The sequence below is a fragment of the Podarcis liolepis genome (genome assembly GCF_965112155.1).
Source record: "Podarcis liolepis genome assembly, chromosome: 13".
NCBI classification, from domain to species: Eukaryota; Metazoa; Chordata; class Lepidosauria; order Squamata; family Lacertidae; genus Podarcis; species Podarcis liolepis.
In genome coordinates this window covers 7667420-7919071 of record NC_139573.1, presented here as the reverse complement: position 1 = coordinate 7919071, position 251652 = coordinate 7667420, and the positions used below count along the sequence as shown (strand labels likewise).

The 251652-nt window shown below is 43.7% G+C and overlaps 1 protein-coding gene, 4 long non-coding RNA genes and 3 gene segments (V, D, J or C); 6 read left to right on the top strand and 2 right to left on the bottom strand.

Moving 5' to 3' along the window:
* Nucleotides 1–9832: 9832 nt before the first annotated feature.
* Nucleotides 9833–119670, bottom strand: LOC310691487. The gene is made up of 3 exons (XR_014518516.1): nt 119246–119670; nt 109496–109610; nt 9833–10988 (listed from the first exon to the last, which is right to left on the bottom strand). It is a non-coding gene; the product is annotated as an uncharacterized lncRNA (long non-coding RNA).
* On the top strand, nt 106882–184818 carry LOC310691339 (uncharacterized protein). 4 transcript variants are annotated; one of them, XM_083471080.1, is made up of 16 exons: nt 106882–107033; nt 107124–107426; nt 139807–139875; nt 166267–166578; nt 168962–169297; nt 170294–170602; nt 171811–172131; nt 174654–174950; nt 175679–176005; nt 176691–177020; nt 178232–178567; nt 179091–179399; nt 180103–180426; nt 180888–181199; nt 181675–181844; nt 182942–184818. In XM_083471080.1, exons 1-16 carry the CDS (start codon nt 106988–106990, stop codon nt 182948–182950), a joined length of 4110 nt encoding a protein of 1369 aa, XP_083327206.1. In that variant the 5' UTR covers nt 106882–106987; the 3' UTR covers nt 182951–184818. The 4 variants fall into 4 exon arrangements, with proteins under 4 accessions (XP_083327206.1, XP_083327207.1, XP_083327209.1 ...); XM_083471081.1 differs by lacking the exons at nt 106882–107033; nt 107124–107426; nt 139807–139875 and adding an exon at nt 111910–112102; XM_083471083.1 differs by lacking the exons at nt 106882–107033; nt 107124–107426; nt 139807–139875 and adding an exon at nt 145563–146859.
* LOC310691379 (Ig mu chain C region-like) lies at nt 140128–157309 on the top strand. The segment is given in 5 exons: nt 140128–140305; nt 153732–154049; nt 154576–154905; nt 155586–155927; nt 156699–157309.
* On the top strand, nt 141686–223085 carry LOC310691390 (Ig mu chain C region-like). The segment is given in 7 exons: nt 141686–141729; nt 196694–196999; nt 197743–198066; nt 198873–199208; nt 218790–219122; nt 220751–221086; nt 222166–223085.
* On the bottom strand, nt 146886–154668 carry LOC310691474. The gene is made up of 3 exons (XR_014518499.1): nt 154529–154668; nt 148774–153849; nt 146886–148599 (listed from the first exon to the last, which is right to left on the bottom strand). It is a non-coding gene; the product is annotated as an uncharacterized lncRNA (long non-coding RNA).
* Nucleotides 223086–225308: 2223 nt separating the features above from the next.
* LOC310691481 lies at nt 225309–228390 on the top strand. The gene is made up of 2 exons (XR_014518509.1): nt 225309–225996; nt 226731–228390. It is a non-coding gene; the product is annotated as an uncharacterized lncRNA (long non-coding RNA).
* A 12110-nt stretch (nt 228391–240500) lies between these two features.
* On the top strand, nt 240501–243991 carry LOC310692572 (immunoglobulin heavy constant epsilon-like). The segment is given in 4 exons: nt 240501–240546; nt 241037–241369; nt 242257–242520; nt 243651–243991.
* Nucleotides 243992–245414: 1423 nt separating this feature from the next.
* On the top strand, nt 245415–250175 carry LOC310691475. Its single transcript, XR_014518500.1, has 2 exons — nt 245415–247170; nt 248674–250175. It is a non-coding gene; the product is annotated as an uncharacterized lncRNA (long non-coding RNA).
* Nucleotides 250176–251652: the final 1477 nt, after the last annotated feature.

Genomic DNA, 251652 nt, shown 5'->3' with positions numbered 1-251652 from the left:
CTTCCCTCTCCCTGTAAATCTTAAATTAACTGTTGGCTTCAAGTCTGTGTTGCTTTTGCTTCCTCCCACCTAATCGGGGAACCTGGTCAATGTCACCAAGGTTGTATGGTCGAACAGGAGGAGCTGGAGGAAATAATGCACAAAGTGATCATTGGAGTGAATAGTGCAAAAGATACAGAGACCCTTTCCTCTCTATATATGACAGTGCACACTCATTTGCATTCTCCTGGTGTTCTGTCTGTCTGTCTGTCTGTCTGTCTGTCCATCTCTCTGAGACATCTAGACATTGTTAAAGTACGTTGTAAAAGATGCAGTATTTTTCAGCCACCAGGAGTTGAGGTCCAACATCTGAATACTGACAGATGACACTGATGGCATGCATTTGACATATCTAGTTCAATAAAATCACCTGTCATTAGCTTCAGAACACTTCCTGGTTCAGGTACCATGGTTCCATAACATCCCCTCAATTTGAAATGTCGAGTGCCCCGTTTATTCTTAGCTTTTTACTATGCTGAGTGTTAGGAGACCCCTCCCATTCCCCTCACGAAGCTACAATTGCCAGTATTCCATGGGGAAAGGGAGGGATGTCAAACCACTCTAGGAATTGTATCTCTGTGAGGGAAGAGGTGTCTCCAGACTACTCTCAGCATCTTTAATGAACTACAATTCCCAGGATTCTTTGGGGCAAACCGTGACAGTTTAAAATTGCGTGACCCAGCTTTGAATGTACAGTGCGGACAATGCCTTAGGTACCTTCTAGGGGGACGGTGGACATGATTTTCACTCTTCGACAGCTTCAAGAAAAATTCAGAGAGCAAAATGAACCCCTGTATATGAGAGCTCGAACACAGAGGGCACTTCGCGGCACCCATAGAGGAGGTGATGATGATGACTACTAGGGAAGTGGGAGAGACGGGTGGGTTTGGTTTTTTGGGAGATTCACTCATTATCCAAGAAGCTGGGTTCTATAGCCTCTCTTCCTAAGGTTTGAAATAAAAAAGGACTGTAAGAAATTTTTCCTTGTCTTTATACTTTCCTGGGCAACCAGCCGGGAGCCGCTGACAGCATCTTGACACCACTGTGGAAGGACGTGTGGATCCAGAATTGGCCTCCACAGTTACTTGAAGACTCACAGTTAAGATTGTGTTCATGGAAGAAGATCTTACTCGGCTATGAGTGATCGCCAAAGAACTATAGTGCGGACAATGCCTTAGAGATAAGGGGCCTCTGGGTTACAGTTAGAAGGGAATTGTCATATGGGATGGAGGAGAACAAACCAGGATGATGTGGCAAACAAAATGAATTGTTGATCATTTGATTTTGAGCTTTTCTGCTCTTCTCCCAGAATGCCTGGCTCTGAAAAAGAACACCTTTGGCCCTTTCCCAGGTGCCAAGGTGCAAACAATATTTAGAGAAAGAGAGAGGATGGGGGAGGGGTTTCTGCTAATGCAAACAGAAAGATGGGGGTGCGTTTGTCTCTAGTGGTTGGGTATCGACTGGACTATCCATATCACCAGGAACAGAGTGTCGGTTCCACACTCCCACAAGCTCATAGGATGGGATGTTTTTGTCAAGGGTTCAGTCATAGTGGATGGAGTAACAACCACAGTGCTAATCACCCATACAGAAACCCATTTAGAAGCCAAGATAGGAAAACCACAGATCTGCACTTTTGACTAGGGCAAAAGTCTCAGTTCAAACAAACTGGGTGATGAATTTCCATCTGTCTTTCTGTTGCGTTTCTGATTCTCCCTTTGGGTATTGTCAGCCACAGTTGGCCACCTGTGTTACTCCCTTTCTTTCTCTTCCATTGAATCCAAATCTAACTCTCAGCAGGAAGCCTGTGCTTCATTCTGTTTCCTCTCCCTAGAAACTCACCCACACTTTCACTTGACTTGAATTTTGATTGTGTTGTGTACCAACTAATCCCCCCGGGGTTCAAGAGCATTTCTTGTTGCTCTGTGGCTGTGCCTTACGGAAATCTGATCATATCCACTGAATCGAGGCTTGGTTAAGAAAAATATCTCTCTGAATTTTCCACGCATCTAATAAGATCTGATTCAGCAGCCTATTGCGATCACTGTACAGTGGTGCCTCGCAAGACGAAAAGAATCCGTTCTGTGATTCTCTTCATCTAGCGGTTTTTTCATCTTGTGAAGCAAGCCCATTGAAGGATTAGCGGATTAGCGCTATTAGCAGCTTTTAGCAGCTTTTAGCGGCTTATCTGCTGATCGGATCAGCTGATAAGCGTCTTAACGGCTTAGAAAAAGGTGGGGAAAAGGGGGGAAAAACAGCAGGAACTCGCAAGGCATTGTCGTCTTGCGAAGCAAGCCCATAGGAAATTCGTTTTGCGAAGCACCTCCAAAACGGAAAACCCTTTCGTCTAGCGGGTTTTCCGTCTTGCGAGGCATTTGTCTTGCGGGGCAACACTGTACTGCATAATATAACAAAAACAGTTATTCCCAAAATAACTTTTCTTCTTCTTTTTTCCTTTTGGGAATTATAGGGACAGAACTACCTAAATTGCATAGAAATTTATTTATGTATGCAAGAATGCTACTCGCCCCCAAATGGAAAGAAGCAGAAGTCCCAGCAAAAGAAGAATGGATACAAAAACTTATGGAATATGCAGAAATGCCGAAACTCACCGGAAGAATAAGAAATCAAGATAACAAACTTTTTATAAAAGAATGGAAATGGTTTATTGAATATTTACAGATAAATTGCAAACAGATAGAAACATCAGCATGATTATTATAATAACCTGCAGTTTCATTTTTATATTTAAAGTTTATATTTAAAGCAGATAATTAAATGAGCAAATTAAATGAATTTGGATATGCAGAAGATATTAAAAAATAAATTTAAGGAACTGCAGAAGCAGGGGGAAGGACGTCAAACTTTGAAATGTTAAAATGTTAATGAAATGTATACATTTGAAAAGTATTAACAATATAAACAGGAAAGAAAGCATATCAAAAAGTATACAACCAGACTGAACAATTCCCACATTAAATCATAAGATTTAAAAATAAAGATACAATAAATTAATATCAATAATAGCAACAATGTCCTCCCACACAATAACAGAAAAACCCTAAACCTAACCCAAGAGTCTGTTCAGCAGCCTCAGCTTTTGTAGCTGGAGTCAGTCCGGGCCCTGCCCACCCAGGCCAGGTGGAAAAATGCATGCAAGACAGAGAGCAGGTCAAAACTCACAGTCAAAATTCACATGTGTATACACAACATATACACAATGGGACTGATTTTTGCTTTCATCTGTGAATAGTTGGAGGGTATGGATAACCATCACAAAGAAGACAGTGCTTGTCATAGTGTACTGAATCATGTGCATGCCAGTCACTGAACAGATTTGCAAAAGGTTCTGTGAGAAGACTCAGATGCAAGGAAATCACTCGAGTCTTGGGTGGAATCTAGATACATATAAAAACCGCTCAAAAATGCTTTTTTAAAAGCTTTTTTTAAAAAATACAGTGAGTTTTCCATAAGGCTCACCATCACCATCATCACATTGTATATTGCACTTAAAACACACTTAAAACATTTTATTTGCAGCTGTATGGCTGAGTCCTTGCTCTCTGTAGACCCCACCCCTGAGTTCTTTCCTGCACAACAAAATGAGGGGTGGAGAACTGTTGCGTTCACAAAGTAAAGGAAGGACTGGACCCTGATTAAAAACAAGACACGAGGCTTTGACTAGCAAGGCTCTCGGAGAAAGTGCGTAAACCACACCCCTCACCAGGCCATTTTATTAGCAAAAGAATCTTTTACACAGTGCTCGTAAGAACCAATCATATTTCCTCTGAGCATTTCATCAAACCCCACGTGGGGGAAAAGTAACACTACAACACTAATTAGCATGCATATATTTTGGGGTAAATATGTTGAGAACTACAAAGGGGTAGTAAATAACTTGAGAACTACAAAGGGGTGGTAAATAAGTTGAGAACTACAAAGGGGTGCATCTGGCAACCCCAGAGCTGAGAAATAAACATGATAAGAAGGATGGCCAGAAAGACCAGATCACTACCACCTTCATGTGAGATCTGTTTCCTGGCTCCAAGATTAACATCTTAAGATATAAGAAAACTACATCAAAGTAACTTGCCCACTATCTTTATGGCACAGGATGCCTGCCTGGCGAAGCAACTGCTGTGTACTGCTGTGTACGTGACGTGAGGAGAGAGAAATGGGCAGTAGAGTCAAAAGGGCACGAAAAGGGCATGAATGTAGAATCTTATGGGATTTAATCAGAAATTATCGTCAATATATCAAACCCAGTCAACACAATGCTTTCATCGTGGACACGGTGGCTTGATATATATTTTATAATTCCTCATGGTAATCCCATCTGATCCCTAAAGAGAATCACTTTGTTTCCTCCATCCCTGACCCCAAATCTTGTTGGCTTATTTTTATCCAATTTAGGACAGTGCTCAAAAAAAATGCATATTCAATTCCTTTTTCTTTGGGATAGTTTTTTTTCTAAAAAAAGAAAATTTAAGTACTCACAAATGCACAATTGTTGAAAAAGCTAAACTCATGCATTTTCTTTACACTTTGAAGCATTATGCATGTTGCTGGCAATATACAAACATGGTGGTGATGAATGAGCAGTAATTTTGGAAGGAGCCTTTGTAAAGTGAGCCTATAATGACCATTTGTTTCCCTCTTGTCTTGCCTCTGCCTCCAACACACAAGCTTGTTACAATTTGTCATTTCTACTGAGCGGAAAAGGAAATGGAGTGTTGACCCTGGCGTCTGTCTTAAGCCTGCTTGAGGCATAAATCTTGTTTAGTCGTTTAGTCGTGTCCGACTCTTCATGACCCCATGGACCAGAGCACGCCAGGCACTTCTGTCCTCCACTGCCTCCCGCAGTTTGATCAAACTCATGTTCGTAGCTTTGAGAACACTGTCCAACCATCTCATCCTCTGTCGCCCCCTTCTCCTTGTGCCAACATCAGGGTCTTTTCCAGGGAGTCTTCTCTTCTCATGAGGTGGCCAAAGTATTGGAGCCTCAGCTTCACGATCTGTCCTTCCAGTGAGCGCTCAGGGCTGATTTCCTTCAGAATGGAGAGCGGAAAATGGAGAGCGGAAAAGGAAATGGAGTGTTGACCCTGGCGTCTGTCTTAAGCCTGCTTGAGGCATAAATCTACTTTATGCAAATAAATACTCCACACAATTCTAATGTTTTGACATTTCTTCCATACCACCCAAGACAACGAATTCCTTTATTTTGATTCTTACTTATGGTGAGTGTGTAAGGTCTGTGTTACACATCATCTGGGTCTTACTGAGACCCTTCTTACTTCCTATCCTCCCTTTTCCTACCTAGGTGCCTTGTCTGTTATCCAACTTGTCCAGTTCGGATCTGGGACAGTGTCTCCAGGAGAGGCCCTCAGCCTCACCTGTACGGTCAGTGAATTCTCTGTCTTGTGTCCTTATTTGCACTGGGTCCAGAAACATTTTTGAAAAGGGCTGGAATGGAAGGGAGCAGTAAACTGGACTAGGTCCAGATGGCACACAAACTATGCCTCACCATCTCTGCAGATACACCCACCAGTTCATTCTCCTTGCAGCCGAAGTCCTTGACAGCTGCAGACACTGAGACATATTTTAGGTAAAGGACCCCTGGACCCCTCAACAACTTTTGTGTCCAAATTTCCACCTTTTGAAATATGGCAACCCTATTTTAGCATGTCCTCCTTCTTAAATAGAGGACAGGACTGAAGTGTCTTCCCTTTATGGAAATTGGTCAGACATACCCTTCCTGTTTAAATAGCAGTGTCCTGTGGTACTCTGTGACCTGAATGGGCCTCCTACAATCTGTACAAAAGACAGAGGAGTGATTGATTAAAAAGAAATATGGGATCCTTTTGGCTCATTCTTCTGAGCATCTTACCTGGTGGGTATTTTCATCCCTACTTTAAAAAACAGAAAGCTTATTTCAACCATAAGAGCATTTATTTCAGAACTCTATAATTCCTGTCCCTTTTCTGCAGGTATCTTATCCAGTACACAACTGACCCAATCTGGTACAGGAGAAGTGAAGCCTGGAGAGACTGTCAAACTGATTTGCTCTGTCTCAGGTGTCCAAGTCGGTGGTTATTACTGGGGCTGGATCCGACAGCCTCCAGGAAAAAGGATGGAATGGTTGGGTCACATTCGGAGCACTGCATCTGGAGGAACTTCGTACTACAGTCCAGCTTTCAGCAGTCGAACCAGAATCTCCAGGGACACATCCAGAAATTAAGTGTATCTCCAGGTGAGCTCCCTGACATCTGCAGACACAGCAATGTATTATTGTGGAAGGGCGCCACAGTTAAGCAAAGCAATGGAGCATCCATTCAAAAACACATTCCACCATGAATGCCTCTACAGACACCATTAGACCCCTGTTTTGACCAGAGCTGAGCTCTGACTAGTCTGTTCATACAGCATTCTTGCAGCATTCTTGGAGGGAAGATTTATTGCTCAGGGAATCCCACGGAAGCTGTTGAAAACTTGCTTATGTGCATTGCACAGCCCCAGATCTCATTGCCCCATTAATGGTGGATGAGGCCAAAATCTCATCTCACTGAGCATTCTCACTGGGCATTCATCTCACTGAGCGTTATATTGAATCAGGCCAATAGTCCATCTAGTTCAGTATACAGTGGTGCCCCGCAAGACGAATGCCTCGCAAGACGGAAAACTCGCTAGACGAAATAATTTTCCGTTTTGGAGGTGCTTCGCAAAATGAATCTCCTATGGGCTTGCTTTGCAAGACGAAAATGTCTTGCGAGTTCCTGAGGGGGTTTCCCCCCCCCCTTTTCTAAGCCGCTAAGCCGCTTATCAGCTGATCCGATAAGCCGATAAGCCGCTAAAAGCCGCTAATAGCGCTAATAGCGCTAATCCTCCAATGGGCTTGCTTCGCAAGACGAAAAAACCGCTAGACGAAGAGAACACAGAACAGATTCTTTTCGTCTTGCGAGGCACCACTGTAGTCTACACTGGCTGGCAGCTGCTCTCCTATCTGTCAGACAAAAGAATTTGAGACAAAAATCTTCCCTTCCTGACACCCAGTATAGAGAGTAGACATCTAGATAGATCAATGGTCTGACTTGGGATGGGGCAGCTTCAGGGTGAATTCTCGGCACTTGACCTTCCAGTTTGGCAACCCCAGCAGAAGTGCTTCCTTTTATCATATTCACTTCCTAAATGCAGCACCCACTGGCCTTCATGCAAATCTCCAAAGGAAGCTTTTCTGGTTTAAATAGCATTGTCTGATTTTTCACCCTCATTCTATTTTGTTTTGTACATAAGAGAAGAAGAGGAGCAAGTGAGAAGCAAAAATGAAATCTATTATGTTGGTTATTGTTGGTCTCTCGGCTGTTTCACCAGGTGAGGATTTATGCATCAGATTTTTTTTTTTTTTTAAAGATATTGAACTAATTAAAAAGTGCACGCCAGATTTAACTCTATATTTCTGCCCCCTTTCTGCAGGTGTCTTATCCAGTACACAGCTGACTCAGACTGGCTCAGTTGAGCTTAAGCCCGGAGAGTCCCTCCAACTGACCTGCACTGTCTCTGGTGTCCAAGTCAGTGGTTATTACTGGAGTTGGAACCGGCAGCCTCCAGGGAAAAGGATGGAATGGTTGGGTTTCATTCAGCACTCAATAAATGGAGGAAATGCCTATTACAACCCAACTTTCAGCAGCCGAGCCAGCATCTCCAGGGACACCTCCAGAAATAAAGTCTACCTCCAGCTGAGCTCCCTGACAGTTGCAGACACTGCAACGTACTTTTGTGCAAAAGCATCACAGTTTGGCAAAGCGGTGGAGCACCCCAGCAAAAACCACACTCTGACTTGAATGTCTACAAGGACACAGCCAGCTCTCCGTTTCGACCAGAACTCCAAATAAATAATCTGTATGGTCTGGATGGAAGATTATTGTTGACAAACACAAGCAAAATACCCACCACCATGGCAGGGAGGGAGAATGAGTTAACAGTACTTTTTTCAGGCCTGGGCAGGACTTGTCTGAGGCCCCTGGAGGGAGTCTTGTTAGAGGAAAGTTATATACTCAAACCAAAAAGCAGCTGGTCCCTGGAGGCTGACCTCTCCGATGAAGGGATGTGGGTGGCGCTGTGGTCTAAACCACTGAGCCTCTTGGGCTTACCGATCAGAAGGTCGACGGTTCGAATCCCCATGACAGGGTGAGCTCTCATTTCTCTGTCCCAGTTCCTGACAACCTGGCAGTTTGAAAGCACGCCAGTGCAAGTAGATAAACAGGTACTGCTGCGGTGGGAAGATAAACAGTGTTTCCGTGCTCTCTGGCTTCCCTCACGATGTTCCATTGCATCAGAAGCAGTTTAGTCATGCTGGCCACATGACCTGGAAACGCCGGCTCCCTCGGCCTAAAAGGGAGATGAACTCTCAACCCCATACTCGCCTTTGACTGGACTTAACGTTCCAGGGCTCCTTTACTTTTTACCTTTACTTTAACCCTCTGAGATCCGGGGCAAGTATACTCGGCTGTACCTCTTTTCTGCAGGGGCCAACTTATTTTGTCTCATAATATTCTGTGTAAGCTATTGAACATTTTCCTTAGCATGGCACCACCCTTTCATCTCCAGAGCCCCACCCCAGGATCCATTCATTACTCATGCTCAATGTGCATTCATGCAGACATAGAGACACAAAAATCGGCATACACACAAACTGTTCCACTTCGAGTGCGACATCCCAAATCTACTGAAGTCAGCCCAGCTTCTGTTTTAATTCCCAGATGTCCCTCATCCAATGCCACAGTAAGGCCTCCTCCTCCTCAGCTAAGCCCAACACCCTTACCCACTACTCTCTTTCATACACATGTACACCCCTGACTTTTATGCTGTTGCTGACTCCCGGAGAGCACACACACAGACATATTCTGGGGCAGACACAAGAACTTTTGACAGAAAACAAGAGGCAAATCCAGGCTTCTAGCACAACTGCCACTGGGCATCAGTGTGCCCCCTCTCACATATGGAGCAAAAGGCAGCAACAAGGACAGAATATCCTGTCTTTGGGCATTCAATGTGAATTTGGAAATTTGCTATTCTGTCAATGAGATGCATTACTCTGTAATTTTCCTTTCTCTGTGTCTTCAATATTTTATATTTCTCAAAACTCACTGGTACCTGCTTTGATTCCTTTTCAAAAGGAGACAGGCATATTTTCAAGTAAATCACTGTACACTTCCTATGTATGGAGTATTCTAAAATATGTAATGACAGCTACCTTATTTTTGGGAAGGCCGTTTGTGTCAATAGAATACTAAATTTGCAGCCTTAGCAACTGTGACCTTCTTTAAACCTCTCTGCTTCTTAAATACAGGACTGGACTAGACTGAGTTCTCTTTATGCAAATCTGCCAAACAGGATGCCTCTGTTTAAATAGTCTTCTCCAATGGTGAGACATGGGCCGGTTGAGTCACTTACATTCTGTATAAAAAACAGAGGAGTAAATAAACAAAAACAAAAACATGCAATCTCTGCTAATTTTCCTCATTGTCCTAAGTGCCTCACCTGGTGAGTATTTATGCTAGCTGTAAAAACAAGAATCTGGAACCCAACCCAGAAAGAATCCATGTTAGAGTTCCAATATTTGCCCTCTTTTTTCAGGTATCTCCTCCAGTCCTCAGCTGACCCAATCTGGCCCTGGAATTGTGAAGCCAGGCAAGTCCTTCAAACTGACCTGTTCGGTCTCTGGTGCCCAAGTGAGTGGTTATTACTGGGGCTGGATCCGAGAAACTCTAGGGAAAGATCTGGAATGGATGGGTAACATTCGGCCCACATCAGGTGGAGGAAGCAGCTACTACAATTCAGCTTTCAGCAGCCGAAGCACCATCTCTAGGGACACCAACAAAAATGAAGTCTATCTTCAGATGAATTCCCTAACAGCTGCAGACACAGCAGTATATTATTGTGCAGGAGACACAGCAAAGCAAGACAACGAATCATCCATGCAAAAAACCAGTAATACACCAGCATCAGAGCAAGGAATGAGGGTGGGTGGAGGGAAGATCTATTGCTCAGAGAATCCCATGAAAGCTACTGAAAACTTGCTCATGTGCATTGCACAGCTCCAGATCTCATTGCCCCATTAATGGTGGTTGAGCCCAAAATCTCATCTCACTGAGCATTATATTTAATCAGGCCAATGGTCCATCTAGTTCAGTATAGTCTACACTGGCTGGCAGCTGCTCTCCTATCTGTCAGACAAAAGAATTTGGTACAAAAGTATCTGCTATCCCTCTTGGACTTTGAACAGGATGCCTTCTCCCCCTGTATTTGAACTGGGCCATTCCTAAATGGTGGCTGTGTTGGTGTTGGTGACATGGCGCCTGGACTGGCATGAGCAACAATAGAGAGAACGCTGAAGGGTCAATAAGAGCTACAGCGCAGTGGCAGAGCATGTGATTTGCACGCAAAAGGTCCCAGGCTCAATCACTGGCATTTTCAATCAGGCTGGGAAAGTTTCCTGCCTGACACCCAGTATAGAGAGTAGACATCTAGATGGACCAATGGTCTGACTTGAGATGGGGCGGCTTCATGTTGAATTCTCCATGCTTCAGCAGGAGGGCTTCCTTTTATCTTATTCACTTCCTAAATGCAGCATGCAATGGCCTTCATGCAAATCTCCAAAGGAAGCTTTTCTGGTTTAAATAGCATTGTCTGATTTTTTTACCCTCAGTCTCTTTTGTTTTGTACAGAAAAGAGGAGGCAGAGGAGCAAGTAAGGAGGAGAGATGAAATCTATTGTGCTGCTTATTCTTGGTCTCTTGGCTGTTTCACCAGGTGAGGATTTTCAGCTTGGATTATTCCTCTGGCAGCCTTGACAAGCGTGTCTCCTTTAGTCCTTCTGCTTTTTAAATTCAGGGCTGTTCCTCTTTAAATAGCATTCTCCAATGGTGCTATATGGGCTGTGTTGTATTCATTCTGTATGAAAAGCAGAGGAGCAAGGGATTAATAACAAAGATGAATTTTTTGCTCATAACCCATAGCATCTCACCTGGTGGGAATTTACTCCTGCTGTAAAAGCAAAAATGCTTAACCCGCATCAAAAAGAACGCAGATTATAAATTTAATTTTCTGACATCCCCCCCCCCCCGGCAGGTATCTGCTCCAGGCCACAGCTGACCCTGTCTGGCCCAGGAGCGGTGAAGACAAGAGAGTCCTTTAAACTGACCTGCAGGGTCTCAGGTCTCGAAGTCAGTCTCTCGTACTGGGGCTGGATGCGGCAACCTCTAGGGAAAGGTCTGGAATGGTTGGGAAACATTCAGAGAGAAAGAGATGGAGGAAGAACTTACTGCAATTCAGCTTTCAGCAGCCGAATCAGCATCTCTAGGGACACCTCCAGAAATGAAGTGTATCTTCAGATGAATTCCCCAGCAGCGGCAGACACAGCGGTGTATTTTTGTGCAAGAGACCACAGTGAACCAAACCAATGAACATCCATGCAGAAACTTAGTAATATATCCAGTACCAGGGCAGGCATTGAGGGTGGGTGGAGGGAAGATTGATTGCCAGATAGAATCCCATGAAAGCCATCAAAAACTTTCCTATTTGCATTTTACTGCCCTAGGTTTCATTACCCAGTTTAAACAAAGGAGCTTTCCTGGATCAGGCCAAAGGTCCACCTAGCTGAGAATTCTCACAGTGCATAATCAAATGTCTGTGAGAAGCCTGCAACAGTCCAACAGTGCTACTTCCCCAGCTGAGATTGCCGGCCACTGGCATTCAGAACATTGTTGCTGTTGCATTTATTATCTAGGCTTAACGAGTAGGGCCCATGTCAGGTTACAACAGTTTAAAATTCAGAATTAAAAGCAGTTGAACAGACTCTGTAATCACAAGCACAAGTTTCAGGTGTCAAGGGCCAGGTAATAATGTCAGTGTACTAGAAGAAGCAAAGACCACCAGTATGAAGCAATGATTCTTCAACATCAACTTCGTTGGACTGGTCATGTTGTTTGGACAATTGGTGATATAATGCAAGGGAGATCGGGGGTAGAGGGTGTGGAGAGAATTTGCCCAATATCAGGGCAGGGTCCAAATAATTTGGGATGATTGCAGAAGGGAGAAGGGGTTGGAGGACTTCCCGTCCCTAAACTTTCTTAACTGATGTCTTAGGATGCAATCCTATGAAGCCAACTCAGAGAGACTCCACGGAGTGGTATTAATTTCTCTCGCTTTGTTCAGGTGTCTTCTGCAGTGTGCATCTGACCCAGTCTGGCCTGGGAGCAGTGAAGGCCATACAGCCCCTCCAGCTGACCTGCGCTGTCTCTGGTGCTGAAGTGAGTGGCTGGTACTGGGGCTGGAACCGACAGACTCCAGGGAAAAGTCTGGAGTGGTTGGGCGGCATTCAGAGTGTGGCTGCGGGAGGAAACGGATACTACAGTTCCAAGTTTAGCTCCCGAATCAGTATCACCAGGGACGCCTCCAAAAACGAATTCTATCTTCTGTTGAGATCCCTCACAGCTGCAGACAACGCTGTGTATTACTGTGCAAGGGACAGAGCAGCACTCTGAGGCAATGCAGTGGAGTACCCAGACACAAACTTTGCAGAGTCATTTGGCCTCCTAGACAGGTTCAATATTTTATCCTCGATTGCTCACCGTAAAACTTTTCTGCTCCACTCTTCTTCAAATGCAGAACAAAACAATTTTGGGAAGGGCAGTAGCTCAGGGGCAGAGCATGTGCTTTGTAGGCAGAAACATCCCAGATTCACTCCCAGGCATCTCCAGGTAGGGCTGGGAAGGAATTCCTGCCTAAAACCTTGGAGAGCTAGTGCCAGCCAGGGCTTAGCCACACATACCCCACACTTTCCAAACACAGGTCCTCACTTTAAAGCTATATTTTTTGAACCAAACGAAAACCCATTCTTTAAAGCAGGTAGACAACAAAAAGCAATGTGGGTTTTCCAGGGTTTGTCATTTGCTCTGACTTGGGGTAAAGAGCAGGTTTTCACAGGGAAAGCTCTGGAGCAGAGAGAGAGAGATACAGTATATGGCAATGGTGCTAGGCTTCCCCCAAGGTTTAGGAGACCACACGTATTGCATGCGTCTGACATCATGCATATCTCACGTGATATCACACACATCTCCCAGCACTGGGCTGGCCGGTGCAGCCTTCCACTAGGCACTGCTGGTCCCCACAGTGTTGGCAGATGCAGTGTAGGCTGGTGCAACCTTCCGCTAGGTGCTCCAATCCCTGCAGCATCTCCTGGCACCAAACAAACTGCTGCAGCCTTCTGCTAGGCCCCGCTGGTCCCCAGGAGATGAGGTGCAGGCCGGCACAATCTTGCGCCAGGTGTGTCCGTCCCTGTGCCGTCTTCCAACACTGTGCAGGCCAAAGTACAGGCCCTGCCTGGAAAGCACAGAGGAAAGGTAAGTGTGGATAAGCCATCAGTACAAACAGCACAAAACTAGATGGATCTTTAGCCTGAGGATGCTATTTGACCGTGAAATACAAACACTGCCACTTGAAGTCCTCTCAGCAAGAGCATCCCATTTTTATCCCCTCTGCTTCTTAACTCAATGCCACATAAGCAAATTTCTCAGCCAGGCCCCTTCTATTTAAACAGCATCACCTGAAGTTACTCCATGGCCTGGCTGTGTCTCTTTCATTCTGTACAAAGAGGAGAGACACAGACAGACAGACAGACAGACAGACAGACAGACATGAGATCCATATTGGTTTTTCTCATTCTCCTAGGAATCTTCCCTGGTGAGGATTTTTGTTTACTGCGTAGCTGATAATGTTGATCCCAACACAAAGGGATAATGACACAATTTGTTTTCTTTTTTTGCAGGTATCTTCTCAAGTCCACAGATAACTGAGTCTGGTCCAGGACTGCTGAAGCCCGGAGGGTCCTTCAAATTGACTTGCTCTGTCTCTGGTGTTCGAGTCAGTGATCATTACTGGAACTGGTGCCGGCAGGCTCCAGGAAAAAGGCTGGAGTGGATAGGGTTCATCCGGAACACAGAAAATAAAGGAACAACTCAGCTCAATCCGGCACTCAGCAGTCGAACCAGCATCTCCAGGGACACCTCCAGAAACGAAGTGTATCTCCAGCTGAGCTCCCTGACAGCTGCAGACACTGCAATGTATTACTGTGCAAGTAACACAGTGAACCAAAGCAATGAAGCATCTGTGCAAAAATCACCCGACAACTCTGCCATGTGCACTGGCACTGCCAGCTCTCTGTCTTCAACAGACATCCATTGCCCTAATCTGGCTGGAAGATGTACTGGAAATCTCTCCCTACACAGTTTAATGTTTAGCACCCAAATCAGTATCACCAGGGATGCTTGCAAAAATATAATCTAACTTCAGCAGATCCGTCACAGCTACACAAATCTGAACTAGACGGACAACAGTCTTACTAGATTTCTATGCCAAGATGGCAAAGCTGACTGGAAAACTCAGAAACCAAGAGGATAAATTTGTTATAAAAGAATGGGGGGAATTATTTAGGAGACCATTGTAAGCAGATGGAAACAAGAGCAGGATTTTGACTCACTTGAAGTGTAAAAAGTTTTATGGACAATATGGTTTGATATAAAATTTGGACTATGGATGAAAATGCAGTTGAATATGTTTAAAATAAGACCCCATGGAGGGGATGGGGGGAAGTCTCGAGATTCAGAGAATCCCTTTATATGGGTTTGTTTTTTACAGTCTCTGTCCATTTATATTTTGTATCTCTAAAACCAATACAAATAATTTCATTTTTAAAAAGAAAAGAGGAAGGTAATTTCCTTTGTTCTTAAAATAACATCATCCATAGAATCATAAAACTGTAGAGTTGGAAGGGACCTCAAGGGTCATCTAGTCCAACCCACTGCAATGCAAAAATCTTATCCATGAAAGATGGCCCTCCATCTTCTGCTTAAATACCTCCAAGGAAGGAGAGTCCACAATCTCTCATGGGAGGCCATTCCACTGCTGAACAACTCTCCCTGCTGTGTAGTCATAATCTCCTTTCTTGTAGCTTGAATCCATTAGTTCAGGTACAACCCTCTGGAGCAGGAGAAAACAAGCTTGCTCCTTCCTTCATGTGACAGCCCTTTAGATATATGAAGGTGGCTATTATATCTCCTCTCAGTCTCCTCTTTACCAGGCTAAACAGACCCAATTCCCTCAAACTCATCAGGCTTGGTTTCCAGACCCTTTATCATCTTGGTTGCCCTCCTCAGGGAGGAAAATACAATGTACCATGGATCGGAAGTGGAAGGCAATATTTGGGGAGAGTCCCTTCCCCACAATTTGCTCCAAGTCATCCCTGCATATGGGTGTCCTCTAATTCTCTTTGCTTCTTAAATTCAGGGCCAGAAGAGACTGAACACCCTGTATGGAAATCACCCCACTAGGCTCTTTCTGAATGATGTTCCTGGCTTTATTAGCTTTTACGGAACCCACTTTTAAAAATGTGTTTGTGTGTGTGGTCTTCTTTTCATTATGCAAATTGTCTCAAGTTCAAATAGCAGCACCCTCCTTCTTTCCGTGTCCCTGTAGCTCAAGAGAAAAGCTGCCTCTGTTCCACTACTTTTCTTATTCTGATTAATATTTTCCTCTTCCCAGGATAAAAAATGGCAACCCCCTTTCTCCCCTTCTTCCTCATGGCCCTGCTCTCAGGTAGGCTATCCCCTTTCACATTCTTTGAAGGGAAATACCCTAGATTTTAGGCAGCAATCTTAAGAGTACAAAACAACCCTTTCCATGTTTTTAGGATTAACTGAGCAAACCAAGCCCTAACTCTGCTTCTCCTTTTCTTCTCCCTGCTCCTTCAAACCCTGCAGGTGTTTTCTCCCAGGTCACACTAAAGCAATCTGGGCCAGAGACCTTGAGGCCAGGAGAAACACTTGATCTGACCTGTTCAGTCACTGGCGTCTCCGTCACAAGCAGCTACCGGTGGGACTGGGTACGGATGAGACCTGGGAAAGGGATCGAATGCATGAGGTACGGGGTTGGGAACACAATGTATGCTCCATCTTTACGCAACCGAATCACCATCTCTGTGGATCCTTCCCGAACCAAGTACTTTCTCAGATTGAGCTCTGTGACCACTGCAGACAACGCTGTGTATTACTGTGCGAGATACACAGTAGGAGGAACTGAAGCAGAGGCTGGCACAAAAAGGGGGAAGTGGTTAGAAAACAGAAAGCCACTTCAAGAACATTGAGGTGATATGTAACTCAATGGGGTTTGCTTCTCTGTAGGTACAGTTCCCACTCTGGAAAAAATATGGAGTGAATGGGGAGGATAAACCCACTTTAAGGCCTTGGACTGATGTTGATATATCTCTGTCTCAATCTATCAATGGAGTTCGCTCCTGAGAAGACCTGTCTAGAATTGCAGTAACAAGCTGCTCTTCAGAATTCAGGGTGGGATGTTTCTCTCATTCTAGCATCCGGCCTGTTAGTCCATAACAACAACAGCAGGTCAATCAGATTCTGGGACAACCAAAGGAGTTCGGTTCTTATTACTGATCATCTGAGACTGGCCCTCAGCCAGATCCCCCTTGTCCAAAAGGTGGCAGCAGATTCACCCACCACCCCATGTTCCTTCCTACAGAAAACCACAGCCTCTTAAATCACCAGACTTGCAACCACCTGCAAAGTCCCACAAGAGTGTTTGATACAAAGAGCCCCAAAGCTAAAAGAGCAGCTGGATTTCAGATCTTGCATGTAACCTCCCTCACAGAAGAACTGAAGTTCTTTATTGGGGGTGAGGTTGGGAGAGATAAATTGGTTCATTTGACCTTTATTTTTTTTCATGGCTGAGCCATCCTTTATGCATAACTACTCTCCACAGATAATTCTGAGGATGAGTAATCCCTCTTAGCTGAGCAAGATAGCCTCATCATTCTTTTTGTGTGTGATATAGCCCAATACACACATTTCCCTAGTTTAATACATTTCACAAATAAATGTATTCTTATGCACACTTTACCCTCTCTCCCCCCCCCCCAATTCTAGGGATCTGCATTTTTGCCTCCTTCCAGAGGCCATAGCAAATCACAAGCAAAGAGCATCAGCAAAAAGACCAGTTGTTTGGACTTTATGTGGCAGGACCACCTGGTCTGTGCCTTCTCCTTCAACCCCTGGAGGGTGATTCTATCATTTCTGTATGGTTCCATCCCACTCCTTGGGGTACGATATTCTATTGAAATGGGTTATATATTTGAATTTCTTCCCCCCAACACTCTTATAGCAACATGGGAAAGAACAGATGCTAAAACCGTCTGACTCCAAATGATGCTCCTGGTTTATGGCCTTTCAGAGAGCCTATTTACCAAAGTGTGCATTTCTCTGAGTGTTTTACATTATGCAAATTTGCTCACTACTCCTAAATTCAAATAGTTGCCTCCTGAGTCTTTCATCTTCACTGCAGCTCAGAAGAAGAGCTGACTTAGTTCCAGTGATTTAAAAACAAAAACAAAAAACCGACCTATTATTATTTTTTCCCTTCTTAGGATAAAAATGGCATTGCTCTATGTCCCCCTTTTCCTCCTCATGCTGCTCCCAGGTAGGTATCTCCCCAAATGCTCACTGCCCCTTACACCCAGGATTATAGTCCTGAATCTTAATTGTAGAATGTTAACATGATCTGTGTACTTTGGATTAATGGAGCCATGGTGTGGCTGCTTACGAAGTAGCTTTTCAAGCCTGGAGGGGGGACCCTGCTTAACTCTGGTTTTCCTTGCTTCTCCCAATCCCTTCAGGTGTTTTCTCCCAGGTCACATTGAAGGAATCTGGACAAGGAACAGTGAGACCAGGAGAGACCCTTGAGCTGACATGTACGGTCACTGGGCACTCGGTGACAAGCAGCTACTATTGGCACTGGGTACGACAGAGCCCTGGGAAAGGGCTCGAATGGATGGGGCGTTGGTCTGGGGGCACACGGTATGCACCATCTCTCCGCGACCGAATCATCATCTCTGTGGATTCTTCTCAAACCAAGTACTTTCTGAGACTGAGCTCTGTGACAGCTGCAGACACAGCCATGTATTACTGTGCAGCAGACACAGTGGGACAGACTGAAGCAGAGGCCTGTACAAAAAGGAGGAAGTGGTTAGAAAACAGAAAATGATGTACTATAGATGCTCGGTTCTGCTTAAAAGAAAGCACAAAATTTTGGAATCACCAAAACTGTGCTCCTTCCTCTCCACTCTCAACTTCTCAGGTTGACACAAACTGCTGCAAGCAAGGAGAAATGCATTAAGAAAATAGAAAGGGGATAAGGGGGGAGATTCTCATGCTGTAGATTTCCATGCGTTCAACCACAAAATCAGCTGCTATGATCATGATGACACTAAGCTCCGCGAGAGCCATTGATGGGAGCAGTCCTTTTTTTCTGAGGGGATGCAGGGGTACGCATACCCCTAAATATTTTGTAAATCTAACTTTGGCCTCATAGAGGGGCACTCGTTCGATATGTGTAGGAAACTAACAGGATGCCTAAACATATTTTTTTTAAAAATAAAAGCACTGGATGGGTTCATGAGACATGTGGTAATATTGGAGGATATTGGATATGATATTTATGTTGTATGTTTACATAGACATCCACTCAATGTCCTCATCTCAACACAAGAAGTAATACTGACACCTATAGGCTTTTAAATGGTCTCCGGCCTTTACTTTGCAGGGCGTTCTTTACATTATGCAAATTCTCTCACTGCCTCCCAAATTCAAATAACAGGCTTCTTGGTAATTTAGCTTCACTGCAGCTGAGGAGAAAAGCTGCCTCCATTCCAGCATTATTGTTTTTCATTCCTATTATTACTTTTCTCCTCTCAGGATAAAATAAAATAAAATGATGCTGCTCTTGGTCCCCCTCTTCCTCTTGGCCCTGCTCCCAGGTAAGTATCTCCTAAAACTTTCTCCAACCCTTCCACATCTTATCAAATGAACTATTCTGAATATTAGATAGGATACATAATGGTATAACAATTCACATGACCCATGTGTTTTGGATTAAATGAGCAATGATAGAACTGTGCAAGAAATAGCCTTAAAGTTCTTGCTGGGCCTACTGTCTAACTCTGGTTTTCCTTTTCTTTCCCTCCTCCCAATTCCTTCAGGTGTTTTCTCCCAGGTCACATTGAAGGAATCTGAACCAGGAGCAGTGAGACCAGGAGAGACCCTCGAGCTGACCTGTACGGTCACTGGGCGCTCTGTGACAAGCCGCTATTGGTGGATCTGGGTACGACAGAGCCCTGGGAAAGGGCTCGAATGGATGGGAGGGTGGACTGCAAGATCGTACTACGCTGCATCATTCCAAAACCGAATCACCATCTCTGTGGATTCTTCCCAAACCAAGTACTTTCTGAGACTGAGCTCTGTGACAGCTGCAGACACAGCCATGTATTACTGTGCAGCAGGCACAGTGGGACAGACTGAAGCAGAGGCCTGTACAAAAAGGAGGAAGTGTTTCCTTCTGATACTTCTTGAGTAACACTTTGCTGAGAAAAACAGATCCTGCTTCATCCCAGACAAAATATGTACATTCTCCCTTAACATGGCCTTGAACATTGCTGTCTGACATCTGGCCAGATGATGGCCCAGCCATGCAAACTGTTAGCCATCACTGCCTCTTGAGGGAGTGAATTCAGTGTTGCTATCAAACGACGGAATGGTGACTGCCCACACTTGTGACTCAATATGGGGGTCTCCAAGAGGAGCAGGAGGAAAACAGGAGAAGATCCGCAATGAAGTCATGCCCCAACATTTCTCAGATGGAGACATCTTATTCTACACCAGGAAACTTCTCCCTGACACTTGGTGACTTTTTCATTCAAAATGGGCTTTGCATGGCCGCTTCACCATTTCCTTCATTTGGTCCAGGGATTTTATTTTCCATCTAAGCAGGACTCTGTTTTTGCACCTACACACACACCCCACATTTAATTGTTCTCCGAAACATTTAGGGGAGGAGAAAAGGAAAAGCGGGACACTCTGGGATCAAATCAGAAAGCAGGATGGCACCTGTAATTTCGGGACTGTCCCTGGAAAACTGGGATACTTGGAGGATATGATGAGGTGCTACCGTCAGTCATTCTCCTTTCAGGACTTGGGAGCCCTCTCCTGGGGAGAAATAAATTTCTAACTCACACACTAGCATACATACTAGATGCAAGCCTCACAGCTCCATGTTTTGGTTCTTTTTTATTATTATTATTTTACAAACGTCCACACTTCTGCTTATCTAAAGAATCTCCCAAGTACATACAGGCCAATACCTTATTTTTGGATTTCCCTATTTCTCCTTCAGGATGACAGGGCTCACCGCCACCAGAGTTTGCTACTATAAAGGTAAAGGTACCCCTGCCCGTACGGGCCAGTCTTCACAGACTCTAGGGTTGTGCGCTCATCTCACTCTAGAGGCTGGGAGCCAGCGCTGTCCGCAGACACTTCCGGGTCACGTGGCCAGTGTGATGAAGCTGCTCTAGCGAACCGGCACCAGAGCAGCACAGAATGATAAATAAAGACACTTCTCCCTTTCATCAGAGCAAACTCAGTTTCAGGTATCACCACTCCAAAGAATCCTACATCATACAGGAGATGTAGAACCATATATTTTTTTCCTTTACCCTTAGAGTCTACTCCTTTCAGATAGGTTAATAAGTTACTTCGAATCTAATGGCATATTAATTTGCTGACCATTTTGTTGACCATTTTACATCAATAAGTGTCAATCCGTAGTAGTTCAAGGGACTGTTTTACAGGAAGCAACTATGAGATCTGAGAGTTTCAGACTTTTGCTTAACTTCAATGTGTGGTTTTCTAAATGCCTACGTTGTTTTTATGCTGCTTTAGTTCTATCAGAGTTTGATGACTTTTTATGTATTATCTTTTATATAAGTTTTTAGCTTTTTGCATTTTATTTGCTTTGCTTTGCTTTGTTCTGTGGAAGCTGCTTTGAGTTTTTAGCTTTTCGTATTTTATTTGTTTAGTGGAAGCTGCTTTGAGTCCCAGTCTGGGGGAATGGAAGGATATAAATATCACTGCTAATACTACTACTTTATGGTTTATTCATCTGGCAACCTTGTCAAGTGTTCCTCCTTTTAGCTTCTGATCCTTAAATGCAGAACAGAATTGGATGGACTTCCCATTATGCAAATATGCCAAGCAAACTCCTCCTTTTTAAAGAGCGCCATTCAAAGGTGCTTGATGACCTGACTGAGACGCACACACCCTGTTTCTAATAAACAAAGTACTGAGTGATTAAGGGGGGAAATATGAAATCTTTGTCAATTTTGCTCATTCTCCTAAGCGTCTCACCTGGTGAGCATTTATGCTTAGTGTAAAAACAAAAAAATATTGAATTCAACCCAAAGTGAGGTCATATGAGAAGTCTATCATCTGCCCTTTCTATTTTGCAGGCATCCTTTCAAGTCCACAGCTAATCGAGTCTGGCCCAGGAGTGGTGAAGCCAGGCGAGTCCTTCAAACTGACCTGCACTATCTCTGGTTTCCAAGTCAGTAATTATAACTGGGTCTGGAACCGACAGCCTCCAGGGAAAGGCCTGGAGTTTATTGGTGCTATTCGGAGCTCTGCAGCTGGAGGAACCACCTATTATAACCCAGCATTCAGTAGTCGGATTTCTGTTACCAGGGACGCCTCCAGAAATGAAGTGTATCTTCAGCTGAATTCCCCGACAGCTGCAGACACTGCTGTGTATTTTTGTGCACGAGACACAGTGAAGTAAAGCAATGAAGCGTCCATCCATAAACCTACACAATATATTCCATCACTATGGCAGGCAAAGAGGGTTGATGGAGGACACATTCATTGTCCCATAGAGTTCCACAAAAGCCATTGAAAACTTGCTTATTCCCATAGCATAGTCTCAGCTTTCATTACTTAGGTATGGTTCAAATTCGCATACAGGGAGAGAAGAGGAAATGGATATTATGAGAGAAGTGTTGCACTCAGCATCATTCTCCAATCAGAAATTGTGAGTCCTTCTACTGTCTGGGGTGGGAAGGCAGTTCTTTGCCCAACCCACAGGCTGACAAACTGCTTTGCATCACTGGTACCAGTGAACGGCTGTGCAGAGTAAAGGGCTTCCATAACTGGGTGCAGAGTGACCATAAGGGATGGAACCTCTAGTGTGTTCAACTCAGAGAGAGGGAATCATTAAGGCAGAGTTGGGAGGGAACTGGTGCTCTCCCAGCTGGGTACCAGCTCAATCCAGTACCTCTGAACTTCCCAGATCTGATGGGCTATCAATTCCCTTAGTTATTGGGACTGCTATGTTTGGGTTCCAACAAAGGATGCCATACCTATGTTGTCTCTCTCTCTCTTCCCAAATACAGAAACACGTTTACCTTGGAATGCTTTGAAGTCTTGCCTTCTTGGTTTTTGGAGGCAATTATACCAGACTCCCATTACGGCAGGGGTGGGGAACCTCAAACCCAGGAGCTAAATGTGGCCCTCCATGCCTCTCTAGGTGGCCCTCAGGACTCACCCCAGCTACTCCGCTCACCAGTCTCTCTTCCAACCCTTCTTGAGTAGAAAAAGGGAAATACAAAATTGAGCCTCCCAAAGCTCATTTAGAAACCTGATAGGCTTGTGCTTACTGTGAAAGTGGAAGAAAAAATGTGATTACTCTGAACAATTGGATCCTTTTATTCAGCTCAAAGCATTGTGCATCCAGTTATAGACCAGTAAGTGGCAGCATTTCATATGAACATAGGGCTGTGTCCTGCAGATAGAGATGAGGCAGAAATGTGGTTCAGTTTGTATTTTGATACAAATCAACATTATTTGCACTTCTTGAAACAGGATGCAATCTGAGACACAGCAACCCTTTGAAATTTGCATTTCTCCCAATTTTGCATTGCAGTTCTCCAATTTTTAAAATAGGGCATGGAACTCCATATATCTAGAAAAAGTGTGTACGAAATGCAAATGTTGGTAAAGATGACATACAGCAATGCATTATGTTAGGGAGATTTCACGCAAAATATGCACATGAATTTTTGTAAACACACACAAACACAGGTATATCAGACTGATGCAGAAATGAGGAAAATGGAACTTGAGTTTGGAACAAATGAGTAGTGGAGGTGACTGAATCAAGTAGATTTACCCTCCTGTTACTGATGGCAAGGTCTGCTTTGAAATTGTGAGCACTTTCTGCTTATCCTCTTCAAACTATCATCACCATTACAACCATTTTAAAATTAAATTATATTAAAAACAGTTAAAACCAATTACAATCACAATCGGAGGTATATTGTGGGCCCTGAAAACCCTCATCTCTGGTGTCAAAGGCCGAGAAACTAGGTCCGTCTTCAACATCTGCAAAAGCTAAATGGTGAAGAAGGCAGAAGCACCTCTATTGAGAGGGAATTCCATAACTTAGGGGCTGCCATAGAGACTGCATTCTCCAGGGAAGTGAGGGACCCCTTTGCTGATAGTCCTATATCCTGTTTTCACAATGGTCATCAATATGCCTATGGAAAGCCCACAAGCAGGATTTGAGCACAAGAACACACACACACACACACACACAACACTTCTGATTTCCAGGAACTAGTGTTGAGAGGCATACCACCTCTTTGACAGAGAGCACCTTGATTTGGGCTCAGAAGCAAACAGGCAGTCAGCTTCCCAAGCATATCTCTATATTATATGCCTTGCCTGCAAATCAACCAAGCAGTCTCCTCCAGAGGGGCATTTCCAAAGAGGCAGCCCAATATTGTTGTATTTTGGGCACCAGGCTGAAACATTCTTATTTGTACAGCTGTTTCAGAAACTGCCTTTCTATTTCCATCTGCTTTCAAAAAAATGATGTTTTGCACATTGTATTGTTAATAGGAATTTGTATTTTAATGATGGTCAAACAGCCCTGCAATCAATAAAATATTTTAACCCACCAGCAGGTATACATTTTCCCACACCTTCAGAACATCACACCCACAGCCCGATAACTTTAAACCCCAGCTTTAAAATTGTGTTGTTGCCATCTAAGGAGCAAAGCCTCCTTTTATCCTCCTTGATTCATACACTCTGCTCACTCTAAACAAATCTGCCGGGCGGGTTCCTCCTCTTTAAATACAGCCCTTCAGTCTTGCTCCACAGCCTTCCATTCATTCAGAAAGAGAGAGGAGGGAGTGAGTGAGTGAGTGAGTGAGTGAGTGAGAAGAGAAAGAAATGAGATCTCTGATGTTTCTTCTCCTTTTACTGAGTATCAGCCCAGGTGAGGATTTTATACTGGATCAATTACACATTGGACAAAATTGGGTCCAAACAATTGGAGCCTAAGATGAACTAACTTCAGGACAGTAGTAGATAGGTAGCCGTGTTGGTCTGCCATAGTCAAAATGAAAAAAAATTCCTTCCAGTAGCACCTTAAAGACCAACTAAGTTAGTTCTTGGTATGAGCTTTCGTGTGCATGCACACTTCTTCAGATACATCAGTGTATCTGAAGAAGTGTGCATGGACACGAAAGCTCATACCAAGAACTAACTTGGTTGGTCTTTAAGGTGCTACTGGAAGGAATTTTTTTTCATTTTAACTTCAGGACAGTTCATGGTGACATTAAATTTCTTTCACCAACAAAAAATAAGCCATCCCTAGAGTATTGGGGATGGGAGGATGGACAATGGGTGATATAATGCAAGGGAGTTCGGGGGGGGAGAGAGAAATTGCCCAATATCAGACAAGGGTCCAAATAATTTGGGATAATTCCCCCATCTTTCAGCAGACCACAGTGCCCAGTCCAACGTTGAGCAAAAGGCTTCCCTTCCAATGATGCATTTCAGAGATCAAGAAGGGAGAAGAGGTTGGAGGACTTCCCGTCCCTAAACTTTCTTAACTGATGTCTTAGGATGCAATCCTATGAAGCCAACTCAGAGAGACTCCACGGAGTGGTACTAATTTCTCTCGCTTTGTTCAGGTGTCTTCTGCAGTGTGCATCTGACCCAGTCTGGCCTGGGAGCAGTGAAGCCTGGACAGCCTCTCCAGCTGACCTGTGCTGTCTCTGGTGCTGAAGTGAGTGGCTGGTACTGGGGCTGGAACCGAAAGACTCCAGGGAAAAGTCTGGAGTGGTTGGGCGGCATTCAGAGTGTGGCTGCAGGAGGAAACGGATACTACAGTTCCAGGTTTAGCTCCCGAATCAGTATCACCAGGGACGCCTCCAAAAACGAATTCTATCTTCTGCTGAGATCCCTCACAGCTGCAGACAACGCTGTGTATTACTGTGCAAGGGACAGAGCAGCACTCTGAGGCAAGGAAATGGGTCATCTAGACACAAACTGTGCAGAGTCATTCAGCCTCCTACACAGATTCATTTTTTAATGCTCAATCGCTCACCGTAAAACATTTCTGCTCCACTCTTCTTCAAATGCAGAACAAAACAATTTTGGGAAGGGCAGTAGCTCAGGGGCAGAGCATCCACCTTGTAGGCAGAAACATCCCAGATTCACTCCCAGGCATCTCCAGGTAGGGCTGGGAAGGAATTCCTGCCTAAAACCTTGGAGAGCTAGTGCCAGCCAGGGCTTAGCCACACTTACCCCACACTTTCCAAGCACAGGTCCTCACTTTAAAGCTACATTTTTTGAACCAAATGAAAACCCATTCTTTAAAGCAGGTACACAACAAAAAGCAATATGGGTTTTCCAGGGTTTGCCATTTGCTCTGACTCGGGGTAAAGAACAGGTTTTCACAGGGAAAGCTCTGGAGCAGAGAGAGAGAGATACAGTATATGGCAATGGTGCTAGGCTTCCCCCAAGGTTTAGGAGACCACACGTATTGCATGTGTCTGACATCATGCATATCTCACGTGATATCACACACATCTCCCAGCACTGGGCTGGCTGGTGCAGCCTTCCACTAGGCACTGCTGGTCCCTGCAGTGTTGGCAGATGCAGTGTAGGCTGGTGCAACCTTCCGCCAGGTGCGCCAATCCCTGCAGCATCTCCTGACACCAAACAGACTGGTGCAGCCTTCTGCTAGGCCCCGCTGGTCCCCAGGAGATGAGGTGCAGGCCGGCACAATCTTGCGCTAGGTGTGTCCGTCCCTGTGCCGTCTTCCAACACTGTGCAGGCCAAAGTCTAAATAAAAAAATTCCTTCCAGTAGCACCTTAAAGACCAACTAAGTTAGTTCTTGGTATGAGCTTTCGTGTGCATGCACACTTCTTCAGATACACTGAAACAGAAGTTGCCAGATCCTTCTATATAGTGAGAAGGTGGGGAGGGGTATTACTCAGAAGGGTGGTGGGAATGGGAGATTGGCAGATAGCTGAGATGAGCCTGTTGACGACTCTTAATGACTGCAATAGGTCTTACAGGAAAAGGCAAGGGGTGAGAAGGTGAAAAATGGCTTAGTCATGTATAATGAGATAAGAATCCAATGTCTTTGTTCAGACCAGGTCTCTCCATGGTTTTAAGTTTGGTAATGAGTTGCAATTCAGCAGCTTCTCTTTCCAGTCTATTTCTGAAATTCCTTTGTAGTAAAACAGCTACTTTGAGATCTTGTATAGAATGTCCTGGGAGACTGAAGTGTTCTCCTACTGGTTTCTCTGTTTTGTGATTCTTGATGTCAGTTTTGTGTCCATTTATTCTTTGGCGTAAGGTTTGGCCTGTTTGTCCAATATAGAGAGCTGAAGGACACTGTTGGCATTTGATGGCATACACAATGTTAGACGATGAGCAATTAAATAGTCCCAAGATGGTATGTGTGATGTTGTTGGGGCCAGTAATGGTGTTGTCCGGGTGTATGTGGCAGCAAAGTTGGCATCTGGGTTTATTGCAGGCTCTGGTGCCAGTGTCCGTGTTAAGTCTGGTTGTAGTATTATTGTGGGTTAGGAGTTGTTTAAGATTGGGTGGCTGTCTGTAGGCAATGAAAGGTCTTCCTCCCAGAGCTTGAGAAAGAGAACTGTCATTGTCCAGGAGAGGTTGTAGATCTCTGATGATGCGTTGTACTGTTTTAACTTGGGAGCTGTATGTGATGACTAGAGGTGTTCTGTTATTTTCTTTTTTGGGTCTGTCTTGCAGCAAGTTCTCTCTGGGTATCAGTCTGGCTCTGTTGATCTGAAGAAGTGTGCATGCACACGAAAGCTCATACCAAGAACTAACTTAGTTGGTCTTTAAGGTGCTACTGGAAGGAATTTTTTTATTTTGACTATGGCAGACCAACATGGCTACCTATCTGTGCAGGCCAAAGTACAGGCCCTGCCTGGAAAGCACAGAGGAAAGGTAAGTGTGGATAAGCCATCAGTACAAACAGCACAAAACTAGATGGACCATTAGTCTGAGGATGCTATTTGACCGTGAAATACAAACACTGCCACTTGGAGTCCTCTCTGCAAGAGCATCCCATTTTTATCCCCTCTGCTTCTTAACTCAATGCCACATATGCAAATTTCTCAGCCAGGCCCCTTCTATTTAAACAGCATCACCTGAAGTTACTCCATGGCCTGGCTGTGTCTCTTTCATTCTGTACAAAGAGAAGGGACACAGACAGACAGACAGACAGACAGACAGACAGATGGACAGACAGACAGACATGAGATCCATATTGGTTTTTCTCATTCTCCTAGGCATCTTCCCTGGTGAGGATTTTTGTTTAATGCGTAGCTGATAATGTTGATCCCAACACAAAGGGATAATGACACAATTTGTTTTCTTTTTTTGCAGGTATCTTCTCAAGTCCACAGATAACTGAGTCTGGTCCAGGACTGCTGAAGCCCGGAGGGTCCTTCAAATTGACTTGCTCTGTCTCTGGTGTTCGAGTCAGTGATCATTACTGGGACTGGTGCCGGCAGGCTCCAGGAAAAGGACTGGAGTGGATAGGGTTCATCCGGAACACAGAAAATAAAGGAACAACTCAGCTCAATCCGGCACTCAGCAGTCGAACCAGCATCTCCAGGGACACCTCCAGAAACGAAGTGTATCTCCAGCTGAGCTCCCTGACAGCTGCAGACACTGCAATGTATTACTGTGCAAGAGACACAGTGAACCAAAGCAATGAAGCATCCGTGCAAAAATCACACTACAACTCTGCCATGTGCACTGGCACTGCCAGCTCTCTGTCTTCAGCAGACATCCATTGCCCTAATTCTGCCTGGAAGATGTGCTGGAAATCTCTCCCTACACAGTTTAATGTTTAGCACCCAAATCAGTATCACCAGGGATGCTTGCAAAAATATAATCTAACTTCAGCAGATCCGTCACAGCTACACAAATCTGAACTAGACGGACAACAGTCTTACTAGATTTCTATGCCAAGATGGCAAAGCTGACTGGAAAACTCAGAAACCAAGAGGATAAATTTGTTATAAAAGAATGGGGGGAATTATTTAGGAGACCATTGTAAGCAGATGGAAACAAGAGCAGGATTTTGACTCACTTGAAGTGTAAAAAGTTTTATGGACAATATGGTTTGATATAAAATTTGGACTATGGATGAAAATGCAGTTGAATATGTTTAAAATAAGACCCCATGAAGGGGATGGGGGGAAGTCTCAAGATTCAGAGAATCCCTTTATATGGGTTTGTTTTTTACAGTCTGTCCATTTATATTTCGTATCTCTAAAACCAATACAAATAATTTCATTTTAAAAAAGAAAAGAGGAAGGTAATTTCCTTTGTTCTTAAAATAACATCATTCACAGAATCATAAAACTGTAGAGTTGGAAGGGACCTCAAGGGTCATCTAGTCCAACCCATTGCAATGCAAAAATCTTATCCATGAAAGATGGCCCTCCATCTTCTGCTTAAATACCTCCAAGGAAGGAGAGTCCACAATCTCTCATGGGAGTCCATTCCACTGCTGAACAACTCTCCCTGGTGTTTAGTCATAATCTCCTTTCTTGTAACTTGAATCCATTAGTTCAGGTACAACCATCTGGAGCAGGAGAAAACAAGCTTGCTCCTTCCTTCATGTGACAGCCCTTTAGATATAGGAAGGTGGCTATTATATCTCCTCTCAGTCTCCTCTTTACCAGGCTAAACAGACCCAATTCCCTCAAACTCATCAGGCTTGGTTTCCAGACCCTTTATCATCTTGGTTGCCCTCCTCAGGGAGGAAAATACAATGTACCATGGATCTGAAGTGGAAGGCAATATTTGGGGAGAGTCCCTTCCCCACGATTTGCTCCAAGTCATCCCTGCATATGGGTGTCCTCTAATTCTCTTTGCTTCTTAAATTCAGGGCCAGAAGAGACTGAAAACCCTGTATGGAAATCACCCCACTAGGCTCTTTCTGAATGGTGTTCCTGGCTTTATTAGCTTTTACGGTACTCACTTAAAAAAATGTGTTTGTGTGTGTGGACTTTTTTTCATTATGCAAATTCTCTCAAGTTCAAATAACAGCATCCTCCTTCTTTCCATGTCCCTGTAGCTCAAGAGAAAAGCTGCCTCTGTTCCACTACTTCTCTTATTCTGATTAATATTTTCCTCTTCCCAGGATAAAAAATGGCAACCCCCTTTCTCCCCTTCTTCCTCCTGGCCCTGCTCCCAGGTAGGCTATCCCCTTTCACATACCTTGAAGGGAAATACCCTAGATTTTAGGCAGAAATCTTAAGAGTACAAAACAACCCTTTCCAGGTGTTTAGGATTAACTGAGCAAACCAAGCCCTAACTCTGCTTCTCCTTTTCTTCTCCCTGCTCCTTCAAACCCTGCAGGTGTTTTCTCCCAGGTAACACTAAAGCAATCTGGGCCAGAGACCTTGAGGCCAGGAGAAACACTTGAGCTGACCTGTTCAGTCACTGGCGTCTCCGTCACAAGCAGCTACCGGTGGGACTGGGTACGGATGAGACCTGGGAAAGGGATCGAATGCATGGGGTACTGGGTTGGGACCACAATGTATGCTCCATCTTTACGCAACCGAATCACCATCTCTGTGGATCCTTCCCAAACCAAGTACTTTCTCAGATTGAGCTCTGTGACCACTGCAGACAACGCTGTGTATTACTGTGCGAGATACACAGTAGGAGGAACTGAAGCAGAGGCTGGCACAGAAAGGGGGAAGTGGTTAGAAAATAGAAAGCCACTTCAAGAACCTTGAGGTGATATGCAACTCAATGGGGTTTGCTTCTCTGTAGGTACAGTTCCCACTCTGGAAAAAAATATGGAGTGAATGGGGAGGATAAACCCACTTTAAGGCCTTGGACTGATGTTGATATATCTCTTTCTCAATCTATCAATGCAGTTTGCTCCTCAGAAGACCTGTCTAGAATTGCACTAACAAGCTGCTCTTCGGAATTCAGGGTGGGATGTTTCTCTCATTCTAGCATCCGGCCTGCTAGTCCATAACAACAGCAGCAGGTCAATCAGATGCTGGGACAACCAAAGGAGTTTGGTTGTTATTACTGATCATCTGAGACTGGCCCTCAGCCAGATCCCCCTTGTCCAAAAGGTGGCAGCAGATTCACCCACCACCCCATGTTCCTTCCTACAGAAAACCACAGCCTCTTAAATCACCAGACTTGCAACCACCTGCAAAGTCCCACAAGAGTGTTTGATACAAAGAGCCCCAAAGCTAAAAGAGCAGCTGGATTTCAGATCTTGCATGTAACCTCTCTCACAGAAGAACTGAAGTTCTTTATTGGGGGTGAGGGGGGAAGAGATAAATTGGTTCATTTGACCTTTATTTTTTTCATGACTGAGCCATCCTTTATGCATAACTACTCTCCACAGATAATTCTGAGGATGAGTAATCCCTCTTAGCTGAGCAAGATAGCCTCATCATTCTTTTTGTGTGTGATATAGCCCAATACACACATTTCCCTAGTTTAATACATTTCACAAATAAATGTATTCTTATGCACACTTTACCCTCTCCCCCCCCCCCATTCTAGGGATCTGCATATTTGCCTCCTTCCAGAGGCCATAGCAAATCACAAGCAAAGAGCACCAGCAAAAAGACCAGTTGTTTGGACTTTATGTGGCAGGACCACCTGGTCTGTGCCTTCTATTTCACCCTCTGGAGGGTGATTCTATCATTTCTATATGGTTCCATCCCACTCCTTGGGGTACGATATTCTATTGAAATGGGTTATATATTTGAATTTCTTCCTCCCAACACTCTTATAGCAACATGGGAAAGAACAGATGCTAAAACCGTCTGACTCCAAATGATGCTCCTGGTTTATGGCCTTTCAGAGAGCCTATTTACCAATGTGTGCATTTCTCTGAGTGTTTTACATTATGCAAATTTGCTCACTACTCCCAAATTCAAATAGTTGCCTCCTGAGTCTTTCATCTTCACTGCAGCTCAGAAGAAGAGCTGACTTAGTTCCAGTGATTTTTTTTAAAACGACCTATTATTATTTTTTCACTTCTTAGGATAAAAATGGCATTGCTCTATGTCCCCCTTTTCCTCCTCATGCTGCTCCCAGGTAGGTATCTCCCCAAATTCTCACTGCCCCTTACACCCAGGATTATAGTCCTGAATCTTAATTGTATAATGTTAACATGATCTGTGTACTTTGGATTAATGGAGCCATATTGCGGCTGCTTACGAAGTAGCTTTTCAAGCCTGGAGGGGGGACCCTGCCTGACTCTGGTTTTCCTTGCTTCTCCCAATCCCTTCAGGTGTTTTCTCCCAGGTCACTTTGAAGGAATCTGGACAAGGAGCACTGAGACCAGGAGAGACCCTTGAGCTAACCTGTACGGTCACTGGGCACTCTGTGACAAGCAGCTACTATTGGAACTGGGTACGACAGAGCCCTGGGAAAGGGCTCGAATGGATGGGAATGTGGACTGGGGGCACATACTATGCACCATCTCTCCGTGACCGAATCACCATCTCTGTGGATTCTTCTCAAACCAAGTATTTTCTGAGACTGAGCGCTGTGACAGCTGCAGACACAGCCATGTATTACTGTGCAACAGGCACAGTGGGACAAATCGAAGCAGAGGGCTGTACAAAAAGGAGGAAGTGGTTAGAAAACAGAAAGCGATGTGCTATAGATGCTCGGTTCTGCTTAAAAGAAAGCACAAAATTTTGGAATCACCAAAACTGTGCTCTTTCCTGTACACTCTCAACTTCTCAGGTTGACACAAACTGCTGCAAGGAAGGAGGAATGCATTAAGAGAAGAGAAAGAGGATAAGGGGGGAGATTCTCATGCTGTAGATTTCCATGCGTCCAACCACAAAATCAGCTGCTATGATCATGATGACACTAAGCTCCACGAGAGCCATTGATGGGAGCAGTGCTTTTTTTCTGAGGCGATGCAGGGGTACGCATACCCCTAAATATTTTGTAAATCTATGTTTGGCCTCATTGATGGGCACTCTTTCGATATGAGTAGGAAAATAACAGGACGCCTAAACATTTTTTTAAAAAATAAAAGCACTGGATAGGTACATGAGACACAACTCAAGGCTTAGGGGGAAAGTTGGTTTTACAGGCAGTGACAACAGCTTTTGGCACAAACGACAAACCCTGTGAGAGTGGGAGAAAGAGTGATAAAGCGAGACCATTTTCATTCATTTCATTTAGTCCAGAAAACCCAGCAAGTGTTGATGATTTGATTCAGAAATATCTATTTGATGCAGCAAATTCATTGGTAGGGCTGTGGCTGACTGGTAGAGCTTAGTGCACAGAAAGTCCCACATTGAATCCCTGGGAGAGACTGCAGTTTGAAACCCTGTGGAGCTCCTGCCAAACACACTGAACTAGATGCAGAGCAGTCTTACTAGGTTTACAGTGGTTTCCTAAAAGATCTAGGAGACTTCCTATATTCAGAAAAGAACCTGCTTAAGTGAGAAAAGTATGGCGTGAATGAAAGGTGGAAGAGCAATTCAATAAAAGGCAATATTTGGGGAGATGCCATTCCGGCAACTGAATGTCTTTTTGTCCTCTTTGCTTCTTAAATGCAGGACCTGAAACAACAGAACGCCCTCTATGCAAATCACCCTACCCACCTCCTTCTGTTTAAATAGCATTGTCCAGTGTGGCTCCATGGCCTAGCTGAGTCCCATTCACTCCTTACTAAAGCTAAAGAGGAGAGAGTGAAGGCAAAAGGGAGGGGGAGAGAGAGAGAGAGAGAGAGAGAGAGAGAGAGAGAGAGAGAGAGAGAGAGAGAGAGATGACTTTCATGTTGCTTTTCCTCATTGTCCTAAGCATCTCCCCTGGTGAGGATTTATTCTTTAGAATAAAAACAAAAATGTTGAGCCCAATGCTGAGAGATTCCCAATTATGACACAATTTCTGCATTCTTTTGTAGGCATCCGCTCCACTCCACAGATAACTGAGTCTGGTCCAGGACTGGTGAAACCTGGAGAGTCCTTCAAACTGACCTGCAGAGTTTCTGGGATTCAGCTTGATAATTATTACTGGCACTGGATCCGGCAGCCTCCAGGGAAAGGGCTAGAATGGATAGCACTTATTCGCAACACTATAAATGGAGGAACCACTGAGATCAATTCAGCACTGAGAAGTCGAGCCAGCATCTCCAGGGACATCTCCAGAAATGAAGTGTATCTCCAGCTGAGCTCCCCAACAGCTGCAGACACTGGAATGTATTACTGTGCAAACCACACAGTGAACCAAAGCAAGAAAGCATCCCTGCAAGATCTACCCTCAGATTCAACCCCTTGCACAGGAACTGATAGATCCCTGTCACCAACAGACATCCATTGAATGAATGCAGCAAAATTTGTGCTGAAAATCTGCACCCTCTTTGAGGGCAAAATGGTGAGGGTAATATTCAGCCACATTCTTTGAGCAGCAGAAATTCTGAGAAGTGTTGAGGGTACGCTGTGCTTAGATTGGCTTAGGTTGCTTTTTGTCTTTTAAGGCATCAGCTCCCACTTTAAATTTTATTAAGTGATTGCCTCTCACTTCTTAGGCACAATTACAGTGTCACCTATGCTTATTAAACCACATAAAATAAATTGCTTTTATGAGCTCTCAGACCAGCCCTCAGCTATATTCTCTCGGTCAAGCAGTTGGCAGCAGAGACAATCCTTTCCAAAGCAAATGACAATCTCTCAAATCGCCAGACTGACAACCACCTGCAAAGTCTCATAAAAGAGGTTCTTGGAGGCAAGGAGCCTCAAAGCTACAAGTTCTCTGGCCTTACATGTAATGACTTCCACATAAGGACTGCAGCTCTTTATTGGAAGGGGTGTGAAATGGATCTGCACACTTGTCCCCTTCTAGAGGCCAACATAGCCTATAGCCCATCACAAGCAAAGGGTATCAAGAAACGGTTACATTGCTAAGGCTTGGTGGATGTTTCAGCACAATCTGGTCTGTGCTTTCCTCCATTCCTCGATGGGTGTCTTGTGTCATTTTGCACTGTTCCATCCTTTTCCACATAGTGCTATATTACACAACCTTCAAGTGTCCCAGGGCATTCCAGAATAATAGAAGCCATCTCGGCTCCAGATTGTCCCAGAATGTCCCGCTTCCCCCCTCCAGCTCCGCTGAGCTTAGGGAGAAGGATGAGCCAGCACTTCTGCTTATAGTGGTATCACACTCTCGTGCAAGCCAAGTAACTCACACTGTAGCACCATACCAAAATACACGCACCCCAATTTTCATCAGAATAATGTTGGAGGATATATGATATGGTATTTATGTTGTATGCTTAAATAGACATCCACTCAATGTGCTCATCTCAACACAAGAATTATGCTGACACCTATTGGCTTCAAATGGTGCTCCGGCCTTTATTATGTGTGGCCTTTTTTACATTACGCAAATTCTCTCACTGCCTCCCAAATTCAAATAACAGGCTCCTTGGTAATTTAGCTTCACTGCAGCTGAGGAGAAAGGCAGCCTCCATTCCAGCATTATTGTTTTTCATTCCTATTATTACTTTTCTCCTCTCAGGATAAAATAAAATAAGAATGGTCCCCCTCTTCTTCTTGGCCCTGCTCCCAGGTAAGTATCTCCTAAAACATTCTCCAACCCTTCCACATCTTATGAAATGAACTATCCTTAATATTAGATAGGATACTTAATGGTATAACCAGCCCCATGACCCATGTTTTTTGGATTAAACGAGCAATGATAAAACTGTGCAAGAAATAGCCTTAAAGTTCTGGCTGGGCCTACTGTCTAACTCTGGTTTTCCTTTTCTTTCCCTCCCCCCCAAATCCCTTCAGGTGTTTTCTCCCAGGTCACATTGAAGGAATCTGAACCAGGAACAGTGAGACCAGGAGAGACCCTCGAGCTGACCTGTACGGTCACTGGGCGCTCCGTGACAAGCAGCTATTGGTGGCACTGGGTACGACAGAGCCCTGGGAAAGGGCTCGAATGGATGGGAGGGTGGACTGCAAGATCGTACTACGCTGCATCATTCCAAAACCGAATCACCATCTCTGTGGATTCTTCCCAAACCAAGTACTTTCTGAGACTGAGCTCTGTGACAGCTGCAGACACAGCCATGTATTACTGTGCAACAGGCACAGTGGGACAGACTGAAGCAGAGGCCTGTACAAAAAGGAGGAAGTGTTTCCTTCTGATACTTCAGGAGTAACACTTTGCTGAGAAAAACAGATCCAGCTTCATCCCAGACAAAATATGTACATTCTCCCTTAACATGGCCTTGAACATTGCTGTCTGACATCTGGCCAGATGATGGCCCAGCCATGCAAACTGTTAGCCATCACTGCCTCTTAAGGGAGTGCATTCAGTGTTGCTGTCAAACGATGGAATGGTGACTGCCCACACTTGTGACTCAATACGGGGGTCTCCAAGAGGAGCAGGAGGAAAACAGGAGAAGATCCGCAATGAAGTCATGCCCTCCAACATTTCTCAGATGGAGACATCTTATTCTACACCAGGAAACTTCTCCCTGACACTTGGTGACTTTTTCATTCGAAATGGGCTTTGCATGGCCGCTTCACCATTTCCTTCATTTGGTCCAGGGATTTTATTTTCCATCTAAACAGGACTCTGTTTTTGCACCTACACACACACCCCACATTTAATTGTTCTCCGAAACATTAAGGGGAGGAGAAAAGGAAAAGCGGGACACTCCGGGATCAAATCAGAAACCAGGATGGCACCTGTAATTTCAGGACTGTCCCTGGAAAACCGGGACACTTGGAGGATATGATGAGGTGCTACAGTCAGTCATTCTCCTTTGAGGACTTGGGAGCCCTCTCCTGGGGAGAAATAAATTTCTAACTCGCACACTAACATACATACTAGATGCAAGCCTCACAGCTCCATGTTTTGGTTCTTTTTTATTATTATTATTTTACAAACGTCCACACTTCTGCTTATCTAAAGAATCTCCCAAGTACATACAGGCCAATACCTTATTTTTGGATTTCCCTATTTCTCCTTCAGGATGACAGGGCTCACCGCCGCCTGAGTTTGCTACTATAGAGAATGATAAATAAAGACACTTCTCCCTTTCATCAGAGCAAACTCAGTTTCAGGTATCACCACTCCAAAGAATCCTACATCATACAGGAGATGTAGAACCAAATATTTTTTTCCTTTACCCTCAGAGTCTACTCCTTTCAGATAGCTTAATAAGTTACTTTGAATCTAATGGCATATTAATTTGCTGACAATTCTGTCGACCATTTTACATCAATAAGTGTCAATCCGTAGTAGTTCAAGGGACTGTTTTACAGGAAGCAACTATGAGATCTGAGAGTTTCAGACTTTTGCTTAACTTCAATGTGTGGTATTCTAAATGCCTACGTTGTTTTTATGCTGCTTTAGTTCTATCAGAGTTTAATGACTTTTTATGTATTATCTTTGATATAAGTTTTTAGCTTTTTCCATTTTATTTGCTTTGTTTTGTTCTGTGGAAGCTGCTTTGAGTTTTTAGCTCTTTGTATTTTATTTTATTTTATTTGTTTTGTTTTGTTTTTCTTTTGTTTTGTGGAAGCTGCTTTGAGTCCCAGTCTGGGGGAATGGAAGGATATAAATATCACTGCTAAAACTACTACCGGTACTTTATGGTTTATTCATCTGGCAACCTTGTCAACTGCTCCTCCTTTCAGCTTCTGATCCTTAAATGCAGAACAGAATTGGATGGACTTCCCATTATGCAAATATGCCAAGCACACTCCTCCTTTTTAAAGAGCGCCATTCAAAGGTGCTTGATGACCTGACTGAGACTCATACACCCTGTTTCTAATAAACAAAGGACTGAGTGATTAAGGGGGGAAATATGAGATCTTTGTCAATCTTGCTCATCCTCCTAAGCATCTCACCTGGTGAGCATTTATGCTTAGTGTAAAAACAAAAAAATATTGAATTCAACCCAAAGTGAGGTCATATGAGATGTCTAACATCTGCCCTTTCTGTTTTGCAGGCATCCTTTCCAGTCGACAGCTAATTGAGTCTGGCCCAGGAGTGGTGAAGCCAGGCGAGTCCTTCAAACTGACCTGCACTATCTCTGGTTTCCAAGTCAGTGATTATTACTGGGTCTGGAACCGGCAGCCTCCAGGGAAAGGCCTGGAGTTTATTGGTGGTATTCGGAGCTCTGCAGCTGGAGGAACCACCTATTATAACCCAGCATTCAGTAGTCGGATTTCTGTCACCATGGACACCTCCAGAAATGAAGTGTATCTTCAGCTGAATTCCCCGACAGCTGCAGACACTGCTGTGTATTTTTGTGCACGAGACACAGTGAAGTAAAGCAATGAAGCGTCCATCCATAAACCTACACAGTATATTCCATCACTGTGGCAGGCAAAGAGGGTTGATGGAGGACACATTCATTGTCCCATAGAGTTCCACAAAAGCCATTGAAAACTTGCTTATTCCCATAGCATAGTCTCAGCTTTCATTACTCAGGTATGGTTCAAATTCGCATACAGGGAGAGAAGAGGAAATGGATATTATGAGAGAAGTGTTGCACTCAGCATCATTCTCCAATCAGAAATTGTGAGTCCTTCTACTGTCTAGTGTTGAAGGCAGTTCTTTGACCAATACACAGGCTGACAAACTGCTTTGCATCACTGGTACCAGTGAACGGCTGTGCAGAGTAAAGGGCTTCCATAACTGGTTGCAGAGTGACCATAAGGGATGGAACCTCTAGTGTGTGCTTCTCAGAGAGAGGGAATCATTAAGGCAGACTTGGGAGGGAACTGGTGCTCTCCCAGCTGGGTACCAGCTCAATCCAGTACCTCTGAACTTCCCAGATCTGATGGGCTATCAATTCCCTTAGTTATTGGGACTGCTATGTTTGGGTTCCAACAAAGGATGCCATACCTATGTTGTCTCTCTCTCTTCCCAAATATTGAAACACATTTACCTTGGAATGCTTTGAAGTCTTGCCTTCTTGGTTTTTGGAGGCAATTATACCAGAGTCCCACTATGGCAGGGGTGGGAAACCTCAGACCCAGGAACTAAATGTGGCCCTCCAAGCCTCTCTAGGTGGCCCTCAGGGCTAACCCCAGCTACTCCAACCCTTCTTAAGTAGAAAAAGGGAAATACAAAATTGAGCTTCCCAAGGCTCATTTAGAAACCTGATAGGCTTGTGCTTACTGTGATAGTGGAAGAAAAAATGTGATTACTCTAAACAATTGGATCCTTTTATTCAGCTAAAAGTATTGTGCATCCAGTTATAGACCAGTAAGTGGCACCATTTCATATGAACATAGGGCTGTGTCCTGCAGATAGGGATGAGGCAGAAATGTGGTTCAGTTTGTATTTTGATACAAATCAACATTATTTGCACTTCTTGAAACAGGATGCAATCTGAGGCACAACAACCCTTTGAAATTTGCATTTCTCCCAATTTTGCATTGCAATTCTCCAATATTTAAAAAAGGGCATGGAACTCCATATATCTGGAAAAAGTGTGTACGAAATGCAAATGTTGGTAAAGATGACATACAGCAATGCATTGTGTTAGGGAGATTTCACGCAAAACATGCACATGAATTTTTGCAAACACACAGAAACATATGTATATCAGCCTGATGCAGAAATGAGGAAAATGGAATTTGAGTTTGGAACAAATGAGTAATGGAGGTGACTGAATCAAGCAGATTTACCCTCCTGTTACTGATGGCAAGGTCTGCTTTGAAATTGTGAGCACTTTCTGCTTATCCTCTTCAAACTATCATCACCATTACAACCATTTTAAAATTAAATTATATTAAAAACAATTAAAACCAATTACAATCACAATCACAAGTATATTGTGGGCCCTGAAAACCCTCATCTCTGGTGTCAAAGGCCGAGAAACTAGGTCCATCTTCAACATCTGCAAAAGCTAAATGGTGAAGAAAGCAGAAGCACCTCTATTGAGAGGGAATTCCATAACTTAGGGGCTGCCATAGAGACTGCATTCTCCAGGGAAGTGAGGGACCCCTTTGCTGATAGTCGTATATCCTGTTTTCACAATGGCCATCAATATGCCTATGGAAAGCCCACAAGCAGGATTTGAGCACAAGAACACACACACACACACAACACTTCTGATTTCCAGGAACTAGTGTTGAGAGGCATACCACCTCTTTGACAGAGAGCACCTTGATTTGGGCTCAGAAGCAAACAGGCAGTCAGCTTCCCAAGCATATCTCTATATTATACGCCTTCCCTGCAAATCAACCAAGCAGTCTCCTCCAGAGGGGCATTTCCAAAGAGGCAGCCCAATATTGTTGTATTTAGGGCACCAGGCTGAAACATTGTTATTTGTACAGCTGTTTCAGAAACTGAGGCTTTCTATTTCCATCTGCTTTCAAAAAAATGATGTTTTGCACATTGTATTGTTAATTGTATTTTGTATTTTAATGATGGTCAAACAGCCCTGCAATCAATAAAATATTTTAATCCACCAACAGGTATACATTTTCCCACACCTTCAGAACATCACACCCACAGCCCGATAACTTTAAACCCCAGCTTTAAAATCGTGTTGTTGCCATCTAAGGAGCAAAGCCTCCTTTTATCCTCCGTGTTTCATACACTCTGCTCACTTTAAACAAATCTGCCGGGCGGGTTCCTCCTCTTTAAATACAGCCCTTCAGTCTTGCTCCACAGCCTTCGATTCATTCAGAAAGAGAGAGGAGTGAGTGAGTGAGTGAGTGAGTGAGTGAGTGAGAAGAGAAAGAAATGAGATCTCTGATGTTTCTTCTCCTTTTACTGAGTATCTGCCCAGGTGAGGATTTTCTACTGGATCAATTACACATTGGACAAAATTGGGTCCAAACATTTGGAGCCTAAAATGAACTAACTTCAGGACAATTCATGGTGACATTAAATTTCTTTCACCAACAAAAAATAAGCCATCCCTAGAGTATTGGGGATGGGAGGATGGACAATGGGTGATATAATGCAAGGGAGTTCAGGGGGAGGGGGGAATTGCCCAATATATGGCAAGGATCCAAATAATTTCCCCATCTTTCAGCAGACCGCAATGCCCAGTCCAACGTTGGGCAAAAAGCTTCCCTTCCAATGATGCATTTCAGAGATCAAGAAGGTAGAAGAGATTGGAGGACTTCCCTTTCCTAAACTTTCTTAACTGATGTCTTAGGATGCAATCCTATGAAGCCAACTCAGAGAGACTCCACGGAGTGGTACTAATTTCTCTCGCTTTGTTCAGGTGTCTTCTGCAGTGTGCATCTGACCCAGTCTGTCCTGGGAGCAGTGAAGCCCGGACAGCCCCTCCAGCTGACCTGCACTGTCTCTGGTGCTGAAGTGAGTGGCTGGTACTGGGGCTGGAACCGAAAGACTCCAGGGAAAAGTCTGGAGTGGTTGGGCGGCATTCAGAGTGTGGCTGCGGGAGGAAACGGATACTACAGTTCCAGGTTTAGCTCCCGAATCAGTATCACCAGGGACGCCTCCAAAAACGAATTCTATCTTCTGTTGAGATCCCTCACAGCTGCAGACAACGCTGTGTATTACTGTGCAAGGGACAGAGCAGCACTCTGAGGCAAGGCAATGGAGCATCTAGACATAAACTGTGCAGAGTCATTCGGCCTCCTACACAGATTCATTATTTTATCCTCGATTGCTCACCGTAAAACATTTCTGCTCCACTATTCTTCAAACGCAGAACAAAACAATTTTGGGAAGGGAAGTAGCTCAGGGGCAGAGCATGTGCTTTGTAGGCAGAAACATTCCAGATTCACTCCCAGGCATCTCCAGGTAGGGCTGGGAAGGAATTCCTGCCTAAAACCTTGGAGAGCTTAGCCAGGGCTTAGCCACACATACCCCACACTTTCAAGCACAGGTCCTCACTTTAAAGCTATATTTTTTGAACCAAACATAAGCCCATTCTTTAAAGCAGGTACACAACAAAAAGCAATATGGGTTTTCCAGGGTTTGTCATTTGCCCTGACTCGGGGTAAAGAGCAGGTTTTCACAGGGAAAGCTCTGGAGCAGAGAGAGAGAGATACAGTATATGGCAATGGTGCTAGGCTTCCCCCAAGGTTTAGGAGACCACACGTATTGCATGCATCTGACATCATGCATATGTCACATGATATCACACACATCTCCCAGCACTGGGCTGGCCGGTGCAGCCTTCCACTAGGCACTGCTGATCCCCGCAGTGTTGGCAGATACAGTGTAGACTGGTGCTCCAATCCCTGCAGCATCTCCTGGCACCAAACAGACTGGTACAGCCTTCTGCTAGGCCCCGCTGGTCCCAAGGAGATGCTGTGCAGGCCGGCACAATCTTGCACCAGGTGTGTCCATCCCTGTGGTGTCTTCCAACACTGTGCAGGCCAAAGTACAGGCCCTACCTGGAAAGCATAGAGGAAAGGTAAGTTTGGATAAGCCATCAGTACAAACAGCACAAAACTAGATGGATCTTTAGCCTGAGGATGCTATTTGACCATGAAGTACAAACACTGCCACTTGAAGTCCTCTCAGCAAGAGCATCCCATTTTTATCCCCTCTGCTTCTTAACTCAATGCCACATAAGCAAATTTCTCAGCCAGGCCCCTTCTATTTAAACAGCATCACCTGAAGTTACTCCATGGCCTGGCTGTGTCTCTTTCATTCTGTAAAAAGAGGAGAGACACAGACAGACAGACAGACAGACAGACAGACAGACAGACAGACAGACATGAGATCCATATTGGTTTTTCTCATTCTCCTAGGCATCTTCCCTGGTGAGGATTTTTGTTTAGTGGGTAACTGATAATGTTGATCCCAACACAAAGGGATAATGACACAATTTGTTTTCTTTTTTTGCAGGTATCTTATCAAGTCCACAGATAACTGAGTCTGGTCCAGGACTGCTGAAGCCCGGAGGGTCCTTCAAATTGACTTGCTCTGTCTCTGGTGTTCGAGTCAGTGATCATTTCTGGGACTGGTGCCGGAAGGCTCCAGGAAAAAGGCTGGAGTGGATAGGGTTCATCCGGGATGAAGCAAATGGAGGAACAACTCAGCTCAATCCGGCACTCAGCAGTCGAACCAGCATCTCCAGGGAGACCTCCAGAAACGAAGTGTATCTCCAGCTGAACTCCCTGACAGCTGCAGACACTGCAATGTATTACTGTGCAAGTAACACAGTGAACCAAAGCAATGAAGCATCTGTGCAAAAATCACCCTACAACTCTGCCATGTGCACTGGCACTGCAAGCTCTCTGTCTTCAGCAGACATCCATTGCCCTAATTCTGCCTGGAAGATGTACTGGAAATCTCTCCCTACACAGTTTAATGTTTAGCACCCAAATCAGTATCACCAGGGATGCTTGCAAAAATATAATCTAACTTCAGCAGATCCGTCACAGCTACACAAATCTGAACTAGACGGACAACAGTCTTACTAGATTTCTGTGCCAAGATGGCAAAGCTGACTGGAAAACTCAGAAATCAAGAGGATAAATTTGTTATAAAAGAATGGGGGGGATTATTCAGGAGACCATGGTAAGCAGATGGAAACATGAGCAGGAGTTTGACTCACTTGTAGTGTAAACATTTTATAGACAATATGGTTGGATACAAAATTTGGACTATGGATGAAAATGCAGTTGAAGATGCTTAAAATAAGACCCCATGGAGGGGATGGGGGGGGGGAAGTCTCGAGATTCAGAGAATCCCTTTATATGCATTTGTTTTTTACAGTTTGTGTCCATTTATATTTTGTATCTCTAAAACCAATAATAAAAATTTCATTTTAAAAAAGAAAAGAAGAAGGTAATTTTATTTGTTCTTAAAATAACATCATTCACAGAATCATAGAATTGTAGAGTTGGAAGGGACCTCAAGGGTCATCTAGTCCAACCCACTGCAATGCAAAAATCTTATCCATGAAAGATGGCCCTCCATCTTCTGCTTAAATACCTCCAAGGAAGGAGAGTCCACAATCTCTCATGGGAGTCCATTCCACTGCTGAACAACTCTCCCTGGTGTTTAGTCATAATCTCCTTTCTTGTAACTTGAATCCATTAGTTCAGGTACAACCATCTGGAGTAGGAGAAAACAAGCTTGCTCCTTCCTTCATGTGACAGCCCTTTAGATATATGAAGGTGGCTATTATATCTCCTCTCAGTCTCCTCTTTACCAGGCTAAACAGACCCAATTCCCTCAAACTCATCAGGCTTGGTTTCCAGACCCTTTATCATCTTGGTTGCCCTCCTTGGGGAGGAAAATACAATGTACCATGGATCTGAAGTGGAAAGCAATATTTGGGGAGAGTCCCTTCCCCATGATTTGCTCCAAGTCATCCCTGCATATGGGTGTCCTCTAATTCCCTTTGCTTCCTAAATTCAGGGCCAGAAGAGACTGAACACCCTGTATGGAAATCACCCCACTAGGCTCTTTCTGAATGATGTTCCTGGCTTTATTAGCTTTTACGGAACTCACTTAAAAAAATGTGTTTATGTGTGTGGTCTTTTTTTCATTATGCAAATTCTCTCAAGTTCAAATAGCAGCATCCTCCTTCTTTCCATGTCCCTGTAGCTCAAGAGAAAAGCTGCCTCTGTTCCAGTACTTTTCTTATTCTGATTAATATTTTCCTCTTCCCAGGATAAAAAATGGCACCCCCCTTTCTCCCCTTCTTCCTCATGGCCCTGCTCCCAGGTAGGCTATCCCCTTTCACATACTTTGAAGTGAAATACCCTAGATTTTAGGCAGCAATCTTAAGAGTACAAAACAACCCTTTCCATGTTTTTAGGATTAACTGAGCAAACCAAGCCCTAACTCTGCTTCTCCTTTTCTTCTCCCTTCTCCTTCAAACCCTGCAGGTGTTTTCTCCCAGGTCACGCTAAAGCAATCTGGGCCAGAGACCTTGAGGCCAGGAGAAACACTTGAGCTGACCTGTTCAGTCACTGGCGTCTCCGTCACAAGCAGCTACCGGTGGGACTGGGTACGGATGAGACCTGGGAAAGGGATTGATTGCATGGGGTACTGGGTTGGGACCACAATGTATGCTCCATCTTTACGCAACCGAATCACCATCTCTGTGGATCCTTCCCAAACCAAGTACTTTCTCAGATTGAGCTCTGTGACCGCTGCAGACAATGCTGTGTATTACTGTGCGAGATACACAGTAGGAGGATTTATTTATTTATTTATTTATTTATTTATTTATTTACGGCTATTAGCCCATAAAATATGTACAAACATAAAAACACAGAGGCATAAGGACCGATATATTCGACACCAAAGGGTGAACATCACGGTACTAGGGTGGGTCAATGAGCAGAGCCAAATAACAGCTTGGGGCCCAGAGAGCTCCAAGGGACGGATCACAGAAAAAGAAACTGAAGACGAGGTCCGACATGCACTCTCATCGTAACTGTCCGATTAGTTTTGGTGTTGTTGTTGTTTTTTAGTTGTTTTTGTGTGTGAGATAACCGCGTTCAGGAATCTCGCCACCTGCAGAGTTACCGAGGGATCTGTATCCTGCAAAAGTAGTGCGGCGTGTGACTCAACAGGCCGGCCCACCAAGCACAGTAGAGCAGGACCTAGGAATTTAGTCCTGGCTATGCTATGTAGGGGGCAGTTGAACATTATATGTGGAAGAGATTCAACAGTTTTCCCGTCACACACGCATAACGGAGACACCAAACCCTTAGAAAATCTGTGGCTCAGCAGGTTCGATGGAAGGACATTGAACCTTGCACGAATAAATGCAAGTCGGTGTGGAACAGATGAAAGAGATGACATGTATGATGGAAGGCCAAGTGGTGGGGTTATTCCGTGATACCTGGGGGAGCAAACACCCCCACCCCAAGCCAGGTTGTGTTGATATTCAATGTCTGCTAATCTTTGCTCTATAAGGCTTTTGGCTGAGCATAAGTTCATCTTTAGGGAGTCCGCTGGAGAAATTCCGATGCTCAGGAGCTTGGCATGGATTTTTCCTACCCACGGATTGACAAAGTCGTCTCGCCAGAGGCACTGAAAAAGGTAATGGTCGGGAAGCCTATGCCAGCTGGACAGCCAGTAGCCAAAGACTCGCTTCCAGATGACGGTCTCCAATGATGCAATCCTTAACTCCAAACGTATGGCTGCGTTGCTCACACACATGGGGAGTTTCAGGAGGCGACGGAGAAACTGATTCTGCAATGTCCCAAGCGATGTTAAATTGGACCCTGGGGCCCAGAGCGGGGCAGCATAACAGAGGGTGGAAACCACTTTTGCGTGGTATACCTTCAAAGCAGAAGGGATGTGGGAGGCTCCGTCGGCCGCAAAAAAATGGAGCAGAGAATAGAGTATTGTTTTCCCTTTGTTTAGTAGATACTGAATCTGTGGCTTCCAGCTTAGGTTGTAATGAAAAAAGACTCCTAGGTATTTAAATTTGAAAACCTGTTCTAGTTGGACTCCATCTAACTTCCAGCTGTAAGTTTTCCGAGACCTGGTAAAGACCAGGACTTTAGATTTCCCATGATTAATAGTCAGATGGTTAAGTTTGCAGTAAGCCGCAAAAATCTTTAGAGCTCTGCATAGACCGACTCTAGAGTAGGAGAGGAGCGCAGCATCATCGGCATATAGAAGCAGAGGGCAACGAAAATCAGCTAGGCGGGGGGCATGGATGTTGGCTTGAGACTCATTCAGAAAGAGCCTCATATCGCTAATAAACAAGTTAAAGAGGAGTGGGGCCAAAATGCAGCCTTGGCGCACACCTCTATTTATTGGGACCTCGTTGGATAGGTTTCCCGCCGGTGTGAGTCTCACTCTAGCTGACGACCCGTGGTGTAATTGAATTATAAGCCATAACAGCCTTCTATCTATGCCCCATCTCTCTAATTTCTTCCATAGACAGTTTCTTGGGATACTGTCAAAGGCGGCCTTTAGGTCTATGAAAGCGACACATAGGCGCCCCCGACTCGGGGCAGAATATTTTATGGCAAGATGATACATAATTACCATATGGTCAGTGGTCGAATAGTTGTTCCTAAAGCCCGCTTGCTCATGGCCAATCAAATTTGAGTCGTTTGCCCAATGGGACAGCTTAGACAGCAAAAATTTTGCATAGATTTTCCCGATGATAGACAAAAGGCTGATGTTCCGATAGTTCTCCGGGTCAGCAGGGGGACCTTTTTTATGGACTGGCACGATCACGGCCATCTTCCATGACCTAGGGATAAGCCCCGTAGAATTAATCGCATCAAAGACTTTGGCCAGGAGTTCAGCCCACCACCTCGGTTGCGCAACAATAGCCTCAGCAGGGACTAGATCCGGCCCGGGGGCTTTGCCCGTTTTCAGATCTAATATCAAGTTCATTATCAGGTCTGGGTCGGTAGAGGGCCACAAAGGTAGATGGTCAGCTCGGAATTCCGTGGATGAGTTGGATTCCTCTGCCAAGGAGAAATATTTACTCAAGAATTGTTCCCATGTGGGCGCAGGGATAATCGTCAGTGGGTACTTCCTTCCTCTTTTGTTTATCAAGGCCCAAAATTCCTGTGGTCTGCGGGATCTAGAGGCCGCAATCAAGGCTCGCCAACGCTTTAGATACCACTCACGTTTGGCCAGCTTTAAAGTCTGTTTGTATGCTCTTTTGGCTTGTAAATAGGAGGATGGTAAAGCCTGGGCATTTGAGTTTTTATATTCATTATAGATGGAGCGAAGAAGGGATCTTGCTAGCTTGCAAGAGGTGTTAAACCAAGGGGCCCCAGCACTGCAATGCGCCACTTTCGCCTTCTGAGGAGGTGATGTAAAAAAAATGGTGAGGTTTGTTATAAGAAGGTTAAAAAGATTCAAAACCGAACTGGAATCTTGTAAATCAGTAGTTATTTGAGGTAGATAGGCAGTGATTTCCCTATGGAAAAAATCCTGGTATTTTTGGGCCACGGCCTCGGACCATTTGATCCCTCTTATTTTGATCGCTGATGAAGTTTCCAGAAGGACTGAGTGTTTATAGTCCTTCTGGCGCCGGAACAATGACAAAGTGGTCACTATTGGGAGGTGATCACTGAAGTGTTGGTTTTCGACTTGGAAGGAAAGTACGCTGACGGCCAAATTTGCGGAGATCAAGAAGTAATCGATAACACTGTTAGATGCTGGTCCCAGGTGAGTGAACTCCCCCGGTATATCGGGGGGGAAGGTGCCGTTCAAGAATACTAAATTCAGGCGAATGGCCATTTGATAAAGGGTCACTCCAGCTTTGTTTACTCTGTTGTCCTTTGAAGTTCTAATTCTAGTATGTTCTAAGTCAAAGTTGTCCAAACATGGGGGAGTCCACCATTTGGACTTGGTTAGTAGGTCCCAATTTGTGGCAATTCGAGCATTAAAGTCACCCCCAATTAAGGAGTACGAGTTTGGGCATTTGGTATGACATGACAATAGGTGATTTTCAAATGATTCCCATCTCCATTCAAGATCGGGTGTTGAGCCTTCGGGGGGGAGGTAAACATTAGTAATTAGTAATGAGGACTTCCCTTCTACGATCAGTCCAGATAGAGCAAAAGGCGGGGAAGCCCGTACCAGAGTGAATTTGGCTCGAAGTTGGAGTGAGATCCCAATCAGAAGACCCCCTTTGGGGCGACCACCTTTCAAGGAAGGGGAGGCCGGAAGTGTTAGAAGATCGAAGCCGTCTATGGTAATCTCTTCCTCGTCCCATGTTTCTTGGAATAGGATGATGTTAAATGAATTTATGTACTTCCTGAATTCGGGGTCTGATTTCTTGGATCTCCAACCAGCAATGTTCCAGCTAAGTATTGATAATGTCGGGTCCTTATGCTGTCCCGGTAATTGTCACTTTGGGTTGATTAATGGGTTCTTGGGGGTAGAGCGAGGACCCATAAGGAAATCAGTAATTTTAGTTTGTGCGGATAAAGTCTTCTTCTGTGTTGATTGGATCGATGATTTGGTAACATTAACAGGCAGGAAGGGCTTTGCCGAGGAGGAAGAATTAGACAAGGTTGGTGAGGTCGGGTGTTGTTCATTAAGGTGAGTAGTAGCAAGTCTTTGATGGGCTATACTAGTAGATCCGTCAGAGTTGTCAGTCTTAACCAGGGTAGCGCTGAGAGGTGTTCCAGCCATCACTTGTAGTTGCTGCGCAGATGGAGAAGAATTGTCACGCAAATGTATAGAAGAACGTGAATGTGGGGATGGTACATGCATAGTCATTTCCTGGTGATCTTCAGACAGGGTAGATTCTAGCTCAGGCATTGAGGCAAAGGAATCCTCAGCTTCCCTATTTTGATTAGACTTAAGGTCAAAGACGGGAGTATTAAGTTTATCGACATCCTCCACGGAGGAATGGTGCTGTTGGACAACAGGTGACTGCTGATTCAGGTCAGTAGGGGGTAACAAGGTAGCAGGTTGAGAGATTATCAAGGCGTTTGGTGGAGACACCTTGTGGGACGTGGAGCGCCTGCTCTCCCCACTCATCGGAATAGAGGGGTCCCCTTGCGATAGGAGTCTTTGTTTGAGTAGATCCAATCTATCAAGAATAGCCTGCTGTTCTTCTGAAGGGAGTTTTTGATAAGAGAAGATAAGATTTCTCTCTTCAGGGATATTCCAATCTCCGCTTGCAATTGAATCATTCCTCAACGTAGCTAGATGGGCACTTGAGAACGCAGATGGACCAGGGGGTACCCGGCTAGATGTTTTTCCCTTTGATATAGGAACAGAAGGAGGAAACGAGTGTCCATTGCCGGTTGAGATGTTGGCAAAAAGAGGTTTAACACACGTGTCCTTAAAGACTCTTGTTGTTACAATCTCCCAGGGTGCCAGCCGATCTTTCTGTCTTGCAAGAAGATGTGGGATCCTTGCAGACTGGAAGGAGAGCATAAATTTCCTTGGCCAGGGCGTGGCATTTAGGGGTACTACAGATATAAGATCTATCTGGAAGAAAGGAATATTTAGCAAATCACGTAGGTACCCTCTAGCCATCCTCAGGTTATTCCACCTAAGTCTGGGGGCGTCACGGGAAAAAATGGATAGACATATTTTATTAGGTTGAAAAATCAAGGATTGCTTATTCCTTTGGGGCAGTGGCGACCAGCGTCTTGAGCTCTTAAGATGAGTTTTCTGATCAGGCTGTCTCTTTAAGGTACTCACAAGCTGCACAGGAGATTGATGCAAATTAGATAGCTCAGTTGAGGAAGGTAAGTGGGCCAGAAGGGCCCGTGAAAGTTTGTTCAATGACAAAGAAATCCCCTCCAATTCCTTGAAAATGAAGCTTAAAGTCCTGATAACCAGTTGTATTTGATCAGGTACTAATTCATGGGCAGTTTGCCCTAATGCGTCCCGTTTTAATGGCGGAGATGTGATTGAGGGGTCAGGGAGGAGGGCTTCCCTATGGCTTCCATCCCCCGCTGAATCAGCTAGCTTTTCCAACTCTCCTTGATCATACAGAGGCCAAAAGCGGTTGTATGTTTCGACCGCAGAAACAATTACTTGCTCTGTTTTGCAATTATTAGTAGAAGGTGGGGGAGATTCAAGCTTCGACTGCTTTACTCTTGGAGGTGAGCAACCTTTCTCAGCAGATCTTGGTCGCTTGCCATAACCCATTTGTCGCTGTCTCACTAACCACGGAGGTTCAAAGTAGAGATAAACAGAGATAGAAGAAAACTTATCTGTTATGGGCACAACGTCTCTACTACTCCTCCTCCACTACTCAGCATAATCCAGTCTTCAAGGCGGCGTTACTAATCAGCTGCGGGCAGAAGGTTTGAATATCCTTGTTGATACGTATGTTGGCCCCGACAGGCCAGCCGTGGGAGTAAAACAATTAAAAACTTCTAACAGAGGTAAAATAATTTAAAAGTCTAATAAAAACAGCTATAAAGACGGCTGTAAAAGGCTATAAAAGGCTATAAAAGGTTTGTAGTCCGGAGGGTTCACGAAGGAGAAGTTGTTACAGCCGCCATCTTCCCAGCATGCGAGAGCCCACAGTAGGAGGAACTGAAGCAGAGGCTGGCACAGAAAGGGGGAAGTAGTTAGAAAATAGAAAGCCACTTCAAGAACCTTGAGGTGATATGCAACTCAATGGGGTTTGCTTCTCTGTAGGTACAGTTCCCACTCTGGAGAAAATATGGAGTGAATGGGGAGGATAAACCCACTTTAAGGCCTTATACTGATGTTGGTATATAGCTGTCTCAATCTATCAATGGAGTTTGCTCCTCAGAAGACCTGTCTAGAATTGCACTAACAAGCTGCTCTTCAGAATTCAGGGTGGGATGTTTCTCTCATTGTAGCATCCGGCCTGTTAGTCCATAACAACAGCAGCAGGTCAATCAGATGCTGGGACAACCAAAGGAGTTTGGTTGTTATTACTGATCATCTGAGACTGGCCCTCAGCCAGATCCCCCTTGTCCAAAAGGTGGCAGCAGATTCACCCACCACCCCATGTTCCTTCCTACAGAAAACCACAGCCTCTTATATCACCAGACTTGCAACCACCTGCAAAGTCCCACAAGAGTGTTTGATACAAAGAGCCCCAAAGCTAAAAGAGCAGCTGGATTTCAGATCTTGCATGTAACCTCTCTCACAGAAGAACTGAAGTTCTTTATTGGGGGTGAGGTTGGGAGAGATAAATTGGTTCATTTGACCTTTATTTTTTTCATGGCTGAGCCATCCTTTATGCATAACTGCTCTCCACAGATAATTCTGAGGATGAGTAATCCCTCTTAGCTGAGCATGATAGCCTCATCATTCTTTTTGTGTGTGATATAGCCCAATACACACATTTCCCTAGTTTAATACATTTCACAAATAAATGTATTCTTATGCACACTTTACCCTCTCCCCCTCCCCATTCTAGGGATCTGCATTTTTGCCTCCTTCCGGAGACCACAGCAAATCACAAGCAAAGCGCATCAGCAAAAAGACCAGTTGTTTGGACTTTATGTGGCAGGACCACCTGGTCTGTGCCTTCTCCTTCAACCCCTGGAGGGTGATTCTATCATTTCTGTATGGTTCCATCCCACTCCTTGGTGTATGATATTCTATTGAAATGGGTTATATATTTGAGTTTCTTCCTCCCAACACTCTTATAGCAACGTAGGAAAGAACAGATGCTAAAATCGTCTGCCTCCAAATGATGCTCCTGGTTTATGGCCTTTCAGAAAGCCTATTTACCAAAGTGTTCATTTCTCTGAGTGTTTTACATTATGCAAATTTGCTCACTACTCCCAAATTCAAATAGTTGCCTCCTGAGTCTTTCATCTTCACTGCAGCTCAGAAGAAGAGCTGACTTAGTTCCAGTGATTTAAAAACAAAAACAAAAAACCGACCTATTATTATTTTTTCCCTTCTTAGGATAAAAATGGCATTGCTCTATGTCCCCCTTTTCCTCCTCATGCTGCTCCCAGGTAGGTATCTCCCCAAATGCTCACTGCCCCTTACACCAAGGATTATAGTCCTGAATCTTAATTGTATAATGTTAACATGATCTGTGTACTTTGGATTAATGGAGCCATATTGCGGCTGCTTACGAAGTAGCTTTTCAAGCCTGGAGGGGGGACCCTGCTTAACTCTGGTTTTCCTTGCTTCTCCCAATCCCTTCAGGTGTTTTCTCCCAGCTCACTTTGAAGGAATCTGGACAAGGAGCACTGAGACCAGGAGAAACCCTCGAGCTAACCTGTACGGTTACTGGGCGCTCTGTGACAAGCAGCTACTATTGGTACTGGGTACGACAGAGCCCTGGGAAAGGGCTTGAATGGATGGGATATTGGACTGGGAGCACAAACTATGCACCATCTCTCCGTGGCCGAATCACCATCTCTGTGGATTCTTCTCAAACCAAGTATTTTCTGAGACTGAGCTCTGTGACAGCTGCAGACACAGCCATGTATTACTGTGCAACAGGCACAGTGGGACAGACTGAAGCAGAGGCCTGTACAAAAAGGAGGAAGTGGTTAGAAAACAGAAAGCGATGTACTATAGATGATCGGTTCTGCTCAAAAGAAAGCACAAAATTTTGGAATCACCAAAACTGTGCTCCTTCCTCTCCACTCTCAACTTCTCAGGTTGACACAAACTGCTGCAAGCAAGGAGGAATGCATTAATAAAATAGAAAGGGGATAAGTGATTTACAGATGGTACATGACACCAGTCAAGCTTGCAAAAATCTATCACTTGCCTGATAATAAATGTTGGAAATGTAAAGAAACCGAAGGTACATTCTTTCACCTTTGGTGGACGTGCCCAAGGATAAGGGCTTTCTGGGAGATGATATATAACGAAATGAAAAAGGTATTTAAATATACCTTCTTGAAGAAACCAGAGGCCTTTCTCCTGGGCATGGTCGGCCAATTGGTGCCAAAGAAGGATAGAACTTTCTTTATCTACGCCATAACAGCAGCAAGAATACTCATCGCAAAGTATTGGAAGACACAAGATCTACCCACTCTGGAAGAATGGCAGATGAAGGTGATGGACTACATGGAATTGGCAGAAATGACTGGCAGAATCCGAGATCAGGGAGAAGAGGTGGTGGAAGAAGATTGGAAAAAATTTAAAGACTATTTGCAGAAATACTGTAAAATTAATGAATGTTAAAGAGATGTTGGATTGAAAACAAGCGGTATTGGTAAAAAGATTAACAAGAGTATGTAAATATGGATCGATAATAGTGGAAAATATATATTTATAATAGGTTAAGATGTTGAGCAAGGATAAATGATAGAGGGTAAGGACTTGCTGAATTAAATATCTGAACTGGGATACAAAAAGGGAGGTGTGAGGAGGTCAGGAAACTAGTAAATGAAGTATAAGATATGAAAATAGTGATTTCTTTCTTTTTCTTCTTTTTATCTGTTTTCTACTTTGGATTTTTCTTGTGTTTTGTTTTTGTATACTTGTAGCTCTTTTTTCTTTTATTAGGGTTATTCTTTGTTCTTATTTTTTATGTTTAAACTTTGAAACTCTTTATTGTTTGTAAAATTTTAATAAATATTACTTTTAAAAAAATAATGTATGGTGTGGATATGAACTATGTGCCCCCCCAAAAAAAAATTGAAAGGGGATAAGGGGGGAGTTTCATGCTGTAGATTTCCATGCATTCAACCACAAAATCAGCTGCTATGTTCATGATGACACTAAGCTCCACGAGAGCCATTGATGGGAGCAGTGCTTTTTTTCTGAGGGGATACAGGGGTACGCATACCCCTAAATATTTTGTAAATCTAAGTTTGGCCTCATTGATGGGCACACTTTCAATATGAGTAGGAAACTACCAAGATGCCTAAACATATTTTTTTTAAAAAAATAAAAGCACTGGATGGGTTCATGAGACGTGGTAATGTAGGAGAATATATGATATGATATTTATGTTGTATGTTTACATAGACATCCACTCAATGTGCTCATCTCAACACAAGAAGTAATACTGTCACCTATAGGCTTTTTATTTGGCCTCCGGCCTTTACTTTGCGGGGCGTTTATTACATTATGCAAATTCTCTCACTGCCTCCCAAATTCAAATAACAGGCTCCTTGGTAATTTAGCTTCACTGCAGCTGAGGAGAAAAGCTGCCTCCATTCCAGCATTATTGTTTTTCATTCCTATTATTACTTTTCTCCTCTCAGGATAAAATAAAATAACAATGGTCCCCCTCTTCCTCTTGGCCCTGCTCCCAGGTAAGTATCTCCTAAAACATTCTCCAACCCTTCCACATCTTATCAAATGAACTATCCTGAATATTAGATAGGATACTTAATGGTATAACAATTCTCATGACCCATGTGTTTTGGATTAAACGAGCAATGATAAAACTATGCAAGAAATAGCCTTAAAGTTCTTGCTGGGCCTACTGTCTAACTCTGGTTTTCCTTTTCTTTCCCTCCCCCCAAATCCCTTCAAGTGTTTTCTCCCAGGTCACATTGAAGGAATCTGAACCAGGAACAGTGAGACCAGGAGAGACCCTCGAGCTGACCTGTACGGTCACTGGGCGCTCTGTGACAAGCAGCTATTGGTGGATCTGGGTACGACAGAGCCCTGGGAAAGGGCTCGAATGGATGGGAGGCTGGACTGCAAGATCGTACTACGCTGCATCATTCCAAAACCGAATCACCATCTCTGTGGATTCTTCCCAAACCAAGTACTTTCTGAGACTGAGCTCTGTGACAGCTGCAGACACAGCCATGTATTACTGTGCAACAGGCACAGTGGGACAGACTGAAGCAGAGGCCTGTACAAAAAGGAGGAAGTGTTTCCTTCTGATACTTCTTGAGTAACACTTTGCTGAGAAAAACAGATCCTGCTTCATCCCAGACAAAATATGTACATTCTCCCTTAACATGGCCTCGAACATTGCTGTCTGACATCTGGCCAGATGATGGCCCAGCCATGAAAACTGTTAGCCATCACTGCCTCTTGAGGGAGTGAATTCAGTGTTGCTAACAAACGACGGAATGGTGACTGCCCACACTTGTGACTCAATATGGGGGTCTCCAAGAGGAGCAGGTGGAAAAACAGAAGATCTGCAATGAAGTCACAGCCTCCGTCATTTCTCAGATGGAGACATCTTATTCTACGTCAGGAAACTTCTCCCTAACACTTGGTGACGTTTTCATTCAAAATGAACTTTGCATGGCAGCTCCACCATTTCCTTCATTTGGTCCAAGGATTTTATTTTCCATCTAAGCAGGACTCTTTTTTGCACCTACATAAACATACCACATTTAATTGTTCTCCGAAACATTTAGGGGAGGAAAAAAGGAAAAGCGGGACACTCTGGGATCAAATCAGAAACCAGAATGGCACCTGTAATTTCAGGACTGTCCCTGGAAAACCGGGACACTTGGAGGATATTATGAGGTGCTACAGTCAGTCCTTCTCCTTTCAGGACTTGGGAGCCCTCTCCTGGGGAGAAATAAATTTCTAACTCGCACACTAACATACATACTAGATGCAAGCCTCACAGCTCCATGTTTTGGTTCTTTTTTATTATTATTATTTTACAAACGTCCACACTTCTGCTTATCTAAAGAATCTCCCAAGTACATACAGGCCAATACCTTATTTTTGGATTTCCCTATTTCTCCTTCAGGATGACAGGGCTCACCGCCGCCTGAGTTTGCTACTATAGAGAATGATAAATAAAGACACTTCTCCCTTTCATCAGAGCAAACTCAGTTTCAGGTATCACCACTCCAAAGAATCCTACATCATACAGGAGATGTAGAACCATATATTTTTTTTTCCTTTACCCTCAGAGTCTACTCCTTTCAGATAGCTTAATAAGTTACTTTGAATCTAATGGCATATTAATTTGCTGACAATTCTGTTGACCATTTTACATCAATAAGTGTCAATCCGTAGTAGTTAAAGGGACTGTTTTACAGGAAGCAACTATGAGATTTGAGAGTTTCAGACTTTTGCTTAACTTTAATGTGTGGTTTTCTAAATGCCTACGTTGTTTTTATGCTGCTTTAGTTCTATCAGAGTTTAATGACTTTTTATGTATTATCTTTGATATAAGTTTTTAGCTTTTTCCATTTTATTTGCTTTGTTTTGTTCTGTGGAAGCTGCTTTGAGTTTTTAGCTCTTTGTATTTTATTTTATTTTATTTGTTTTGTTTTGTTTTGTTTTGTTTAGTGGAAGCTGCTTTGAGTCCCAGTCTGGGGGAATGGAAGGATATAAATATCACTGCTAATACTACTACTTTATAGTTTATTCATCTGGCAACCTTGTCAAGCGCTCCTCCTTTCAGCTTCTGATCCTTAAATGCAGAACAGAATTGGATGGACTTCCCATTATGCAAATATGCCAAGCACACTCCTCCTTTTTAAAGAGCGCCATTCAAAGGTGCTTGATGACCCGACTGAGACTCACACACCCTGTTTCTAATAAACAAAGGACTGAGTGATTAAGGGGGGAAATATGAGATCTTTGTCCATTTTGCTCATTCTCCTAAGCGCCTCACCTGGTGAGCATTTATGCTTAGTGTAAAAACAAAAAGATATTGAATTCAACCCAAAGTGAGGTCATATGAGAAGTCTAACATCTGCCCTTTCTTTTTTGCAGGCATCCTTTCCAGTCCACAGCTAATCGAGTCTGGCCCAGGAGTGGTGAAGCCAAGCGAGGCCTTCAAACTGACCTGCACTATCTCTGGTTTCCAAGTCAGTGATTATTACTGGGTCTGGAACCGGCAGCCTCCAGGGAAAGGCCTGGAGTTTATTGGTGGTATTCGGAGCTCTGCAGCTGGAGGAACCACCTATTATAACCCAGCATTCAGTAGTCGGATTTCTGTCACCAGGGACACCTCCAGAAATGAAGTGTATCTTCAGCTGAATTCCCCGACAGCTGCAGACACTGCTGTGTATTTTTGTGCACGAGACACAGTGAAGTAAAGCAATGAAGCGTCCATCCATAAACCTACACAGTATATTCCATCACTGTGGCAGGCAAAGAGGGTTGATGGAGGACACATTCCTTGTCCCATAGAGTTCCACAAAAGCCATTGAAAACTTGCTTATTCCCATAGCATAGTCTCAGGTTTCATTACTCAGGTATGGTTCAAATTCGCATACAGGGAGAGAAGAGGAAATGGATATTATGAGAGAAGTGTTGCACTCAGCATCATTCTCCAATCAGAAATTGTGAGTCCTTATACTGTCTGGGGTGAAAGGCAATTCTTTGACCAACACACAGGCTGACAAACTGCTTTGCATCACTGGTTTGGGTTCCAACAAAGGATGCCATGCCTATGTTGTCTCTCTCTTCCCAAATACAGAAAAACATTTACCTTTGAATGCTTTGAAGTCTTGCCTTCTTGGTTTTTGGAGGCAATTATACCAGACTCCCATTAAGGCAGGGGTGGGGAACCTGAGACCAAGGAGCTATATGTGGCCCTCCATGCCTCTCTAGGTGGCCCTCAGGACTCACCCCAGCTACTCCCCTCACCATTCTCTCTTCCGACCCTTCTTGAGTAGAAAAAGGGAAATACAAAATTGAGCCTCCCATTTAGAAACCTGATAGGCTTGTGCTTACTGTGAAAGTGGAAGAAAAAATGTGATTACTCTGAACAATTGGATCCTTTTATTCAGCTCAAAGCACTGTGCATCCAGTTATAGACCAGTAAGTGGCAGCATTTCATATGAACATAGGGCTCTGTCCTGCAGATAGGGATGAGGCAGAAATGTGGTTCAGTTTGTATTTTGATACAAATCAACATTATTTGCACTTCTTGAAACAGGATGCAATCTGAGACACAGCAACCCTTTGAAATTTGCATTTCTCCCAATTTTGCATTGCAGTTCTCCAATTTTTAAAATAGGGCATGGAACTCCATATATCTGGAAAAAGTGTGTACAAAATGCAAATGTTGGTAAAGATGACATACAGCAATGCATTATGTTAGGGAGATTTCACACAAAATATGCACATGAATTTTTGTAAACACACAGAAACATATGTATATCAGACTGATGCAGAAATGAGGAAAATGGAACTTGAGTTTGGAACAAATGAGTAGTGGAGGTGACTGAATCAAGCAGATTTACCCTCCTGTTACTGATGGCAAGGTCTGCTTTGAAATTGTGAGCACTTTCTGCTTATTCTCTTCAAACTATCATCACCATTAAAACCATTTTAAAATTAAATTAAACTAAAAACAGTAAAAACCAATTGCAATCACAATCGGAGGTATAAGGTGGGCCCTGAAAACCCTCATCTCTGGTGTCAAAGGCCAGAGAAAATAGGTCCGTCTTCAACATCTGCAAAAGCTAAATGGTGAAGAAGGCAGAAGCACCTCTATTGAGAGGGAATTCCATAACTTAGGGGCTGCCATAGAGACTGCATTCTCCAGGGAAGTGAGGGACCCCTTTGCTGATAGTCCTATATCCTGTTTTCACAATGGCCATCAATATGCCTATAGAAAGCCCACAAGCAGGATTTGAGCACAAGAACACACACACACACACACCACTTCTGATTTCCAGGAACTAGTGTTGAGAGGCATACCACCTCTTTGACTGTGAACACCTTGATTTGGGCTCAGAAGCAAACAGGCAGTCAGCTTCCCAAGCATATCTCTATATTATACGCCTTCCCTGCAAATCAACCAAGCAGTCTCCTCCAGAGGGGCATTTCCAAAGAGGCAGCCCAATATTGTTGTATTTGGGGCACCAGGCTGAAACATTCTTATTTGTACAGCTGTTTCAGAAACTGTCTTTCTATTTCCATTTGCTTCTTGTTAAGGATGTTTTGCACATTGTATTATTAGTTGGATTTTGTATTTTAATGATGGTCAAACAGCCCTGCAATCAATAAAATATTTTAACCCACCAACAGGTATACATTTTCCCACACCTTCAGAACATCACACCCACAGCCCCATAACTTTAAACCCCAGCTTTAAAATCGTGTTGTTGCCATCTAAGGAGCAAAGCCTCCTTTTATCCTCCTTGTTTCATACACTCTGCTCACTCTAAACAAATCTGCCGGGCGGGTTCCTCCTCTTTAAATACAGTCCTTCAGTCTTGCTCCACAGCCTTCCATTCATTCAGAAAGAGAGAGGAGTGAGTGAGTGAGTGAGTGAGTGAGTGAGTGAGTGAGTGAGTGAGAAGAGAAAGAAATGAGATCTCTGATGTTTCTTCTCCTTTTACTGAGTATCTGCCCAGGTGAGGATTTTCTACTGGATCAATTACACATTGGACAAAATTGGGTCCAAACATTTGGAGCCTAAAATGAACTAACTTCAGGACAATTCATGGTGACATTAAATTTCTTTCACCAACAAAAAATAAGCCATCCCTAGAGTATTGGGGATGGGAGGATGGACAATGGGTGGTATAATGCAAGGGAGTTCGAGGGGGGGGGAATTGCCCAATATCTGGCAAGGATCCAAATAATTCCCCATCTTTCAGCAGACCGCAATGCCCAGTCCAATGTTGAGCAAAAGCCTTCCCTTCCAATGATGCATTTCAGAGATCAAGAAGGTAGAAGAGATTGGAGGACTTCCCTTCCCTAAACTTTCTTAACTGATGTCTTAGGATGCAATCCTATGAAGCCAACTCAGAGAGACTCCACAGAGTGGTACTAATTTCTCTCACTTTGTTCAGGTGTCTTCTGCAGTGTGCATCTGACCCAGTCTGGCCTGGGAGCAGTGAAGCCTGGACAGCCCCTCCAACTGACCTGCGCTGTCTCTGGTGCTGAAGTGAGTGGCTGGTACTGGGGCTGGAACCGACAGACTCCAGGGAAAAGTCTGGAGTGGTTGGGCAGCATTGAGAGTGTGGCTGCAGGAGGAAACGGATACTACAGTTCCAGGTTTAGCTCCCGAATCAGTATCACCAGGGACGCCTCCGAAAACGAATTCTATCTTCTGCTGAGATCCCTCACAGCTGCAGACAACGCTGTGTATTACTGTGCAAGGGACAGAGCAGCACTCTGAGGCAAGGAAATGGGTCATCTAGACACAAACTGTGCAGAGTCATTCAGCCTCCTACACAGATTCATTTTTTAATGCTCAATCGCTCACCGTAAAACATTTCTGCTCCACTCTTCTTCAAATGCAGAACAAAACAATTTTGGGAAGGGCAGTAGCTCAGGGGCAGAGCATGTGCTTTGTAGGCAGAAACATCCCAGATTAACTCCCAGGCATCTCCAGGTAGGGCTGGGAAGGAATTCCTGCCTAAAACCTTTGATAGCTAGTGCCAGCCAGGGCTTAGCCACACTTACCCCACACTTTCCAAGCACAGGTCCTCACTTTAAAGCTATATTTTTTGAACCAAACGAAAGCCCATTCTTTAAAGCAGCTACACAACAAAAAGCAATGAGGGTTTTACAGGGTTTGTCATTTGCTCTGACTTGTGGTAAAGAGGAGAGAGAGAGAGAGAGAGAGAGAGAGAGAGAGAGAGAGAGAGAGAGCGCATATGGCAATGGTGCTGGGTTGCCCCCAAGGTTTAGGAGACCACATATATTGCATGTGCCTGAGATCAAGCATATGTCACATGGCATCACACACATTTCCCAGCATTGGGCTGGCCAGTGCAGCCTTCCACTAGGCACTGCTGGTCCCTGCAGTGTTGGCAGATACTGTATAGGCTGGTGCAACCTTCCGCTAGGTGCTCCAATCCCTGCAGCATCTCCTGGCACCAAACAAACTGCTGCAGCCTTCTGCTAGGCCCCGCTGGTCCCCAGGAGATGCTGTGCAGGCCGGCACAATCTTGCACCAGGTGTGTCCATCCCTGTGGTGTCTTCCAACACTGTGCAGGCCAAAGTACAGGCCCTACCTGGAAAGCAGAGAGGAAAGGTAAGTTTGGATAAGCCATCAGTACAAACAGCACAAAACTAGATGGCTCTTTAGCCTGAGGATGCTATTTGACCGTGAAATACAAACACTGCCACTTGGAGTCCTCTCAGCAAGAGCATCCCATTTTTATCCCATCTGCTTCTTAACTCAATGCCACATAAGCAAATTTCTCAGCCAGGCCCCTTCTATTTAAACAGCATCACCTGAAGTTACTCCATGGCCTGGCTGTGTCTCTTTCATTCTGTACAAAGAGGAGAGACACAGACAGACAGACAGACGGACAGACAGACAGACATGAGATCCATATTGGTTTTTCTCATTCTCCTAGGCATCTTCCCTGGTGAGGATTTTTGTTTAGTGCGTAGCTGATAATGTTGATCCCATCACAAAGGGATAATGACACAATTTGTTTTCTTTTTTTGCAGGTATCTTCTCAAGTCCACAGATAACTGAGTCTGGTCCAGGACTGCTGAAGCCCGGAGGGTCCTTCAAATTGACTTGCTCTGTCTCTGGTGTTCGAATCAGTGATCATTTCTGGGACTGGTGCCGGAAGGCTCCAGGAAAAAGGCTGGAGTGGATAGGGTTCATCCGGGATGAAGCAAATGGAGGAACAACTCAGCTCAATCCGGCACTCAGCAGTCGAACCAGCATCTCCAGAGACACCTCCAGAAACGAAGTGTATCTCCAACTGAACTCCCTGACAGCTGCAGACACTGCAATGTATTACTGTGCAAGTAACACAGTGAACCAAAGCAATGAAGCATCTGTGCAAAAATCACCCGACAACTCTGCCATGTGCACTGGCACTGCAAGCTCTCTGTCTTCAGCAGACATCCATTGCCCTAATTCTGCCTGGAAGATGTACTGGAAATCTCTCCCTACACAGTTTAATGTTTAGCACCCAAATCAGTATCACCAGGGATGCTTGCAAAAATATAATCTAACTTCAGCAGATCCGTCACAGCTACACAAATCTGAACTAGACGGACAACAGTCTTACTAGATTTCTGTGCCCAGATGGCAAAGCTGACTGGAAAACTCAGAAACCAAGAGGATAAATTTGTTATAAAAGAATGGGGGGGGGTATTCAGGAGACCATGGTAAGCAGATGGAAACAAAAGCAGGAGTTTGACTCACTTGTAGTGTAAAGATTTTATAGACAATATGGTTTGATATAAAATTTGGACTATGGATGAAAATGCAGTTGAATATGTTTAAAATAAGACCCCATGGAGGGGATGGGGGAAAGTCATGAGATTCAGAGAATCCCTTTATATGGATTTGTTTTTTACAGCCTGTGTCCATTTATATTTTGTATCTCTAAAACCAATAAAAATAATTTCATTTTAAAAAAAGAAAAGAGGAAGGTAATTTCCTTTGTTCTTAAAATAACATCATCCATAGAATCATAAAACTGTAGAGTTGGAAGGGACCTCAAGGGTCATCTAGTCCAACCCACTGCAATGCAAAAATCTTATCCATGAAAGATGGCCCTCCATCTTCTGCTTAAATACCTCCAAGGAAGGAGAGTCCACAATCTCTCATGGGAGTCCATTCCACTGCTGAACAACTCTCCCTGGTGTTTAGTTATAATCTCCTTTCTTGTAACTTGAATCCATTAGTTCAGGTACAACCACCTGGAGCAGGAGAAAACAAGCTTGCTCCTTCCTTCATGTGACAGCCCTTTAGATATAGGAAGATGGCTATTATATCTCCTCTCAGTCTCCTCTTTACCAGGCTAAACAGACCCAATTCCCTCAAACTCATCAGGCTTGGTTTCCAGACCCTTTATCATCTTGGTTGCCCTCCTCAGGGAGGAAAATACAATGTACCATGGATCGGAAGTGGAAGGCAATATTTGGGGAGAGTCCCTTCCCCACGATTTGCTCCAAGTCATCCCTGCATATGGGTGTCCTCTAATTCTCTTTGCTTCTTAAATTCAGGGCCAGAAGAGACTGAACACCCTGTATGGAAATCACCCCACTAGGCTCTTTCTGAATGGTGTTCCTGGCTTTATTAGCTTTTACGGAACTCACTTAAAAAAATGTGTTTGTGTGTGTGGTCTTTTTTTCATTATGCAAATTCTCTCAAGTTCAAATAACAGCATCCTCCTTCTTTCCATGTCCCTGTAGCTCAAGAGAAAAGCTGCCTCTGTTCCACTACTTTTCTTATTCTGATTAATATTTTCCAATTCCCAGGATAAAAAATGGCAACCCCCATTCTCCCCTTCTTCCTCATGGCCCTGCTCCCAGGTAGGCTATCCCCTTTCACATTCTTTGAAGTGAAATACCCTAGATTTTAGGCAGGAATCTTAAGAGTACAAAAACAACCCTTTCCAGGTGTTTAGGATTAACTGAGCAAACCAAGCGCTAACTCTGCTTCTCCTTTTCTTCTCCCTGCTCCTTCAAACCCTGCAGGTGTTTTCTCCCAGGTCACACTAAAGCAATCTGGGCCAGAGACCCTGAGGCCAGGAGAAACACTTGAGCTGACCTGTTCAGTCACTGGCGTCTCCGTCACAAGCAGCTACCGGTGGGACTGGGTACGGATGAGACCTGGCAAAGGGATTGAATGCATGGGGTACTGGGTTGGGACCACAATGTATGCTCCATCTTTACGCAACCGAATCACCATCTCTGTGGATCCTTCCCAAACCAAGTACTTTCTCAGATTGAGCTCTGTGACCGCTGCAGACAACGCTGTGTATTACTGTGCAAGATACACAGTAGGAGGAACTGAAGCAGAGGCTGGCACAAAAAGGGGGAAGTGGTTAGAAAATAGAAAGCCACTTCAAGAACATTGAGGTGATATGTAACTCAATGGGGTTTGCTTCTCTGTAGGTACAGTTCCCACTCTGGAGAAAATGTGGAGTGAATGGGGAGGATAAACCCACTTTAAGGCCTTGGACTGATGTTGATATACCTCTGTCTCAATCTATCAATGGAGTTTGCTCCTCAGAAGACCTGTCTAGAATTGCACTAACAAGCTGCTCTTCAGAATTCAGGGTGGGATGTTTCTCTCATTCTAGCATCCAACCTGTTAGTCCATAACAACAACAGCAGTGCAATCAGATGCTGGGACAACCAAAGGAGTTCGGTTGTTATTACTGATCATCTGAGACTGGCCCTCAGCCAAATCCCCCTTGTCCAAAAGGTGGCAGCAGATTCACCCACCACCCCGTGTTCCTTCCTACAGAAAACCACAGCCTCTTAAATCACCAGACTTGCAACCACCTGCAAAGTCCCACAAGAGTGTTTGATTCAAAGAGCCCCAAAGCTAAAAGAGCAGCTGGATTTCAGATCTTGCATGTAACCTCCCTCACAGAAGAACTGAAGTTCTTTATTGGGGGTGAGGGGGAAAGAGATAAATTGGTTCATTTGACCTTTATTTTTTTAATGGCTGAGCCATCCTTTATGCACAACTGCTCTGTACAGGTAGTTCTGAGGATGAGTAATCCTTCTTAGCTGAGCAAGATAGCCTCATCATTCTTTTTGTGTGTGATATAGCCCAATACACACATTTCCCTAGTTTAATACATTTCACAAATAAATGTATTCTTATGCACACTTTACCCTCTAACCCTCCCCATACTAGGGATCTGCATTTTTGCCTCCTTCCAGAGACTACAGCAAAGAGCATCAGCAAAAAGACCAGTTGTTTGGACTTTATGTGGCAGGACCACCTGGTCTGTGCCTTCTCCTTCAACCCCTGGAGGGTGATTCTATCATTTCTGTATGGTTCCATCCCACTCCTTGGGGTACAATATTCTATTGAAATGGGTTATATATTTGAATTTCTTCCTCCCAACACTCTTATAGCAACATGGGAAAGAACAGATGCTAAAACCGTCTGACTCCAAATGATGCTCCTGGTTTATGGCCTTTCAGAGAGCCTATTTACCAATGTGTGCATTTCTCTGAGTGTTTTACATTATGCAAATTTGCTCACTACTCCCAAATTCAAATAGTTGCCTCCTGAGTCTTTCATCTTCACTGCAGCTCAGAAGAAGAGCTGACTTAGTTCCAGTGATTTAAAAACAAAAACAAAAAACCGACCTATTATTATTTTTTCCCTTCTTAGGATAAAAATGGCATTGCTCTATGTCCCCCTTTTCCTCCTCATGCTGCTCCCAGGTAGGTATCTCCCCAAATTCTCACTGTCCCTTACACCCAGGATTATAGTCCTGAATCTTAATTGTATAATGTTAACATGATCTGTGTACTTTGGATTAATGGAGCCATATTGCGGCTGCTTACGAAGTAGCTTTTCAAGCCTGGAGGGGGGACCCTGCTTAACTCTGGTTTTCCTTGCTTCTCCCAATCCCTTCAGGTGTTTTCTCCCAGGTCACTTTGAAGGAATCTGGACAAGGAACAGTGAGACCAGGAGAGACCCTTGAGCTGACATGTACGGTCACTGGGCTCTCTGTGACAAGCAGCTACTATTGGAACTGGGTACGACAGAGCCCTGGGAAAGGGCTCGAATGGATGGGAATGTGGACTGGGGGCACATACTATGCACCATCTCTCCGTGACCGAATCACCATCTCTGTGGATTCTTCTCAAACCAAGTATTTTCTGAGACTGAGCGCTGTGACAGCTGCAGACACAGCCATGTATTACTGTGCAAAAGGCACAGTGGGACAGACTGAAGCAGAGGCCTGTACAAAAAGGAGGAAGTGGTTAGAAAACAGAAAGCGATGTGCTATAGATGCTCGGTTCTGCTTAAAAGAAAGCACAAAATTTTGGAATCACCGAAACTTTGCTCCTTCCTCTCCACTCTCAACTTCTCAGGTTGACACAAACTGCTGCAAGGAAGGAGGAATGCATTAAGAGAAGAGAAAGAGGATAAGGGGGGAGATTCTCATGCTGTAGATTTCCATGCGTTCAACCACAAAATCAGCTGCTATGATCATGATGACACTAAGCTCCACGAGAGCCATTGATGAGAGCAGTGCTTTTTTTCTGAGGGGATACAGGGGTACGCATACCCCTAAATATTTTGTAAATCTATGTTTGGCCTCATTGATGGGCACTCTTTCAATGAGTAGGAAACTAACAGGATGCCTAAAGATGTTTTTTTTAAAAAATAAAAGCACTGGATGGGTTCATGAGACATGTGGTAATGTTGGAGGATATGATATTTATGTTGTATGTTTACATAGACATCCACTCAATGTGCTCATCTCAACACAAGAAGTAATACTGACACCTATAGGTTTTTAAATGGTCTCCGGCCTTTACTTTGCAGGGCGTTCTTTACATTATGCAAATTCTCTCACTGCCTCCCAAATTCAAATAACAGGCTCCTTGGTTATTTAGCTTCATTGCAGCTGAGGAGAAAGGCTGCCTCCATTCCAGCATTATTGATTTTCATTCCTATTATTACTTTTCTCCTCTCGGGATAAAATAAAATAACAATGATGCTCCTCTTGGTCCCCCTCTTCCTCTTGGCCCTGCTCCCAGGTAAGTATCTCCTAAAACATTCTCCAACCCTTCCACATCTTACCAAATGAACTATCCTGAATATTAGATAGGATACTTAATGGTATAACTATTCCCATGACCCATGTGTTTTGGATTAAATGAGCAATGATAAAACTGTGCAAGAAATAACCTTAAAGTTCTTGCTGGGCCTACTGTCTAACTCTGGTTTTCCTTTTCTTTCCCTCCCCCCAAATCCCTTCAGGTGTTTTCTCCCAGGTCACATTGAAGGAATCTGAACCAGGAACAGTGAGACCAGGAGAGACCCTCGAGCTGACCTGTACGGTCACTGGGCGCTCTGTGACAAGCAGCTATTGGTGGATCTGGGTACGACAGAGCCCTGGGAAAGGGCTCGAATGGATGGGAGCATGGACTGGGAGCACATACTATGTGCCATCTCTCCGCGGCCGAATCACCATCTCTGTGGATTCTTCCCAAACCAAGTACTTTCTGAGGCTGAGCTCTGTGACAGCTGCAGACACAGCCATGTATTGCTGTGCAACAGGCACAGTGGGACAGACTGAAGCAGAGGCCTGTACAAAAAGGAGGAAGTGTTTCCTTCTGATACTTCTTGAGTAACACTTTGCTGAGAAAAACAGATCCTGCTTCATCCCAGACAAAATATGTACATTCTCCCTTAACATGGCCTTGAACATTGCTGTCTGACATCTGGCCAGATGATGGCCCAGCCATGCAAACTGTTAGCCATCACTGCCTCTTGAGGGAGTGAATTCAGTGTTGCTAACAAACGACGGAATGGTGACTGCCCACACTTGTGACTCAATACGGGGGTCTCCAAGAGGAGCATGTGGAAAAACAGAAGATCTGCAATGAAGTCACAGCCTCCATCATTTCTCAGATGGAGACATCTTATTCTACGTCAGGAAACTTCTCCCTGACACTTGGTGACTTTTTCATTCAAAATGGGCTTTGCATGGCCGCTTCACCATTTCCTTCATTTGGTCCAAGGATTTTATTTTCCATCTAAGCAGGACTCTTTTTTTGCACCTACATAAACATACCACATTTAATTGTTCTCCGAAACATTTAGGGGAGGAAAAAAGGAAAAGTGGGACACTCTGGGATCAAATCAGAAACCAGGATGGCACTTGTAATTTCGGGACTGTCCCTGGAAAACCGGGACACTTGGAGGATATGATGAGGTGCTACAGTCTGTCATTCTCCTTTCAGGACTTGGGAGCCCTCTCCTGGGGAGAAATAAATTTCTAACTCGCACACTAACATACATACTAGATGCAAGCCTCACAGCTCCGTGTTTTGGTTCTTTTTTATTATTATTATTTTACAAACATCCACACTTCTGCTTATCTAAAGAATCTCCCAAGTACATACAGGCCAATACCTTATTTTTGGATTTCCCTATTTCTCCTTCAGGATGACAGGGCTCACCGCCGCCTGAGTTTGCTACTATAGAGAATGATAAATAAAGACACTTCTCCCTTTCATCAGAGCAAACTCAGTTTCAGGTATCACCACTCCAAAGAATCCTACATCATACAGGAGATGTAGAACCATATATTTTTTTCCTTTACCCTCAGAGTCTACTCCTTTCAGATAGCTTAATAAATTACTTTGAATCTAATGGCATATTAATTTGCTGACAATTCTGTCGACCATTTTACATCAATAAGTGTCAATCCGTAGTAGTTCAAGGGACTGTTTTACAGGAAGCAACTATGAGATCTGAGAGTTTCAGACTTTTGCTTAACTTCAATGTGTGGTTTTCTAAATGCCTACGTTGTTTTTATGCTGCTTTAGTTCTATCAGAGTTTGATGACTTTTTATGTATTATCTTTGATATAAGTTTTTAGCTTTTTCCATTTTATTTGCTTTGTTTTGTTCTGTGGAAGCTGCTTTGAGTTTTTAGCTCTTTGTATTTTATTTTATTTTATTTTATTTTATTTTATTTGTTTTGAGTCCCAGTCTGGGGGAATGGAAGGATATAAATATCACTGCTAATACTACTACTTTATGGTTTATTCATCTGGCAACCTTGTCAAGTGCTCCTCCTTTTAGCTTCTGATCCTTAAATGCAGAACAGAATTGGATGGACTTCCCATTATGCAAATATGCCAAGCACACTCCTCCTTTTTAAAAGTGCCATTCAATGGTGCTTGATGACCCGACTGAGACTCACACACCCTGTTTCTAATAAACAAAGGACTGAGTGATTAAGGGGGAAAATATGAGATCTTTGTCCATTTTGCTCATTCTCCTAAGCGTCTCACCTGGTGAGCATTTATGCTTAGTGTAAAAACAAAAAAAATTGAATTCAACCCAAAGTGAGGTCATATGAGAAGTCTATCATTTGCCCTTTCTATTTTGCAGGCATCCTTTCCAGTCCACAGCTAATCGAGTCTGGCCCAGGAGTAGTGAAGCCAGACGAGTCCTTCAAACTGACCTGCACTATCGCTGGTTTCCAAGTCAGTAATTATAACTGGGTCTGGAACCGGCAACCTCCAGGGAAAGGCCTGGAGTTTATTGGTGGTATTCGGAGCTCTGCAGGTGGAGGAACCACCTATTATAACCCAGCATTCAGTAGTCGGATTTCTGTCACCAGGGACACCTCCAGAAATGAAGTGTATCTTCAGCTGAATTCCCCGACAGCTGCAGACACTGCTGTGTATTTTTGTGCACGAGACACAGTGAAGTAAAGCAATGAAGCGTCCATCCATAAACCTACACAATATATTCCATCACTGTGGCAGGCAATGAGGGTTGATGGAGGACACATTCATTGTCCCATAGAGTTCCACAAAAGCCATTGAAAACTTGCTTATTCCCATAGCATAGTCTCAGCTTTCATTACTCAGGTATGGTTCAAATACAGGGAAAGAAGAGGAAATGGATATTATGAGAGAAGTGTTGCACTCAGCATCATTCTCCAATCAGAAGTTGTGAGTCCTTCTACTGTCTGGGGTGGGAAGGCAGTCCTTTGACCAATACACAGGCTGACAAACTGCTTTGCATCACTGGTACCAGTGAACGGCTGTGCAGAGTAAAGGGCTTCCATAACTGGTTGCAGAGTGACCATAAGGGATGGAACCTCTAGTGTGTGCAACTCAGAGAGAGGGAATCATTAAGGCAGAGTTGGGAGGGAACTGGTGCTCTCCCAGCTGGGTACCAGATCAGTCCAGTACCTCTGAACTTCCCAGATCTGATGGGCTATCAATTCCCTTACTTATTGGGACTGTGTTTGGGTTCCAGCAAAGGATGCCATACCTTGTCTCTCTCTCTCTTCCCAAATACAGAAACACATTTACCTTGGAATGCTTTGAAGTCTTGCCTTCTTGGTTTTTGGAGGCAATTATACCAGAGTCCCATTACGGCAGGGGTGGGGAACCTCAGACCCAGGAGCTAAAAGTGGCCCTCCATGCCTCTCTAGGTGGCAGTTCAGGACTCGCCCCAGCTACTCCGCTCACCAGTCTCTCTTCCAACCCTTCTTGAGTAGAAAAAGGGAAATACAAAATTGAGCCTCCCAAGGCTCATTTAGAAACCTGATAGGCTTGTGCTTACTGTGAAAGTGGAAGAAAAAATGTGATTACTCTGAACAATTGGATCCTTTTATTCAGCTCAAAGCACTGTGCATCCAGTTATAGACCAGTAAGTGGCAGCATTTCATATGAACATAGGGCTCTGTCCTGCAGATAGGGATGAGGCAGAAATGTGGTTCAGTTTGTATTTTGATACAAATCAACATTATTTGCACTTCTTGAAACAGGATGCAATCTGAGACACAGCAACCCTTTGAAATTTGCATTTCTCCCAATTTTGCATTGCAGTTCTCCAATATTTAAAAAAGGGCATGGAACTCCATATATCTGGGAAAAGTGTGTACGAAATGCAAATGTTGGTAAAGATGACATACAGCAATGCATTGTGTTAGGGAGATTTCACGCAAAATATGCACATGAATTTTTGTAAACACACAGAAACATACGTATATCAGACTGATGCAGAAATGAGGAAAATGGAACTTGAGTTTGGAACAAATGAGTAGTGGAGGTGACTGAATCAAGCAGATTTACCCTCCTGTTACTGATGGCAAGGTCTGCTTTGAAATTGTGAGCACTTTCTGCTTATCCTCTTCAAACTATCATCACCATTAAAACCATTTTAAAATTAAATTAAACTAAAAACAGTAAAAACCAATTACAATCACAATCGGAGGTATAAGGTGGGCCCTGAAAACCCTCATCTCTGGTGTCAAAGGCCAGAGAAAATAGGTCCGTCTTCAACATCTGCAAAAGCTAAATGGTGAAGAAGGCAGAAGCACCTCTATTGAGAGGGAATTCCATAACTTAGGGGCTGCCATAGAGACTGCATTCTCCAGGGAAGTGAGGGACCCCTTTGCTGATAGTCCTATATCCTGTTTTCACAATGGCCATCAATATGCCTATGGAAAGGCCACAAGCAGGATTTGAGCACAAGAACACACACACAGACCACTTCTGATTTCTAGGAACTAGTGTTGAGAGGCATACCACCTCTTTGACTGTGAGCACCTTGATTTGGGCTCAGAAGCAAACAGGCAGTCAGCTTCCCAAGCATATCTCTATATTATACGCCTTCCCTGCAAATCAACCAAGCAGTCTCCTCCAGAGGGGCATTTCCAAAGAGGCAGGCCAATATTGTTGTATTTGGGGCACCAGGCTGAAACATTCTTATCTGTACACCTGTTTCAGAAACTGTCCTTCTATTTCCATCTGCTTCTTGTTAAGGATGTTTTGCACATTGTATTATTAGTTGGATTTTGTATTTTAATGATGGTCAAACAGCCCTGCAATCAATAAAATATTTTAACCCACCAACAGGTATACATTTTCCCACACCTTCAGAACATCACACCCACAGCCCGATAACTTTAAACCCCAGCTTTAAAATCGTGTTGTTGCCATCTAAGGAGCAAAGCCTCCTTTTATCCTCCGTGTTTCATACACTCTGCTCACTTTAAACAAATCTGCCGGGCAGGTTCCTCCTCTTTAAATACAGCCCTTCAGTCTTGCTCAACAGCCTTCCATTCATTCAGAAAGAGAGAGGACTGAGTGAGTGAATGAGTGAGTGAGTGAGTGAGTGAGTAGAGAAAGAAATGAGATCTCTGATGTTTCTTCTCCTTTTACTGAGTATCTGCCCAGGTGAGGATTTTCTACTGGATCAATTACACATTGAACAAAATTGGGTCTAAACAATTGGAGCCTAAGATGAACTAACTTCAGGACAATTCATGGTGACATTAAATTTCTTTCACCAACAAAAAATAAGCCATCCCTAGAGTATTGGGGATGGGAGGATGGACAATGGGTGATATAATGCAAGGGAGTTCGGGGGGGGGGGGGAATTGCCATATATCTGGCAAGGATCCAAATAATTCCCCCATCTTTCAGCAGACCGCAATGCCCAGTCCAACGTTGAGCAAAAGGCTTCCCTTCCAATGATGCATTTCAGAGATCAAGAAGGGAGAAGAGGTTGGAGGACTTCCTGTCCCTAAACTTTCTTAACTGATGTCTTAGGATGCAATCCTATGAAGCCAACTCAGAGAGACTCCACGGAGTGGTACTAATTTCTCTCGCTTTGTTCAGGTGTCTTCTGCAGTGTGCATCTGACCCAGTCTGGCCTGGGAGCAGTGAAGCCTGGACAGCCCCTCCAGCTGACCTGCGCTGTCTCTGGTGCTGAAGTGAGTGGCTGGTACTGGGGCTGGAACCGACAGACTCCAGGGGAAAGTCTGGAGTGGTTGGGCGGCATTCAGAGTGTGGCTGCGGGAGGAAACGGATACTACAGTTCCAGGTTTAGCTCCCGAATCAGTATCACCAGGGACACCTCCGAAAATGAATTTTATCTTCTGTTGAGATCCTTCACAGCTGCAGACAACGCTGTGTATTACTGTGCAAGGCACAGAGCAACACTCTGAGGCAAGGCAATGGAGTACCCAGACACAAACTTTGCAGAGTCATTTGGCCTCCTACACAGATTCAATATTTTATGCTCAATTGCTCACTGTAAAACATTTCTGCTCCACTCTTCTTCAAATGCAGAACAAAACAATTTTGGGAAGGGCAGTAGCTCAGGGGCAGATCATCCGCTTTGTAGGCAGAAACATTCCAGATTCACTCCCCAGGCATCTCCAGGTAGGGCTGGGAAGGAATTCCTGCCTAAAACCTTGGAGAGCTAGTGCCAGCCATGGCTTAGCCACACATACCCCACACTTTCCAAGCACAGGTCCTCACTTTAAAGCTATATTTTTTGAACCAAACGAAAACCCATTCTTTAAAGCCAGGTACACAACAAAAAGCAATGAGAGTTTTACAGGGTTTGTCATTTGCTCTGACTTGTGGTAAAGAGGAGAGAGAGAGAGAGAGAGAGAGAGAGAGAGAGAGAGAGAGAGAGCGCATATGGCAATGGTGCTGGGTTTCCCCCAAGGTTTAGGAGACCACATATATTGCATGTGCCTGAGATCAAGCATATGTCACATGGCATCACACACATTTCCCAGCATTGGGCTGGCCAGTGCAGCCTTCCACTAGGCACTGCTGGTCCCTGCAGTGTTGGCAGATGCTGTGTAGGCTGGTGCAACCTTCCGCTAGGTGCTCCAATCCCTGCAGCATCTCCTGGCACCAAACAAACTGCTGCAGCCTTCTGCTAGGCCCCGCTGGTCCCCAGGAAATGCTGTGCAGGCCGGCACAATCTTGCACCAGGTGTGTCCATCCCTGTGGTGTCTTCCAACACTGTGCAGGCCAAAGTACAGGCCCTAACTGGAAAGCACAAAGGAAAGGTAAGTGTGGATAAGCCATCAGTACAAACAGCACAAAACTAGATGGATCTTTAGCCTGAGGATGCTATTTGACTGTGAAATACAAACTCTGCCACTTGGAGGCCTCTCTGCAAGAGCATCCCATTTTTATCCCCTCTGCTTCTTAACTCAATGCCACATAAGCAAATTTCTCAGCCAGGCCCCTTCTATTTAAACAGCATCACCTGAAGTTACTCCATGGCCTGGCTGTGTCTCTTTCATTCTGTACAAAGAGGAGAGACACAGACAGACAGACAGACAGACAGACAGACATGAGATCCATATTGGTTTTTCTCATTCTCCTAGGCATCTTCCCTGGTGAGGATTTTTGTTTAGTGCATAGCTGATAATGTTGATCCCAACACAAAGGGATAATGACACAATTTGTTTTCTTTTTTTGCAGGTATCTTCTCAAGTCCACAGATAACTGAGTCTGGTCCAGGACTGCTGAAGCCCGGAGGGTCCTTCAAATTGACTTGCTCTGTCTCTGGTGTTCGAGTCAGTGATCATTACTGGAACTGGTGCCGGCAGGCTCCAGGAAAAAGGCTGGAGTGGATAGGGTTCATCCGGAACACAGAAAATAAAGGAACAACTCAGCTCAATCCGGCACTCAGCAGTCGAACCAGCATCTCCAGGGACACCTCCAGAAACGAAGTGTATCTCCAGCTGAGCTCCCTGACAGCTGCAGACACTGCAATGTATTACTGTGCAAGAGACACAGTGAACCAAAGCAATGAAGCATCCGTGCAAAAATCACCCTACAACTTTCCCATGTGCACTGGCACTGCAAGCTTGCAAAAATAAAATCTAACTTCAGCAGATCCGTCACAGTTACACAAATCTGAACTAGACGGACAACAGTCTTACTAGATTTCTATGCCAAGATGGCAAAGCTGACTGGAAAACTCAGAAACCAAGAGGATGATTTTGTTATAAAAGAATGGGGGGGAATTATTTAGGAGACCATTGTAAGCAGATGGAAACAAGAGCAGGATTCTGACTCACTTGTAGTGTAAAAAAATTATGTACAATATGGTTTGATGTAAAATTTGGACTATGGATGAAAATGCAGTTGAAGATGCTTAAAATAAGACCCCATGGAGGGGATGGGGGGAAGTCTCGAGATTCAGAGAATCCCTTTATATGGATTTGTTTTTTACAGTCTGTGTCCATTTATATTTTGTATCTCTAAAACCAATAAAAATAATTTCATTTTAAAAAAGAAAAGAGGAAGGTAATTTCCTTTGTTCTTAAAATAACATTATCCATAGAATCATAAAACTGTAGAGTTGGAAGGGACCTCAAGGGTCATCTAGTCCAACCCACTGCAATGCAAAAATCTTATCCATGAAAGATGACCCTCCATCTTCTGCTTAAATTCCTCCAAGGAAGGAGAGTCCACAATCTCTCATGGGAGTCCATTCCACTGCTGAACAACTCTCCCTGGTGTTTAGTCATAATCTCCTTTCTTGTAACTTGAATCCATTAGTTCAGGTACAACCATCTGGAGCAGGAGAAAACAAGCTTGCTCCTTCCTTCATGTGACAGCCCTTTAGATATATGAAGGTGGCTATTATATCTCCTCTCAGTCTCCTCTTTACCAGGCTAAACAGACCCAATTCCCTCAAACTCATCAGGCTTGGTTTCCAGACCCTTTATCATCTTGGTTGCCCTCCTCAGGGAGGAAAATACAATGTACAATGGATGAATGCTGGAAGAGCATCTGAAGTAGAAGGCAATATTTGGGGAGAGTCCCTTCCCCACGATTTGCTCCAAGTCATCCCTGCATATGGGTGTCCTCTAATTCTCTTTGCTTCTTAAATTCAGGGCCAGAAGAGACTGAACACCCTGTATGGAAATCACCCCACTAGGCTCTTTCTGAATGATGTTCCTGGCTTTATTAGCTTTTACGGAACCCACTTTAAAAAATGTGTTTGTGTGTGTGGTCTTCTTTTCATTATGCAAATTCTCTCAAGTTCAAATAGCAGCATCCTCCTTCTTTCCATGTCCCTGTAGCTCAAGGGAAAAGCTGCCTCTGTTCCACTACTTTTCTTATTCTGATTAATATTTTCATCTTCCCAGGATAAAAAATGGCAACGCCCTTTCTCCCCTTCTTCCTCATGGCCCTGCTCCCAGGTAGGCTATCCCCTTTCACATACTTTGAAGGGAAATACCCTAGATTTTAGGCAGTAATCTTAAGAGTACAAAACAACCCTTTCCAGGTGTTTAGGATTAACTGAGCAAACCAAGCCCTAACTCTGCTTCTCCTTTTCTTCTCCCTGCTCCTTCAAACCCTGCAGGTGTTTTCTCCCAAGTCACACTAAAGCAATCTGGGCCAGAGACCTTGAGGCCAGGAGAAACACTTGAGCTGACCTGTACAGTCACTGGCGTCTCCGTCACAAGCAGCTACCGGTGGGACTGGGTACGGATGAGACCTGGGAAAGGGATCGAATGCATGAGGTACGGGGTTGGGACCACAATGTATGCTCCATCTTTACGCAACCGAATCACCATCTCTGTGGATCCTTCCCGAACCAAGTACTTTCTCAGATTGACCTCTGTGACCGCTGCAGACAACGCTGTGTATTACTGTGCGAGATACACAGTAGGAGGAACTGAAGCAGAGGCTGGCACAAAAAGGGGAAAGTGGTTAGAAAATAGAAAGTCACTTCAAGAACCTTGAGGTGATATGTAACTCAATGGGGTTTGCTTCTCTGTAGGTACAGTTCCCACTCTGGAGAAAATATGGAGTGAATGGGGAGGATAAACCCACCTTAAGGCCTTGGACTGATGTTGATAGATCTCTGTCTCAATCTATCAATGGAGTTTGCTCCTCAGAAGACCTGTCTAGAATTGCACTAACAAGCTGCTCTTCAGAATTCAGGGTGGGATGTTTCTCTCATTCTAGCATCCGGCCTGTTAGTCCATAACAACAGCAGCAGGTCAATCAGATGCTGGGACAACCAAAGGAGTTCGGTTGTTATTACTGATCATCTGAGACTGGCCCTCAGCCAGATCCCCCTTGTCCAAAAGGTGGCAGCAGATTCACCCACCACCCCGTGTTCCTTCCTACATAAAACCACAGCCTCTTAAATCACCAGACTTGCAACCACCTGCAAAGTCCCACAAGCCCCAAAGCTAAAAGAGCAGCTGGATTTCAGATCTTGCATGTAACCTCTCTCACACAAGAACTGAAGTCCTTTATTGGGGGTGAGGGGGGAAGAGATAAATTGGTTCATTTGACCTTTATTTTTTTCATGGCTGAGCCATCCTTTATGCATAACTGCTCTCCACAGATAATTCTGAGGATGAGTAATCCCTCTTAGCTGAGCAAGATAGCCTTATCATTCTTTTTGTGTGTGATATAGCCCAATACACACATTTCCCTAGTTTAATACATTTCACAAATAAATGTATTCTTATGCACACTTTACCCTCCCCCCCCCCCATTCTCGGGATCTGCATTTTTGTCTCCTTCCAGAGGCCATAGCAAATCACAAGCAAAGAGCATCAGCAAAAAGACCAGTTGTTTGGACTTTATGTGGCAGGACCACCTGGTCTGTGCCTTTTCCTTTACCCCCTGGAGGGTGATTCTATCATTTCTGTATGGTCCCATCCCAATTCTTGTATATTCTTAAATATTCTGTTTAAATGGGTTATATATTTGAATTTCTTCCTCCCAACACTCTTATAGCAACATGGGAAAGAACAGATGCTAAAACTGTCTGACTCAAAATGATGCTCCTGGTTTATGGCCTTTCAGAGAGCCTATTTACCAATGTGTGCGTTTCTCTGAGTGTTTTACATTATGCAAATTTGTTCACTACTCCTAAATTCAAATAGTTGCCTCCTGAGTCTTTCATCTTCACTGCAGCTCAGAAGAAGAGCTGACTTAGTTCCAGTGATTATTTTTTAAAAAACAACAACCACCTATTATTATTTTTTCTCTCTTTAGGATAAAAATGGCATTGCTCTATGTCCCCCTTTTCCTCCTCATGCTGCTCCCAGGTAGGTATCTCCCCAAATGCTCACTGCCCCTTACACCCAGGATTATAGTCCTGAATCTTAATTGTATAATGTTAACATGATCTGTGTACTTTGGATTAATGGAGCCATATTGCGGCTGCTTACGAAGTAGCTTTTCAAGCCTGGAGGGGGGACCCTGCTTAACTCTGGTTTTCCTTCCTTCTCCCAATCCCTTCAGGTGTTTTCTCTCAAGTCACTTTGAAGGAATCTGGACAAGGAGCACTGAGACCAGGAGAAACCCTTGAGCTAACCTGTACGGTCACTGGGCGCTCTGTGACAAGCAGCTACTATTGGAACTGGGTACGACAGAGCCCTGGGAAAGGGCTTGAATGGATGGGATATTGGTCTGGGGGCACACACTATGCACCATCTTTCCGTGACCGAATCACCATCTCTGTGGATTCTTCCCAAACCAAGTATTTTCTGAGACTGAGCTCTGTGACAGCTGCAGACACAGCCATGTATTACTGTGCAACAGGCACAGTGGGACAGACTGAAGCAGAGGCCTGTACAAAAAGGAGGAAGTGGTTAGAAAACAGAAAGCGATGTACTATAGATGATCGGTTCTGCTCAAAAGAAAGCACAAAATTTTGGAATCACCAAAACTGTGCTCCTTCCTCTCCACTCTCAACTTCTCAGGTTGACACAAACTGCTGCAAGCAAGGAGGAATGCATTAATAAAATAGAAAGGGGATAAGTGATTTACAGATGGTACATGACACCAGTCAAGCTTGCAAAAATCTATCACTTGCCTGATAATAAATGTTGGAAATGTAAAGAAACCGAAGGTACATTCTTTCACCTTTGGTGGACGTGCCCAAGGATAAGGGCTTTCTGGGAGATGATATATAACGAAATGAAAAAGGTATTTAAATATACCTTCTTGAAGAAACCAGAGGCCTTTCTCCTGGGCATGGTCGGCCAATTGGTGCCAAAGAAGGATAGAACTTTCTTTATCTACGCCATAACAGCAGCAAGAATACTCATCGCAAAGTATTGGAAGACACAAGATCTACCCACTCTGGAAGAATGGCAGATGAAGGTGATGGACTACATGGAATTGGCAGAAATGACTGGCAGAATCCGAGATCAGGGAGAAGAGGTGGTGGAAGAAGATTGGAAAAAATTTAAAGACTATTTGCAGAAATACTGTAAAATTAATGAATGTTAAAGAGATGTTGGATTGAAAACAAGCGGTATTGGTAAAAAGATTAACAAGAGTATGTAAATATGGATCGATAATAGTGGAAAATATATATTTATAATAGGTTAAGATGTTGAGCAAGGATAAATGATAGAGGGTAAGGACTTGCTGAATTAAATATCTGAACTGGGATACAAAAAGGGAGGTGTGAGGAGGTCAGGAAACTAGTAAATGAAGTATAAGATATGAAAATAGTGATTTCTTTCTTTTTCTTCTTTTTAACTGTTTTCTATTTTGCATTTTTCATGTGTTTTGTTTTTGTATACTTGTAGCTCTTTTTTCTTTTATTAGGGTTATTCTTTGTTCTTATTTTTTATGTTTAAACTTTGAAACTCTTTATTGTTTGTAAAATTTTAATAAATATTACTTTTAAAAAAATAATGTATGGTGTGGATATGAACTATGTGCCCCCCCAAAAAAAATTGAAAGGGGATAAGGGGGGAGTTTCATGCTGTAGATTTCCATGCATTCAACCACAAAATCAGCTGCTATGTTCATGATGACACTAAGCTCCACGAGAGCCATTGATGGGAGCAGTGCTTTTTTTCTGAGGGGATACAGGGGTACGCATACCCCTAAATATTTTGTAAATCTAAGTTTGGCCTCATTGATTGGCACACTTTCAATATGAGTAGGAAACTACCAAGATGCCTAAACATATTTTTTAAAAAAAATAAAAGCACTGGATGGGTTCCTGAGACGTGGTAATGTAGGAGAATATATGATATGATATTTATGTTGTATGTTTACATAGACATCCACTCAATGTGCTCATCTCAACACAAGAAGTAATACTGTCACCTATAGGCTTTTTATTTGGCCTCCGGCCTTTACTTTGCGGGGCGTTTATTACATTATGCAAATTCTCTCACTGCCTCCCAAATTCAAATAACAGGCTCCTTGGTAATTTAGCTTCACTGCAGCTGAGGAGAAAAGCTGCCTCCATTCCAGCATTATTGTTTTTCATTCCTATTATTACTTTTCTCCTCTCAGGATAAAATAAAATAACAATGGTCCCCCTCTTCCTCTTGGCCCTGCTCCCAGGTAAGTATCTCCTAAAACATTCTCCAACCCTTCCACATCTTATCAAATGAACTATCCTGAATATTAGATAGGATACTTAATGGTATAACAATTCTCATGACCCATGTGTTTTGGATTAAACGAGCAATGATAAAACTATGCAAGAAATAGCCTTAAAGTTCTTGCTGGGCCTACTGTCTAACTCTGGTTTTCCTTTTCTTTCCCTCCCCCCAAATCCCTTCAAGTGTTTTCTCCCAGGTCACATTGAAGGAATCTGAACCAGGAACAGTGAGACCAGGAGAGACCCTCGAGCTGACCTGTACGGTCACTGGGCGCTCTGTGACAAGCAGCTATTGGTGGATCTGGGTACGACAGAGCCCTGGGAAAGGGCTCGAATGGATGGGAGGCTGGACTGCAAGATCGTACTACGCTGCATCATTCCAAAACCGAATCACCATCTCTGTGGATTCTTCCCAAACCAAGTACTTTCTGAGACTGAGCTCTGTGACAGCTGCAGACACAGCCATGTATTACTGTGCAACAGGCACAGTGGGACAGACTGAAGCAGAGGCCTGTACAAAAAGGAGGAAGTGTTTCCTTCTGATACTTCTTGAGTAACACTTTGCTGAGAAAAACAGATCCTGCTTCATCCCAGACAAAATATGTACATTCTCCCTTAACATGGCCTCGAACATTGCTGTCTGACATCTGGCCAGATGATGGCCCAGCCATGAAAACTGTTAGCCATCACTGCCTCTTGAGGGAGTGAATTCAGTGTTGCTAACAAACGACGGAATGGTGACTGCCCACACTTGTGACTCAATATGGGGGTCTCCAAGAGGAGCAGGTGGAAAAACAGAAGATCTGCAATGAAGTCACAGCCTCCGTCATTTCTCAGATGGAGACATCTTATTCTACGTCAGGAAACTTCTCCCTGACACTTGGTGACGTTTTCATTCAAAATGAACTTTGCATGGCAGCTCCACCATTTCCTTCATTTGGTCCAAGGATTTTATTTTCCATCTAAGCAGGACTCTTTTTTGCACCTACATAAACATACCACATTTAATTGTTCTCCGAAACATTTAGGGGAGGAAAAAAGGAAAAGCGGGACACTCTGGGATCAAATCAGAAACCAGAATGGCACCTGTAATTTCAGGACTGTCCCTGGAAAACCGGGACACTTGGAGGATATTATGAGGTGCTACAGTCAGTCCTTCTCCTTTCAGGACTTGGGAGCCCTCTCCTGGGGAGAAATAAATTTCTAACTCGCACACTAACATACATACTAGATGCAAGCCTCACAGCTCCATGTTTTGGTTCTTTTTTATTATTATTATTTTACAAACGTCCACACTTCTGCTTATCTAAAGAATCTCCCAAGTACATACAGGCCAATACCTTATTTTTGGATTTCCCTATTTCTCCTTCAGGATGACAGGGCTCACCGCCGCCTGAGTTTGCTACTATAGAGAATGATAAATAAAGACACTTCTCCCTTTCATCAGAGCAAACTCAGTTTCAGGTATCACCACTCCAAAGAATCCTACATCATACAGGAGATGTAGAACCATATATTTTTTTTCCTTTACCCTCAGAGTCTACTCCTTTCAGATAGCTTAATAAGTTACTTTGAATCTAATGGCATATTAATTTGCTGACAATTCTGTTGACCATTTTACATCAATAAGTGTCAATCCGTAGTAGTTAAAGGGACTGTTTTACAGGAAGCAACTATGAGATTTGAGAGTTTCAGACTTTTGCTTAACTTTAATGTGTGGTTTTCTAAATGCCTACGTTGTTTTTATGCTGCTTTAGTTCTATCAGAGTTTAATGACTTTTTATGTATTATCTTTGATATAAGTTTTTAGCTTTTTCCATTTTATTTGCTTTGTTTTGTTCTGTGGAAGCTGCTTTGAGTTTTTAGCTCTTTGTATTTTATTTTATTTTATTTGTTTTGTTTTGTTTTGTTTTGTTTTGTGGAAGCTGCTTTGAGTCCCAGTCTGGGGGAATGGAAGGATATAAATATCACTGCTAATACTACTACTTTATAGTTTATTCATCTGGCAACCTTGTCAAGCGCTCCTCCTTTCAGCTTCTGATCCTTAAATGCAGAACAGAATTGGATGGACTTCCCATTATGCAAATATGCCAAGCACACTCCTCCTTTTTAAAGAGCGCCATTCAAAGGTGCTTGATGACCCGACTGAGACTCACACACCCTGTTTCTAATAAACAAAGGACTGAGTGATTAAGGGGGGAAATATGAGATCTTTGTCCATTTTGCTCATTCTCCTAAGCGCCTCACCTGGTGAGCATTTATGCTTAGTGTAAAAACAAAAAGATATTGAATTCAACCCAAAGTGAGGTCATATGAGAAGTCTAACATCTGCCCTTTCTTTTTTGCAGGCATCCTTTCCAGTCCACAGCTAATCGAGTCTGGCCCAGGAGTGGTGAAGCCAGGCGAGTCCTTCAAACTGACCTGCACTATCTCTGGTTTCCAAGTCAGTGATTATTACTGGGTCTGGAACCGGCAGCCTCCAGGGAAAGGCCTGGAGTTTATTGGTGGTATTCGGAGCTCTACAGCTGGAGGAACCACCTATTATAACCCAGCATTCAGTAGTCGGATTTCTGTCACTAGGGACACCTCCAGAAATGAAGTGTATCTTCAGCTGAATTCCCCGACAGCTGCAGACACTGCTGTGTATTTTTGTGCACGAGACACAGTGAAGTAAAGCAATGAAGCGTCCATCCATAAACCTACACAGTATATTCCATCACTGTGGCAGGCAATGAGGGTTGATGGAGGACACATTCATTGTCCCATAGAGTTCCACAAAAGCCATTGAAAACTTGCTTATTCCCATAGCATAGTCACAGGTTTCTTTACAGGTATGGTTCAAATTCGCATACCAGGAGAGAAGAGGAAATAGCTATTATGAGAGAAGTGTTGCACTCAGCATCATTCTCCAATCAGAAATTGTGAGTCCTTATACTGTCTGGGGTGAAAGGCAATTCTTTGACCAACACACAGGCTGACAAACTGCTTTGCATCACTGGTACCAGTGAACGGCTGTGCAGAGTAAAGGGCTTCCATAACAGGTTGCAGAGTGACCATAAGGGATGGAACCTCTAGTGTGTGCAACTCAGAGAGAGGGAATCATTAAGGCAGAGTTGGGAGGGAAATGGTGCTCTCCCAGCTGGGTACCAGCTCAATCCAGTACCTCTGAACTTCCCAGATCTGATGGGCTATCAATTCCCTAGTTATTGGGACTGTGTTTGGGTTCCAACAAAGGATGCCATGCCTATGTTGTCTCTCTCTTCCCAAATACAGAAAAACATTTACCTTTGAATGCTTTGAAGTCTTGCCTTCTTGGTTTTTGGAGGCAATTATACCAGACTCCCATTAAGGCAGGGGTGGGGAACCTCAGACCCAGGAGCTAAATGTGGCCCTCCATGCCTCTCTAGGTGGCCCTCAGGACTCACCCCAGCTACTCCCCTCACCATTCTCTCTTCCGACCCTTCTTGAGTAGAAAAAGGGAAATACAAAATTGAGCCTCCCAAGGCTCATTTAGAAACCCGATAGGCTTGTGCTTACTCTGAAAGTGGAAGAAAAAATGTGATTACTTGGAACAATTGGATCCTAAAAGTATTGTGCATCCAGTTGTAGACCAGTAAGTGGCAGCATTTCATATATACAGAGGGCTCTGTCCTGCAGATAGGGATAAGGCAGAAATGTGGTTCAGTTTGTATTTTGATACAAATCAACATTATTTGCACTCCTTGAAACAGGATGCAATCTGAGACACAGCAACCCTTTGAAATTTGCATTTCTCCCAATTTTGCATTGCAGTTCTCCAATTTTTAAAAAAGGGCATGGAACTCCATATATCTAGAAAAAGTGTGTACGAAATGCAAATGTTGGTAAAGATGACATACAGCAATGCATTATGTCAGGGAGATTTCATGCAAAACATGCACATGAATTTATGTAAACACACACAAACACACGTATATCAGACTGATGCAGAAATGAGGAAAATTTACCCTACACTTTCCAAGCATAGGTCCACACTTTAAAGCTATCTTTTTTGAACCAAACGAAAACCCATTCTTTAAAACAGGTACACAACAAAAAGCAATGTGGGTTTTCCAGGGTCTGTCATTTGCTCTGACTCAGGGGTAAACAGCAGGTTTTCACAGAGAAAGCTCTAGAAGAGAGAGGGGGGAGTGCATATGACAATGGTGCTAGGTTTTCCCCAAGGTTTAGGAGACCACACGTATTGCATGCGTCTGACAGCATGCATATGTCAAATGATATCACACACATCTCCCCCACCTTTTCTTGTTTCTTTTTTTCTTTTCTGTGCTTAACTTTGTTGTACTTACCTTTATTGTAAGATTATATTTTAAACCAATAAAGATGTATTTTATATATATATTTAAAAAATCACACACATCTCCCAGCACTGGGCTGGCCGGTGCAGCCTTCCACTAGGCACTGCTGGTCCCCGCAGTGTTGGCAGATGCAGTGTAGGCTGGTGCAACCTTCCGCCAGGTGCTCCAATCCCTGCAGCATCTCCTGGCACCAAACACACTGGTGTAGCCTTCTGCTAGGCCCCGCTGGTCCCCAGGAGATGAGGTGCAGGCCGGCACAATCTTGCGCCAGGTGTGTCCGTCCCTGTACCGTCTTCCAACACTGTGCAGGCCAAAGTACAGGCCCTGCCTGGAAAGCACAGAGGAAAGGTAAGTGTGGATAAGCCATCAGTACAAACAGCACAAAACTAGATGGATCATTAATCTGAGGATGCTATTTGACTGTGAAATACAAACACTGCCACTTGGAGGCCTCTCTGCAAGAGCATCCCGTTTTTATCCCCTCTGCTTCTTAACTCAATGCCACATAAGCAAATTTCTCAGCCAGGCCCCTTCTATTTAAACAGCATCACCTGAAGTTACTCCATGGCCTGGCTGTGTCTCTTTCATTCTGTACAAAGAGAAGGGACACAGACAGACAGACAGACAGACAGATGGACAGGCAGACAGACATGAGATCCATATTGGTTTTTCTCCTTCTCCTAGGCATCTTCCCTGGTGAGGATTTTTGTTTAATGTGTAGCTGATAATGTTGATCCCAACACAAAGGGATAATGACACAATTTGTTTTCTTTTTTTGCAGGTATCTTCTCAAGTCCACAGATAACTCAGTCTGGTCCAGGACTGCTGAAGCCCGGAGGGTCCTTCAAATTGACTTGCTCTGTCTCTGGTGTTCGAGTCAGTGATCATTACTGGGACTGGTGCCGGCAGGCTCCAGGAAAAGGACTGGAGTGGATAGGGTTCATCCGGAACACAGAAAATAAAGGAACAACTCAGCTCAATCCGGAACTCAGCAGTCGAACCAGCATCTCCAGGGACACCTCCAGAAATGAAGTGTATCTCCAGCTGAGCTCCCTGACAGCTGCAGACACTGCAATGTATTACTGTGCAAGAGACACAGTGAACCAAAGCAATGAAGCATCTGTGCAAAAATCACCCGACAACTCTGCCATGTGCACTGGCACTGTAGCACCCTGCTTGTGGTTAACGCTTAGCTGGAATGAAATATTCAACGCAGCAATAGAGAAATTAAAATAATTATTTATTTGTCAGACAAATAAATGAGAGGCACAGTGGTATATGGTTACCAAGCTCTGGCCTGGCCCCTGCCATTATGGCCAGCCCTTATATTCCCTTAATCCAGCCCCCTTTGCTCCTCCTTGGGCTGCCTCTGTCCAATCAGCCTGGTTGGATTTCCTATTGGCTGATTGCTATAACCAATCACAATAGATACACCCATTTCCTTCTATCCTTATAAGGAACACAAACAGCTATATATTGTTACATCTATAAATGACAAATAAGTAGTAATATATCTTACATGTGTCTCAACAAGGAATCTTAATTACCAGCTCACCTCTTGCCCTCCCTGCCCTATTGCCTTCTAAAACAAATGGTCAATCTTAAATTTTTATCTTAAACATATGTCAAGGATCTTGAGTTTCACATCAACATTGAAAGATATCCTTCATTTGAAGGTTTCTAAACAAATGTCTGACAGCTAATATATCAGGACAGCATTTGATGGCGTCTTCTTGTCTGGCAGGGGGCTGGACTGGTGGCTGACTTAATTCCAGGATAAATACAACTCTTCTAGCATTTGTTAAATCCTTTGCATAATTACATTTAAGCCAATATATTTAAGCTAATATATTTCATACATTATCATAGGTAACCTTTTAAAAGGAATAAGGCCTTTTTAAAGTAGAGAGAGAAAGAAAAAAAAAGAACTCAGTTTAAAACAGTTTCAGAAGAAGGCTCTTCAGTTTACATCCCCCCCCTTCAGCAAGCTGCTTTTCCCATTATCTGTTTAAGGAAGAAACAGCTTTAAAAAGACTTCCCAGCTAGATGCTTTAAAAAGACTTCCCAAAAAAGCCTCTCTTTCTCTGTCAGCTAGATGTTTTTTCTCCCATTTGCCTCTGGCCTTAGAAAATACAGCTCAAGGTTTAAGAGAGGCCCATGGTATCATTTTACTATTTGCCCATTCCTAATTATGTTTATCTCTGCTTTTTTATCTTCTGTAACATGTAGGGTCAATGTCCTGCTTTTAGTCTGTAATTTCAGCTTTTACGACTTTGAGAATTGTTTTCTGCTATAAATCAAAAGGGGCCCCTTGTCTAGGAGAATGGCCAAGGTTTTCTCTGCCTGGCATTGAAACATTTGAAAATCTTTTAGGCTCTCTCTAATATACAAGTCCTGATCAAACATTAATAAAATGCAGGCTTATGCCTGATGCCTCATTCCCCCCTTTCAAGCTCAAGGACCTTCGTCCCAAGTGTCCTTGATAGCTTGACCTTCATCATATTCCTGAGGTAAAGCTCTGTATAGGGCCATGATATGAGGTAGAGTTTCATTTGAAACCATCTTGCTAATTGTACTTCTAAAACATGAAATGATACATGGCATCATACATAAAACCATTACCACTACTGTCAAGAAAAACAAGCAAGACAATAGTATCCCTTTGAGTCCTGTGACATTAGGTAACCAATTGGTGAGCCATCCCATATCCCATCCTTCCCATGTTTGTACTGGGACATGTGCTATATTCTCCATCTTTGTGGCCAACACACGGATTGCCTCACCATTATCTGAAATGTTAAAGCAACAGGCATTCCCTGTCAAGTTCAAGACTCCACATAGGCCTCCCTGCTTGGCAAGTACATAATCCATTCCCATTTTCAGCTGCAAAATGGCGGCTCTACTTTCATCCAACTGTTGTGCAATAAGTCTCAAACTCCGGGCCGTTGCATTGGTTACAAGTTCCACTACTGCTTGCAATCGAATTATTCTGTTTAGATTATAAATAGGATCCCGTGCCCCTTGTATGAGCTCACCAGGATTCCAGGAGGCAGGATCATAATAGGCTATAATGCGCTCTGGTGGCCAATCATCAGTACCGCTCCAACTTTGGGTACTTCCTCCTGCTATATGAGAAATATCAGCGTTTCTTCGTGTACGCTTGGCCAAATTAGTAGGCATAATCCACATTGGTGGTAATACCCATCCCAGGAAACAAGTCCCACTCCATTTGGAGGGGAGTTTCTTGTATGCCCATTCTCCACATATCCACCACAACCATCGTGTCTGAGGTCTTTGGTACGTGGAGTACAGAAGGCGAAATAGCAAAAGAGGTAGAGAGTTCACAGTGCAGTATGTTAGATTGCCTTTTTCTGTCACAGTTATGTTCCATACCACTTTCCATGCATGAATAAAAGGAGGTGCACAGGGCAAGGCATCCCGAGTTCGATAGGTAGTATCGTGTGCCCAGGTATTCTTAATATTATCCCAAGTATAGTGACAATGAGAAGAGCCTATCATGGTAGAATCAGCTGCATCTGATGATTTATGTACACAGAATTCCCCTTGTACAGGTATAACTCGTAATGGTTTAGTTGAGTTCCATCCGGGGAAATTCTGTACTTCTGTTTGGTGTGGTATTTCGCTTACCATACCAATGGCATCTAATGGTATCGGTAATAAGGGCATACCTCCCTCTGAATCATCTGGCCCAAGAGAGCAAACAAGGCAATTGGTCCTATTTGCAACATTGGCTACCATTTCAGCTAACCCTACCCACATATTGTGGTCATGGTGGAATCCATATTTAGTCAATTTGGCCAGATTCAAGGACCCTTCCCCTTCCCAAGGGATCAGGATTAATAATAGAATCATGTTGATGTCTAGCATATGCATTCCTTCCACAAAAGATTACCTTATAGTGATAGCAAATAAATATTAGTCCCAATATAATTCCCCCAGTGACAGAAATGGGGAACCACCAAGACCAAAACATATATCCCGAGGATCCCCAATGAGTAATATCTCTGATAATTGTTCCACAAGGGGGTGGGCAGTCAATTAATTGTATAAGAGAATCTGTCCTTTCACAATCGCTGGTTCAGATGCTCCTCAAGCTTCAGGCGTGCGCAGGTCAGCCAGCTTCCAGGTTGTGGCTGCAGCAGGCCGGTCGTCTAATGTTGCCCGTGACCTAGCCCGTTCCCGGTAGGGCTAGATACAGGGGTTTTTGGAGAGAGTCAGTTTAAGAGGATTAGAGGGGTCACCTTTGCACGTCCAACTGCCTTCGGACTTCTTCAAACGAGAGTGATGAATCCAGGGGGTCACCTCAGCTACCTTCACCGCTGTTGGAGTAGAGAGCAAGACGGTGTAAGGTCCACGCCACTTAGGTGCAAGTGGATCACGTTTCCACTCTTTCACCCATACGCTATCGCCAGCCTGGAACTGATGAATCGGCTCGGCAATGCTGCACGGCGTGCGCTCGAGGACCCACCTGTTAAGAGAAACAAAAACACGGGAGAGAGATTGCACTTGTCCCTGTGTCACATGGTCTCCTATTTGTTTAAGATCAGCTGGAATATCCTGAACAAAGGAGGGCGGTCTCCCATACAGGAGCTCAAAAGGTGACAACTTAAGTCTTTTTGTGGGTGCACACCGAACACGAAACAGTGTTATGGGTAACACATCTACCCATCCCAATCCCGTTTCCTGGGTTAATTTTGCCAATTGGGTTTTCAGAGTCCGATTCATTCTTTCAGTTTTCCCTGAACTCTGAGGCCTATAGGCTGCATGCAGTCTCCATTTCACTTGTAGGACTCGACATACTTCTTGTACTACTTGATCAATGAACGCTGGCCCATTGTCACTTCCAATGCATCTAGGTAATCCAAACCTCGGGATCAATTCAGTGAGGAGTCTCTTAGTTACCTCTCGTGCCTTTTCAGTTCGGGTGGGAAAAGCTTCAACCCATCCGGTAAGAGTATCTACAAACACAAGGAGATACTTGAATCCCTTAGAAGGGACCAGTTCTGTGAAGTCCACAATTAGGCTTTCCATGGGGACATATCCCACATGTTGGATTCCAGGGGGTTGTACCGGTCCCTGCCTGGGATTGTTTTTAGCACAAAGAACACATTTCTGTGAAATGCAAGTTGCTAATTGTGATAGGTTAATAATATACAACTTCCGACTGAGACTCTCTCTGGTTGCAGTACCGCCAAGGTGAGTAGATTCATGATAATTTCTTACAATTGTGCCTGCTAGATGATGAGGTACATAAATCCTATTGTCTGGCAGGATCATCCAACCGTCCTTCACAACTGCTCCTTCCTGTTCAGCCCACTTCCTCTCTTCTGGGGTATAGTGAGGTTTAACTTCTTCTGGAACTACCTCTGGTATGAGGGCTGCTATAAATCCTCCCACAGGCTTTTGGGCTGCCTCTCGGGCTGCTTTGTCAGCAGCATGATTTCCTCTAGTTATTGGATCCCTTCCTCGTCCATGACCTTTGCAGTGCATTACAGCAATCTGTTCTGGAGCCCATACTGCTTCTAACAGGATTTCTACTTCAGGTCCATATTTCAAGGCCTTCCCGTGGGCTCCTATTAGACCTCTTTCTTTCCATAGAGCACCATGTGCATGCAGGGTTAAGAAGGCATATTTAGAATCAGTATAGATGTTTGCCTTACATCCGGCTGCCAATTGCAGAGCTCTAGTTAAACCTATAAGTTCAGCTTTTTGTGCTGAGGTGCCAGCAGGCAAAGCTTCAGCTTCCACAACTTCCTCATTGGTGACCACAGCATATCCTGCTCGTCTGGCACCTTCATGCAGGTAACTGCTACCATCAGTATAATATACAACATCTGGATTTTTCAATGGTTCATCTTTCAGATCGGGTCTACTGGAATAAACTTCATCCATTATTTGGAGACAATCATGTGATTCTTCATCATCTACCTCTGGTAGGGGCAGCAAAGTCGCTGGATTGAGCATATTCACTACTCGTAGATGAATCCTGGGATTTTCACACAATAGGCCTTGGTACCTAGCCATCCTTGGGTTCGTTAGCCAATAACTACCCTTATATTCCATGAGTGTCAGAACAGCATGAGGTACATTCACATACATCGTCTGGCCGAAGGTAAATTTATCAGCTTCTTTGACAAGGCTTGCAGTGGCCGCTACTGCCCTTAGGCATGGAGGCCATCCTTTTGCTACTGAGTCCAATTGTTTTGACAAATAAGCTACTGGACGGTTCCAACTTCCTAATCTCTGGGTCAGGACTGCCGCTGCAATCCCATTCTGTTCATGTACATACAGCTGAAAGGGTTTTTCCGAATTAGGCAGTCCAAGGGCTGGGGCCTCCATAAGTCGTTGTTTGATAACTAAAAAGGCTTGTTGCTGCTCAGGTCCCCATACGAATGGGTCCTTTTCTGCACCTCGAGTGCTTTCATGTAAGGGCTTGGCCAGACTGCTGAAATCAGGTATCCATAGTCTACAAAACCCTGCTGTTCCCAGGAATCCTCTGAGTTGTTTCCTTGTGGTAGGTTCCTTGATAAGGCAAATAGCTTCTTTCCTCTCTGGCCTCAATGCTCGTTGTTGGTGTGAGATGTCAAAGCCCAAATATTTGACCTTTTCTAAACATAACTGTGCCTTTTTCTGGGAAACTCGGTAGCCAGCTTCCCAGAGCAAGTGGAGCAGTTCCTCTGTACCTTCTTTACAGGTATCAAAATCCTTTGCTGCTAGTATAAGGTCATCTACATATTGCAGAACCACCTTTTCTCCAGGTATTGAGGGGTAACTTGTTAGATCCTTCGCCAAGGCAGTGCCAAATAAAGTTGGGGAATTTTTGAATCCCTGGGGCAATCTCGTCCAAGTTAGCTGGCCTTTTGTTCCTGTTAAAGGGTCTTCCCACTGGAAGGCAAATATAGGTTGGCTCTGTGGTGCCAGCCGGCAACAGAAGAATGCATCTTTCAAGTCCAATACAGTAAAAAATGTTGCTTCTGGTGGGATCAAACTCAGCAGGGTGTATGGGTTTGGTACATTTGGGTGCAAGGTCTCGATAGCCTGGTTTACGAGCCTCAAGTCCTGCACTGGCCTGTATTCATCTGTCCCAGGTTTTCGAACAGGCAAAAGGGGTGTGTTCCATTCTGATTGGCAGGGCTTAAGCAGACCATATTTTAATAGGCGGTCCAAATGTTTCTGGATGCCCTCTGCTGCTCGCCGGGGTAAAGGATATTGCTTTACAGATACAGGGGTAGCCATAGGTTTTAAGGTTACTACAATTGGAGCTATATTCTTGGCCATTCCTGGTGGGCTATTTTCGGCCCATACTCCTGGTGGCACCTGTAGAGTTCGGAGGAGCTTGTTTAACTCTGTATCCAATGTGGGTTGGACTTGCAGGGCTGACATTAGGCGCCATGATTGTTCCTTAGGTACTGAGAGGGAAATTATTCCTGCTGCCTTTGATGGCAGTTTCATTTCTGGACCTCGAGGAGTGAAGGTGATTTGGGCCTGCAATTTGGACAGCATATCTCTACCTAAGAGAGGTATTGGACACTCAGGTATATACAAAAACTGATGGGTTAAACGATGTCCCCCAATCTGGCATTCCAAAGGTTGGAGGAAAGACCTCTTAGCTGACTGACCAGTGGCACTTTTAATGACTACACTTTTGGATGCCTTTTTCTGCAATAGTTCTGGGAGTACTGAGTATTCAGCCCCAGTATCAATCATAAAGTCTATTAAATGGCTTCCTAATTGGATCGTGACCGTGGGCTCCTGGAAGCCTAACTTTATGGAGTCCGGTCTTTCCTAGTCTTGGGTAAAATCCTCCTCTGCCAGTCCAATGACATTGTCCCTACTCCGTCCTTGTCCAGGTCTCTGATATCTTCCATCTCGGATCATTCCCCGTCCCCATCCCTGGTTTCTTGGGCCAGAGCCTGGGCCTGGGCCTGGGCCTGGGCGTACTTCTTCCAACCTCAGGGGTTCAGGACACTCCCGCTTCCAATGACCCTCCTTCTTGCAATTTGCACATTGATTCCTTCCCAGTGGTGGATTCCTTCCCCGCCCTCTTCCTCCATTTAAGGGGCGGTAGTCTTGCTTCACTGCTGTGGCTAGCATTACCATCTTTTCCTTCTGCCACTTCTTCTTCTCTTGTTTCTCAGCCTCATCCCTATTCCGATAAACTCGGCGTGCAATGGCCATAATTTGGCTCATCAGCATCCCTTCCCATCCTTCTGATTTCTGAATTTTCTTACGAATGTCAGAAGCGCACTGGGCCACAAATGTAGCAGTAATCATTCTGCTGTTTTCAGGGGCTTCAGGGTCAAAAGGAGTCCATATACGATAGGCTTCTTGCAGCCTCTCTAAAAAGTCTCCTGGACTCTCATTTGGTTTCTGTTCTACTTCTGAGACTTTAGACATATTAGTGGGCTTCTGGCATGCCCTGCGGATACCTTGCACAAGCGTCTGGCGGTAGGTGGTAAGTCTGGCCAGGTGAATTACATTGTTTGGATCCCAATTAGGATCTTCCAAGGGAAAGTTGTCTTGGAGATGACGGTCAATATTAAAAATATTTCCCACTCTGGCCTGCTCACGCAAATATATCTGTGCCTTTTCAATTATGTCTCTCCTTTCCTCAGTGGTGAACAGAGTATTCAGGAGCTGGCGGCAATCTGTCCAAGTAGGACTATGAGTATTTATTATTGAAGTCACCAAGTCCATCATAGCCTGAGGTTTTTCTGCAAAAGATGGGGTGTGTGTTTTCCAATTCATCAGATCTGTAGTCGTGAATGGAATATATTGCAGGGTCGAAGTTCGAGGTGGCCTTGGTCCAGGTAGCCCGTTAACCAGCACAGGCTCCTCAAGTGCATCAAATACTCTTCTGAGAGGGGCTACTACGTGATCTTTCTCTTCGCTTTGCTCTAGGGGCCTCAAATCATAGGGGATGGTATTTGTCCCAAGGCGTTCTTTTAGCAGCTTTATACGCCTGGCTGTATTGCTTGCTGACCGATTAAGGTCTCCCTGTAACTTCTGTAATAATTCTCTAGGACTGGGATGTACAGGAGTTTGGGGTAGGCAATCAGTTGTTTCACTAAAAGAGACTGTAGATGGAGTTCTACTGGGACTCACAGATGGAATAACCACTTCTGCTTGGGCTTTATTATAGGCCTCCAATGCCTCCTGAAGATATTTATCATAATCTATCAAGGAATCAAGTTCTGTGACTCCAGCCCCATTATTCATTCCACTTTCTTGCCTTGGGGTTACAACTGGTGGAGTGTTTGGATTAGGCTCCCTTCGATGTGGAGCATAAGGTGGAGGTGGAAGCAGCTCTTCCTCTGGTCCCTCAAAAATGGGTTTGAGTTTATTTGGCAAGATTCCTTTCCTAGCTTCGGCTTTTACAGCCAATAATTTGCATCGTTGGACTTTGCATTCCCTTATCCATGGAGGATTTTTATTTAATGTGCTCAGCCAGGAATCTATATATGAAAATTGTTCTGGGCACCCTCCAATTTCTTTGGCGATGTTAGACCAAAGTTTGCTTACTAAATTTATATCAAAGGTTCCTTGAGATGGCCATTCAGTATTTTGCTTCGGCCACTCTAATTCACATAACGTTCTCAAGCGCTCTGGCGTCATTTTGACTCCATATGCCCCTGAGAAGGCTTTCTTAAAATTATTTAACATACATTCAAGAGGTGTATTTTCCCCTTTTGAACCCCCAACTCCCATTGTATGGCCCTGTGAAGTATCCACTCAGTCACTCACACACACGCTTCGTGGGGTTTCTTGCCCAGATGGAGTCGCCTCACTGGGAACCGAAGTACTACCCACTCCACACTCAGGTCAGCTACAGATTGCTCTGTACTTTCTCACACATACAATGCGCTGGATACTTCACCACACACTACCTCCCAACTTTCCCTTTTCCCCCACCAGACCACCATCTGATGTATCCAACCACCTAGCGTACTCAGTTCCCACTTACTGAGACGCAGAAGTTTGATCAAGACTTCTCTTCCTCCCAATTAATTGGAGGGCCAAAAATCCCTTTGTGCACTTACCCCTGGTTGGTTCCGTTTCCCCCCGGTCCGTCGCCGCCAGTGAGCAGGGTATCAGACAGACGAGACTTCTGCGTTCCCCCTGGAAAAATTTACCAGTGCGCGCTTGGGTAAGCAGTTTAGAGATCCTCTCTCTTGTACCCTGCTCAGTAGAGCGAAGGGGCTGCGTTCCAGCAGACCACTTATCCGAGTCACAGGGCACCATAAAATGTAGCACCCTGCTTGTGGTTAACGCTTAGCTGGAATGAAATATTCAACGCAGCAATAGAGAAATTAAAATAATTATTTATTTGTCAGACAAATAAATGAGAGGCACAGTGGTATATGGTTACCAAGCTCTGGCCTGGCCCCTGCCATTATGGCCAGCCCTTATATTCCCTTAATCCAGCCCCCTTTGCTCCTCCTTGGGCTGCCTCTGTCCAATCAGCCTGGTTGGATTTCCTATTGGCTGATTGCTATAACCAATCACAATAGATACACCCATTTCCTTCTATCCTTATAAGGAACACAAACAGCTATATATTGTTACATCTATAAATGACAAATAAGTAGTAATATATCTTACATGTGTCTCAACAAGGAATCTTAATTACCAGCTCACCTCTTGCCCTCCCTGCCCTATTGCCTTCTAAAACAAATGGTCAATCTTAAATTTTTATCTTAAACATATGTCAAGGATCTTGAGTTTCACATCAACATTGAAAGATATCCTTCATTTGAAGGTTTCTAAACAAATGTCTGACAGCTAATATATCAGGACAGCATTTGATGGCGTCTTCTTGTCTGGCAGGGGGCTGGACTGGTGGCTGACTTAATTCCAGGATAAATACAACTCTTCTAGCATTTGTTAAATCCTTTGCATAATTACATTTAAGCCAATATATTTAAGCTAATATATTTCATACATTATCATAGGTAACCTTTTAAAAGGAATAAGGCCTTTTTAAAGTAGAGAGAGAAAGAAAAAAAAAGAACTCAGTTTAAAACAGTTTCAGAAGAAGGCTCTTCAGTTTACATCCCCCCCCTTCAGCAAGCTGCTTTTCCCATTATCTGTTTAAGGAAGAAACAGCTTTAAAAAGACTTCCCAGCTAGATGCTTTAAAAAGACTTCCCAAAAAAGCCTCTCTTTCTCTGTCAGCTAGATGTTTTTTCTCCCATTTGCCTCTGGCCTTAGAAAATACAGCTCAAGGTTTAAGAGAGGCCCATGGTATCATTTTACTATTTGCCCATTCCTAATTATGTTTATCTCTGCTTTTTTATCTTCTGTAACATGTAGGGTCAATGTCCTGCTTTTAGTCTGTAATTTCAGCTTTTACGACTTTGAGAATTGTTTTCTGCTATAAATCAAAAGGGGCCCCTTGTCTAGGAGAATGGCCAAGGTTTTCTCTGCCTGGCATTGAAACATTTGAAAATCTTTTAGGCTCTCTCTAATATACAAGTCCTGATCAAACATTAATAAAATGCAGGCTTATGCCTGATGCCTCAGCACTGCAAGCTCTCTGTCTTCAGCAGACATCCATTGCCCTAATTCTGCCTGGAAGATGTACTGGAAATCTCTCCCTACACAGTTTAATGTTTAGCACCCAAATCAGTATCACCAGGGATGCTTGCAAAAATATAATCTAACTTCATCTGAGATCTGTCACAGCTACACAAATCTGAACTAGACGGACAACAGTCTTACTAGATTTCTATGCCAAGATGGCAAAGCTGACTGGAAAACTCAGAAACCAAGAGGATAAATTTGTTATAAAAGAATGGGGGGGGGTATTTAGGAGACCATTGTAAGCAGATGGAAACAAGAGCAGGATTTTGACTCACCTGAAGTGTAAAAAGTTTTATGGACAATATGGTTTGATATAAAATTTGGACTATGGATGAAAATGCAGTTGAATATGTTTAAAATAAGACCCCATGGAGGGGATGGGGGGAAGTCTCGAGATTCAGAGAATCCCTTTATATGGGTTTGTTTTTTACAGTCTGTCCATTTATATTTTGTATCTCTAAAACCAATACAAATAATTTCATTTTAAAAAAGCAAAGAGGAAGGTGATTTCCTTTGTTCTTAAAATAACATCATCCATAGAATCATAAAACTGTAGAGTTGGAAGGGACCTCAAGGGTCATCTAGTCCAACCCACTGCAATGCAAAAATCTTATCCATGAAAGATGGCCCTCCATCTTCTGCTTAAATACCTCCAAGGAAGGAGAGTCCACAATCTCTCATGGGAGTCCTTTCCACTGCTGAACAACTCTCCCTGGTGTTTACTCATAATCTCCTTTCTTGTAACTTGAATCCATTAGTTCAGGTACAACCATCTGGAGCAGGAGAAAACAAGCTTGCTCCTTCCTTCATGTGACAGCCCTTTAGATATATGAAGGTGGCTATTATATCTCCTCTCAGTCTCCTCTTTACCAGGCTAAACAGACCCAATTCCCTCAAACTCATCAGGCTTGGTTTCCAGACCCTTTATCATCTTGGTTGCCCTCCTCAGGGAGGAAAATACAATGTACCATGGATCTGAAGTGGAAGGCAATATTTGGGGAGAGTCCCTTCCCCACGATTTGCTCCAAGTCATCCCTGCATATGGGTGTCCTCTAATTCTCTTTGCTTCTTAAATTCAGGGCCAGAAGAGACTGGACACCCTGTATGGAAATCACCCCACTAGGCTCTTTCTGAATGATGTTCCTGGCTTTATTAGCTTTTACGGAACCCACTTTAAAAAATGTGTTTGTGTGTGTGGTCTTCTTTTCATTATGCAAATTCTCTCAAGTTCAAATAGCAGCATCCTCCTTCTTTCCATGTCCCTGTAGCTCAAGGGAAAAGCTGCCTCTGTTCCACTACTTTTCTTATTCTGATTAATATTTTCCTCTTCCCAGGATAAAAAATGGCAACGCCCTTTCTCCCCTTCTTCCTCATGGCCCTGCTCTCAGGTAGGCTATCCCCTTTCACATACTTTGAAATGAAATACACTAGATTTTAGGCAGAAATCTTAAGAGTACAAAACAACCCTTTCCAGGTGTTTAGGATTAACTGAGTAAACCAAGCCCTAACTCTGCTTCTCCTTTTCTTCTTCCTGCTCCTTCAAACCCTGCAGGTGTTTTCTCCCAGGTTACGCTAAAGCAATCTGGGCCAGAGACCTTGAGGCCAGGAGAAACACTTGAGCTGACCTGTTCAGTCACTGGCGTCTCCGTCACAAGCAGCTACCGGTGGGACTGGGTACGGATGAGACCTGGGAAAGGGATTGAATGCATGGGGTACTGGGTTGGGACCACAATGTATGCTCCATCTTTACGCAACCGAATCACCATCTCTGTGGATCCTTCGCAAACCAAGTACTTTCTCAGATTGAGCTCTGTGACTGCTGCAGACAACGCTGTGTATTACTGTGCGAGATACACAGTAGGAGGAACTGAAGCAGAGGCTGGCACAAAAAGGGGGAAGTGGTTAGAAAATAGAAAGCCACTTCAAGAACCTTGAGGTGATATGTAACTCAATGGGGTTTGCTTCTCTGTAGGTACAGTTGCCACTCTGGAAAAAATATGGAGTGAATGGGGATGATGAACCCACTTTAAGGCCTTGGACTGATGTTGATATATAGCTGTCTCAATCTATCAATGGAGTTTGCTCCTCAGAAGACCTGTCTAGAATTGCACTAACAAGCTGCTCTTCAGAATTCAGGGTGGGATGTTTCTCTCATTCTATCATCCGGCCTGTTAGTCCATAATAACAACAGCAGTGCAATCAGATGCAATGCAATCAGATGCAGTTCTGTTGTTATTACTGATCATCTGAGACTGGCCCTCAGCCAAATCCCCCTTGTCCAAAAGGTGGCAGCAGATTCACCCACCACCCCATGTTCCTTCCTACATAAAACCACAGCCTCTTAAATCACCAGACTTGCAACCACCTGCAAAGTCCCACAAGAGTGTTTGATACAAAGAGCCCCAAAGCTAAGAGGGCAGCTGGATTTCAGATCTTGCATGTAACCTCTCTTACAGAAGAACTGAAGTTCTTTATTAGGGGTGAGGTTGGGAGAGATAAATCGGTTCATTTGACCTTTATTTTTTTCATGGCTGAGCCATCCTTTAGGCATAACTGCTCTCCACAGATAATTCTGAGGATGAGTAATCCCTCTTAGTTGAGCATGATAGCCTCATCATTCTTTTTGTATGTGATATTGCCCAATACACACATTTCCCTAGTTTAATACATTTCACAAATAAATGTATTCTTATGCACACTTTACCCTCTAACCCTCCCCATTCTAGGGATCTGCATATTTGCCTCCTTCCAGAGACTACAGCAAAGAGCATCAGCAAAAAGACCAGTTGTTTGGACTTTATATGGCAGGACCACCTGGTCTGTGCCTTCTCCTTCACCCTCTGGAGGGTGATTCTATCATTTCTGTATGGTTCCATCCCACTCCTTGGTGTATGATATTCTATTGAAATGAGTTATATATTTGAATTTCTTCCTCCCAACACTCTTATAGCAACATAGGAAAGAATAGATGCTAAAACTGTCTGACTCAAAATGATGCTCCTGGTTTATGGCCTTTCAGAGAGCCTATTTACCAATGTGAGCATTTCTCTGAGTGTTTTACATTATGCAAATTTGCTCACTACTCCTAAATTCAAATAGTTGCCTCCTGAGTCTTTCATCTTCACTGCAGCTCAGAAGAAGAGCTGACTTAGTTCCAGTGATTATTTTTTAAAAAACAACAACCACCTATTATTATTTTTTCTCTCTTTAGGATAAAAATGGCATTGCTCTATGTCCCCCTTTTCCTCCTCATGCTGCTCCCAGGTAGGTATCTCCCCAAATGCTCACTGCCCCTTACACCCAGGATTATAGTCCTGAATCTTAATTGTATAATGTTAACATGATCTGTGTACTTTGGATTAATGGAGCCATATTGCGGCTGCTTACGAAGTAGCTTTTCAAGCCTGGAGGGGGGACCCTGCCTAACTCTGGTTTTCCTTGCTTCTGCCAATCCCTTCAGGTGTTTTCTCCCAGCTCACTTTGAAGGAATCTGAACAAGGAGCACTGAGACCAGGAGAAACCCTCGAGCTAACCTGTACGGTTACTGGGCACTCTGTGACAAGCAGCTACTGGTGGCACTGGGTACGACAGAGCCCTGGGAAAGGGCTTGAATGGATGGGAGGTTGGTCTGGGGGCACACGCTATGCACCATCTCTCCGTGACCGAATCATCATCTCTGTGGATTCTTCTCAAACCAAGTACTTTCTGAGACTGAGCTCTGTGACAGCTGCAGACACAGCCATGTATTACTGTGCAGCAGGCACAGTGGGACAGACTGAAGCAGAGGCCTGTACAAAAAGGAGGAAGTGGTTAGAAAACAGAAAGTGATGTGCTATAGATGCTCGGTTCTGCTTAAAAGAAAGCACAAAATTTTGGAATCACCAAAACTGTGCTCTTTCCTGTACACTCTCAACTTCTCAGGTTGACACAAACTGCTGCAAGCAAGGAGGAATGCATTAATAAAATAGAAAGGGGATAAGGGGGGAGATTCTCATGCTGTAGATTTCCATGCGTTCAACCACAAAATCAGCTGCTATGATCATGATGACACTAAGCTCCACGAGAGCCATTGATGGGAGCAGTGCTTTTTTTCTGAGGGGATGCAGGGGTACACATACCCCTAAATATTTTGTAAATCTATGTTTGGCCTCATTGATGGGCACACTTTCGATATGAGTAGGAAAATAACAGGACGCCTAAACATTTTTTTAAAAAATAAAAGCAATGGATGGGTACATGAGACACAACTCAAGGCTTAGGGGGAAAGTTGGCTTTACAGGCAGTGACAACAGCATTTGGCACAAACGACAAACCCTGTGAGAGTGGGAGAAAGAGTGATAAAGCGAGACCATTTTCATTCATTTCATTTAGTCCAGAAAACCCAGCGAGTGTTGATGATTTGATTCAGAAATATCTATTTGATGCAGCAAAGTCATTGGTAGGGCTGTGGCTGACTGGTAGAGCTTGGTGCACAGAAAGTCCCACATTGAATCCCTGGGAGAGACTGCAGTTTGAAACCCTGTGGAGCTCCTGCCAAACACACTGAACTAGATGCAGAGCAGTCTTACTAGGTTTACAGTGGTTTCCTAAAAGATCTAGGAGACTTCCTATATTCAGAAAAGAACCTGCTTAAGTGAGAAAAGTATGGCGTGAATGAAAGGTGGAAGAGCAATTCAGTAAAAGGCAATATTTGGGGAGATGCCATTCCGGCAACTGAATGTCTTTTTGTCCTCTTTGCTTCTTAAATGCAGGACCTGAAATGACAGAACGCCCTCTATGTAAATCACCCTACCCACCTCCTTCTGTTTAAATAGCATTGTCCAGTGTGGCTCCATGGCCTGGCTGAGTCCCATTCACTCCTTACTAAAGCTAAAGAGGAGAGAGTGAAGGCAAAAGGGAGGGAGAGAGAGAGAGAGAGAGAGAGAGAGAGAGAGAGAGAGATGACTTTCATGTTGCTTTTCCTCATTGTCCTAAGCATCTCCCCTGGTGAGGATTTATTCTTTAGAATAAAAACAAAAATGTTGAGCCCAATGCTGAGAGATTCCCAATTATGACACAATTTCTGCATTCTTTTGTAGGCATCCGCTCCACTCCACAGATAATTGAGTCTGGTCCAGGACTGGTGAAACCTGGGGAGTCCTTCAAACTGACCTGCAGAGTTTCTGGGGTTCAGTTTGATAATTATTACTGGCACTGGATCCGGCAGCCTACAGGGAAAGGGCTGGAATGGATAGCACTTATTCGCAACACTATAAATGGAGGAACCACTGAGATCAATTCAGCACTGAGAAGTCAAGCCAGCATCTCCAGGGACATCTCCAGAAATGAAGTGTATCTCCAGCTGAGCTCCCCAACAGCTGCAGACACTGCAATGTATTACTGTGCAAGAGACACAGTAAACCAAAGCAAGGAAGCATCCCTGCAAGATCTACCCTCAGACTCAACCCCTTGCACAGGAACTGATAGATCCCTGTCAGCAACAGACATCCATTGAACGAATCCAGCTAAATTTATGCTGAAAATCTGCACCCCCTTTGAGGGCAAAATGGTGAGAAGTGTTGAAGGTATGCTGTGCTTGGATTGGCTTAGGTTGCTTTTTGCCTTTTATGGAGTCAGCTCCCACTTTAAATTTTATTAAGTGATTGCCTCTCACTTCTTAGGCACAATTACAGTGTCACCTATGCTTATTAAACCACATAAAATAAATTGCTTTTATGACCTCTCAGACCAGCCCTCAGCTATATTCTCTCGGTCAAGCAGTTGGCAGCAGAGACAATCCTTTACATAGCAAACAACAATCTTAAATCTCCAGACTGACTACCACCTGCAAAGTCTCACAAAAGAGGTTCTTGGAGGCAAGGAGCCTCAAAGCTATGAGCTCTCTGGCCTTACATGTAATGACTTCCACATAAGGACTGCAGCTCTTTATTGGAAGGGGTGTGAAATGGATCTGCACACTTGTCCCCTTCTAGAGGCCAACATTGCCTACAGCCCATCAGGATCAAAGGACATCAAGAAACGGTTCCATTGCTATGGCTTTGTGGATGTTGCAGCACAATCTGGTCTGTGCTCTCCTCCACTCCTCGATGGGTGTCTTGTGTCATTTTGCACAGTTCCATCCTTTTCCATATAGTGATATTTTACACAACCTTCAAGTGTCCCAGGGCATTCCAGAATAATAGAAGCCATCTCTGCTCCAGATTGTCCCAGAATGTCCCGTTTCCCCCCTCCAGCTCCGCTGAGCTTGGGGAGAAGGATGAGCCAGCACTTGTGCTTGCAGTGGTGTCACACTCTCATGCAAGCCAAGTAACTCACACGGCAGCACCATACCAAAAGACACGCATCCCAATTTTAATCAGAGTAATGTTGGAGGATATATGATATGATATTTATGTTGTATCGTTACATAGACATCCACTCAATGTGCTCATCTCAACACAAGAAGTAATACTGACACCTATAGGCTTTTAAATGGTGCTCCGGCCTTTATTATGCGGGGCGTTTTTTACATTATGCAAATTCTCTCACTGCCTCCCAAATTCAAATAACAGGCTCCTTGGTAATTTAGCTTCATTGCAGCTGAGGAGAAAGGCTGCCTCCATTCCAGCATTATTGTTTTTCATTCCTATTATTACTTTTCTCCTCTCGGGATAAAATAAAATAACAATGATGCTCCTCTTGGTCCCCCTCTTCCTCTTGGCCCTGCTCCCAGGTAAGTATCTCCTAAAACATTCTCCAACCCTTCCACATCTTATCAAATGAACTATCCTGAATATTAGATAGGATACTTAATGGTATAACAATTCCCATGACCCATGTGTTTTGGATTAAACGAGCAATGATAAAACTGTGCAAGAAATAGCCTTAAAGTTCTTGCTGGGCCTACTGCCTAACTCTGGTTTTCCTTTTCTTTCCCTCCTCCCAAATCCCTTCAGGTGTTTTCTCCCAGGTCACATTGAAGGAATCTGAACCAGGAACAGTGAGACCAGGAGAGACCCTTGAGCTGACATGTACGGTCACTGGGCACTCGGTGACAAGCAGCTACTATTGGCACTGGGTACGACAGAGCCCTGGGAAAGGGCTCGAATGGATGGGGCGTTGGTCTGGGAGCACACGCTATGCACCATCTCTCCGCGACCGAATCATCATCTCTGTGGATTCTTCTCAAACCAAGTATTTTCTAAGACTGAGCGCTGTGACAGCTGCAGACACAGCCATGTATTACTGTGCAGCAGACACAGTGGGACAGACTGAAGCAGAGGCCTGTACAAAAAGGAGGAAGTGGTTAGAAAACAGAAAACGATGTACTATAGATCCTCAGTTCTGCTTAAAAGAAACCACATCATTTTGAAATCACTGAATCTGAGCCCCTTTCTCTCCACTCTCCACATCCCAAGTTGACACAAACTGCGGCAAGGAAGGAGAATTGCATTAAGAAAAGAGAAGCAGGATAAAGGGGGAGGTTCTCATGCTGTAGAACTCCATGCATTCAACCACAAAATCAGCCGCTAAGATCATGGAGACGCTAAGCTCCACGATAGCCATTGATGAGTGCATGAGACACAACTCAAGGCTGGGGGGGGGGGCTTCCTTTTTAGACAGCGACAACAGCCTGCAGCACAAACTGCAAACCCCGTGAAAGTGGGGAAAAGAGTGATTAAGCGAGACCATTTTCATTCAGCCCAGAAACCCAGCAAGCGTCGATTGATTGATTCAGAAATATCTACTTGATGGAGCAAAGTCGTTGGAAGGGCTGTGGCTGACAGGTAGAGCTTAGTGCACAGAAAGTCCCACATTCAATCCCTGGGAGAGATTGCAGTTTGCAACCCTGGAGAGCTCCTGCCAATCAGTGTAGACAACACTGAACTAGATGGACAGTGGTCTTACTAGGCATACAGAGGTTTCCTGTGCTCCTAAAAGAATGTCCTTAGGTAGGATAAATACAGTGCACCATGAATGAAAGCTGGAAGAGCAATTAAGATAGAAGACAATATTTTGGGGGGTGGGGGGTCCTCTCCTTGGAGAGAAATCTTGGAGAGCTGCCTGCCAGTCAGTGGAAGCGATGGCAGATGGACTTACTAGGCAATTTTCTGATCCTCCTAAAAGAACTCGTAGGTGGCTTCCTATATTCATAAAAGAATTTGCTTAAGTGAGGAACGTCTGCCATGAATGAATGGCGGAAGAGCAATTCGGTAAAAGGCAAAATTTGGGGGAGCCCCTACCCACCCACCCAATCCATCGCTTGGAGACATGCTTGCAACTGAGTCTCCTTTGCTCCTCTTTGCTTCTTAAATGCAGGACCAGACACGACAGAACGCCTTCTAGGCAAATCACCCCACCAGCCTCCTTCTGTTTAAATAGGATTGCCCAGTGTGACACCCTGGCCTGGCTGAGTCCCATTCACTCCTTACTAAATTTAAAGTTGAGAGAGAGGGGGGGAGGAAGGAAGGAAGGAAGGAAGGAAGGAAGGAAGGAAGGAAGGAAGGAAGGAAGGAAGGAAGGAAGGAGATATGAGTTTCATGTTGCTTTTCCTCATTGTCCTAAGCATCTCCCCTGGTGAGGATTTATTCTTTGGAATAAAACAAAAATGTTGAACCCAATGGAAAAAGATTCCCGATTATGACACAATTTCTGCATTCTTTTGTAGGTATCTGCTCCACTCCACAGATAGTTGAGTCTGGTCCAGGACTGGTGAAACCTGGGGAGTCCTTCAAACTGACCTGCAGAGATTCTGGGGTTCAAGTCAGTGATTATTACTGGAACTGGATCCGGCAGCCTCTAGGGAAAGGGCTGGAATGGATAGCATTCATTCGCAGCACTGCAAATGGAGGAACCACTGAGATCACTTCAGCACTGAGAAGTCGAGTCAGCATCTCCAGGGACATCTCCAGAAATGAAGTGTATCTGCAGCTGAGCTCCCCAACAGCTGCAGACACAGCAGTGTATTTTGCTGTGCGAGGCGAGACACACAGTGAACCAAAGAAGGAAGCATCCCTGCAATATCCACCCTCAGACTCAACCCCTTGCACAGGAACTGATAGATCCCTGTCACCAACAGACATCCACTGATTCCAGCTAAATTTGTGCTGAATATCTGCACCCCCTTTGAGGGCAAAATGCTTCAACCACTTTCTTTGGACAGCAGAAATTCTGAGAAGCGTTGAGGGTACGATGTGCTTGGATTGGCTTAGGTGTCTTTTTGACTTTTATGGAGTCAGCTCCCACTTTAAATGTTATTAAAAGTGATTGCCTCTCACATCTTAGGCTCAATTATGATGACAGTGTCCCCCATGCTTAAATAACCATATGGAATAAATCACTTTTATGACCTCTCAGACCAGCCCTCAGCTATATTCTCCTTGTCTAGCAGGTGGCAGCAGAGACAACCCTTTCCAAAGCAAACAACAATCTCTCAAATCGTCAGACTGACAACCACCTGCAAAGTCTCACAAAAGAGGTTCTTGGAGGCAAGGAGCCTCAAAGCTATGAGCTCCCTGGCCTTACATGTAATGACTTTCACATAAGGACTGCAGCTCTTTATTCGAAGGGGGGGTGAATCTGCACACTTGTCCCCGGGACAAGCAGCTACTGGTGGCACTGGATACGACAGACCCCCCGGGAAAGAGCTCGAATGGATGGGAGGGTGGACTGCAAGCTCATACTATGCTCCATCGCCATCTCTGTGGATTCTTCACAAACCAAGTCATTTCTGAGACTGAGCTCTGTGACAACCACAGACACAGCCATGCATTACTGTACAACAGTCAGACACATTGGGACAGAGTGAAGCAAAGGCCTGTACAAAAAGGAGGGAGTGGTTAGAAAACAGTGACATGAAAGTGATATACTATGGTTCTGCTTAAAAGAAAAGCACCTCACTTTAAACACACCTATGCCATATTCTATTCTCCCCACCCTCCCTCTCCCAGGTGTTTCCTCCCATCCCAGGTTAGCAGTCGGGGACAGAGAAAGAGAACTGCCTAAGAAAAGTGGGGAAAACATTAACGGTGATATTCACGTCCATAGACTTCAGTGCTTCAAGTCACATTGAGTTAAACCCCTTTGATGGGTGTGAGAGACCCAGCTCTAAATCCCAGCTCACATCTGAAGGAGACCCAGTATCTGTGGAGCACTGGAGAACAGAAAAATGACAGTAAATGGTCTTCAGTTAAAATCTGTAAGCGGAATGTTCATCCATAGAGGGTTGAATAAATGGCTTGTGTCCTCAATGCTGGTGCTGGGGATTATATGTTTTGCCAAGTTAAAAATTCATTTCAAAACTTCTCATTGAGTTGAATGCTGCATTAAACTGGCTCAGTATTGGAAATTGGTGAACATTATTTCTATTCTTAAACAGGTTGTGATTAAAGGGAGAGTATTGACTTTGAGTTACCCATTATCTTCCTTTTCAACCAACCGACTGATTGTACCAAGTGATTCTGAGTTGCACTGTCATCCTTATTTATATTCAACTGCGTTTTAATCTTGAAGTCGCAGATACATCCAAAAAAGTCACGCAGCTTTGTAACCGTGAACAAGACAAAGCACAGCAAAACCACCTTTAAAATTTGGATCATGCCAAAGGTCCATCTAGTTCAGCCTCTGACAGTGGAAAGCCAGATGCCCTAATGGGAAGCCTGAAAGAACAACCCAAGTGCAAGGTCACTCGCCCCTCTTTGAAATCCGATGTGAGCCAAACAATTTGAGGAGAAGAAAAGCCTTTGATGGTTTGTGGGGGGTTGAGCTTACTGCAGCTGCAGTGGAAAGGGTTGGCTTACTGCCATTTTTATTGTAATTATCAGTATGTTTTAAACAGATTTCATATACAGGGAATCTCCCATTTACATGGGGGTTACGTTCCAAGGCATCACATGCATCAGTGAAATTGTGTATCCTTGAAACACCATTGAAAAAGCACCATTGCAAACACCCCATTCCACCCCCGTCCTGCCCCATTCCGCCACTTTTTGTGGCATTTTCAGGTCACTTCTGCGTTCAGCTTGATGCACATGTGCATGGTAGCACACATGTTGAATGTGTGCAAGGGGGCGCATGTTGCCTGTATGTACATAGTTTAAACCAGGCACCCCCAAAGTCGGCCTGCCAGCTGTTTTGGGACTACAATTCCCATCATCCCTGATCACTGGTCCTGTTAGCTAGGGATGATGGGAGTTGTAGTCGCAAAACAGCTGGAGAGCCGAGTTTGGGGGTGCCTGGTTTAAATTGTATCAATGTTCAATTGTATTTTAAGGTTTGATTTCTTGATGTATTTAGTGGTTCTTGTTTGTAAGCTGCCTTGAGTATATATCATAATAATGAAAATAATAATGACAACAACTGCTATAGAGCCCTGCAGTGGGAAGAACCTCACTATTCTTACCTTGTTGCAGCAGCCATCCTGTCTGCCCACCCCCAAATGTACTGGAATGATACTGCCTTAAGGGCACAGGAGGGTGAATGGCATCAATAGGAGCCCTGTCACACAAGCCAGCAATGAAATACTGGGATAGAAGGACATTGGTCTTACAAGGTATAAGGCTGCTTCCTATGCTCCTAAAAAGAACATCATTAGGGGTGCAAGGTACAATGTACTGTGAATGAAAGCTGCAATTAGGGTAGAAGGCAAAAACTGGGGAGTGTCTCCCCCAGCCCCACGACACCTTGACTGGAGTCATTCCCGTAAGCAGGTCTCATCTCATCCGCTCTGCTTCTTAAGTGCAGGACCAGATGCGACTGAACACCCTCTATGCAAATCACCTGACCAGGCCCTTTGTGTTTAAATAGCACCATCCAGCATTGCTCCGTGACCTGTCTGAGTCCCTTTTTGTTTTCAAGAAAGAAAGAAAGAAAGAAAGAAAGAAAGAAAGAAAGAAAGAAAGAAAGAAAGAAAGAAAGAAAGATGAGTTTCCCATTGCTTTTTTTCATTCTCCTGAGCTTCTCTCCTGGTGAGGATTTATCCTTTGTATAAAACCAAAATGTTGAGTAGAACACAAAGAGGTTCCCGATTATGACACAACTTCTACATTCTTTTGTAGGTACATATTCCACTCTACAGATAATCGAGTCTGGTCCAGGACTGGTGAAGCCCGGAGACTCCTTCAAGCTGACCTGTGCAGTTTCTGGGGTTCAAGTTGGTGATTATTATTGGAATTGGATCCGGCAGCCTCCAGGGAAGGGTCTGAAATGGATGGGGGAAATTCAGGACACGGAAGATGGTGCTGGCACCATATACAGCGCAACTTTTGGAAGTCGAATCAGCATCACCAGGGACACCTCCAAAAATGAAGTATATCTTCAGTTGAGGTCCCTGGAAACTGCAGACACAGCAGTATACTACTGTGCGCGGCACAGTGAGCCAGAGCAATCAAGCATCTGTACAAAAACCACAATCAGTCTCAACCACCTGCTCAGGAACTGTTGGCTATCTATCTCCAATAGATGGAGCTAACTGTCAAGTTGATTAAAGCATTTGTCTTTGTGTAAATACCAGCAAAATGCCTTCATGATGGCATGCAATGAAGTCAAATTCCATTGAAGTCATTGAAGACACACATCCAATATAGATGAAGAACTATGAAGTCATGTTCCATCAGATGGTTTGATAGGTCTGCTCACCTGATTCGGTGGGCGGCGTTGTGGCTGGGTCCTGTGCCCCGGGCCCTCCAGGTGATCTGGCCCAGGGATGGAGACTGATGCCTTCCCCACCGCTGCTTGACTACACCATCAGTGCTGGGCAGGGCCCCGCTCAAGGGGCGCCCCCTGGTGACCAATCAGCACTGATGTGGGCGGGGCCACAGGGAATTTAAACCATGGTGTGGTGGGGAGATTGTCCTCTCACACCCTTCACCAGATCTCCCATCCCTTGCCTCTTCTTCTGCTTTGCTGCACAATGACCTTGCTATGGGCTAATGTTGGTCATCATATTTTTGGCATTTTTTTCCACTTGGCCGATTGGTTCCAGCCATTTGGTTTTTGCCTACCTTGAAGCTATGGTCACAAGTTTGTGAGGTTAGCCTTTGCTTGGATGGTGGGGAGGTTGTAGCCTCCGCCTGCCCTTCCTCATTAAGGGTATCCTGTTAAAGGAACCCGGGGGCGTGGATTCTGTCCGATGCAGCCCTCCAGATGTTTCTAGATTCCAGTTCCAATCAGCACCAGCCAGCATGGCTAGGAAATGATGGGAATTGAAATCCACCAACATGTGCCTGGGATAAAGAGTGTGTCATGGCTACAGGAACTACCACAATGACCAGGCACCCCCAAACTCAGGACTACAACTCCCATCATCCCTAGCGAACAGGACCAGTGGTCAGGGATGATGGGAATTGTAGTCCCAAAACATCTGGAGGGCTGAGTTTGGGGATGCCTGACAATGACACCATTCAAGCCTAAAACTCCATTATTCATCCAGTAGACCAAGGTGAATTGCATTCATTGATTTATCAAACCCACCAATGCTGGGTTGTTGTTTTGTAAAAATGAAATTTATAAGAAATACTTAAATAAAATTAGAAAGTGGCCAGATGAAAAATTCCAGAAGAGATCCCATTGCATCAGAAGAGATCTCTTTGCCTTCCCTAGGTTGATGCTGGGGACAAAATATAAAGCGCTGAAGAACAATGCTGAGTACCAGAGAGTAACAACATGTACAGTCCCACATTCATAGATTGCATATCGAGATCACATACTTAAATAAATTCACATTGTATTAATCTGTCTATATTCTTTTGTGAGAAGAAACATCCCATATCCTCTCCAAATTTCTGAAGAGTGCTCCATCAATATTTGGAGTGGAGGCTTACATGGTATCCCTCATGATTTCAATTTCACAGTCAATGTCTTTTTGTAAAGGAATACATCACTGTGGATCCTGGGAGTAGCATTGTAACACACACCCTAGTAAAATCATCCATGCTCACAAAGAAAAGACACTAATGGAGAAGGAAGCGGTAACAGTTCACATGGGGTTGGGCTAGATTACCCTTGGGGTCCCTTCCAACTCTACAGTCCTATGATTCTATGACATTATAACGTGCTGATTGTACATCTGCAAAGCAACTGCTTGTCTGGAATAAAAGTGGGCCAAGCAAATGTTTTTTTGCTGTCCCACTTCTTAAATACACACATGAACATTTTTATTTAGCTACATGATTTTCCACATCTGGAGGGTCATGTATTGTACTGAGAGAGAGAGAGAGAGAGAGAGAGAGAGAGAGAGAGAGAGAGAGAGAATGAACATTGCTGTCCAACTCTTGGATGTAATTTGAATAACCATATTTACATCCCATTTAGGTACTTATCCCTAACCCAGATCTTACGAGAAGGAGTTGAGAGAGCAATAGTTCAGCTCATACAGAAAAATCAGTGAGGGTCAGGAAGGCAGCAGGACAGTAAGGACAACTCAGCTCACCTGCTGAGGGATCTGAAGTTCTCCAGGGGCAAATTAGTGTGGTTCTCTCTCAATCCAAAACCTTTTCAGTCCAGGCAATTCATCAAAAAACATCGAGGTGCAGATGCCAAATTGTCTATTAAAAACAAAACAAAACAAAAAACAGAACAGAACAGAACAGAACAGTGAACTTCAAAACCAGGAGGAATTCTTGTATATTCTTGTATATATGGATCAGCAATCCAAATACACTCCTATATAACTTTCTGTTCATCTACTTATCCATCTTGACATGAGTTCCTCTTGACTCTGCAGTATTCTCTTCACTCTCTGCATCCGAATTTATTCTCAGACAGGAAGCCCATGTGATTCTGGTTTCCACCCATACTATTAAAGGAGGAAGCTGGTAAAGACCCATGAAGATGATAGGGCAGATGGGATGAGACCAAATAAGTAATTACCAGGATAACTATTTAGTAGATGGAGAAACAGACTTGCCAAACAGAAATATGGAGGGGGGATTTCAATTTGTTTCAGGTGGGAAAGGAACCATAGTTTGGCTAGCAACTTGGTCTTTGTCGTGATAATTTAAAAATGACACAGAAGTATTGCTAAATCCTTACTGCAAAATTCTATGCACACCTTGAAGTGAAGATTATTCAAAGCCCAGCTTAATTATAAGCCATACAAGTGAATGCATGCTTATTCCCTCAGTATGCATAATGAACTTCCGTACTGCAGAATTTGCAAAATAATCCGTATTTCCGTATTGCAGAATTTGCCATTTTTCTGGTGAACAGGAAGGTGAACAACCTCATACGTAAAATGCACAAGGGGCTCACTTAAGTATAGTACATCAAAGACTCAATCCTATTGGTGTTTTGTGGGGGGGGTGTTATTTTTATTAAACTTCATGAAACATATACTTACAGCATATATGTTAATTACAAAAAAACCAAACCCTTGTACTGACAATGCTTCCCTTCCCCTCATCCTCCCTCCAGCACAGCAAAGCACAAAGCATATCTAAGGCATATCTAAGACGCATGACTTCCCTCAAAGAATATTGGGAACTGTAATTTGCTGAAAATTGTAGCTACTATAGTTCCCATGAACCTTTGGGGGAAGTGGTATGTTTTAAATTAGTGTTGCCTGTGCAGTGGATGTGGATCAGCCCTGTGTGAGGTTGGGAGGAGCTGTCCAGCAGCTGAAGAACAGAAGAGATGAAGGCGGCCATCCTAAAGCCCAGCAAACTGTAGAGTTGGGTTGGTTGAGTGATGGTAGACAACTAGGCCCAGGGCTTCCTTGGTCTTGCCTGAAGAGGAGCCATCATCAGAAAGAAGAGCACAGTAAAAAACACAATGCCTATGGCCAAGTCTGTGTGTTGGCTTTCCTATTTACATGCAAAACTGTTCTGCAACGGAAAGTATTTAATTTATGTAGTCACCTCTTTCTGAAAGAGCAACCAGGGAAGACCAGCTCTTTCCCGCCTAGGGTCAGATGGGGAGACTTCTTTGCTTAACCCAGTTATCACTCGTTGTTATATTGCTAAGGAAAGGAAAAAGCAGCAGCTATTGGTAGTCACAGTGAAAAGGATTCTTTGCTCTTTTGCTTGTCCAGTAGATGGCAGCCATGCCCCATAAAAATCTGTGCCAACAGTGTGCCAAACCGCATGACCACATTGCCACAATATTGTTATGCACCTTATTATAGAAAGTTCCTAATCTTGAAATGCTCTTCTTCAAATGTGTGAGCGTTCACTCCTTTCCTTTTGACAAACAAAACATGTTCCTTTTGGGAACATGATATTTTCCTACTTCACATCTGGGCACGGTCTTGGACTAATTCTACTCAGAAGTAAGCCCTATTGAATTCAGTGGGTCTTGCTCCCAGGTAAGTGGGGTTGGAGTGAGACCAATGTCAGTTGAACTTAGGACCCAGTGAAAACAATGGGGAAATTTACTAATAACTTAAGTCCTGTTGATTTCAGTAAGAAGGCTGCAAAGGACACTGTGTGTGTGTGTGTGTGTGTGTGTGTGTGTGTGTGTGTGTGTGTGTGTTCCGCCTTGCTTTCTGAATCAGGGTGAATTTTCAACCTTTTTAAAAAATAACGTATTATATGGGTTTTTGTTGAACTACATATCACAGTGGGGGACACATGGTGTCAAGCTATTGTACCAATATATCCCATGATAGCTCTGGACTATCCTTAGAAGGTGAGCAAATACACCCAAAGCTTTCTGGGAAGGCTGCATAGAAAAATGAAGAGTTCTAGATCCCCACAACTTCTTCTACATACAAGTGCAGCAATGCATATCTATAGCACCCAGATCACTGTCTCAAAAAAATTCAGAGAGAAATTGAAGTTATCATCAAGGCTCCATCCACGGTGCTCCATTCATATGCCTATGAAAAAACTCCATTCACCACGTCTGAGCCAGAAGTTAGAAGGTTCAGCATGAAGCGAACGGATGCTGTTCTGCCTCCCCAGGAACAGTGGGTGGGAGGAGACCAGAAATGTCTCCTATTCACTGAGAGCCTGCTGTGGAGGCAGCATTGGACAGTGGCTGCTGACAAGGAGGCAGATCCAGCAGCCAAAGGAATGTGCTGCTGCCGAGACTGTGACAGGTAATGCGCTCCTTGGAGGCCGTATCTGTGGATCCTGCTGCCTGAGGCGGTAGCCTCACCTTGCCACATGGGTGTGCTGGCCCTGTTGATGGGAGCTGGAGTCCAGCCTCATCTGGGAGGCCACAGATTCTCTATCCCTGTCCTAAAGTCAACTACATCCACAGCATATTTATATGGAAAAGCAGCATACAAACTTAAAAGGATTAATAACAATGATGAATAAGATAAACATTGCTGTTAATTTTAATTTGAGGGTGTTGATGACATGATATAATTGCTCACTCATTCGCTGAGTGGGCAAAACATTCATGCCAACTTTACAGACGCTTTTGTACAGGGAAATATCAGGGTGTTATTATAGTTATGGGAGCTATGACAAGAACATACAGCATGCTCAAACTCCATCCATCTCCCAGAAGACATGCATTCATGGGAGAACTTGAGTCTTGAAAACCCATTGGTGCAGGTTTTCTACAATGGCACCTGAACATGTTCCTGAATCCTTCAGATTTTGCCAAGCCATGTATCATGGTGCATATTATGGCAACTACCACAGTGATTCATGCTCTGTCAAAAACTGATATGCAAATCAAATCAGGTTACATCCAAATCCTAGCTTCTACATACATGAAACTATCATTTTTCTGCAGGACAGATTTAAGTGGGAAAGAGTTGTGGCATTTTAAAAAAGAAAGACTGTTTTTCTAGGAGGCCAATCAAAAGTCTAGACAGACTGTTTTTTCACTTCCTCCAAGTAAAACATAATATTCCTTCCATGTGTGCAAGGAACTGATCATTCAGTGTGACAGCACCTACTGTACACTTTTGAACTCTCTGTCTACTGAAATTAGGCAGGTGCCTTCACTTACCAAATGTTTTTTGGTTAAGCCAGTCTACCCAATCATGTAAAGTGAGCACACATTTGTTTATAATAATAATAATAATAATAATAATAATAATAATAATAATAATAATAATAATAATAATAATTTATTATTTATACCCCACCCATCTGGCTGAGTTTCCCCAGCCACTCTGGGCGGCTCCCAATCAGTGTTAAAAACAGTACAGCGTTACATATTAAAAACTTCCCTGAACAGGGCTACCTTAAGATGTCTTCTGAATGTCAGATAATTATTTATCTCTTTGACATCTGATGGGAGGGCGTTCCACAGGGCGGGCGCCACTACCGAGAAGGCCCTCTGTCTGGTTCCCTGTAGCCTCACTTCTCGCAATGAGAGAACCGCCAGAAGGCCCTCGGCGCTGGATCTCAGTGTCCGGGCAGACTGATGGGGGTGGAGACGCTCCTTCAGGTATACTGGACCGAGGCCGTTTAGGGCTTTAAAGGTCAGCACCAACACTTTGAATTGTGCTCGGAAACGTACTGGGAGCCAATGCAGATCTCTCAGAACCGGTGTTATGTGGTCCCGGCGGCCACTCCCAGTCACCAGTCTAGCTGCCACATTCTGGATTAATTGCAGTTTCCGAGTCACCTTCAAAGGTAGCCCCACGTAGAGCGCATTGCAGTAGTCCAAGCGTTTTTAAGCATACATACATACTAGCATGCCATTTTGTATTAGAAGTTGTATTTTTAAATCCGCTGATTTTATTTGACTTCTGATCTTACCAGCACTTTTAATATATTATATATTGTTATATATTATGTAAACTGCTCTGAGGTTTTGATGATTAACTGGTATATACATTCTATTAAATAAATGAAATAAAATTCTCAAGCACTGTCCCCTGAAAACTGTATTCCCCCCCCCCAACACACAACCCTGATACACTATCCACTGCCTCAGGCCACCAGCAGTTCAGGGTTGAAGGTCAGGTGGATGCCAAAACCAGGGAAAGTAACTATCCAAAATTGAGCAACACAAAGATGGCGGCTAACAGGCCCAAATACATGGCCAGTGGACTAGTTTCAGCTGGTCGGTCACCAGTTGGTCAACAATGCTCTAGGCAGAGCCTTCATGAGAACACTGCATGAGAAACAAGTGGTCCCTTCAATATCCAGTCTTGCCATGGGATTTTGCACAGCTCTGCAGCATGGTGTAGGATATGGAGTGGAAGCTACCACTGTGAAAAGAACCCTATCAAAAAGCTTTTTACAGTTTTAACCAGCAGAAAGTGGCATAGAAGAGTAGAAGAGTTTGGATTTGATATCCCGCTTTATCACTACCCTAAGGAGTCTCAAAGCGACTAACATTCTCCTTTCCCTTCCTCCCCCACAACAAACACTTTGTGAGGTGAGTGGGGCTGAGAGACTTCAGAGAAGTGTGACTGGCCCAACGTCACCCAGCAGCTGCATGTGGAGGAGCGGAGACGCGAACCCGGTTCACCAGATTACAAGTCCACCGCTCTTAACCACTACACCACACTGGCTCACATACCATTAAAACTGCAGCAATCTGAAATGTGGCAATTGCTGCCTGCCCCCCCCCCAAAAAAAAATCAGCTGCAAATGGTTCCAAGTTTCACATCAGATGTTCAGTTGCAAGAATAAAATCAATTTCTCAAGCACTCTCCTCTGAAAACTGTATTTCCCCATCCCCCCTTATACACTATCCATTGCCTCAAACAATCAGCAGTTCAGGGGCAATCCCTAGAAGATGCCAAAAGCAGGGCAAGTAGTAGGAGCGTCTCCACCCCCATCGTTCTGCCCGAACACTGAGGTCCAGCACCGAGGGCCTTCTGGTGGTTTGCTCACTGAGAGAAGTGAGGTTAAAGGGAACCAGGCAGAGGGCCTTCTTGGTAATGGCGCCCGCCCTGTGGAACTCCCTCCCATCAGATGTCAAGGAAATAAACAACTATCTGACTTTTAGAAGACATCTGAAGGCAGCCCTGTTTAGGGAAGTTTTTTATGTTTGAAGTTTTACTCTGTTCCGTTGGGAGCCGCCCAGAGTGGCTGGGGAAACACAGCCAGATGGACGGAGTATAAATAATAAAATTATTATTATTATTATTTTAAAAAATTATGATTAGTAAAAATCCAAAATCAGGCAACCAAAGGATAGCAGCGGACAGGCCCTAGTACATGACCTGAGGACTGTTTCAAGCTGGCTGACCACCAGTTGGGCTGGAATTATCCACCAAAATCCTTCATGAGATCATTGCATGAGAAGCAAGTGGCGCCTCCCCTAATCATTCCTTCCATAGGATTTTGTACAGCTCTGTAACATCATGTACGATGGAGTAGCAGCTCCCACAGTGAAATGAAGTCGATCAAAAAGCTTGTAAGAGCAATATTAACCAGCAAAAATGCCACATGGCTAAAACAGTAGCAATTTGAAATGTGGTAATTCCAACTCTGCCCCCCATTTCAATCACAAATCATTGCAAGTTTCACATCAAATGTTGACTCTGAATGCTATTTCAGGTTTTATACACAATACCTTTAAATCTTCATATGCCAGATGCAATGCATATACACGCTGATTTTTACAAATCCCCCTAAGGCAGAGATGCAAAGACTGTGGCCTTCCAGAGGCATTAGACTACAACTCCTATCATCCCTGACTTTTGGCCATGCTGGCTGGGACGAATTGGAGTGGGAGTCCAGCAACATTTGGAGGGTCAAAGATTCCCTATCCCTATCCTAAAGCCAACTGCATCCAACTTGCGAATTAGGCTGACACATAGCTAAAAGTCCTTCCTCGTTACTTCCCAGACAGAACCGGCCGGCAAACCTCTTACAATGGTTTTGGTATAGGGAAATATCATGGTGCTAACTATAGTTATGGGAGCTATGACAGTAACATAAACCACGTCCAAACACTATCTGTCCAACCAGTCAACCATCTCCTAGAAGACCTACATTCATGGAAGAACTGGAGTCATGAAAGCACTTTGATGCTGGTTTTCTACAATGGAAAATGAAGGATAAATTTGAAAGTGTTGTCGAATCTTTCAGATTTTTGTCAAGCCTTGTATCATGGTGTATTATTATAGCAGTGGCTACCACAGTGATGGGTGCCCCATCAAAAACCTGCTCTATCAACCCACAACTGGATGAAATGTGATTGTGGCTAGATCCTTTTGCAAACATGAAGTCATACTTTTTCCATGTGGGACAGAGTTAGTTAGAAAAGAGACTTGGCAAATTGTGGTGGTGGTTGTTTTAAGTGCTACGCGTTCCCTAATACATCAATCAAAAATCTATGGTGACTATTTTTATGCACTGTGATATTTTTTGTTTCTGGTGGCAGCTCACTGCACTGAGCTAAAGCCCACTCTGGAAGCTCTCCCAAGTTTGATGTCTTTGAGGGGGTGGCATGGCATGGAGGCTGCTTTCAGCAAGAGGTGACTCAGAAGGCAGACTGTATACCCAGAGATGCCCAGAGCAGTCCCCATGGCCAGAATCATAAACAAACATACTGGGAAGGAAATAACTTTAAATTAGTGGGACTCAGAGGAGAATGAGTTGTGTGGAAGCCTTCAATACCTCAGAGCTTCCACTTCCTCAGTCTCTCTTACTTCACCATTCTCCCTCTCTGTTTCTCTCTCTTATACACACAAGAAACTGAGGGGAATTCACACAACCATGCCCAAGGTCACATGTTCATCAGTTTGTTTGTTTAATTAATCAGTGCTGGTTTTCTAAAATGTAATTTGAAGTATTTGGAAACTATGGAATGTGACCAGATGAAAAACATGGAGTAAGAACGTTCAAAGGAAACCATGCCAACTGCTACCAACCATCTAAGGTAAAAGAGATTCCATTGGCCTTAAATGATCACTTTGGAATAAGCGACTCCCTGGAAATTTCTTTTCTATCACCCCATTTAAAAATGACAACAACTTTTGCTTATGGAGCCTTGAGCAAAAGCCTGAGTGGATGGATGATCTCAGTGAGCATTACTGTGGGATCCTCTAGATTTTGCCAAGCCATGTAGCACTGTGTGGGTAGCTGGCCCTACACAATGATGGGTCTCCTGTCAAAAACCTCCTCAGATTATATATAGACAACTGTTTCAAATGGCTGCTCCTGCTAAATCATTTATTCTGTTTCATACATGGATTGCTACTTCTCTTTGGACCCTGTTTAGGGGTAAAGGACCCTATAGTTCATTAAAACTATGTGTGTTTTTTTGGTCTAATATGTCAAAGAAATGTATATTATGGGTGCAATCCTATGCAAGCATACTAGGGATGAACTCAGTACTCTTGGGTAAGATAAGGTAAAGATAAAGGACCCCTGGACAGTTAAGACTATGGGGTGCAGCACTCATCTTGCTTCAGAATGAGGGAGTTGGCATTTGTCCACAGACAGACTTCCGGGACATGACTAAACCACAAAGCTGGCTGTATTTACGTAGGTCCCATTGGGATTAATGTGAAAAGTTAGCAGTGATTTAACGCCCATTTATTCCAGTGGGAATAAATGTGAGGAGCCAACTCTACGAGCTTGCACCTCTTCCAAGAGGAATGTTGTTTTATTTTATGGATATTTACTATTATGGCGATTATTATAAACACACACACATAATGTAGGTTCATTTTTTGCAATAGACATAGTCACCTAGGTAAATATAATTTATCGGTAGCAAATATGCAAATAGAGATTTGGTAATTAAAAAATAGAAAAGAAGGGGTAATTGTTCACCTTTTTCTTTCCGTGCTCAACCTTCCCAACTCAGGATGAGAGAGCTATTTGCTTGAGACAAAGTTTAAGTCACATGCTGAAAAGTTGGATTTTGCATAGGAAGCTGCCTCATAAATACCAAGTCAGATCATTGTTCCATCTAGCTCATTGCTGTCTGCACTGACTGGCAGAAGTTCTCTAGGGATTCAGTCTCTCCCAGCTCCACCTGGAGATGCTGGGGATTATGGTGCTAGAGGAGACTCTTGAGAGTCGCATGGACTGCAAGAAGATCAAACCTATCCATTCTTAAGGAAATCAGCCCTGAGTGCTCACTGGAAGGACAGATCCTGAAGCTGAGGCTCCAATACTTTGGCCACCTCATGAGAAGAGAAGACCCTGATGTTGGGAAAGATGGAGGGCACAAGGAGAAGGGGGCGACGGAGGACGAGATGGTGGGACAGTGTTCTCCAAGCTACCAGCATGAGCTTGACCAAACTGCGGGAGGCAGTGGAAGACAGGAGTGCCTGGCGTGCTCTGGTCCACGGGGTCACGAAGAGTCGGAGACGACTAAACGACTAAACAACAACAACAACAATCCTGAGACCTTCTGCATGGAAAGTGAAGACTCTGCCAACGAGTTACAGCCCTGCCCCAGAAAGAACTCCAATCTGAACAGGCTCTGTTTTTTCTGAGCTTACAGGGCACGGTGTAACAGACTGGGACAGCACATCAATAAATCTCATTCCAGAAGTAGCAAGCACTTTGTGAACTTTTGTGGGGGGACCTAGCATATCTTTTCAAACTTATCAAGAGTATTCCATCAACTTCTTCAACATTTCATCTCAGGCAAATGGAATTGCCGTTGACCTTTGTAAGTCACTGTCCCTTAAGAAACTTTTTCTTAGAGCAATCTGTGATATCCTGCCTATACTTTCCCACCACACACTCCATTTTTCTGTATGGGAGTGAATCACTGTGATACGGGGGTAGCGGCACAGTGATTAAAGCCCTTACAAAATCTTCTGTGTTCAGAATGAAAGGATACCACTGAGATAAACAGTGCTGGATGCATTGTTCCCTAACACATCAATCATGCATGTTGAGTCAAAATTACAAAGGCAAATGCCTCTCTCTCTTTCAACACAAACTTAACAATGAACTCGTATGTGTGTGAGTTCTTAAACATACTCTTCAACCTCTTCTATATATCTGATTTTTTCCTCCACATACAGTACTCAAAGGATGATAGATGATAGATGACAGATGACAGATGACAGATGACAGATGACAGATGATAGATGATAGATGATAGATGATAGATGATAGATGATAGATGATAGATGATAGATGATAGATGATAGATGATAGATGATAGATGATAGATGATAGATGATAGATGATAGATGATAGATCTGTCCAAATCTTGTCTGTGATTTGCACTAATAGTTATGCTTAGTTATGCTTCCCACCTCAGGTTTCAAAGGAAGTTGAAAGATCTTCAGGGTACCTCAAATGGAAACATCAGAGTCAAAAGGAGGACAGTAAAGGCACCTCACCTTATTATGTCCTGATGATGTTCAGGCAGATGTTGTTGGCTTCTTGTCTCATACAGCAAAAGAGCTTTATAATCTTTGAATATATTTATATATTGTAAATAATCATCAAGATGCAGAGCTACACCAAGATTCCATTTTGAAAAAGTCAACTGTAAAAAGTTGCAGCATATGCGTGAAATTAGCCTCTCTCCTCAGCAACACAAAAACATGATCACTCCTGTGCTTCTGTGTAGCCATCTACTACTCAGTTTCAACATACAAATATATTCATGCACAAATGTATGATTTTAAAAAGAAACTCCATATGGTTCCCTATATATTTTGAGATGAATCGCTCTCTTCCCATCTACCTTGTGTCCAGCTGATAATTCTTCACCTTAAAATTTGTCACATTTACTGTTACTGCTGTTTACATCTCTGCATATTCAAAGCCAGCTTTGACACTGAAGTCACTAGCAAAGAAAACTGGCATGTCTCTAACAGTACCGCAAATTAATCTTGGACAGGAAGCCCATTCTGTTTCTGTTTCCTCGCACAGTTTGAGGAGGAAGTTGGCAAAGACCTTAAAGGTGGTTAAACAGATTAATGAGATGAATGAAATTAAGATCTCGAGTCAATTTATACACTAATTTTTGAGGTGGAAAAGTCATTGCATGATGACCTTCCCCATAATTCTTGGATGACAAAGAAACAGTGAACTTGGTCTACATGGAACACCGCCAGAAACACCAAAATTCTACTTCTTGGGGGAAGGCCATATGCTACCTTCATACACAATACACTCAACAGAACTAGATATATTTCCATGGTGGAGTTTGTGATTGGTGGTTGCAGAATTCCATACATGCTCCCTTCCGCATCCATATACAAAAGGATGGTTTTCTGTCGTGAGTGCTGGTAAGCATTTTAGTACTGGCACAAACCATTGTGTGGGGATATAGCTACCACAGTGTTACTTCTCAATACAAAAACTCCTTATGGAGATACACACAGGTATGGGCGATGCTATCTTTTGGTATAGGCAGGTCCTTTCTCAAACTGGCACATGAACCTCTGGCCCCTTGACATCTACCACAGGTTCCCACAAAACCACTCCTAAGAAGGCAATATGGATATAGCCTTCTGTTATGCTTCCACATCATCCTCAGCCTCCCATTAGTCACATTGCTGATTGTCAGGAGAGCATGGACCATAGCTTAATGTTACTATTGCTGGGTCTCACAAGTTCCCTATGCACTCCAGGGGTGAGTCGCCTCTGCACATCTGGCAGGGCCCAGCTAAGATAGAGATGCCTTACTACCATACCATAACACAGCGGGAGAGGGACTCTTCAGGTGTGCTGCTCCTCAAGACTGGCCCCAGCATCAGTTTACCAGTTACTGGAAACCACAGAAGGGGAAAGTGCTGTTGTGCTCAAAGGCTGCTTGCAGACTCCCCAAAGGCATCTAGGGAGAAGAGGATGCTGGAGCAGATGGACCATTGGGCTGATCCAGCAGGCTATTCTTATGTTCTTATAAAAAAAATCCTTCCAGTAGCACCTTAAAGACCAACTAAGTTAGTTCTTGGTATGAGCTTTCATGTGCATGCACACTTCTTCAGATACACTGAAACAGAAGTTGCCAGATCCTTCTATATAGTGAGAAGGTGGGGAGGGGTATTACTCAGAAGGGTGGTGGGAATGGGAGATTAGCAGATAGCTGAGATGAGCCTGTTGACGACTCTTAACGACTGCAATAGGTCTTACAGGAAAAGGCAAGGGGTGAGTTATGTTCTTAGTACAGGTTGTTGGGCCTACAAAGTCCCTGGTATACAGATGTGCATATGGACTCATTTTCACTGGTTCAGGCAGCATCACACCGTAAACCAGTTCAAAGAAACTCATTTCCATTCAATCATACTGTGTTGATCACAGCTGAGGTTGGACTTGAATCCAAAATACCATATGAAAACCTACCCATCAAACAACATTGACTGACAATACAGTATATATGTACTGTATGCTCTGGGAAGATGTCAAAGCCTCCAGAGGACACTTTCTCTCCCTTGAGTATTTGTTTAAAAACAACAACAAGCAGCACATACCCTGTTCATCTCCTATCAGACAGACTTCTCAGATCATTAAGATACCCTGTCCAAATGGCAAATGAGGTTTTTAAAAATCATTTTGTGGCTTGCCATTTGCCACCCTGGACTACTTTGTGAGGAAGGGCGGGAATATAAATTTAAGAATAAATTAATATTCAGCTGGGAGAGGGACCATGGTATTGTTGAACAAAAACATGGTGTATTGGCCCTGGAAAGAAAGTAGTCATCTTAGCTGATGGGCTACATTCAAACTTTGCAAGGGAGCCTGCAATGACACTGAACAGACTGGGGAAAGCTACTCTGTGCACCATCAGAGCTGTGCATATCTGTAGGACAGGGACCCTCATCACTTATTTGCAGGAAGCAACTCCCATAAACTGAGGAAGTTTTTGTCAAGACTCCCCTCACTGTGGTTCGGGGCTGGGGCACAGTGATACAATCCCGTACAAATAGTCTTTGGAGACAATGAGAGGGAACCAACAGATTTATTATGCTGGTTGCATATGAGCCAATAGTTAGCAGTGATGGCCCAAGATATTCTGTCCTCTGCCCCTAACAACTAAAGTCTTCCTTCCCTCTAGTTATTCTACATCCCACATAAGGTCACCCAATAAGTGTCATGGCTGATTGGAGACTGTGTCCAAGGAATTGTATAGCTCTTCTGAGCATTAACCATTCTCTTCTAAGATACATAAAACTTAAATCTTTGGCATCAGTAAGAGTCTGCTTCAAAGAGAAAATGGCATATGTGTGCATTGTTTTTATTTATCAACCACAATTATAAATGTTCCTGCAGCATAATGAAGTGACCACAGAATAGTTTTCAGCACATAATACAAAACAAAGGTAGGGTAAATAAATCACTGACCACAAAATCCAAATGATGGCCTCAACACCACAAAGGAGCAAAAACAGGTGTAACAAATACAGGAAGCTGCTCTCTTCTACATCCAACAATTATTTCAGAAACATAATGGGATGATGGTTCATGTTGGTGTTTCAGGAGGTTATCAGCTTTGTTCCTATGTGAAAAAATCTACCGTTCACCTACAAGCTCTAATTGAGGAGGAAAATAATCTGAACATGACTGAAGTTTGTGCACAGGAATGTAACACGGTGCAACAGTATGGAGGCTACCACAGTAACAAACACCATGCCAAAAACTCTGACCAATCAAACATCCTGTAGACCTTTGTCCTGTAGACAACATTCTCCGTGTAGTTGGATTCAATGACCCTTGGGGTCCCTTCCAACTCTACAATTCATAGATTTATCTACCCCAACTGAACTCAAAGAATATATGTGGGCGGATCAGTTAAACCTGGTCAGAATAGGGATGTATAAAGGCAGCCTTCACTCAGTCCACCATGAGACACCTAAGCCGGACAAGCTCCCCTTGGCTGAAAAGGTTAACACTGGAGTCATGGTCCCACACCCAAACTACAATCCCATCTGTGATCAAAGAAACCTGGTGCCTAGGGGCAAAAGTCAAGAGTGGATGACATGTCTCAGCACTTGCAGCTGAGCAGTATTTTTGAATTCTCCAGATTTTGTCAAGTCATGTATCACGGTGCATACTATAGTAGCTGGAGCTCCCACAATGATGAATGCTCTATCCAAAACCTGCTTTGCAGTCATTCATGCTTAAGTGCAAAGAGAGTCTGCAGGGGGGGGGGGAATAATGACCTTTTTCTGTTATGCTAGTCAAAATATGTGCTAGCATGTTCTTAGTTGTGTATGTGTGCTTCTGCACAGGCACAGAGATATCTTGTCCCCTTCCCCATTTCAGCAGCAGTTCCTTGCATGGCACTAACGGCCATTCCTGAGCCTCCCCCAAGTTTGGGGACAGCTTTCCAGGTGACACAGAGAAGAGTCTAAACAAATATGGAACAGAAGGCCAACTGAACTCATACAGAGAGATTCCTGGGATAACTTTGCAATCTTAAAAGATGAATTAACAAAAGGAAGCCACAATGAATGAAAGGGGCTTGGAAAGGCGCTAGATATTCAGAAGCTACCACATATATCAGATTTCCCAACAAACCATCATGTCTCTCCCCACCTCCACATCCCCAAAAGCAAATAGGCAGTGGAAAAGTGGCCGCAGGAGTTTCAAGAGTAAAGCTAAGATTTTGGATTTAAGTGGGATTACATGTAAGATGCACACACCCTGAAATCATGCAGGAGGCAACTCTCTGCCAAAATCAAAATCTAGGCAATATGACCAGGGACATCTATGGTAGCCTCAAAATGTCATCTATATTAATAAGATTTTGTCCCAATGGAAGTGTTGGTTTGAGCCTGTATCACTGTGCTCTCACTGTTATACCAGCATTGCATGATAACTATGAATCCATAATGCTTCTAACAGAAAGATCTCCCACAGGATCTCACAAAATATGCCTAGCCAACAACAGTTTGGAAATCCATGGTCTCTCACATTCTTCTTCCCATACCCAGCCCTTCCAGGTCAGAATGGGAGAGATACTAGATCAAAGACACAGTTTAAAACAAATAGTGGTCAATGTTTGGATGTCCAACGAACTGGAGAAAAGGAAGCCAAATTATTTTGAGATTGAGGCAACAAAATTATCAATATTACAAAATATTACGTGTTCAGAAAATGACTCTGATGAAGCAGAGGATGAGAAACGACCACACAGTGTATCCAGCTAACATCAGTCATGACTGTATGAAACATTTTTTTATTTGAAGGGGAAATGTGTGGAGCCAATGCTTCTCCTCTCCCATCTCGTACTGTGCAGATCTGTCCAATGACTCAAGGCATGCAGCGGTGAGGTGTTTGAGACAGACAGGCAAACACAGTGATTATGGTCAAGTCCACAAAGAAAGGGCAATAGAATATTAATGGAAATGTGAAGTCACCATTGTCTTATACATAAAAGGTTAAGTAGGGCTTTGCTGGATCGGACTGAAAGCCCTGCATCTTCTCTCAGTAGTTCACCAGATGCCTCTGCCCACGAACAGGACCCTAGTGCAGCTGTTTCCCCAAGTCCTTAATCCTCCCCCTCTAAGCTTTCTATCACAGAATTTTTGTACAGGAACCTATCACTGTGGCTACTGGGAAACCAAACACCCTTTCAAAAATCTCCCACATTCAGAAATAAAGAACATAAATGATGAAGGATAACATCACACATGTGATATTCCCAGTGTAATGGGACTAACTCATGAATATGTGGAGCAATTTTTTGTCTGGAACTAAAACGGTCTAAGCAAATGATTCTTGGAACTTCTTAAACATCAACACAATCAAGTAGAGGACAGAGAGATAGAGTCAACCTAACTGTATCATGTCCATAATTTAGAAGAATATATGCCTCCCATTTACATATTCCCAGCATGAAACTTAGAAGGACATTAGGAGTGTGTCAGGACTAAAGAAGCAACAGCACAACTCACTCTGAAAATGCAGTGAGGGTCAGTTAGGCAACAGCAGCAATTCACTCACACAGCCATGAAGGCATGAACAGTTTTTGTACACTATCTCTCAGACTAACCTACCTCGCAGGATTGTTGTGAAGATAAAATGGATGAACAGCCTTGGATACCACCCTGAGCTCCTTGGCAGAAGGACAGGATACAAATGAAATTAATTGATCAAATGATATTCTTGGGCTCTACCAGAGCAAAATAATTTTCTTTTTTTTAATCCAGCCATGTCACTATTTTAAAAAGCCACTAAGGTACAGATCCACCACACAGAGTTTCCATTTTGATAAATAGATGATGCCACGGTAAAACAAGTTCAAGCTTAAAGTGCATTATTTCAACTTTTTCTGCCTCTCAAGTACACACATCTGTACCACTCCTGTACCTTATTCTGTCAATCTACAGCTCAATCACCTGTTCAATATGACTCCTCACATAACACAGCACTGAGCCCTCTCTTCCTCACGCACTCTTTCACCCTGATCATTCTTTATCTTTCAATGTGTCGGCTCTGCCTTGACTGTCACACACCTCTCTAGATATGAGTAGTAAGCTTACCACCAAAGAAGCCTGCAGAGAAGGCAAAGGGGAATTAAACTGCCATTGTTCCCGCCCTCAGTATCCAAAATTAATTTTGGACAGGAAGCCTGCTCTATTTCTCTTTCCTCCCAACCGTTGAAGCAGGAAGCTGGCAAACACTTTGAGGTCACTTGAGGGGATGAGATAAAGGGACTAAAGAATGAAAGGAGCATATGTAGGGCAGAGCAACAAGGAAAATGGGCACCCTCCTGTCTAGTTTCTCAAAGGTGAACTTAACTGATACCAGAGCTGGCAGAATGCAGCAGGGGTGTTTTGGAGGGTAGGCAATTATGAGGGTCATTTTGGTGGGGAAATGACCATAAGATGAGTTTCCCCACAGTGTTCCTTTATAAAAGCATCAGAGTCAAGGAAGTTAGTCCTCTCGGCCTAGAATGTGAGATGACTGGGAAATCTAGACTGCAATAACTATTGCATTTTCCTATCTACATTTCAGATGCCACTATTAACAGCTTTTTAGATACTGGGCTCTGTACTCTCCATTCTGAGAGAGAGAGAGAGAGAGAGAGAGAGAGAGAGAGAGAGAGAGAGAGAGCACAAAATGTAATTTGTGCAAATTTAACAATTTTGCGTAATCTATTTGGTTTCTGCTACTCATGCGGAGCAGCAGGGGGTATTCTGGATATTTAAATATAATTCAAAGCTTTCTCCATGCACAAACGCAACTCCACCCATTACCAGGGGTAGTCGACCTGCAAGACTCTAGCTTCCATCACTCCTAAGTACTGGCCATGCTAGCTGATCAAAAATTGCAAATCCAAGATCTGCAATGGAAACATGAATGAAAAACAGCTCTGCTTATTGTGTAAGCCAGAGGAAGCACTTGTAAATGAATGGATGCAAAGATGATGATGAAGAAGAAGATCCTTTAGCTGCAGAATTTGTCATTTGTGGTTGCAACGTTTCAGGCTCCCTCCTCCAACAACCAGTGTGCCCGGTGTTGATAAAGGTTTTTGCAGCAGCAGAAGTCATTGTGGATACTATAGCGGCCACAGTGTTACATTCCAATACAAAAACTATTTGCAGGGACGTGAGCAAATAAGGTGTTCTCCCTTGGCACAACCAGCTTCTCCTTTTCTGGATTGGCATACAAAATTCAGCTCTTTGTTGCCATCGCTCTGTATAATTCCTTCAAATTAAGAACACCGGAAGTTGCTTCAGCCAAACCTTTCATCCATCTCACTCTATTGTTGACACATCCGCAGCAGTTCTCCAGGATTTCATGCAGGAATCTCTATCAGCCATAACCGCAGATGTGGTGGATGTGTGTGTTAACAAGGGACATTTGCATGAAACCAAGCTCTAACAGTAAGCTACAGTCCCACTCCATTGAGCTTCACATAATCATTCCCGGAAAGGGAACAGGCAACTCACTGTAGCAAAACTTTAGGAGATAAAAAGATCACTTTCATGTAGCAGCCTTTCTTTCTAACAGAGACCTCTGCTTTATTTATTTGTGAATTTATACTCTGCACTTTTATTTTTTATTTTTTTTAAAAAAAGGAAAGTGGATTCCCTTCAGGGTCCCTTCCAACTTTACAATTCTATGATTCTATTATTTTAACATATAAGCAGTGCTTTTTCTCTTAAAAAAATATATATTTAAGGGTACTCTCATTTTGTCTCAAGAAAATCACCATCATGATTTTATAGTTCAAATCGGGATTCACAAAATGTTTAGGGGTATGCATAACCCTGTGTCCCCTCAGAAAAAAGCACTGCATATAAGAAGGAAATCAACAGCAGCATCTGTAAAACTATCCATAAATACTTAGCAGCAAAAAGAGGGGGTGCAGAATCATGTTGTAGAATCCTGCCTAAACCAAGGTTTTTAAAAGACATCTGAAGGGACAGAAGAAGAAGAGGACTGGTTCCTGCTGAACTTCTACAGGCAGGGACTTCCACAGGGCAGGTCCTGCCACATTAAAGTTCAGTCCCTAGTGAAGGCCACCCAAACCTCAGGGTCATGGGGAACCATCACAGCTCACAAAGGAATGGGGGAGGGGGAGCTCTGGTGAGCTCTGGCTGGAAAGAAGTCCTGGAAGTCTTTCTTCTTTGGCGATCACTCATAGACAAGTAAGATTGTCTTCCATGAACACGGTCTTAACGGCTCTGTGGGCACCACCATCCGTATCTCCTGGTTCTCCTGAAAGCAAGCACATACCTGCACTTTCAATCCTGCCTTTCAAGAGACAGGAGCCCAAAATGTGTGTTTTGAGAAACCTGGGAGTATGATATTCTGTGAAATTCCATACGCTAAGCACAAAACAAACACCCACTCCAGCTGAAGGGGAAGCAGGTTGCAACGTAAGTCATGCTGGAGGATTTTGCACAGCGCTGCAGCACTGTGCCCATATGGGGGTGGCGGCACAGTGAAATAAAGCCTATCAAAAACCTTGGGACCACTATGTTTGTTCTTCTGTTTAAGTGCAACTCAGGCAGGCAGGAAAATATATTGGCCTATTGTGGAAACTGCAGCAATCTGAAATTAGGGGGAGTGGGCAGGATCACATTTTAGTTCTGAATTGTACCGGGAGGGATCGTTTTTTAAAATCAAATCTTAAACCAGATTTTCTTGCAAAAAACATTAATAATAATAATAATAATAATAATAATAATAATAATAATAATAATACTTTATTATTTATACCCCACCCAACTGGCTGGGTTTTCCCAGCCACTCTGGGTGGCTCACAACAGAATATTAAAACTATTATAAAACATAAAACATTAAAAACTTCCTTAAATAGGGCTGCCTTCAGATGTCATCTAAAAGTCAGATAGTTGCTTATTTCCTTGACATCTGATGGGAGGGTGTTCCACAGTTTTTGTTCAGTTATTCTGCATTACAAAATACCCCTAAAACACAAGTATGTGGAACCTTTGGCCTTCCAACTGTTGCTTGAATCCAACTCCCATCAGCCCCTGAAAGCATGGCCAATGGCTGGGGATGATGGGAGTTGCAGTACAGCAATGTCTGGAGGGTCAAAGGTTTCCCACACCTATCCAAAAAACCAACATTATCCATTATCAGCACCTTAAAAAGCAACTGTATTACTGTAATTAAAACGTGAACTTTTGAAAGTAGAGGAGTTTAAAAGAATGCATTTGTGGATTCTTTTTGCTCACCACCATTAATTTGGCTGTGGCCTTGTAAACTTTAAAGGTAAAGGGACCCCTGACCATGAGGTCCAGTCATGACCGACTCTGGGGTTGTGGCGCTCATCTCACTTTATTGGCCAAGGGAGCCAGCATACAGCTTCCGGGTCATGTGGCCAGGATGACTAAGCCGCTTCTGGCGAACCAGAGCAGCGCACGGAAACACCATTTACCTTCCCACCGGAGCGGTACCTATTTATCTACTTGACTTTGATGTGCTTTCAAATTGCTAGGTTGGCAGGAGCAGGGACCGAGCAATGGGAGCTCACCCTGTCACGGGGATTTGAACCGCTGACCTTCCTAGGCTCTGTGGTTTAACCCAGAGCGCCACCCGCGTCCCTTGTAAACTTTAAGATGGATCAAAAAGATATGTCAAGCTTCTCCCCTAGCCAAGGCCTGGGAATTCCAGGTTGAATGTCTCTATTTACTAGCAGCTCTACAAATTTCAGTCGCAAGGCCATGCCTGCTGCATGGCACCCACGACTACTGGCACCCATGGTTGCGGAGTCAAGCTGGCACTCCTGACAGGAATATACCACAATATTTTCTATGGGATCTACGACAGCAACATAAAGAATGTCAAAAACTCCAACCAAACAGCTAACTGTCCATCCACTGCAGACTTTCCCCCAAGAACAGTATTTCTATATTTATCTGTCTTATCAGTGTCAGTGCCCTACAGAGAGTTGGCTTCATTCACCCAGCCTACCAGCAGACCAACTCTGCATTACAAAGATGTCTGCAAACATGACATGGCTGGCAACATCAATCCCTTGCAGACAACCCCAGTGCTTGGAGACAAACAGTCAGGTCATGCATCCATAGCAGTGACCAGAGGAAGAATGACTCCTGGGAGGAGAGCAGACAGAATAAATGCTATGGTGCATCTGCAGCAGCACAACTAGATGGCTTCACCTGCCCCAGCTGCAACAAAACCTGTCTCTCCCATATCAGTCTCAGCCTTCCAACAGCGTAACTTCACTCCCAAAGGCGCACTCCTCCCAAGACAGATGGATGCTAACCACAACCACAAGTGCTGGCTCTCTATAATAGAATTTGTATGACACACTTGAAAACATAAAAAGTGGTCTGATGGGAAACTGGAAATAGGGACATTCAGAGGAAAACTATCAGACTGCCACCAACCACCCAAGCTCAAAGAAGCCCCTTTGGCTTTTGTAGAGCCAAACTGGAATAATCAGTTCTATACAAACCTTTTAAAATCCTACCAGAAGATATTGAGTACCTTATTTTCATGGCACCACAGACAAATTTCAGAGCAGATGTCCCATCTCAACACATTATATACATGAACAGTGCTCTTGCCAAAACACTATTCTCTCCCCATTCCATCCTGCTTTTAGCCTGTCTCTAACCCCAGGCTTTTGTAGTTCTTGGGAGAGCCATTTACTTGCATTTTTCTCCCTGTGGCCTTCAGAGAGACTGAAACAGGCAACTCCCTTCAAAATGGAGATTTGCAACTCAATACCTTCATCACTTGATCTAAGGTTGCAACACTCACATGTTAGCTTCCAAAGAACAACCAGTTAGTTCATCATTAACTCAGCAGGACCCTCAGAGTCCTTCAGAAAACCAACAACATTGTGGGAAAAACCCCAATGTTAGCAAAACACATTTACCCATTTTCCATTTTAAACCTTAATTAATACACATGCACTCTTCTTTTCTGTGTCAATTGAACCATTATACTTAAACACTTGAAGGATAGACCTGAAATAATGCAGTATTGCAGGAGGGAAAACATTGCTGATGAATGTTCCTCGCTCTGCCCACAACCACCTGAGCCAGAAGATGGTCCCATTAACTTCATTAGGATAAGTGGTTTTATGACCACATTTAAGAATCCCATCTAAGAAAAAACAACTGTTTTATGTCACAGGCAAAAGTCAGAATGGATTACAACTCTTATTGCTCCTGAAGCCTGCAGATTTTTGTCACGCCTTTTACCATGGTGTATATAACTGGGGCTCCACAGTGATGGATACTGTAGCAAAAACCTGCTCAGCCAACCAACAGTGAAGCAAAAGCTAAGTTTTCCGTTGCATATATGAATTGTTCCCCTTGAGTGGGCCACTTTCAAGTGGCAAAGACATGTTGCAGTCTTTTTAAAAATATGCTTTTCTCTAAACAAAAAGACATTTATGTTGATTTTAGGCATGCAAACACTAGGATAGATCACTCTTTTGCTTCCACCAGCAGCCCCTTACACTGTCTCAAAGGTCATTCCTAACATCTTTCCATGTTTGTATGGTGGCTTCCTTCACTGCATGTGAATTATTTCAAAAGGAAGGGATTCAGATGACACACAAATTCCATGTCCACTTTTTAAGCTCTCACCTGAGAATAGAAAATGTCTTTACACCGACAGTACCATGGGCAAAAGTCAGAGTGGGTGAACTAACTAAATACGTACTTCTGAGCAATATTTGTCAACGCTTCATTTTTTGTCAAGCCATGTATCAAGGTGGACATGATTACAGCAGTGGTTATTATCAGATACATCTGGTTTTTTTAACAAGGAAGGTTTTTCTCCAGTGGTTTTGGTTTGGGCATGTATCACTGTGGTCTTCTAGCATTCCTTGACAGTGACAAACTCATTCATGTGCACTGGAGAGCCTCCTCTAAGTTCCAGGGCCAGCCAAAACAATGGAAAACTTTAATAGTTTCATTTCATTTCGTTCAGTTTATACACCTCTTTCCCAAAATGGACTGTGCCTAGGGTAAATCACAAAAAATCACATTATTATCAAATTTTATTTCTTTAATTAACATATCTCTATACTACTTTCCAAGAACAATATTCTTCTCAAATAAAATAGGAGGGGGAGAGGAATATGTTACAAAACATTTTTTTTAATCAAGGCAGATGTACTCAGGAGGGAAACCATCAAAAACCATATATTTAAAGAAGAAGCAGATAACCTGTGGCTTTAATGATGTTGCTGGACTACAACCCCATCATCGCTGACCATCATCCCTGAACACATGCTGGCTGTGGCTGGAGAGAGTTGGAATCAAACAACATCTGACAGGTTATAGGTTCTCCGCTCCTGACCTCAATAGAGGTTCTGTGGTTTCCCTCCAGATCTTGCTTTATTTAAGAAAACTGACAACTCCCCTTCTGTCCTGTCCCTCCCTGCACCACAAAGAACCCAAGTCTGAGCAAGCTATTAAGGTTTTGTGAGGACACAGACCACTGTGGGACAATTGTATATATCTGCAAAAAATGCGGCAATTCTACAGCCACAGTTGACAAAGTGAAGCTGTAGTGATGGCTCTATGTTCTGCTGTGAGCACTAGGAGGAAATGTAACATACCGTTTCAAAACTGACCTAAAGCACACCATCCATTTCTTCAGACAATAAAATATTCATGGTAATGTGTAACCACAGTTCCCTCCAAACCAGTGTTCTTCATGGAGCATGGTCCTTGATGCTTTCCCACTCGTTTCCTATCACACAGTTTTTGTATGGGAGCACGTCACAGTGGTAACTGGGACGGCACTGTGATAAACATCCTTACAAAAATGTCCCATGTTCAGAAAGGAAGGATGCCTGTGAAATATGGGTAGACCAACAGACCACAAGGCCAACAGACCACAAGGCATCTCCACTTTGACAAAGCTAAGGCATCAATCTGCAACGAATGAATCTTAGTCCGAACTATAATAACCCAAGCACCTGCTACTCTCTGTCTTCTTAAACACAAACATAAGCATGATGTCCAATGTTTTATTACATAAATCTCCAGAACTTTCCACATAAAGCAATCTGGGACTTGTGTAATGGAGCAAAAGGCAGAAGATGTTTCCCAAGTCTTGTCCATTATTTAAATACATCCTTAAACTTTCCCAGCACATTATGAACATAGGCAAATAGCTCACACAGAATACGATCAAATAGGCAAAAAACAGAACACAGCTGAGGCACCTCACCTGCTGGTAGATCTGACGTTCTTCAGGGAAAACACATATCAGTCTCTCTTCTCATGAAGCAAAACAGCTTTTTAATTCAGTCATTGCATTATTATTTTAAGCCATCAAGCAGCTGGTCTGTACTGAGTTGACATTTCTAATAAGCGTTGAGGGGGGAGCAGCATGTGTACATTATTATTCTCTATTTTCCACTCAAGCACACACACCCTCTCTCACACACACAAGCACACAACACAAATACCAAGTCTACCTCTAGTACCCACTCATAAATATCTAGTGCTCTGTTTGACTACCAACGTTACTCAGCACCAAACTTTCTCTTCCTTAATTTCCTCACTGCCTCATCATTCTTTGTCTTAAAAAGATGTCAAGTCTGTCTGGATTTTTGTATGCAGCTCTAAATGCATGAAGCATGCTTTGCCACAAAAATTAAAACTGCCACCTCTCTTTCCCTCTGCACCTCCCCCCTTCAGCATCCAAAATTAATCTTTAGTCAGGAAGCCTGTTTTCATTTTTCTTCCTCCCACCATTGAAGCAGGAAGCTGACAAAGACCCAGAGCTTACTTGAGTAGAGAAGTTGAAGGAATTAAAGAATGAAATTTGAGGGAAGGGGCAAGAGACAGGGAGGCCTTTTGTTTGTTTAATGAATATTTAAACCACTTTCCAAAATAACTCACCCTCCCAAGGACTGTTAAAGATTCTCAGTAAAGCAAAAAATTAGATGAGACAAAAATCGCTAAAACTATAAAATGACAGTAGTGAATAAATAAATCAGATACAAAAAAGCAGATAAAAGCATATATTCCAGCCTTCCAGGGAGTCCAGGGAGGCAAAGACACAAACAATGAAAGAGATTAAGACATCTAAACACAATTCCAGCACAGATGCAGACTGGGAAAGGTGTCTACTTAAAAGACTTATTTAAAGAAGGCTTCAGTAGGTACATAAAAGCACTGGCGAACGAAGGTGGGGGCAGGGGGAGCGATCAGTCCCAGGTGCCATCCCAGGGCTGCTCCCGCCCCCCAGGATTTATTTCCATTGCAGAACTGGACCTATGTGGTTTCAGGATTTCTGGCACCTCCCCACCCCCCACCCCCCCAGCATCCATAATGATGTTTCTCCAACTTAAATGCTGATAAGAGGTTTTTGCTCTTGCTGATGCCACTGTGGGATGCTCATTGAATCAATTAGAGATTTCTTTTTGAAAGAGATCTATAGCTACCACAGTGAAACATCTCTGTACAAAAATTGCTTGGACTGCCCACGAGCAAAGCAGCTGTTTCCTCTTACACAGCCAGGTCCTTTTCCAGGTTGCCTTATGTAAAAGGACTAGGGGACAGTGGCAATGGACAGCTGACAACATATTTAATCCAGCTATTCTTTGCCATAGTCCCCAAGTCCTTTGAAATCCATCTTACGCTATCAGAGGAAAGCACATTCTACTGAGACTTAGAAAGATAAGATGATGTAATGAGTCAATTCAATGGTTGACCAGCGAAGATCTGCCAGCAGTTCTTTTCCTCAGTTGTGCCACATGAGATAAACTTAACTAGTTGGGAACTGGGGGGTTAAACATGCAAAGCCCTGAACTCTTTTCTTTTCAATGATATTTTGTGAAAGCTATCCAGTGACTTCCAGGTGTCTGGTGGAGCCAGATGGGAAGCTCAGGGGAGAGGAGCCATCCAGCAAAATGGGAGAATCCTGTTTAGGTTAACCACCCATGGATTTAGGCTAACTGGGTCAAGTTCTGGTTAGAGGAGGCAGTGGGGTAGGAGGATGATCCAGGGGAAAGAGCCTGTGATTTATGGGGCTCTGTGCCACCCATGGGGCAGGAGTTGGGGCTGGTGAAGGAAGGGTGTCAAGAAGAAGAGGTCGGGCAGTCAGAGGCAGGAGGAGATGAGGTGGAAGAAGAGTGGCAGGAAGGCTCAGAGAAGGAAGAGACAGTTCCAGAGAGAGTCATACCATTGGAATCTCCCCTGTCTCCTTCTCTGCTGTCTCCACGGTCAAGGACAAGGAGGGGCTTAAAGTAATAGGAGCAATTGGTGTTGCCATGCAGGAGAAGTTGCCAATTGCTTGCTCACGGGAAGACTCAGAAGAGGAAGAGGCAGTCCCAAAAAGAGTTATGCTATTCAAATCTCCATGGACAAGGAGCGGCTCAAAGCAACACCAGCAACTGGAGCTGCTATGCAGAAGAAGTTGGCAGTTTCCTGCTCACACCACATCAGGCGGCAGCAGGGTTTAAGTGAGCTAGAAGATACACGGCCATGCTGTTGCTCCATCTATCTTGGTTGGAGCACAAGCCTGAAGAAGTAGTTGCCTAGACAGCTAATTAGCAGGAGTGGTGTGTATATCACCTGCACCTTAGGAGTTGGTGCTTTGCCAACATAGTACTAAATTTCCATTCCCTTGTCCTCATTGGGCTGGGTGTGCTTGAGACATCTCACCATCTAGAGCGTAAGTGGGGTACCTGTGGCCCTCCAAAATGCCATCATATCTCCAAACAGGGAACCTGTGGAAGCCAACAGGATGTCTCTTTATGGAGGCTTGGAAGGAGTTGTCCTATCAGCATGCCAAAGACATAAAAGCAAAATGGCACTCCTGTTCTCCCTACATTAATAAATCCTGGTTTCCTGGTTGTCCATAGGGTGTGATAATACAAGATATGCCCTGCTAAGTTCAATCAAAGCCCATCTAGCCAAGCATTCTGTGCATATCTGTAGCCTACCAGATGTCTACTCAGACTCTGTGATCATCATCTGAAGCCCTTCTTCATGTGCTCCCTCTATCGGAAGTCCCATTGTGGCAACACAAGAAAGGGGCCTTTTCAGTGGTGGTCCCCCACTTCTGGAATGTTCTCCCCTGAGAGGCTCACCTGTTGCCATCATTACATATCCCTAGGAGCCAGGCAAAACCATTTCTTTTTCATCGGGCCTTTGGCTTTTAATTATCTATGGTCTTTTTGCATGGATAATAAACATCTCTCTAAGGAGTCCACCATATTTGGTCTTTTGTACCATCTCAGCACTTTACCATTTCATTTTTCCTTCTATGTGGATCAGACCATAAAAGATGGAACTGGAGAAGCTCCTATGCAGAGATAACACACACCTATGTTTCTAGTATTGGCTTGGATCACTGTACACACTACAATACTGTACATGAAAAGCTTACAACCTGTAGGCTAGGCCACACATTTGCTGTGGCCTCCTATGGACTCAATAAACCTTCAGTTTTTGCTAATGGATCACCTGGATGTCATACAAACCAAAATAAAACATGGGGGAATGGGAAACCATCTACAGTTTTATGAATTACATATTTCTATGTAGGTTATAGTAATGGATGCTACTGTTTATGAAAAACAGAAGGAGAAAAAAAGGAAGATCAAATGAAAGCAGTCACCCAACACTAAGCAAAGCTCTCACAAAGAACGTTTTGACATTTTTCTAAAAGCCATGATTGAGCATTTGGAAATCTAGAAATCTATACATGGGCATAGACAGATCTCCTAAATCAACATGCATATTTATCTGCCTGCCAGTTCATCCTGTTAAGAAAGCAAAAAAGGTATAGGTAAAGGACACCTGGATGGTTAAGTCTAGTCAAAAGTGACTGTGGAGTTGCGGCACTCATCTCGCTTTCAGGCTGAGGGAGCCAGCGTTTGTCCACAGACAGCTTTCTGCCTTGACCCATCGCTTCAACTTAGGGTCTCCATGGATATTACAGGCTGTGGTCATAGCAGAAGGGGAGTTTTTAGTCAGGGTTTGTATCATTGTGAGCCCCGGGCAGCACAGTGATTTCTACTCATACAAATACCAAGCGTAAACCACAATATGCTATCTAGAAAATGCATAGTTGGGTGCAGCGTAACCATGCATCTTCTAGCTCACTTAAACCCTGCCTCCTGATGTGGTGTGATTGTTAGTGCCAGAAGAATAAATTATGCTAAATGGCTACATTTGCATCATTGCATTTAGTTCAGGGTTTTTTTTCCTGGTAAAAAGAAACAAGCCAGTGTATAAAGTAGTTTAGAAGAATAGCTGAAATGAGGGTGGCAAAAATGAGAGGCTTGATTAGGGTTTCTGCTTTTGCTAGTTACAATGTTTTGGTCACATGAAAGCTCAGGGGAATGTTACTTGGTAGTTGCTCTTCCACCTCAAAAATGGTTGGATGACTTTTCCCGGAGTCCCATTCTGAAAACTCTATTTTCTTCTTAGCTAATTTCAAGAAAGCAGAGCGGATGTTCTCCCTTTCTGTTGCCCCATCCCCCAACATTCATTACATATTATTTTGACTTCATCTCATCTCCAAAATCAACCTCAGGGTCTTTTCTGGCTTCCTGTTTCAAATGTGGGAGGAAGCAGAAACAGGCTTCCTGTTTAAGATTAATTTTAGACCCTGAGAAAGGGGATGGGGGATAAAGAAATGGCTGTTTAATTCCCTAGTGCCTTCTCTGTGGGTTTCTTTTGTGGCAAAGTGAGCTTCATATATCCAGAGATGCTATGACTATCAAGGTAGAAAGGGCATATGTAGAGATAAATAATGATAAGACAGAGAAAGAAGGGAGCAAGGAAAAGACTGGTGTTGCATTAGGTGGCAAGTTGTGTTATATAGATTTTGAAGGAAAGATATACAGTGGTACCTCGAGTTACAAATGCCTCAGGTTACAAACACTTCAGGTTACAAACTCCGCTAACCTGGAAGAGTTACCTCGAGTTGAGAACTTTGCCCCAGGATGAGAATGAAAATCGTGTGTCGGCGGTGCAGCAGCAGCAAGAGGCCCCATTAGCAAAAGCATGCCTCTAGTTAAGAACAGTTTCAGGTTAAGAACGGACCTCTGGAATGAATTAAGTTCATAACTAGAGGTACCACTGTATAGAGAAAAGATGGATAGGTGGCTGAGTAGATATAAAAGATGTATGTTTACATGTGATTTATGTCACTGAGAGGAAAGAGGGGGCATATTTTTAAGGGTGTGCTCGAAAGCAGGTCATTTTTCAAAATGGCTGCACTGGAATTCTGTTACTGAGAGCCCTTACTGAGAGTGACTTAATGGATAGAGCAATGGGGATTGTCTTGGGAAAGCTCTGGGTTCAGGCCCCTGCTAACCTACCTCACAGAGTTGTGAGGATAAAATGAGGGATCTTCTTCCATCTTCCTTGTTGGAAGTGGGATACCAACACAATCAGTAAATGCATTGTTGCATTTTAGAAGGCCCAGGGAGAGGGCAATCATCAGACACGGATCAACATCCTCACTCCTAAAATCCCATTACAGCTAATTCTGATCTTTACCCATGCACAGTCCTTAATACACTTTCAATTCTAAGGGTTAGAAACATGTCGTTGTTGTCGTTGGTTGGTTGGTTGTTTTATCTAAGGTTCGCAAGATGATAAAAAATTGAGCCCACTGATAAAATCTCCACCCATGTAGGATTGTGGATGATGAAGAGACTGACTTATTTTATAAGCCATCTGAAGAGACCTGTGTAAAGAATAGAAATATTTCCCATCACATGCTGTGTTTATTTCCATGGCAGAATTCCATCACTTAGGGCTGAAATATTACAAACACATCAAAAACAATGATACTCTGCCTCACTCACCGATAAAGGATTTAGTTCTAGTACGAACCATTGTGGGAGAATATAGTGGGCCACAGTGCTACATCTCAGTACAAAAACTGCTTGCTGGGATGTGTGCAAGGGCAAAGAGGGTGTTCTCTCTAGAAGGTACCAAAAGCTCCTCCTTCAAATGGGCAGGCTGAAGTCTGGGTTTTTAGTGCCATCATCCTGAAATCCATCACAGAGCATCAAAAGACAATCCCCAGAAACAAATAATAATACACATAAATCATTATGATGCAACTCTGTCACTGAATTGCGGCCTTCTCTTTCCTTGTTCCTTTGGAAAGGGCAGTATGCTGACTGCCAAACTTTGTGGCAGCCGCCCTGTTCACACCAGCATCTTATTAAAATATTTGCTCCATTTAAAGGTAATGTGTAGGAAAGCCATATGCTTTACAGGGCAGTTTTTATTTAAAAGGTTACTCAGCCTGAGTCTGTTTTGAAGGTAAAGATCCATAAGCTGGGAGATCAGAGGCCTTGAAGTTACCCATCTAAATTCAGCACCCGGACAGCTGATGGCACACATGTGAGAATAGCTACAGTTTCCCCACCCCCCCAACAGGTTTTTGCTCTGCTTTGGCTCACAGTGAGACACCAGCTGAAGGGTACCATGATGAGGGGATCTAGGAAAACATTGCTTGTATGTGACGAAAAATCTTCAGAGACCAAACATATATTACGAGTCATGGCTGGTGGACTGCAATCACACTTTACAATGAAGACTGCAGCAAAACTGAGCATATTAGTTTGGAACGACTGAGCTGGTGTGTCCTGAGAGCTGGCTAAGTATTAGTGTCCACTAACATCACATTCAAGAATGCACTAGGAAAACAATGGTTTTTGTCAAGGCTTGACTCATTGTGGATGGGGCACAGTGGTGCATTCCCCTACAAAAACCTCTTTGGACATAAAGAGAGGAAGCCTCTAGATTCACTCCGCTAAGTGCATCTGTACTGCGACAAAGAACGATGCCTATTGCTGTTTGTCTTCAGGGTATTGCAGATGATCAAAAGAGCAGAAGAATTGCAAAGATCCAACCATTCCTACGTTCTGTTTACATCACCAGCTGAGCCAATGAACTCTGGAAGCTCAGAGGCAGGGTGAGAGGAGGGGAGGGGCATGGGTAGCGCTGTGGTCTAAACCACTGAGCCTTTTGGGCTTGCAGATCAGAAGGTCGGCAGTCCGAATCCCCGCAAAGGGGTGAGCTCCCGTTGCTCTATCCCAGCTCCTGCCAACCTAGCAGTTTGAAAGCATGCCAGTGCAAGTAGATAAATAGGTACCACTGCAGTGGGAAGGTAAACAGCATATCCGTGCATTCTGGCTTCCATCACGGTTTTCCATTGTGCCAGAAGCAGTTTAGTCATGCTGGCCAAGTGACCCAGAAAGTTGTTTGTGGACAAACGCCAGCTCCCTCGGCCTGAAAGCGAGATGAGCACCACAACCCCATAGTCTCCTTTGACTGGACTTAACTGCCCAGGGGTCCTTTACCTGTGCACTTCTACTCAGAAGAAAGTCAGCAAGGCTTATTCTTGGCATGGTGTATATAGGATTGCAGCCTTGTTTTGGAGCTTTAAAGGTCCATCAAGATAATGCACATTATCTACTCTAAATAGCTCTGCCTTCATGGTGAGCTTCACCCACGAATTCAAACTAAGAAAACAGTATTTGCAGACACCCTGTTAGGAGTGGTACAACTGTGCTACTATGATGCTTTTGATTACTGGGGACAAGGGACCGCAGTCACCGTTACTTCTGGTAAGACAAAAATCTTCCTTTTCCTCATTGCAACTTCATAGATTCACGTAGGCTGCTTTTTTTGCACACATAGACACAAAATTAGCCACAGCATCGCAGAATGGGATGTACTGTAGCATCTTTCTAGGTCCTAAATTAGTGCCTATTTGCTGCTTTCATTGTTGCTATTGTTATGTGTTGGTGCAATATGGCTTAGATGCCACAGAACCCATATTCGGACAAGGGGCATTGATAAATAACTGTCAGAAAAATTACCGCCTGTTCCTCATGTGTCGGGACACAGCTAGATCTGACCAGGGTCTTGAAGAAGAAGAAGCCACTTGCACCTGTGGGTGCATTTTTGCACATATTCCCGAGGGGAGAGATTTACTGTGTGACTGGGGTGCTTTTGACAGCTGGGGACCAGGCACCCTGGTAACCGTCACATCAGGTAAGCCACTGCACATCAGTTCCACAGAATGTCTTGTTATTTTTTGAGAAGGCTTTGTACAAGTTTTCAGTTGCATGAATTTCATTGCAATTTTCACTGACTGCCACTGGCTTTGAAACTGCATGCTTTTAAGTCACTAAACAAAGGTTGAAATGTTATTTACTCGTATAGTTCTTAAGATCTAGGTTGTTTTCCTAGGTTAGGGATGTTCATGTTGATCATCAGCTTAACTTTCTGTCTTTCATTACTTTGTAATATAAAGAGAAGCTCAAACAGTCAAATACGGCCCAGGTTAATATTAAAAATTTGGACTTCTTTAGATAGAAAAGGCAGGAAAGATCCAAGGCTTATCCACTGGAATAATCAGTGCTATGCCAATTATTAGGAAAAGGCTTCATAGTGTTCCCCACTTCTGCCATATATAGACTGAGATTGTAGTTTATGAGTAATAAATACCTGCCCAATATATTGGTGAGGCCAATAGACATTGCAATGGTCTAGAAAGGCTTTAAAATTTCCCACCCAGCTGGAAAATCTTTCAGTGAATTCATTCCTGAAATTTCTTACTTGGTGGCAGTCTTCCTGAAGTTTTTGGAAGCACTCTGCAGACAATTTTCAGGCCAAATTACTTCCATCTATAATGAAATAAAATATAAAAATTAAAGAGAGATTGTTGCGAAGGTATGTCGGTTCCTAAGTGGTTTTTGTAGAGAGGAAGTACATAACAACCCTAATGTGCTACCCGTTTGATTATTGGGGCCAAGGAACCATGGTGATCGTAACATCAGGTAAAAAGCTTTTCCTACTCTTACTCACTTATTTTGTAACCTTTTTTTCATTATCTCAGTATATCTGTGTCATATGAAATGCAATTGTTTCGAGACAGTGACAACTAAGGGCTTCTTCCAATGTTTCTTTGTGCAGAACGTCACCAAGACCCACACCCCAAAATTTGTTCAAACATTGCTTAAAATGTATGTCTGTTTCACTGCTGGGACATCTGTTTGGCTAACCATCTTTAAGAGATTTCTTTGAATACTTTTCTCACCAGTGAACTGCACAAACATCTGACCATTTGTAAATGCCTAAGTCTCAGTTAATGCTCAGTTAATTCTGAAAAAAACAAGTGGCGGGTCAGAGGACTTTTTATGTTGTCTAATATTTTTTTGTGATTGTGAAAAACACTGCTAGTCTTCTACGTAGCTTAGTTTGAAATTAACCATAGGAAAGGTTGAAAACAGAGCTAGGAAATTGTTTTGAAGCCAAAATGTGTGGGTGGGGCATTTCTTCATTAGACCAAAATAGTGTTGCTAAAAGGTCCAAGCAGAATGAAGTTTCTGTGCCAAGTTGCTAGTTAGAACGATCTGTGTGCAACTGGTACTTCGATGTCTGGGGACCTGGAACGCAGCTGATTGTCACTTCAGGTAATATTTGTGTTATCTCTCAAATGTTTGAGGCAGATCACTGCCTCAGCAGATCACTTTCTGCCTGTTCTCTTAAATTCTGGAGAAATAGGTCGCCGTCAACCCCAGTTTAGTATCAAAGGTTCATAAGGAACAGGAGTCAATTGTTTCATTTGTTTTCTTTCGAGAGCTACAATGCTAAATGCTTTTTTTTAAAAAAAGGAATAGAATTCTTTGTGAGATTCCATAGATAAATGCTGCAGTTCAGAACCTATTCAATGCTAGCTAGAGTATCTGATTCTTGTCAGAATCAGGGCTGTGACAGAATAGTTTGGAGTCTGGATTACAGTCTACCCTGGGCAAAATGTGAGAATTTCCATTTATTTTTTAGGAGTGCCAATGAATTAAATTATTATAAGCATGTATAATTAATATATAATGGAAAAGATGGAAGCCTAAACCTCACATCTAAACATTCTTCCCTATGGGTAAATTCTCCAAAAGTCATTAGGACTTGTTTACAAATGAGTATATTGAGGGCCGAAACCACTGAGTGTGGGAATACATTTAATCTTGAAAGCCCTCTAATTCCCTGTATAAACCGGGTGGGTCAACTTCTTGTCCATCTTAAGAAAGAGATCTAACCAGTGTGATGGCTTGAGATACTGGGGAACAGGGACCCAAGTCACTGTCACTACAGGTAAGAACAAAAAGCCCTTGTTATTTCTGTCTTTAGAAAAGCTGCATGGAATTTTTTTATTCTTCCATTACCAGGGTTGGTTCGTTCTTCTGTTGCTTTTTCTGGGTTCTCTAAGCTCTAGGGAAAATATGTCTCATGCCCCTGGAAAGTCTCACTTCTCTAGTGCCACAGCTTAATTCTATCTACAGTGCAAGCAAAAGTATTTAATCTTGATCTTTTTTTTTGAGTGCACTCAAGAAGAAATGAAATATAAGCATGACCCCTGTCTTAGCTTGGTGTAAAAATCCTGTATATTGTTAGTATGCTGATCAGGCTGAACTTGGACCACTTAGTGGATAGCTAACATTCAATGAATTTTTTAGTTATTTTGACACCTGGGGCCCAGGAACCCTCGTCACGGTCTCAGCAGGTAAAGGGGGGAATATACTTTAGCAATTTCTATTTAGGATTTTGCACACCTCTCAGTAGAGAATTATGTGCTGTGTTACTATGCCTACTTCACTCACTGGGGCCAAGGGACCCTAGTGACCGTCACTTCAGGTAAATCATACATCTTATTACTTACTTCAGTCCGTTTGATTGCAATGTTCATTCTTTAAAAGTTAAGGTTGACCCCAAAGCCATAGATCCTTATACTGGGTTATGCTTTGGATCAAACCTAACTATATTTGTTTAGCTGTAACTAAAAATGTTCCATAGGTCCCAGGAATACAAGATTTTAAAAAAATAAATCATAGTCATAAACTTGGCAAATATTTAAATGAGTCAATAAATCTAGATACACAGATGTCGGAGAGAATGTCAAATACTATTCCATTTAAAGTCTTGGCAACAGGAAAGTATTGTTTAGTTTTTGTTCGCACAACACTGGCAGGTTAATCAATGTGATTACTATGCTGCCTTTGATTATTGGGGTCCAGGGACCATGGTGATGGTATCTTCAGGTAAGGATTTTCTATTCTATGTTTCCCTTTGACTTAAGTAGTTATTATATTTTACAATAAGATCTTTACTGGGTTTAAAAAAAAAATGTCCTAAATGCAAGGTGGAGTAGGAGGTGTTTTCTGTCTCTTTATGGCAAGAGAAAATTCAGTTTCAATTAAAACAGAAGGGAAATATAGTTGTGTAAATAAATATAATATATAATGGGAGGACAACATAAGAGATGTGACCTCTGGCATCTTGAGCTTTGAGATCACTAGGTTTTTAGTCACTCAAGGCAGGAATTAGTATCACTGTGACTACTATGCTTTTGACATATGGGGACAAGGCACCCTGGTTACAGTGAGCAGTGGTAAGTTAAATTCAATGTTTTCCTTCTGTCTAGTTGTGTGTGATTTTTCTATATTTTTTCCAAAGTGACTGTTGGGTATAAAAACAGCCTGGTACCTCAAACTGACTGCCTTTCTCAGCCTAGTTATGCCGGAATAATCTCTTTAAACCAAAATAAATATCTTAATTACGTATCAGTCCAGCTCATGACCCAAACTAAGTTAATAACAAAACAGGGTCTTCAGAGAAATACCTTCTAAAACTTAGAAATGTATGTGTTTAAATTCCACAACCTTTTCTTTAAAACATCTTATGCTGGATGGGTAACTACAGTAGTTTCGCATAACGAAAACAACAGAGAGTCCTCTGCGGGCTTAGAAATGAAAATTTATGGTGGCAAAAGCCACAAAGTCTAAAAAAGCTTTTGCGACTACAAAGCTTTCCTCTCTTTACAGTGCCGAGAAGCTCTTTCTTGTTTTTCTTAAAGTATTCAGTTGTCTTGAACAATCCAGATTTAATTATGTTCTGCATCTTAAGCCAATTAAAAAACCCCATATCTATATTGAGTGTGCGTTAAAACTATCATTTAAGGGATAGTTTTGCGGGTTGCAAAGGACAGAGGAATTCCATATTAGGTTTTTGTGCATGGGATAGAAAGAGTTGGGGCACTGTGACTACTTCGACTACTGGGGACCAGGGACCATGGTCTATGTCACAGAAGGTATGATTTTAATTCATTTTCTCACCTGTATTCCTTAAATGCAGAGTTTGTTCCTATTTTTTAAGTGATGTCTTTGAAATGTTAGTCATTCCCGTTCTTTATGTTTTTGAAACTCAAGTGTTCCTGTTGTGGGGCATGTTCTGGGAATTGAGGGAGTCTTACAGGACCCCAGGGAAATCCAATTCAGTTTAATGAGACCGTTCCAGAGAAATAAGAATGTCTGGTCAAGTTCTGGAACGGATGGACCCTTGGTCCAGTCTGGAAAGATAATTCTTCTTTTCTTATATAAACTGCTATCTCAAACTCGCTTACTTAGAAAATATACCTTTCATTTAAACGTGTGGAATTTACTTCCAATATGTGTGTTTAGGATTGAGATTTAAAGTAGGCTTAGACTTTTTTTCACCTACCCATGTTCTGAAAAATCTTATGCCGCAAAGTAAATCTTACAGGCTTGTCCTGTGCATGTTTACTTGGATGTAAGTGCCACAGAATTCTATGTGTCTTCCTACCAAGTAAGTGTACATAGAGGTGCATACCCATTTGGAGTAATTGAGTAGACAAGATTATTCAGCAATTCAAAAACAGTCGATCGATCAATGAAAGTTTTTGCAGCCTCTCCCCATAAACATATTCCAATGTGACAACTGGTTTGATCACTGGGGACCAGGCACCTTCGTCACTGTTACAACAGGTAAAAATATTTATTTCTCTCATGTACTTCTTTGCAATGATCTTCCTTGTAAATACTGATTGCCTAAGGCAACTTTCTTTGGATTTACTGAGGTCTATTTCAGTGAGAATTTAATACTTTGTCTCCATATAGCTTGCAAACCAAAAACCAAAATTACTCTGCCACAGTCTTTTCTCCATCCTTACAATTATATTTTTACGCTTTCCCTGAAAATGTTTTAATATGTTCGCTACACAATTGCAATAGTCTAGAAAGGTTGCGCTTGCAAAAATACTGCGGAATATATGAGAAGAAATTTTGTTAGAATCAGAATCTGTTAGACTCCTTCTAAGAGATTACCAAAGAACTAAGCTGAAGGGACAGTTTGTTAAATACAGTATCTCCAGACAATTGTGTTAGTGTGTATACTACGGATTAGACTACTGGGGACCTGGGACCTTTGTCGCCGTTAGTTCAGGTAAATCAATATTTTTCTAATTCAGAACTAATTTCATTCATAACTGATCAGATGGGATTTCTTTTTGGGTTGCTTGGTTTTGTCAATCTCCAGTGCATTTTGAAAGCCTTAAAGGAACTTAAAAGCTGCAATTAAATGTGTCGAATAGATTTAAGATGGGGGGGGGGATATTTGTGCCTTGGTAGTGTCTAATTCTATTCCTTAGTGGATCAAAAATTTAAATGGACAAATAAAACTGCATTCTTATAACAAATGCATAAATTAGAAATCTGTCTATCCACTCTTTCTCAGTAGTTCCCTCCCGTTTGTTTATTCTTTAATTTGTTCATTTTTTCTGTCTACCCTTCAGTCGTTCAGGATTCATCCCATCTTATTATTTTCTGTCTATCTATCTTTCAATCAAGCATAATACTAGGTTGCAGTTATAGACAAAGTCCTGTGACACTTTAAAGAGTAAATAAGTGTTGCGGAATGAATTTCAGAGGGAAAATCCTACTTTGCCAGATCAATAAAGTCCTTGTGTGCATCAGGTGAAGTAGTTTCTCTCCTAAAATTCACTTCACAACAAACTTAAGACATCTTTAATATGCCACTGTTATTTCTTTATCTACCTCCCTTTATTCTCTCTAAATTAAACTGTTACCAACCTGTGGGTTCTGCTTAGCTTTCCTCAGTGGTGAGGGCAAGGCACTTTTGACATGCTTAGAGACTTACTAGTCTTTTGTTTGTTTGTTTGTTTAACTAATTCTGAGGCTGAATTCTGCAATTGAATTTATGTTTCTTTGGCTCCCGGCTCAGATTAAGCCTTTGAGCAAATTGCATCTTACTCCTGATGCTCATGCACTGTGAAATTAATGGGAGTGCTAATTAATATGCATCAGAATCTAAAATAATTAGCACAATCAAGAAAAGATTTTGAAGGGTTGGATCTATTCTTTTCTTTTTTTGTGAAAAGAAAATGGCCGATTACTAAACAGGAACATTGGCGGGGGGCGGGGGGCAGAATAAGACAACAGGTGGCCAAAGATTCGTTTCTCTGTTTTGATTTATTTTAAGACCTTGTGTTCCATTTCATGGAGTTTCTAGCACCCACAGTGGTTTCACATGGTGGAAAATAGCCCTGAATGTTTCGAAAACAACAGAATAACACCTGTCTCTGAAAGATCTCTGTTTTCCCCACAAAAAATAACCCAGATTTAGCATTTTTTGGTTTAAAGAAAAAAGATGAATGTCTGTTCCATAAGCAATTGGTTCTGGACTCTAGAAGTTTGTGAATCTTTTACGTGTAGAAATCATACATTTAAATGGTAAGATAAAAATACTTTATTCCTCTTTTTTCAACATTTTATTTGATTATTATTATTTTACTACAATTTAGAATATGTCAATTATTATTTTTATCTATTTTGAACAAATTTAACATTTATTAACAATTTACATGAAAATATATTGGGATATTTTAATAGTGTTCTCTTCTGTTGCTTATTTTTGTGAAATAATGAGACACAGATTTTAAGAGTGAATGAATTTGTGGCAGGGAATTATAATTTATTGTTGGTTTTTGTTTGTTTTTTCTAAGTAACTTTTATGGGTTTTTCTGTTTTAACTGGATTTGTTTTGTCCTAGGCGGTCAGGGTTTTAAGATAGTTTATCTCTGTAGAGTATATTTCTGCTTTTGATTGAAACTGCCACCTCTCTTTGTAGTAGTTTTCATTTGTTTGATTGATTCAGATAAGTGATAGACTTAACTGGAATTTTGACCGACAAATGGAATTATTTTTTAATTATCAGAGTTTATATCAAGCTAACTCAGGAAAGCTTACAATAACAAACCACTGCTAGACTATTAATTTATTTAACAGTGAATAATCATGTAGGGATTTTCCCACATCTTTAACTGGCATGATTTCTAAATTTGTAATATGAGGATCAATACAAGGCTTTACTTGGGTGTATTTAACAGTAGTTTTCCCAGCTGATTGGGATGTTTGGCATCCCATGCTCAGTGAGGTGGTATCCAACCTTTTACCCAACGTACTACTAGTTCTGGAGTGCCTGGGTGGTCAACTAGACCCACGCAGCATCTCAGTCAGCAGGCATCAAATCTTTCAGATCCATAGCGGCCCTAGCTGGGGCATGGCAGCACGGAGTATCTCTTTGAGGCTCAGTACCTAGCTAGGGAAGAGTTTCAGACTCAGATGCAGCTTTGGGAGCGATGGAGGGGATCGCTCCGGAGATCCCTTAGCTAATCCAAGTTGGTATACTGAGCTGGAATGCATGCAAGCCTTTCAGATCTCTAGCAGCTGTAGCAGGAGGTTGAGGGGCAACCTGAACCTCGCTGAAGCCAAGAGCTCAGCCAGGCAAAGCTGGAGGACTCTCTGCTGAGGTGTGGCTTTGGTAGCAAGGCAAGGGGGGTGTTATGGCACCCTCCTAGCTTCTCCAAAGCCCATCACTGAACTGGGAAGCACACGAGCCTCACAGAGCTCCAACAGTTTTGATCCCTATAGAAGCTTCAGCTAGTGTAGGGAGGGCAACCTAAACCCCAGAACTTAGCTAGGGAACAGCTGGGTAGCTCTGTGACCAGCGGCAGCTTGGAACACATTGGGGAAAGCACCACCAGCCCCCTAGCTTCTCTGATGACCACTGAGCGGTGGTCTATGGCTAGGAGCTACGAAATATTTTCAGACCTATAGCAGCTACAGCTGGGGCAGGGAGGGCAACCTAGCTAGTGCCCTTAGCCAGGCACCAGCTGGGTGGCTCGGTGCTCAGCTGTGTCTCTGAGAACACTGCAGCAGCCTCCTAGCTTATCTGAAGCCCACCGAGCGAGTAGGAGCTAGGAAGCCTTTTCAGAGCTATAGCAGCTAAAGCTAGGGCTGGGACAGCAGCCTTGAGCCCAGTGCACAACCAGCGAAGGGCTGGACATTACCTCTGAGAATGGTGGGAACGTTCCAGCAAAACCGCTAGCTTCTCTGAAGCCCACCACTCGGCTAGGAGCTAGAAAATGTTTTCAGAGCTACAGTAGCTGCAGTTGAGGCTGGAAGGGCAACCTAAAGCCCACTGTTTAGCCAGGGAAGTGCAGGATAGCTCTGTGCTGAGCTGTAGCTCTTGAGAATGATAGGAAGGTTCCAGCAGCTCCCTAGCTTCTCTGAAGCCCACAGTTTAGCTAGGAGCTAGGAACCTTTCAGGGTTATAGCAGCTACTGCTGGGGCAGAGAGGGCAACCGAAAGCCCACTGCTTAGCCAGGGCAGGGCTGGGTGGCTCAGTACTGTGCTGTTGCTCTTGAGAATGATAGGGAAGGTTCCAGCAGCTCCCTCGGTCATCCACAGCTCAGCTAGGAACTAGGAAACCTTTTCAGAGCTATAGCAGCTAAAGATAGGGCTGGGACAGCAGCTTTGAGCCCAGTGCACAGCCAGGAAAGAGCTGGGCAGCTCGGTGCTGAGCTGCAGCTCCGAGAATGATGGGAACATTCAAGCAACCTCCCTAGCTTATCTGAAGCACACCGGTCAGCTAGGAGCTTGTTAATATCTTCAGAGCTATAGCAGCTACAGCTGTGGCAGGGAGGGCAACCTGAAGCCCAGCACTCGGTTGAGGAACAGCTCAATGGCTCTGTGCTCAGCTACGGCTTCCAAAATGGCAAGGAAAGCACCGGCAGTCACTTAGCTTATCTGAAGCCGACCGCTTGGCTAGGAGCTAGGAAATATTTTTGGAGCTGTAGCAGCTACAGCTGAGGCTAAAAGGGCAAACTAAAGCCCAGTACTCAGTTGCGAAAGAGCTGGATGGCTTGGTGTTCAACTGTGTCTCTGGGAATGGTGGGCAAAGCAGCAGCAGCAGCACCCACCTATTTTTCTGAAGCCCACTGCCCAGCTAGGAGCTAGGAAATTTTAACGGAGCTACAGCAGCGACAACTGGGGCCACCACTTGGCCAGGGCTGGGCTGGGTGGCTCAGGACTCTGCTGGGACTCTTGAGAATGATAGGGAAGGTTCCAGCAGCTCCCTAGGTCATCCAAAGCTGTAGCTGGGTTGGGGATGTAACTGGAGTCTCTCTATAGCCCAGTGCTTTGCTGGGTAAGAACTGGGCAGTTTCGCCCCTCAGCTCTGGCTTTGGAAATGATGGGGGAAGCTCCTGATAGCCTAAGACTCATCTGAGATGAATGTAAGCCTCTCCTGCCTCTGGCAGCTGTAGCTAAGCTGGAGGAGCAGCCAGATTCTCTCTATAGCCAAATGCTCAGCTAGGAGAAAGCTCCATTGTTCCCCTTGGATTTCTGGGCTTGGGAACTATGTGGGAAACTCTCGAGACCCACTGGCTTGCATTGAAGCCCAGCACTGAGCTGGGATCCATGCAAACCATGTCTCAAATCTGTTTCAGTTTTAGGCTGATAGCAGCTGAACCTAGGGCAGGGAGACCAGCCAGCCAAAGCCTGAAGCCCAGTGTTCTGCTGAGAAAGAGCTGGATGGCTCCCAACTTGGCTGCAGCTTTCAGAATGATTGCGGCAGGGGATCTGGCAACCGCCTAGCTCCCTTGACTGCTCCTCTGGGGGACTTGCAAACTTTTCAGATCAATGGCAGCCAGAGATGAGGACCAAGGAGCAAACCAGGTTCTCTCTGAAGCCCAGTGCTGAGCTGAGAGAGAGCTGTGTGTTTTCCTGCTGACATACAGCTTTGGAAATAGTGTCAAAAAGCCCCTAGCTTTTTCTTATGCAAGCTTTTCCAATCCATAGCAGCAATACAAGGGCAGAGGGAAAAGTGAGAATCTCTCTGAAGCCGATGGCTCAACTGGGGAACAGCTTGGAGGGCTTGCTGCTCAGCTCTGGCTCTGAGAATGATGGGGGAAGCTTTCGGAAGCCCCTTAGGTTGTTGGAAAGAGAACTACCGGTACATGCAAGCATGGAGATCTAGAGCAGTTCTAGCTGAGTTGGAGGAGTACCCAGAGTCTTTCTGAAGCTGAGTGCTCAGCTGAGGAAAAACTGGGTGGCTGATGGGCAAAGCTCCAGCTTCTCTGAAGCTCACCGCTCAGCCCTGAAATAAGAAATATTTCCAGTGCTATAGCAGCTGGAGTTGGGACAGAGAGGCAATTGGGCTCTCTCTGAAGCCCAGGGTTTAGCTAGGCAAGAGCTGAGTGGGTTTGCCTTCATTTCTGGCTTTTGTGATGTGGGCAATTTTTTGCATCCCCTAATTTTGTGGAAGCCCAGTGTTGAGCTGTGATGCAGGCAAGCTTCTCAGATTTCCAGCAGCTATAGCAGGAAGCACCCAGGATCTCTCTGAAGCCAAGTGTTCAGCTGCAGCGAGGGCTCTGTGTTCAAAATGATGGGGAAAGCACCAGCAGCCCCCTTGCTTCTCCAAAGCCCACCTCTCTTTTTCAGAGCTATATAGCAGGGTTGGAGATGCAACAGGGATTTCTACGAAGCTTGATTCTCAGCTAGGAGCCTTGCAAACCTCCAAGATCAGCACTGGCTTGGGGAGGGCTGGCTCCTTCACCCTGTCCTCCCCGAGTGCATATACTCAGCTGAAAGAATTGCATGGTTCCCTGTTGAGAGCTGTGTGACACAAGCTTTGAGAAGGCTGGAAAAAGCAACTGTGTCCTCCGCTTAGCCTCCCTGAAGCTTAAGACTTAACCAGGAGGCAGAAAGCTTGCTAACTCAGAAGCAGATGTGAGACAAGCTGAGGAGAGCAATTAATTTCTCCCAGCTGTTTTAAGAGCCTCATCCAGAGGCCCATGGAAAGAGCCAAGGGATGGCACAAATCCTAGAGAGCTGCTGTCAGGCAATGCGGACAGTACTGTGCTAGATGGACCCAATGGTCTGACTCTGTATAATTCAGCCTCCGATGTTCAATAGGGGCTGGGAACTTCAGTTTAGTACAGGTTTTAGAAAGGCTTTGAGGTAAGCAATTTGTCTCCACCTGGCCCACCTCTGCCTGCCTCCCTAAAACCTGGCACTCCATTTGAAGGTATTCAATCCACACAGCTCAGCCCTGTCTTTGAGAAACATGGAAGGAGCCGCTCAGCCTCATCCCCAAGTGATTGCAAGCATCAGGAGCCAGGTGGGGGACATTTGAGAGGCATATCTCAGCACCATTTGTGAGGAGGTTAGTGGCTCAGCCAGCTTCCTCCTGGCTCTCCCATGCCCAGCTCTGGGTAGGAAGGCACGCAAGTCTCCCCATTCTATACTGCTTAGGATGGCTGGTGGGGAAGGGAAAGATGCCTCCTTTCCAGTGTCCACAAACCTGCAAATCTCCCAGCCCAACATAGTTTTTGCAACTCCTTTGGCTTGCCAGCGCAAGACTAGCTGGAAAATTATAAGCTTCATAATGTGCAATCAAGACAGCTACTGAACCAGGCATGGATGGCCCATGTTGCATCCTGAGCAGGTTCAGACTTGAGATTACATTAGATACAGTTATTGTATTGGGATGGAGTTCAGGTCTCTCTCATTCAGCATAGCTGTACTCGATTGTATATCACTTGTTTCGTTTGGGCACAGTTGCTGCCATTTCAACAGACCAGAGTAGCTGCACCTTTAACAGCAGTCTGATACGCTGACATCCCTGCTGTGACAAAGGTCACCTGCTGATTTCCGTGCATCAAGTTGCTGCTGAAGGCACAGGAGAAGAGCAGAGCAGTTTTCCTGGTCAGTTGGCAACCATAACTATGTATGTGTTTTAGTCTCACAGATTCTAGTTGCCGAATGAAGAAACAGGTCAGGGTGCCTATGGCTGCTGCTCTGCCTCCATTGGTGCAGAGCCAAAAGCTATGACAACCCATCTGAAATAGTTCCAAGTTTAGCCAGGGAATAATCACTATTTAACCATTGCTTTGTGCTTTATATGGGGGGGGGGTGCTCATTGGTGTCAGAAATATTAACCTGCAACACAGTGCAGATTCCCTTTGATGGTTTAAAAGGGGTCAAGGGCTTACTGCATTAGATATAGCTAAGGAGATTCATGGTGTCAATAAGTGTAGTACAATGAAAGATGTCATATTTCTGTTGAATTAGCTTTCTTTGAAGTGATTGGGTTTCCTTTTACAAAAATCATTTTGATTCTTTTGCTGGTTATGCTGTTCTGGTATGGAAGGGTACTGTATAACACAGCAGTGTTGAACAGTAATCAGAATATGAAATGGCTCGTGATTTTGCAAGAAAGTCTGTGTGCTCCTCGAAATCTTGAAATCTTCATTCCATTTTACCGCGCCTGACATTGCCCACTTTTTAAAAAATGTGACCATATCAGAGGGTGCATCTGACTCTCTAGAAGTGTTGTAATGAAGCAAATGCTGTACAACAGAATAAGCCAGATGTGAACTCCACAGAAAGCAAAATGAACAGCCTCACAATGTTTCTACTCCAGTTGCATTCTCCTCGCTGCCAGCTCATTTCTGCTTAGATTTCATATGCACTTACTTTTATATGCACTTATACGCCCCATTATATTCAGTGGGACTTACCTTTGAGTAGACAGGGATAGGGTTGTGCTTCATGGTTGTTATAAAAATGGTTCCTAGCATGGACCTCTGGATAACAGACATAATGAAACAGTTTTTCTGGTGGTTCTTGCTCCTTCACTGAGAGTAAATAGCCTTTCTGGTGGTTATTATAGGGAAGCATGACCAACATTTCTTTTCAGAGCTTTGGCCAGTTGTTATTCATCAATGATGAAAGGGGAATATTAGGCAGTGTGTTTCTCCAGCTGATGCTATTCAGTAACAATGCTGTACATATTTATACACTTTCCCCAGGTGCTGTATGTTCATTAACTGTGCAATTCTTACAACAATATTGTTTCCGAAGTGGTCCGGAGTGATGAGGCTAAGGTCACGTATGTCTGGACTGACTAGACTCCCAAGTTCATAGCTCAGGTTCTTAAACACCCTACACTAGCTATAAGTTATGGCTGAGAACTAGGAGAAAGGGAATTCTACTTACAAAGTGAAGGAGGGAGAAGGCTGGGTATATTTCATGCAGAATGGGGTTAAACACAAATACATCCAAAATGTTGATTCTGTGTTGAAAAACACCTCAACAATACAACAATCCATCCAGTAACACACATATACTCATGTTTGATACCCTTGTCTCTCTTTCTCAACAATGCAACGGTTCGCTTCCTTTCAGTTAGTTAACCCCAGCTGAACTTTTAACACCTTCCAAAAACCCTCCATCCTTCTGCTTTTCTTCTCCCTCAGTTCCCTCAGCTGCCCCATCTCTTTTCCCTCTCATTGCTTCTCCTGGGAGCGAGGGCAGTGAAAAGGTCACCATCGGGTGCTTGGCCAAGAATTTCCTTCCTGACTCGGTCACTTTCTCCTGGAACAATAAGAACAATGTCAGCGACAGTACAATCACGTCCAAGACGTTTCCTTCAGTACTCGGCTCCAGTGGGACTTACACCGCAAGTTCCCAGGCACTTGTCCCATCTGCTGATTGGACAAATTATGATCCATTTTACTGCAAGGCTGACCACCCTTCTGGAAAGCCAGAAGTGATACGAGTGATCCGTGGCTGCGGTAAGTGAATGTATTTGTCTTGTCTTGTTCAACATTCCCAACATAACAACACAGGCCGTCTTCAAAAGATTAGACACAAGTAGTCAGAGGCTGTGTATTGTGGCACATACTTTCAGAGGTGCTGATTTGTTTCTAAAAGAGGAGATCAAAGCTGCATCCTCTGCCCTAGCTGAGTAGGATATGCCTCACTTGTAGCATGGGAAATGTGCTCTGCACATGCCCAGCAGTGCACATTCCTTCCATTTGCTCCAATGCTGTGCTGTGACTCTGAAGGCTCAGTCCAGCTTAGCCTTGACTCAGATGAAGCCCTGCTTCCCATTGAGTCAAAAGAATGTGAACATGTTTCTCCAGTATGCATCACAATACAGCTAGAAGACAATCATGTGAACATGTATTCCTAAATACAGCTGAATATACACATATATGTAACTCCAGTCCTTACATATTTACATTTTTTCTGTTGAGAGTGTTGTACCCACCTGCCATAATTCATTCTTTCTTGCAATTCCCCCTCTTTCTCGAGTAGAAACGCCAGAAGTACTGCCAAAACCTGAGATGTCTGTACGTGCACCACCCATTCAAGCCTTTTTTGGCAGTTACCTGAATGCCACCATCACCTGCAGCGTAGTTAACCTTCCCTCCAGCAAGTACACACTTCAGTGGCTGAAGAAGGGACAGGTACTTGACTCTGGCTTCACCACCACCCAGCCAATCCGAGAGGGCCGTGGTTACAGCATAAAGAGTGAACTCATAGTCACCAAGAGAGACTGGCTCAGCGACATTACCTTCTCTTGTGCGGTGAATGGCAAGGACTTCAATGACACACTCAAGATCAACAAGAACTCTTTTTGTGAAGGTGAGCTTCACTGTTCTTTTATGAGAAATCTGACCATTCAGAATAAGAATAATCTATCTCCAGTCCCATTTCCACTGCTCAATGCAACCCTATTTAAAAAAACAACAACAACACCTGTATCCTTCAGCATACACCCAGAATGATTAGGAGGGGAGAGAAACAATAATTTCAGTGTTGGGTGAGATCTCAGTTCATCCATATTCTGATATCAATGTATTAAATATTCTCCTCTATGCTAAAGACCCATGTTGATATTGTTCTACAAATGTAAAATCTCCTAGCTCAAATTTGCTATTTAAAAGGGCCGTGCCATAATTCTGAAAGCCCTATCCTGTAGCTTTTCTCAAAAGATTCTCAGTTTTGGTGGGTCCCCAAAGTAATGAAGTCCATCTTGTGGAACACACAAGAGCTCATTTCTACAAGTTCTTTCCTGCAGAACATAGTACACAGGTAGTGAGAGGAAATTCCCAGTTGATCTTAGGGTCAAGCCACACATTATATATAGCCAGTATTCAGCAAAGGTTAAGAGAATTTGATTTGGGCATGAGGAAGGAGACTTTGAAGTAAGTTGGGTGTTTAAAGCATTGATTGCCAACAGTGTATGGAACACTGGTGTGTTCTGTTGTCTTAATTACTGTGGAACCAAACCTAGTTCTCACTTATCTCATGTCATTCTTCAGGTGGCATTTCTTGTAACGACGATGTCCGTGTGGAAGCAATCCCACCATCCTTCGCTGACATCTTCCAGACCAAGGTAGCCAAGCTGACCTGCAGAATTTCAAACGTACCTCTTGAACTGGATCTTTCGGCACTGAATGTTACCTGGACAAAAGAATCTGACCAAACACTACTGAAGACCGAACTTGGAAAGCCAGAAGATCAGGCTAACGGGCTTACTTACATTGATGCTACAGCCACCGTGTGCTCCACAGAGTGGGACAGCTATGAAACGTTCACGTGCAAAGTTAATTTCCCAGGCTTACTTCCTGAACCTATCGACAAAACTTTGAAAAAGTTAAATGGTAGGTACCTGTTTTACTTCATCCCAGGGAAAGATTACACATTAGCGTTGCGTGTTTTCACAGATCCCTAGATCTGTCAGGCTCCTCATCTGCCCTCAGAATAGTTGCCACCTGAAGAGAAATTTGGTAGAAAGTCAGCGGCCTTCAAAAAAACTCCTTCAGCGTATTCAATGATGCCCTTACTTCAGTAGCTGCTGGAACCTATGAGCTCCTATTAGGGTATCCCAGTGGACACTTTCCTTACTTATTATTTTGACAGCTGCTTTTGGAACTCTTGCCGTTATGAACCATTGAACTAGGCCAACCTGAGTGACTACGACTTGATGAAGGCCACGTAGCGAACTTCAGTCCACATTCCTCTGCTGTCAGATGGAACCTGTATTCTCACCTTGCTCTAGTGCAAGGTGTCCTACTCCAGTATCAGCAGTGTCAATCTTCTTAGCATTGCCTCCTATACTTTAGGGAGAACCATGTGATCCAACTGTTCAGTAAAAACTAGGTCCATTTCTGGTCCATAAACGGCTGTTGCATCAAAACTAGGACTTGATCCATTTTGCTGCCTCGCCAATCTGACTTGCCCAGTTCCCTTTTTGAAAGGCTTCACTCTGGTTCTTAAAGTGCCCTGTGTCTCTCAAAACAACCAAGCCTATATATCCGAGAGGCCAAAGGTTAAGTCAGGTCTCATGAAACAAAAGGAATTGTGGGTAAAAATGATAAGCAATGCACATTTGATTGTCTCTTCATTCCTTTTCTTCTTTTTTCACCTTCCAGATGGCCCCCAATCTACCCCAGCTGTCTATGTCCTTCCCCCTACCTCAGAAGAACTAGCTCTGCGAGAAACAGCCACCCTCACTTGCCTAGTGAAAGGTTTCTCCCCCAAAGGTATCTTTCTGCAGTGGCTCCACAATGATCAGCCAGTGAATTCTGCAGATTTCTACCTCAGTGAACCCAACGAAGAGCCCAAGACACAAGGAAAGTTCTTCGTCTATAGCATATTGTACATCAGTGAAAGTGACTGGAGTCATGGAGACCACTACACTTGTGTCGTGGGACATGAGGCGCTGCCCATGAACAGCACTCAGAAGACCGTGGACAAGAACACGGGTAAACCAACTGTTGTCAACGTCTCCTTAGTGCTCTCCGATACGGCCACAACTTGCAACTAAACACCACGATAGTTTCTCTCATGCTCCCATTACCACCAGAATCTGTTTCCTCCTTGTGTCTCTTCCTGCTTCATTATTGATTCTTCAGTTGAAAATTGGGGTTTGATTCTAAGGAAAGATGTGTCTCAAATGTTAAAATGTTAACTGACCACATCTTTTGGAAGAAATAAATAGTTTGCAATAAAGTATTGATTTTTTTCAAACAATGAAAGAAAACCTGGCTTCTTGTGGGAAATGTTGATATGACAGTTAATATTAACCTTCAGTTGCGCAAGCATGGAATGAGACACCTAACTCCCATTTGAATACAATGGGAAATAAAGCTTCTCTGGAAATTCCACCCACAGCAACCCTTTTAGCTATTATGTGGATGCTGTAAGCATGAGATTGTCGGAAGTTGAATGAAATGTGAGAGTTTGCACTGCAAGTACTGACTTATTGCAATCGTACTTCCCCTCCCAAACCCCTGCCACTGACTGCCTTGATCTTTGATCTCCTAGCTCTTTATTCCATCTCTTCATTTCCCTATTAAAATAAACATCCCAACAACTCCTTCTTCTAAATTGTTCTATCCCTACATCTGGGGTGGAAAATAGCAGGTTAAGAAAGTTAGGTGCCACCTATTCTTATATCTAATGACATTGATTTCCCAGCTCCAACATTGTGTAATTTAGAGTCATTCTCAACTCAGCCTCCCCCGGGCATCTTAAAAACAGAAGAAAAACACTCTGTGCATGCAGGGGTTGCCCTGTACAACTATTTTTTTAAAAAATGATATGAGCAAGGGGATGCATCATTCACTGGGCGTTCACAGGCAACCACCTATATCCACACTTGATACATGGTGAAGAAGTCACTAAGAGAGATTTCAGAGAGCATTTGAAACACACACACGCAAGGTATTTGATGAGATCAGTCATTTTAATATTGACATACTGGTGCAAAATATATGAATATCTGAGGCTACACATATAATGCACAACATGTTGTGGACTTAAGTTCAGTCGGTTTGCGGATGCCAATTCAGTTTATCTTGATTTTTGACTGAGAATTTAAAACAAAAGGCTGAAGGCAATAGCAAAACGTGTACATATAAATAATCATGTGACTGGGTGATAGCAAGGCATCGCTTCCATTTGGGTTCCCCACAGTACAAGTTTATCAAGTAGCAAATAGCCAATACCTTACATCAATGATGATAATGATCGCAACCACCACCACCAAGATAGTCTCCCACATGTCAATGGATGACATCGAGGGATTCTCTTGAAGATACTCGGATGCATATCTAGCAACAAAGCTCCACAGTTAATCTATAACTTTAGAAACAGAGCATTAAATAAAAAGTTCATAAATCACTTAATTCATCAAGACTCTTGCTGATGAAAGAATCTAGAACTCTTGTGACATAAATAGTAATCTCATCCATTACTACAAAGTAGTAACATTTTCGTAATCATTAGTTTTTGAGGGAGAAAGCTACGTTGAAACTGTTGACACAGATATGCATCTGTGGACGACAATCTCTTTGGCCAGTTCACATCTTCCGCCACCAATATGGAGAGCAGCAATCACTTACAGGATCAAATAAATGATGGTACGGATGCAGATGTGCTGCTTCTCTTGAACCTCTGCATCCTATTCTAAAAGCATCCCTCCCATACTGATGGCCATTGGGGGGCAATTACACCTCATTTAGATTAAGGACCCTGGAAGCATCCTCTGCCATTGATTTTCGGCCAGCAGGAGCTAGGGGGAGAATGAGGACAGAAACAAGTTGCCCATTTGAAGGAATAAGTCATCCTTACACTATATATTCTTCCTTCTCTCTCAAACCCACGGAGAGGAACGTTTGGCTATGACAAAGACAAGCACATCTTCAGTTGCCTCATTCATGTTCAATTAGAGGAAGACCAACAGGCACCAGGATGCAGAAGTCACCCTTTGCCGTCCATACTGTTTCCCATTCCTTCCTAGCAATGGCAAGCTGTGGAATAAGGTTGAGCCAAAATCCCATGCTTGAGCCATTCCACAGCAAGGTGGAGGGTTTTCCACCTTTTGTATTGTTGAGTTGAAACCCAGTTACCACGTTGGGGAGGCTCAATGAATGGGTTATATTTATACTCAATTTTCTTTCGTATTTGGTATACGTGGTCACCACTCTCCAATTTTATTTTTTAATTTTATTTTTACCAACAACCAAAACACAAACAGTGAAAACAAACAGTGAAACCCCCCAGGTGGCTGATACATTGGGTATACATAATCAATGATAACATATTCAAATCACCTATGTGTACAATTCTATATAACTTAACACTCCTCCCTCCACAAGGTTTATTTAACTTTTAACATTTTAATTGCCCCAAGTTGTTCAAACCTGCCCAAATAATTCAATATCTTCTCAAACCAATCCTCCTCCTTCTTACTGACCTTAAACCCTTTCATTTTATCTATCTTCACAGTTAGATATTCTAAGATTATAATATTTTTCAATTCCCCCCCCCCATTGGTTCACCTCTAGCCCTTCTGCATTTTTCCAAGTACTTGCTATAACCTGTCTGGCTGCAATTACCATCAATTTTACCCATTTACATTCCTCTTTTGTTTCTAACTCGGTGCTACTCAGGCTAATAAGAACGATTAATTTAGATATTTCCACCTTCCTACCCACAATTGCCGATATTTCTATACCAATCTGTTTCCAGAATTCATTAACTACAATCCCACCACATATGACTGTACGTTCCCATCACTCCACATTTCCTCCAACAATTCTTACTTCCAGATTTTGTAATATGATATAACCTTACAGGTCTGTAATACCATTTTTACCACCTCTCTCCAATTAACCAAGATTTAGGTGACATATAATCAACCACTGTTTGCATTACGTATGTTTGTAACCAGGGGTGAATCCAAAGGAAATCCACAAAATGAAATGATCTTGGTGCGCTCTCTCTCTCTCTCACACACACACACACACACACGTGGACATTCATGTGTGAATACACATAAAATATGACAAGCTGGTACGGTGGGATGATAGAGTGCTATACTTTAAGCCCAGAAGATCTAAGTTTAGTCCTCAGCCCCAATCTCATTGGGCATCTTTGGGCAAACCACTTTATCTCACATCCTGACTGACCAGAGTTGTGATAATAAATGAGATACTAATTGTAAAGTTCTTTGTAGGCTTAGAACTGCTACATGAAATGCTAAAATACTGCTGCCGGCGTGGGGCCTCGGGCTAAGCTGTGTGTGTGCCTGGAAGGTGAAAAATAAAATAAAATGCTAAAATAACAATAATCGTAGAAAACAATCCTCTAACGAGTGACACATAAAACTAATGAATGAGACATAAACTCGCGCACAGGGATATCCCAAAATGAGACATCTTCTCTTCCCTTCATTGCAGAGTGAATTTTGCAAAATCAATTCCAAAAATTAGATTGCATCATATTATGGCTCTATAATAAATAGCTATATTGTAACAGGCGGTTTTTGCAAGTTGGAATGCAGTCCTTCCAAGGACTTCACAAAAACATCAGGACCAGGAGGAAAGTTATTATCAAATTCATGAGGGCTTAACAGGGTTAGTTTCTGACATCTCATTCCCCATTCATTAAGTAGGTATTTCTATGCAGATCTCATTTTTAAAAAAAATCGATGGCTCCAAGAAGCATGAATTCAACTCTTTGGGCAGGAGCTCACTTTAGTTGCTTTGCCATTTTGCCCCCCATAGCAGCATGCAATCGCCTGCAACCTTCATTCCTGTGAATTTACATAGATAGATATGTAGGTAGATCTTTAATTTGCACCCCTCATTCATACCACAAGTGCAGAATTCTGCTGTGCCTGAGGCACCACTAAGCAATGATTTGTCACTTGCTTGAAAATCATTAACTCAAAACAGAACTCTGCTGCCTCCCAAATCATCTCTTTCCCATCCCCCCCCCCCGAGGTCCTCAGCCCTCACCTTGTTTGTGCAACATTCTCTTGCTCTCTGTGTCTTAGCTGCAATAAGAAATCACCATCCAGAAAGTGCTGACCTCCGTGTATTGTCCAAAGTTTACCTAGATGGGATCGTGGACGTCGATGACGAGGAGTTCCAAAACATCTCATCCATCCTTTCCACTTTCATCATCCTTTTTCTCGTGAGCCTGTTCTACAGTGCCACTGTGACCGTCATAAAGGTAAAAACAAATGGAAGGCAGGGTACTAAAGTGAAACAGGCAATAGCCATTCTCTTATGCTAAGTGGAACCGGGAGGGCAAGAGGGCCCGTGGGCTTCACAAGAGCAGGCCAGAACAAGCTCCAAGGACAGGCGCCATTTTGTGAAACCATTCAGCAAGTCAAACTTCAGTCAGTAGCTGGTGCTCGCTTGTTCTCTACTTTGTTGCCTGTCCACTTCTCTCTCCGTTCTCTTCCACCATGGCTTCTCTCCCAACCTTCATTCCTCAGCAGCTCTTCTCCAGTTCATCTCAGCTTCTTCCCCATCCATTCCTCTACCCACTCCCACTATTGCTCTTTCCTCTCACCCTTTATTTCATGAGCCCAGCATTCTCTGACATCATTGGGGTTGGGGGTAGTCCACATTACGCAGAATGAGAGGTTGCAAAACGGTAGGTCCTTGCATGATGCACTTCTTCAGTAGCGAAATTATTTCTTCCTTCCTAATTCCAGGTGAAATAGCAGCGTGAAGGGTCTTCCGGCAACAGACAGTGACTTCTCTATTTACCAGCAACATAATAAAGGACTTGACTTCTTTGTCCACTTTTGGAGAAGAAGGAAGGATGCAAGCCTTTCTGTCTTACTTTGCATCATGACCTCAGGATACTCACTGGCTTGAACTAGATTTAGACCCACTGTTTACATTTTAGAGCTATGGTGCAATTTTGCTTCACTTTTCTGAGTGTATATGTGTGTTTCCATCATCTCTTTGGTAGTCATGTTTTATTTCAGCTATAGTTGTATACCTGGTCGAAAGCCTTAATGTGAATATTGCACTTTTAACTTTCAACAGACAAGGAATCATTGCACAATATGTACCGACTAGAATGTTTCTCATTTATATTATGATTGCTATGTAATACTGCAATAAAGATATATTCTTCACTGACACAGCGTCTTGCTTGTAAATTATTACTGTTGCTGTAGTTGCTACTTATAATTATGACGTAATTATGACTGAATCCCAAGACACTATTTCAACCAGAGGCAGTAAGGGATAGTTTATTGATGAAATTATTTTGAAAGAGCTAACTAGATTTCAAGACGGCAGGTGTGCTTCCCGTATTAGATATTGGAAGGTTGTTAGTGCTCTACTTTAGAGGGATAGAATGTGGAGATGCTGTTGAAAGGCAAAGGAAACGAGAAATGGTAGACCTTGCAGGGTGGGAAGCCAAAGGACCTTTTTGTCATCTTAGCTACTCTTGGGGATGGCTTTCTTTTTTGATTTGGTGAGGGTTCCATTTTGAATAGAGGAGCCATGAAAGTGAAGTTGTAGGTCTGTGCGGTGGGCCTGTCAGTCATGGGCTGACAAGTTATGTTGACCCAGTCTCCATCTTGCAGTACGTAAGGAGCCAATTCCTAGAGGTGGTTAGAAGAGTTTGGATTTGATATCCCACTTTATCACTACCTGAAGGAGTTCTCTGCTTCTACCCATTCCAAATGAACTGCATTTAAGGAGAGTATGCGCACTATTATTGATCTTCTGATTGCAACCCCTCTGATGAGTCTCTGAGGAGCCCCACAGATTTTAGGAAGCCCACCTCAAAGCTACTATTTATATAAATAATTAAGAGAGTCTCAAAGCAGCTAACATTCGCCTTTCCCTTCCTCCCCCCAACAAACGCTCTGTGAGGTGAGTGGGGCTGAGAGACTTCAAAGCAGTGTGACTAGTCCAAGATCACCTAGCAGCTGCATGTGGAGGAGCGGAGACGCGAACCCGGTTCCCCAGATTATGAGTCTACCTCTCTTAACCACTACACCATACTGGCTCTCACTACACTGTAGCTCATCATTCTAAATCAGCCTTCCTGCTTAGAAGTGCCATGGGAAGAAAACAATCAACTTCATGAGTTGAGAAAGCTTTGATTGTTTTCTTCCCTTGGCACTACTAAGCAGGAAGGCTGATTTAGAATGATGAGCTACAGTGTAGTGAGAGCCAGTGTGGTGTAGTGGTTAAGAGCGGTAGACTCGTAATCTGGTGAACCGGGTTCGTATCTCCACTCCTCCACATGCAGCTGCTGGGTGACCTTGGGCTAGTCACACTTCTTTGAAGTCTCTCGGCCCGACTCACCTCATAGAGCGTTTGTTGGGGGGAGGAAGGGAAAGGCAAATGTTAGCTGCTTTGAGACTCTCTTAATTATTTATATAAATAGTAGCTTTGAGGTGGGCTTCCTAAAATCTGTGGGGCTCCTCAGAGACTCATCAGAGGGGTTGCAATCAGAAGATCAATAATAGTGCGCATACTCTCCTTAAATGCAGTTCATTTGGAATGGGTAGAAGCAGAGAACTAGTGCATGTTTTCTGGAGTACAGTTGGGTGGATATTAAGCTTGTGGGATCTACCTTATTATCACTAGGACCCTGAGATGCACTAACCAGAGCATGATGCAAAAGATGCAGAATTAAAGAACTCTGAACCAAGGAACTGCTTTTGTATATAAGAACTCAACAGAGCTTGTAGTTCTTTTGCACAAAAATCTACTTTCAGGTTTCTATAAGCTTTATTTCCTTCAACAATATAATTTGTATTTTGTTGCTGCTATTCTTATGCAATTGGGAGTCAGAAATTTTTGCCATTCTGCTGCAAGTTGCTCACTGATCTGCCGCTAGATCAAGATTTAAGGTACCTTCTGCCCACTTCCGTTCTAGGGTACGCTCTCAATTAATGCAGGGCAGTAGAATGAGACAGAGCAGAATGGCCTAATAGCTCCCTGTGAGTATGAGAAATACAACCCTAAACCCTGGGCCCATTTAATCATGATTTTGCGTACAATATAGATCTGAAAGAGTGGGAAAATTTATGGAAAGTAAATTGGAAATTCCTGGCATGTTACATGTTGAGGGAAAACTTTCAAAAAATACAGTACCGATGGTACCTGACTCCATGGAAGCTCTCCAAAATGTATAAAAAATGTATCTAGTACTTGTTGGAGATGTAAAGAAGGAATCGGTACAATCTTCCATATGTGGTGGCTATGTAAAAAAATTAAAATCTTCTACAGTGGTACCTCAGGTTACATACGCTTCAGGTTACATACGCTTCAGGTTACAGACTCCGCTATGCCAGAAATAGTGCTTCAGGTTAAGAACTTTGCTTCAGGATGAGAACAGAAATCTTGCTCTGGCAGCGCGGCAGCAGCGGGAGGTCCCATTAGCTAAAGTGGTGCTTCAGGTTAAGAACAGTTTCAGGTTAATAACGGATCTCCAGAACAAATTAAGTACTTAACCCGAGGTACCACTGTATATAGAACTCAGGATTTCGTTTATTAAAAAAAAACCAGAAGCCTTTTTAATTGGAATTACAGGACCAGCCATTCCTAGGAATGTAAGAGAAATATTTTTATATGCCACTGACACTGTGAGAATTCTAATAGTGACTAATTGTAAAAGTGATAAAATCCCTTCCAGGTCAGAATGGTTACAGAAATAAGTTGAATATGCAGAGCTAAATTAACCGAAAATATGAAAGACAATTCGAAACAAGTATTTATTGCAAAATGGGAAGTTTTCGAAGTTTATCTTAAGAGCAATTGTGGTAGTATGAACTCAGTCGCTGCCTTTGAATAACGTCTGTAGCTGTATTAAGAAACAAGGACGCAGGAGAAATACCGGTAATACTTTATTGTACTTTATTGATCAGACAGGTTTATGCAACAAGTTAGTAAATATGAAATTAAGTATGGAGGGGACAGGAAATTAGATGTACTTAAAGAAGATTTATTGTCAAAATATATGAGTTTATTTTCTTTTTGTTAATTTTGTATCTTTGCAACAAATGACGTAAATGTATAGCTTTTTTGTGTTCTGTTGGTGCCTAAGGATAATAATAATTTTAAAAAAAGGAAATACAACCCTAAGTCCTATATTGGAAATGTCTTGTAGTCTCCAACACACTAGAGTTCTGTAGCATTAAGGCATGGCTTTCTGGTAAACTGAGGCAGATATAATTTCTGGAGGATCATAGATTAATCCCATTTCTGTTATGAACTGAGTGGGAAGAGGAGCAATGAAGCTAACGGAGGAAGGTTTTGATGTGCTGCTTGCCACATGGATTGTTGTTCCACCAGGTAATGTTTTGTGTGACCTCTGTAATGCTTAGCTGAAAATCAGGTTAAATCAAGCCGTGTGCTGTGGTTCTGGACAAAAGGAAATATAGTGATATAGGTGAGGATTGAGGAGAATTACAAGGATGGAAGCGGCATCACATGATGACTGAGAAACGTTGTCTAAATGGGGCAAAATAAGATTTGTGTCTAGTATCAGGAATGCTGTCGGCGGCTCCTAGCTGGTTGACCAAGAAAGTATAAGGACAAGAAAAAGTTTCTTACTATCCTTTTCTCTTTCAGTCTTTATAGAGAGAGGCTATAGAACCCAGCCTCTTGGATAATGGCGTTGTCCCAAGTGAAACTCCACCCCAAACCTCCATCTCTCCCACTTCCTCATTCATCACTTCAACAGGTGCTACTATGTGCCCTCTGTCTTCGAGTTCTTTGCACTTCTACTTTTAAGGCCCGTTGGTTTCTTGGAGATGAAGGGTGTGGAATGCTTTCTAATGACAACATGTCAGCCAGGTGTTGCTCTGGCTCTGACTGCTCGTCCTCTCCCATGATTCCCCAACTTTCCCCCTCATCTGCCTCTGAGCTGTGACCTCCTGCAAACCCTTGTTGTAAATCTATACTGTCTTCCTCTTCCTCCTCCCTGGAAGGGTCAGGATGGGGAGACGGTCTCCACCATTCCTCCTCTGCCCAGTCCCTGACGGCTAGACTGCTTTGAAAACTAAGAATGTGAAAACTTCTCTACGACTACTAGCAACAGCAACACTAGGGGGAAAACCCTATTGGAGACAGTGGGATTTGTAAAAGCTTCTGTAGTGTAAACATAGATTTATTTCTGTCTTTTCGTATTCCCCATTACCTGCCCTCTCTTTTTGCTTTCCTATAGCTCAAGATGAAACTCCTTTGTTGTTCCCCCTGATGCCTTGCTGTGACTCCGATGAAAACAAGGCAGATGTAACCTTCGCCTGCCTCCTTGTTGCAAATATGGTAAACTTTGCAACTATTGAGTGGCAACCCAGCAGCAGTCAAGCAAAAACGTTCCCAGCAACAGCAACACAGCAAATAATAGGCAGCAGATTTTACAGTGCCAGTCAGCTGACAGTCCATTCGGAAGAACTTAAAACAAAATCTTATCAGTGCCTTGTGAACCAGAAGACAAAAAAGGGGGAACAACCATCAGCAACCATCCACTATAATGGTAAGATGTGGGATGGCAGCGGCGGGTGGGGAACAAAAGCAGATTGTGAGATCTTAAAAAATGCTGCACACAAACAAAGTCAGCTATTCTTTTGAGCCAATTGTACCCATGTTTTTAATTCACTTCAGCATTTAAAACAAAACAAAACTGACCACTACGATCAAAAAAGACATAATTTTAAAAATCTGAATCTAATACAGATTATAAAACAAAGTTAGAAATGTGAGGTCAACAAAAACTGAAAGCTGCAGAAATAGAATGCACTAATTAGGGAAGGCATGGGAGAAACAGCTTCAACATATACTGAAAGCATAACAGCGTTAGGGCTTCTGTCATTGCGTGTCGAGGTCCCCAAGACACCCCCCAATAAAACACAATTGACACATAATTTTAGTTTAAGGTTTTGGGCATAATTCTGGCCACAACTTTATTAAAATTACAAGGATGTGAGTGGTTGCTTAGGCATTGGTTGCGACTATCTGACCCCACATGGGGACAGACTGACATTCGCACACCCACAAAGTCAGAAAGGGGAAAAACATTTTGGGGAGAGAGATGGGACTGGGAACCATGCCTCACCTCTCCCCAAATGCTCCCAGGGGCTCTTGTGTGGCCCTAGCCCCTTGACAGGGGTTTGGACAAAAGCATGGCGAGCCCCAGGGTTCCTTTAATGGAAAACCCCTGCAGCAGCAGCACTTTGGAGGGGCAGGCACAGCCAGTCCATACCCCTCCACCAACCAATTCCAAAACCAATGCTTAACCGCAACCTTACAAGTTGTGACAATTTGCTACGCAGTAGGCAAAAACCAAATGGCACCAGCCAATCAGCCAAATCAACAAAAGTCCTACCGGGCCCCTGACCCAAAAGCACATGATCCCATGACAGGTATAGCAAGGTCAAGTGAACAACCTGAAAACAGGGAGGGAGGGCGGGTGTTCCGATTCATGCAGCGAAAAGAGGAAGCTCAACGCTGCGCGCAGGGTGTTTAAGAGCTATGGCTGTCAATAATGAAATAGCAACATTTAAATCTCCCAAGCAACAGGCAGCACAATGATAATGGTGGCCAAACTCTTTTTTGCCCAGCAACAGTGGGTGTCTTGCTAGCTCCCACCGCAACACGTGCTCTTCATGCAGGAGAACACACTTTTTCAAGGAAGAGCATTTCAGGGAACTGATTCAACAACATGCTTTATCACATTCTGCCATGTTGACAACCATGATGTGACAGAGAGCAGCCACCATTAAGGTGACATTCCAGGCTCCCCAATACATTTCCAGTCAATTTTGTAAAATGCTCATGTGAAGCATACAATTGGCATTATTAGCATGGGCATTTGAAAGATGAACCTGCCCCCTTTGAGAGCCCGAGGATGTTTGACATTAAACAGAGAGATTATGGTTTTGTGCATCCTTTTTAAAAACGATATAAAAATTAGCTACTGGAGGCTCCAAGAAACAGGTAACCTCTTCCTCCTGGAGTGTGATCCAATTGAAAATTGTGCCCCCCTCCCTTCTCCAGCTGCTATTTGGCATGAATTGGAAGCTACCACTGATGTCAATCTTATGTTCTCTCCCATGCGCAGTAGCAGCTTCAGGATGGGGTGATTTTGTCAGGATCACAGTCTGGAGGGAAATGATTAATCTCCTCTCTGTGTACACACCACATGCAAATCCTATTAGCTCACTTTCCCATGCTCCAGCAGCTGCTATTTAATATTTTTTAAAAGATGCACACCATATGAAAGAATGCACTTAATGTCGCACATAGTTTCTCCCCAGATTTCCTCTTTTTCTCATGCTGTTTTTGAAAGGAAGGACACTTTTAAAATAGAAACCTAAACCCCAACTCTTGAGGTATGGAGGGCATTGTGTGTTCTGCTGTTGTTTTAAAGCACAGATGAGAACCTATGTTCAGTGGCGTAGCGTGGGGGGTGTAGGGGGGGCCGGCCGCACCGGGCGCAACATCTGGGGGTTAGGGTTAGGGGGCGCAAATCCATGGGTTAGGGGGCGCAAATCCATGGGTTAGGGGGCGCAAATCCATGGGTTAGGGGGCGCAAATCCACGGGTTAGGGGGCACAAATTACTTGCCTTGCCCCGGGTGCTGACAACCCACGCTACGCCACTGCCTATGTTCCTCCAGAGGTTGCTGAATTCTTACCCCCATCATCCTGACCATTGGGCCAGACTGACTGGTGCAGAGAGGAGTCAAACAGCATCTGAAGAACCACTCCACCCCTGAGTTAATACTTTAGGTTATGTTTTACTTGTTAGCGTTTTCATAGTTTGTTTTTCTATCTTGCCTCATCTTATATAGGTTTTCTGTAGGCTTTCTTATACGAATTAATCCAGCAAACATAACAAAAATCTGCTCTCTGCTCTCAGATTGTACTCTACAAGCTTCAAAGCCGATCCAAGTTAACATCTTGACCCCAAGCTGCAGTGAGCAGGGCGCAGAGACCAGCCTAGAGCTGGTATGCTTCCTCCGGAGCCTTGGCCCTGGGAAAGCCTATGTGGAATGGCTGAGGAATGGAGAAGTGGAGCAGGGCAGAGTGCAGGTGTCACTGACAGCAGACCAAAGGAAAAGCAGTAGCTACTCCAGATTTGTCCGACAGAATATCACCAAAGAGAGCTGGGACAGAGGGGACATCTACACATGTAAAGTAGCTCGATCAGTTCGCAGTCCGGACATCATAATGTACAACACCAGCAAGTGCCAGGGTAAGAACTACCAGCTCTTAAGGATAAGGGAATGATGGGTGGGTGAAGCTTATGCATTATTATCAGGGGCTTGCCAGGATGTATGCAATAGAGCTATGTTATAAACAGCTTAAGACCAGGTCACCTAAAAGGGAGATATGTTTGTTTGTTTGTTTGTTTGTTTGTTTGTTTGTTTGTTTGTTTGTTTATACCCCACCCATCTGGCTGGGTTTCCCCAGCCACTCTGGGCGGCTCCCAACAGAATACTAAAAACACGATAAAACATTGAAAATTAAAAACTTCCCTAAGCAGGGCTGCCTTCAGATGTCTTCTAAAAGTCAGGTAGTTGTTTATTTCCTTGACATCTGATGAGAGGGCATTCCACATGGCAGACACCACTACCGAGGAGGCCCTTTGCCTGGTTCCCAGTAACTTGGCTTCTCGCAGGGAGGGAACCGCCAGAAGGCCCTCAGAGCTGGACCTCAGTGCCCGGGCTGAATGATGGGGGTGGAGATGCTCCTTCGGGTAAACAGGGCCGAGGCTGTTTAGGGCTTCAAAGGTCAGCACCAGCACTTTGAATTGTGCTCAGAAATGTACTGGGAGTTAATGCAGGTCTTTCAGGACTGGTGTTATATGGTCTCAGATGCCATATTGGGGGGGGGGGAGGGGATGGATATAATTGACAAAGTAGACAGAGAGAATACAGATAGTTTCTCTCTACAGTCAAATCAATCCCAATAAAATTATGCCTAGATTTTACAAATGAAAAAAGTAAAAATGGGGAAACATGATTTTATCCACATTTTACCTCAAAAAAGAGACATACAACCAATATTTGTTTATGCAACAGCCCTTTCATATCTACTGATAAACAAGAACCTCTGTATTTAATGGAGTTCATTTACAAGTAACTATGGACAGGTAGTGTTCGTTCTCATCTTGGGTGGGTGTGTTTTTTGCACATTCAAGGATTTTAAAGGATCTTTCCCAATCTCTTTATCTTACCCTCCTCTCCAGCCTGCTATGCTTCACTGCTAAAACCTACTGTCTCCATCATCAAGCCATCCTTTAGAGACCTGTTTGAAGGGACAGCCAATGTTACTTGTGCTGTGGTTGGTTTGGGCCTTGAAAACATTGAAGTTACTTGGGATGTGGATGGCAAGCCCAGTACTATGGGTCAGAAGACCATGAGTGGAGTACAGGAGATTAAAAACACCCACACGATATCTTTGGAACAATGGAGAAAGGGTACCAGATTCACCTGCAAAGTGGCTGGAGGTTGCTATGAAGAAGTCATCAAACAATTAACAATCAAGAAAGAGACACGTAAGTATGGATGTCTAGGTCTGGCTGCTAGAAGTAAACTCAGCTATCAAGTTCTCCTTCTGCTCTGATTACAAACTTTCTACATTATTACCTTTAAGGGCCAGTAATTGGCTGTGATTCTTCTTGGTGTTTGTGGCCTAAGCACATAGTTCTGGTGCATGCAGTGAGAAATCACTGAGGCACCCACCTAATAATAATAATGATGATGATGATGATGATGGTGATGGTGATGATGATGATAATTTATTTCTTATACCTTGCCCATCTGACTTGGGTTACCTCAGACACTCTGGGTGGCTTCCAATACAATACAGAGGGGAAAGGAAACAAAAAACAAACGAACAATGCATCAAACATGAAAAGCTTCCCGGAACAAGACCTTCAGATGCCTACGAAAAATCATATAGTTATTTAACTCTTTGACATCTGATGGGAGGGCGTTCCACAGAGCAGGCACCATTACCTGCCTGGTTCCCTGTAATTATAGTTCTAGCAATGAGTGAACGACCAGAAGGTCCTCAAAGCTGGACCTCAGTGTCTGGGCTGAATGATGGGGTGGAGACAATTGCAGTTCAAAAGCATACCAGTGCAAGTAGATAAATAGGTACTGTACCACTGCAGTGGGAAAGTAAATGGTGTTTCCGTGCGCTCTGGTTTCTGTCACGGTGTTCCATTACACCAGAAGCGGTTTAGTCATGCTGGCCACATGACCCGGAAAGCTGTCTGTGGACAAATACCAGCTCCCTCGGCCTGAAAAGTGAGATGAGCGTCGTTCCTCATAGTCAAATTCAACTGGACTTAACCATACAGGGGGTCCTTTACCTTTACTCCTTCAGGTATACAGGACCAAAGCCATTTAGGACTTTAAAGTTCAACACTAACTCTTTGAATTGTGCTCAGAAACGCACTGGGAGCCAATGCAGATCTTTTAGAACCAGCGTTATATGGTCCCAGTAGCCACTCCCAGTCACCAGTCTAGGAGCTGCATTGTGGATTGTTTTAATTGGTTTATGAGTCTCTCTCACATACACAAACCATGTGCGTGTGTGTGTGTGTGTGTGAGAGAGAGAGAGAGAGAGAGAGAGAGAGAGAGGGAGAGAGAGAGAAAGAGAGAGGGAGAGGGAGAGAGAGAAATTGTCCTGAGCAAGTTTGCTAGCACAAAGCTAGGCACTCCATTAATCGTGATAGTCTCCCTCTTTTGAATTCAGAAACCATAGAGCCCTCCATCACCGTTTCAAAAGCCAACCTTGACGTCTCGCTCCAGAGTACCCTGGCCCTGATTCTTGTCTGCAATGTGAATGGGTTTTCCCCAGAGGAAATTAGCATCTCATGGAAGAAGGACAACAATATCCTGAATGAGACACTGTATGACAACGGACCAGTGACACCAGCTGGGAAGGGGTACACCACTTACAGCATCCTTAAAATTGGCAGAGACGAAGCAGGGGGGAAGGGCGGCAGCTACAGCTGTGTGGTCCACCATTCCTCGTCCAACCAGCCACTCACTAAGAGCGAAAAGGTACCCATTGGTAAGTGAATCTCCCAAGGTGGGTGCTGAGGTTGCAAAGATCAGTCAGGCTCTTTGTATGAATGATAATCTTCTAACACTTTCCTCTCTAGAGAAGGTTGCGTTTCTTAGTAGGCCGCAACATTGGGGGTGGGGGGCACATGGTCATTGCTAGGAGATAGATGCACCGAAGCTAAGAAATGCCTGTTCACAGGAAAAGGTCTTGTTCCTTTCTCTTATCTCTAAATATTGTAAGTTGCTATATTCATTTAAAAAGCCCTGACAAGTGACCTGCTGGGAGCCTGAAGGGCCCTGCCCTGCTTCTCTCCACCTGGCTTGGGGCGGGGCCTGACAGACTCCATAAAGGAGTGCTGCTGCTGCTGCTGCTGCTGCTGCTGCTGCTGCTGCTGCTGCTGGGAGGGCTCTGTTTTTTGTTTGTTTGGTGTGTGTGTTTTTTAAAAAAATGCTTTTATATTTTATCTAAGTCTTTTTAAATTGTGATTGATATTAATGCTGTATTCTTAGTTTTAGATTTTATGATTTATGTGGAAATTGCTTTCCATTTGGTTGTGTATTTCTTGGTGTGTTTTATTTATTGTTGATGACTTTTGTTATGTTGGTAATTGTGTAAATCTTGCCATGTTGTAAGCCGCCTTGAGCGTTGTTTTAACTATGGAAAGGCGGCATACAAATAAAATGATGAATGAATGAATGAATGAATGAATGAAAAGTAGGGTATGGTAAAAAGTTTGGGATTTGGTACAAGGGTTCTTCTGCCAATGCAGATTTCACACTGCACACTAGTGCAACCAGTGTTACATCAGTGTTACACCAGTGCAACGCTACAATTGGGATGTAGCCACCTATTCAGCAATATAGGAAGAGGCAACTGTGCCTTGATTCAGAGAAGAGTAGATGGAGAACATGGAAGACATAGGACAGAGGAAAATCAACACTGAGCCACTGGGTTCCCTTCAACAGGGCCGAGAGTGCTTGCATGCCCCTAATTTGCAGTGGTTGCAACTACAAATAATAGAATCATAGATTAGAGTTGGAAGGGACCCTGTGGATCATTTAGTCGAACCCCTGCATGCAGGAATATGCAGCTGTTTCTTACAGGGATCAAACCTGCGACCCTAGTATTATTAGCACCACATTCTAACCAACTGAGCTATCTGAATATTTCTGTGAGGAGGGGGCAGTGGCGGAGGAAGACTCTCCGACACCTGGGGCGGTGTGAACCACCTATAGGGGTGGGGCGAACTGCCCATTGGGAGGGGCGGGACGGCGAGCGCAGAGCCCACCAGGAGGGACAGCATGGACCTGCCTGCCTGCCTGCCTCCTCCAGACGGGAGCATGCGGTAATGGCGCACTGCCCCTGCGACTCCCAACCCAGGGTGCGGGACGATCACACCTGGAGGGAGGGCTCGATCCGGCCCACATGGCCAGGTCAGGGGATGCACTCCGCCGTCGTGGCCGGGCCAGGAGGCACGATTCGGCATGGCGGTCTGGGCCGGGGGGCATGGTCTGGCGCGGCAGGGGGACGCAATCCAGCCCGGCCAGGATTTTGTCATCCCCGTCAGGGATGGCACCTGGGGCGCCCCACCCCCCACCTTGCTCTGCCTCTGGGAGGGGGTGCGTGTGTAACAGGGACCAAAGCATAGACTAACAGTGGGATGGTAATCCACTTGGACCAGGGCAAAGGATCGCATACCAAGAGTACACACTCACAGGATGCAACTTAATATACAACGAATTTGAAGTCAGGATGTAACTAAGCCTCGGTAAGATATCTCCTGAAATCTCATGGTGTGAAGCTTAACCCTAAAGCACGTGCAGGCAGATATGTTGTGCAACACTCTCAGCAAAACCTCACGGCATGTTTCCATGCATATTCATTGTGCAAATGTTTCTGGTGATGACTTGCATGTGCAAGGCGGCTATCAAAAAACACCACAGGCAGAGCATTCTTACCACCTCGCATCACTTCTCTGCTTTTCAATGAGGAGAAGTTTACACATTCACCTGAGAAAAACTGGGAGCATCTGTGGATCAGAGTTCAGGCTTTGGTGAGTCTCTCCAAACTGTTGATACTGGAGAGAATTGTCTTGTCCTCTGAACTCAGCGCACAGACAGGATAACCTTTAGGCGTAAGCAGTTGTGAAGACAATATATCCTCATTCAAACACAACTCTTAACTTCATTGATCTAAGGACCTCTGCTCTGCACCTAGCATTGCTGGGTTCACCCAACTGATTCTTGACCCCCTGCCACACTTTCTGCGCATGCTCAAAATTCAGTTCTGTCGGCTTCTCCCAACTATCGCACAACAACACTTCTACCGCCTATGCCAGGAATTCACACAAGGTCCTGTTTGCTGTTCCACTTTGTTTCACTCATGAAGAATTTCTTCATTTCTTTCGCTTATGCTCCTGAGGACTTCCTTTTTCTTAATACAGGTAATTTGATGTCTTCCTAACCCACCCTGCAATGCTACTCTTTTCCATTTTATGATGGCTACTTGTAACAGAAGTTTCTTCACAGACCAGCTTCAAGCACCTACTGTTGAACTCGTGCAGTCAATAGACCAAGAAAATAAAACCATCACGCTGAAGTGCATCGCATCTAACTACAGACCCCCAAATGTGAGCATCGAGTGGAAGGCTGGTCCACAAAACAAGAAAGTAACATTTGTGGAACAAAAGATGGCAGACGGGACATACAGTTCCAGCAACCAGTTGAAAATGCCCATCTCTCAATGGCAAGAAGTGGAGATCAACACATGTGAGGTGGTGCATGAGGCAACAAATACAAAGGTGGTCAGGAACATCTCGAAAAAAGGTAATGTTGAACAATAAACCACACAACAAATTGCCAGAATTTCTGGGCTGAATCCCTCAGTTAGACAATGAAAATTAAAATTAAAAAATTCCTTCCAGTAGCACCTTAAAGACCAACTAAGTTAGTTCTTGGTATGAGCTTTCGTGTGCATGCACACTTCTTCAGATACACTGAAACAGAAGTTGTGTGTGTGTGTGTGTGTGTGAGAGAGAGAGAGAGAGAGAGAGAGAGAGAGAGAGAGAGAAACTTCTGTTTCAGTGTATCTGAAGAAGTGTGCATGCACACGAAAGCTCATACCAAGAACTAACTTAGTTGGTCTTTAAGGTGCTACTGGAAGGAATTTTTTTATTTTGACTATGGCAGACCAACACGGCTACCTATCTGTAAATGAAAATTAAGTAAGCCACTTAAGTCAGGCCTAGTTAGCCACCCATCATCAGAGCAGCCAATGAATTTTCTGGAGTTGGACAGAAATTAAGAGACAAAGTTCTTTGGTTTGGACAGCAGGTTCTGATGGCTGAACCATGGACGGAAGCAATAGTGAAAAAAATTGAGATACAAAGCTGAATATGGGAGAGGCAAAGCAGGAAGAAAAAGAATATAGATAGGACATACTATTCCCAAACCACTGATGGTTTTATTCCAGCGTCACTAGTGTTATTTTGAAGAATCCAACGCTCACCACAGTCTTACAAAACAGATTTGTCTTTCCCTCTCTTTCTCTTCAGACTGGATTGTGCCGACAGCTCTCTCATTGACTCTCAGCACTGATCCACTCTGTCCCAGCACAGGAGTGGGGAAGAGTGGTAACATCACTTTAGTCTGCTCCATCTATGGCAACTCCCTAGAGAACATCCAAGTCACATGGGAGGCCAGTGGGAAGGCTCAAGAGGCCCCCAAGCCTGCAAACCTTCTGAAGAATGCTGGCCAGTTTTATACCAGGAGAGACTTGGTTGTGCCCCTGAAGGAATGGAACACACTACAGAAATATACCTGCAAGGCAAGGCAACCTGATACAAGTAACATCCAGACAAGCAGCATCAGCAAGTGCACAGGTGATTTTCCAAGCCCACTGCAGAATCTCTCTCTCTCTCACACACACACACACACACACACACACACACTTTCTCCCTCTCTTGCTCTCCTTAGTCCATTTCGCTCCCCAGAGAGAAAACTCATGCTTTTGCTCTACTGTCTTGCTCTCCTACATTTTCCCTGGTTCCTATCAGATCTAAGGCAAACAGACTGCCAGGCAATCAGGTGTCATCAGTAGACAATCCCATCCTGCACTACAACAGTGTGTTGGGCATAGAATGTATAAATCACATTTCTGAGGACTTGACTAATATAGGCCATCTGAAGGGGAAATGATTGGCTTCACCAGATACGGCTGCCATATTTCAAAAAGTGAAAATCCGGAGACAAAAATTGTTGAAGTTGTGTGTTTTTTTAGTTTTGCCCAAAGTTGTTGAGCATTTTCGCCGAAAACGACACTGTCGACATGGGACACTGCTTCTGACTGCAGTATTCTGGCTATGTCCAGGAAATTCCAGGCGTATGGCAACCCTACACCATGGGGAATTTGGTGCAGTTTCCAAATGTGTTGTTGAAAAAGTTGGGACCTCCCTTCACCCCTCAGCTCCTCTTCTCCTCACAGTGCCCCATTTCTCTCTATCTTCCTGCCAAGTGCTTTACTCTGACCATCATAAAAATCCATCTTTGTCTTTTGTTCCCCTCTAGCATGTAAAGGGAGCGTCCCACCTCCCAGTCTCTACCTCCTGAAGCCACCTCTTGAGAAACTACTAACCCAAAGTAAAGCTCTCTTTATTTGCCTTGTTGTGGGATATGAACTGGACCATGCCATGCTCACCTGGATGGTGAATGGCATAAACTACACCACGAATGCCGAAAAAGCAAACATCACAAGCCACACAAACCTCACCCAGAGCTTACAAAGCCAGTTGACCATCACCAGAGAGGCCTGGGATTCTGGAAATGCAATCCAGTGCCTAATTTCTCATCCCTGCTCATTCTTTCCGGACATGAAGCAGACCATCCAAAAAAACAAAGGTGAGGGAAGATATGGAAGAAATGTGTGATAAGTCAACAACTACTGGTTATGAAAATAGCATCTCCAAAGGAAATAGTATTCTGCATACCAACGGATGGATAGAGGAAAATGTATGTGGTGCCTGTCCCTCATCACTCAACCATCAGAGACTAGGCCTCGAATTTATGAGAAAGTAATGGGGCTTCAGATGGACATAGATCTCATAGTTTAGCATGAAAAGTAAATACAGTCTTCAGTATATCAATACAGTGGTACCTTGGTTCTCAAACTTAATCCGTTCCAGAAGTCCGTTCAAAAACCAAAGCATTCAAAAACCAAGGCGCGCTTTCCCATAGAAAGTAATGCAAAGAGCCATTCCAGGCTTTTAAAAACAACCCCTAAAACAGCAATTTAACACGAATTTTACTATCTAATGAGACCATTGCTCCATAAAATGAAAGCAATAATCAATGTACTGTAATATAAAATAAATAAAACAGTATTGCAGATGATAAAAATTGAAATTATTTTTTTCTTACCTGCACTGATGATAGTCATTGTTTGGATGGGGGGGGGGGCTTTTGTCCATTTCTGCAGTCACACAATCAATCAATCAGTAGCTGAGCTGGGTTTCACACAGTCACAAAAACAAATTAACCGAAAAAGCCTCAAAAACAAAAACTCAAAATATAAGCTCCAAATATCACCTCAGAACACTACAATTACAATGGGGGAGGCAAATTAGAAGTGGAACTGTAAAAACGGAAGCTCAGGACTCAAAACAGAGAATGTTCAGCTTCCGAAGCAAAGTTCACAAACCGGAACACCTATTTATGGGTTTGCAGTATTCAATTTCCAAGTTGTTCATTGTTGCAATTACAATTGGGGGGGGGGACACAAATTTGCAGCACAACAGGAAAATGGAAAGGGAAGACTTGGATTACAATGGGGGGTGCAAATTAGCAAGCACAACAGTAAAAACGGAAGCTCAGGACTCAAAACGGAACACGTTCGGCTTCCGAAGCAAAGATCACAAACCAGAACACCTATTTCCAGGTTTTCAGCATTCGATTTCCATGTTGTTCATGAACTGAGCTGTTCGAAAACCAAGGCACCACTGTAGTGTGATTCACTATTCCCCCCCACCACCAACATAGTGCTCTCTCTTCGTGTGTCTTCTAATTGAATATCAACCTTGTCAGCATTTCTGTTTTCATCCCCTTCCATATAGATTCCAACCATGTTAAAGCTCCATCTTTCAACTTGGTCATTCTATCGCCAAGACAATTCATACAACCTACATCCCAAGCTGTAGCTTGGTTGGCTTGTGAGGTCTCTGGATTCTCCCCAGCTGAAATATTCATCAGGTGGAAGAAAAATGACACAGACATTGATGTCTCTGAATATATCACAGGGCCTCCAACAGCCCAAGCTGGAAGCCCCACTTTTACCATCCAAAGCATTCTGAAAGTCCCAGCATCTGAGTGGAGAAGCAGAGCCCTCTATTCCTGCATTGTGGGGCATGAGTCCTTAACTCTTATGAAGAATGCCAGTGAGCATTTGTATGGTAAGTCTGGTAAGAAAATGCTCCACTAGCCAATGAAAGAAGGCGGCTTAACCTTGCACAGAAGAAATTGTTGTGTGGGTCACCGCCACTAAAAAAGAGAGTTGAAGAATTGCTCAGCAGCAATTCTCACCACAATGAAGGTTAGTTCATACACGCATGAACTCAATGATAACAACTCAACATTCAGATGAACACTAAACCTCCTCCATCAAAAAGCAGCACTTCTCTGCTGACTTCGGAGGTAAGATAGCTCTGTCTGTGGTGTTATGGCAGGAATGTGGTGTTTGCAGCAGTCATCAGGTGCTGAACATGTATGTGTGTGTTCATCACTTGGAAACAAGCCTCCATTAGTTGTTTCCACTGAAATCGTTGGGAAGAGGAGCTTTACTTCTAAGGAAATGTGTGTACTTCTCAGTGTTCAAACTCAGTGTTCATTAACCAGGTACTTGAACTGACAGGGAACTCTGCTCTCTATCCATGCATGTTCTCTTTTGCAACCAAAAGGTCAACCCTTTCATTTCAGATTTTCTGCAACCAGCTCCCCCGCAGGTGACAGCATTCCACACCTCGGAAGATGGGGGACGCCAGAAACTTGTTTGCTTTGCTACCAACTTCTATCCCAAAAATATAGACATTGAATGGGCCACCAAAGGACACAGGCTCAGCTGCAGTACTAATTCCTCAGCTCTGGTCCCACTTGGTAATGGGAAGTTCCAGAAGACCTGCAGTTGGGTACTCAGCGGAGAAGAGTGGAGAGAGCCAGAAATCTATACATGCATTGTGAATCACAGCTCAACCAACACCATGATTAAGAAGGACTTGCATTATTCTGGTAAGTCATAATATACTACATTGAAACCATAAGGAACCCAATCCTAATGGGAAACAGAGTGGCTCTGCAGAGTGCTTAGCCCTTACCACTAAGTAGCCACAATTATCATTATTCATACAAGCTCCTAAGATGTCATAGGGAATCGGAGGGCAGAAGGCAAGTTTAAGATACCACTTTTTTATTCTATGCCTTTAACAACTGCATACTAGCTAGAGATAAATGGAAAGAGCAGCAGTTTGCTGATAGTTTTGGCAATTGATTTGATGATGAATTGTGTGCACAGAATAGGGGGTAGTGATGGGTTGATTGGGGGATGAAGTAGATGTTTTAGGAATGTGGAAACCACATGCTCAGAGCACTTGACTATATTTCTGAATGTCAAGTCCCTGTTTCCACCCAAAGGTGGTAGAATCAGTTGGACATAATGCTGGACCACATATTTCTCTCTCTCTTGAGCTGGTTTCACAAACACACACTTTGTCATTTCCACCTCAAACTGGACGATTCTTCCATTTTCTATAGAACTGGTTATAGCATCCAAATCATAAACTTCTTTTGCTTAAGACTCATGAGCTAGTCCAACACAGGGTTCTCTTGTGGTTGGATTAGTCATTACAATACGGCACCTTAAACCAACAGATAGGGTGATTTCTGAAGAGCACATCTCAAACCCGTTCAATCTGATGATTATTTGTTTTTGAAGGAATGGCCCCACTTCTTAACAAGACAGCTATCAAAATGCAGCCACCGCTCTTTGAAGATCTCTTTATAAACAAAAGTGCCGTTCTGACATGCATGATGCCCCTTGCAAATGCAACCATCAACTCAACAGTCAGTTGGACAATGGATGGAGAACCTGCCGACACAAAAGCTGTGACTACCACATTCTTGAATGAAACCAACAGCACTTCTTGGATCTACGGACAACTGCGCGTGAATCTGACTGAATGGAAAACCACTGTGAAGTTCACCTGTAGCATCCAAAATGGCCTAGGAGAAACCAAGCGACACTTTGAGCGAAGGAATGGTGAGGACTTACAAAAAGGGTGGGCAGGAGCATATGAGACACTGAGAGCAAAACAGAGTGATTCAGGAACACACCAAAGTTACTGGAGATTGAGTCAAAGTACTAACCCATTTTGCTCAATATGCTAATTCAGACTGCAGCCAACACAAAATAATATTGAGCAAACACAGCTGTCCATCACCTACCTGAGCACAGGATTGAAGCTACTAATCTTAACGATTTGCAATGAAGTTTTATCTCTTTTATGCCAGTTTCATTTTCATGGTTTCCACAAAGAATTATGGGTGTTGTACCTTTCAGAATGCTGAAAATACTATTAGAGAGCCACCCCAGTTGTAACAACAACAAATATAATTCCAGTGGTTTTCTGGGGAAAGTGAAAGACTGATAAACAGGGTAAATTTCAAATATGTCCATAGTAGTTTCTTCTAACATTTTTTGTTTCCCTTTTTTAAACACAGGCACAATGAAGCCCCCAAAAGTCTACCTCCAGCAACAGTCCTCCAATGATGACTTAAATGTAACCTTATTCTGCGTGGTCAGAGACTTCTACCCAGGAGAGATCTTTGTGAAGTGGGAGGAGAAAAAAGGAATGTCACTGAAGGGTTATGATGCTCATGGTCTGAAATGTGACCATGAAAAACAAAGATGTTCCTTAGTGAGCATACTTGAAGTCCCCACAAGCAAGTGGCTGACAGGAGTCTCTTACGCATGCCTTGTAGCACACGTCTCCTCTGAAAACATCACAATCAGAAGAACCAATTCCCTTTCCGGTAAAATACATCTTATCTGCACCTTACCACCAGATAAATTCACTTCATTGCGAAGACAATGCAATTTCCTTGACATCTTGATTTGGCCTGCCTGCTGTCTTCACATCCTGCTAGATGGGATGCCCCTTCTGTTATATCGCTCAATGTTAATGTATCCTGCAGTTCTATATTAAAGTAATAATCAATGAGGTGTTTCTTTCTTTCTTCTTCAGTTGCATCTTGTGCCCCGATCCAATAACCAGATATAGCTTTTGCACAAAATCCACACTGTATGCTGATCCTCTAAAGATGCCCTAGGAACACTGTTGGTCTTTGTGGGGTCTATATTCAAAAAATAGAAACCAACATGCCTTCAACGCACCCTTGTCTCTTATTTGTTTCATCGTATATTTGCTGCTGTACTTTGTTCTTGCTTTTCTGAAGACTTTCTCCTCCATCTGTTCTCCAAGGAGTAACCATATCATCTCACCTGCAGATTCCTGGGACTGTTCCATCATGGGTGCTGCTCTGTGCGATATCCGCAATGAAAACGAAGATGAGTACAGTGAACTCGAGGAGGCCAACAGCGTCTGGAACAAAGTTTCCACTTTCATGGTCCTCTTCACTGTTGCAATCTTCTATGGGGGACTCGTCACTTTCATCAAGGTAAAAAGGGAATGAGCTAGAGCAACGTTTCCCAAACTTGAATCTCCAGCTGTTGTTGGACTACAACTCCCATCATAGAATCATAGAATAGAATCATAGAATCATAGAGTTGGAAGAGACCACAAGGGCCATCGAGTCCAACCCCCTGCCAAGCAGGAAACACCATCAGAGCATTCCTGACATATGGTTGTCAAGCCTCTGCTTAAAGACCTCCAAAGAAGGAGACTCCACCACACTCCTTGGCAGCAAATTCCACTGTCAAACAGCTCTTACTGTCAGGAAGTTCTTCCTAATGTTTAGGTGGAATCTTCTTTCTTGTAGTTTGGATCCATTGCTCCGTGTCCACTTCTCTGGAGCAGCAGAAAACAACCTTTCTCCCTCCTCTAGCTAGCAGGACCAGTGGTCAGGAATGATGAGAATTGTAGTCCAAAAACAGCTGGAGACTCAGGTTTGGGAAACCCTGGGCTAGAGTCAAACCTTGGAAGCACCACACAAATGTAGAAGGCACTGGCCAGTGTGGTGTAGTGGTTAAGAGCAGTGGACTCGTAATCTGGGGAACCGGGTTCGCGTCTCCGCTCCTCCACATGCAGCTGCTGGGTGACCTTGGGCCAGTCACACTTCTTTGAAGTCTCTCAGCCCCACTCACCTCACAGAGTGTTTGTTGTGGGGGAGGAAGGGAAAGGAGAATGTTAGCCACTTTGAGACTCCTTAAAGGGAGTGGAAGGCGGGATATCAAATCCAAACTCTTCTTCTTCTCACCCAACAATTAATTGTGGACACCATCTCTCACGGTCCTAAATCGTTTTGTGTGTGTACATTTGACAAATGTTATTAAGTGTGAGCAAGTGAGGACAAACTTGCATTTGCAGACCTGTGTTAATATGGATATGCACATCTACCTACTTGTTTGACTACTTAGTGCTGATAGAATGTCCTCTGCCTGTCACAAAATGGACATGAGATCAATTGGCTTCTAACTCACTGTTCTCCAGCAACAGCAGAATCAATGTCCTAGGTGTCCTGTTCTCATCCCCAAATCATTCAGATAAACATGCATGGATTGTTTAATCTTCTCCCCACCTCTTCTGTTTCCACAGGTGAAGTAACCTTCCACCTTATCTCACGATGAAGAATATGCAGAATAAGACCCTGCTTTTTCTCTCCATTATATAGTTCTCTCAGTCTTTTCTCATTATAATTTTTGTCTGCTACGATACAACAAAGCATTAATGTCAGAAAGTATTATCTTCAGTGTTACTTGGTTTGCTTTGCCATCTTTTGCAATAATCGACACAGCCAACTTTGCTTCAAAAAGATGGTTAACAGGTCACTGAAGAAAGCGACCTCAACTTTACATGAACATTATCACAAATAGTAAACAACTTTTTGTATTGATATTGCAAGTGCATGGAAACTGAGCAACAAACAGCAATTTTGCCAGTGCCAACAATATGGAGCGCAACAATAGTGAAAGAAATAAACAACAAAGAATAGCACATCAACCACCCATGAGTAATAAAATGAATGATTTATCTTTTCCTTCCAACTATAGCAACTTACGGGTTGCAGAAAACTGGATCTGAGCAGGAGCCATCCAAATTGGTGAAAAGCTCCAAAGCTATTTCGTTGCTCTACACTTTGTATTAATTTCCTCCAAATCCTGAGCCATTATTTCCACTGCAGCAGTTTCTGGAAGCATTGCCATATTGATATGTTGCCAATTTGCAGCCCAGAGAGCAAGCGTTTAGTCTTAAGTGTACTGATAAAGGTAGAAGATGAGTAGCTGTTTTTGCTTTCCAAATTTAAGTCCTTTTGTCCACATTTCCCCCTTACTTGCAATAGAGGACTCCATTATTTGCCCTCCTATAGACAAACAGAAAAATGTGTACAAAATGACTGTGATCAAAAGGGGTCAGAACTGATACAACCAATAAAGGCCCCTTCCTTTATCACCATGTTTAAAGAGAGGAGCCTGATAAGCAAAGAGTTTTTCATGGGTGGCAGCAAGCACACGCCCTTTCCAAGGCTATTGATTTCTACTGGAGAGAGTTCTGGGCATGTTCAAATCTCCAGCAGTCAAATCAATGAAGATTAAAAGTTCTCAGCTTTTTATCATTCCCACTTGGCTTGCATAGTGCAAAATATCAGCCAAAGTTTCCCTGTGTTGTGTTGAATTACTTTTCACGGTTGCATTAGTTTCGTGTTTGAGAAGTGTTGAAACTTTATCCTGTCACATTTGCATTACATTGTCCTCTGCTCCTGGACCACAAGGCAGCAACAATTATAACTTGAGTTTTCCTAGGATCACAGTCCAGCTAAAAAAGAGATTTGCCGCTGCTGTTGATCAGCCATTTGGTGCTAATCAGCTGCTTAGCATGGTCATAGCTAACTCTATGAACCACTTTGCATTAGCAAACTGATTGGGCAGAGAATTAATAATAATAATCTGGCTCAAGATTTCAGTGCTATTCAGCTGTTAAAGCTCACAGCACTAAATGGTTGCTTTCTTGAACTATGATTGTTCAGCGGGTAGATGCTGTCTCTTATTAACCAAGGTGAATATGTTATCTGGTGAATATGTTATCAGAGTTGTAGTACACATCAGCCGTGTTTGACTGTAGTTTACTAAACTGCTAGCACTGTGCAGCCATCACTGTATCAGACTACCACCCTCCCCTATCGTTTACCATAATGTGTTACTATAATCTGCATAAAAGCAATGCATTGTATTCTATTCTATTGCACTGTACCAATTTGCATTGATTTATAGAATGAACCTAAGGATGCACAGTATAAACATCATACTATAACATCCTTGTGTTTGGTGCTGAGTTTGTCTATATTAATTTCTGTCCTTGTATTGCTTCTGATTGTAATAATTTTGCCTTGTATGCTATTGCCCTCCATTGTATAAGTCTTTGTTCAAATTAGACATATCAAAACTCAGCTGCTACATAAACTTCTATTAACCATGCATTGTTGTCGATTCTCAGTCTTCTTCAAAGCACCCATTGGGACACAAATGCCTCTTTTCAGGGATTCTCCTAAAACAGGGATGGGGATCTTTTTCACGCTGATGGTCACATTCCATTCTGGGCAACCTTTCAAGGGCCACATGTTAGTGACGGGCAGGGCCAGAGGCAAAAGAGCAAGAAATGAAAATGCTGCCTTTGTACAGTAGACTAGCTTCTACGCATACTCACACACCTGCCTTTATTCTCCATCTGAGCAACCAAGAGATCAAGGCACATTTAAGGTGGGCAAAACAGCTCAGGAGAGTGCAAAGCAGTGAAGGTGGCCTGGGGAGGGGGAGGTGCTTGGGAGGGAGTGTGGTGTAGGGAGAGTTCAGAGGGCCAAGCAGAAACGCTTGGAGGGCCACATTCAGACCCCAGGTCTGAGGCTTCCCAACTCCAGCCTAAAATGTCTCTGATGTATGTAACTCACCATGGACTAGTGGCTAACTTTTAACATACCAGAGCTGCATGCCACTCCAATCTTTGAGTGGTGCAAAATTCAATGGTTCATCTTTCCTTTAAGGAAAGAGGAACAGTGGAAACTGTGGTGTTTTTACAATATATGGTTTAACAACAACAGCAGCAGCAGCAGCAGCAGCAGCAATTTATTGTTTGTACCCTGCCCATCTGATTGGGTTCCTCCAGCCACTCTGGGTAGCTTCCAGCATATATAAAAACATAATAAAACATTAAACCTTAAAAAAGCTTCGCTATACAGGGCTGCCTTCATATGTTTCCAAAATGTTATATAATTACTCATCTCCTTAACATCTGATGGGAGGGCATTCCACAGGGTGGGTGCCGCTACCAAGAAGGCCCTTACACACATATACAACCTGAGCCTACAATGGAAGGGTACACAGCATTGACACTTCAAGAGGGTTTTGCTTCTCCCAATCTACAATTGTAGATTCCAAAAAGAAACCAACCATCGCACTATAAGCCTCTCTCCAACTTGCTGCTTTTACCAGACTGCAACCTTTTTTCCTCTGTCACATCCCAGCCAACTCTAAATACTCTACCTCAGGGAAGTTCCCAACAAAAAAATTCAATATAAAAACCACAAAAATCATAATAAAAATAAGAACAAAAACAAACACAGTTAAATGGGCATCACATGTCAATCAGCCAAAGACCTGGTTGAAGAGGAATGTTTTTGCCTGGCACCAAAATGTGTATAATGAAGGCACCTCATGTTGCAACCCTTCAAGCCTCTTGTGGAGGAGGCACACAATTCAGGGCCTCAGAGGATGACCTCAGGGTCTGGTTAGGTTCATATGGAGAGAGGCAGTCCTTGAGGTATTGTGGCCCTGAGCCCTAGGCTTGTGCCTCATTTATCCTTCAGAGTACCACATACAGCCTTTTCCAAGGCTTATCCAGTTTCAGGCTCCTGTCCCTTTTTCCTTTTGGGTTGTAAAACCTTACAAGGTTTCACAAAGTTTAACTCAAAGCAGCACAAGGTCAGGGTCATTGTGAGAAATGAAACGTATGGTGAGATCCAGCGACCTAATGTTGCTTAGAGTGCTGGTCTAGAATACATACATAAACATGTGTGTATGTGTATGTGTATGTGTATGTGTATGTGTATGTGTATGTGTATGTGTATGTGTATGTGTATGGAGGAAGCTGGGGTCAATAGAGGCACCAGATGAAAAGTGGGAAGGACTCCTGCATACACAACAAGAGGAAAGAATTTCAACAGGTACAACCTGCATGAAATTTCCACAACTATCCTCTCTCCTACACAACCTTTAGTTCAGGTGCCCTGCACTTTTTCTTGCCTGGCCACCCTATTCATGAGACATCCTTACAGGACCTTGCAGCTGCCTCAGGATACTGGATACTGACACCAAGAGAAATCTACATGGTGCCTTCCAAATATTGTTGGGTTACAATTCCCACCATCTCCTGGTCATTGGTGATGCTGTCTGGGGCTGATGGGAGTCAATAACATCTGGAGGGCTGCCCTTGCTGTAGACATTGCTAACACTGGAGCAGCTTCAGAACTTGCCTCCAACCTTGGTTTACACTCTCATTACTGAGGATTGGGGGGTGGGGGGCAGAGGCTGGCTCTGTCAGTCTATACACTGTAGGCAAAGGCATGACATTCTGCCCCATCCCAGTTTGAGCTGTGTCTCAGTTTCCTCTGGTAGATATGCTCAATTCATAGAGCGTGCGGCTCGTACCAAATCAGCAAAACATGGTTGTTGCTTTCTCAGGCGCTGAGAAACCCACCATTTGTTATCTGAAGTTGACTCAGAACACATCAATATGAGTTTCTATTCAAAGCCCCACACATCATATCTGTCCATTTCCTTCTGACCGCCAGCACTCGCCTTTGGCTTAAAGGGGAAACACCAGTTCACAACTGTTGGTGAAAACAGGTTGCATCTGTTCTCAGGATGACTCATCAAAATGTCAGTGGGGGCCTTTCAGTCTTACCTATATTGTGATCAACAACAAACCATCAGGAGGGACATTCATGCCATGGTTTTCAGCCTCACTGCACTTCATCCACACATCCCTACCCTGAAAAACAATGTGCAATAGATTAGAGCTGGAATGAATCTATTGAACATTGTTGTTGTTGTTTAGTCGTTTAGTTGTGTCCGACTCTTTGTGACCCCCATGGACCAAAGCACGCCAGGCACTTCTGTCTTCCACTGCCTCCCACAGTTTAGTCAAACTCATACTGGTAGCTTCGAGAACACTGTCCAACCATCTTGTCCTCTGCCGTCCCCTTCTCCTTGTGCCCTCCATCTTTCCCAACATCAGGGTCTTTTCCAGGGAGTCTTCTCTTCTCATGAGGTGGCCAAAGTATTGGAGTCTCAGCTTCAGGATCTGTCCTTCCAGTGAGCACTCAGGGCTGATTTCCTTCAGAATGGAGAGGTTTGATCTTCTTGCAGTCCATGGGACTCTCAAGAGTCTCCTCCAGCACCATAATTCAAAAGCATCAATTCTTCGGCGATCAGCCTTCTTTATGGTCCACCTCTCACTTCCATCTATTGAACATAACATTAATCAAATGTGGGAGGGATATTGTAACTGCTTTCCAGAAAGAAAAATAGTAACCTCTCATCAGCACAATGACCATATGGTTAAGGTGTCATCCCCAAGCCCCCATAAATTGTACATGTGTCTTTTTTCCCCCAAGCAGTACTCCTGCAACTCAAATGGCAGCCCGAGACAAGAAAGTTCAGCAAATGAAGCTCCTTCTGCCATTTTTTATCCATGCCAGGACAAGCTTCACCTGCTAAATTTCTGCATATAATGCAGCTATGAAAGAAGTCCTAATACAGCTGAAATCTTGGAACTAGGCCTGGTCTCACCTCCACCAAGATGATATATTATTTCTCTCACCTGGAATATGGCTATAGCAGCCTGCCCAACACCACAATCTAGGAGGCAGGGCCTTATGCACACCTAGCAAACACACCTGCCAAAAGCCACCAAAAGTCTTAAGAGAGCTGAAGAAGACCTAATGTCCATACATACCAACTGTCCTTAGTTGACAAGGGCTAACCCCGATTTCTGGTCACTCTCCCTGGAAAGTTGCTCTACCTATTTGGTTCTCTGGGGAGTACGTTGAAGAGGCCATTTTGAAATGCTGCGCACTAGAGTTTGGCAGAACAGAGACATCACCTTGCTGACAAAGGTCTGTATAGTTAAAGCTATAGTTTTCCCAGTAGTGATGTATGGAAGTGAGAGCTGGACCATAAAGAAGGCTGATCGCCGAATAATTGATGCTCTTGAATTATGGTGCTGGAGGAGACTCTTGAGAGTCCCATGGACTGCAAGAAGATCAAACCTCTCCATTCTGAAGGAAATCAGCCCTGAGTGCTCACTGGAAGGACAGATCCTGAAGCTGAGGCTCCAATACTTTGGCCACCTCATGAGAAGAGAAGACTCCCTGGAAAAGACCCTGAAGTTGGGAAAGATTGAAGGCACAAGGAGAAGGGGACGACAGAGGACGAGATGGTTGGACAGTGTTCTCGAAGCTACCAACATGAGTTTAACCAAACTGTGGGAGGCAGCAGAAGACAAGAGTGCCTGGCTTGCTCTGATCCATGGGGTCACGAAGAGTCAGACATGACTAAACAACTAAACAACAACAACAGAGTTTGTCAGGTCTGTAGCAGTTCAGTGCTAAGAGCCAAACTTTATGTGGTGGGGGCAGCTACAATGCGGCCACACAATATCGGTTGAAACCGTCATGGTTCCCCACTAAGATTCCTGTGGACTGTTGCTTATTAAGGGTGCTGAGAGTTGTTAGGAGACTCCCTGGTCCTCCCCCCCCCCAACAGTTGCAATTTGTAGAGTGGTTTAGCAATCAAACCCTCCTCCTGAGGAACCCTGGAATCTTTTTGCCATACCTCCCAAACCACAGTGAGAGATGCACAGCTAGGACAAAACTTGGCCAGTTGTTTCATACATGCTCAGTGAAACCGCAACCATTGTCCTTCTCACTCAGATCAATTTCCCGCTCCTTGGAAATGGTAAGAAGCGTAATGGGGCAGCACCTCAGCCCACATCAGAATGTGGAGGCTATGAAGACCACTTTGATTACTTCAATATTGTTTGGCATTGAGTTGTAGCCAAATGCAATTTATTTCACGAAGACTGAGTGGTCAGGTTCTATTGAGTCTCAGCTTCCTTTCATATCTGGAGTCAGGTTCAATTGGATCGTCCTCTTGGAGTGGTTTGAGTCACTTACCCTAGCTACTGACACCTTACTGCGCTTACTCAGGATCAGGAGTGAGACCCTATCAACATATAATTTCTCCGCTCAGAGATCTGTACTACTTCCCCATCTGCTGCTAGATCCAGGTTCATGGTGTTAGTAGTCTTATATAAAGCCCTTAACAGCTTGGGACTAGTTTGTTTGCAGGATCACTTTGCCCCACATATGCCCAATAAACACCTGAATCTGCAGAAATGGCACTGTAGTTGGTGCCACATAACACTTGTTCCACAGCTGTAATAAATATTTTAGTGTGGCAGCACCTACAGAAACCGGGACGGCTTCTCTAAATCAGGGACATCCCTGGAAAACATGTACACTTGGAGGGTCTGACATCACACACACACTTCCAACTCTAAACTTTGGCTTTTGTCCTTCTCACTATGTCCCCACCCACCCATTTGCTGTCTCACACAGAGCCCCCTCTCCTTTGCTTTCTTAATGGCCCACCACCCAGGTGATTGCCTCAACACAGTTAGATAGCCTGGCTTATATTTTAACACTTGCTAAGATTATAGGTGCCTGGCACCCACAAACTCAAAACGATATAAATTGGCCCTCCACAAGGCGGTGAAGCACTTCCAAGTGTTTGTTCAAAGTGAAGCTACTGTTGATGTGAACAACTTGGCCCCAAAGCAACCTTGGAGGAAATTGCCTCCTCCCAGTTCGAAAGTGATATGGAAAGGGTCAATAACCAATAAATTCCAGACTTCTCGGGGTGAGGCCTAGTCCCACATTCAGGCCAGAATTATCTGCTATGGAATACAGACCCTCCAAGTGTCCCTATTTTCCAGGGACGTCCCTGATTTAGAGAAGCCATCTGTTTCTGATTTGATCCCAGAAGACGTGTGGAGTATTGAGAGTAAAATTATCATTATGGAATGGGATGTCCCTATTTTCATTGGAGAAATGTTGGAGGGTATGGGAATAGTTGGTTTACCATTTATACTTTTCTTATAAGGCTGTTGGCACAAAGTGATAAATTATTATTTCTTTTTGAAATAAATAAATATTAGGGGGCAATATCTCTCTCTTTGTGTGGAGGGGGGCTGCTTTGCCAGATTAACCCTAACTCTGGAAATTTGGTTAGTGACAAACCCCAAAGTTTGAAAACAAGAAAACAAGGCAAAACAAATAAACTAGAAAAAGGGGAAGTTCTGCCTCGGCAACAGTTTCACGTGGCCACTTTTGGTTGCAAATTATAGCCCCCACCCCAGACATCACTCCACCACAATATGTTGTTTGTCTGTTTTCAGACCTTCATGTCAGCACCAAGGACATCTACCGTCACTTTCCTTTTTTAGAGACGGTTTCCAAGAACATTAGGAGAAAACACTGAAGACTTCATAGAACTAAGATGACTTTCCAGGAGAAATGGACCATGCAAGGTCAACCTTTGATACGGTGAGTGAAAGGGGCCTACCTCCGGGCTTTGGGAAGATAGAAACATAAGAAAAGACTCTTTCTAGGATCGGTCAACTATCATGGAAAGGATGTAGGTTGTAATAGGCTTGGGCATAAGTATTAGTATTTCCATTTGAATTCTGGTTTCTCAAATTGATAGGCTTCCCAACTAATGCAGATTTTAACACTTAGTTACTGCCACCTCCCTGCTGAGCTCAAGAGAGACTTAAACATAACAAAAACTCCCCAATAGCCACCTTAGGCCCATGTTCAGCTTGGAGCTGCTGCATGTGATCTTTGCAGCACACTGGAAGGTAGTCTACTTGCAATCCATCAGCCCAACACTTAGGCCAACTTTTTAGCTGACAGCTTAAGGGGGAGGAGTAGGGAATTACTGGGCTGCCTGCAAGATGCTCAGATAAGCCACTTGCTTCTCTGGGATATTTAATGTGAAATGTTGATTGATTTCAATTCTCACAATTTGATATATATTCCTGGTATCAGTAACCTTTCTCCTCACCCCTCTGCTTTGACATGCACAGCAATGGGGATGCCCCTGGGGAGCCGGCATTCTATGGGGAGATGTGCAAGGCCCAAAATGAATTATAGGTCTTCTGGCTGGAATACTGCATGTCCTCCTCCATCCCTAAATTGTGACCAGAAGGAAGCCTTTTTAGTCAGCAGCACCCCTTTGAGAGGCAACACTGCAGAAGCTCAGCTGGGAGACGTACAAGTCTTCTACATCCATTGCCCATTGAGGTATCTATGGCCTCTAGGCAGGGCAAGAAAATCTATTGGAACCTCTCTGGACATCCAGTGCTCAGTTGGGGGTGGAGTATGCAAGAGCTGGGTGGCACCCTGATCCTTTGCAGCTTTTGAAATGTTAGGGAAAGCACCCAGCAACCCACTACCTTCTCCGAAACTCACCAGTCAGTTAGAACAGCATCAAGCCTTTCAGATAGCAGCAATAATCAGGAGTGCTCAGCTAGGGAAAAGAGGATTTTGGCTCCTTCAGCTACAGCTTTGGAAATAATGGGAGGGGGAACTCCTAGCTTCTCTGAAGCACACCACCTACTCGTGAGATACTAGCTCTTTCAGATCCATAGCAGCTATAGCTAGGCCAAGGAAGCAACAGGGCTGGGTGACTCTTCTCTGAGCTGATGGAAGAAGTTCCCAGCATCCTCATAGCTTTTCTGTAGCTAACCTCTGACCTGGGATAAATGCAAGCTACTTAGACTAGTGCAGAGGTTGAGGGAGCAGCTGGTGTCTTTCTGAAGCTCAGTGCTGAGCTCAGGAAGAGTGGGATGACTTCTGCTCAGCTATGCCTTTGGGAACAATCATGGGGTAAGCTCCTGGGATCTCAGAAGCTCAGTGCTCAGCTGAGAAGCACACAAGCCATTCAGATCTACAGGAGCTATACCTGAAGCAGGGGAGCAACTCTCTACAATGGCCAGTAGTCAGCTGGGGGAAGGTTTGGCAGCCTGTTGGGCTGCAGATTTACAAAGGCTAGGAGTAACTGCTGGGCGCCTTCCACTCTCCTCCCTCTTTTTCTCCAAAGCTGGGATAAGGAAGCTTTCAAGTGTTGCGCTCCAACCAACACACCACTAGAAAGACTGGAGGAATGCTAGGGATCTCAACCTTCCTTAAAATCAAGCACTTGGCTTGGAGAGCTGTGTGGCTCCGGGCTTAGGTAAGACAGAGATTGCAGAGAGAGCACCTGGGCCTCCCTACAGCCTGCAACTTTACTGGCAGGTGTGCAAGATCTGAGCTCAATAGTAGCTTTCAGTAAACTTCTAAGGTAGCAACCAGCTTCTGCTCCTCCCCGCCAATAGTGTAAGCAGGAATATGTGCTGTCCCTTCCATTCAGCCCAGTGAAGAGTACTAGGCTCTCTTGTTTCTCTGAAGCAGTGTGCTTCACCCCTAGACCCCAGATAGCGACTCTCTGGGGTTTCAGCCCAGGAATATATTCCAACCTTACCTTGAGGTTCTGTGAGTTAAACATGAGGTTTCCTGTGTGCAGAGCAAATGTTCCATCACTGACCTGTGCTATCCCTGCTCTACCACTGAGCTACCCCTGTACCCCAATGTACAACTGCTGCTGGGTTTCTTAAGTGCTTTTCAGCTGAGCAACTTGCAAGCCCCCTAGCTAATTGGGAGTCCTGGGAGGGACCACTGGAAGATGCTTCACCACTGAACTATGGACCTTCCTGAAAGGGCTAGGAGAGCAATGTGGGTCTCTGAAAGCCAGTGCTCCCCTTGAAGAATGGTGTGATAGTGCTCGCTTCGGCAGCACATATACTAAAATTGGAATGATACAGGCGCAAGGATGGAAGACTGGTGTGATAGTCACCCAACTACAGATCAGGTTCAGAAATGGTAGGGGCTTCAAATTAACTCTGCCAGCTAAGGAGCAGCTTTAGGAAAACCTAGGGGCAAGCCACTGCCTTTCTTTACCCTTGTGGAAGGCCAGCATAGAGCAGGTAGGTATGTCATAGAATTGTAGAGTTGGAAAGGTCATTGAGTTATTTATATGCTTGCCTTATGTCCAGTTTCCAAGAGATCTCACTAGCCTCCCCAAACACTCCAGACTTCTCCATTTAGCTGAGAAGTATGAGAATGCTGATGAGCAACCAACACTCACCTAAAGGGTTTTAAGATAATATCTACCCTTGCTTTCTGCAAACCTCTAGGTGGTTGGGTTTGCACAACAGCACCAGCGCCTCTCATGTGAGTGTTATCTTTTGGAAGACTGGTGGGAGCCGCTGGTCTCAGCTGACTCCTTTCTGGTGTTGTAGACTCAAGTGTAAGTGATGCAGTTCTCAGAAAGCTGTGGAGATCTCTCTAGTGCAGTGATGGCCAAACTTGGCCCTCCAGCTGTTTTTGGACTACAACTCCCATCATCCCTAGCTAACAGGACCAGTGGTCAAGGATGATGGGAATTGTAGCCCCAAAACAGCTGGAGGCCACTGCTCTAGTGTGTCTGAAAGCAGCTGCTCAACACACTGAGAGCTTGATGGTGGGGGACAACTTGCAGGTGTGTGAGGCACCCATAAAACTGCACTACTAACATGCAAAGCCATAATAATAATAATAATAATAATAATAATAATAATAATAATAATAATACAGCTTGGGACTCTTAAATACTGTGTCCCAAGCTGTTTAGGACTTTGCATGCTAGTAATGCAACTTTATGGGTGCCTCACACAGTAATGACCATTTGAGATCTATGATCAGCAGGGAAGGCCTGTTAATGGCACTGCTGTGGGTGCTGCCTAGTTGGCACTGGCAGGGCCTTCTCGATGGTGGTTCCCTATTTGTAGAATGCCCTCCCTGGTGAATTGCATCTGTCTCCCTCATTCAGGAGGGATTTAAAAATACTGTTGTTCATCCCCACATTTGATGGTTGAAAGACATTGTCCTTGACAACCCTGAAATTATTAGCTCTGAGGATTGTGCATATCTATTGTACACTATACATTTAAAGCATATGGCTTTCCCTCCCTCCACCTGCAAAACCCTGAAAATGTAGTTTACCACTCACAGGACTACAGCTCTCAGCTGGAATTGTAGTTCTGCATGCGGTAAACAAAGGTTTCCAATGTTATTTGAGGGAAGCCCTGTGCTTTAAATATATGGTGTTGCTGTGACTCATGTTTAAATGTTTTTATATGTTTTTAGTGTTTTAATTAATTTATATCTTTTTGCTACTGTTGTTCCACTGGGATGAAAGGGATGAGGCAGAAATTTAACATATAAGTAAATGAATACAGTGGTACCTCTGGTTACGTACTTAATTCTGAAGCAAAGTTCTTAACCCGAGGTATTATTTCTGGGTTAGCGGAGTCTGTAACCTGAAGCGTATGTAACCTGAAGCGTATGTAACCCGAGGTACCACTGTACCCACTAAACAGTTCGCCAACTGACAACCCACCACAGAGAAATCTAATAGGGAGCTGGGCATTTTCTGGTACCTGACACCCATCTGTGAGGGAGATTAATAGCTTCAGGAAGGCCAGTGGGAGCAACTGGTCTTGTCCCAGCCTCCCTTAAGCTTGGCAAGAAACACATAAGCCTTCAGCACCAATTCTGGAAAAGCTGTGAGGCATCTAAGCTCTCCTCACTCAGTACCCTTGTGGAATCAGCACTTAGCTAGGAGGTGAACCAGTCTCAAGTCCCTTCTTTGTGAAGGCTCCTGCACAAGTGCTGTATATCTCTCTCTGTGTATATATGTTTTGAAGGGGAAGATATTCTGCGACTTCTGTGACTGCCAGAGTTCGAGGCCTTGTATTGTTATTCGGATGACCACATTCACACTATACAGTTGAAGCGTTCCAATACCACTCTAAACAGTCATGGCTTCCCCCAAAGAATTCTGGGGGCTGTAGTTTGTTGTTAAGGGTGCTGAGAGGCAAAAGGAGGCCCCCATTCACCTCAAAGTGTTATCGCTGCCAAAGTTCCCTTTTGAGAGGGGCTGGTTGTTAAACCACTCCAGAAATTATACTTCTGGGAGGGGGCTAGCGGTCTCCTAACATCTCTCCGCACCATTGACAAACTATACCTCCCAGGATTCTTTAGGAGAAGCCATGACTGGCATGGTGTAAGAATATGGTACATATTTCAAATAGCAATAGATGCTTAGTGATTGGTTGTGGGGTGTGAGAGAGAATTTCTTTGAAAATTTGTTAGAGTTAGATAAATTTATTCCGATTGGGCTGGATGATAGCAGATGCTGATTGGCCAGAGGTTATAGAGTGGTGAGTTAATTGTCAGTTAGGAAACATGAAGCATAGGCAAACTTGGCCCTCTAGATGTTTTTTGCCTACAACACCCATGATCCCTAGCTAACAGGACCAGTGGTCAAGGATGATGGGAATTGTAGTCCCAAAACATCTGGAGGGCCGAGATTACCTATGCCTGGGAAAGTTGTTGGGATGTGACAGCTGAGATGGGGAAAAGGGAGTTGAAGAGAGACATGTGAGGAAGAGACGAAAGTACAGCTGAGGCCTGAATATTCATACCCACTGTTTTATTAACGCTTGTCTGGTGAAGATCAGTAGAATGGATCCAATGGTTGAGATGGGGCTTGTCCTGTGTCTAGAAATCATAAGTTCTACTTTCTGAGTATGGGTCCTATAGTTTATCCCTGCCAAATCTCCCAAGAAAACTTGTTCGCCCCTGAATCAGAACAATCCACAGAAAAACTGATTGATGTTTGTTCTAATTCAGTGATAAATAACTGTGGTTTTTTTTCCCTGGAGATAGTGATGGGACAAGTGGAAGTGTCGATGAAGAAGCCATCCTGTGTAAAGGTCTTATCAAAATAAGGTTGAAGAAGTGGGTGTTTTTTAAGTTGGCTAAACTGTCCAACCTGTCAGAAATGCAACCACAGAATCTTGGGCGGTCAGAGGTAGAATGCGCCCAAGGACCTGGCCTAGATTTATGTATTTTATTTTATTTAACAAAAATTATATACTGCTTGATTGTAGGAAAACCTCAAAGCAGCTTACAATAAATATTAAAGTTATAAATAAAAGCAGTTAAAACAATTTTAAACATTGAGAGATAATTAAAATAGCTCAGCTCAGATAAGCAATCCCAGCTAAAAATGAAGCATCTTCCCCCAAATAACCTATTATTATTATTATTATTATTATTATTATTATTATTATTATTATTTGTTTCCTCAGCTTGCCAATCTGCCCCGCATGTCTTTCCTCTCATTCCATCTTCTGGGAGTATCTCCAACAATGAAAACATCACTATTGGCTGCTTGGCCCAGGATTTCCTGCCTGGCTCACTCACTTTCTCCTGGGATAACGATGAAGACGAGGCAATCGAGTTTACGGAATTTCCTTCTTTCTTCAACTCCCGTGGGACTTTCACTGCAAGCTCCAAGGCAGTTGTCCCTGCCGCAGCTTGGAAGCATTTTAATCCATTCTACTGCAAGGCTGCTCACTCTCTTGGAAACAGAACAGAAGAAATTGTCCGTCCGAGTAAGTGAATTTATTTGACTTGTTGTCTACAAAAAAACCAAGATTTCCCAGCAGCCAACAGCAGCTCAAACCAGGAGATTAGCATAAAGGAGTCAGAAAGTGCTAGGGAACTCTTAAAAGACCAAATGCTTGATTTCTGCATGGTCTTTTATGGGAAGTGACCTCTTGTGATAATCTTGCGATATATCTTCCATTCAATAACTAGCTAGGGTTCCCTTATGTCTGGATTTCCCTGTTGCATCAGCAGTATTTGTGTGTGTGTGTGTTCTTTTTTGCCCTTCCAAATATTGCAACCCTATAACTAGCTAGTTCCCAAAGGACCACATACCTGTCTGTATTCTTAACACACTGAATAATTACCTAAGTTCAGAACTAATGCTTTTCTGCATAGGGTGAAGATTAATTTATGTAAAAGAGGGAAAGCGTTTCAAATCCGTTTGAAACCTGGCCCCTAATCCAAGATATAGGTGAATAGGATACGATTGCCTTGTAGCATGGGAAATGAACTAGTCATGTGCTCTTACACTGTCATTCATTCTGAGAGTGAGCCTTCACTCTGTGGGATGAAGCCATTGAAATGGATTGGGAAATGCTTGTCTAGACGCACAACCTTCTAGAAGACAATCTCATGAGTCTTGTGAATGAGGGTTCCTCGATATACCTGGATCTGCAGTTCCCCTTGAGTTGCTGGATTCATCTGCAATAAATTTGTTTACCTTCTGCCACTTTCCTTCCTTCTGCAGTAGTGTGCCCAGACTCTCCGCCTAACATTATCATCAGCGCACCACTCCTAAAGGATTTTGCGGGGTCCCCCTTGAATGCCACCATCACCTGCACTGCTATAAATCTGCACACTCAGAAGACCACAATCCAGTGGCTGAGGGATGGAAAAGTTATTGAATCTGATGAGCCCACCACCATACGGATCTCAAAGCGCAGGTACAGCGTGAGGAGTGAGCTAACAATCACCAAGAACGACTGGGACAATGGCAAGAAGTTCTCCTGCAAAGTGTCCAATGAGAGATTCAGTGGGATAAAGAACATCAGCAGACCCCTTATTTGTGGCGGTAAGTTATTATATTCCATCAGAGCACCGGAAAGCCGATTGAAACATTCAAGACAACAGGGACATCTTTCATTTCTGCCATAAGGAAGGAGAGCTCAGTATATATGGTTGCATTCTGAACACGGGAGAAATATTAGCTTTGGGCTAAAACGGAGGTAAGATTTCATGAAAATCTACATATGCCAAAACGCTCAACAAGAGTTGAAAATCCTCTAGAAAGCAGAATTATAATAGGTAAGCAGATTTTACGGCAAGGTCTGAAGGCACTTAAGCACTATAGTCCGGCAATGTTATCCTTCAGCATATGCTAGGATACTGCTGAGATACGTAGATCCAACCTTGGCTTCAGTGTTATGTGACACCTCAGTCTATGTTATGGTACTCATGGTCCCCATACTTTCTGCTGATCCAATTCTGACATTATTTTTAGTGGGGGGAGGAATCAAATTTCCTTGTGATTCTTGATCACAAGGAATCTGATCCATTGAAGATTTCCTTCAATGGATTCATTGCAAATGAATGCCTTGTGCATTTGGGATTCTACCAAGAGCACAGTGTAGAATCATTGACTCTGGCAAATCAGTGGATCACCAAGGAAAGGAACTTGTGCAGCAACTAGCAAGGTCTCCCATCCAGAAGCCCTCACACACAAACCCCTTGAATATGGCACTATTGTGGGAAGGGAAATTATTCTGACTTGGACATAAGCAATGGAACTCTTTGAAGACATTGGATGTTTGAATCAAATATATGTTGAGGTTGTCATAAGTGTTGTCCTACTATGGATCTCAATGCTCTTCTTCTTAGGTCTTTCCATCCCTGTCACAGTTGAGACCATCCAACCTTCCTATGCTGATATTTACCAGACCAAGTCAGCCAAGCTGACCTGCAGAATTTCCAACATACCCGATGAGCAAGACCTTAAGGAGCTGAACATCACCTGGACAAGAGCATCCAATGACAAACCCCTGGATACTGCACTGGAAACGTACCATGATGAAGAAAACAGTGATCTGATATACGCAGATGCAGTAGCTACTGTGTGTGTCGACGAGTGGGAAAAAGGAGAAACTTTCAACTGCAAAATTATTCACCCAGATTTATTTCCTTCAATGGAAGTCAGGTCCCTGCGCAAGCCTCAAGGTAGGTGCCTATTTTACATCGGCTCAAAAAAAAAAAAAATTAAGCGACCCTCGGTGTCATTGATTTTAGCAGTTTCATTCTGTCTTCACAATCATTTAACACAAGCTATCCTAACATGGTGGTCTCCCCAGATGTTCTAGACTATAACTTCCAAAATCAGCAAATATGGGGCTTAGTGGCTGGGACTGATGAGCTTTGTGGTCCAAAACATCTGGAGGACACCAGTTTGCGGAAGAGGGATTTAACACGCATCTGAATCTAAGCAATCATTGTTGGAATTAATAAGCTATCCTTCCAATGCCTGCCCAGTGGACATGTACAGTATGGGCTTCTGTGTGCCTAAGGGCAACAAAAAGAAACATCAACTTAGCCCCCAGCATGCTGTCAAAAAATCCATATGACTTAATGGGTTATAAGTTATATGAGGCTGCTCTTAGAGTAGATGAAGCCCCTACTCCAGGGGTCAGCAAGGTTTACCTCTCCTGGGCTGGTTCACTCCCGCGGAGATCGCTCCGTCGGCCAGATCGCATCTGCGCAGACGAGATTTTCGGCATCTGCACATGCACAGACGTGATTTTCAGTGCAGCAGAAATGAGTCCCTGCTCCATGCTGCACCGGTTTAACACAGCACATGGGGGCTCGCCAAGCGGGCAGCTCGGTTTGGGGGCGACTCATGGGCCATTTAAATAACCCCTGTGGGCCCCTTGTGGCCCATGGGCTGCAGGTTGCTGACTCCTGCCCTATTCTCAGCCCACCTTAGCAATGAAGATATGAGTTTGTCCCCACTTACTTCATGGGACCATCTCTGTAAGCCATAGTCTCTCTGTCTCGCTTATGCTCTTCCACTCTTTTTACACACACAAAGCAGTGGACCATGCCACCACAGTCTTTAATAAAAATCCAGATATAGAAAGCCATTGCATCACATCTCTGATCTGGTCATCTTTGGTCATTGTCCATTTCACCTCCTAGAAGGCTTCTACCAATCTTCTCACATGTTTTTCTGACTCTCTCAAACCATACAAATGAGGTCATAGTTAAGAAAAGGAAAGGGGGGAAAGATGGTTAGCAATGTACTTAAAAAACAAAACCATGCATTTGATATTCTCTTCACACACACCCTCCTTTAACCTTCCAGATGGCAACCCCTCTGCTCCACATATCTACATCCTTCCTCCTCCTTCGGATCAGCTGGCTCTGCAGGAAACAGCCACCGTCACTTGTTTGATGAAAGATTTCTCCCCTCCTGAGTTCTTTGTCAAATGGCTGCGGAATGATGAGCCGGTGGATGCTTCCAAATACTTCACCAGCACAGCCACCCAGGAGTCCAAGGCACCCAAGCGGTATTATGCCTATAGCATGCTGAACGTCAACGCAGAAGAGTGGAATTCTGGAACTACTTACACTTGCATGGTGGGGCATGAGATGTTGCCCCTCCAGACGTCCCAGAAGACCATAGACAAGAATACGGGTAAACCAACCATTGTCAACGTCTCCCTCGTGCTCTCCGACACCGCCAGCACTTGCCAATAGCCATTGTTGCCAAGCCTCCTGCATATCTTTCACATCTCCCTAATTCTACCAGCATCTATTTTCCTTTTTTGTGTCTCCATTTGTTTAATTATTGGCCTTTTTGTGGGGGAAAAGAGGGGTGATGTGCCCTAAATGATGTAGAATTAACTGGCCACATCTTTCTGAAATAAAACAATAGTTTGAAATAAAGAAAGGAGACAAATCTGGATTGTTGTTGGAAATTCCGATAAAAGGATAAAAAAAATAATTTGATAGGATATAAAGCTTCCACTCTCAGCATTTTCTCAGCTATGATCTGGAATTTTCAAGGGATGATAAAAGCATTAGACATTAGACACCCAGTTAGACACCCAGCCCTCCCTTGTGTATAGCATTGCAAGTATCAGATTTGCCAACCTCACCATACCTTTCCCTTGCTAGCTCTTCGGCCTTTACTTTTATAGCTTTGTCTCCCATTACTTTCTCTTCTCCACAAACACAAACGTCACTGTAGTCTTTCTTCAAAATGATTAATTCCTCCATGTGGGACAGAGAATATCTGTTTTAGGTGTCTAGGACCACACATTTATTATTTCACTCCTAAGGATATAATGGTGCTGATGTTGTTGCTTAATTTAGAGCAATCCAAGGATGTTACAGTGTAAAATTCCCCTAAAGAACCAAAAGAAGCAGCTCAGGACCATGCAGAGAGTGTTTTATGACATGTCTTGTGTGTTGCTTTTAAAAGTGTGGTTGTAAAAGCAAATTGACATCTTTGATGGCTCTTCAGAGGGAACCCTACGTCCACGCTTTGCAGGTGCTTTGAAAAAGGGGCTTAACACCAACACAAAAACACCAATTTTGGCAACACTTTTTTAACTTAGTGGGGATTTCCCCCCCAAAAAAGTTAAAGGTAAATCCATTTTAAAGGAGGGATTATGGTAGCATTTCAATGCTAATGACATCGTGTGGAAGTAGCCAACAAATTGCACAGACAAGGAACAGCCTTCCCACTAGAACAGCTGGAAGTGCTCCTGTCTTTCTCACACAGCAATGACATTGCAAAAACATTTACATAAGCACACAAAAAAATTAATATAACATGATAGCAGAGTTCTTCTAATATCAACACACTGACGCACAAATAAATATTTATAAATATCATGCATAGAAAGCAGTCGTTTTCAGTTTCTGCAAGCACACACGGGTTTATCATTCTGCAACCCTGATCCATCTTATCTTTATTTTTGTATTGCATCTCAAAGCAAAGACTAAAGAAAATATTAAAACATGTGTGCATAAACAATCACAATTTAGGTGGACCTAGGACACTGGATGCTTCCATTTATGTTCACCACAGCACACATTTAACAAGTTCCAAATGCACAATATGATAATAGTGGCATTGATGCCATCAGAGAAGTTTCCCATGTGTCAGTGAATTGCATATTTGAGGTTTCTTTGCAAATGCTAGAGTATATACCTAAAAAAAAGGATCATCACTTTGTCCGTGATCATCTAAAACTTGAAAAAAGTAGCACTGCAATTTCCAAAAATCACTTTGTCCATTGTGATGAAAAGATCTAGAGCTTCATTAACATAGGAAGTAATCTAAACCTCTGCTAATACAAAGTAAAGAAAAATGTGATGGTTGCATTTGTTATGACTGACAATGGCTACTACCCACAATGGCTGGGCTCCACCTCTGCTATTGAAGGCAATATGTCTCTGAATACCAGTTGCACACCAATACTCTTTAATTCTCTCCCAAGGCACAGCAAGAGAGACACATAGGACAAAACTAAGCCAGTTGTTTCATTTCAGTTTGACAAAAGTGCAGTCATCGTCCTTCCCACTCAGAACCATTTCCCACTCCTTCTTGGAAATGGTGGATGTAGACAGCAGAGGAGTAACTGAGAAGCATCTCAGTCCACAGCAGATTGTGGAAGCTATGGAGAACACCTTGATAACTTCAGTCATTGTTTCTTGGTAATGAGTTGCAGCCCAATGCAATTTCTTTTGGGAACAGCCAGCAGATGGGTTCTATTGATGCTCAGCTTCCTTTCATATTTGGAGACAGGTTAAATTGGATAGTTAGTGCTCCTGGAGTGGGAACTGCCTTCTCCTGTAGCATGTGATTTGAGTAATTTGTTCTACTGACACCTTACTGCTCTAAACCCACCATCTGCCTCTGTTAAACAAAGGTTTAGATTGTGCACTTGTATTGCTGAGGATAAAATCTGAAAGGAATCTACAGGGGATAGGCGAGGCTAGTAACTGCACTCATGTTCACAAGATACAGCACACCAGTATAACGGAATGAGCTGAGTTCTGAATTTATAAATGTAAGTTCAACCTTCGCCAAAGTTACAAAGAATACTGTGGCTTTGGGCAAGCTACTTTATCCCTCATTCTATCTCATGTGCACTACTAGCAACAGTTGAGATACTCACTGGAAGGCAATTTGTAGGTTCCTAAGTGTTGCACAAAATGCTAAAACATTCAATCATTTTGGAAGGTGGAGAGCCATATTCTGTGGCAGACCATTGGTTGGAAAATTCCAAATGAAACCCATGTGTGATTCATAAGATAAACTCTCAAAAATGCACCTCAAGGCTGAGACATCTCTTCCCTCTGAAGAGTGCATTTCAATATTACTGTCCACTCACGGATCCTAAACACTGCAAAAAAAAAATTTTTAACAAAAATCAGTATGATAGGCTCTGCTTGCAACTTATAATACAGTACAATATCCAATGCTGTCAAGAAGACACAAAAATCATTTGGGCTGGGTGTTCAGTTATTGCAAAACTACTGAGGGCTCTATGTGGTTTAGAGAGCATCATTTGGAGAAAGGGCTCCTTGACTCCTTTCAGCAAGTAAGCTGTGCCATGCAGAACTCCTAAAAGTGCTATAGTTCCCTCAACATGAGCTCAGCTCATGTTGGATATAGGCCAAATCCGCACCATGTTGCCAGCACAACCAAAGGCAGAGACACTAAAGCATTTGCAACATCTGTGATTTTGCCCTTTGGTGCAGCATGTCACCGTTCCATCCCTTTGCTAAATCAACTCCTCTTTCACCTGCCTATCCCCGACTCCACACGCCACTTGGCATTGTCAAGATTGGATTTTGCCCAGTCTAAAGATGGAATTGTCTTGTTTCTCAGTGTGCCTCTTTCACATTCCTTTCCCAGTTCCCCACAAAAGTAACCTACTTTTCCCTCCTGTGTCACTTTGCTACACTGAGACCTCCCCATCTTTCTAAACTCCAGAAGAATCTGACCTGCATGTATTGTCCAAAGCTTACCTAGATGGGTTCATAGATGCTGACGACGATGAAGAGCTTGAAAGCCTGTCATCGATCCTTTCCACTTTCATCATTTTCTTCCTCGTGAGCCTTTTCTACAGTGTCACCGTGACTGTCATCAAGGTAAAATGCAACAGGGGGTTCTGAAGCAAGAGGCCTTTGATCATGCTTTGCAACTGAGGACCAATAGTAACTCACTTATAGCTGGTAGGGTAGGGTAAGAAACTACAATGGTTTTCAAGGGGGTGAGACCAAACTAAGGTTCAAGAAAATACGATTTAGTGGTACCTCAGTTTAAGAACAATCCTGTTTACGAACTCCGCAAAACTGGAAGTAGTGTTCCGGTTTGCGAACTTTACCTCGGTCTACAAACAGAAACTGAACAGTGGAAGGGCACTGGTGGTGGGAGGCCTCACCTCATTAGGGAAAGCGCACCTCAGTTTAAGAACAGATTTGGTTTAAGAACGGACTTCAGGAAAGGATTAAGTTCATAAACTAAGGTACCACTGTATTTTGCAAAGCGTTAGGGTTCTATAAGTCAAAGGACTATTATTCTTAGACAAGTAATGTGTGTATATCATGTAAACATAGGACTATTTTTCAGAAATGTAGATTAAACTCTCCCCCTCACTGTGTGGATATTTTATTTCAGCAATTTCATATAGACCCTCTGCAGATCTAACCATCTAACTGTGAGTGAGGTAGATGAGCCCTGCCAGTTCTGATTGCCCAATAAAAATATCACCCCATGCTATTGGAATAGAGTTTTATTGCATCACTAAATCGCAGTGATGAATGGGACAGCAAGTTGTGAAAGAGTGGAGGGCTGTACGGCTTTTTTTTTGTCCAGGCAAACATTAATTATGGTTGTTTTCCAATTCCAGGTGAAATAACAAAGTGAAGGGTCATATGAAGAGGGACAATAAGTTGCCTAACATAAAGGACTGTATATTCTTTCGGTTTCTTTCATCAGCAGCATAATCAAGGACTTAATATTTCTCCCTTCACTTTTGGGGGAAGGTCGACTGGACAGATGACATTTCTGTCTCGCTTTGTCTCATCATGTATCTGGGAGCAAGTCCTATCAAACTAAACGGGACTAATATATGACTAGACATGCATGGCCTTTTGCTGCCAGTGTTCCATTTGAACTGGACCTATTGGACTGGTTGTTTATCCTTCAAACATGTATGCTATAATTTTGCCTCCATTCAGTGTGTTTGTGTGTGTGTGTGTGTGTGTGTGTGTGTGTGTGTGTGTGTACTTAAAGCAGACCTACTGAAATTAATTAAACTCAATTATCCATTTTAACTCCAATGGGTCTACTCTGATTTAGTACTAGCATTGCATACCACTCATCGCTGTGACTCTGTCGTGGTCATATTTCGTTTTAGCTATTGTTGCCTACCTAGTCTAAACCCAAAAAGAGGATAATGCAATTTCAACTCTGAATGCAGTAGACAGAGTATTGTACCACATATACCAAACAGAATGTTTGCCTTTATCCTGTTGTACATTAAGCTTACATTTCACATGAACATTTTACATTCCTTCTGAATTGTTACTCTAACTAATTTTCTAGTTTTAAGTGTATCCCACACTGCATCCAGAGGCAAGAAAGGGTTCAGTTTATTCAAGAAACACCCTTTTTATAACTAAAATGCATTACACCACAGGTGAACATGGGTAGCTGGCAGATGCTAGATACCTTCGTTGTTGTAAGAGCGGATGCCATGCTTCTATAAAGTCATCTGAGTCTTGAGGAACGTTTAATACTTTAACATACTTAGCTAGTTTCTCCATCAGTGCTACCATCCACATGTTCTGTCTCCACGGAGAGAGTTGAAGATGACCCAGATTTTTCCATTTCTGCACAATATGCTGCCAAGCCACCACAAGGAGGAATGTAATTAGTTCTTTGTGTTGTAGGTCTTGATCAATGCTCGATAAAGGTGCTCATTAAAGCCAACTGTGGTGTGCAATGCACAGTCTGTTGTGTTATGAGATTTATTTCATTGAAAATATTCATCCAGAATGGGTGGTGTTTGCTACATGTCAACCACTTACCATATACAGTCAGGGACTGATGGAGGGTACAGACTCCATCACAGGGGAAAGGAGGATGGGTCCATGTGACTGCCCTTTTGTGGAGTTAAATACCACCAAGGCAGAATTTTGAGTGTGTTTTCTCTGATATTACTGGAGACAGACCTTAGCGGCGTTTTTGGCCCACGTATTACACCCGTCTGCTTTCTCCAGCTCTATTCACAAATCCAACTCCCAAACTTGTTTCGTTGAATCAATCAGACCTAATTAGAGATCACCGAGTATTTTGTAGATAACATCTTTTCTGGAGTCAGATTCGTGATGAGAATCATATTTCCCAATGTTGCTAAAGACATGGTTGCTTGTGGACTAATTGTTGGGTTCAAGATGAAGTGAAGTGCCTGGTACAAGTGCAGCCATTGTTAGAATTCCTGCTCCATGATTGCAGTCATGGGATTGTTGTCTTTCACATGATGGTGTATGTTTTGACTCCACAAAGTGGGAAGTGACGGAGACAGGATGTTTGTGTTACTGTGTTCTGTGAAGTGGGACTATTGTCCTTTGTTTTTTCTTTGCTGCCTGATACTAGAGAGAGAGGGAGCCATGTTGCAGTGCTCCGTGTGTGTTTATATGCAAATAAAGTAGATTAGTCAAAATGCTGAGTTGCTGAGGTCTGTTATGCAAGCTGCGAAGACTCTGCGGATCCCTAAGTGTGTCGGTATCTGGTGGCATTGGTCGCTGTGATGTTCAGGCTGAAGAAAGCTAATGAAGCTCCCGAACGATCGACCAGGAGGGAGAGAACATGCCAGCTGGGCATGTGTCTCTGCCAGTGTCCTACTCGAATGTAGAACAAGCTCCTGACAGCCATCACATCTTTCTGTTCCCTAATTCATGTATAACTTATTCGCCTATCAGGTGCATGCCCCCATCATTAAAAAAAAACACCTTCCAGCCTGTATAACCCTGCATGTTTTCAAACATTATATATTAAACCTCCCTCCTCGGAGTGGAACAGAGGTTGTAGTATGAATGGGCTCAGAGAGGAGATTGGAGGTGCTAGATGCAAACACCTTTTATGCCATACACAGGAGTTGGGTTGAAGATGGACTTCAGAACATTTTTGTGTACAATGGTGTACGACTGAGGATCTCAGCCTCAAATGACTCCCTAAATATACAAATTGGATGAACAGCTTTTGCCACTTTTTGAACAAGTCTGGGGATAGATAAATGGAGATAAATGGAGAAACAAAAATAAAAACCTTGGGACAACAACTGAAGAAGTGTGCATGCACACGAAAGCTCATACCAAGAACTAACTTAGTTGGTCTTTAAGGTGCTACTGGAAGGAATTTCATTAATTTCAATGTGGAATATGGCCAGTCCATGATAGACCTGTCTGCGTCCAAGTCTTTAAGTCTTTTCTAACATCTTTCAATAGTAGATTATACTTTAGCTTTTGAAAGTTAGGACGCATCCACACTCCTGCTTGTGCCATACCTAGAAAACACATATTTGAGCTGTTTTCCCCTTGAGCCACTCCTTTTCAATGGCAATCCAGGAGGAACCCAATTCAGGGCCAGACCGTACGCTATTACATTATCACATATTCCAGCCAATCAAAAGCACCTGAAGAGAGTGAAAAGGTGGGTCATAACCGGGTGGCCTTGGGAGAGTCACAAAGGCCAGACAGAGGCCTAGATAACCACATTCACTCCCACTAGCAGCAGCCATTACTCATTCCTGCTGTATCTGGTGAGGAGCAATCCAGATTTACCATTTCTACCCAGGTGGCAAATTTTATCCACACCTGTTATTCCCCCCCCCCAAAAAAAAATCAGGTTTGTGTAGTTAGATGACCACATAGACAATGTTGCCTGTCTCTGTGTACATAGCAAACACTGCAACATGCCTTAGATGAAAATAGGGACATTTTCATCTAAGGAATGCTGGAGGATATGTCACACAGAGTCATTTTTAGGGGTTAGTGACAGAACTAAGACACTCTCTCTTCCTCCTTCCCCTGCCTCAGGAGGGCACGGGGTAGGGACGGGAGGCTCACCACGACTTCCCGCCTCCACTGTACCAGCCCGTCACTTTGAAAGTGCCAGTTCCATTGCTCTTTTCCTGCCCCATCGCCACATGCATTCATGAAAACTGCAAACTAAAATGGTATTTTTCCTCCGATGGATTAGCGTGGAGCATAATTCAAAAGCAACCCAAAAGCAACTTGCCCAAGGGCAGCACTCCCTCCACATGAGGAGTGACTTTTTAAAAACTCCTCAGAATGGTACAGGAGGTGATGTGCATCAAAGAGTTTGCTCAATTGGAAGTGATTTCTTCATGTGAACATCTTGATGCCAAAGCAACCTGGGGGAAATTGCACCCTCCCAGTTGCATGACATGAAAATTGGAAAGTGTTTGGCAGCCCTGAAAAGTGATATGGAATTAGATAACAAAAATAAATTCAAGGCCTCTGGGGGTAAGGCCTAGTCCCGCCTGAGGTATCTGCTTTCAGTGTTTTTAATGCTCTGGAATAGTTGATTTCTTTATCACATATACTTTGCCTAGACAACTCTTTGCAGCAAGTGATAATTCAGGATTTTATTCATTTCTTAAATAAATAATGTTAGAGGGTGTTGTGTGTGAATGTGGAGGGAGGCTGTTTTGCCAGATTTTCCCACCAACCAAATTTCTGAAGTTTGAAAACAAGTAAACAAGGCAAGACAAACTATAATAGGGAAAGAGGAAGTTCTCTCTGAGCCAACCTTCATGTGGGCATCTTGGGATTCCAATTATAGCCCGTACCCCAGACATCACTCAACCACAACAATGTACTGCATCTGTTTTAAAACCATCATGTTAGTCCCAAGGACATCACTAGCTACAATTTTCTTTTGGAGGGCAGTTTCTGTGAACATTAGGGAAAACTCTGAAGGCTTCATACGGCAGAGATGACTTTCCCAAAGAAACAGACCGTGGTGGCTTGAACCTGGCTGCCTCAACCATTTAATGGCAGCCTTTGATGGGGTAAGTCAGAGGGAACTTCTTTGTAATACAGTGGTACCTCGGGTTAAGAACTTAATTCATTCTGGAGGTCTGTTCTTAACCTGAAACTGTTTTTAACCTGAAGCACCACTTTAGCTAATGGGGCCTCCTGCTGCCGCTGCTCCGCCAGAGCACAATTTCTGTTCTCATCCTGAAGCAAATTTCTTAACCCAAGATAATATTTCTGGGTTAGCGGAGTCTGTAACCTGAAGTGTATGTAACCTGAAGCTTATGTAACCTGAGGTATCACTGTAGGCTTGAGCATAAATACTAGTATTTCCATTTGAGTTCTGGTTTCTCGCATTGATTATTGCTTCCTGTTTTAAGGCTTGCTTATTGCCACCTGCCTGCTGAGCATAAGAGAGACTGGAGAGTAACTGGAGAAACAGCCTTCTCAGCTTGGCACTGCTGCAAGAAAAGCAGCTGGAACTTCTCTAGCATCCAGTGCTCAGCTTGGGGTGGTGTATGCAAGATATGGGTGGCTCCCTGATCCTTTGCAGCTTTGGAAATGTTAAGGGAAGCACCTAGCAACCTTCTAGCTGCTCTGATACTCACTGCTTGGCAGAAACAGCACCAAACCTTTCAAACAGCAGCAGCATTTGTAGGAGAGCATTCAGAGGCTCTCTAAAGCCCAGTGCTCACTTAGGAATAAGGTGGGCAGTGCCCTTGGCTGTGGCTTTGGAAATAATGGAGAACATCCTAAAATCCACCTAGCTTCTCTGAAGCATACAACCTTGCGATGCACCAAATCTTTTGCCTAAGTAGCAGCAGGGCTGGGTGGTTATTTGCTGAGCAGGATGGGAAATTCTCCTGGCATCCCCATAGCTTCTCTGTAACTGGTTTCTGAGCTGGGATAAATGCAAGCTATTTAGACTATTGCAGATAGTGCAGAGGTTAAGCCAGAGTCTTTCTGAAGCTCATTGCTGAGCTCGGGAAGGCTTCAGCTCAGCCGTGCCTTTGGGAACAATCATGGGGTAAGCTCCTAGGATCTGCTAGAATCCCAGTGTTCAGTGGAGGGTCATGCAAGCCATTTGGATCTACAGCAGCTATACCCGAGCTATAACACGCTAGCTGGTGGTCACCTTGGGAAGTGTTGGGCCCACACTCAGCTGCAAATTTGCAGAGGCTAAGAACTACTACTGGGGTCATACCCTTCTCTTCTCAAAAGCTCTGTGCTAAGCTGGGATGAAAAAGCTTTCAAGCTAAGCATTGGGCTTCAAAGAAGGGCACCATCCAACTCATGGGCTGGTAGGAAGATTGTAGGAGAGCTGGGGTATCCAGCCTCCTTGAAATCAAATACTCAGCTAGGAGAGCTGTGTGTCTCCTGGATTCAGTAAAGGCAGAGATTGCGGATAGGGTACTTGAAGTACAGCCTGCAACGCTACTGGCAGGTACGCAAGATCTGAGCTCAGTAGTAACTTTCATTAAATCTCTAAGGTAGCAACCAGCTTCTTTCCTTCACCACAGTTAATGGAAGCTCAGCCTTCAGCTGGAATATGTGCCACCCTTTCCATTCAGCCCAGTGAAGAGCACTAGGTGCTCCTTACACCTCTCCCCAAAGCACTGCTTTTGGATAGGCCTTAAGCTAACTTTGCAAAAGCTGGGAAAGTGCAGAGAGGTTTTCCACACCTCCAGTCCCACCATACAGCTGGGATAGTCACATGCAACTCAGGTTGCTGCAGGTAAAAAAACCCTGTTCTCCCTGGATCTTGCCAATGAAACTCAGGAGTGAGAGCCCAGCATGTATTAGTTTGTGCAAACTAACTGATTCAGCAGGATATTTCCCAAAATCTGAACAATGGGCGTTGTCCAGTAAGACTTTTTATAGGATTTACACGCAAAGAATACATACAGAGCCCCCAAACAGCTGCAGAGGATAGCTGGCAAAAAAACCATTGAATATCACTTTCCCTGCCTGCACCTTGATGTGCCAGCCCTTGGTAGGCCCTTTGTTGCTTACTAAAAAATGCTTGCATAGACAAAGTTCTGAAGCCTACATGCCTAGTAAGAGGGAGATGTAGCCTTTATTTAGCTAGCATAGCTGGTTCACTCCCAAATGCTGCCCTTATCCTATCTTTTGGTGTCTCCAGCAACGAAGCAGCAAATTTGGCTGTTTGTGTCTCTTATGGACAAAAAAGAGCTTTTGTGAGCCAAGGGGTTTTAACAGAACCCCAGTGTCTCATTAAAGGGGCTCTTTTACAAAAAGCCCCAAATTCCCTCCAATGCCTCAAGGTGAACTCCACCTGAGATTCTCCCAGCTCAGAAACCTATTGCTTTGCACAGAGAGCAATTCAGGGTGTCCTAGGGATACAGGAAGCAGCCTTATACTGAGTCAGACCACTTAGTCCATCTAGCTCAGTATTGCCTACACTGACTGGCAAAGGCTTTCAGCCCAGAAGTGTATTCAGTCCTATCTGGGGATTCTCTCGATTGAGTCTGGGATGCTTATCTGAGAGATATGAATGGCATCAGGAAGGCCAAGAGGAGCAACTGGTCACGTCTCAGCCCCACCAAAGCTTGGCAAACTCAGCCAAGACACACAAGCCTTCAGCACCATCCCTGAAATGGTTGTGGGACATCTGAGCTCTGTAACTCACTCAGTAACCCCAGAGATTTAATGCTTAGCTAGGAGGTGAGCAAGCATCACAACCAAGTCCCTTCTTTGGGGCGGTTTCTGCTGGTTCTCTGGGGCCAAAGACAGGAGAGGGAACTGTGCACAGTTCTTCCAAGCATGTGGCTGCTAAGTGAGCAAGATACTTCTCACCGAAATAAATTGCAGTAGTACAGCATAAAAAGTGTTTTAAAATCCCTTCGTACATTGCATGGGAGAGTTTGGGGATGAAGAAGGTGTCCTCCTGGGACACATCTACAGACCTTTCTTTTATCCACACAATGTAAAGAAATATTGTCTAAGTGTATATGTTTTGAAGGAAAATATATTCTGAGATTCCCGTGACTGTCAAAGCTCAAGGACTTGTGCTTTGCTTTACTGCTATGCTGCAAGCCTGTTTAGCAGTAAATACATGGGGGCAGACTCTGAGAAAAGGGAGAATGTGTTAGGAGTAGGGCTTACTTTTTTTCAGCTGGAACTCAGTTCTGGCACCTCTCAGGTGGGTGCCATTGCCATTCTAAGAAAACAAGTTCTGGCACCTCTTTTTTTCTAGAAAAATAGCACTGATCAGGAGGTGCATTAGGTAAGTTCATTCTGATTGGTCTGGGTGATAGCAGACTCGGATTGGCTGCAGGTTATAAAGTGAGGAGTTAATTTCCGCAGTTGAGCTAGAGGGAAATGAGTTGAAAAGAGAGGTGTGAGGAAAAGACCCGAGGAAAGCTGAGGCCTGAATATTAATACTTACCGTATCTGGTGGAGATCAGCAGAAGGGAGCCAGGGGCTGAGTTTTTTCAGAGGCTGCACTATGCCAAGCTCTTACTAGATGAAGATTAGAAAGCAACTGCATCTGCCTGCTACGATTAGGAAGGGAGTCCAGTGCCAATTTGAAATGTGTGTGTTTTTACAACTGCAGAATGAGTGTAATAGTGCTGATTCTGTAGGTCAGGTGGGCACATGTGGCGTAAGGCAATCTTGTGAGTAAATTAGCCCAAGGATTGTGGACATAGATGGCTGGGGTGGAGGTTTAGGGGATGTCAGCAACAGAATCGCTTGAGTCTTTATTCTCTTGAGGCATGGGCAGAGTGCAGTTAGCACACCAAGCGAAATGTGCAATTGAACCCAGGACATTGTTTGCAGAAAAAAATACGCCAGACAGTTCAGTAAGGTCAGCAACAGTGTATTTTACTGACAGCTAAAAGAACAACTATGTACAAGTATAAAGTGATCCTACCTCTGTCTGCCTCTCTGAATAGAGCAACTAAAGTCTTTCCAGGAAAAACACTTTCTGCCAGAGATCCAACACAGGAATGCTACCTTCCAGCAAGTCACACTAGTTGTTACAAACACAAGGCTAGTTATACTCTCTCATGTGCTGTGTCATTTGCGGCACAGGTTCCTTGAGCTCATGACCTCGAGCTGTAGATGCAAGCATTTATACTTAATCAGCCATGACTTGGCTTTTCATCTGCAGGCATAAATTTATGAACTCCAACATTCCAACATCAAGCCCCTTTAAGACCCCAGTGTAAGCATCAGTCTTCCCTGATGTACACAACATCTCCTTTCATAAGCCAACAACCTTGGCTAAAAGCTCGTCCTATAAAGAGTGAGGGTTCCCATCTCATGCCTAAATCTCCACTACCAGCTACTAGGAAGTTCTCAAACATTCCGAGTGAATAGGTGGCATTGGAAAATTGAAGAAGCACAAATACTTAAGCATGGTGAGGCTGAGGAAACTGGCTTTCCCATTGCACATGCACAATCCAGGGTGTTTTAGCCCACTAGAGACTTTACCTGTGTGTAGCTGGAAGCGTTTTCAAGAGGGTGATGGGTTAGAATCAGAGGAGCACTTTGTCTACAAACCTTATCATTCTTTCTTTGAGCATGAAGGGGGGTCATAATTCTCTAAATAAAAAACATTCTGTGAACGTTCTTAGTCCTCTTTGGAGTGGGGGTGGTTGCTATTTCAGTCCTTTTTTCGTTTTTTGTTTGTTTATCACCTGAGTGAGATTTCTCTTTATACAGTGGTGCCCCACAAGACGAATGCCTCGCAAGACGAAAAACCCGCTAGACGAAAGGGTTTTCCGTTTTTCGATGCGCTTCGCAAGACGAATTTCCCTATGGGCTTGCTTTCCCTATGAGTCTTGCGATTTTTTTCGCTTCCCCCCTTTTTCTAAGCCGCTAAGCCGCTAATAGCCTTTTAGCCGCTAAGCCTTTAATAGCCGCTAAACCGCTAAACCGCTAATAGTGCTAATCCGCTAAGCCACTAATAGGGTTGCTTCGCAAGACGAAAAAACCGCTAGACGAAGAGACTCACGGAACGGATTATTTTCATCTTGCGAGGCACCACTGTAGCTGGGAGTGTCAACATGGTCTGTGGACACTTCAATCTCACTGCCCTCCTGAATGGTCCGCTAGAAAGAAAATAGAAAGATTATATACTCTTAATACACATTAAGAGTAGCCAGTGTGGTACCCTTCAGATGTTGTTAGGCCCCAGTTCTCATCATTCCCAGCCGACATGCCCAGTGGTGGGATTCATAATCTGGCAATATCTGGCAGGTACCACATTCTTTGCCTTGTCCTACATGCCCAAAGTCATGAGAAAAGCTTTGACAATCCTGTGAGGCTGACCAAGCTTCCCCTACTCCCCGCCCCATATTCCATGTTAACAATGAAGACCAAGAAGCAGTTGAGCAATTGAGAACTAAAAACAGAAATACAGTGGTACCTCGGGTTACACACGCTTCAGGTTACATACGCTTCAGGTTACAGACTCTGCTAACCCAGAAATATTACCTCAGGTTAAGAACTTTGCTTCAGGATGAGAACAGAAATCGTGCTCCAGTGGCACGGCAGCAGCAGGAGGCCCCATTAGCTAAAGTGGTTCTTCAGGTTAAGAACAGTTTCAGGTTAAGAACGGACCTCCGGAATGAATTAAGTACTTAACCTGAGGTACCACTGTAAGGTGATACCTCAGGACCCTGAAACATGCCTCTTGTAGTAAAAAAAAAAGCATCAGAATAACTCATCTCAGCAATAGCACACATACGTTAATGTTTCTTTCTCTACAAAACAATAGTTCATTACCTTTCAGATAACCAATCTCAGCTGAAGATTTTACATCTTCCAAAAACACTTTTTCTTCTCTCCCACAGTTTCTCCAGGTGCCCCCACCGTTTTCCCACTTATTCCGTCTTCTAAGTGCATTACAAATGATGCAAGAATCACCGTCGGGTGTTTGGCCAAGGGTTTCCCTGACCCAGTCATTTTCTCCTGGAGCAATGCCACTGGCAGGACCTTCGAGATTAAGAAATTTCCTTCAATCTGGTCCTCCAATGGGGCTTTCACCGTAAGCTCCCAGGCGGTTATTTCTGCTGATGCTTGGAGCAATTTCAATCCCTTCTATTGCACGGCTGCTCACAAAGCAACAACCAGGACAGTACGAGTGGTTCGTCCGCGTAAGTGAATTTATTTGTCTTTTCTTTCTTTTCTTCTTTCAAAAAACAACATTACCCAGCAGCCAACAGCAACACAAACCAGGAGATTAGCATCAAGTATGTATCTTGCATCCAATTAACTATCTAGTTCCTAAAGTGCTTTACAGCACATCATTTTATCTTCTTGACACAATGAACAATTATGTAAGTCCAGGTCAGAACTAAGACATTCCTGCATTGGATGTTTGTTTATTTATTTCAAGGAGAGAAAGGAGAGGAGAGGATCTTGCCCTTGATTTAAGATGAGAAATGGTGTTTCTTTCCCCTTCCCCTTGTCCCATGTCTAGAAAGCATGGGTCCGAGCAATTTTCCTTTTCCAAGACAAAAACCGCTCTTCACTGCTGAATTGGAGCAAATGTCAAACCAACGAAAACCTGACTGATGTTTCCTCCTATTCAGCAACAAAGACTGGGTTTTCCTGGGGGGGCAAGCAGAAGTTTGTATGAGCCCTTGCATATGATTACCCTGTAGCATGGGAAATGAACTCTTTACCTTCTCTGTTTTTACTCTTAAATTTGTTCTGAGGCTGCGCCCTGCCTCTGCAGGCTGAACCCAACTCACATTTGGTTTGCCTCAAATGAAGCCCTGCTCCAGTTGATTTAATGTGAACATGCTTCTCTAGAGTAGGCCAGGCACGCAATCTGCTAGAAGACAATCTCATGAATTAGGTCTGCAGATCTCGCCACATAGGAATACCTCCAGTTGTATATCTTACCCTTGGGTTGCTGGATTCATCTGCGATGAAACAGTTACTTTGCACTGTTTTCCTTCCTTCTCAAGCACTGAACCCGGCCACTCCACCTAACATTATCATCAGCGCACCACGCCTAATGGATTTTGTGGGGTCCCCCTTAAATGCCATCATCACCTGCAATGCTATTAATTTGCACACGGAGAAAACCACACTCCAGTGGCTGAGGGATGAAGCAGTTCTTCAATCTGATGGCCCCACTACCATTTCAACCTCAAAATGCAGTCACAGCCTGAGGAGTGAGCTAACAGTCACCAAGAGAGACTGGGACAACGGCAAGAAGTTTTCCTGCAAAGTGTCCAACGAGAAATTCAATGGGATAAGGAACATCAGCAAACCCCTTATTTGTGGCAGTAAGTTGAAAATTCCATCCAGAAACTGGTTAGCCATTCCAACGCAACAGGGGCAGATCTAATCTTGTCCTCAGGAAGAAGCACTTGATATATTTGGTCACATTCTGGAAATATTTGTTGATTAACATAGCAGAGATTTTAGTTTATTCGCTAAAACTCATCTAGGATTTCATCAGAATCTATACATGCCTACAGGCTGAACCAGAGGTGGGCTTGCTCTAGAATACTAAATTATCTTACCTAAACAGATTCTAGGGCAAGATCTGATGACACGTACTGCAGAAACAGTATCCTTCAGCATATTCTAGGATACTGCTGGAGTAGATCCAACCTTGGTTTTAGTGTTACATGAGATATTATGGTAGTCGTTGCCGCCATTTTTTTCTACTGAGCCAATACTGACATTATTTTTATAGACAAAAAACAAACAAAGTCTCCTTGTATTTTGTTTTTAATATTTCCCCTAATGAAGGCTTTGTGTATTTGGGGTTTTACAAAGCACAGTGTAGAAACTCTAGATCTGGCAGATCAGTGGATCACTAAGGAAACACACTTGTGCAGCAGCTGGCAAGGACTCCCATCTACAAGACCTTCTCCAATCTATATGGTGCACAGAAAGGATGGGGAAATTCTCAATTTTAGTTGGCCATAAAAATAGAACTCTTGTGTACTTTGGATTTTGAATCAGATATATGTTGGGGATTAAGGGCAAACAGGTTTTGAGGTGCCAATAGAAGTTGGTCTGCTGTGGAATTGAATGTTCTTCTTACTTCTTTTAAGATCCTCCTGTCCCTGTCAAGGTTGAGACCATCCAGCCTTCCTTTGCTGATATTTTCCAAACCAAAACAGCCATTCTGACCTGCAGAATTTCGAACATACCTAAGGACCAAGATCTTAAGGAGCTGAAAGTCACCTGGACACGAGCAGTTGATGGCACACCCCTAGAGACTATCCTTAAACCTTCCCAAGAACAAGAAAGCAGTGGGCTGCTATTCAAGGATGCAGTAGCTACAGTGAATGCAGATGAGTGGAACAAAGGGGAAACTTTCAAATGCAATATTATTCACCCAGCTTTATTTCCCTCAATGGAAGTCAGATCCCTGCGCAAGCCTCAAGGTAGGTGTCTATTTTACATCATCCTACAAAAATGGCTAACAACGCTCAATGTCACTTTATTAGGACTTTGGCTTTACCAGACTCCAGAAGGCTCATAATAGTTTTGCTCTGCCCTAACAATAATGAAGTATAGATTTTTCCCAACCTGGTGGCCTCCAGCTATTCTGGACTAAAATCTCTAATGGAAATGAGGATTTGGTTACATATATCACCAGTCTTTTAGATATATATTTATTTTTAGCAATCTTTTCTTTTCTTTCCTTTTCTCCTTTTCTCTTTTTCTCTTTTGTTATCTTTATTTGGTATTTGTTTGCATGGCATATATGTTCGTCAGCATATGAATAAACTGAAAAATTGTTTAAAAATAAAAATAAAATTTCTATCACCTTTGACTATTGGTCATGCTAACTAGGGCAGATATCTTTCATAGCCCAAAATATCAGGAGAGTAGCATTTTGGGAATGGCTGATTTGATACCGGAGTCTAAGCCTTTGGCAGACCTAAAGATGTCTCCATTTCAATTGATTAAATTCCAGTTAGTACTTTTTTTGATCACACTTATTATTTTAATAGTTCCTCTTATTTCTCTGGGTGCCTAATGAGATAGACCAAACAGAGTTACAGTGGTGTGACTGAGGCCAACCAGCGTGAACTTTAAGAAATTCAAATGTGGGTTTCCAACTTCCAAAGCAAAAATATTTCATTACAGTTTCTGTTCGCAAATTTCAGGTCACACTAATCTGCAGCGTAGAAACTGTATTCATGGCCTTTAGTTTAGGGGCAAGCTGTGCCCACGAAGACAAAGACAATCCACCAGCCATGTATTGTGTGGCATTTCATGTGCCTTTTTCAGACAGGCAACCAAAACAGAACAACAATTTAGCCCCTAGTGGGCTATCAAAAATCCTTGGTATTGTCCATGTGGCTTAATGGGTCATAAATGATACAAGACTGCTCTTAGAGTAGATGAAGCCCCCATTCTAAGCCCACCTCAGCAATGAAGAGATGATGTGTCTGCATGTGCTTAGTGGGAACGTGAACCATAGTCTCTCTGTCTCTCTTATGCGCTTCCACTCTTTTTACGTACATGCACACACAGAGCAGTGGACCATGTCATAACAGTCTTTAATAAAAATCCAGATTTAGAAAGCCATTGCATCTGGTCATCTTTGGTCAATGTCACCTGCTAGAAGACTTCTACCATTCATCTTATGTCTTCATCTAACTCTCTCAAACCATACAAATGAGGTCATGCTTAAGAAAGGAAGGCAACAAGATACTTTTAAAACCATGCATTTGATATTCTCTTCATCCCCCCCCTCCTTTAACCTTCCAGATGGCAACCCCTCTGCTCCACATATCTACATCCTTCCTCCTCCTCCGGATCAGCTGGCTCTGCAGGAAACAGCCACTGTCACTTGTTTGATGAAAGATTTCTCCCCTCCTGAGTTCTTTGTCAAATGGCTGCGGAATGATGAGCCCGTGGATGCTTCCAAATACTTCACCAGCACAGCCACCCAGGAGTCCAAGGCACCCAAGCGGTATTACGCCTATAGCATGCTGAACGTCAACGCAGAAGAGTGGAATTCTGGAACTACTTACACTTGCGTGGTGGGGCATGAGATGTTGCCCCTCCAGACATCTCAGAAGACCATAGACAAGAATATGGGTAAACCAACCATTGTCAACGTCTCCCTCTTGCTCTCTGACATCGCCAGCAGTTACCAATAGCCATTCTTGTCAAGCCTCCTGCACATCTTCCTCAGCTTCCTAATTCTGCCAGCACTTACTTTCCCTTCTTGTGTCTCCATTTGTTTAATTACTGGCCTTTTGTGGAGGAAAAGAGGGGTGTTGTACCCTGAACGTTGTAGAATTAACTGGCCTCATCTCTTTGAAATGAAGAAAGTTTATCAAAACATAAGAAGATAATTCTGTCTTGTGGTTAGAAATGGTGATAAGGGGGTTAATGTTAATCCCCAGTCACACAAACGTGAGATGAGATCTCTACCCCCCTTTGAATTGGATGGGAAATTAAACTTCTACCCACTCAAATATGATCTGGAATTTTCAGAGGGTGATAGAAGCAATAGACACCCAATCTTCCATGATTGTGCTTGCAGGACTTACTGTTTCCAGAAATCACTTGGTCCATTAGGTGCATCATGATGGAAGAATCTAGAGCTTCATTAACAAGCAGGGCATATACACATATAGCAATCAATCAATCAATCAATCAATCAATCAATGTTATGGTTGCTTTTGTTATCATTGACAATGGCTACTACCTACAATGGCTATGTTCCCCACTTGTGAACCCCTTATTTGTGGCAGTAAGTTTAAAATTCCATCAGGAAACTTGTTTGCCGTTCCAACGCAACAGGGACAGATCTAATCTTGTCCTCAGGAAGAAGCACTCAATATATTTGATTGCATTCTGGGAATATTTGTTGAGTAACACGGCAGAGATTCTAGTTTATTCACTAAAACTCATCTAGGATTTCATCAGAATCTATACATGCCTACAGGCTGAACCAGAGGTGGACTTGCTCTAGAATACTGAGTTATCTTACCTAAACAGATTCTAGGGCAAGGTCTGAAGTGAAGACACATACTGCAGAAACAGTATCCTTCAGCATATTCTAGGATACTGCTGGGGTAGGTCCAACCTTGGTTTTAGTGTTACATGAGATATTATGGTAGTCATTGCCCCCATTCTTTTCTACTGAGCCAATGCTGACATTATTTTTATAGACAAAAAACAAACAAAATCTCCTTGTATTTTTTGTTTTTAAATATTTCCCCTAATGAAGACTTTGTGTATTTGGGGTTTTACAAAGCACAGTGTAGAAACTCTAGATCTGGCAGATCAGTGGATCACTAAGGAAACACACTTGTGCAGCAGCTGGCAAGGACTCCCATCTACAAGACCTTTTCCAATCTATATGGTGCACACAAAGGATGGAGAAATTCTCAATTTTAGTTGGCCATAAAAATAGAACTGTTTTAATTGTCTCTTTTAATGCGAGTCTTTTAGTTCTGACCCTCTTACAGTTGTTTTAACTGAATGTCTTTATTTGTTTTTAGTTTTTATCTGATTGAATTATCAGTTTTGTTTTTTACCCACTTAATATTCTATTCTCTGACTGCTGGTCTATGACTGTAATAAACTGATTGATTGATTGATTGATTGATTGATTGATTGATTCAGATATATGTTGGGGATTAAGGAAAAACAGGTTTTGAGGTGTCAATAGAAGTTGGTCTGCTGTGGAACTGAATGCTGTTCTTCTTTTTTAGATCTCCTTGTCCCTGTCAAGGTTGAGACCATCCAGCCTTCCTTTGTTGATATTTTCCAAACCAAGATGGCCAATCTGACCTGCAGAATTTCGAACATACCTGAGGAGCAAGATCTTAATGAACTGAAAGTCACCTGGACACGAGCAGATGATGACACACCCCTAGAGACTATCCTTAAACCATCCCAAGAACAAGAAAGCAGTGGGCTGTTATTCAAGGATGCAGTAGCTACGGTGTGTGCAGATGAGTGGAACAAAGGGGAAACTTTCAAATGCAAAATTATTCACCCAGCTTTATTTCCCTCAATGGAAATCAGATCCCTGCGCAAGACTCAAGGTAGGTGTCTATTTTACATCATCTTAGAAAAATGGCTAACAACGCTCAATGTCACTTTATTAGGACTTTGGCTTTACCAGACTTCAGAAGGCTCAGAATAGTTTTCTTCTGCCCTAACAATCATTAAGTATAGATTTTTCCCAACCTGGTGGCCTCCAGCGATTCTGGACTAAAATTTCTATCAGCTTTGACTATTGGTAATGCTAACTAGGAAAGATATGTTTCATAGTCCAAGATATCAGGAGAGTAGTATTTTGGGAATGGCTGATTTGATATCTGAGTCTAAGCCTTTGGCACAACTAAAGATGGCTCCATTTCAATTGTTAAATTTCAGTTAGTACTTCTTTTGCTCATATTTATTAATTTAATAGTTCCTTTTAATGCACTGGATGTCTAATGAGGTAGGCCAAACTGAGTTACAATGGTCTGACTGAGGCCAAGCAGTGTGAACTTTAAGAAATTCAAATGTGGGTTTCTGTTTGCAAATTTCAGATCACACTAATCTGTAGCATAGAAACTGTATTTGTGGACTTCTGTTTAGGGACAAGCTGTGCCCATGAAGGCAAAGACAATCCACCAGCCACGTATTGTGTGGCATTTCATGTGCCTTTTTCAGACAGGCAAACAAAACAGAACAACAATTTAGCCCTTAGTGGGCTATCAAAAATCATTGGTATTGTCCATGTGGCTTAATGGGTCATAAATGATCCAAGACTGCTCTTAGAGTAGATGAAGCCCCCATTCTAAGCCCACCTCAGCAATGAAGAGATGATGTGTCTGCATGTGCTTAGTGGGAACGTGAACCATAGTGTCTCTGCACAAACAGAGCAGTGGACCATGTCATAACAGTCTTTAATAAAAATCCAGATTTAGAAAGCCATTGCATCTGGTCATCTTTCGTCAATGTCCAGGTCACCAGCTAGAAGACTTCTACCATTCATCTTAAGTCTTCATCTAACTCTCTCAAACCATACAAATGAGGTCATGGTTAAGGAAGGAAGGAAACAAGATGGTTAGCAATGTACTTTTAAAACCATGCATTTGATAATCTCTTCGCCCCCCCCCCTTAAACCTTCCAGATGGCAACCCCTCTGCTCCACATACCTATATCCTTCCTCCTCCTTCGGATCAGCTGGCTCTGCAGGAAACAGCCACTGTCACTTGTATGATGAAAGATTTCTCCCCTCCTGAGTTCTTTGTCAAATGGCTGCGGAATGATGAGCCCGTGGATGCTTCCAAATACTTCACCAGCACAGCCACCCAGGAGTCCAAGGCACCCAAGCGGTATTACGCCTATAGCATGCTGAACGTCAACGCAGAAGAGTGGAATTCTGGAACTACTTACACTTGCGTGGTGGGGCATGAGATGTTGCCCCTCCAGACGTCTCAGAAGACCGTAGACAAGAATACGGGTAAACCAACCGTTGTCAACGTCTCCCTCGTGCTCTCCGACACCGCCAGCACTTGCCAGTAACCATTCTTGTCAAGCCTCCCGCACATCTTTCTCAGCTTCCTAATTCTGCCAGCATCTGCTTTCCCTTCTTGTGTCTCCATTTGTTTAATTATTGGCCTTTTGTGGAGGAAACGAGAGGTGATGTACCCTGAATGATGTAGAATTAACTGGCCTCATCTCTTTGAAGTAAAACAATAGTTTGAAATAAAGAAAGTTTATCGAAACATAAGAAGATAATTCTGCCTTGTGGTTAGAAATGGTGATAAGGGGGTTAATGTTAATCCCCAGTCACACAAACGTGAGATGAGGTCTCTACCCCCCTTTGAATTGGATGGGAAATTAAGCTTCTACCCACTCAAATATGATCTGGAATTTTCAGAGGGTAATAGAAGCATTAGACACCCAATCTTCCATGATTGTGTTTGCAGGACTTTCTGCTCCCAGGAATCACTTTGTCCATTAGGTGCATCATGTTAGAAGATTCTAGAGCTTCATTAACAAGCAGGGCATATAAACATATAGCACAAAATAAATAAATAAAGGTTATGTTTGCTTTTGTTATCATTGACAATGGCTACTACCTACAGTGGCTATGTTCCCCAGAGCGGCTGGGGAAACCCAGCCAAATCGGCAGGGTATTATTATTATTATTATTATTATTATTATTATTATTATTCCACCTCCACTGTTGGAGACAATCTGCCTCAGAATACCAGTTGTTGCTGCTGGTGGTGGGAACCACTGTTGCATTCAGGTCCTGTTCATTGGCTTCCCAAATGTATCCAGTTGACCACTGGGAGTATCCGATGCTAAATGGGACTTTGGCCTGATCCTGCAGGGATCTTCTTCTATTATTCTTACTACATTTAAAACAGAAATATCGACAAGAACTAATTTATTGAATTCATTCAGACACACGCACACAAATCTCTGACCTTCAGAATCCTTGGCCAGGTCAAATCTTCCACTTTCCTTACAGAAAGATGTAGTCACTCACAGGACTACAGAAAAGATTAGAGGGACCCAGAGCTGCTGCTACTCCAGCACTCTTCCTTAAAATAGAATATATTGTCCCTACCTTCCCATCATCTGCTCCCCTCCCCCCAAAAAATAATCCATGGCAGATCTTACACAGGATTTCCTTTTCCATAGTCACTGTCTCAGGACAGCAAGCGCAGTTGCCTCTAGCATATCATGAGCTAGGAAAATAAACAAGGCTGGGGACACATGCCTGTTTGGAAGTATAGGTCACCCATGTGCCATACCTCCTTTCCACTCTTCCAAACAACACTGTGGAAGGCAAGGCTCGGGGGGGGGGGAACTAGGCCAATTCTTTCATTCATGTTAAGCAAAAGTTGTCCTCCTCACTCATAACAATTCCCCACTTCTTCTTGGTAATGGTAGGCTGTAGAAAGCCAAAAACAATATCAGCAAGCATCTCAGCCACAGTAGAATGTGGAGCTCAGGAGAGCACTTTGATTTCTTCAGTACTGGTTGGTGTTGAGGTGCAGCCCAAAGGAATTTCTTTTGGGAAGATCAGTGCTTTTCATTCTTAGGTTCCTTTCATATATGGAGCCTGGTTAAATTGGATAGTGCTCCTGGAGCAGGAACACAGCCTTCTCCCACAGAGACTTGCCTCAGGTACCTGGAGTTGTTTGTTCTGCTGACCCCTTTGCTGCACAGAATCCCCTATTTGCTTCTAATAAACAAAGGTTTAGAAGGTCCATGCTTATTACTGGAGATAAAAACTAAAAGGAATCTACAGGATAAAAGGCTTGTATCTGTACACACATACACAAAATGGGTCACACCAATATGATGGAGCAGGCTGAGTTCCGAATTTATGAACAGATGACAAATGTTCCACCTTTGGGCAAGCGGCTTTCTTTCTCATTTTGTCACACATACAGTACTGATGACAGCTGAGATACAAATGTAAGGTCATTTGTGGGTTCATAAGTGTCACACAGAATGCTAAATGGAATGCTATTTTGGGAAGATGGGCATCCATACTCTGTGGCAGAACATTGGTTGAAAAATTCCAAATGATCCCCATCTTCGAATCATAAGATAAACTCTTATAAATGTGTCTCATGGTTGAGACATCTCCTTCCGTATATTTAATCATTAATGTACGCTCATTATTCATTAAAGTTGCATTCTACTTTAAAGATGTAGGCTCAGTAAGACAGGCTACATTTGCAACTTAGAATCATAGAATAGAATCATAGAATCATAGAGTTGGAAGAGACCACAAGGGCCATCGAGTCCAACCCCCTGCCAAGCAGGAAACACCATCAGAGCACTCCTGACATATGGTTGTCAACCCTCTGCTTAAAGACCTCCAAAGTAGGAGACTCCACCACACTCCTTGGCAGCAAATTCCACTGTCGAACAGCTCTTACTGTCAGGAAGTTCTTCCTAATGTTTAGGTGGAATCTTCTTTCTTGTAGTTTGGCTCCATTGCTCCGTGTCCGCTTCTCTGGAGCAGCAGAAAACAACCTTTCTCCCTCCTCTATGTGACATCCTTTTATATATTTGAACATGGCTATCATATCACCCCTTAACCTCCTCTTCTCCAGGCTAAACATGCCCAGCTCCCTTAGCCGTTCCTCATAAGGCATCGTTTCCAGGCCATAAGGCATCATTTCCAGGCCATAAGGCATCGTTTCCAGGCCATAATGCATTGTTTATATTGTATTATACTTATACTTTATATTGTATTATATATTGTATTATACTTACTGTATAATACAATACAATATGCAATCCTGTGTACGATGCCATGTCAAGAACAACTCAAAAATCATCCAGGCTGGGTGGGCAGTTATTGCAAAATTCCTGAGGGCTCTTCGTGGTTAAGAGAGCATCATGTTGAATAAGGGCTTCTAGACTCCCTTCAGCAAGCAGGTCATGCCATGCAGAACTCCTAAAAGATTTATGGCTCCATCAACATGAGCTCAGCTCTTTAAGTTAATTGCATATTAGATGAGGCAAAATCAGCATCATGCTGCCAGCACAACCAAAGGAGGAAACAGTAAACCATTCACAATATTTAATGCCCCTTGCTGCAGCATGCTACCATTCCAATCCTTAGCTAAATCAGCACCCCTTGCCTTTTCTCAACACCACCTGTCACCCGTCAGCATCAATGTTTGATTGTGCCCAGTCAAAAAAATAATAATTCTCTTGTCTCCCTAAGTATCTTTTCCACAGTTCCTCACACTCTTTATGTAACCCAGTTTTGTCCCCTGTGTCGCTTGGCTACACTGAGACCTCCCCATGTTTCTAAACTGCAGAAAAATCTGATCTGCATGTATCATCTAAAGCTTACCTAGATGTGATCGTGGATACTGATGACGATGAAGAACTCCAAAACATCTCATCAATCCTTTCCACTTTCATCATCCTTTTCCTCGTGAGCCTTTTCTACAGTGTCAGTGTAACTGTCTTCAAGGTAAGATATATGGGGCAGAGGGAGATAGTAAAAATAATCAATAGTAACTCACTTGTACCAGACAGGATAAGGAAGAAATAAGAGAACACAAAAGCTACATGCAGGTACTATGGTCTTCATGGGGTAGGCCAAGCCAAGATTCTAGAAAAGACAATTATTTTGCAAAGCGTTCAGGTTATACAAGTCAAAGGACTATTTGTCAAAGATGCAGATTAAATATTCAGAGCTTTGATAATGCATTCCCCCCTCACTGTAGGGATATACAGTCGTACCTTGGAAGTCGAACGCTTTGCGACTCAAACGTTTTGGCTCCTGAATGCCACAAACCTCGAAGTGAGTGTTCCGGTTTGCAAACATTTTTTGGAACCCAAACGTCCTGCAGCCAATCAGAAGCCACACCTTGGTTTCTGAACGTTTTGGAAGTTGGGCGGATTTCCGGAATGGATTCCGTTCAACTTCTGAGGTACGACTGTATTTCAGCAATTTCAAGCTGAACCTGTACAGATCCAGCACTCTAAGCAATGTCTATAACCCTCCTGTCAGTTCCAGTCTTCCAGGAACTCCAAACCATTGTTTCCACCCAGCAAAAAAAAACCTCCCTATGCTGTTGAAAGACAGCTTTATTTCATCACTAAATGGCAGTGGTGAACGGGACAGGAGGTTGTGAAACAGCGGAGAGTTGTGTGACATTATTTTCTTCCATGACATTAATTATGGTTGTTTTCCAATTCCAGGTGAAATAACAAAGTGAAGGGTCATATGAAGAGGGACAATAAGTTGCCTAAGATAAAAGACTGTACATTCTTTCATCACCAGCACAATCAAGGATTTAATATTTCTCCGTTCACTTTTGGGGGAAGGTTGACTGGACAGATGACATTTCTGTCTTGCTTTGTCTCATCATATATCTGGGAGCAAGTCCTATCAAACTAAACGGGACTAATATATGACTAGACATGACTGGCCTTTTGCTGCCAGTGTTCCATTTGATCTGGACTTATTGGACTGGTTGTTTATCCTTCAAACATGTATGCTTTAATTTTGCCTCCATTCAGTGTGTTTGTGTGTGTGTGTGTTGTATTCAACTAAGTACTACTTAAAGTAGACCTACTGAAATTAATTAAACTCAATTATCCCTTTTAACTCCAATGGGTCTACTCTGATTTAGGACTAGCATTGCATACCGCCCATCGCTGTGACTCAGTCGTGGTCAAATTTCATTTTAGCTATTGTTGCCTACCTAGTTAAAACCCAAAAAAAGAGGATATTGCAATTTCAACTCTGAATGCAGTAAACAGAGTATTGTACCACATATACCAAACAGAATGTTTGCCTTTACTCTTGCTGTACATTAAGCTTGCATTTCTCAGGAACATTTTACATTCCTTCTGAATTGTTACTGTAACCACTTTTCTAGTTTTAAGTATATCCCACACTGCATCCAGAGGCAAGAAAGGGTTCAGTTTATTCAAGAAACACCCTTTTTATAACTAAAAAAAGCTTTATCTCTTGAAAAGTTTATTTTTTTTAAGAGCTTCCCAAGAACAAATAGAAAAAAGAACTCCCTTTCCCCACAGTGGAACAGGCAGCAATGCCATCAAAATGCGTTACACCACAAGTGAACATCGGTGTGTGTGTTTTTTGGTTTTGTATTCAACTAAGTACTGCTTAGGGTAGACCTATTGAAATCAATTAAACTCAGTTATGTCTTTTAACTTCAATAGGTCTACTCTGATTTAGGACTAGTCGGGAGCTCCTCAGAGTGCCAAGGAGATGCTCAGGCTCCCAAACACTAGACAGGACACTCAGGAGCGATCGTGTCAACCAAGTGATGGGCTCATATATTTGTTATTTTTCTCTGTGTGAGAATGCACTTTAACCATGATATACCCCAAGCATAAGCTGTGCCTCAGTTTTCCATATCGGACATGGGGATATGCCAGCCTCTCTTTATTTCATATAGTGCCACACAAAATTAAGAAGTGTATTTTTTTGCAAAGGAGGGTTTCCATTACCAACTTGCCATTCACTTTGGTTTCCCACAGCAAACACATGCCTTATGACATTTTTAGCTGACTCACTGCACATAAGGAAATGAGTTTCTATTGAAAGCCCCACATATCACATCTGCCTGTCTCCATCTGACTGGCAGCACTTGCCTTGGGCTGAAAGTGGAAACGCATACCTAGCCACATTTGCTAGCATAAACAGGACACATCTGTTCTGGGGATGACTTATTCAAATGTCAATACCAGCCTTCAGCCATGTTGCTGTCAGTGGCAAGCATCAGAAGATGAAATGTGTGCTATGGATTTTAGCCTTGATGAAATTAACCTCTTTATTCCTTGCTTGAAAAGAAATAAGTAATAAATTAAAGCTCTGTTGAACATGGTTGTCCACTGCTGTGGAGAGTCTTTTTTAAGAATCAGTATCAGAACCTTGCTGTCCAAAATAGTTAATAGCCACTTCTCACTTCGCAGAATTTTTAGACTTTTGTGGAGCCATCTGAAGACACAAAACCATACCGTTCAACTTTTTCAGATTAAAAAATGGGACAACCGTCTTCCAGGATGTGCTCCTGGGCAAGTCATGTGACCCGTGCTGCAATCTCATTCCCCCGAAGTGATTTTTGTGGGGTGAGAGTGTGGCATGACAGCACATGAGATCACGGCACCCAAAACGGCCTTCATAATCTCACTGAAAAACTGGGATGTCCTGTTTTTCCCGGGACACTTGGCGGGTATGCAAAACTTTCCTTCTGACCGGACTCCTAAGCTTCTAAGGGCAGTACTCAACAATTTGGAACACGAGATTCTGGGAAAGATACATAGTTGCCAATTCATGCCCTATAAACACACCCCAAAGGTACCCATAGCGTTTTGAGTTGAAAACACTACAGTGGTACCTCAGGTTACATACGCTTCAGGTTACATATGCTTCAGGTTACAGCCTCCGCTAACCCAGATATAGTGCTTCAGGTTAAGAACTTTGCTTCAGGATGAGAACAGAAATCGTGCTCCGGCAGCGCGGCGGCAGCAGGAGGCCCCATTAGCTAAAGTGGTGCTTCAGGTTAAAAACAGTTTCAGGTTAAGTACGGACCTCCGGAATGAATTAAGTACTTAACCCGAGGTACCACTGTATTTTAAAGGGAAACTGCTGCAGTCTGTTGACTAACCCACCTTGCTGCAGGAACCAGGGCAGGACAAGCTATTGCAGTGTAAATTAATTTCAAGGTACAGAAGGGGGGAAAGAGCTTATGAGGAGCCTCAGCCAGTGGGAGAAAAGCATGAATATCTGAAAAGGCTGTGAAGGGGGTCGATACCACTGCTGCCCAAGTCCTCTCAGAGGGGTGATTTTTTGCAGAAGGGAAGAATTGGTTCCAAAAACACATCTTGCAATATGTTGGAGTGTGGGACAGGGGAGACATTCTGCTGGTTGCCATTTTATGTGTTGTTTGGCTATTTCGTTTCTAAATAATAAATAGATAAATGAAATTTTAAGCTGCTGAGTACATTTTTCCATAAACTGAGATAACGAAGCAAGCAGACACCTGCTCACACAATGGGTCTCCTCTGTCTTCTGCATGGCCCAAAATCTGTTCCATAAGGTTGAGGGACCCTCTACAGCAGTTCTGAGGGGGCATGGAGGGGGTGCTGAGGTCAGAAGAAGCAATGGTGTAAACTTTAATAAAATATTGGGGGGACCTTAGGTAAGCCACACCATGCAAAATCAATCACATGATGCGGTGCATGCACACCATTTGAACAGCAATGCGCATCAACTTGGGGGGGGGTGTCCTCAAATATTTTATTGGGGGAGCCAAAGCCCCCTCGGCCCCTAGGAGTTGGCTCCTATGGGAACAAGAGAAACCAGAAGAAGTCCTATTGTAGAATAGATATATTGTCTTCACAATTCAATCAATATGAAGTACTGAATTGGAAGTAGGAATTTACAACTATTGGAGGGAGCAAAATCTGCTACCAAAAAATGGTTAATATCAATAAATGGGGGGTGAGGCCTAGCACTAAGTAAGGCCTAGCATGGCCCTTGAGCCTGAGTTGGCTTCTTTGACGGCGTTGTCCTTATACAGTGGTACCTTGGGTTACAAACGCTTCAGGTTACAGACTCCACTAACCTGGAAGTAGTACCTCGGTTAAGAACTTTACTTCAGGATGTGAACAGAAATCACGCAGTGGCAGAAGGCCCCATTAGCCAAAGTGGTGCTTCAGGTTAAGAACAGTTTCAGGTTAAGAACGAACCTCCGGAACGAATTAAGTTCTTAACCAGAGGTGCCACTGTAACTTGGGTGTAAGTTCCATTCACAACAAAATCATACTTCACTAAATTCGCCAGGTTGGATGGTGCAAACCTATACATGCATACGCAGAAGAAAACCCCACTGGGGTTTCAATGGGACTTTGAACTCATTGGTGGTTGAGGTGAACAAGGTGAATGACAACAGGCCTGACTCCCTGCCAAGTCCACATAGGATTGCAGTCTGAGATGTTTGTTCCTCTGGAATCCTTGATATCTTTGCATCACCTTGAGTGCCCCCAAGACCAGAAAAACAAACACCTGTTAAGCTTAACTAACTACCGGTCAAGCCCAGGGAAGCAGCCAAGGAGGCCTGGGAGCTCATGACCAAGACTTCTGCATCTTCTGGCTCTTCAACGTGGTTTTGAGGAGAGCAGGGGTGCCGGCAGCTGGAGGAGGCAAGGAAGGGGCCTGAGGCCTAGTTGGTGTACAGTGGTGAATGGAGCCCAAGGGATGGATGCTGAAAGATATAAATGCATATCCATATGCCACTGGTGAATACATTGCTCTGTTTAACTGGCGGGATGAACAGAATTTTACCATAAGCCAATTACGTGATGAAATGTATTTTTTCCAAGTTTTGGACAGAAGTTTTGGCGGTTATGTGGTGAAACACAATGACTAATTAGTGTGAACATGGCTAAATAAAAACAAAACGGATTGAGTTTTTGCAAGTGAGATTCACCCGAACCGTGTAGTTCACACAGCCTTGTTTTTCTCCGCAATGAAATCTTTGGGTTTTGAAAAGGTGTCAAACATGTGAGAGAGAAAAGAGGAAGTTATTAGCTCCCTGGACCTCAATTGTTTGTTTATTTTCACACCTTTCCTTCACACCTTCAGGCCAGTTAGGACGTCACTAACTGAAAATTTTCTTTTTTTAAAGCACTTCATAAGAGAATGGTTAAGGGGAAACTCTGAAGGCCTCATTGCAACAGAAATGAATCCCGAACAGAAACTGTGGGTCACTCGGCAGAGGTCGGGTTGCTTCGATCAACTCCAGCCTTGGGATCGGTGAGGTAATTTTAATCTGTTTAGCATTTAAACTTCTGTATGTTTTAAAGAAGAGTTGTAGATTTATTACGGTTTTACTGTTTGAAAACTGCTTTGAGGTGTGTGTGTTTTTTACAATAAATAAATAAAATAAAAGAGAGCTTTATTTTTACATCATGGGTCTTGAGAAGATAGGAACAGAGATACCCCACAGGAGAAGGGACTCTTTGGAATGTCCTAGCCTTTCCGGGAAGGAAGTGAACGATACAATGCCTGAGAAAGAGGAGAAGCATTTTTCTCCTGTACTCAAGGGTCTCCTGTTGATTCTTGGGCTTCCTAGCTGATGCAAGTCTTCCTTGCTACCATCTTCCAACTGAGCATCTTTATGTAAGGGAGGCTGGGGGAATAGATGGGGCTTGGAGCTGCTGCATGTGAGGCTTAGAGAAGGCTGCAAGGTAGCCTTGCTGTATCCCACCAGCTTCCCTATAGACCAGCATTCAGTTGATTTTTGGAGCTGAGAACTTCAAGGATAAAGAGTGACTGGTCAACCTTCCAGAAGTTCCACTTCAGCTCCTGTTATCAGAGCCAAATGGGAAAGGCTGAAGCTCAGTGGTAGAACATCTGCTCTGCAAGAGGAAGGTCCCAGGATCAATTCCTGGCATCTCCCGGGAGGGCTGGGGGAGAAGCTCACCTGCAACCTTGGAGAGCCACTGCTGCCAGTTTGTGTAGGCAATACTGGGCTCAATATAAGGCAGCTTCCTTATGTTCTGATACCATGACAGAGCAACAGCTGGCAGGGAACAACATAGGCACATGAACCTTGCACCAGGCACCATATTCAGCTTGAAGATTTCCCACCACTCAGCCAACAGAGAGGTCTAAAGAAGGTAGGTGAGAAAAGCCCCAGGGTTCCTTGCTAACTTCTCCCAAGCTTGTTACTCAGCTATGTCCAGCTGGGCTACCTGCCAAGCTGCTTCTTGCCTCCAAGCTACGGATTATGCTAGGAAGCTGGAGGAGGGCAAGGGGGCTACCCAACAGTCTGGCCGAAGCCTCATGCTTTATTGAGAGATTCCAGAGCCCTCAGATGAATATTGGGCTTCAAAGAAGTATGTAGGGGAGAAGAAGGCTATCGGAAAGCTTGCTCAAATGCTAGGCTTTTGTTTTCTATGAATTGGCTGCGTGGAAGGAGGTAAATGAAAGTCAGGTGCTCAGCTGTGAAATTTCTCACCTCACCGTTCAGCAGCAGGCTTTAAACTAGTGGGCTAGGGAAGGTACCTGAAAGCTTACTCCAAGCCTAAGGACTCCTGCTCTCTTGAAGGGGTGCAAGGCTTATGGGAAGCTGGTGGGGAGGAAGGGAGCTACCCCAAAACCTGTCCCAGCCTGATCCTCAGCTGGGAGATGTGAAGGACCCAGCTGAGCACCAGGGCTGAGCTGGACAAGTGCAAGGGAGTGCTATAAAATCCATGTCAGCTGTAAGATCCCCTTACACTCAAAGGGGTGTAAGGCTTATGGGAAGCTGGTGGTGAGGAAGGGAGCTAGCCGAAAGCCGGAGGAAAGCATGGGATCTAGCTGAAAGTCTGGCTGGAGCCTCATGCTCTACTGGGAAACTCCTGAGCTCCCTGAGGAGTGTTGAGCTTTTAAGAAGTAGGTTGGGTAGAAGGTTGCCTACTGTAAAAGCTTGCTCAAATGTAATGGTCAGCTAGGACAGACTTTTGGATAGCTCCCTTCCCAATGAACCTTCGGCTTCCAGAGAATTGGCTGAGGTGACTGAAAGTCTACCCCAGCCAGATGCTCAGCTTAGAAATTTCCGACCCCTCCAGTTCAGCAGCAGGCTTTAAGCTACTGGCATGTAGGGAGTACCTGAAAACTTGCTCCAAGCCTAATGAACATTTGGGAGACTCCTGCTCTCTCTAGGAGGAGCGTAAGGCTTTTGAGAAGCTGGTGGAAAGGAACGGAGCTACCTGAAAGCTTGCCCCAAGCCTGATCCTCAGGAGGGAAATCCCCCAAACCCAGCTAAGCACTAGGCTTAAAACAAGCTGGGTACAAGTAGTTTCTGGAAAATCCATCTGCTGTGAGACTCCCTAGCTTTATGTAATAGCAGCAGGCTTTATGAAATCTGGAAGGGAACAAGGAGGAAAACTAGAGCTCTGCCCCACCTGATGCTCAGCTGGGAGATCATTCAATAACTAGCTTAGCATCAGGATTCAGGGATGCTGACCCTGGAGCAAACAGGAAATCTGAAGCCAGCCCTGAGAGTAAGGTTTTACAGGTGCTGGGGAGCATGTGGAGTGATGGGGGGCTGCCTGGAGGCCTGCCCTGAGCCCAGTGCTCAACTGGGGGATTATTGACTCCCCCAGCTGAAGGCTGGCCTTCGGGTAAGCTGGTGGGGAGCATCAAGAAGGGGGCTACCTTCTATTCCTGATCTGAGCCTGGTTCTCAGCTAGGAGATTCTTGAGCCCCAGCCAGGTGCTAGGAGTCACAAAAGCTGGTAGAGAGCAGCCGGGGGGAGGATCCAGATCCCTCTCAGAGCCTGATGCTCAGCATGGAGATTCTTGATCACCTACCTAAGTGTTGGGATTCACATAAGCTGGGGAGGGGAGCAGCTGGGGGGGTAGGCTGCCTGGATGCCTACCCACATGCTTGCCACAAGCTGATGCACCACTGGGAGATACGTGACACTTGAGTGAAATGCTTCACAAAAGCTAGTGGGGAGCAGCTGGTGGGGCACCAGCCTGGATGGCTGGCCAAGGGCCTCATGCTCCACTGGGAGACTCCTGTCTACCCAGCTTATTGTTGGCCATAAGCATGTGGGAAGCAGCAGAAAAGTGGGGCTACTTGGATTTTTGCTCAGGCTTGATGCTCACCTGGGGGATAAGTTGGTAGGGAGCAAATGAGAGGCTACCTGGATGCCTTCTTTGAGCCTGGGAGATTCTTGACTACCCAGCTGAACATTAGGATTTACAAAAGCTGGACAGAGGCTGCCTGGGTGGCTGCTACAAGCCTCATGCTCAGCTGGGGGGAATTTTGGCCATGCAACTGTGTGTCAGGCTTCATATAAGCTAGTGGGAAGCAGCCAGAAGATGGCTGCCCCAAGACTGATGTTCAGCCAAGAGATGCAATCAGAAGGTTCCAGGACTGGCTGGGAACAAAGGGACTGCCTGAGAGCTTGCTCTCACCTTATGCCCAGCTAGGAGTTCCATCTGCAGGGAGGAGGGTGGCTGAAAATCTCCCCCAGCCAAATGCTTAGCTGGGAGATTCCTGAAACCACTACCCCCAGATGAGCAGCAGGGTCTAGCCTGGCAGAGAATCTTGCCCCAAGCCTAATGCTCAGTTGGGGAACCCCAAAACCTCTCAGATTATCATCAGGCTTCAAATAAGCTGCAGGAATCTCTGAAAGCCTGCCCCATGCTCATCTGTGGGGCTTGAGCTTCCCAGATCCACAGGTGGCTTCAGAAAGGCAGCAATGAAGTGAGGAGGTATCTCAAAGCCTGTGCAAAAGAAAGCCTGTGTTAAACAGAGTCGCAACCTTCCTGAGCAACAGCAGGCTGCGGAGAAGCCAGCCGGGAGTAGCCAGGGTATGGGGGAACTGGCTGAGAGCTGGGAGGTTCCAATGATGGGTTCCTTGCCATGTAGGCAGCAGGAGGTGCTATCTGAAACTCTGGTTCTAGCCTGGTGCTCAACTGGGAGATTCTTGACTATCCAGATGAGCAGCAGGCTTCATAGGGGCTGGGTGAACAAGGAGTTATGGGGGGAAATCTGACCCAGGCCTGAAGCTCTGCCTGGAGACCCCCCCAATTCCTACCAGAAGTGTCTTTGAGGTGCCCAAGTTCTACTCCATGTTCAGAAAGTATTCTTTGGAGCAGAAAGATCTCCAAGCTTTGCTGCACCACAAGCACTGAAGCCCTGGAATCTCTCTCAAGTGAGTTGCTATCGATGAGTGGGCTGAGCTGGCTAGGGCAGGAGGCTTGTCAAAACTCCTAGTTGCAGGGAAAGTTTCAGGAGACCCACTGAAAGACCACTTTCTGGGTTCTGTACCCAGCCCCGGGATGGTAATCGAGAGGTTTAGCTAAGCAGGAAAATGCAATTTGGTATCCCTGAGAAAGGCAGCCCCAAGGAACTGCACACTCCTGGGAAATGGAAAAGGACCATAACAGTTTGAACCTAGCATGATTCTTAGTGGTTGCAAGCTGAAGTGAGAGCAAGCTAGGTTTGATCCTCAGGATAGGAAAGATGTGTATTGAACACCAGAACTTTTGAATTCTCTCCTAGGGAGGTAAGACTTCCAGGGTTACTGTGTGAGAAGCAGACATAACCAGGACTAGACCAAGAGGGGCTTGTCCCTAGCTTTGGAAGGGTAGTGGGTTTTAGGACAGGCATAGGCAAACTCGGCCCTCCAGATGTTTTAGGACTTCCACTCCCATCATCCCTAGCTAACAGGGCCAGTGGTTAGGGATGATGGACGCTGTAGTCCCAAAACATCTGGAAGGCCGAGTTTGCCTATGCCTGTTTTAGGACAAAGGCATTTCAGAAAGCTGGAACTGACAGAATAGGTTAGAGAGCTAGGAGCCATAGCTCCTAGAGTCTGTCTAGCTGGCAGCGGTGGGGTGGGACAACCTCGCTGTGCCTTCAAAAGCAGCTTGAAAAGCTATGCCTGCTGAACTTCTACCTGCTTCGGAGATACTAAAGGCACAGGGAACATGGCAGGAGGAAAGTTCTCCTATGCTGTAGTTGGCTGGATTTTATGTATTGTAGGGCTACCTTTTTTGATTTCATCATTTTACTGATTTGTTGCATGGTTGATTTTAATTTTGTCTATTTGATTTACGTACACTGCCTGGAATATGCTCTTTTTATTATAAACAACTTAGAAGCTAAATAGTTGAACCTCTGCTTTATCAGATAGAAGAAAGTAGCAGGCCAGTGCATCGTCATTTATGGAATAGGTTAGGCCCACAAACCACCATCTTTCACATTTAGAGCTCAAAAACCGTTGCAACTGACTATACAAACTGACTTGGCTTCTGTTGTGGATTTGTGTCTTTTTGATTTAATCATTTTATTGAGTTGTTGCATGGTTGGTTTTAATTTTGTATATTTTATAACATATGCTACTGGGAGAATTATTATTTTTTAAAGTTACTCATAAGCTGAATAGTTGAACATCCACTTTTATCAGTAGGGGGGAAAGTATCAGGTCAATGTTTTGTCATTTGTGGAGTAGGTTGGGCCCATAAACCACCAGCTGCTGATACCCCGTAGACTAGATAATCTTACACATTTATCACTCCAAACAAGTTGCAATTGGCTGTACAAACTGATTCGGCTTCACCTTCATATTATTACTGCCAGTTAATGAAGTTCAAAATCTCAGTTTGCTTGCCTCTCCATTTTTGTTTCTTCTGTTGACCAGCACTATTTTATTGTCCCCTTACCCAGTTTCAGTCAAATTTGTATGTGAGGGGGCACTAAAAAGGACATCTGCAACCTTCAGCTGGTGCTGAACAAAGAGGAAGTGAGAGAACTCGCACAACTAAAAGGAGGCCTGGAATTTTGAGATGTGGGCAATGCCAGCAAAAAACACCACCCAAGAGAGTGAGAAACATGCGCTGACTCAAGACATAAGTCTATCAGTGTTCAAGGAAGCTATGTCACATTCACACCATACATTTAAAGCACTTTCGTCCCACTGTTTCATAGCTTCCCCTAAAGAAGCCTGGGCACTGTAGTTTGTTAAGGGTGCTGGGAACCGTTAGGAGACCCCGCACAGAGCTACACTTCCCAGCATTCTTTGGGGGAAGCCATGACTTTTAAGGTGATGTAAGAGCACTTTAAGTGGATGGTGTGGGTGTGACTGTGTTCCGAGGCAAGCGCATTCAGGACTGCAGCTACAGCAGTGGCGTAGCGTGGGGGGTGCAGGGGGGGCCGGCCACACCGGGCGCAACATCTGGGGGGGGCGCTCGCACTCGCAGCTCTCTGCCCCTACCTGGCTCACTCACTCTCTCTCACTGCAGTGCTGGCTGTGCGAATCCGATCCGAGCCGCTGGGTCGCCGCCCACTGTGGAGGGGGTGGGTGCCAGGCGTGCGGTGCGGAGAGAGAGCGAGGGACTATCTGGGGGAGGGACAGTGCAGCAGCCGCCCAGCGCAGCGCTGAGCGCAGGAGAGAACCACACCAGACCAGACCAGGCAGCAGCAAGAAGAAGCTGGCAGCGGCGGCAGGTTAGGGGTTAGGGGGCGCAAATTACTTGCCTTGCCCCGGGTTAGGGGGCGCAAATTACTTGCCTTGCCCCGGGTTAGGGGGTGCAAATTACTTGCCTTGCTCCGGGTGCTGACAACCCACGCTACGCCGCTGAGCTACAGATCTTGAGCCAGAATTCAAATCTTGATTGCTTCATCCCACTGGTTTTGGTTAGATGAAAGGGGCTCAAATCTAATGACTTGGTCTCAGATGAGTGGCGAGTCAGCCATCAAAGTGGCTATGACCTTTTCTCCTTCATCTTACTCCGAACCAAGATAACTCAGTAGCTAAAGGCTTTCTCACTGTGGCAGGAAAAGCTTCCCCACTTAACTTTCTGGGGGACACCCGAGCACAGCCCCAAAGCAGGGAAGGAGCTGCCAACCTCAAGCGTAAATGTATCTGGTCTAGACACTTGTGATTTGCAATCTGTTGAGCAACTGGAAGCTTTTGTCGTGGGGCAGGAGTCCAGAAGGACCCTCTTGGCCTAAGGCTCCACACCTCCTAACGGACACAAATACCTTGTTCTCTTAGAGGTAGTAAACCTAGGTCTCAGAGGTAACACGCAGTTAATACTCTTTCATAAAAACAAAACAAATCCCCACATTGTTTTTTTAAAGCACTGTTCATTTTCCACTTGTGAGAACACTGGGGAGGTTAGGAACTTCTTGCCAAGGTGCAAAATGTGGCCCTCTGTCCAACTTTTAAAACCCTCCCCAGACCTTTCCTTTAGTGTTTTTCCCTGGTTGGAATATGCCAATGAATTGGGATAATGGCTCTTGCTTATCTGGGTGGGGGAAATAGAGAGGCATGTGTGTGTGCAGAATTCTGACTTTCCTACAACTAGGATGTACAAAGGTAAGAATTGCATGTGTTTTTCTGTTCACCCTAGTTGCCTTTTCACCTTTGGTCCTGCCCGCGAATGAAATGTGGCCCCTAGAAGCCTGGTTACAAGGGATGTGGCCCTTTGCTATAAATATTTCTCCCCTTTCCTTTGGGCATAGGCAGATGTGGATTTGCCACCACAGTGACAACTAGACCAAAACGACACCCTTTCTCCTTACTGCTTTTCCCCCAAGCCCCAAGCCCCACACCCCACACTCTCTCACACTCCTTTCCCTTTTGCATGAAAGGATCTAATGGCTGCAAGATTCTCTGTTGCCATATCTTTCTCTCTGTTTTGTCAACGTACCATGTAAAATAAGAAATTCTCCAGTCATACTGTACGTGATGAACTTGCAGCCCAAAAGCTGAGGTGGAATTCACTGAATAACAGTGCAAATGCAGCTTAAGGACAGACATCAGGCATTCGGCAATTTTTAGAGAAAACCAACCTGCCAGTGGGTGTTGAACAGGGCTGTGTCTATTCTGCAAATAATTCAGCATCCTAAGCTTTCACTGTTTTTAAAGCAGGTTTCTAAATCTCATAGCTGAGAAAATAAGCCTGAAAGTGAACAGATATTTCCTCCCCACCCCCTAACAAATAGCAGTGAGATCAATCATGGAACCTTCTTCATTCCAGGTGAGCTTAGCACTTGTCGACAATGGCAAAAATAAGAATGACCTCAGACATGCCCAAGTGTCTTCAGGTTAATGCGCTACCTCAAATAATGCTTACCAAACCCCTTACAGGGTTTGAGGTTCTTATTGTTAATGCTGGCTCTAAGAGGAAAGGATTTGTCTTGAGGATTAATAAGATCTTAATCGAAATTTGAGCAGGTGTCCTTGCATGGCTGAGAGGAGGCAGATATGAGTGAACAGAGGGATGAAGCGTATATATCTATGGTGCTCTAGACCAGAAAAGTCAATGTCTCCCTGTATAAGGGAAAACATATAAAAATTAACCTACAGTACCACTGTCACCTATGGAAGATAACGTAGCACCAACAGGTTGGTGTGAATGTGGTGCTAGAGGCACTTATTACCACTCACTGTGTTGTGATGAAGGCATAAATGAGGCGATGAGATCCTGCAACTCCCGCTCAGCTCATGGAATCATAGAATAGCAGAATTGGAAGGGACCCCCAAGCAGCATCTATTCAAACTTCTGCATTGCAGGAACACAAAAACATCCACCCTCAACATGCATTTCTGTCTTTTTTTTATTGCAGCGAGCACCACAGCCCCGACGGTCTTCCCATTGCCTCCCTGTAGCCAAGACTCCTCTACTGCCTCGCAGGTCTCCATAGGTTGTCTGGTCTCTGGCTACTTTCCTGAACCGGTCACAGTACGGTGGAATTCAGGAGCCATCTCCAGCGGCATCCGGACTTTCCCTGCAAAATTGGATTCATCCAGGGGCCTCTACACCCTCACCAGCCAGCTCACCATCCCAACCAGCACCTGGGAATCGGAGAAGTTCCAATGCAATGTCGCCCATGCAGCTTCCAGCTCCACAATCAACAAAGACATTGAGCGTGAGTCTGGCTGGGCCTTTGTTATCTGCTTCCTCTTTAACCTACAAATGGATGGTCAATCTGGCAAAAGAAAGAAAAGTAAAATACAAGGCTTGGGAGAGACGGGAAATGGATTCAATATATTTGGGTAGTGTTATTGTCTAGTACCAAGGCATGTTAAGCGCAGCAGCAGCTCAACGTTGGCTCACAAACGAAATGTGGGAGACAACTTCAGAGTTGTCTGTTCAGCACTAAAAGTGATGTTAGGGTTTTGCCATTTAAGATTTCAGTCTTCGGGGGCTAGGTACAGCAACATCCAGTTGCATTTTTTAAAAAATACACTTTAGTTTTAAATTGTTAAATTTGTGGTGATTTATTTTTAAAGTTTATTTATTGCTGCTTTATTCTCAGAGCAATGTTACCAGCATGTGTACCACACACAGTGTGTGCTGATAATAGTATTCATGACCTGCTCCTTTAAACTGCTTGTATTCACTTGCGCAACCAATAGTAGGGAAGTATCTTGGTGAGGCTGTTCAAAACTTTGGGATTAGTAGGAGAGACAAAGGTGGCGAATGGCAAATGAATTAGTGGCCGCTCACTCTCCAGTCTTCTATCGAAGTGGGTCCCTCAAGGCTTACATTGAGTAGGCGACAGGTCCCAGACTAGAGATCACTAAAATCACAGAGAAGTGGTATTAATGCCCCTCACATATGGATGGGTTGAGAAGATCAATTTGGTTCATATTTAAAGACGAATATACATAATTCGCAGTACTTGAACCAAAACATGTCCATCATTTCCAACTTACACTTCTTTAAATTGTGCAAAGCTGTTCATCAGCCAAGTAATGTGCACAAAGAATACATATCGTGTGTGAGTGAATAATATATAAGAATGTGTTACATTAGGAGCACTGTTTTACAGGAATGTTTATATTAGGCAAAATATCACTCAAAGGTGTGTATATTAAGAGAAGCTTGAATTAAAATGCAGATGACTTTTCATGAGGACTGGTTTGCTGATTGGTGTGAAAAACAACTTGAAAAATAAGCAACTGAGAGGAACCATAACTGACAGATTCACCCATCTCTGCCTTTCTATAATGTAGGAACCTCTGCAAAATCACCAGTGGCCCCAGAAGTCCGCCTGCTCCATTCCTCCTGCGATTCCAAATCCAGTGGTGCCACCATTGAGCTGTTCTGCATTATCTCCAGCTTCTACCCCAAAACGTTGACGGTGGAATGGCTGGTGGGTGGGCAAGCCGGGCTCCTGCCTTCATTCACTGAGCAGCCCAAGAAGGATGCCCACGGATACACTTTCAGTACCACAAGCACAGCCAATGTCAGCCAAGCTGACTGGCAGGCTGGGAATGTCTACTACTGCCAGGTGTTCCACGAAGCAACACAAACGAAGGTGAAGAGCAAAGCCAAGATATGTGAAGGTAAGAGCAGCTGACTAAGTTGGCACTTGAGTTTCCCTCTGTTTTGGTGGGCATGGACTGGAACGTGAGGGGGAGGGCTGCTTCCAGATTGCAGCTTCCTCCCACTTCATTTCTACATATATAGATATAGCTGCTTTCAATTATGTCCCATTGAATTAAGCCTTGAACACATGACCTTACTAGTAGAGTAGTTGTTTTCCATTTCTGCTGGAAGCAGGACTCTGGGAAGACATAGGGGAGTGGACATCAGAGTGCCCCAGATGTCCATGAAAAGTCTTGGCAAATATGCTATCCTCTTCAGGGTCAGAGGATGTTTTCCATCCTCTGCAACATGTAGTTTGAGTCAATGGTGTAAACCACCTCCTGGATAGAACAATGTAGTCTTCATAGCAGAAGCTGATATTGTAGAAAAGGGTGACAGGGAACTGTTTGTTCCTGCTCATTGTTCACAATGGAATATGGAGCTTTTTTAATTTTAGGACAACCAAGGGCAACAAACACCAGCTTCATTCTTTTAATATTTGTACCAAGTCTGGAGTTTCTGCTCCCTTTTACTCTGGAGCAAGGAATGCCCTTGTTAACAGATTATTATTGTTGTTGTTGTTAATTTATATTTTTAGCCCGCCCATCTGACTGGGTTACCCCAGCCACTCTGGGCTGCTTCCAACAAATAGAAAAGCATAATAAAACATCAAACATTAAGAACTTCCCTATACAAGGCTGCCTTCAGACGTATTCCAAAAGTTCTATAGTTATTTATCTCCTTGACATCTGATGGGAAGAAGTGAGAGTTAAATAGAGAATTAACATGAAGTTTGTGCCTCCAGATGCTACCGCCTGCCCTTCCACTGGCATTGATGTAAGAATCATACTCCCAACTCCCAAAGACCTGTATGTAAACAGCGACCCCAAACTCATCTGTGTGGTGGAAAACTTGATAGATACAGATGGGCTGATAATCACCTGGTCACGGCAGACACCAGGACCTGTGAGCCAAGAACTACTGGAAACAAAAGAAGAGCCTAATGGAAAGTTCACCGCTGCGAAGGCCCTCTCTGCCACAACGTGGCTACAGGGAGATGAATTCACCTGCAAAGTGGAATATCCAGGCCTGGCTGCTCCCATCATTAGGACCATTGCCAAGACGATAGGTAAGGGGGAAACAGGGTTGGTCTCCCATCCCAGGGCTGGTGGTTTTGTGTTACAGAAGGAAAATGCAACACAACTTGGCAAATCTGCAGTTTATGCTAGAGACACAAGTTACAATTTCAAGCAGTCTAGTGGAGGTCTTGTGCAGGTTTGCACAATCATTCTACTACCCTTGTCTCTGCTCAAAGGTTTTATGGTGCTAGAAAAACCTGCAATGCATTTTTTTAAAAAAAATCAGAAGGCAACACTGGAACCAAGGAAAGAAAGGCTTGTGTCCACTGCAGGGGCCAAGACATCTCCCATTACTCTTTTCACTCTCATGAAAACCATTTCATCTCTAGTTACAGATCCTTCAAACCCCTGAATCTGTCTATTGATAATGTTTACCCAACATTGAGTAATGTTGAGCTGGATGAAGGATTGAGCCAGTTCTGATGAAGGCAGATCTTTATGTCCTTGCCCTGGTGGCCCACTCCACAAATTTAACGAGCCACCAGGGTAACTGCTTCGGGAGCAACTGTGCAGAGCTTGCTCCTTGAAGTTTGCAAGATTTTCACCTTTCAACCCCAAGCCATGCTGCAACTTGAATATACCAGTACCTTCTCGGGAAAGACTGGGATTCTGTGTGGGCTGGGTGACTTCTGTATATCTGTTGAGAAACTGGGCTGTATAAATATACCTCATATCTCTGCTGTCCCGGTTTGTGCTCCTATTCATTCATCCAGCTCAAAGAAGCCCAACACATGCTATAGATCTTCACATAGATCTACACACTGGTGGTGACTTCAGCTGAAGGCACTTCAACTCATTGGCAATTGAGTATTTACCCCACTGTGTCTATTGTACAGACATAAACTGCTCTTCAAAGAATCTAACAGATAATATTTAGAGTCAAATGACATTAAAAGCCAGGTGGAGCAACTATTGGGAACATACTGCTGTTACGAAGTGCATATGAACAGGCCAGAGGTGAGAGACGCTCTCTGCAATAACCCTGTCTGGAGTACCTATGTTCAAGAGAACAAAATCACAGGGACTCTCATTGTCAACACTGCATCCACTCATTTGGTCTAAACTTAACTACTGTTGCCTCTCCTTTTCTCTCACATATATTGTCCCTGATCTCAAAAAGGAATGGTCCATGCTCCTGAGGTGTACCTTTTCCGACCCCACCCTGAGGAAATCCGTACTCGGCCACCTATGGTGACCCTCACCTGCCTGATCACTGGGTTCACCCCAGAGGCAATTTCTGTCCAGTGGCTGAAGAATCACAACGCTATACCTGACGATCACCATGTCAACACCCCAGTCATGAAGAACAACAACAACCATTCCTACTTCATGTACAGCCACATGAAAGTCGCATTAACTGACTGGAACAATGGAAATGCGTTCACCTGCATGGTTATCCACGAAGCCCTCCCCATGAAGTTCACCCAGAGGACTGTGGAGAAATTCCAGGGTAAAAAATGATGACCATCCCTGCTACGGCATTGCAACCTCTTCAGCCTCTCCCAGATTTTCCTCTAGCATTGTTAGATAAACCCTGTGTAAATAATTTCCATGCATGCATGTTTGGCCTATGGCTGAATAAAAAGAGAACCAACTCACATATATATCCCATGTTGTGGTCATTTGCAGGAAAATCGATGACTAGAGTGAGTTTTGGAAAGCGGGGGTGGGTGGGTGGATTAATTAAGTGGGTATTCATGGTATTTGGAAGCAAAATGTATCCACCATTATCAGAGCTATGCCATGGGAGGCAGGGGTGCAAACGTCTGATGTCAGTATATATGTATTTTAATGCTCACAACAGGCCCTTGATAAGTGCCGGAAGTGAGAGGGATTTGGTCCAAAAACACCCAATGAGCTTCATCTAGTTGGGTGGTGATTTGAATCTGGGTCACATTCCACCAGGCTCAAGTCCAATATCCCATCATCTGCTCCACCCTGGCTTCCATCTATACATGTCCATACACAGGAAGCTGCTCTCCTTTTAACGTCTGGTGCTGAAAACAACAAATAAGCTGCCAATTCGCTACTGAGGAATATTTCTGTACCAGTCTCTGCCTCCTTCAGCCAACTGCCCCCAGGCCTCAGTTCCTCAGGGGTTGAAACCAATTGATCATAGCAGAACTGCAGTGTTCACTGCATTCCAACAACATAATAATAGCTCAGTGCTCTTTATATTTTTTTATCTGCCACGCCCCCCCCAAAAAAAATCAAAGCCCAAAGTTCATCCAATAAGTTTGCCTTTTTAGGCACCCATATATATACAAGGGAGTCCTGCCCATATCAGAATATTTTGCATTGCCTCTCCTTCCTCTGCCTGCTCCAAATATCGATATATGGTACATGACGTAAGAAGCTGGCTCATTGGTTTGCCTACTCAGAGTAGGCCCACTGAAATTAATTATATGTGCAATTTAGGTTCATTCGTTTCAATAGGTCTACGCTATGATTAGCATTGGGTGCAAGCTATGCAGCGTTCTCTGTCGCAGAGCTGGAACCTTGTTCCAATAAGAGGGGCAGAGCTATCTGTATGGAGGTACAATACAGAGGCCAATGTCATTCTGTGGAAAGTTAGTTCAGTGGGGCACAGCAGCATGAGCAGCAGGGACAGAAAGTAGGCAGAATTCACCTGGTGCAACATATGTGCACACTCCCCGCTTCAACACATGTAGCTTCCCTTCATATCAACTCACCTGGCCTGGATTTCAGTGACAGGGCAGAAGAAATGAGACAATGCAAAACACCTGCATTGCTTGAAAGCAAAGAATAGTTTCGGAGAGCCAGCTATAATGGGATGCCATGGGGGGAGGGCATTTGGGGGGGGGGGCAACCCACAGTTTGCTGGGGCTGCATTTCAGGTCAACGCACAAGGCAGCAGAATGCGTGTAAACCCCTTATGCCCTGTTACACCCTCTTCCAGGTCAAAACACAGCGAGTGTTTGCACAGCCGTACGTGCCTTGAATGTGCACAAAATGGTTGTTGCCTATATAGGGAAAGGTTTTCTCCCTTACTGCTCCCCATGGTTACAATAGAAGCACCATAGGGAAAGGTTATTTTAATCCAGAACCACATAAAAAAATAACCTCCCCTTGCACCAGGATCCTGACCAAAAAAAAGGCCTTCAAAGTGGCTATTAACTGTTAAAAAGAATCAGAAGAAATTTCATTTGACACATTTAGCATCACATCAGTAAGACATGGGGGGTGGGGAGGATAATAATAAACCTAGTTTGACCCTGAACTTGAGATGGGTGAGCAAACTGAGCCAAGCCTGGCTAGATGAGTAGACAAGTCAGATGGAGCCATGAGAAAGAATCAAATTCACAGAATATTCAGGCCATAATAATGGATTGTTCATATATTATTGGGTGGGTTATGAGAAATAAAAGGTCCAATCAAGACACATATGTACACAATGCAAAAAGGCAGAGTGAGGATATGTTTTCCAAAATGATAGTCAGGGATCCCCTCAGAACCATCCCATCAAATACGAAAGAGCAAAATCTCTGACATTTTACAAAATCGGAGAAGGGAGAAAATAGGACTTTCAAGTACACTTTTCCCCAGTCACCCCTCCTTTTGGAAACCAGACACAACATCTCCACTAAGTCACTCTTGTCCTAGTTATGCTGCAAGGGTCCAGCCACAGCCATCACACACAAACTCCCTACCCACACCTGCTCCCTGGTTACTCCTTGAGTCAGTACTTAATGTACTGGTTAGTGTTTGTTTTGGTGCTTAGAACTGCAGATTCAAATCCCTCCTCAGCCATGAAGCTCACTGTGTGGCCTTTCTGGACATCCCTCAGAAAACGAGTTAATTTAAGACTGTGCTAAAACATGCCCACCTCCTCATTTATTGAGGATTATTCCATCCAGCCATCTTCTGTGACTCACTGAAACTGTCAAGATTAGGATGTATTTTGTCATGTGGTGAAACGGTTAAGCAACTGTTTTGAACACCTCTGAACATTGCTATTCCTCATTGATTTATTACCTGAAAAAATGGAAGACAAATAGCATTCTGCAGATGAGTTGAAACACATTGCACAACAGGTTCATCCTAAACAAACTGACGAGAATTAGATGAACTGGTACTTTAGGCAGAGTGTCGGAAAAGGGAGAAGGGGAGAGAGAGCGAGAGAGAGAGAGAGAGAAGTGTTGCAACAGAGTGAAGTTACTCTGTAGGACAAGGCACAAACATTATGTGGGGTGAACAGAGAGAGTTCCCAAAGAGCCAACACCAAGCCACTATTGCAAAATTTAGATAATATTAATTGTTATATAGGCCACAGGTGATCTTGCAGGTATATGGTTAGTGCATCATGGATTTTGTAGTCTATGTTAGACTGTATGAAATAGAAGGAATAATATTAGTAGTACGTAATTCGGCATAATTCTATATGTACAATTAGATATTAGTGGTGGGTGAAGGGATGGCTGAAGTTATGGGATATTTTATGCTGAACACTGGAAATGATGTCTCTCTCTCTCCCCCTCACAGAGGTGGCTGTGTCAACAATTGATGATTACAGCGATGAAAAAGAGGAGGAAATGGATCGTCTCTGGGTCACCATCTTTGTTTTCTTCATTCTCTTCCTCCTCAGTGTTTCTTACAGTGCCACCATTACACTGTTCAAAGTGAGTAGAGAGGAACGTCTGTTATATGTCTACATTTGAATCTTACGATGTGGAGTGACAGAGGCAGCAGAAACACCACTGGGACGGAGGGTGGGAAGCAAAGGATAAGGCTGAAATATTTGTACTCTTTATTGTAAATTAGTGAATGGTTCTGTGAAGGACTCGGCACATACCTTTACGTATCCTTGATGCCAAATAGTCCATTAGATACACCATTAAAATCAGATGACTGGGATGAAGGAAAATATTTGACTTGCTGATCTGCAAGAGAAGTTTAGGGATAGGAAGATGCTGGAGATGCAATGGTTGAGGGTACGTTCTTCCATATGTGGTGGAGCTGTAAAAGGTTAAAAGCGTATTGGGAAATAATCCACAATGAATTGAAAAAAATGTTTAGAAGTACTTCCCTCCCCCCCAAAAAAAACCAGAGTCCTTTTTGTTGGGGATAATTCAGACGGAAATTCCCAGGTGTCAGAAAAGGTTGTTTATGTATGCCACCACTGCAGCCCATGTTTTGTTAGCCCCAAAATGGAAAACAAGTGAGGTCCCAACTAATAAAGAATGACAACTTAAACTCATGGAATAAACGCAGCTTGTGGACCTAACATATAGAATAAGAGAACAAGAAGAACATATGTTTAAAGAAGATTGGGAAATATTTATTGAATGTATGGGGGAAATTTTGTACACTTGAGAAAGTTGGCAGCATTAAGATAAATTCAACAGTGTAAACAAATTTTGTTGGATATAATAATGGAATACTGAATGGTTTAGTTTATGTAAAATATGCAGGGATTTATAATATGCAAAAAGAACCATGGAAAGAGAAGAAAGGAAGTCATTGGCATTTTAAGGTTGTTTAAATGAATATTCTAAAGTGTAAAACAAAAATAATAATAATAAATATATTTAAAAATGGGATAGGAAGATGCAGAAGGATGGCAAGGAATGATGTTAGTATACAGTGCCAAAAGAAAGTACTTCTTCACACAGCATAGCTAAGCTATTGAATTTGTTCCTACAAGAGGTAGTGATGGCCCCAGACTTTGATGGCTTTAGAAATGATCACACAAATTCCTGGAGGACGAAGGCTATCAATGGCTACCAACCTCAATGGCTAGGTTCCACCTTCATTGCTCAAGACAGTGTTGCTCCCAGTACCAGTTGCATTCAGATCCTGCCTTTGGGCTTTCCACTACAGCATCTCGTTGGCCACTGTGGGAGCAGGAGGCCAGACTGCATGGACACTCTTTGACCAGACCCAGCAGGGTTCTTCTATGTTCTTACACTTTCTTGTGAGCTGGTGGTTTATAAATAAATAAGTAAATATAAGGAATAAGTACAGGGTAAGTAATAATACATCATACAACTTGCAACCTGTGACTGGCAGGAAACAGGGAGGACAAAACCACGAATGACAAATAGAACATGCAGATCTTTCTTCTTCCACACGCACTTCTGTTCTGTGTCTTCCTTTCTCCTAATTCTCATTTCTTCCTGCAGGTAAAATGGCTCTTCTCCACTGTGGTGGTCCTGAAAAAGCAGCCAGCAGGCCCTGACTATAAGAATGTGCACCAATGATTGGCCTAGAAGCATTTTCCTGAGAGCTCTTGTCCTACACTTTGAGATGTGCAAAGAAGAAGTCACTGGCTGGAGATAGGACTCCGTTTCCAGCGTTAACAACCAAAGCTTCTCTCTGCTGTCTGCTTTTCTTCCCTGGTAGGGGGACAATGAAGTCCCATCAGATGAAGGACAGAGAGGCAATTTTGTTAGAACTTGGAGCTGGACTCGTCATATTATGTCACTTGCTGAGACTGGGCTCCCAAGACAGGAAGCCTACTGTCCCTATGTACATCTGTTTCCCACAGTGACTGTCAAGAAGAGCAACTAGTACTCCCAACCCAAGGTGTGGAGACAGTCCCACAGGCCTTGAGAAAGGAGTTTGGCACATCTACTCAGCATTAAGTCCTCCTGAGTTCAATGGGACATACATCTAAGTATACATAGGACTGCAGGCTGGGTATCCACTGGACTCTCCCCATTTCAGAGCTTCAGATCTGCTCTCAACCCCATGTTCTGCCATATGCTCTGCCGGCTCATCCAACATACCCTCATCACTAGTAGGCATCCAGCCTCACCCAGCTATTGGCGACACTGACCTGTCCTGACCTGACCTAAGCATTCTACATAAATGTCCTATTCTGAATATTGTCCTTCTCTATACTTAATATTTCAATCAATCAGTTTAAGACCCACACAATACCAACAATTTGTTCTTCCTCAGCCCCATGACTGGCACTGAGGACATTTCTGCTCTTTTATATATTACATGATTTGTGGTCACAACCAGTGGGTTTTTTTTCTGGGCGGACACAGCGGGACGCATACCCCTAAACGTTTTGTTTTGCCCCGACTGACGGATGAATTGACATGCCAGCTGTCTCTGTAGTAGCAGCGCAGACTGGAGCTCCATCATTCTCCCTGCTGGTGCCTGGGGAGGGGAATCTGGGGTGGCCGCGGTGGAGGTGACAGCACTGCTGCTCCTCCTTTTGCCGGGCTAGAGCAAACCGGTGAGCACTCGCCCCTCCTCGCTCAAGCCAACCCCACCGCTGCCGCTGCCAGGGGCCTTCCTGCCCTCTCACTGCCGCTGCTATTTTCTAGCCATTTTTAGCTAGTTTCTGCTATTTTCATATACAGTGGTACCTTGGGTTAAGAACTTAATTCGTTCCGGAGGTCCGTACTTAACCTGAAACTGTTCTTAACCTGAAGCACCACTTTAGCTAATGGGGACTCCCACTGACACTGTGCCACCGCTGCACGATTTCTGTTCTCATGCTGAAGCAAAGTTCTTAACCTGAGGTAATATTTCTGGATTAGCAGAGTCTGTAAACTGAAGCGTATGTAACCTGAAGCGTATGTAACCCGAGGTACCACTGTATTGCATGTTTTGTGGTCATAACTATATTTACTAGACAATAATAAAATAAATAAATAAATAGAATTGCCTTCTGAAGGTTTTTGTTTCATTTTTTCTCCTCCTTCACATACTTTCAGGAAGGAGCTCTTTTGAAAATTCTGCCTGTTGTCCCATAAAAATCAGTGGTTTGGGAACCTGCAGACTTGCAGATGTTGTTGGACTCCAACTCATAAAAGTCGTAGCCAGCATAACAAATAGTCAGGGATGGTGGGTCTTGCAGTCCAACAATCTCTGGAGGGCCACAGTTTCCTCACCCTTTACTTGCATGCCAAGACCCCGTGACCCCGCAGTTCTCCAGGGAGTAAATTGCCAAATAAGACAACAGGATATAGTTTATGGTTTCAAATAAGATACAACTTTTATTGGTTACAGATGTGAACAGTTTGGCATAGGCATTTGGGGAAACCAGTTTATTTCACTTCAGCCCGTCTGCTGGGAATGCAACTAAGGGTAAACCACCTCAGAGGGATATGACCTACATCAAATAGGGGTACAGTGGTGCCCCGCAAGACAAATGCCTCGCAAGACGAAAAACCCGCTAGACGAAAGGGTTTTCCGTTTTTCGATGCGCTTCGCAAGATGAATTTCCCTATGGGCTTGCTTTGCAAGACGAAAACGTCTTGCAAGTCTTGCGGTTTTTTTCGCTCCCCCCTTTTTTCTAAGCCGCTAAGCCGCTAATAGCCTTTTAGCCGCTAAGCCGCTAAGCCTTTAATAGCCGCTAAACCTCTAATAGCGCTAATCCGCTAAGCTGCTAATAGGGTTGCTTCGCAAGACGAAAAAACCACTAGACGAAGAGACTCGCGGAACGGATTATTTTCGTCTTGTGAGGCACCACTGTACCTCCCGAGGGGTCACAGTTGGAGGGGTGCTATGGCTGCAGTCCCTTCCTGGGCATTGGACAGAAACTACTCCTCCAGAGCTCTCTCCATGAAAACCCGCTCTTTAAAGCTCATTTGGAGCAAGCGGTACTCCACAGCAACCCAAATGGGCGGTTTTTTGCAAATGAGCACTAAAGAGTGGGTTTTGTGGGGAAACCTCTGGGGTGAAAACAAAACAAAAAATAAAAAATATGGACTCTGGCAAGAGGATATATGATTTACTGCCTCATATACAATTAAAGAAAAGTTTGTAAAGATGTTCTATAGGTGGTACTTAACGCCAGTTGAGTTGGCAAAGACATATAAATTGAAATCCAACTTCTGTTGGAGATGTGGTGGAGAAATAGGAACAACAATACACATGTGGTGGAGGTATGAGGAAATTAAGAAATTTCGGTTAGTAGTACATGAAGAACTAAAGAAGATGTTGAAAATATCAATAACAAAGAAACCAGAGACATATCTCCTTGGATTGAAAGATGAAGAGATACCACGGGTGGGGTGTGTGTGGATTTTTCTATATGCAAGTACAGCTGCTAGAATAGTGATTGCTCCTAGGTGGAAATCACAAACTATACCTACAAAGGAGGAATGGATTTGTAAACTACCGTAAATGAATATTTTATT

Coding starts and splice junctions, on each gene's coding strand:
- LOC310691339 (XM_083471080.1), top strand. CDS start 106,988: ATGAGTTTCCCATTGCTTTTTTTCATTCTCCTGAGCTTCTCTCCTG. Junction 169,298..170,293: donor CAACACCAGCAAGTGCCAGG/GTAAGAACTACC, acceptor CCTCCTCTCCAG/CCTGCTATGCTTCACTGCTA. Junction 174,951..175,678: donor CAGGAACATCTCGAAAAAAG/GTAATGTTGAAC, acceptor CTTTCTCTTCAG/ACTGGATTGTGCCGACAGCT.